Source organism: Mauremys reevesii, linkage group 1 (genome assembly GCF_016161935.1).
Source record: "Mauremys reevesii isolate NIE-2019 linkage group 1, ASM1616193v1, whole genome shotgun sequence".
Lineage (NCBI taxonomy): Eukaryota > Metazoa > Chordata > Testudines > Geoemydidae > Mauremys > Mauremys reevesii.
The window spans coordinates 179,421,089-179,709,446 of NC_052623.1; the positions used below are offsets into that span (position 1 = coordinate 179,421,089).

General features: G+C 40.9%; 1 protein-coding gene and 4 long non-coding RNA genes across 11 annotated transcripts; 3 read left to right on the forward strand and 2 right to left on the reverse strand.

The window, feature by feature from the left end:
* Positions 1-32,309: 32,309 nt before the first annotated feature.
* USP25 (ubiquitin specific peptidase 25) lies at positions 32,310-157,605 on the reverse strand. Of its 6 annotated transcripts, XM_039531064.1 has the most exons (27): positions 157,326-157,605; positions 125,866-125,943; positions 123,847-123,991; positions 118,971-119,030; positions 112,728-112,851; positions 106,948-107,110; positions 92,479-92,565; positions 86,194-86,331; positions 84,260-84,336; positions 82,943-83,016; positions 79,162-79,310; positions 76,396-76,523; positions 74,579-74,674; positions 74,144-74,305; positions 70,554-70,759; positions 69,647-69,717; positions 63,137-63,365; positions 60,725-60,925; positions 58,946-59,085; positions 50,878-50,991; positions 48,407-48,502; positions 44,117-44,295; positions 43,017-43,095; positions 40,980-41,059; positions 35,503-35,626; positions 34,393-34,588; positions 32,310-33,768 (listed from the first exon to the last, which is right to left on the reverse strand). In XM_039531064.1, the coding sequence occupies exons 1-27, from the start codon at positions 157,368-157,370 to the stop codon at positions 33,596-33,598; spliced, it is 3,414 nt and encodes a 1,137-aa protein (XP_039386998.1). In that variant the 5' UTR covers positions 157,371-157,605; the 3' UTR covers positions 32,310-33,595. The 6 variants fall into 6 exon arrangements, with proteins under 6 accessions (XP_039386998.1, XP_039387009.1, XP_039387018.1 ...); XM_039531075.1 differs by lacking the exon at positions 118,971-119,030; XM_039531084.1 differs by lacking the exon at positions 50,878-50,991 and having other exon boundaries at positions 157,326-157,604.
* On the forward strand, positions 143,077-165,078 carry LOC120401315. 2 transcript variants are annotated; one of them, XR_005596375.1, is made up of 4 exons: positions 143,077-143,153; positions 144,945-145,007; positions 145,114-145,195; positions 165,057-165,078. It is a non-coding gene; the product is annotated as an uncharacterized LOC120401315 (long non-coding RNA). The 2 variants fall into 2 exon arrangements; XR_005596376.1 differs by lacking the exon at positions 165,057-165,078 and adding an exon at positions 146,586-146,830.
* Positions 165,079-215,526: 50,448 nt separating this feature from the next.
* On the reverse strand, positions 215,527-242,189 carry LOC120378955. Its single transcript, XR_005587523.1, has 3 exons — positions 242,003-242,189; positions 239,725-239,796; positions 215,527-215,949 (listed from the first exon to the last, which is right to left on the reverse strand). It is a non-coding gene; the product is annotated as an uncharacterized LOC120378955 (long non-coding RNA).
* LOC120378977 lies at positions 235,346-254,250 on the forward strand. The gene is made up of 3 exons (XR_005587525.1): positions 235,346-235,421; positions 252,302-252,372; positions 254,160-254,250. It is a non-coding gene; the product is annotated as an uncharacterized LOC120378977 (long non-coding RNA).
* On the forward strand, positions 241,344-246,645 carry LOC120378966. Its single transcript, XR_005587524.1, has 3 exons — positions 241,344-241,625; positions 245,912-246,054; positions 246,325-246,645. It is a non-coding gene; the product is annotated as an uncharacterized LOC120378966 (long non-coding RNA).
* Positions 254,251-288,358: the final 34,108 nt, after the last annotated feature.

A 288,358-nucleotide genomic window follows, 5' to 3' on the forward strand; every position in this document is an offset into this window, starting at 1 on the left:
ATATACAGATCTGTTAAAGGCACAGAGCTGTGGAAAACAGGACCTTGATTCAACAAAGATATTCATTTAAGAAATGTCTACTTTAGTTTACATTCAAAACAGGACAGAATTTGTTGCTACCTTTTGACCTACTCTTAGGCCCAGCTGTGCCCACACAGAGCTCATTACAGGCCCAGGGGTTTGGACTGCTGATGTAGTGTTTTGGTGAAGGGTTTATTCAGACATTTAATATGTTGAAGAATGGAATGCACATTCCAATACATCACCTCAAACTGACAGTCACCAGGCTTAATGGTTCCATGGTTTGGACCTGCGTGTATTTCACTGGTGTTGTATTTCATTATTTTAGGACTCACTGCCCACCTGTGCTGGCTCTCCTTACTATTACAGTCCAGTGGACGTAGTTCTATGAAGTTCTTGCTGCTCTTATAAGTTTCCCTTCCTGGTCAGGACATACCCTGCTCTGCGCTGAACTTTGCTCACATAAGTAGCCCCAATGAAAATTAACCATGACAGGAAAGTTAAGCACTGGAGCCCAGTCTCCACAACCTGTAACGGAACACATTATTGTCACAAGAGAATGCTTCAGAAACTGAGCTGTCACCTGTACTACTTTCCTGCCTTTCCAGGCAGTTGAGTGTCATGCCAAATCCAGACACCCAATGGCATTGACATATGATAGATTTAGAGCAATTTGGTCTGGTTCAGACAATCCCTTTTTAAAAGGAGAATTTTAGATTATATAAGAGGGTTTTTAAAAAAAAATTATCCATCACTATATATCCAAAACATTTGTGTTTGATACATAAAAAACTACAAGGATCACTTTCTAATTTTACCTTTTCAAGGAGACAATGTCCCCGCATTGTTTAATCTTGCCACAATATTTACTGTTCTATTTACTTACAAAGGCATTTGGAAAAAGAATGCCCATTGAGCAGGAGATCAAAGTAATTTGTGTGTGCTGAAGAGCAAACAGATCCTGTAGGGTAATGAAACCAAAAGCATTTATTTTCAGAATGTCAATGTGAGTGAAAGCTATGCTGTGCTACTTGTGTGCATTCAATTCTTTCTATATTAACCCTTGCTTTTTAAACAAAGACTTTCATATTTTCAATAGGCATGCCCATTGGAAAAGTCCTAAACCTTACATAAATTAATGGTTCCAGTGTGCATGTTGAAATAAAATATTACATGTCTTTTGTATCAAAGATAACATTTGCTTCTCTAATTGCTACTTAGCAGCTAATATTTGACACTTTCTCTAGTTCTCCTAGCCATGCCATCATACCCATCATCATGATTAATACATACAATCATCCTGTAAGGTGATGAGGACAGTAATTTCTACTGCTGTCACTATTAGCTAAGGATGCTCAGCACCTCCCAGGATTGGGCCCATAGCATATGCCCAGTCTTTATGCAGATTGCTTCCTAATCAGTATTTATTTACATGGGGGAGGAGGGAGAGAGTTCTTCCCTTTAGCAACTCCAAATGACACAGCTTGACACAAAATATTTATTTCTTTTTCTAGGAAAAGCTGAAGTATAGTTATACCATATATAAACCTATGTACAAGTATAGTTATGCCATATATGTTGTAAACCCAACTGGAAATTCCCTTAGGAAAACTCTTACCTTATGTGAAAGAGCAGAATTAACCCCCAGTTTGCAAAGTGAGAATGTTTTTCTTTTAAGGATGAATGTAGATCCCTTTTTAGTTTGGTACCTTTATGCTCTCTTCCAACGTAATTTTGTCTGTGATAAATGCCACAGTTCCAGTAGAGTCACTTGAGCTGCTGTAATGAAGGAATTGAAGTAAAAAAAAAAACAAAAAACCCAAGTGCACTCAACATTCCTCCCTTGACAGATTGCTTGTCAGGATACTAAAAGCCTTGAAAGCCTATAGGTGAGGTAAAGCCTTAGAACAGCCATTCTTTAGATTAAATTGGATCCTAGTTTTCTACTAATTATTCTGTACTACCGTAATTAAGTTAAAGCTCTTTCAGACTAAATAGTTCTGTAAATTACCCAGGTCTGACATATACTGTATCTTACAGATACATTCCCAGAGGTATTGTATGGCTAAAGGACATACACAAGGCCAACATTCAATTTAATTCCAAATTAAAAATACATGCATCCTATGGGAAGGTGCTGCAAAGTGAGCAGGTTTTTGCTAATATCCATACTTTCTGTAACCTAATATTCTATCCTATGGGGTGTATCTCCTCATTGAAGGCTCAGTGTATGCAAAAAGGAGGAGTACTGAGGGAACTGGGATTGTTTAGTCTACAGAAGAAAAGAATGAGGGGGGGATTTGATAGCTGCTTTCAACTACCTGAAAGGGGGTTCCAAAGAGGATGGAGCTAGACTGTTCTCAGTGGTACCAGGTGACAGAACAAGGAGTAATGATCTCAAGTTGCAGTGGTGGAGGTGGAAGTCTAGGCTGGATATTAGGAAAAACTTTTTCACTAGGAGGGTAGTGAAGCACTGGAATGGGTTACCTAGGGAGGTGGTGGAATCTCCTTCCTTAGAGATTTTTAAGGTCTGTCTTGACAAAGCCCTGGCCGGGATGATTTAGTTGGGGATTGGTCCTGCTTTGAGGAGGGGGTTGGACTAGATGACCTCCTGAGGTCCCTTCCAACCCTGATATTCTATGATACTGCAGCAACAGTGAGGTGGGCAGGCAGGCTGCATTCACCAGAAGATACCAAAGAACGGATGTGGGTGGAAGCAGGCTTCTCCTCACACCTCTTCCAAAAGGTCAGCATGGAGTTGTTGACCCCTTGGCTGTCCCTTTAAGACTGAGGAAGGGATGGAAAAAAGCAGCAGGCCAAACACACACTAAACCATGAACATAGTACCTGGGACAGGAAGCAGGAAAGGACAGATATGTGCGGAGGAGGGAGCTTAGCCATGCTTGGCCAAACTTATTTGAAAAAAAGTGTCAAATTTGATATACACCTCTACCCCTATATAACGCGACCCAATATAACACGAATTTGGATATAACACGGTAAAGCAGCGCTCGGGGGGTGGGGGAGGCTGCGCACTCTGGCAGATCAAAGCAAGTTCGATATAGCGCGGTAAGGTTTTTTGTCTCCCAAGGACAGCATTATATGGGGGTAGAGGTGTATGTATATATCTTATGGGAGTTTTGGGTTCATAACTAAACCATGTCAAACTCAGTCCTTATCCAAAAGACTCTTCTCTCTACCTTGATGTCAAAGGGGAGCCATAATGGGGAAGGGATGATAGTTGAGGAGAAAACAGAGGATAGAAAATCAGATACTCAAAGTTTTATGTTTAAATAATCTGACATCAGAAAACCCTTTGGGGCCCATAAACAAACCAAAAGGGACCGGCAGGCAGAAGGGGAGCAAGGAGGGACATGCCTGTGTACGGTTTCAATCTTAAAAGAATTTCAAAGGCCTTCAATAAACTTTTCCAAGTTTAAAATAGAAATTGCCTACAGATCCTGACCTGTAGCAGTGCTATTTTAACGATGAACAGCCTTAGCATTGCACAAACCACTCCAAGTACCAGAGGACAAAGAATGTGTGAGGAGGAGAGGGGAACAACTAGCATTCTGGGGTCTCAATTTTCAAAACTAGCAAGCATTTCCATAGCTGGAAGCTAAAAATAGCACCTACTGAAGTATTTGTGCACCTGATTTTCTCTCCCAACTGTGGACACAGGGGCCCTACTTGAAGCAAACAAGTTTGAAAATTGGGCTGCCTGGGTTGTCGGGAAACAATCATTTCTACACCGCTAATCAACAGATGCTTTCAGGAAGACAGCAGGGCTAGATTCCACTCCTTTATCTGCTACAAACATCCTATTTCCCCAACAATCCCTCAGCTTACAACATTCTAAATAAAGGTTACATTTCTTGAAAGCAACAGTCACAGCAGCTCTGTGAACCCATACCAAAATACCTCACAGCATACAGTGCAGTTTCTGAAGCCTACTTAATAAAATTCCACAGGCTCTTAAAAGCACCCTCATGGCGCCTTTGAAATGCCAATATTTAATAATACGTATTAAGCCTGTCAGTTACTCAAGTGCTCATTTCTCTTAAAAAAAATCAATATGTAAATGTATTGCACAGACAATAAGTTATGGCTCTCCTGCCTTTCCTTAATGCTATGAAGAGATCTAAACAAACTGTTCCCATTAAACTGTGCACATCCATTAATAAGACACCATACAAAAGTTGGCAAACCCACTTAATCATAGAATTCAAGATCAGAAGGGACCATTATGATCATCTAGTCTGACCTCCTGCAAGATGCAGGCCACATAAGCCAATCCACCCACTCCTTAGCAAGCGACCCCTGCCCCATGCTTCGGAGGAAGGCGAAAAACCTCCAGGGCCATTGCCAATCTTCCCTGGAGGAAAATTCCTTCCCGACCCCAAATATGGCGGTCAGCTGAACCCCGAGCATGCGGGCAAGACTCTCCAGCCATACCCTCTGGAAAAGGTTATATCATATCATTGACCCATTGTACTGTTTACCAGTGTGGCACTTAATTGACCTATTGACTAAGCCCGTTATCCTATCATACCATCTCCTCCATAAACTTATCTAGCTTAATCTTAAAGTCATGGAGGTCCTTCGCCCCCACTGTTTCCCTCGGTAGGCTGTTCCAGTATTGCACTCCCCTGATGGTTAGAAACCTTCGTCTAATTTCAAGTCTGAATTTCCTGACTGACAATTTATATCCGTTTGTCCTCGTGCCCACATTAGCACTGAGCTGAAATAATTCCTCTCCTTCCCTGGTATTTATCCCTCTGATATATTTAAATGAGTGCAATCAGATCTCCTCTTATCCTTCTTTTGGTTAAGGAAAACAAACCGAGCTCCTCAAGTCTCCTTTCATACGACAGGCCTTCCATTCCTCGGATCATTCTAGTGGCCCTTCTTTGTACCCGTTCCAGTTTGAATTCATCCTTCTTAAACATGGGAGACCAAAACTGCACACAATACTCCAAATGAGGTCTCACCAATGCCTTATATAACGGGACTAGCACCTCCTTATCCCTACTAGAAATACCTCGCCTAATGCATCCCAAGACCGCATTAGCTTTTTTAACGGCCACATCACATTGCCTACTCATAGTCATCCTACGATCAACCAGGACTCCTAGGTCCTTCTCTTCCTCCATTACTTCCAACTGGTGCGTCCCCAGCTTATAACTAAAGTTCTTGTTAGTCATCCCTAAATGCATAACCTTACACTTCTCACTATTGAATTTCATCCTGTTACTAATACTCCAGTTTACAAGGTCATCCAAATCTCCCTGGAGAATATCCCGATCCTCTTCCGAATTGGCAATACCTCCCAACTTGGTGTCATCCGCAAACTTTATCAGCCCACTCCTACTCTTGGTTACTTAATAGAGATATGTTTGGACTTAGCATAAGTTTACATAGTTCATGTACTTGTTTGGGATAGGAGGAGAATTTAGCTTTTAGGTTGGTTCCCCCCAGCCCCACAATCATTTCTTTGTCCATTAAGATATTTTGGGCAGAATTTTCAAAGGTGCCTAAAGGAGTTCGGTGCCCAGCTGCTACTGAATTTGAGTGAGATGTGTGTGTCTCACTCCCTGAGGCTTCTTTGAAAAAAGCAAGCCTAAATTAAGGAAACAAAAATATTTTGTAGGCTGATACTACAGTCAACTTTCTCTCTTATCCTTACTTCCCCCATTCTCTTTACAGCAGTTCTCAAAAGATAACATTTTCAAAAGTGCCAAAGTGACTTGAGTTCTATTTACAAAATCACCTACCAGGGCCGGCTCCAGACCCCAGCGCGCCCAAGCACGCGCTTGGGGCAGCATTTTGCCGGCAGGGCGGCAGCCGGCTCCGGCGGACCTTCCGCAGTTCGGTGGACCTCCCGCAGGCATGACTGCGGAGGGTTCGCTGGTCCCACGGCTTCGCTGGACCTCCCGCAGGCATGCCAGCGGATGCTCCACCGGCGCCGCGGGACCAGCGGAACCTCCGCAGGCACGTCTGCCAGAGGTCCCCCAGAGCCGCGAGACCGGCACCGCCAGAGCGCGCCCCGCCGTGCGCCGCCCTGCTTGGGGCGGCGGGATTCTTAGAGCCGCCCCTGGCACCTACATAACTTAGGAGGCCAATATGACTTAGCCACCTTTGAAAAGGGAACCAAGGGTATTTTGAAAATGTTACTCTATGGTGCATTTTCAAAGGTGACTTAGGGACTTACAAGCCTAACTCTTTGAAATTCGATAGCACTCAAGTCCCTAAGTATCTAAGTCACTTCTGAAAATGGGACTTTGAGATGGGGTTCTCAAACTTCATTGCACTGCAACCACCTTCTGACAACAACAAAAAAAATCACTTCACCACCTCAGGAGGGGGAGACCGAAGCCTGAGCCTGCCCGAGTCCCAGTGCCCTGGGGCTCTGGGCGTGGGGTGGGGCAAAGCTGAAGCTCAAGGTCTTCAGCCCCAGGAAGGGACCCTGTGACCTGGGCAGAAAACCCTCAGGATTTGGCTTCAGCTCCAGGCCCCAGCAAGTCTAATGCCAGCCCTGATGACCCCATTAAAATGGGGTTGTGACTCGCTTTGGGGTCCCAGCCTACAGTTTGAGAACTGCGGACTTAGAGGCTTTTGAAAAGTTCTCTCCAAATCCTTAATTTCTCATTTTAAATTTTCCTAAAAGAAATGATACTGTTATACATTAAACAAAAGATGTCCACAAAGCAATTATGAGAAACACTTCAGATACATTTTCTAAACCTCATATGGATCCTTCTGATGCTGCTGTTAAACTTCTTTAAAAAAATCCTTACAAATATTTGTTTTTTAAGAACTTCCCAGCCCTGAGTCACATGTGCACTGCAGAGGGGGGCTGGATCTTGGAGGAGGCTCTCAGGGTAAGGGGAGTTTTGTGGGAGAAGAGACACTAAATAGTAAGTTACACAAACACACACCAGGTTGGCTTCTACTCCCCTCCCCCCAATCATTTGGAATAGGAGGGCAATCTGAAGCTCCTGAACCACTGCCCTCCCAATGTCAGCAGTAGCATTAAACTCAGAGGGGGAGCAAAAAGGCATGAAAGGGGAGGGTGGGCAGTGCGTGTCCAGGAGAAGGTGAAGAGGAAGAGTCAAGCAAACATCTATCCTATCCCTAATGTTTCTCAGTGGGGGCAATTCATTTAGCATCATAAGTTAATGATGCTGGAAGCAGAAGAAATTCCCCTTCATAGAATCTCAATATTACAGCAGCAATCTAGTCATGGGAGGAAGCTGGGTGTCCCATGTAGCAATGCCACAGACCCATTGATGCAAATTCCTGCAGTATGCAGATCCTTGGCCTTCAGATCCTGACACTTCCCCGGCCTAGATCTGCTCCAGCACCAGTCTTGCTCTCAACATAGCAAGACAGCAGTGACTCCAGCTTCAAATCTGCCTTCTCATTCCACCCCTTTTAAGGCTCAAAGGGGAGGATTGGGCTCAATATGGTTACACTGTCCTGTTGTGACTAGGTGGTAGGGCAGTGGTCATGACACAGGCAAACTTTCCGTTGATTGCAACAGAAGTTTTGTCTGAGTGAAACTAAATAAGGACCCCAAGAGTTGGCTCTATAAATAGCAATCACCATTAAATGGCCATTATTTATCCAAAGTTGTCATGCACTGGTATCTGAGATGCTACAGTTATTCATACAAAGAATGATGTATATTGCAGTCATGGAAAGAAAAAGGTTTTAATCCAACTGTACTCCATTTTAGATGTGCAGATTTTAATAAAGAAAACAGACTAGACACACAAACAGGCTTCCACACAGTTTGACTCCCAGTTTTGTCTGTTGTTTTTTTTTTGTATAAAACCAGGGACCACACCCTGTTTGGAATTCTGTAGAGCACAGACACATTCAGTGGCTGAAAAATACACTGTAGGTAAACATATAATTACACTTACAATGCAATCACAACATAAGTATCAGTTTTCAACAATAATTTACATATACTAGAGTACTGTTCAGAGCAACCATTTCCTTAAAATGCCCACTTTTTTAAACGAAGTTGCTAATTAATCAAAGCAGGAACACTGAGATTTAGTTATTTACATTCTAGATGCTCTCAGACCAAATAGAATAGCATCACTAATGTTCTGTTTGTTTAAAGTACATATAACACTTGATACTTTGTTGCAGCTGAACCTTATCTAAAGAAACTTTCATTTTTGTAATTAAATTTTAAAACAAGGAACTTTAAAAAAACATCAACATTATTTAGGAATTAAAAAAACAAATCAAACCAACCTGGTATTTCGGAAATCTCCCTTTTACTCATTCTTGAAGTGACAATGTTTGTAAAGGTCCACACGCTCTGGGACAGACAGCCCAGTAACTAGCATACAGAGCAACAAAATACTTATCATCCATACTCATACAGCAACCCACAGCCATGAGGTAATGCTTAAAGTGTATCGACAAGTCTCTAAAGCTTTTTGTCTTCCACTGGATATATAGTGCAATTGATTTTCTCCTTTGCAGATCAGGCATCAGTTTATAAATAATAGGCATGAACTACTGGGAGAGTGAAAGAACATATTTTTGCTGAGTCCTAGGCTTTGAGCAACTGCTCCCTAGTGTCAGTAACCCATAGGAAAAACAAGCCCAAAGACTGGAAGTGAATCAGATATGTTGCTGTTTCTCCAACACCTTATAATTGTTGGAGCTGATCTTTCCATGACTGGTAGGGGGACACACTATTTTTGTGGAATTTGGGGGCTCAGAAGAATTGAGTTCAATTCTCCATTCTATTACTCATTACCCGTGAGAGTATGTGGGCAAGTAGCCAAGGCACAAAGATTAACTGTACTTCCTTTGCCCCATCCTTCACCTGTCTTGTCTAGTTACATCGTAGGACGTTGAGGGCAGGGATTGTCTCTTATCAGGTATGTGTTTGTATACAGTGCCTCACACTATGGAGCCTCTAGGCTCTACTGTACTATAGAGCAATAATTCTGATATTGTTGATGCTGATAACACTGCAATACAAACAACAAGTGCAAGTGCAACACCCTGGTACAAAGTGAACGCCGTGCTCAATTACTCCCAGGCTGAATTCCATCCATGATGTGCACGTCAAGCCTGGAGAGCGATAAGCCCATCTCTGAAAGGAAACAGTGAGGTTTAAGCCCATTTCTATAAGGACAGTGAGGTTAAGTTTTCATAACTCTTGTTACAAGATACCCTGCTAAGATTTTTTTTTACAATGTATAATACAACTTGAAACAATATGGAGCAGAGAGATATTTAGCAGTTAATGTAAATATGTGTTTATCATAGTTTGAGATGGCTCTATCCATGCTCATTCTAGATGGTTACAGGCAGACGCCCCAAAGGGAAGATAGCCTTGGTGCAGAGGAGTCAGATAATTGCATTTCCCCCATCCTCTACATTCAGAGCCGGTGTTAAATAGTTTGAGGATAACGAAGAGCAGGAAGCATAGGTATCAGTGAAACACCCCTCAGGTCAGGATGTGGCACTGCAGGGACTCTTCCTCTCTAGTACCCCCTTGTGTCCTGGTTCCATAATGGTTTGCAGCTTTGATGGCCTAGCCTTCCAGCCAGGTCAGCTCTCAGTTAAGACCCAGAAAACAAATTAAATCTCAACTCAAAATAGCCACTAGGGCATGGAAGTCCGCAATCAAAGCACCTCTCCTTCATAGAGGCCCAAGACTAGTGTTGTCCAGATTAAGCAGGGTCCACTTTGGGTGGTTTGCCAGCCCCCATGTGCCACATTCAGACAAATCCAAAATCTCAAAATGGCACTTGGCCAAAATAACTACATTTTGCTTCATTTCAGGTTGAAACCAATGAGTTCCATCAAAAACTAACTCTGGATAAGTATTTCTTGTGCATGAGTCATCAGCGTGTCTACGCATCAATCAGTCTGCTCAGAACTCTGGGAACCAGGGCTAGGTTTGGTGTTTATTACCTAGTTATAGGGTTCACCAAAAATGTTTTCACAGGTCTAATTAGATGCACTGCCTGCAAATAAATAAATAAGGGCTAAGGCATCACTGGGGATGAAAGAGGTCAAAGGACTGGGTGTTAGGAGATCTGACTTCCATTCCCATTTTGCATGCCATGTTTGACTTTGGGCATGCCATTTCTCACTAGATGCTTTGGCATGCTCATATGTAAAAATGGGGACAATGATGTTACACTTTGGGAAAGCACCTTGAGGTGTAGGTGTGACAAGTGTGTCAGTATGCACACTGACACACTGTCAGTAGGAGCAATATGTCAGTAGCAATAGAGTGACACTACTCCTTCTAACCACAGGTTCATGACTGGGGCTGGAATATGTCTTGAACTGATGGCTGTTGTAAAGATTCCAATTTTCCATACATCAAAGGGGTAGAGTATGATGATATGGCCCCAGAAGGCATGTAGTTAGTCTCTGTTAGTAAGTGCAAGAATTCAAAATATTACACAGTGTGCAGGACATCCTGGATCAAGAAGGTAGTGGGGAATTTAGTAAGCACAAAATATGCAGTTACTTTAATAAAGCCTTTCAAATACCTGCTTTCAGTGTCTGCCATAACAAGTGTCTAAGTGCATCTGTGAGTTCAAAATGCTCAGCATTCCAGTCACTAAGTAATTGGCTTGACTTACCAGTGGTTTAGCTATGGAACACCATGTACTATGGCAAGAAGTAAACACTCACCAAGGTGCAACATTCCACATCCACAGATAAATTTCAATAGCAAAAGAATTCAGTGTCAGCAACTCTGGGCTTGGGTTTTGTTTTGTAACTTTCTCAGTGGTGCATGAAAAACTGAACATTAGAGAAGGGAAGACAATTAGGGTTAAACCTGCCTTTGCTTTTATAGGTGCCGCTCCAATTGAATGAAAGGGTAGAAGAGGGCTGTTTGGGAGGGGCATAGTGTTAAAATACACACACACACACACATTTTGTTTTGGGGCATTTTAAAAAAAAAAAGCAAAGGAAAGAAAGGGATAGATTCACCAAATAGTTTGAGGAGATGGTGGCAAATAGTCATGGGGAGAGGGGACGACAGAGAGAGAGAGAGAGAGAGACAGACAGACACTGATGGACTATTTATGACTCAATAGCCTGGTGTTTAAGGGCCCTCACCTGGGAGGTGGGAGACACAAGTCCTTGCTCAAATGACTATTTAATTATTTATGGAAAGTAGAACATCTTCAACAGAAGAGACAGAGACCCCCACACCAGACTAGCCCACAGCCCCGTGGGTACGGCTCCCACTCTCCCGCAACCTTAACACTTGTGAGGTGATCAGACACTCTGGTGATAGGTGTCACAGAAAAGCCAAGTAACAAATGAAATAATAAGAGCAAAGGGGAGCACATCAAGCATAGTGGTTGCAGGGAGAAGGTGGTAACATCGCTTTCTTCCTCCACCCCATGTCCTGTGCAGGAGCGTTACACTAGGCAGTGTTTCATTAGCAATAAGCAATCCAATTAGTGGGCACTGTTGTAAGAGACCTTTCCTGCCCAGTGTTCCATGCTCAGGCTCTAGAGTTCGAGCACCAACAGCCTCACGCCAGCTTGCTTTCCTGAGCCTCTGATGTCATAGCAAACTAGGGCTCTCCTAAAAAAATGTCACCCTCTTTCTCCATTTCCACTCATCAGGGAGTGAATCACCCCTGACTTCTGCTTCCCACCCCTGTGTCTGGAACTAACATTCAGCTGAAATTAGCTCAGCAGCTGCTGAAGTACCATTCTAAAGAGCTTATTTAAAATAACAACTTTCAACACCTAATTAAAGAGTCTAGTTAACTAGCTAATCTTTGGTCTGTGCACTAAATTTTAAACTGGATGAATCCAGTAAACTAAGTTATAAATTTTCCTCCACTTAAAAAAATGAAAACCAAAAAACTTGAAACAGATCAGCTGTGCTGATCACCTCTTTATCAGCTCCTGTATATCATGAATCCCTAGGCAGAACAATTTGATAGATAAATTCTATTTCAGCCACAGACCTCACGTAGTAGATGTCAGGGTGACATGTGTGCAGATTTTAGAATGAAAGGGGCAGAAGAAGTGGGGAATCCATATTTTATGGACTGCAGGAGGAGTTAGGGTTGTCAAACCATTAAAAAAGTTAGTGATTAATCATGTGATTAAACAATAGAATACCATTTATTTAAATATTTTGGATGTTTTCTACAATTTTCAAATATATTGATTTCAATTACAACACAGCATACAAAGTGTACAGTGCTCACTTCATGTTTATTTTTATTACAAATGTCTGTACTGTAAAAAACAAAAGAAATAGTATTTTTCAGTTCACCTAATACAAGTACTGTAGTGCAATCTCTATCATGAAAGTTAAACTTGTAAATGTAGAATTATGTACAAAAATTACTGCACTCAAAAATAAAACAATGTAAAACTTTAGAGCCTACAAGTCCACTCAGTCCACTTTAGAGCAATTGTTCAACCAAATCGCTCAAACAAGTTTGTTTACATTTGAAGGAGATAATGCTGCCTGATTCTTGTTCACATCACCTGAAAGTGAGAACAGGCATTCGCATGGCACTGTTGCAGCCAGCGTCACAAGATATTTACATACCAGATGTGCTAAAGATTCATATGTCCCTTCATGTTTCAACCACCATTCTAGGGGACATGCGTCGAGGCTGATGACAGGTTCTGCTTGATAACAATTCAAAGCACAGTGCGGACTGACACACATGTTAATTTTCATCATCTGAGTCAGATGCCACCAGCAGAAGGTTGATTTTCTTTTTTGGTGGTTCAGATTCTGTAGTTTCTGCATTGGAGTGTTGCTGTTTTAAGACTTCTGAAAGCATGCGCCACACCTCATCCCTCTCAGATTTTGGATGGCACTTCAGATTCTTAAACCTTGGGTTGAGTGCTGTAGCTATCTTTAGAAATTTCACATTGGTACTTTCTTTGTGTTATGTCAAATCTGCAGTGAAAGTGTTCTTAAAACAACATGCTGAGTCATCATCCGAGACTGCTATAACATGAAATATATGGCAGAATGCGGGTAAAACAGAGCAGGAGACATACATTTCTCTCCCAAGGAGTTCAGTCACAAATTTAATTAACTTTTTTTAAATGAGCGTCATCAGCATAGAAGCATGTCCTTTGGAATGGTGGCTGAAGCATGAAGGGGCATATGAATTTTAGCACATTTGGCATGTAAATATCTTTCACTGCTGGCTACAAAAGTGCCATGTGAATGCTTGTTCTCACTTTCTGGTGGCTTTGTAAATAAGAAGTGGGCAGCATTGTCTCCTGAAAATGTAAACAAGCTTGTTTGTCTTAGCTGAACAAGGAGGAGGACTAAGTGGACTTGTAGGCTCTGAAGGTTTACATTGTTTTGTTTTTGAGTGCAGTTACCAAAAAAAAAAAAATCTACATTTGTAAGTTGCATTTTCATGATAAAGAGATTGAACTACAGCACTTGTATGAGGTGAATTGAAAAATACTAATCCTATCATTTTTACAGTGCAAATATTTGTAATATAAAGTGAGCAGTGTACACTTTGTATTCTGTGTTGTGATTAAAATCAATATACTTGAAAATTCAGAAAAACATGCAAAAATATTTAATACATTTCAATTGGTGTTCTATTGTTTAACAGTGCAATTAAAACTATGATTAATCACAATTATTTTTTAAATCACGCTTAATTTTTTTGAGTTAATTGCGTGAGTTAACTGTGATTAATTGACAGCCCTAGTAGGAATTCATTTGCAACCTTAACTTTGGAGCTGCCACCACTGGTCAAATACAGCCCTAGTAAGACCTCATTTCCTCCAAATGGTGAACAGTAAAATATTGTGTGAATAAGCAGCAGTGGCAATTTCACTCCTTCACTCCTGTATCTTCATGGAGAGCTTTTCCTTATTTTAAAATAGCTCAAATAATATTTTAAAACTGTACATGTGTAGTAGTGTAAACATCTTCTACCTATATTTTCCTGTAGAGTAGCACAGGCCTGATATTGGAAGGAGCTGACTGCCTGCCACTCCCTCTATAGTCTGAGAGTGAGTAAGGCCTTGTCTACACTGTCACTTTACAGCACTGCAACTTCATCGCTCAGGGGTGTGAAAAAACAAGTTTCAGCGCTGTAAAGTGGCAGTGTAGACAGTGCACCAGCGCTGGGAAAGTTCTCTCCCAGCGCTGGTGCCACAAGTACACAGCCATGTTAAAGCGCTGCCGTGGCAGCGCTTTAAGGTTGCTAGTGAAGACATACCCCAAGTCTCAGAATCTACCAATATCAGGCCCAAAATGTCTTGTGGATGATTGTCTTATTTACAGTGCATTTCATTCTGATTTATCGTCTCATCTAGCAACAGCTTGCACAATCCATCAAATTCCCTCCCTAAGCCTGAAATAGTCTCCTACTAAGCAGCTACTCCTAAACCCCATTTAGTCCCAAACCTCAGGGTGTAATATAATTCACAATATGAAATACGTCAGATATATTTTAAGAATCAATCCTTTTTCAATGACCGAGAACAAACTCTCCCAATGGGCACTCTGTAGCTCCAGGAGGTCCAATCAACTTCCTGGGAGCTAAGTGCATGTATTAGCTTCTCCTTACAGATACCATATCCACTGGCAAGTCAAGGCAAGAAGTGAGTTCCGAAGCCAACAACCCCTCACTAAGAACGCCATGCTGCCAACCTCCCTCCCCGTTTAAATCAGGGAACTATCACCTTTGGTGATTCCAATAATCACAGCTGCCACAGTATCACTCTGGGGCATAAATGATCTCTCATAACCCCAGCTCACAAACCATTTAGGGCTTTATAGGTTAAAACCAAACACCTTAATCTCTATAGCTGGTTTCCAATCTATGCTATTTTTTCATGAAAAAAGGGAGATGCTGTCCCAATTTGCATGAAGAAATTGTCTTCAGTAAGTGGAGTAAAACCCTAATTAACTTGAGTATGGCTAGATGCAGAACTGACCTATCAGAACACAAAGGATACATTGTTGTCCATGGGATTCTGAAAGTGTCGTTTGTCAGACCATATGTACTTGCTAGTATGGGGTTAAATGCTGAACAAGTAAAAATTCATTTAGAAGCCCACTATAATTTTATTTAATCAAATGTTATGTTATTCATTCAAGAGTACAACAACATTAAAGCATTCATGTGTCACTCCCATTAATTTCTACAGAAGAGGCAAAGCAGCATCAGGCCATCTGTTATTAAGCAGACAGGGACACAGCAGAACACAGCTCTGCACTACACATCTGCTTTAGAAAAAAAAGAAAAAAAAAGTAGTTTTTGTTACCCAGCATAATTCTTTGATCTTCAAACACCCAAAACAGGGTAATTACTTTTTTGGGTATTTCCTGGTGGAAAACTAATCTGCTAGCCACTGGATGTCACTCTTGCTCCACAGAAATGCAACTGGAAGAGTCCTTTTCATCATATGAGTCAGGCAGATCCTAAAGGATAATTTCCTGCTTGGATAGGAGGTAGCATATAATGCCCATGATCAATGTGAGCAAATCCACTGGTGTTGGGCAATAGGACCTGTACTAGCCCTTGTTATGTGTGACTTGTGTACAGACAGACAAGCATCTTCAAATGATTCTATGGGGCAGATTCCTCAAAACAGCACAGCTCCATCACAATAAGTGGTTATATCTTCAGAAGTGCTAGGCAGTGTGATTTGAGCTCTTTTGAAAATCTGATCAGTGTCAAAATGGGAGCTGCTGGATGCTGAGTGTTTTTGAACATCAAGCCCATACTTGGGTGCCTAAATAAGAGCTGAAGTCTTTGGAAAATCTGGTTCCAGTTGTGGGTTCTGAGCACTTGAAAAATCCCATCCATGGTCTTTTGAAATTCTTCCTGTTTAAACAGATCACCTTGGAAATCCTCCTGCGAAATAACTCTCTGATTCCAGACTCACGGCATGATTCTTCATGTACACACGGAAAGAGGAGAGGCTGAGATATGAAATGGTGTGTAGGGTTTCTCTAAACTAGAGGTTAAAAACCTGTGACGCTTCCCAGAGCAATGCTGCAGTTTCAGCAGCAGAGGTCCTAGATAAGGTTAGAAACAAGAAACTTTATTTAAGGGAGTGATCAAACTGCTTCAGGCTTTTCTGGGGCTGTGGATCCAGCTAATAATATGGCATTAGCCATTCTCAAGTGTTAGGGGATTTTTAGAACCCCCAGAAAGGATAACAAAAACAGTAGCCACTTTCCTCTGAATGGTGTAAAGAATAAACAGATCCGGCCGGGCATTGTGAGATTTGGAGGTTAGGGAGCATGGTGAATGATGCATCAGAAAAGTTTTATATATTTACACAAGAAAAGAAAAGCAGTCCAATTAATGCACTCATTTAAAAATAAGTTTATTTGTGGGTCCTTTGAGATGATCCGATGAAGAGTACAATGTAAGAGCTAAGTATTATTGACTCTCGCTGTGATATCCAACATTAAAACTATCGGAGTACATTTGGACTCATGCAAAAAAACCAAACCAAACAAAAAAATAAACAAAAAAAACCCCACACCACAGAAATTCCACAGATTTGTGATAACCGCCTTACATGGATTTTCTTCAGATTCAAGTGAGTGAGGTTGATGCAGGTATTGGCAAAAATTCCCAGCAGTTTCCTATATTCCTGTTTGACAACAGTGTTGGCTCTGATAGCAAAGAGAAGCAACATTTCACAAATTGGCTACAAAAATTCAAAGTGTGGTCATTTCCAAAGAGACAGGACTTACTGTGTGTGCGTCCTGGCCCTGATTACTTGAGTGACCTGGCAAAGTCTTCATGGAATATATTTGCAACCCTGCCAAAAATCCTGTTTGTGCATCAGTGAAGTGGCTTTGATAATGTGAAAGAGGCATGGGGAGCATTACATGACTGTGTGTATATCCTGAATGTTCTGAAGAGCAGAAAATTGAGAGGATAATTGTGTCAGAGGTTTACCTGGTTTTTGTAGAATTTATAATCAATAATAGTGTGGGCGTGTATTTTTGCAGTGTTTCTAAATTACTGACTGTGCACTGGATCACCAGGACATAAACATAAGTTAAATCATTTTGTGGTAAATTTTAGGGGTAAAATTTTCTCTGTTGAAGATGATGGCAAAACCAGAATTTCAGCCCAGATATTTTATCAGAAGACAAAACAAGAGTACAAGATTCAGTTAGGGATGAGAGGCTAGCCACACTCTGAAATTTTACCAACACTACAGATATCCTCCCACTAACCACCACAGAATGAAAGAGGTTTCAGCAACTGAATACCATTTACAGCCCCCCCAAAATGCCATATAGATCTTGTACTTTCCATTGGTAAAGTTTCTTTCATTGGCTGATCCTCCTCTCTCTTCTGCTGATTTAACCACCAGCCATTTCTGAAGTCATTACTGGCAAATAAAATACAGCACCAGAAAAAACTCAACCTCAACAACTCTCTCTAAGAGGTGTACGGGCATCTGTAGTAGCAGGAGCAGTGGAATTTTACCCAGGGATCCACTTGGGGTAGGGAGGATACAGGCCCGAAGTGGTCTATGAATACTGAAGGTTGGTGCTCCCCATCACAGTCATACCCTAAAATACACTGCAAACTTTTCTCCCAGATATTATGCAGCAATAGAGTGAAAAGCATTCAAATTCCTGGACATGGTTTCACACCATAAAGATCACCATCACAGCTGGCACTGATGTACAGTCCTGTTGGTAGTCTCAGTGGAGGCACCAAGGAGTGAATAAGTCTGTTAGCCCTGGAGGAGCCTTTTCAAAAAAAGCTGGTGCACATTGGCTGGGCACAGAGAGTGGCAGCTTACACTGCCTTTGTCTATGCTGTACGCAGCCTCTGAAAGAAAACCAGGACATCAGTCTACAGTGCTGTCACTTAAAATGAGTTATTTTTACATTTATTGTGTCTGTTAGAAATGCTTGGAGTGCAGAGGCTGCAAAAGACTTTTATTGCTTAAAATGTTTATGCATTAAGGCCCTGATCCTGCAACTGACACAGTCTGGGAGGAGTCCTGCACCAAAATGGAGCCCCATTTATTTTATTTCAATGGGGTTGCGTGCAGCCACAGGGATTCACCCATGCATAACTGGTTAAAGGACTGGGGCCTTTCTTGATCAGTGGATTAGCACAGAGGCATAGAAGCTGGTATTAACATAATAGTTCACGACAACTCCTTTGAAGACACAAAACTCTAAGTCAAAAATCCAATTTAAAAACAAAAGATCATACAGATTTAGAGGACAGATAATTAAATTGATCCTGCTCTCAGACAAAGGGAGCTTCCCTTATTGCCCTTGATGGGACGAACCCAGTGTATTTCAGCCTGGCTCTGCAAACCATTTCACAAATAAGTAATCCAAATATGGATCTGCTGCAATACATTAACATACATTATGTATGTTTCATAGTAGGCACAACAATTTAGGAAAGATGTGGAGAAACTGGAGTCCAGAGGAGAGCAACACAAATGATGAAAGGTTTAGAAAACCTGACCTATGAGGAAAGGTTAAATAAGCTGGGCAAATTTAGTCTGAGGGGGGAAAAAAATGACAGAGTATGTTTACCCAGGATGGGGTAGGTCTCAGAGCCCAGGCTCCAGCCCCAGCCCAAACATCTACACTGCTTTTTTCAGTTCTGTAGCCTGAGCCATGTGACCCTCAGTCTCTGAGAATCGGTGCTGTGGGTTTTTTATTGTAGTGCAGACGTATCCTGAGGGAGGACATGATAGCAGTCTTAAGGGCTGTTATAAAGAGAACGGCGATAAATTCTTCTTGTCCTACATTAAGTGGACATGGAGTAATGGGCTTAATCTGCAGCAAGGGAAATTAAGGTTTGATATCAGGAAAACTTTCTAACTATAAGGATAGTTAACTACTGGAATAGGTTACCATCATCAGAGATTTTAAAGAATAGGTTAGACAAACATTTGTCAGCGATGGTCTAGGGTTACTTGGTCCCGCCTCAACGCGGGTGGCCAGGGAGAAGTAGCAGAGAAAGTGTGGACTTGCTGACTTCTTGAAGTCCCCTCCAGCTTTACATTTCTATGACTATGAATTCTAGAAGACCTATCACTGTCTGTTGGGTAAATAAGTCATTTTCAAACTACAGACAAGCTCCTTAACTGATGTAAGCTGGGGTAATGCCAATGAATACAATGGCATTATGACTGTTTACACCAGTTGAGGATCTGTCCCCAACATATTCAAATGAACATTAATGTATGATTAAAAATGCTCTGGGTTTCTGCATAGAGCGATCTATTTTCCCAAAGAAACATGCAAATAAAAGCTCTGAATTTAATGGAGTTACTCTGTATGGGCACTTCTTGGGTTTGATTTAGCCCTGGCATATACTTGTTTGCCACAACTAAAAGGCCAACTGGAGTGGGGTTCTGGTAGTGCAAACTGCGTGCAGTTTACAAATTACATGGGTGCGAGTTGTAAGTAGCCAGTGGGGATCCAGAAGTCAGCAGTTTGGCTAAAGACACCGGAGAATTTGCAGATTCAGCAACACTGTTTATAACCTCTTAGGTTATTAGTTTGTCAGTGTATGCTGTCTCATCTCCAGTGAACTGGAAGAATGTGGTAAGCTTCTGTAACATGGACCGGAGAATGAAACCCCCCCCCCATCTAAATCCTACCTGCTAGAAAGAATTGTATGAAAATCTCAGCTTTCATTTAAAAAAAAAGTTTTTAGGCTTCATGGTTGCTGAGAAATCCTGGAAAATATGAAGCAAATGTATTCAAAAGGCTTAGAAACCAGAAGGCAAAGAATTAAATAATAATAATAAAAAAACCCTGAAGATATGGGACGTTTGGGGGTGGCAACATTGTCATGAAAAGCTTCATGCTCCAAACCGTCTGTCAAAGTACCTCTTGTGCCAAAACCCCTCAATTGTGTTAACTCTTCATTTCAGCGCTACTCCTCTCGTTGGGGAGGAGTACAGAAACCGGTTTAAAGAGCCCTTTATATCGATATAAAGGGCCTCATTGTGTGGACGGGTGCAGGGTTAAATCAGTTTAACGCTGCTAAATTCGATTTAAACGCATACTGTAGACCAGGCCTACATCACACAAATTGGGGGACACTGCCACGGTAGCCCAGGAGGGTTGGGGGAGGAGGGAAGCAACGGGTGGGGTTGTTGCAGGGGCACCCCCTAGAATGGCATGCAGCTCATCATTTCTGCGGGATCTCTGGGGCTCTGACCCGGAGCGGCTGTGCTCTCTGGTTCTCTAGTACACTTGCCCCATATTTTAGGCTGGACTGACTATTTTTAGACAAAACATAGGAAGGGAATGACCCAGGGAGTCATTCCCATTTTTGCTTATGCGCCCCTGGCCGACCTCAGCGAGGCCAGCCAGGAGCACCCATGATAGCAGCAGACAGTACAGAACAACTGATAACCATCATCTCATTGCCAATTTACAATGGCAGACGGTGCAATATGACTGGTAACCATCTCTGCTATCTTGCAAAGGCAAATGAATGCTGCTGTGTAGCAGTGCAGTACCGCGTCTGTCAGCAGCATCCAGTACACATACGGTGACAGTGACAAAAGGCAAAATGGGCTCCATGATTGCCATGCTATGGCATCTGCCAGGGCAATCCAGGGAAAAAGGGCACGAAATGATTGTCTGCCATTGCTTTCCTGGAGGAAGGATTGAGTGACGACATTTACCCAGAATCACCCGCGACACTGTTTTTGCATTGGGATCTCAACCCAGAATTCCAATGGGCAGGGGAGACTGAGGGAACTATGGGATAGCTACGGGATAGCTACCCACAGAGCAACGCTCTGGAAATCGATGCTAGCCTCGGTACATGGACGCACACCGCCGAATTAATGTGCTTAGTGTGGCCGCATGCACTCGACTTTATACAATCTGTTTTACAAAACCGGTTTATGTAAAATCGGAATAATCCCGTAGTGTAGACATTCAAACATTGGGTGTAATTCTAGCTTGAGGTGACATACCAGCGCTAGCTCTGATCAAGCTAGCAAACTGAAAATAGGTGCATCGTTATGGCAGCAGGCATGGCAGGAGGGGTGCCTGAGATCACAGGTACATACGCAGGGAGGCTAGCCCCTCCTGACACTGGAGCTACTCTTTTTAGGATGCTAGTTCAATGAGAGCTAACACAGGTGTGGCTTCTTGAGCTGAAATTTACCCCTTCCAGCTCTAGGGTAGACATACCCATTGTGTCACTTCAATGTGTCTGCTGGAGCTTCTCTGGAATAGTAAATCCCACACCTGAAAAACTGGGTTAACGTCTCCTCTTTATTAATTATTTTTCTTTTGAAATTTTTATTTAAAAAAGCATGATCACCTAATTGTTATGGTACTAAGCAGCACATCTACGAGTACAGTAAAACACGAAGCACAATCAGACCCCAGAAGGCTATAAGCTGTGTTGCAAATTGCTCCAATCAAAGGAGAGATACCCCCTTTAAAATTTAAAAAAATGATAACTTGAGGCATTATATGAACCTAATCACCATTAAACCAATGAAAAATTCAAATGTCATTTTAAAAAATTTCAACATGTAGTTTATTGCCCCTTTTAAAGCATTTCTGAAAAATAAGGTTTAATCACTTCTGTAGAAAAGAAAACTCAGATGCAACCTTAATTATATTTCTATTGCTCTGGAACAACTATTACGTCAAACTCAGGTTTAGGAGAGTCAGCATTAACCTTGAAATCCTGGGAGTTTGTCAATATATTTCACAAATGATATATACACCACAGGCTTTTTACATCCAATCTATTTCCTATGGAAGCTCTTGTGTGTTGGCTATTTGTACATCTAGAACAACTTGTGCTCTCTTTGTGGAAACACGATTACTACACCATCACTGTATGCTATTCTTGTATCTAAGGCTCCCCTACAAAGCCTGATTGAATGAAGCCACATGCAGGGCATCTGTTACTTCAGGAGAGAGGCTGAAGACCACTGCAGCAGCCTCCTCACTAGTCCAGGAAATTTGAATGGTGGATGAGCAGACCCTCAGGGGGCTATTCAATATCTATCAACGAGCTGGAAGAAAATATAAAATCATTGCTGATAAAGTTTGCAGATGACACGAGAACAGTAAATAGCAAAGACAGTTCTTCTGTACTGAGCAATCTAGATGGCTTGGTAAACTAGACTCATTTGAGCAACATGCATTTTAAAACAACCAAGTGGAAGGCCAATGACGAAAAGTGAAAGTAGGGCATATTTACAAGATGGCATCTATCCTGTTATTTTTAAAGAGACTTAAGAGGATGGTGAATATCCATTCCAGTGGGATGCTCTGGATAACAAGGACAATGTGATCCTTCAATGTATAAAGCAAGAGAACATCAAGTAGGAATAAGGAGGAGATATTGCATATGTGTACAGCACTAGTGCGACTATTACCAAAACACTGTGTCCAGGGCTGATGAGGGGGGGAGAGGAAGCCGGTACAAATTACCGGGGCCCGGCGGTCCGGAAGGGGGTCCGGCTTCCCTGGCCCTGTTTAGCTGGTCCACCCTTGATGGGGGGCCCAAAAAAAATTTTCACCGGGGCCTGAACCTGCTCTCGACTGTGTCCAGTTCTGGTGTCCACACTTCATAAAGGATGGTGGAAATGCTGACAGGGTACAGAAAAGAGCTACAAGAATGATTTAAAGTCTGGAAAATCTGCCTTTACAGCATAAGAAACTTTTTAGCATAAGACTAAGCTTCTGGTGAAAGCAAAGATTAGATTGTGACTTGATCACAGTCTATACCTGCACGGAGAGAAATTTTCTGATCTCTGGGTTTGTTTGAAACTGGCAAAGGCTTAACAAGATCCTATGGTTCAAGACTGAAACTAGACAAATTCTGACTGGAAATAAAGCACAATTTTTTTAAGTGATGGTAATTGCACATTGGAACAACTTACTTAGGGATTTGTTGCATTATCCGTCTCTTAAAGTCTTTAAACCAACATTGGATGTCTTTCTAAAAGATATTCTCTAACCCAACCAGAAATTATGAACTTGATATAGAAATTACTGGGTGAAATTCTATGGCCTGTGTTTTGCATAAAATCAGGAGTAGATGGTCATAATGGTATTTTTGGCCTTAAGACCTTATAATTATTTGCATAGTAAAACTACACCTGCTCTATTACTTTTGAGACTTAAAGCCTCATGGAAACGGAGTAGAATTTGGGCCTCACTGCTGCTACATTTTAAAATTCAATGGATTAAACATATATTTAAGTTGGTCACACTAATGATTTTAAGACATTCTTGTTGGTTTTGCGTCTAGCCACCGATGTCCTGCTGAGTAACTTTGCTTCTGCATGTTTGCCTAAGTAGGATGTAACCATTTTAAAGTTTGTTAAGCACTGATTAATTCTGACATTTTTTTGCCCACCAAATCTGACATGGCAGTCTTTATATGGAATTACAGTGACACAGGTGACAGTGTAGCGTACAAACAATTTCTTTTTTAATCTCCCTGACAATGATCCTAAAGTTTTGCCTATTTAAATAGCATTTTGTTTTGTGCTAGCCTCATTTATCCATTTGGTTGATTTCTAGTGCGTAAGAATTACAATGCTCAGGTCAAAGAGAGGATAAACCCATGAAAAGTTAACAAGATACAAAAGAAATAAAAAGTGGCAGTAATTTCTTTCACAAAATGATTTAAGAAAAAAGCCCTCTGGGTCCCATTTTTTATTCCTAAAGGGATAATAGTAGACTGATGGCCAATGAAAAGAATAATAGTTCCTCCAGTGGGTTACAATGTCTGACTGAAGTCCAGTACAGTATGGTAAGCAGGAGCAGATTTTATCAAGAAGGAGTAGTACCGGGAAAGTTTAGTAAAGCAGAGGCCCTATAGTTTTGTATTATATTTCAAGACATCTACTGATTCACGAACAGTAGAGTGCAGTCCTAAATATGACAGAGTAAGGGAAACTTTGGCATAAAAAATTTCAAGTGCATCAGAAAAACAAATGCCAAACAATTTTTGTCAACCAAGATTCATTCAACAATTTACATCCTCAAGTCCATGTAATTTGTAAATTACTGTGCTTCAAACTGTACTGCACTTTTATATCACCACTGGGCTTGGCTTCACCATAAATCATTGCTGGTATTTCTGTAACCACACTAACTGGGGCAATGCTCTTGAATTAAGCTGATTTTGTCTTAGAAAGAAACCACCAAGGAAAAAAAAATCAGATGCTGCAGGTAGCAGTGCTGGTAATCCAATGGGTGGCACTCCTCCACCTCAGTCACTTGGCAATTACTGAAGTTTTTGCCTACCTAAAATTCCTTTTCAGTTTCAGCAGGATACTTCCTGTACTCAACTGTCATGAAATATTGTTATATGATGATAAACATTGCTGCATTTTTTCCAAGAGATAGAATCACAGGACTGGAAGTGACTTCGAGAGGTCTTCTAGTCTAGCCTCCTGAACTGAAGGTAGGACTAAGTATTATCTAGGCTATCCCTGACAGGTATTTGTCTAACCTGCTCTTAAAAATCACCAATGATGGAGATTCATAACCTCCCTAGGCAATTTATTCCAGTGCGTAACCACCCTGACAGGAAGTTTTTCTTAGCATCCCACCTAAACCTCCCATGCTGCAATTTAAGTGCATTGATTCTTGTTCTAGCCTAAGAGGTTAACAAGAACAATTTTTCTCCTTCCTCCTTGTAGGAACCTTTTATGTGCTTGGAAACTTATCAGCCTTCTCTTCTCCAGACTAAATAAACCCAATTTTTTCAATCTTCCCTTAAAGGTCTTCTTTTTTTTTTTTAAGACTTTTAATCACTTTTGTTGCTCTTCTCTGGACTTTCTCCAAATTTTCCACATATTTCCTGAAATTTAGTGCCCAGAACTGGACACAATACTCCAGTTGAGGCCAATCAGCACAAGGTAGAGTGGAAGAAGGATTACTTCTTGTGTCTTGCTTACAACTCTCCTGCTAATACATTCCAGAATGATGGGCTGTTTTTTTTTAAAGTGTTACACTGTTGACTCATATTTAGCTCTTGCCACAGTACTCCTTCATTGGCAGTAACTTTTCATTGGTGTATGTTCCTTCCTAAGTGGAGTACTTTGCATTTGTCCTTATTGAATTCCATCCTATTTACTTCAGACCATGTGTCCAGTTTGTCCAGATAATTTTGAATTTTAATCCTATCCTACAAAGCACCTGCAACCCCTCCCACCTTGGTATTGTCTATAATTGTACTCTCTCGGTTATTATCTAAATCATTGATAAAGATATTGAACAGAACCAGAACTCATCCCTGTGGGACTCCACTCGATATTCCCTTCCAACTTGACTGTGAACCACTGATAACTATTCTCTGGGAATGGTTTTCCAACCAGTTATGCACCCACCTTATTGTGGCTCCACTTGACACTATTTGTTCTTGACAAATCCATGCTGTTACTTATCACTTTAGCATGTTCTAGGTGTTTGCAAATTGATAGCTTAATTATTTGCTCCATTATCTTTCCAGGTACTAAAGTTAAGATGACTGGTCTGTAATTCTCCAGGTTGTCCTCATTCCCCTTTTTATAACTGACACTGTATTTGATCTTTTTGAGTCCTCTAGAAACTCTCCCATCTTCTATGGCTTTTTGAAGATGATCACTAATGTCTCAGATATCTCCCTTGTCAGCTCCTTGAGTATTCTAGGATATATTTCATCAGGCCTGCCAACTTGAAGACATCTAATTTAAGTAATTTTAACTTGTTCTTCCCCAAATTTAGCCTCTGATCCTCTCATTTCTCCCCTCGTTGAGTAATGGGCCTACCCTGTCCTTGGTCTTCCTCTTGCTTCTAATGTATTTGAAGAATGTTTTGTGCCTTGGCCTTTTTAAATGTTGTCTTTACATACTTGTGTTATTTGTTTATATTCATCCTTTGTAACTTGACCTAATTTCCATTTTTGGTAGGACTCTTTCTTGACTTTCATATAATTGAAGATCTCCTGGTTAAGTCTGGGGTGATCTCTTGCCATACTTCATATCTTTCCTGCGCAGTGGGATAATTTGCTCTTGTGCCCTTAAAAAAGTCTCTCTGAAAAACTGTCAACTCTCTTGAAGTGTTTTTCCCCTTAGACTTGCTTCCCATGGGATTTTACCTTCCAGCTCCGAGTTTGCTAAAATATACTTTCTTGAAATCCATCATCTTTATTGTGCTGATTTCCCTCGTACCTTTCCTTAGAATCATTAATTCTATCATGTCTTGATCACTTTCACCCAAGCTACATTCTATTTTCAAATAGCTTCATTTTACTGGTGGCTGAAGTAATTCAATGTAGGCTGCGATTCAGCAAGGTTCTCACCTTGAGTAGTCACACTGAAGCCAAAGGGACTACTCACATGCTAGACATTAGGCCTGGCTTTTAAGTACCTTACTGAATTAGAGCCATATCTCAAAAGCAGTGTTTCCCAAATTAAGCGGTGCAACAAGGGCTCATACACGTCTCAATTGTTCTCCAGGATCTCAGCTTTTGGTCTTCTTGTTTTTTTTTTGTTTTTTAAGTCTCTAGTTCTTATGACAATGAAGAAAACCTCAACAATCTGAATGTAACTGCTGCAGCATCATCTGTTTGAGACTGCAGAGAGCGAGAAACAATAGCTCTGTTCTACTGAAATGTCCCATTCATCCCAGTGGGTGCTAACCCAGATGTCAATGACATGGTCCTCAAAGGAAACTTGCACAACACCTTCAAAAGAGGAGTATGGAAAATTAAATTCACAACTCTGCTAAAACTAAAAACCACGGACTCAGAGACACCGGTTTTATGGCTCCTTACAACAATCTGCACACATGCCTCAATGAATACTAACCCTTAATTGCCCACTTCCTTGTAAGTGGTCTATAACATGTGTGAACCCTTTATGCTTAACAATTTGTCTCAACTTCTATTTAGTTTAAACAGTATCTCCCCCAGACCTGAAGAAGAGCTCCGACACGCTCGAAAGCATGTACCTTTCACCAACAAAAGTTGGTCCAATAAAAGATATTACTTCACCTACTCTGCCTTTCCCAGTGATGATAGTGCCACTGTTTCAGGGCTAGCCATACCCCTGAGCCCTCTGCGGTATTGGGCCTTGTGCCTTCACCTCTCCTGAGGTGGAATCCCACAATTCTCCCACTGTGGTAGCCCATGGCCTGGACTATAGCAACCTGTGATCAACTGTGCTTACCTCAGCAGGGCTGACTGGTTTCAGCACCTACAGTTGCTCCCTTAGGGATCTTCTGAGCAGTGACCAGACAGCCTTCTTAAACCAAAGATTTATGTAATCTGAAACAGTGGGAACAAAGCATAACGTACAAGAAAAAAGCTTTTCATAACACAGGTCCATCTCACCTAGAGGCTTGGCATACCTTGGCAGGGACCTTCGGAAGGATTCCCTTTATCCTCTTCCCCAAACTGCTTCCTCCCCAGAAATTGTCATTTATATCCAGCCAGAAGTCCTTTATCTCAGGGCTTGTCTACACTTAAAATGCTGCAACTGTGTTGCGGTAGCATTTCAGTGGAGATACTACTTACGCCAACAGGGCTTCCTCCATTGCTGTCAGTACTCCACCTCCCCGAGGGGCAATAGCTAGTGCTCTCTAATTGTGTCACTCGGGGTGTGGATTTTTCACACCCCTGAGCAGTGTAGTTTTACCAACCTAATTTCCTGGTGACCAGGGCTCAGTTTCCCAGTCCTTTTGGCTCTGCCACTGAAAGCCAGTCCAGTGATTTTCAGCAGAGTACTGGAGGCATAACTTCAAAATGAATGTCTCTTGCATTGTCCCTTAATGTGTTGGTAGGTGAATGGCCTTTTGAAATCATAGTATTCTTTCCTGCTTATGTGCAGTCACTCTCTTCCTTAAGTAGTCACACCCCTTACAACAAACACAGAGCTACTTACATTACTGCAGAGAAACTCCCTATCAGTCACAGATACTTTATATGTCAACACTTAACTATTTCCCTACTGCAAGCACTCAAAAAAGGAGAAGAAACATCATATGAGAAAGATTGACACAATCTGTCTTGAATGTTCACTCATTTTGGTTTGGTCTGTAACACTTGGCAGATTTGAACAGAAACTGTTTTCATGGGAAAATGAAACTTCGGGAAACAATGCTGTAAGAGAAAAATTACTCACTGTTAATTCTGTCTGGTCAGTAATGATAAACTTCATCGCTCTCTCCCCCCCACCCCCCCCAGTCAGTCAAGGCTAGTACACCGCTACCTTGATATAACACGAATTCAGCTATAACGCAGTAAAGCAGTGCTCTTGGGGGGCAGGACTGCACACTCTAGTGGATCAAAGCAAGTTCAATATAACACGGTTTCACCTATAACGCGGTAAGATTTTTTGACTGCCAAGGACAGCATTATATTGAGGTAGAGGTGTATATACTAAAGGCTAGCAATCCATCCCTTTCCTTTCCAGATAGAATTTCACAGCCAAGTAATCGTTAATCAAATCAGAGAGAAAAAGCAAAAACAAACGAGTGACCCTTCCTAAGGGGAAGTGGGAGGGATGAAAGACGAGAGAACTTCGAGAAAGAGAATCAAGTTGTTGTGGATTAAACAACAGGACTGGACTGTTGATAAGCATTCTGGATCCTTTAAAGGCAGAAGCACATAGATAAACTTCTGTTTAAATTGGGTTGGAGAGACAGAACCATGGGACGATTAGACTTTTTTTAATGCTAAATAGGGAAAAACATGTATGTGATCAAACCCACAGTACTAGGAAACAGTGACTAGTTGAGCTCCCAAACCCCAGCTCTTGAAAACGTTGTTAATAATAATAATAAATAATAACTGGAGATATACCTATCTCCTAGAACTGGAAGGGACCTTGAAAGGTCATTGAGTCCAGCCCCCTGCCCTCACTAGCAGGACCAAGTACTGATTTTTGCCCCAGATCCTTACGTGGCCCCCTCAAGGATTGAACTCACAACCCTGGGTTTAGCAGGCCAATGCTCAAACCACTGAGCTATCCCTCCCCACTATATAGGACACAATATATAAATGGTTTTCTGAATTGACACAGCAGATGGAGCCAGGATACGTAAACACCTTAAAAAGATATATACTTCCATTTCCCCTCTGCAATCCCAAACTGAAGATGGGGGAAGGGTCACCTCAGAATCAGATAGGAGGTTGGAAGTTGCTATATTTCCTTCCTCTGATGCTGCAGTTTTGGCCCTGGGCTGGAGTTCCTAAAGCCAGGTTGTTAAGTTGTGCTCCAAGCCACTTGCATGAAGCTGGTGGCTATATGAGTTACGCTTTGATTGAAATCCCAGGGACAAATTCAGTGGTAACAGTAAGACTAGAGGGAGTCTAAACAGGCATAATTTACTTTTTCTCCCAGCATCCCCAAACTACAACCCCATTCAACTTTACACCCCCATTCAACTTTAGACACACATTTACAAAAGTGTAACAAGTTTCTGCCATTTCGTATCACCTCTGAATTTGGTCCACATGGTTGAAGGGAGTCTACGCTGATGTAACACATATGCTGAAGAGCCAGAAGAGAGGAGAGTAGCAAGTAACACAATGGTATAAGCGGATGTAATTTATGCCTTCCTCTGGATCCCAATGTGCATATTAAACCAACGTACAGAGTTACTGATATGTTAGGGAGTCTAACTTTTATGCCCCTTCTGAATTTGAACCAAAGGGTCAAGGGGAGTTTTATCTGCACAAGAAACAGAAGAACCACGCTCTTAGTTGGAACTGGAACATTACCATAAATGTTTTATTTTACACAGAAAATTTTAAATCTTCTGGTGGATAAGGAAATCTGAGGTATTTCTTGCTCTTATTCCTCAAATCCTTTGAGCAGCCAAGTGGTTAAAAAAGGATAGCCTTCTTAGAATTTGATCATTTTGTATGGTGATTATAATTAGATTTTATAGTTAGATTAATTATATTTTTAGGAAGCCCCCATCTGACTTTAAGATACATGTCTTGAATTCAATGAGCTTCCCTCCCAAAAGTTGAAGGTAGATTTTGCTCAAAGAAGTAGAACATATTCATTAAAATTCACCCAGCAAAACCACAAAAATAAACCTTGAAAACAGTGTTGTAACGGTTCAATTTCAAACTACACTTGGACTTAAAAAAAAAAAAAAGCAGCATTTTTATGTACATCTCATACTACGCTACAAACAATAAATGGAAAAAGAATATTTAGGCATAATACAGGCATCAGCAATTTTTTCATTATCACAAGTGGCAGAACGGAAGAAGAGGGAGCCGACAGGTGAAGTGCCCTAGAACAAAGCTGTTTACATTGTCAATGAAGCACTGCAGTTAAAGTACGTGAATGCAAAGGTGATGCAGTGGTGAGGTTAATCACCTTCCTTACTGACATCTGATATGATTTTAAGATCAACATTTCTGCCAGGGGCATGGATTCAGTCCAGGTCCGTCCTTTCCACTTCTTCAGATTCATTTGCTTCTTCTGTCCAAGGCATTGGTATTAGCAGTGGTACTGGCTGGTACTCTGGCAACAGCATTGACTAATGATAGACAATGGCATTTTGCCACTGATTTCAATGTAATGGTGGCAACATGATGGCTCAGACAGACAAAGATCAGTACCAGAAACAGTAAATTGACAAGCACTTCATTTACTCAGATTTGGATAAAATTTACAGAGCCCTTAGTTTTATAGGACAGCAAAAAATGGCTTGCATTTAATTATAGCTACTGGTACTCTGGTAAAGAGCTTGGGTTCACTTCCTTTACCCCATTCTATGCATGTGTAGTTATACATTGAGAAGATTTGGTCACAGTCCAATGATTAATGTGGTGCAGTGAGAATGTCTCACTATTTCTATATGAAATAGTATTACACTGCTGAATGTTTTTATATATTTTAGGGTTCACCAAAAAAGTTCGTCTAAGTTCTGTGCAGCCAAAGAACATGCAACTCCCATCAGGTTCCTTGACCTTATGACTTTGGCAGTGAAGAAGTTCCACATTTTCTATACAAACACCTGTAAGTACTACAGTTTTAAATTCACATAAAGATATGAGAAAATGCTTTTGATTGTATGGATCTTCTGGATCAAGATCCCAAAATAAACAAGTATCCGAAATAGGATTTTTTCTTCAACAACATAAATTAATTGTATTTCAAAACTTTTCCTAGTGAAATAAACACACAGTATGGACTATGCTACACTGAAAGGCATACGATATTTCAGTGAAGAGCTGAAAAAGTTAGTTGGGAAACACTGGAGATAACTCACCAAAGGAAAAACACTTGTGTTTTACCTTTGTTTGCTTCTTTCTTGTGTATAAAAGGATCTTGAAAGTCTCCTTTTCTTCCAACAGAGGGATTTCCCCCTGCTTTTCATTTTAAAAATATGGAATGTCTTGTCTTCTCTGTTTTTGATGGAGGACTGGATAGGGAGATTCCTCAGCCCTCAATTGAAGCTGTGGATATTTGGAGATTTAGAAAAAAAGATTTTCTCCCAAGTGGAGGAAAAATGAGGAGAGAATTAAACAGTCTGAATCACATTCAGGCCTTTTTTATATACTATAAAGGAAGCTCATGATCTTGATAATGGATTATTTTATTCAATCTAATCCCCAGTTCACTTTTATCTATGTTACTGAAGATGTAAATTTACCAGTTTTGGTTAAATCTCTGTCAAAAGCTCTAGGTTTAAAAATAGTTACTGTACGTAAATATACAATTGAGTCACACCTTCAGATGGAATGTGCTACAGATAGATAACCATCACCACACCCTTTGAAATCATATTTTCACCTGCTTACTGCACATGCCTGTAGCTCTTCAACACTGTCCTTAATTGCTGTGCAAGACAATATGCAGAGTTTCAGACTTTTATATTTGTTCTTTCCTGGAAGAAGAATTACTACTTGGCTTCTGGGCACTATTGTAGTGTTACTATTTTGCATATTTTTGAAAATGGTTAATATTTTTGATACGACAGCAGAGAAAAATCCTTTAACAGACTTTGAACCTATGTGTCAGTTTACATACTTCAATCCAATACAAAATAATGGGGCCATCCCAAAAATGTAATAAATAAGAAGCCTAAAGGTTGTTGATGAGATTTAAGGATAAACTAAACCACTTATTTTTGTGAGGTCCAAAATGAGACCCATTGTGCTGCCAGATGGGCAATTTTTGAACTTTATCGACTCTTCCCTCTCCTTTCACTATTTTATTAGTAGTAAAAGAAAAAGACAAGGTAGAACCAACAACAGTACTATTGGGTGTCGCTCCAATAAACACGTACACACAAATATTTACATCTTTTACTGTTCTAGCACAAAATGTTCTCTATAAAGATGAGGAATCAAAATATTTTCAGGTAACAGGATTACCTAAGGATCCATTAACTCCTTTTCACAAAATAATCGAGTTTCTTCATTAAAATCTGACAGTATTTCAGTTCTACAAAACAAACTCTACAAAGTTCTTCATTTACTTCTGAGAGAAAGTAAATTATCGCAGATATATTATTTTTGAAATCCTTTACTATAACAGTATTAGCAACCAACTTCACAGCAAGAGTTAGTGGAAGGTTACATTTCTGAGCTAGAGTAGTGTGCAGTTTACATAATTAAAACAAACTTTATAAAACAAAAAATATGAGTATTTAATCTGTGATGGATTCTAGATTCTTACATATTTCACAATTACAAAGCTCCCATTTAATTTACTCTACTCAATCAAGTCTTTCAAAAGAAATCTGAGCTCCTGCTGTATCTAATATAGCTTCTAGTCCTATGGAAAATAGTTTTTGTTTTTTTTAAAAAAGGTCTCCTATGAATAGAAGAAAGGTGCAATTAATTTTTGTTTCAGAAACAAGCCTCTAACTTCACTTTAAACCCAATGTGGCTTCAAAATAAATGTGTTCAGATGCAGTATTATACAGATCAGTACGGAATATACAAAAAGTAAGGTGTGTAATAATACTGTGACAGATTTCCAATGTGCTGACATACAGTATTCCGTGACCATCTCTAAAGAAATTGGCTGTAAATCCTGAAGAACCATGCCTATGAACTTAATGACCCATCAACATATTGCATCCGTTTCTGGTCTAAAAAAAATAGCTATATAATACACTAATATACAATGTATCTGCTTGCAAACACAGGAGTAGCCATAAATAAAACTTTATTCTTCCATTTCATTTACAAGCTATCAAGTACCATGTATTTACACAGCACTGGACACTTAAAATAGTTGCAGTCACAGAATGATCCAGACTGAATAGAAAGCTGTTGATAAAGTAAAGGATCTTAAGATAAAAGCAAAGTAATACTGTAACAGACAGGTGGCAAAAAAGCAGTTTTGTAATGTTGCAACAATTCTGGTTGAAACAAAAACCGAGCCCCATGCGATTCTCAGCTTTAATTGTTTGTAGTTTGGCTAATGTCTGTACAGCCATTTTGTCTTTTGCAATTATTAAAATAAAAAAAGTTAAAAACTATAGCAGCAACAAGCAAACCCTGTGACAGGTAGGCAAGGGTTAAGAACTAAAAAAGTTTATATGATGTGCTTATGAAGGTTTGCAGAGTTTATCTTCCATCAGCTGGAGTTCGACTGAGTGACAACATGATTCGGGCAAATCGCTCACACAGTTCATGTGTGGAATAGGAAGGTAACTTTGGTGGATCATTGAAACCTTTAATCTCCGTAGAGCAATCTAGAAGTTTTGGCAGGAAGTCAGTCAGCTTTTCTTGCAAGTTAGCTGCAAATATATATATAAAAAAGTCAATATAAGCACTTACTGCCCACAGGAGCAATAAAGTGAAAAATTACTCCATTGCATCAACTTCCTCTTCTAGTTAGTTTCACTTTGTTACAAACATCTTTCCTTAGTACTCTAGGCTTCAACTAGGAATAAATGAGTCATTCAGTATGACAATGCTCAGTACTAGACTAAAGTATTCTCAAGATCATCAGGAATATACTGAAACAAAGATTAAATATGCAATGGTATGAAGGTGAAACCTTTTCCATCTTTAAACAAACTTCATACAATACTTAACTCTTTTAGGACTCAGTACAAGGACACGTCATCTGTGGATTTCAAAGCATATTTCAAAAGAACAAAAGATTGATAAGATAGAACTTGAAGATAAAATAAAAGCTATATCCGACTTCAAGATCAGAATAATTTTGTCTTCAGCACCATGTGTGTGGAGGAGCCTTCGAAATTAAGAAATACATATAGGATGACTAGATAGCAAGTGTGAAAAATAGGGACCGGGAGTGGGGGATAATAGGTGCCTATATTAGACAAAGCCCCAAATATCGGGACTGTCTCTATAAAAATCGGGACATCTGGTCACCCTAAGTACATATGACTTACGTTCCATTTCTTGTCCAAGGTATGAACACCAGCGGTTTCTCATATCTTCTACAGCAGCAATATCCTTTTCTTCCGTTTCATCCACCAGTAGTAATGGCAAACAGGGGACAATAAGCTCATTCATAATGATCAGTCCATTATTTACTTCCTGATCATCTCCAGACTCAAAGAGTGCCGCAGCATGTTCATTTAGTTTCTTCATGCAACACCACAGAAAAGGAAAACGTATAAGTACTTAGTATTTCATGTTTTGCCAAGTATCAGCTTTTTAAAAAAATATTTATTCCTCAAACGAAAAACAATTTGAAAAATCAGCAGTGACCATATCACAAGTTTTAAGTCAGGGCAATCTTGCAAATTCTTCACTAAACATGTCAGGTCTTATGCTAGTCTTCCCTCTAACAGACGTCTGAACGGGTTCCTGATTACTCGTAATTGTTGTAGCCATCCCTGCCGAAGGCTAGATCCCCACTCCCTCTGTTGCTACTTCTTTCTATGGCTGATTAAAAATCAAGTTAAGGAGGCAGGGGGGAGGGGGAGAGAGAAAAGAATCAATTTTCTATTGCTGCCTTTTCTAGCATTAGTTTCCTGTCAGCTAGTCCCACTGCGGCAATGTGACCGTTTGCTGTCCAAAGCTAGGATGTGCCACTATCCTCTGTCACACTATGTGTAGCAGTGGACAGATTCATTATAATGCCACAGTAAAACAGGCAGCTACACACTCTGTAGGAACAAAAATTATAATTTTTCCTTTTAATCCTCATATTTTACATTGCTTCCTTCTCCATTGTTGGCCCTATTCTTACAAGAGGAAGGATGCTCTTAACTTGTTACATGAATGTACAAAGGGTTTTTTAATTGCGACTTTGCATCACTATTACCTAAGGTTGTCTACTACACCTCTAACCCAATATAACACAAATTCGGATATAACACGGTAAAGCAGTGCTCGGGGGGAGTGGGAGGGTGGCTGTGCACTCCGGCGAATCAAAGCAAGTTTGATATAATGCAGTAAGATTTTGTGGCTCCCCAGGACAGCATTATATCGGGGTAGAGGTGTATTTCACACATGCAACAACAACTAAAAAATTAGGGTCATATTCCACTTACTAGCAAACATTCTCTTCTGTAATGGGATATCAGCTCTTCATCATGCCCTCTATACAGGCCTTTGGACAAGAGTTCTTTGTTACTCTGATAAGCATAGATAAGGTAAAGCAAGGCTTCCATATAACTAAAACACACACAAAAAACATATACATACACACATCAGATTTATAATGCCCTTGTACAGGTAGGTATCACTTGTTTCTGTATCTTGTCAAAGGTTAATACAATAAAAAAAGCATTCAAACACTTACACTTGATATGGTTTCCCATGGTATTGGCTAGGACATTTTCTCCTCAATGCACATCAGTACAACTTTCTGTTGCAACCATTAGCCGGATCCAAAGTTTAAATCAATGGGAGGTTTTCCACGGACTTCAAATGGCTATGAATTAGGCCTTATATACACAGGAAAACAGTTTTCTTCTACACATCCATGACACATTTGGTCTGATTCTCCACTATCCTGAAATTTGTGTAGCCATTTACACCTTTGCAAATTGGGTGGGGGATAGTGGCATTTCATTTCTCAAGAGTGAACTTCTAAGAGAAAACTTATTTTCAGGTCTGTTAATTATAGTGTCCCCAAATTACCACTAACATTTAGACTGATGGAAATGTTCACAGATGTGTGACTGGCATGGCCTGCCCAAAAGCAAGTATTTGTAGTATCAGTCTACTGGCAATTTTCACCTTAAACTAAAATAAAGTAATGACAGAGACATGTACACTACGGTCAGGGGGATGAATAATAAAAAAAACCTGACAACAAAATCTGACAGACAAAACAGACCTCACTGCTTTGACACTGGTTGTCAAAAAGGATTAGCCAGTGTTGCATCTTTCGCTTTTAGTGAATACATTAGGAAACCTTGGCATAGTCTGAGTTAGAGAAACAGAAAGAGAAAAATAAAGGCAAGTATCTTCTAAAGATGCCTTGAAATGACTGCTCATTTAAAGAAAAAAATTATTTTTGTACAAGCAAACAGCTTTAGGTGAACACCTCAATAAAAAAAGTTACAGCGCAACAGAGCACTGAGGTGTGTTTGCTGCAGCTACACTAGTGAGAATAGGAGGCTAGATCTTCTTTGGACATTTTCTGTACCTTTTAACATTACATACACATGAAAATCATATAGAATACATGCAAGGATATACCAGGGCCTTCATAGTGGAGCAACTTACAAATTTGGATGTTAGTCCCTAAATGCATGACCTTGCACTATTACATTTCATCACATTTCTATTACTCCAGTTTACAACGTCATCCAGACTTGTATGATACTCCGGTTCTTCTCCATATTGGCAATACCTCCAAGCTTTGTGTCATCTGCAAAGATAGTGGAATTCCTCAGAGATTGGTCTTGGGACCAATCTTATTTAACATTTTTACTACTGACCTTGGCACAAAAAGTGGGAACGTGCTATTAAAATTTGCAGATGTCACGAAGTTGGGAGGTATTACCAATACAGAGGAGGACTGGAATATTATACAAGAATATCTGGATGACCTTGTAAAATGGAGAAATAAAAATGGGATGACATTTAATAGTGCAAAGTGCAAGGTCATGCATTTAGGAACTAATAAGAATTTTTGCTATGAGCTGGGGACTTAGCAGTTGGAAGCAACAAAAGAGAAAGACCTGGATGTATTGGTTGATAACAGGATGACTATGAGCCACCTCATCATGATGCGGCCATGAAAGAGGTTAATACAGTCCTAGGATGCATCAAGTGAGGTATTTCCAGTAGAGGCAGGGAAGTGCTAGTACTATTATACAAGGCCCTGGTGAGACCTCATCTGGAATACTGTGTGCAATTCCGGTCTTCCAAGTTTAAGAAAGATGAATTCAAACTGGAATAGGAGCTGAGAAGGGCTATTAGGATGATGAGGAATGAAAAGCCTACTTTATGAAAGGAGACACAAAGAGCTTGGCTTGTTTAGCCTAAGCAAAAGAAGGCTGAGGGGAGATATGATTGCTCTCTATACATACATCAGAAGGATAAATACCAGGGAGGGAGAGGAGTTATTTAAGCTACGTACTAATGTGGACACAAAAAACATATGGCTATAAACTGGCTGTCAATAAGTTTAGGCTCGAAATTAGGAAGACTTCTAACCATCAAAGGAGTGAAGTTCTGGAACAGCTTTCCAAGGGGAGCAGTGGGGACAAAAAAATCTAACTGGCTTTAAGACTGAGCTTGATAAGTTTATAGAGGGGATGCTATGATGGGACTGCCTATGATGGCATGAGGCCCACTGGCGACTGCTAGCTTCAAAAATCCCCAATGTCTGGAGACAGGGCACTAGATGGGGAGGGCGCTGAGTTACTACAGAGAATTCTTTCCCAGGCATCTGCCTGGTTGGTCTTGCCAACATGCTCAGGGTCTAACTGATCGGCATCGGGAATGAATTTTCCCCCAGGTCGTATTGGCAGAGACCTTGGGGGATTTTCGCCTTCCTCTGCTACATGAGGCATAGACCACTTGCAGGCTTAAACTAGGTAAATGGTGGATTCTCTGTAACTTGAAGTCTTAACATTATGATTTGAGAATTTCAGTAACTCAGCCACAGGGTAAGGGGTCTCTTACAGGAGTAGGTGGGTGAGGTTCTGTGCCTGCAATGTGTCAGACTAGATGATCACGATGGTCCCTTCTGACTGAAAAGTCTATTTGGAATGGCAGTTTATGGAATAGAAAATAAACTTAAAGAGAAAGATTATTTGATTATTAAAAAGGAGTTGGCTGAGGGGGTTGTGTTTTTCACATTCACAAGAATAAGATGTGTCCCAGTGCTGCAGTTTCAGAAGATTAAGGAAAGCAATGGTGATTGTGGATGGCATCAATGCCCTCTTACAGCACTAAACACGGTGCCTGAAATTGGGTAGTACAGGCACTGACCCATCCATTCTCTCTCAAACTTCAGAGCTCAAAGACATACACGTACAATTCAGAGGAGAAAGGGAGGCAAACAGAGAGCATATATACACAGAAGCAAGTCCCTCAAGGAATGACAATTCCTAGTTAGTATCCACTCCTCCTTTGGGATAGCTGTAGGTGATTAATCAAGCAATACAAGCCATATCAATCAATCAAGCCCAAGTGGAAGGAGGGCAGAGAAGTTCTCTATGGAGTGACTTATGTTACTCTTCCAAGCTGGACATCCATCTAAGACAGTGGTATCCAGATAGTAATGCAATGTAAAAGTATTGAGAAAACACCATGCAACAGCTCAATAGATATAAATGATGGGAACATTGTACAGGCAAGACATTTGCAGTGTTAGTCCTACTGAAACATGCTTTAAGATTCTCAGGGAGTGGAACTCTGGCTAAGACATAAAATATCTCAACACAATTTTAATCCTGGCTCAACCAGGTTAAGCATGGATGGCTGTGTGGCTGCCACCAGTCCATGGCTGGGCAATGTCCCCTCAAGTCTGATCTTCAGGGCTCCATGTGCCAGGACTTTATCTCCAAGATGGGCTACATGACCAAAAAGTGCTTGTGGTAATGATCGATGATGACTTCAGTCCTGTCAATGCCAGTTCTCAATAATACGTCCCTATTACTGATAAAAATCGAACTTATGGCTGGTAGTTGCCACTGACACACATACAAAATGCCCCCTGCTGTCTTGTTTAAGCATCATCCATGTTTTAGATCCATAAGAGGATCGGCAGTACACAGGTTTGATTAATCTGTACTTTTGTATATACTTTCATCATCTTTTGGCTCCAGACCCTACGCAGGTCTTTCATGGCTGAGGCTGCTAAACTGACTCTCCTTAGGATGTCTGTCGGTTTGCGCCCATCGGATGACAAATTATTGCCTACAGAGCTGAAATCATCCATTTCTACCGGCAGCACAGATGTCTTGTATCACAACTTTTACCCTGACATTCTGGATTTTTGATTTTGCCCAAGAAATCTTTAGCCCAAGGGCAGCTGCCCTGTAGCAGAAGCTGTCCTGTCTTTAGGTCATATGCAAGCTGTCTGAAGAGGACATCATCATCCGCGTAATCCAGGTTGGTAAAAGAAGTTGAATGGACAATTATACTGGTATTTGTGGAGACTGGATTAAGGAGCCAATCTATTGTATGGCAGAATGGCGCTGAAGGCAAGACACGTCCCTGCTTCACCTGGAATCTAGGGTAAACTCTGTTAGACCTAGAGGTCCTGCACTGCACCTGTGCCCGAGAGTTATTATGTAGCTCTTTAATTTACCTCAAGAGGATATCGGGAACATCAGTGCCTTGTAGGGCCTTCCTCAGGGCAGCTCTATTAACAGAATTGAAGACTAAGTCTTCATATGCTCCTGTCAAAGATGAATGAATTCTTGATGGAGACCAAGTACAACATACATTGTAGATCATCCAGCAGTGACGCCTGACTGCCCTGGGTGATGGTGTTTCACAAGGTTAGGGTGGAGCTGGGTGAGTAGGAACTGTATAAAAGCTTTTCCGGTAACAGAAAGCAAGGTTATTGGCCTATCTCTCCTAACTCAGCACATGGGCATTACCCCTTACAAAGTGGGATGATGATCCCTTCCTTCTACTCTGCTGGTAACTTCCCTGTACAAACCTGGGGGAAAAAAGTGTAGCATTACACCAAAGTTATGGACTGTATGGAGCAACTGAGAAGTTTGGGGTTATGCCATCAGATCCAGCACCACACCCGCTTTGCAATTTCTTTATGGCAGAGCAGACTTCATATAAAATAGGTACTCTACACAGGTTTTGGGTGCAGGGACTGCATCTACTACTACTGTGACCAGATCTGAGCTTTGAGTCACTTCACCACTTCAGGATGGTTAAGTGCACATTAATATTCTTTTCATCTTTGCAGGACTTCTTTTTGGGTTGAGCATGTTTTACCATCAGCCTTATTTATCCAAATAAACCCTGTGCAAAGTCCAGTTTTGGATCAATGTGATAGAATAACTTTGAATGCAGGTTGTAATTTGTTGGACCTTATTCCGTCTTTCTCTAAGTTCTCAAAATAAGCTTAGGTGCTCAAGCTCCCTCTGTATAATAAGAGGGCATTGCTGGCAGGACATTCTTAGCAAGAGGTCCTTGACTTTGGAAATTGCTCTCCACTTTGGTCTTCAGAGGTTACATTTACTAACCTACTGGGCATTTTGGAAAGCCAGTTGCCTCCCCACCTGCCCCCACAAAAATGAGGATAGTGGAGATGATAATATTTATGCGTGGTTCTTCTATAGTGTGTCATTTTAATTTATGCAACAAATTGTCAAATATATACAGCTGCCCATTCTAATATATTCAAAGCAATATTGATCTTTTCTGAAAAAGAATGGTGTAATTGAAATACACTTACAAATTATTTTTTCTTTTACATTTATTATTTTTCCATTAATTTGGTTTATCGTTTACATTGCTTTTTCCCCCGCTCAGAAACTGTTTAACGTAACCAATTTAAATAACCCCAGTGTCTGAATTCTATAATGTCACCTCTTACCTCTTTTTTTGAAAAAGTTCCAATCCTACCATGAGATACATGGTTGTTTCTCTGTAATTTCTATATTCTTGATGCCATCTCTGCACATAAGAAAGTGTATCAAGAATGTTCATTCATAAAAAGGAGAACTACATTTTGCACTCTTCACACAGCATTGCATACACATAATAAGCACTCATGAATTGTTTGGGGGATAAATCAAAGAATATGGAAAATATTTTTCACATAAGAAAAAAATCAAACTGTCTAAATATCTGTCACACAGAGAAAAAGAAAATTCTTAAACTTTGTAAAGTGATAAAACAAAAATTCCACAGGATTACGTTTACATAATTCATTGCCATTTGAAAGGAACAAATACAGCAGTCTAAGAGGAATTCCAGGCAGGATTGTAAAATGTCCTTTTTATCTCCTGGGAGTGGGAAGGAGAACAATCAAAATAGGATTATCTACTTTTTGGCCTTCTGTCATGCTAAAATATTTACATGACTATTTTATCTATCTATCTATCTATCTATCTATGTGTGTGTATATGAGTGAGAGACAGAGAGAGATATGATATAAACATCAGACTCTAATTTTAATCTATGAACTGGGAAAAGTGGATGGGGCAAAAAGTAAAATGGGAAGTGATGAGAATCTTGTCTTGTCATACTAGAGGGTGAAGAAAATCATAAAACTGATCCTGAAGCAAAATGTTACAATACTGCAAACCAAAAGCAATGTGGTTTGTACTGGAGTCACTTTACCAGTATTTTATAGGCAAACAAATGTTTTACTTCAAATTTGCAGCATGTTTCTATTCCAGCTGGTCAGAATGGCTGCTCTTAATTGCCTGTAAGGTACAGAACTCCAATCCCAACATGGCTTGCCAGATATCCATTTATGGTGAAATTCACCCCAACGTAAAGAGCCTGCATGAGGTTCCATGAAACATTTACTGTCTATTTATGATAAATCCTAATTTTACCTTTGCAGATATGTCTTCCCCTCCCATTTAGCAGAAAAAAATGGTTTTATACATGTGCAAGGGGGAAAGGTGGCACCCAGGTGTGACAGAGCCAAGATCTGTAGTGCACACCTATGTAAAGTTATGCAGGAGTGGGAAGGAACTTGAACCCAGAACAGAAAGAGTGAGGCAGAGAACCTGCCACTCTGCGAATCCTCCAGTCCTTCCCCTCCACTGGGGAGGGAAAGCACACAGAAAGGCCACGGAGCCTATTTCAGGCCTTTACGCTGGGGAAGGGGTGCAGAGGATCTCTGTCTTCCATTGGTTAGGTGAGGGGAAAAAATTACTCTCTCTTTTGCCCTATTGGCAAAAAGGTGAGGTTCAAGTGATGCATGGGGACCTGTGTGGGAAAAGAACTGCATCTGAAGGATTTAGGCCCCAATTCATTTAAAGCACATGCATAACTTTAACTATGTGATTAAATGCTTTGCTAAATAGACATTACTTGATATTTAGCTGGAATGTGACCAGTTTCTCAGAAATGACTTGTCAAAGTTTCATTCTTCAGTAGTATTTGTCAGCATTTTAAAATCAGGATGTATTGATCAGTACTTCAATATTTCAGGGGTTTTGGGGGAGGGGGATTGGGAGAGATTAATCAGTAAGTAGTCTCGGTGTGAGACAGGATGTACATGAATAGGATTCTTGCCAATACATTGGGAATGACAGCATACCAGCTGGAGATAAACTGTAGCCAGGTCCTACTGACCTGAAACCACCCATACTATTTTAATAGATGGCCACTTCTTGTAGAAAAAGCCAATCAATTCACACGGTGATAAACTATGGGGCGCTGTTAATGATATCAAGTCATTAGGGAGTCGGCCAAGACCAATAAACTATCTTTTAATTATGGCCCTGCTCAAATTTGATCTTCTCAAAAATAAACTGTCTTTCAACAGCATTGAACATTGGAAATTTGGTTAACAAGAAACTGTGCACTGTAAATGAACAAAAGATCTTTTCTGAATTTTAGTATATAATTATTCTCTGTTACAATTTATTAGGAAAGAAAAAAAAATACTGGCCTCATACTCCTCCATGTTTACTTCATCAGGTTTTATCATTTCAAGTTTGGCTTGAGCCACTTTCATTATGTTGCGGCACCTTAAAAACAAAGGAAGAAGAGTTGCAAAAAAATTAATTGGTGGTCACTGGAAACTCACAGACACATGTTAACACTGCAGAGATATTAGCCTAAAAATACTGTAAGTATACATCATTAGAGCACTATAACTTTGACTAAAGTACAGACAGGAAGTGTGATTTCCTGTATACTTCTTGAGTTCCTTGCCACATATTCACAGGCAGAGGGTATAGGACTTTCTCATAATTACGTAACAAATATGTAAAACAGTCACTATATTTTAACTTTCTTCCTCTACCAAAATGCCATATCAGTTTTTTTTTTAAAAAAGTTAAAAATCAGGTGGCTTAAATCTTTCTGAACTTTTAACTAGTTTTTTTAAATGTAATCTTAGAGAATTAGGATCTGAAGCTTCAAGTGCTGGTATTGTGAGGGGGGCAGGATACAGTCTTTCAGTTTGTGTTTTTTAAATAGATGAACAAGTGGTAGGGTGGCGCACAGAAATTGCCACAGTGAATTAGACAAGTTATTAGACATTTAGCTGGGCATGCTGTTTTTTACATTGATCACTACAAGTTGTTTCAGAGAAAGGAACGAGAATATATAATGGTAAATTATGGAATAATATTTATACCCATAGTGAACATTTCTTTCTAATCACCATTGTTTGATTTATGTCATCAAACATAAGGATTTTTCTTTAATGTTATTCTATCTAAATTAACCATGGATGTTCCCATTATCCATATAAATATTTAATTCTATCCTGAATGCTACTACGTTCTTGAGTGCACTGCTATATTGCAGGAAGCAGTTTCACAATTTAATTATGTATTTCTTAAAAGTAGTATTTCATGCTGAAAATTGCAACATTGTGTAAAGGGAAACCTTTACTGAAATAGTGGCTAGGCAAATATATTGTTCATAGTGGGTACCTAATAGCCACATTATACCTACAATATATAAAGGAGAGTTAACTATTGTATCCTCTGAATAAAAAATTGACTAGTATAAGATTAGCATGTCTCATTTTCCCATTACCGTTCATCAAAGCTCAGATTGTGATCTCCAAACTGTTCCAGTAATGTTCTCTCAATTATTTTCTTTGGTGCCTCGTTTTGCATAAAGTAAACAACTGCATGATGCAAACGGTAATCACATTCGGGTGGTGGATCATCCTGAGCCAATTTTAGTAGCCGTGCATACTCCAATTTAATTGCCTACATAATTTAACAAAAAAAATCAGTTATTTTTTCTAGTTAACCCTTGACAAGTGAATTATTATTTTTATTTCTGTGAAGTTAACATCCTCATATTACTGGCCATGCTACAAGATGCTTAGTAAGCCCCCAGCCCTGTCCTACTTAAACATATTCCCAAAGTACCCTTGTAATGGGAGTCATTTAACATTTTAAAAACAAAACTGAGGTGGTTGTTCTCTCTCTGATCAGCTATCACTGGCAATAAGGTAGTACTTATGTGCCCATATGGGCAGAACTTCAACATCATTTTCTCACCTGTGTTAAAACTTCCTTTAGCTTTTTACTATCCAACCACTTCTCTAGCCATCCCATCTTTTCACCCAAGGTAAAGATACCTACTATATGTCTCTACAGCCAGAAGCTGTACAAGACAATTGCAGCCATTTTAGCCAGTGAATTATTCTGAAAGCTTTCATGTTGAAAAATAGTTTTTGGCCAGGGTTAAAATGCAAAATTTTCAGAGAAAGTTTAATGAACATGTAAAAATATATTTAAGCATGATGGAAATGGTTTATACTAAGAACCTAATTATCTGATTTCTACTCAAAACAAATACTTAAAACAAGTTTCTATCCTGCCTTAAAAGGCCTTAACAGCATAAACATTTAGTATTTTACACTGTTTTTCCTTTATGCTAGTGTCACAAGAAATACTTTTCCATCTTTGCAGGCATTTTTTTTTTTTAAACAGAAATTCTAGTTTTCATGAAAACTTTTCAATTGTGCTCATAAACTACTTAATTACTGACTCTGACCACTGTGTGGAACAAAAGACAAATCACTGAGAGAAATGGCGACAGATATTATATTTCAAGATTTTTTTTTTCTAAAGGTACAAAAATGGTCAAGCACTATGGTAAACAAATGTCAACTTGAACTAGAGTGGATGTATACAATGCCTGTAAGCAGGATAATGTATATTAGTGCTGTAACACTAACAAATCTTGAACACAACAGGCAGTTTCAAAGCACTCAGTAATAAACATCCAGTTTAATATATCAAAATCCTTTCTTCCCAAACACGTGGCAAGGCTACTCATCTCAGCAAGACTTATCACCATTTCTTTCACATATTTAAAATCTCTTCTTCTATACATGTTTCTACCAGTTTCCAAAATTGTAACTAACACTTAAACATAAAAGTCTTTTTTCACAGAATAAACTGGATATTGCAGGTGGTTCCTCTTTCTACTTAGGAATTCAAGGGTTTCCTTCTCGTTCCTTCCAAGACACTCAATGCACAGGTGAAATGTTATACCTTCAGAGGCATGTGAAGACAGGAGGAATCCCTCATCTCGTTTTTGAGGGTGAGACTTTAACTAGCCTAGTGGAAGGTAGAGATGTGTGTCTGTGTGTTCATTTTTATTCTTTTCTTTGGACATACCAAAATACTATTGACAAGCTTTGCATGATCTCAATTGAAAGGATTGATTATCAGGACTAAAATAAAGGTCTAATTAAGTCAGGTAACTATACCAGCAAAAAAGGAGCATTTGCTGGTGCAGCTATATCAGTATAGCTACACCAGTAAACCCTTTCTAGCATGGACAAGGCCTGAGAAAAGCACTTGACACATACCACTTTACGGACAGTCTACCAACAGAAGAAATTTTTTCCATACACATTTTTGACCTAATACAGTAACAGGCATCTTATCCGTATTCTAAGATTCTTATATGCTGAGCAAAATCATAGTTTTTTTCTTTATACAGAAAATGGGATTACAGTACAACCAATATATCAGAGAAAGATTCTTTCTAGTTCTCAAAGGAAGTTATATACAAAAATCCTGAAGAATATGTTTTGCTTGATTTTGAAAACAGACAACTACCCTATAAAAACTTCAGGTTTCAGTGAAGAAAGATTGACTCATTTCAAATATGTTTCAACAAGAACAACAGTAAAGCAAACATATCCTAAAACAAACTAAAGAAAAAAACATGAAAAACAGAAAATTATCTTTGTAAGTACTATTATACCTAAAATACCATGCAAAACAAAAAATGGCATATAATTTTATTAAGGCACAGAGCAGCTATGTGACTATGGAAAACCACACTGAAGTAACATGAAGTTACACTTAATATTCTTCAAGTTAGGAAACTGAATACAGAGTCAGTCACTTCATATTGCGCATTTAAGCCAAAGTATTAACTGAAAATATTGTATGTATGGTTTTTATATACACCACCACCAACCCCAGATAGGTAAGTACAGTAGAGCTGAGTGTGAAATGGTTCTCTCATCCCATGGGAATTTTTGAGATTTAAAATATTTTCCCCATCTCAAATCAGAAAATAGTAATCTCTAAAGTTTGTGTGAACTGAACAAAATTCAAATCCGAACAAAATTTTTGGTTTCCATTATGACCTTTTTTATGTATATATTTTTTTACTATACATTAAACTGAACTTCAAAACTAAAAGTCACTTCTGACCAAAAAGTGGCACTTTGCATTTGAATTTTTCAAAAAACAGGAAATGCATTGCAATGGACCTTTTCCCATAAAAAAGTTGTTTTGATAAATCTGCATTTTCCAATGAAAAATGTTTAGTTGAAAAATTCCTGACCAGCTCTATCAGTAAGGAAAAAGCAAACTCCCACCACATTTTCTAACCAAATTAACTCACTATATATGGTAAGAGTATAGAAGACCATAACTGTCTCACCAGAAATTATGCATATTTAAAACAAAATGTTAACGAATATACACTCCCCAGGGTAAAAAAAATTCAACTTCCATTTTTTTCCTTTTAAAATACCATAAACACACATTCCCACTGGGGGAAAAAAAAATGTCTGCACTATGTTATGGTGGCTCTTCCACTGGCACACAGATGATTCAAAAGCTTATGTACCAACAATTCAGAACATTTACATATTAAGGAAAACTGATAACATCTGGATATGTTTACTAAATTAAAGAATGGGCACCTAAAACAGTATCTCCCCATAATAAAGTACACTATACAAAAGGGATAATATTGACACTGTAACAATTAACCAAACCAAACCATTCAACTTGTTATTTTAATGGAGGACAAGAGTCAGAACAACATTTCTTTGAAAAGCTTTGGTGAACACAGCGATGTTCTTGTGTGAAAATGCTGGAATCCTCAGACACATGCTAATGGAAGTTTGCATTTACGCTTGGTCTACACTAGGAATTTATGTTGGTATAACTACATTGCTCTGGGGTGTGGTTTAGTCACCCCCTTAAGTGATGTAGTTATACTGACCTAATCCACAGAGTAGACAGTGCTATGTTGACAGGAGGGCTTCTCCCATAGACATAGGCCTGGTCCACACTAAAAAGGGGGTTCGAATTAGGGTATGCAAATTCAGCTATGGGAATAGCGTAGCTGAATTCGAAGTACCCTAATTCGAACTACTCACCCGTCCAGACGCGGCAGGGTCGAACTCCGCGGCTCCCCGGTCGACTCCACCACTGCCGTATGCAGTGGTAGAGTACCGGAGTCGACCGCGGCGCTTCCGGAGTTCGAACTATCGCGTCTAGATCAGATGCGATGGTTCGAACTGCGTGAAGTTGAACTCACCACATCGACTCGCGCGGTGAGTATGGACCTGCCCATAGGTAATGCCTCTCGGAGAGGTGGAGTACCTATACCAACATTGCCTCTGCACCGTAGGCAATGTCTCCACTGAAACACTACAGTGGCACTGCTGCAGTGTTGTAAATGGAGACAAGCGCTTAGTTATGAAAAAGATAAACAAATGCAGTCATTGTTCAAGCTCACACATCTAGCCTTAATATTATCTTTCTTAGAAAATGTGGGAAGCTGTGACTAGTGGTATCAGAAAACTTTATTGCTAACACACCCCTATAAACACACACACACACACACACACACACACACACACACACACACACACACACACCACAATAAGATTTCTATATGCGTCTTTCAGGACAAGTATTACTGAGGACTGAAGCCAAGAAAAAGAAAACAGACAAATGCAAGAACAATCATAATATGCATTAATAGGAAAAAATATTCCAATAATAAAAAAAATCAGAGGAGAAGTAAAGATTGAAATGTTAGTTGTACCTTAAAGAACCCTGCTTCTGGCCCACACCTGTCATAAACATTCCTGGCTTTACCTATAGCCATGATAATACCTTGCATGTTCGGGGTCAGCATGACCTGCCACAGGGGATTTAAGGTAAAAGTTTCGAATGATTAATATTTTAATGATTTAAGTCAATATGCCTTTAGACTCATGCAACATAAAGAACAACCTATTGCATGCATACATTGGAATGACAAATGCTTCAGTGTTAGAGTTTGTGTTCTGCAAATGAATCATAACATTTTTCTCTACTTCACCAAAGCAACAGCCATATATGATCTAACAGATGTTTACATTAGAATAAAGTAAGTACTAATAATTATTCCAAATGCAATGAAAGCAATTTAAGAATTATATGGGCAAAATGTCCAAGGAAAGAAGAGACTGTTCAATACTGTTATTTCACAAATACTGCAAAACGAATTAGTACTAACCTAAGAGTCTGTCTTACTAGCAAGGGATAAAACCAAAGTTTCTATTATTTCAAATTAGAAAAATCCATTCAAAATTGAGAATTTTTTATGTTCAATACTACAAATATTTATATCATTTTGCCTTTTTCCAGATACTTCATAATTTAATAATTGCATTATTACATAAAATATATATTCAAAATCAGGGTCAGGGTCCCATTGTGCTAGGTGCTGTACAAACACACAAGACGACATGGCCCCTGCCCTGAAGAGTTTACAACAATCTGAATTAAGAAGCAATAAATTTAAAACAGGAGGGAAGTGGGAAGGGAAGACAAAGGTAAAACCAGCAAGATTATGCAGATACACAGGTTAGTTATATGCTCAGATTGACACTTCCAAGTTACTTGAAAGGTCTTTTTCCTACTTATATACAAATAAACAAACAGCCAGCTCTGTCTCCAAATACCACTCAGTCTAGGCATCATTGGCTGGCTAATTTCTTGCCGGCATCACAACAGAAGTGAGTCTTTATGGAGAGAGGGCAGAAAGCTTTGGGAATAGTTCAGGGAGGACCTCCCCTATGTAAGGGTAGCATGTAAAAAAGCACAAATACATTTATGGAAGAAGCAGACAAATGGACACAAGAGCAGCACCACTGAGAAGAAGGGGTAAGGCAAAGGCAGATAAGTAGGGAGGGGCTGAGTTGTCAATGTCCTTAAAGGTGAACATTAACAACAATTCCCTTGGAGCTAGTCAGGATAGCGTAAGAACTTTCTTTAGAGCTGCAGTATGTAGGATATAAGGTCAAAGGACACAGATATGTAACTGCTGCATTCAGATCACAGTGGGTCTGACTTCTTAAAATACAACAGTACCAATTTAAGTTCTCCATCCCATTCTGCCAATTAACGTTTCTCACAATTGAGTAGAAGAATATGATTTGACCTACTCACTGCTGCATATAGAAGTAACCCAGCAATACATGGCTCCATGAGTTACTCAGAACATAGGCCCGGATTCCTTGAGTAAGCAGGCACTGTGCACCAGCTATGTCCCCTCTCTGAGCAAACAGACAGGAAGTAGTGGGGTATGGAGTGGACCCTTGGCTCTGCATTCCCACACATGAGCCAGAAAAACTAAGCTACATTGGGAGTATTGTAATTTGCTGCTGATCTAGGCCTGCAAAAAACTATCATCCTTCTGGAGCAAAGGGAAAAGCAGGAAGGAAACTTTCTCAGAGGGGTGGCTCTGAGGTTCTATGCCTTTCTGGTCTACTCCTCCAGAGCTGAAACTTAAGTTGCACCACAAGGAACAACTTAACCTTAACCTTTAATTTGCTTTTCTAATAGTCATGTCATAGGAATGCAATTATGAAACAATTGAGAATTTTTAAACATTTCTAATATTTCCCTTTTTCATTACACTTTTCTTCTTTAACTGTTACCATTGTAAGTTGGAGCCCTAGCATAAAAGGAAATACAACTGAAAAGTCAAGAGCCAGGAAACACAATTGGTTGCTAATCTGTCCTTAACTCCTGGCTGTGTCTGAATATTTTAGCTTGTATCTGTAGGACAATTTGCACCTCTGAATCTAAAATGTCTAAGCTTGGCAGATAAGAGATGTAGTTTGAACCTTAACTTCATTCAACTGACAAAAACAAGGAAATTCAGAATGTCATTCTTCATTCTTACAGTTTTTAAAAAAATGTAATATAGTTGTTCAAATATCTTTTCATAGACTACACTTGGCCTAAGATAATACTCAATTTCCAACAGCTCAAAGGTACAGATATGTGCCTTCCTATAATCATTTCATATCACACAAAAAATGTACCCAATTTGGGTAACTGCTGCTATCTTTTCTGAAAATTTTTGTTGTGAATTTCAAGGGATCATTATCACAAATTGCTAAGCTTTTAGTTATGCAGAGATCTGTTAAGCGCCACAATGTGCAACATGCCAAAAAATTCATACCAGGCAGCAAAAGAAAACACTAGTGTAGCAACTGTGCGCAAGACTGCAATCAAAGGTACCTCATCATCATAACCCCCCTCCTCTGACTCAATCACAAAAGTCCCTACATCAGGAATCGCCACCTCTACAACACGCGGGTTAGGAGCTGGTTGAGCTGGGGCGTTATCAGAGCTCTGCGGGAGAAAATCATCATCAGTATGAAAAAGTCAGAAAAAAGAAGAGAAAAGAAAAAAGTAACAAAATGACAGACTGATAAGTAAAACAATCTGTGTTGCTGGGATTTGCTAGACTTTATAGTACTAGACAACCTGCATTCTCTCTCACTATTTGGATTTTTGAAAGAAATTCAAAGGTATGAAAAATCTTAACTAGTGAATTCTACCACTCAATGTTTCCACAAGTCTTGGCCTTCAATTTGTCTTAACACCTTTCTAGAAAAATGATTTTCCTTTTTCCTCTAACATTATTTGCCTTTGTAATACTCATACCTTCTCTGTTACTGTAACACTAAAGTGATGTAATGTGTTCTTGGTGTAATTTTTTTTTGTTTTTGACACTAAGGGGCAGATCCTCAGTTGGTATAAACTGTCCTAGCCCCACTGAAATCCAACTGCCATGGCTCCATTGACTTCAACAGAGCTACCACAATTTATGCCAATTGATAATCTACTTGGATTAGAGTCATGTGGCAATCATGTGCCATAGAAACAAAATCCTCTAACATCTATATTCTGTTGAAAGCACTAATAATAATAATTTATATTCTATTAGCATGCAGAAGTCCCAATAAGGAGCAGGCTCCATTGCCCCAGACACTGTATGAACACACAAGATGGAGTTCTTGTCCTGAAGAGCTTACCACTGGAAACGCAGGAACAGATAAAGGGCAGGGGACATAAATAGAATAAGTAAATGTTGTGGTGGTGACTGGCACATGGCTTGTCACAAGTTTTGCTGGGTTTGGGTTTTGTTTTTTTTAAGCTGGGGGTAGAGCTTGGGTGAGAAGGTTAATATGAGTAAGGGAGCAAAATAACAGAGGAAGGGGAAGATGGCTGTGACGAGAAGGGAAAAAGAAAAAAGGAAAGGAAGACAGTATGAGCCTATCTGACCTGTACATGCTTATGTAATAAAGATTATTGAAACCAGATTAAAAAAGTGTGTTTGGACCAATTAAAACCTGTTTTTAGGACTTAATTGTTTAGAAGCTACAATGAACAGTGCTACTAAACAAGGTATTTATACTGAAAAGTTGCTTAATTTGTGGCAGAAAATTTCAGAAAAATGTTATCAAATCCTTAATATTCTCCAAATACTTTTATAAAGGGGGCACAACTTTGCCTCTTTATGAACACAGAGGTTTCTCACCTTGTGCAGTAACCAGAGTTCTTAGCGATGTGTGTCCCTGCATGTGCGCCACTTCAGGTGCATGTGCACCCCCGCACCTTTAATCAGAGATTTTTGGTAGCAGTTCTTGTTCGGCTCATGCATGTACCCTATATATCCTTGTATACAGAGCTGAACAGGCAAACCATCCTCAGTTTCTTTTCTGCTGCAAAGTCCTGCAGAAAAAAAACTCAGAAGGAGAAGAGGAGGGCAGGTAGTGGAGTACCCGTAGGGGGACACATCTTGAAGAAGTCCAGTTACTGCACAAGGTGAGTAACCTCTCCCCCTTCATACAGTAGTGTTCCTATGGGTGCTCCACTTCAGGTGACTCCCTAGCAGTATTCTGACAAGGAGAGGAAAGCTTTGTAACAGAGTATAATACTGAAGACAAAATTGCATTGACAACTACACTATCTGATCTAGAGGCATGAACCAAAGTACAGTGGTTGTAGAAAGTACGTACTGAAGTCCAGGTTGCATCTCTGCATACTTCAGCAACTGGAACATTCTTCAGTAATACCATGAAAGTAAATTGTAACCTTGTAGATTGAGCTAATGTTCTGGAAGGAGGTTGATGCTGGCAAAGTTGTAACATAAAATAATACCCAGATCTCCATCTTGAAAATTTCTGGAGAGAGATTGTAGATCCTTTGGATCGGTCTGCAATTGAAACAAGCAGTCTGGTAGATAAATGGTCTGGTTAATCTGAAAATTGGAAGATCCCTTAGATGAATATTTTGGATGTGGTTGTAACAAGACCTTTTCCTTGAAGAACATAGGAAATGGAGGAGGGTCTGCCATGAAAGCCCATAGTTCTCTGACCCTCCAGGCAGAGGTGATAGGCACCAAAAAACCCTCTTTTCAGCTATAGGTGAACCAATGAACACATAGCTAATGGCTCACAAGGGTAATTCATAAGGTAATTATCAGTCAGATTTAAGTCCCATATTGTTAAGTAAATTCTCTAATTTGAGGAAAAAGATTAACCACATCTCTGAGTAATCTTGACATCGTGGGATGAGCAAAACCCAAAAAACCTTCTACTAGGGAATGAAAGGCTGTTACAGCTACTCAGTGAAACTTGATGAAACTCATAGGAAGATCTGATCTTTTTAATTCCAAGAGGTAGCCCAGGACAATGAAACAAGAAGAGAGTGGGCAGGAGAAATCTGTCAGTGGGTCTGCCAGAGCTATCTCCTTCATTTTTGAAGTTAAGCATGTTACATGGATTCCTTTCTACTGTTTAACAACACCTGTTGCACTTTTGTTGAACAGGTAGTCTCGAATCCAGAGAACCATTGAGAAATCATGCCCGGAGCCAGAGAAATTCAAGACTGGGGTGAAGTATCTGACCAGTATCCTAAGACAAACAAACAAGAGCTGATCAGAAGTTGCAGTGGAGGACGAGAAGCAAGTCTAATGACTTAAGGATATCAAACTTTTCATGGCCAAGTCAGTGCAAACAACATGACTTTGGCTTGCTTGACCTTGAATTTTCAAGAGCAATGGTATTGGCCAATATCCATAAAGGAGGCCCTTCATCCATGAGATGAGGAAGGAATCTCCTAGTGATTGAGGTTCAGGTCCCCCTCTCAAACAAAACTTCTTGTGCCTTGCATTGGCTGCAGTGCAATAAAGTCCACTTCTGGAAACCCCCAGGTTAAATATATCCTGCTGAGGACTCGTGAATCCAACTCCCACTTGTAACTCCGAGAGAAGTGTCTGCTGAGGTAGTCATCTCATCATCTTCCCTTCCAGGTATTAAGAACACCATGGCTGACTATCTGCTTAGCCATGCACCAATTCCAGAGTTGTTCCCCTTCACTCTATGCCAAAGTGATACATGTCCGCCCGACAACTGGTGTAGAATATGCAGGTCGCATTGTCTTATGATCATGACGGCTTTGGTTCTGATCAGTGCAAGGAAGAGGGAGCATACCCTTCTGCCTGGTCTCAGTTCCAGAATGCTGACATGCAGAAAACCCACTTGGGGAGACCACTTGTCCTGGATGTGTGATTTGAGATCAGCTCTCTACTCCTAGAGAGATGCATCTGAAGTGACGACAATGGTCAGAGGAGCTTAAAAACAAAAAACTCCCATCCTCTTGGAAGGATTCTTCCACATATTGAGTGATTCCAGAACCCAATGAGAACAGAGACCTGTCTGTCTAGACTAAGCTCGTTTGGTGCCTCAATGGTCCTCAGCCATCCCTGTAAACACTGGAGATGTCATCTGGCATGTTGGGTTAATGAAGACACAAGTTGCCATATGACCCTACAGCTGAAGACAATTTCTTGCCAAGGTCTGAGGACTTATCTGCATCCTTCAGATAAGATTTTCAGTTTTGTGAATGTGTCCACAAGTAAACAAGCTTTGGCTGTGATGGCATCTAGAGAAAGTCCTATAAAATCTATCCTATTGAACAGTCAACTAGGGATAATCTGTTTGATGTAGCTGTTTAGAAGACTGAGATCTGATATTGGTCTCCATCCTCTGTTCTTTTTTGGGGACCAGAAAGTACTTGGAATAGGAGCCCTTTCCCCTGTGCTGGACTGGACCTCATTCTATGACCCCTAAGAGTAAAAGGGAGATGACATCCTGTCTCAGCAACTGATTGTGAGTTGGGTCCCTGAACAGAGAAGGGAAAAGTGGGTGGAAGGGAGGCTTGGAGGTAAAATGGATGGAATAACCATCTGTTATGACTTCCAAAACCCATTTGTCAAATGTTATTGTCGCTCATGCAGGGTGGAATCGGGAAAGGCAGTACCCGAGTGGGGGGGGGACAGGACAGTGCAGCAGCAAGTCCCTGTGGAGGAGGTGGTTCAGACTCCTGATCAAGCCATCAAAACTGGAGCTTAGCCACAGCAGATGGCTGAGATGAAGCAGCTCGTCAGTAGCTGTTTTCTTTTTGGAATATCTTGGTCTCTGGGCCCAAGGTTAAGGTGGTCTACAGAAAGTAGAAAAGTAAACTGTGCGAGATCTTTGGGCCATCTAACACCTGCTAAATTTCTTTTCATTTATAGGTGTATAGATCCCAAGGGACCTAAGAGTGGCCCTCAAACCTTCAAAGTATGAAGGGACTGTCTGTAGAGTCTGAACATAACTTATAACCCTCTATAGTAGACTGTACCTCCCTATGGAAGCTGCACAGCTAGAGCCAAGGTGCTTGTTACATCATGGTGGAGATGGGACAAGCTACGCTATCGGCTGCATCCAAGACATCTTTGCCAAGAGCTGAACTTCATTTATGATAGTCTTAAATTGTTCATGGTGGTCCTGTGGCAAACATTTAATAAAGATACTAAATTTGCTGTAATTCAGATAGTGATATTTTGACATGAACTCCTGATGATTTGCTCTCCTGGACTGTAGTGTCTCAGAGGAGTAATTTTTGCAACCAAAAAGATCAAGACACTTTTGGTCCTTGTTAATACAAAACCAGTGTTATCCCATTTGACTCCCACCCTCTAACTGCATCCGCAACCAAGGAATTTGGTGTCACATTGAAAATAAAAATTCTGAATCCATGACCAGAACATATGGTATTTTTTGTTAGTACGTTTGCATGTAGGGGGTGCTGTGGCAGGGGTTTGCTGGACTGTCTTGGCTGGCTCTAGAAGAGCCTCATTAATTGGAAGTGCCACACATGTTGAAGCTGAGGAATGTAAAATATCCAGGGGTTTATCGTGGAAGTCCAAATCCCTCGTGAGGAAGTGTAAAAGAGCAATTTGTTTCATCAGCTCCTGGAACTCTGGAAAGTCATCTGCCATGGAAAGTGTTGGAGGCATTATAGCCTCATCAGGAAATATTTGTGCAAGGTGCTACATCCTTGTCAGCTCTTGCCTCCTACCCGTCCAGCTGTAGGAAAGTGGGGATCATCTATCTTCCCTTCTCACCATGTGGGGAGGAGAGTAAACTATCCTTGAATAAACGTGAAACACTTAAACAGAAAGCTGTGAATTAAGTCAGATTTCTCTTCCACACATTCTAGTGGAGATAATTGTTCCCCCTGGATAGCGTAAGTCAGAGAAGTAGAGTGTCTCAATGAGAAATGACTAGAGAGTAACCCAGAAGACCTCAGTACTGAGAGATGTGTGGTACCAGCAAGCAGTGAACTCTCTGGTTCATTGGAGAGGAAGGGGTCTCTTGAGTATCTGAACTCCTGGGATAGTGGAGGAACTCTGGAGGTTGATATCAGTACCGAGATAGATACCTGACTCATCTGCATTGAGGAATGAGCACGCCCAAGCATAGACTCAGATGTAACAGTCTGGAGCACTGAATTAAATACTGAGGATACCGAAGAATCTGATGGCACTCATCTGCTTGCATGGACATGATCACCAGAAACAGAGGAGGTCTTCAGTATTGAGTCCTTCTTGGCAGAGGGATGACTTTTAGGAGCAGTCTTAGACAACTTCATGATACCAGAAGCACATGGAACCTCAACAGCACTCTTCTTGGTGCCTGAGGTATCTGGTGAAAGAGACGTCTTTGAGGAAGATTTAATACGCCTGCTCCTTGTCAATACCATCATCTTAGAGTGCAAAGCTTTCAGTACTGCAGACACGGAGGCAGGGTCCTCAGCCCTGGATCTTTTGGTGACTGGGATCTCAAGGTGGCCAAGTTAACATAAGTCTTCTCCCTTGCCTGGGGATCCTGCATACCTCAGAAAATACAAGTCCGAAATGACCCTGCAAGTTGGGAAAACACAAGCAAAAGGGAAAGACAAAAACCCTAAAACAAAACTATGTACAACAACTAAGTACATAACAATACTAAGGCAGTTAATAGAAGCAGGCATATGCAGCACTCCATCTTAAACCAAAAGTGGTTGAGCAGGAACTGAGGGCAGTTCGCCTGTGCAGCCCTATATATCTTTGGTACGGGACACGAGTATGCATAGAGAGCATAAAGGCCAAATGGGCACTGCTACCAAAAGTCTCTGATCAAAGGTGCAGGAGTGCTTGAAATGGAGCACCCATAGAGACACTACTTGAAGAAAAAAACTTTCCATTACAGACTTAACAACATGAAGACGTCTAGTTTCTCAAACATACACATACAATTTCTGCCTCTCCTACAATTAATTCCTCCCCCCAACCACAATCTTGTAAATGACTGGGACTGTTTATTCTGCATGATAGGCCTGAACTGTCGTATTTTGTTCCCTGTAACCAAGCTAGTATGCATCTATCCTGGTGTATCTGGAGGAAAGCCAGCAGACCCAAGGTAGAGAAGAGTGGTAGGCAGGTATCATTGAGGACTTTCATATCCTCATTTTGGGGTAACACAAATAGGTACAAGGCACAATATATAATTTTCCCGGTCTGTTTTGCTATGTTGGCATTGATTTTTCTGATTTAGGCTCTACTATTTTGTTAAATATGACAGATTATTTTCTCTGAGAACACAGAAGACCATCTAAACATTAACCTAGGAATATTGGTGACAGTATGTCGTGGTGTCAAGAGTCAGATTAGCTTCCTTGTTGATTTTAACCACAACTCAGCAGTGTCTGTTCTCTCTTGACATCACAATGGTTGAGACACAAGAGAAAACACACTTCTGTTTTGATTAAATACCAATCCAGGATTCCATTTCCATGTCGAATCAATCCACAGAAGTAGCCTAATTCTTGATGTGAAATATGAGCATGTACTGGTATATATGCTTGCCTATGAGTTCTTGGGTCTAAGTGGGCTTGTTTAGCTCTGGACAATTAGGACTCAGGCCACATTTTTGTTTTATTTATTTATTTTTTAAGGAAGAATGCATGAACTTTGCACATGCCCAGCTTGTTCATACACTGCTCCACGATGACTTAGCAAGCCAAACTGAGGAAAATAATAAATAATAAACTGATACGTTACATTATTTTGATCTAAAAACAAGTATTCCATTAAAGTTGCCTGTGGTTTCAAAACGTATTTATTCATGAAACATATTTGATCAAATACTTATACCTACAGTTGGTCAAACAATATTTGCTGAACGTAAAATTCAATGAATTTTACCTTCATAAAGAATTCACAAAGCAGCCTCTTATTTGCAATTCTATTCAGTACTCAAAATTACTTGAAGACTATCTGAAGTGAAGTACTGGAAGTCTTTGGAGGATTCCAATATTCTGGCTGGTGTAACATATGTATTCTAAGTTAAATATACACATTTGATGAATCATGAAGACCTGTTTCGAAGTCTGTGAATTTAAATACTAAAACCTAGGATAGGATATGCATGTTTCCCCCCCAGTATTCAACTAACTACGTATATCCTCCATAAATGCAATGCTTAACCTTAAAAACTACATCAACTGATGCAGCCTTTCAAGGATACTGATGACTCCAAATGGTGTCTCAAAATCCCTAAATAAATTTAAAACAAACCCTAATTTTTTCAGTGTTCTGGGAGGAATACTCCTTTATATACTCCCATAACTAGAAAATTATTAATTGTAGGTGGACACAAAGACATGTGTGACCATTATTTAAGAAACATACTGTGCTCCACAAAGAAGTGTGATAATTACATACAATGTATGTACGTCACTAGTTTTACTGTAATATCAGCCTTTAGGTATATTCTATTTCTTCCGGACAGAGTATAAAGGCTGAATAGTTCCTAAGGAAAGGTTAATGCTTTCTTCAAGGGAATAATTTTTTCTTTTATCAGATATTATAATACCTGCCACTTGCAAGATAAGAAAAGAAGGGGTATTAAAAACTTGAAAATATCCTCACCATTTGCATGACAGTTTCAGGACTTCTATCTTCCTGTTCAGCTAATGCTTTAGTGATTGCTCGTACAGAATCTTCTTTCAAATGCTTTGAGAGATCAGTTCTTGATGGCTGCTCTAAATACTCTGGTTCTCCTGCTTGAACTTAGTGACAAAAAATATAATATAAGCAATTCCATATTCTTAACATAGCTAAGTCTATCTGCGTTATTTGGGTTAACAAGTAAGTGCTAAAGAAACTTGCACAAAAATGCAAGTTATGTCAAATAATTCACACAAATCTGCTTTAGATCCGTGTTCAAAATTAGTCCCATCTTTTCTAGTTTAAGAAAGCACTGAAAGAGCTTAGTGAATAGTTTTAGGATTAGAAACGTTTAAAACCATATTTAACATATTTGAATTGCCTGCAACACCTGCTCAAGCAGAACACAGTACTCATGTTGAGCCTGGGGCTGTGCATGAGTGTAAGGTTCTTCCTGAATCTCCTTGTGGGTTTGTGGCCTAAAATATCTAACAGTTTAAATCTAAAAGATTTATATTGCAAAATAAACACATTACAATCAATACATTTTACTTTTCAAACAACTAAGACAACACAAATTCCTTTCCATTTAAATGTAGAATCTTCACTAAGAAAAATAAAACAGACTTGCTTATTGCTTTCAGTTAGTAAAACAAAAAAAAGATAAACATCTGCTTGTAAATTTCAAGAGAAATTAATTAAATATTTTGTATCGCTAATACAAAGAACAAAAACTAGGCTGTTCCAAGTAACTGAAAAACAAGACATTTAGAAGATGAAATCACTGTTTGGAGTAAAAAAAAAAATGCAGTTTAACATTATCAGTACACCAATTTTCTAGATATATTTGGCCAAACTATGATCTGTGTGTCCGTCACTACAAAATGAACAACATACAATCTTTAATGATCCAAGGGTGACAAGAATGTATGAATGACAGTCTCCCACTATCCAAGCTTGTCTAGTCATCTTAAGTATTACATTGTAGAACCACCAAAGCTAGAAATGGACATAGAGAAAGAGACTAGGTAGAATTAATAGGCTATGTCAGTGCGGGACTGTCAGTACAATTAGTTCACCAACTGTCTGTTCAGGTCAGCTAAGTCCCAAGCAGTGGAGTTTCCACCACTATTCTTTGGAGTCCACCACACCATTCCTAACATTCTCAATATTTTCCTGGTAATCAGGCTATTTTCCTATTTCTTAATTTAATTCCATTACTACAATAATAAATCACACAATTTCTCCCTCTCCTTATGGCTAAATTCTGCTCTCACATTACTGTAAATCTAGAGTATCTGAGTACCAGGAAAATTTAGAGAGAGGAGAAAGGGAAAATACCCTGGAAATATCAATTTCTTAAAATAAAAGGCCAATGGGAGCTACTAGCTACTCTGTACTTTTGAAAAATCAGGCCACATTTCCAATTTTTAAGAATGTTTTCAGCTGAGGTGGTACTGGAACTTCACAAGGACAGAAAATTACTCAACATTAATAAGACCATCCAGTAAGCATTTTTAAATTTTTAATTTTAATGAGAAAAGAAACTCCCCAACAGAAACCAATGCCTATTTAAAAACCAAATAAACTTCTAATTTGGTTATTTTATAGAACTCACTGTTGAAAACAATTCAAATGTGAAGAAAACTAGTTCAGTATCTTCAAAGAGATGATAGTTTACAGCTGGCAGTAATGTATACACATGCAAAGTTTTATTTTTGTTTCCCCCTCCCCCAACATAAAAAATGTATGCAGACCAACCTGGAGCAGAGGAGGGTGCTGGCATCCTGGGTGTCTGAGATGCTAACAACTTTTCCTGTTGTACTTTCTGAGCAAGTTCTGCATCCCATTCTTCTAGTTCTTTTTCAAAACGCTTATTGTCTTCCTTGACATAGTCCTTTAAATCAGGAGGCAACGTATCCATTCCAAGCAGCATCTGACCAGTTTCCTTATTAAATTCTTCTGTAAAACCACATAGTTTATATGTTTCACAGAATAATGAAAGGCAACAGGAACACATGTGGATGAAAGGCTTTCAGAATGAGCATTCTTGAAAGCATACAATATACCAGTGAAATTTCAAAAGTTGTCTCACATTTATGAATACATCTCAGTTTATCATTTGTCATACGCAGGAAGTTTACTCACCTGGAGGTGGAGTTCATGAAGCATTTTGCTTCTGCAATTTAAGTCTTGCACTTGGGCACCATAAGCTCATTACCACATAGAATGCCAAACCTTTGGGGCTCTGTGCACCTTATGAATCAAAATGTTCACAGCAAAAGTACATAAGGGACTGTGGTCCAATTGCTTTCCATTCCACTTGGTCTTAATTACACTTAGAACTTTTAGACTGGCAGAGCCACACATTGAGGCCAATGAAGCCTGTGGTGGCAGGCCCCTTATAAATCTGGGGATCTGGAAATGTCAAGGCTAATCTTAGTAATCATTTCAAACTAAGTGAGTTTTCTAACTTTTTACTGTATGAAGATAGCCTTAACAATGTAAAGCAATATAAACCTATTACTATGCTTGGAAACTTGTCACTAAGTTGTAACCAAAAGATCCAAATTCTTCATGATATTTTCATTCTACACAATGCGGTTTTGCAGATCCATGTAACCCTTAACAAGTAGTCCTTTGATTTCTGGGACCAATTCACTAATGTCTGGGTGTGGAGAGAATAGTGAAGGCCCCAACTGCCATAGCACTATAGGCATAAGAAACTCTCCCCTTTGTCTGTCAGATGAGCAGTCAACCTCCGCTGAATAGTCAGTCTATATAATCTATTGCCACAAGAGGGAACAGTGAAGGAGAATATATATTTTCTTTTAAAACATTTTTGAACTACGATTTAAACTACAAACTAGTTATAAAAAAAGAGGATTGATGAACACATGGTCCATCACCACAACTTATTCATAATATGGTAAAAGATACACTTATCTATCGTGGTCAGACAAGGACTGCTTTCTGTCATGTATCTTTGCAGTGAACATTTGTATTCTTGTGGGAGCATATGCATATCCTCCCTAGTTATTGCTTTCTGGTTGGACATGATTTAATGCAACAAGGGATATGTTCCAAAGGAGTGTTATCTGAAGAGACAAATTTCAAACTACGCAAGTTTTAGCCGGTCTAATTGGGACTGGCCAATCGGGGCCAGATCAGATAATCAAAACTACAGATAAACTGGAAAATGCAATGCTGCAGTGCCATCTAACGGTTGTGTGTTCAGTAAATGTAGAGAGCCAGCTAAGGCAGGGTTGAATAAACAGGTTTCTACTGTATTCCTTTGTTTTGTTTTTCACAAGGAAGAACTCAAAATGTAAGTTAACTATGAAGTGCTCATTTCAATAATTTGCAACAGGCGTCTTTTTTTTTTTTTTTTTACACTCCATGAAAAAAGTACATTAAGTATATTAAGTGGATAAAGGCAAGAAAAATATTCCTGAGAACATGTAAAAGTGACCTATTCTATAGCTTTTAACATTTAACTTTTTTGGTTTTACTCTCTGGTGTTGTGATAAACCTATGCCCTCACCATGACTTCATTTGGCAAACGTTTTATTTTGCTATTTTAATAATGCTGAAGCACTACGTACTGTTATGTTATGATGCTTACTACTCAAAAGATGGGTAGTATTTTTGCCATCTAGAAAACTATAAACATACCTATGAGCATAATTAAACATTTCACTTTCTACTCATTTGTTTAAACACTAAAGACTGACATTACTCCACACAATAACCTCATCTTTGGGCTATAACTTGGGCAGCGCTTTATCTAAACACCTACAATATTCTTTAGCTGATCTACAATTAAGCAATGTTCACTTGTAAAATTGTATAAAAGCAGGATATTGCTGCATTTGTACTGAACTCTACAGGAATGCGGGGATTTGGGGGGGGTTGCTTAGTTTTCTTTGTATTCAACTATAAATGCATATGTAACATTTTAGTCAACAATAGGAATTAAAATAATCATATAACTATTACTTTGCATGTAAATAAAGTATTATATACAAGTTTAAATTTCAAGCTCTTAAATTCTGCTATATTAGCCATAGTTCAGATATTAAACAAAGCAACAGAACCACTCAGGAAGTCAACACCTTGAGCACAACTTCCACATACTTGTATTTCATGCTGAAAATATACCCCAGACATTACCTTGTATCAAGAATTGTTCCTTATCATTGATATACATTAAACAGTATGCACTGGCATTCCTGTAACCACCGAAAGAATCACGTTCCAACTCCTCCCAAGTTGACTTTGTCACAGAAATATCATTATATTTCATCCATCTCCTCTGGTGGTGGTCATAAATGTATGCCCAATAGTGCCCTGCGTTAGCTTGGCCTTCATGAACTAGTACAGCATGTAACCGATAAGGAACCTAACAGAAAGAAAGCATAATTTAAATGTTGTTGCCATTACAGTAGGAGGAGATTATTTACTTTAACTGGAGGTTCTTCGAGATGTGTGGTCCCTATTTGGATTCCAGATGTGGGTGTGCATATGTGCCAAGCGCTGGTGCCAGAACTGTTCATAGTAGTGTCTGTTGACCTGCATGTACATCATGCATTGGCTGGCTGGTGTGTCCAAGTCTTTAAGAGGCTGTGCGGGTAAACGCCAGTCCCTCTTACCAGTAAGCGATTAGCTTACTCCAATCCACAATGCAGGGGATGGAGGGCAGGTATGGGAATCCAAATAGGGACCACACATCTAGAACCACCTCCAGTTACCATAAGTAATCTCCTCCTCTTCTTCAAGTGGGAGAGTAGCAAGCAGTGCTTGGAATATTGATCTGGACACTTGAAAAAAAATCAGACAAAAGTAACATGGGTTATAAGGCGGCTACAATTTTATTTGCCTAGCTAACAATTTACCTGGGTGATCCACCACTCAGATAGTCACTACAAACTACTCAAAAGCAATCTACTAAAGAAAATAGATCTCTTCCTTAGAGTGTGTTCTTTTTCATTCTTCAGTGTGCAGTACAGACACAGACCGTTTAGGTCAACTCCATCCCAGAGTGAATGCTACTCATCATGCCAACATCACAATGATTCTTCTACCACGGTCATGTTCAAGTACCATGTCTGGAACTTCAAGCAATCAGCCACAAACTACGAATTCAACCTTCCTTTTCTCAATTCTGGAAGTAGCAAACTTCAAACTCTAGATTACATACTGTTAAAAAGCTTAACCCCTCCCCCCACCCCAAAAAAATAGCCAAGTCATGTTTCCTGGTTTAAACAAGTCTTTCCAAAGCATAAATACAAGAGTGCATCAGCAGAGAAAAATAATAAGTCAAACAATATACTGAGTTTAGGTTCTGATTGTCTGATCATGTTGACTGCATCGCTAACGAATTACATAAATGAATGGTTTCCTCATATAATAATTGGTGCATTCAATGCACCAGTTATTGTCATCTCTGAGTAAATATTTAAGAGAACAGAGGCCATCTGCCTGTCAAAGATGGCCAGTTTATGTCAACCATTTGAGTACTTAAAGATACTTATTTAATACATTAATAAGCCATTTGTTGATAGGCATCTAAGCATCTTATAATAGAACAAAACACTAAAATTAGAAGAAAAAAACCAGCTAGGTAAACAGTCAACCTGTACCAAAACATCTGGCAAAATATATAAAATCACTTAAAGTTTTCACTGGATTCTACCATCTCCCAATTAACACAAAACAGTAAAGAAAAAAGGAAAGTTCTCATCTTGGCAGTTTGCACATCTGTTTTTATTCCCCCACACCACACGCTCTCACTTCCTGGATTCATCCCAACCCTTTGAGCGTACTCTTCTGCTCCAGCCTTCGATGCACAGAACTGACTTCCAGTTATATGCCAGGTGCCCTCTCCCTCTCTCCCCCCGATTTAGCATCCAACTCTTCAAGCAATCCCTCCTCTCTTATCAGTACTATATTCTAAATGTCATTAACTATTATCCCATGTCTTTCCCTTGAGTGTGTCTGTCTTGCTTTACTTGACTTGTTAACTCTTTGGGACAGGGAATGCATTATACCTAAGTTTGTAAAGGGACATGTAAATTAATAGTAATGTATTGATGGTTTAATAAAAATCAGTAATATTTCAGTCAGTTCATTTCTGTGTACATCAGAAAGTTGAACACTTCCATCTTAAAGTACATCTTGAGAGTACCAATAGACCTATCATAATTAGGAGCATATGAGAAAACAGCTGCGTTATTGTGTTCAGTCAGTGAAGAAACTGCTAGCTAGAGACGCAAAGGCCAGGTGGAGGGGACCTCCCCTCATTTTGAGATAACAGAAGAGGGACTTCATACCAATGTCTAGGCCAGACCATGCCAACATGTATACATTCTTGTACTTTCCTCAGAGCATGAACTTTAGCTCCTAATCAATGAAAATATTGATACAAAGATTTGCAGCAGATGTGGAGACAAGTTAAGTTTTTACCAGTTACCAACACACATCGACCTCTGCTCACAATGATGCCTTATTGGATTACATGGTCTACCTTGCCTTCAGTGGCTGTAAATAACCAAAAAACCTGTGAGTAAGGCCAAGAAGGGGTTCTCCAAGAAATCTGCCTTGGTTTTCAAGACCAGTAGAATACAAGAATCAAACAAGTTAGCAGTGAGAGTCTAAACACCTTAGGGACATAGGATGCTAGCTAGTGACCATCTTCTGGCAACATCAATGGCAAAATTTGAAGACTTTTTGCAGTAGAGATAAGTGTTAAAGACCATAAGAATAGAGAAGGAAGAATGATCCACTTTACCTTAAAAGACCTTTAAAAAAAATGGTAAAGGTGTTGTTCTTAAAAAAAAGTTCAAGGGAAAAACATATCAATTCTATAAAAACAGCATTAAATATTACTATTATCCTTAATACAAGAACAGATTTCTTAGAAGGACTGAGGATATTAATGAGTGGCTTTTTAATCTAAGGCAAGCAGTATAATAAAAACAAAATAAAGAGGAAGAGATCCAAATGCTATTTATACAGCAATCTTGAGTGTTAATAAGCTGGTCTGATATTAAAAATGTAAGCTATCTTTCAGGTTTATTACTATTAAGATCTAAAGCCTAGAGTGAAGATCTGTGGAGAACATCTGCCGGATTCTTGTTGCACACATCTTGAAAGCTATACTATTGCAGCAGGGGACTTCAAGTTTAATATTTGTTATTGTCATGATAAAAAAATAAGATCACTTATGACAATGACTAGGGATATTGGAATGACCCATATATTCCAGGTTGCCATTCTCAAAACAATACAACTTCAGCATTACGAACACCAGAGTTACGAACTGACTGGTCAACCACATACCTCATTTGGAACTGGAAGTACACAGATAGCAGAAGAGACCCAAGAAAAAGCAAATACAGTAAATTAATCTACAAAGAAAAAATTAAAAAAAGGGGAAGATTTGACAAGATTAAAAAAGATTTCAGAAGGTAAGGAAACCTTCTGTGCTTGTTTCATTTAAATTAAGATGGTTAAAAGTAGCATTTTTCTTCAGAGTAAAGTTTCAAAGCTGTATTAAATCAACGTTCAGTTGTAAACTTTTGAAAGAACTGTTATGTTTTGTTCAGTTATGAACATTTTAAAGTTACAAATAACCTCCATCCCCAAGATTCTGAGGTTCTACTGTATATCAGTTTCTTTGAGCTATGAGGCTAAGCAATCTCCCTGAAACTACAAGTCTGCTTCACAATTAGCCAGTAGGAAAAGCAGAAGGAGAGCAAAGGTTGCACCTGTCCCTGAGACAGGAACACTGCCCTCTGTAAAGCTCCTTAGTGCTGACAACCCCACCTGAAAGAATCTTAGCAGTCCTCTGAAATGAGTGTCCTGGGTGGGTAACACTGTTCAAATACAGCTGAGTTACCAAACCACGTTGGATGCATTTTTTAAAGGAATATGGGTATGCAGATTAATTAGAAAGACTAATGGGGGGTGGTGGAGGGGCTGTATGCCTTTCTGATGACATTCCCTCACCACAGCACAGCACAGCACAACACAACCCAACACAACCCATTGGGACTGAGATTTTAATTGAGTTTTAAATAAAATTGTGCTAATTGGGTTAACTTCAATCCCTCTTTCTCTATCTCTGGCAAACTAGCTGCCAGAACTGTTTAGTCTGATCAAGGAATGTTAATTGCAGCCTTCCATGAAGAGAGAGATGTATAGTGCTAACAAGTGAATTCTGTACTAGTAGCTGTATCTCACAATAAACCATTGTATCAAGAAGCAATTAATGGTAACACAGCAACACACAAAGTATGTAATTAGCATTAAACTTTCATGCGGTGACTACCAACATGTGTAACAAGAGCAAGGCATCCACAGGAAGGGAAACTTTAAAAATTGTGTAAACTCGCCCCCCATCACCCTCTGGTTTCCTCCCTGCATCAAACTGAGCTAACAAAGCAGGAGGAGCAGGGGCAGCCGTGCAGCCAGCGGCTGGAGAGACGAGGCGCTTTCCTCTTCAAAGTGCCGCTTCTCTCGGGCTGGCTTTGAAGGGGAAAGTGCTGCTTCTCCTCCTGAGTCCTCCAGCCCATGCTGGCAGAGCCGCATTCCTAAAGGGACTTTAGAGCTGTAGGCCAGGGCCCCGGGGCCCCTTTGTTGACCACTACCCATATATATGTAAACACACAAAAACACAAACATTATTTCCCCATATGTCTTTAAGGGTTGAATCAGAGTCGTTTATCCTGCAGAATGCTTAACCCTTTCTGGTCATGTGTCTCAACTGTACTTTGAGGAGTATCAGAAATCACTCATGTATCATAGCAAAGGCTACCAGGAGTACTTGATACAAGGATTCTCAAAGGACTGCATTAGATACAATGAACTGAGATATCCCTAGCACTACACACCCTGTAATGTAAGTATAGCCGATGTTTATGAAGCCTGGAATTTTGGGCATAATCCAGGATTCTGTAACATGGTATGGGGGAGTATGAGATGGATTCCCTGAAGGTGGGGAAGCTAACTAGAAAACTCTGCTAAAAGCTGTAAAACAATTAGAAACTTACTAACAAAAAGAAATATACACAAACGGCAATAAGGGAAACTGAACAATTTACAGATTGAAGAAACTGAAGGAAAGCTCTGGACACTGGAGGTTCTGACCCAGGCTAAGTGACTGTAAAAAAGAACTGGAGAGGCAGTCGGTGCACTCTGCCCTTCATAACTTCGGCTGAAAGTTGAGGAAGGCAAGGGCACATGTGTGGACTTATGGACAATACGTACAAAAATTCTGGGTGCACACAGCTCATGAACACGCACACAGGGACCAGCAGTCGAAGAACAAGAGTTCTGGAAAAGATATAAAGCCCTCCTGCTTCTGGGCATTAGCCAACCTCTTACTGGGGGTTAGGGTTAGAAGGAAATTTGCCCTTGAGGCAGGCTATTGCTGTAGGGTTTCTTACACCTTTCTCTGAAGCAGCTGGCATTGGTCATACTACAAGACAGCATATTGGACTTGTACAACTGGGTTTGATCCTGTATGGCAATTCCTAGACACACAACTCTATGCTTACATCTCATCTTGGAACCAGTCTTCAGAACGGTTCCACAGCATCCCTTCTGCACCTTGGCTGCTGCCCTCAACCAAACACCACAAGAGGGCTTCCGTAAGACTAGCAGAAGGATGCTCATGCAGCATCCCCCATCACCTATAGCCCCTTCTCGTAAACTGGATCAAACACATTTTCATCTCTTCTTGTTGCGACAAAAGAAATGGACAGATAATTCTTCAGTTGTAGACCCTGTCCCTCCTTTTCCTTTCCTTTACCTTTAATTTTGCCTGTAAGCTCTTTGGGGCCTGGAGGCACTCTTATGTCTGTAACTTGCCATGCCCACTAACATGTACCAACATTACTAGTCAAAATCACGCACTCCCCTCCTCCCTTCCTCCCCTGCCAAAATACAAAAAACACACACCACATGGAAAGAGGATTATGTGAATACAAGACTAATGAAGGAACCACTACTATATATCATGATGGCTTAATATTGCTGATCACAGTACAAAACACATCACTTAACAAGCTGTCCTCCCCAAAAAATGGTTTAGCATGATAGCAAAAAGATTGACTGATGCTTAATCAGGACAGAATTAATATGGATTCATTTAGGTAAGTCCAAATAGTTAAGGGGTGTTTAACCAAGTGTTAAATAGAAGTGAAATTCTGAGTCATATTGTAGAAGTTTCAAAGTGAAATGAAGATGAAATATAAACATAGGAAATATATTTCCTGTATTTTTATTCAAATATTTTTTCCTCTTTTTAAAATGGGCTCGTATCTTAATTGGAAGTATCTCACTCAACAGCCTAAATAGTTTCTCCTTTGCAATGCTAAAATTAAAACACAGCTGCACAGAATCAGGTATTCTGAGTTTTGCCACAGACTTGTAGCACAACTTTGGTTAAGTAACTTCATTTCTAATGCCTGACTTCCCTTAAAATAGGTTATTACAGTATAATTCTTTGACTTGGTGGTGCATAATTAAGGTCTACAGAACTCTCTGATCTTCTGATTAAGGATCTCAACACATTATACACTGCTTAATTTTTAAGCAATAAGAATTAAAGAAACATTTTTCATTACAAAGATTAAAATGATCTATTTTTTGATTATCTCATGTGGACACCGTACTTACCTGGACCATTGATTTGTCAGAGTACATCAATTCAATTGTCCGATGTATTCTAGATATGCTTTCCTGCAAGTCTAAGGGAATGAGAAAAAAAAAAAAGTCATATCCTTCTGCACCACCACTATGAGTTATCTACATGCTTCTACAATATGCTACATCTTCACTTTTTCCAACTTGAAGGCTCAAACAAGGATAAACAGTCCTAATCTTATTTAAAAATTGATGTTAACCGCGCACATGCCGGACACTGAAGTTTCTCAGGCCTGAATGCAAATGCCACAATCCCAGGGACAATGCAGCCTGCTCCCCGCAAGATACCAGGCACGCTCTATGGGCAAGAAAATGGCTCTACTTTGTTCTTGTCCTTGTCTGAACAGTTAGTGCCCTTCCTTCTGCCCCACACCAAGGGAGCAGTCCATGCACTCTCCTGAACAAAGGCCGCTGCAACTATCAGTAGCTTTTGCAAAGAAGCTCACTGCACTCTCCCAAAAGAGCCCAGGTTGTATACCCACAAAAGAGCCAGTCACAGTCTGGCATAACTCCTTAAACTGCCTGTCACACTGACAGCTACAGGACAAGGATGGAAAAATCTACCAATGCAAGTACCACTTCTCTTCCTCTCCCCCACCTCCATATCACAGCAATGTCTGAATAGGGTACAAGCCCAACTCCAATGTGAAAAGGGAAGGTTTGGAGCTAGAGGTGAATGCTTTACCATCTGAGACAGACTGACATTTTTGTTAGTATTAGATTTTTTTTCCTTCATCTGTCTGTTGAAGACAAATGTAAATCCACTAAGAACTGTGAAAAATTACTGAAGTCAAACACACTGATTTTTTTTCCTCCAGAATCAAAACATTTTCAGTAATCCTTTTCAAAAGCAGCAGTAGTCCCTACTTTTTCACAGTACCTCTAGTGTCATTTTCTACTTCAGTCCTCCAACGATGTAAACAGCCCTCTAACACTGAAAGCTCTTCTTCCGTTATGTGTCTTGGTGCTGGATGCATTGGCAGGTCTGGAGGAATTCGGGACTGTGTAAATGGTTTGTGTATTACTGATCTTTGTACAGGTGATGTGCTTGGTATCTCTGATGAAGGCCCCTGTTGGTCTGTTGTGCTGTATTTATTTAAAATATGAAATGAGATTTCAAACTTCCTATACACAAACTATAAACTACAGAAATTGACTTCACAAACACTTGGAGCTGAAATATAAACCAACCAATCCCTGATCATTTTTATTTTTTAATCTGAGCAGTTTTAAACACTTTAAAGCTCACAGTTATCAAGTTAAAGCAACACAGAGTTTACTCTGGCTTGAAAGGTTTAATTGTGATTGTCTCTTTTGTCATGGTGGTTGCCACATGGCATACTATGAAAATGTAAGAAGTCACATGGTGACTCCATTTTGTATTTAATATACTCTCTCTGGACTGTGTTGCTTTAACTTGATAACTGTGAGCTTTAAAGTGTTTAAAACTGCTCAGATTAAAAAATAAAAATGATCAGAGTTTACTTTATTTTATATATATATATATATATATATATATATATATATATATATATATATATATGGTTTCATGGAGGCAATTTTTTCCTAATGCAAGTTAATACCACAAATTTTAAGTTTAAATACTGGTTTCCTTACACCTTGTCCACAGTAGACTTTTTCCTTCAGATTTCCACCATTGCTAAGCTAGTATTAATCCAACAGAGCTAGCAACAATGGGAGCTCCAGTGAGCGCAAGCTACTGGCATTTTAGAGCTCCTCTGAGAAGGGTAAACATCTGCGTTAACGCAGCCACTATTTACTCCTAGGAGAATTTTGCACCACTACACACACGAAGAATTCATATTCCTTGCATTCTCCCTCCTCCCCCTCTAATACACTCTGCCAGGGAGATGCTGCAATTACACCTTTCACCCAGCAAGGGCTGCTGTGGTACCAGAAGAGAAGACAGCCAGCTCAGGGCCTGAGGAGGCACCTGCAGAGGGGGAGGGCTGCTTTCTTCACAGCACCCTGCCCATGGGTCCAGGCAAGGAGATATAAGATATGGAAGGATGGACAGAACAGGGCAAACAGGGTTGCTGGGGATCATAGACTGGGGTTCAGAAGGGCTAGTGGGGGAGGGACAGACTGGGGAAAGGGCACAGGAGCTAGTGGGGTGATAGCACTGAGCCAGGGGCTGAATGGCCATGGGAGTGATGGCCACATAAGGATAGGATGAGAGAGGGGTGGCTGAATGGGAGTGCAGGGACACATGGGGATGGGGAACATGTGCCTGACTGAATGGGAGAAGCTAGGGGTCAGCCAGGGTCTGCCTGGAGGAAGCTTCCCAACTCCCTAACAATCCCTCCCACGCAAAAAACCCTAAAACCTGTTACACACTTCTCCCACCCATATCCAACAACCCTCCAGGTTCACTCCTAGGCCCTTGTCTAGCCACTATTTCCCTCTCCCCCAGCTTCTCTGTTACCCGTCTCCCCCAAGGCTTTGCACTGCTTCTGAGAGGGGTGGGAAATACAGTTCGGTATTGTAGTTTAAATGGATTATTACTCCAACTTATGTATTAATATACCTAGTAAGTAATCCATGTCAAAGAACATTTCCTGAATCTTTTTTGTTGGGTGTATGGTTACAGATATATGTGCTGACAGGTATTTTGAAATAAATTACTAAAATAATTGAAACTGGTGTGATTATATTGCGTTATTTTGAAAAGTAAGATATGCAAAATAATGTAGAATTTTAAAATGTGCACAGAATTTTGAATTTTTTGGCACAGAATTCCACCAGGAGTAACTATTACTATCCCTAATGGTGGGAAATAAAAAAAAACAACCAAGTTTATACACAGCCCCAGAAACCACTTTTGCCCTTGTGCCTTCCCATTTTGGTGTCAGCTAAAAAACTTATGCCTAGTTTCCAGATTTGTACATATGACAGAGCCCAAATTTGTTAACCTCTGAGGCATAATCCCAAGTAAACACATAAGTGTTTTGCTATGAAGGTTATCTGAGATTGACTGGCGTATGTTGTCATGTGGAGAACTCACAGAATACTTATAGTTGACGTTATGCTAATCTGCTTTGTGTTTTTAATGTTTTAACATATGGGCCTAAAAGTCACAAAACTCACATCTCACAAAATGAACTCAGTACATAACACAATTTTAAACAGCAAGGCATTTTTTGTAGTGTAATTCAGGCAAACAGCGTTCCCTTGCTGGAGTCTGTCATCTGTTTTATTAATAGGAAGTTTCATATTCATGATGATCACAGCAGTACCAGCAAAGCACTTCAGCACTTTTAAAAAGAAAGCTTTTGATCCATTTACTTCAGCAGGGATACTCACAAGTTATGCAAGTCTTTAGTTGCTTTGCTGGATTGGGACCTACGATCCCAATGAATCAGTTGGTATGAAAGCACTGATTCATTGTCACAGTGCTGTGTTCGATCCTAATGTACAAATCTCTCAACTCCATTTACTTCAATGGGGTGGAAATAAGGGCAGAATTTGACCTCTGTCAGCATGGTTTTTCAACACTTACATAAAACATAAAAGAGCAAAATCTTTGCGAATGAGTTTAACATGTAGTGAAGCACAAGAAGAGCAGATAGCATATGATTGAGATTTAGAAATGCAGATCATTGCTGGATTAAAGCAACACTTGGAGCCATTCAACACATGCATGTGTAAAATTCTGGAATTCTGTTAACATTTTTCCAATGATGTATAATGTATACACCTATAAAATCTTGTATTCATTTTAGAATTGCAATTGTCACTCCAACTATTTATAATGATTCCGTTTAGGAAAGTTTCAGCTTTATAACTAGAATCAGACATATTAACAGAGAACAGATGAGCTCATAGTGATACAATTTTGTGGCAGCAGTAAGATAATTTTTTCTTAGAGATAATTCACAATACACAGCAATATGGCTTCTGGTTTTGGTTTAAAATTGACAAATCTCCACCAAAACAAAATTAGAGAATAGGTTTTCATAAATACATAACAAAAATACTCCAGATAAAGTATTATAGAGTAATATAGATAGCATTTTTGTATTACTGAAAAATATTCATGATGAGGAGGAGCAAACTTCCCATGTTAGTTAGGAGCTCACTTTTACTATTATTGGACAAAAAAGTATTTAAAAAAAAAACAAAACAAAAAAACTCATCTCTGCCTCCTCCTAGTCCTTCCTCTTAGAACATCAGGGTTGGAAGGGACCTCAGGAGGTCATCTAGTCCAACCCCCTGCTCAAAGCAGGACCAATCCCGAGACAGATTTTTGCCCCAGATCCCTAAGTGGCCCCTTCAAGGATTGAACTCACAACCCTGAGTTTAGCAGGCCAATGCTCAAACCACTGAGCTATCCCTCCCCCGAGACAAACTTCATTCCTTTAAAGTGATCCATAATTTGCCTAAAAACAAACACCTAAAACCAGAAATGCTAAACACAGAACACACACACAAAAGAGATCTCGTTTTTACCTTGGAATGGTCTGTGCTGTTACAGTACCACTAGGGGGAGCACTAGCATCAATATCATCAATCGGAGAAGTGCAGACAGGTTTACTTGATGCAAACTCCAATGCATACTGTAGGACATCTACCAGGGGGAATCGTTTAGGACCAGAACCATAGCTTAAATATCTGTTAACCATAGAAATGTATAAATATCCTGATACTCATACAAAATGGAATTTTTGGCAGACTACAATTAAGTAAAATAAACCTATCATAAATTCCGTGCATTTTTTTGCTTAAATAAACATTCCTCAGAAGTTGCAAGTGGAATGGAAAAAAGGTCTAAGAGAAACTTCAGAACACTTAATTAAATATAAAAAGACAATTAACTATTCTGCTCTGTATAGCCTACAATTCAATGTCACTTGCCCTTATGTTTGGAAAAATCATCTATAGTACCGTTCTAATCTCTGCTGTAACACTGTGAGATACTCTTTAAGTCTCTTGATCTCATCCCGTTTAATTCTTGTAATTTCTCTGTTTTTGTGCATGTATCTGTGAAAACAAAATGGTAGACAAGGAGTCACCTGCCTGCATTTCAATACTGACACTGAACTCTATTAAACTGTCATACACATTCACCATCAACAACTAAGTTTGAGTCACTAAAATCATTTTTCTTCCACTTATGATGCATTAAAAAACAGAAGAGACTAATTATAAGGCCATGTCTACACCATGGGCACGACAACAGCATAGCTTCAGCATTGCAACTACACTGCTGCAGCACCATAGTGTAGACACTTCCTACACGAGCAGAAGGGTTTTTTTCCGTCAATGTAGTTAATTTACCTCTTTGAGCAATGGTAGCTAGGTCAACAGAACAATTCTTGCATCAGCCTAACCATGTGCTCACCGGAGGGGGTCCAGTTGGATTAACCACAGCATTCAAGAGTATGAATTTTTCCACAGCCTTAAGAGCCTATATCCACCTAACTTAAGCGTAGACCAGGCCTAAGACATTTACATTTGTTTGTCCACTATTAATCAGAAGTAGATTTTTAATTAATTTCATTTTGAGTTGAATTATTTCTACAAAATACAAGCTTATGCTAATCTGTGGCATCATATATGGCATTATAAAAAACTTTCAGAAAAGTCTAGATTCCCAAGCTCTAAAACTCTGTCCACAGAACAAATACAAATATATCATAACTACTTCTCAACATGCTTTTTGACAGTTACAAGAAGCATGGTTTTAAGTTGTGTCCACACAGCAACTCTTCTGACTCGTAAAAACGGTCTGTTCTCACAAACACATGGTTGGTTTATACCACATCAGCAGCAGCAAACAGTGTTTCATCTTGCACTCTATAAACTAGTACAGCACCCTTTTTTTGGCAGTGTGGACATAACTCTCAGGTGCCACTACATGGCTTAGTAGTCTGTGCAGTAACGTATTCCATGTGCATATCTTAAACACTAGGGAAAGAATATTTGCAACACTATGGGATAACACTGTTCAGATTAACCATTTAACTAACTAGTTATAAAATGAGTCAAAAGCTGTAGTATAGAGTGTTTCAGTAATATAAATAGCAGCATACTTACAATTTTTGGTCATTGACATGAACCTACTAAAACAATCATTACAAACCATTAACAATTAAGCTATTCTCTCTACAATGTAACATTACAATGGGCTTAAATTGCAGCAAGGGAGGTTTAGGTTGGACATTAGGAAAAACTTCTGAACCATCAGGGTGGTTAAGCACCGGAATAAATTGCCTAGGGAGGTTGTGGAATCTCCATCATTGGAGATATTTAAGAGCGAGTTAAACAAACACCTGTCAGGAATGATCTAGATCAGTGGTGGGCAACCTGCGGCCCATCCGGGTAATCCGCTGGCAGGCCGCAAGACAGTGTTTACATTGACTGTCCGCAGGCACAGCCACCCGCAGCTCCCAGTGGCCATGGTTTGCCATTCCCGGCCAATGGGAGCTGCGGGAAGCGGCAGCCAGTGGACAGTCAATGTAAACACTGTCTTGCGACCTGCCAGTGGATTACCCTGACGGGCCGCTGGTTGCCTACCACTGGTCTAGATAATTAGTCCTGCCATGACTGCAGGGGACTGGACTAGATGACCTCTTGAGGTCCCTTCCAGTTCTATGATTACCATGAGTTAACCCATCATAAGAAGAACTGGCAGTTTAACCAATCTCATGTAATTTAATCTTTAAACACACTAAGACTCTGCTGAATACATTGTAACGTACCTGTCCAGATATAAAATGGGAGGAAATTCTAATTTGTTGTGGATCTTCTCTGGTCTTCCCAAAGCCTGATTAAACTCAAATCTTGAGAGCTCAAAAGTTAAGACAGGAGGAAGTTCAGTGAACCAATGCTGAACAAACAAACAAAAGAAGCACACAGTAAATTCTTTTCAACCATACAGCAATTGTTTGGTTATATTGTTACAATAATGCTTCCAACACTGTGGGTAAAAAAAAATTTTTTTTGGCAATGGATCAGTGTCAACTTCATATGGTTCCCCCACCTTTCATCTTTAGTTTAAGTAAGACTGACTGTTTCTATTCAAACTTCAGATCATTAGAGCCCAATTGTTACCAGTAGGTTTACCCTGTGTGTTCAACCCAGGTAATCAAGAGTTCTCAATATCTTTCACACCCCAGCAGTTTAGTACAGAATTAAAACCTGGCAGAAAGTCGGTCACTTTGAGAGTAGATATGGATCGCCAGTGTTTGTGACCACAGATGTTTAGTTACCTTCCAGGCTCTTATGGCTGCCAAGTTTTGTTTCCTTACATCACCAATTGGGACAAATGGCAACCTGAGGTTTCTTTCTGAAGTGGTATATCCTTTGTTAAAGCATAGAGAAATTCAGCCTTCTGCAATATTTCCAACACCTTAAAGATTTGCTGGCTATTTCCAAAACAAATTACTGGTATATTCATTTTTAATATTTAATATCTTCCATAGGAAATATGACTAATGTACTGTACATCTGATGTCATCTTAGATTGGTAATTGTGCAGCAATATTTTTCTTTGCTGGGACTTATATATTTTCTGTTTTTACCACTGTCAACAATTCTTTATAATATGCTGCATGACTGTTTTTGCTTCTGCCTTCATGTAGAAATAGAAGCCAGGTTTAAATACAGTGTCTTAACTTTACAACATGTAAAGATGGACAATCTAGAACAGCGCATGGTCATTCTGTTTTCCACAATTTGCCAACATTCATATAGTAAATTCCAAAAACCACTGAACCCTGCAATTTATAACTAACAGATTATAATTAACTGCTCCATTTCAATTGTGTGTGCAGGCGCATGTATGTGTATACACAATTTTGATGGTGTAGCGTCCACCGTGTTCACAACACACAAAAAACCACTTACTTTCATTTAAAAATTGTGCTTCATACTGCACTGAGATACTTGAGTGAAGTCTTTGTGTGTGTGTTTGCTTCAGGAAAGGTGTTACCCTACAGCCTTATCATAAAAAACTGAATTTATGCTGAGGTTGTATTTGTGCAGGTGACCATAATTAAAAAATAAAACAAATGGAAAATGTCATATGAAAAGAAAGCAGCACGAATGTGGGATCTGTAGGCAAAGGTAAAACAAACAGCAGCTGACAGTAAAAGGAATTAGTGCAGAAGAGAAATTTTAAAACTTTTGTCAGCATTAGCAAATTGGAAATTACAGCTACAAATTGGAGGATGCTTTTATTATGCTTTGTAATTAAAAGCTAATGTATATTTTGACATCACTTTAAAGGAAGTAACATTTTGTTATTGTAACATATTTACATGAAAGGTAGGAATACATCTGAACTAGGGAGACAACACAATCCTATTAGGAAGGATTTCACATTCTTGAGATAGGTGTGACAGGATAGTGAAAATACATAAACTGAGAGAATGTGGCTTAACCATTATGGGCGGATGTGAAAAAAGAATCTCATCCCCTTCTACTTTTGCATACATATTGTATATTTACATCCTAATTTATTCAACTAAAAAAAATTCTAAATAATCCAACCCACCCCAAATAATGGAGTGTTGACTTTTTTTATTATTATTATTATTATTAAAAATCTTAGGTCAGAGTTAAGTTCTATTAACATATTGCAAACAGGCTAGTCCCAGACTAGATAGATATGCAGTCATTACGTAGCGTGTGAGACTTTTCTGAAGGGGATAAGTTGTCAGAAGAAAAAAATGCCAATTATACCTGGCAAAATCCACATTTCTATAATTGTACTATGAACAACATTGTACATTTGTGTCATCTGTACGTTAAATTCAGACCAATATTGTTACCTGCAAAATGCCAGCTCATTAGGTTATACAGGAGCTTAAAATTTGCAGAAGCAAATAGTAAGGCACCCAAATTCACTGCCTAAATAGTTAGAAGGAACCCAGCACAGCTTAGCCTGTGTGTGCTCTCTATGACACAGTAGTTCAATATACAAATGAGGATTGAGTCAACTATGACAGGGAGGTTATGCAAATGAGCACTGTTACAGCTTGTGTCACCTACACCACTGTAATTGTTTAACCTGGCAACTGTGTTCAGGGAAAAGCAGGGCAGCCCATGCAAAAAATGGTCATGTGACCCTCAATACCCTCTCAGAAAGAATAAGGTGGACCCATAACTCAGCAGTGGAACATCTCCAGTCACACTGGAGACACGATGCTCACTCAGGGCTGCACTATGTAAGCAGACTCAGCAGTTTTTTGCATCAGCATACACTTCTCCAGAGCCCAATGCTGAATTGACTCCTTTTATTTGATATGTCGGGTGAGCAGTAGCCATCTGCACCCCTTACACACACAATGCATACTACACAGGCATGATTTAGGATAGGCTTACACCACTACGGCAGCAGCCTGCGTGATCACCAGCACAGTGCTGTGTGGGGATCTGCACTCTTGGTTAATAATCTTGCTCTTTATTTAAATCATCATAAAGAGGCACTATTAGCCCCCACAGGAACCAAACATTTAACTCACCTCCTGGCCAGACTTTCCAGAATTTTCTGAATGTAAAGATTCGATCTCCCCTTCAATCATGGCAGCTTCTAGGCACTCATGCAGATCTTTAAAGCCATTAACCTGGAGTGGATACTGGCCAAACATTTCTGTGTTTTCAAATTTCTTACCTTGGCAGGAGAGAGGTATTAACAATTAAGGTTTTATGCTTGGTGTCATTTGCAAACAGTGCATCCCTGTATTCACACCCCAACACACCATTGTGATAGTCTTTGTATAACATATGCCTTGTAAACTATCATTTGAAAACTAATAGCTTGCTGGTCAATAATATTGTGCTGAAACACGTGTAGCAACATTATATGTAATAATAATAATTGGAGATATACCAATCTCCTAGAACTGGAAGGGACCTTGAAAGGTCATTGAGTCCAGCCCCCTGCCTTCACTAGCAGGACCAATTTTTGCCCCAGATCCCTAAGTGGCCCCCTCAAGGATTGAACTCACAACCCTGGGTTTAGCAGGCCAATGCTCAAACCACTGAGCTATCCCCCCACCCAAAGTTAGGAACATAAGTTGAAGTTATGACTGAAATGTGTTTACCAGACACGTCTGCAGACTAGGTAAACAAGTTTCTTGAAGACAAAAGACATGCTGACGCATCTAGCCAAGGGTCATCAAAGTTGATTGGCAATAACTGGTCAAGTGGCCATTCTTTGGCAGAGAAGGGGGGCAGAAATAGATTGATTTTCATTTTAACAAACACCATAGAACCTCTTTCACCATAAGACCCCAAGTCTCCATCCTCATAGCTTGAAGGAACTTCATCTAGGGGTAACCCTCATGAAAACGCATTTCAAAGGGTGACAAGACTATAAAAGGGAGAGGCAAAAACACCCTAAGTATCCTATATCTCACTATTTCATGTGAGAAGACAGAAAAAACAGCCTTTGGATTTTGGGAGGGGTTCTTACCTGTTGCAGGAAACATTTGGTAAGAATGTCACCTTGAACACTCTAGTTTGTTGAATTTTAGTTACTCTGAGGTGTTTTATCTTTATTTCTCTTGCAACCATTTCTGACTTTAATACTTTATACTTGTACCCACTTAAAAATCTGTCTCTTTGTAGTTAAATAAACTTGTTTTATTCTTTAAAATCAAAGCTAATCCAGTTTTGTGTTTAAACTGAATTGTCTGATAATTCCAACCAAAGTAGTAAACTGTTGTACACAGACCTCTTACAGGGGCAATGGACCTCTAAAAACTGGAGAGGGCTGGATACTGGAGAACACATATTTGGGGTAGGGGAGAGAAGTATTTGGAATTGGGAGTGTGTTGGGAATCACCCTGCAAATGGTAATCAAGGCTGGTGGAAGACTTTGACAGAAGTCACTGGCAGGCTGCAGCTATACACACACACACACACACACACTCACTCAGTGTGACCTGCATGCTCTCTGGCTGTTTGTAAGGGGCCCACTTTGGGAGTTACAGCAGCAAAGCACTGTAAGGCACCCAAGGTTGAAGGACAGGTGGTGACACAACCCCTCTCTGTCTGGACTGCACCCTAGAATGGGATATGCCTATAAAATTTGCAGTACTCCCCACTCCATTACCCAAGTCATTAATGAAAATGTTGACCAGTATCAGACCCAGGACTGACCCCTAGTGGGACTCCATTAGATACGACCTCCCAGTTTGATAGCAAGCAGTTGATAACTACTCTTTGAATATGGTCTTTCAACCAGTTGTGCACCCAACTTGTAATTTCATCTAAAATACGTTTCCTAGTTTGCTAATGAGAATGTCATGTAAGACTGGGTTAAAAACCTTACTAAAATTCCTCCTATCCACTAGAGGCCAGTAAACCCGCCAGAGAAAGAAATTAGGTTGGTTCGGCAGGATTTGTTCTTGACAAATACACGCTGCCTATTCCTTATAACCCTATCATTCTCTACGTGCTTAGAAATGGATTGTTCAATAATTTCTTCCAGTATCTTTCCAGGTATCAAAGTTAGGCTGACTGGTACATAATTCATCAAGTCTTCCTTAAAAGGGGGAACAAAAAGATAGGTACTATGTTCGCTTGTTCCAGATTATATAATAGTATTGAACAAATCAATCAGATGCATGAAAATAAATTACTTTGGAGGGGAAATGATTTGGATGAAATATTAAAATGACTGATTATTTTGCTCCTCAACCACTAAAATCTACTAAATATTTTAGTTCCTACACTTGTTACTTTAACAACTAGTTTTATTTATTATTGATATAGCACTCCCGATGTGCATAGCATTTACAGGTGAAAAGTAAGGGCCTGATCCAGAAAACTAATTCAATAGTTCTTACTTACCTGCATAGTCCCAGAGTCAATGGGACTACTAGGACTTCTGCCCTGAGAATACTACAGTAATTTATACAAATCTGTAAAGACTTCCAACTAAGGAGACAGGGAGAGTAAGAACGGGTAACACCACAAAGGGAGAAAATTTTATTTTACACGTATTTATTTAGGCATACTTTATGTCAGTCATTACAAGACGAATGTTTTATGACCCATTTCTTTTCTTCTACTCCTTTGCTTTTGTAACCTTGCCATGTTCCGATGTGGAAAACATGAATGTGTGAATGCAGATAGGAGTTGGAATGTTAGCTCAAAGTAATGAGTCTGTAGGATAGATTTGAAGAAAGAATGAAGCAGAGAGAGGCACAGGAGGCAGGATGTTCCAGGTAAAGACACACCTGGAAGTCACTTTAAATTTGGTTGAAATATTTTTCAGTGATTTCTGCAGAAGTGGAACATCATAATCTTCAAAGTATTACAAATTTTAAACTGTTACACATTCCAGAGAGAGAGAACAAGCTCACTTGCAATCATATACTGGAACAGGATTTTCTGTAGTCTAGTATGAAATATTTGCCAGTTTTCAGGAGTGTTTACACTCAAGTCTACCTAAATTGTGCTGCACCTGAACACACATTCAACTCTACTGGAAATTATCGAATCTTCCTAACATTAGTTTAAAAAACAAAACAACCTCCCCCCTATCCATGTCCTCGCTTTTTCTAGGAAAAAAACTGGTCACCGTTGTGATCAATGTTCCCTTTCATTTTTCCCATGCATGTGCAGAACAAATTTTGTTATGTCACCAACATGGAGATGATATGTGGTGGGGGTGGGTCCGAGGGGTTCGGTGTGTGGGAGGGGGCTCAGCGCTGGGGCAGAGGTGCAGGCTCTGGCTGGGGGTGAGGACTCTGGGGTGGGGCCAAGGATGAGGGGTGCAGGAGGGGGCTCAGGGCTGGGGCAAAGGGTTGGGGTGCAGGGGGGAAAGGGCTCCAGCTGTGGGTGCAGGCTCTGGGGTGGAGCCGGGGATGAGGGGTTTGGACTGCAGGCTGCCCCGGGGCCATGGCAGGGAGAGAGAATTCCCCCCAGCCCTCTCTCCCCGGCAGCTCCGAGGTGCCCCTCTCTGGCCGCAGCAGCTCCGGGGCTGGTGGAGAGCATCTCCCCATCTCTGCCCAGCTGCGACACCTCCAGGGGTGAGGCGGAGGAGAGGCACCTCTGGGTCTAGGGGAGAGACGCCCCTCCCTGCCGCAGCCCTTGATAGGCTGCTCCAGGGCCATGCAGCTGCGTGGCTTATAGGGAACTTAGGTTATGGTACATATTTTAAAGATGTATTCTCTGGGGTAAGGTATCATTTAGAAATGTGTGCAATTATACAGTTCATTTGTTTAACTAGACATATGTTTAAAAATTTATCAACTGACATCTTTTCTAATTCAAGCACAATAAAATGCATACCTTCAAGCACACCCACTGCTAGAAATCGTCCATAAAACAACTCTACCATTGGGTTCTTTGGCTTTTCTCCATCCCTAAAAACATGAAATATGAAACTGTAAGACCAAAAACAACAACAGCCACATAAACCAACAGTTACAAAAGTAAGAAGCATTTGCATTTATTACATAAATCTATATAGTGGCATAATTCATTTTTAATTATTGTAAATGTCAAGTTTTGTACTTTCATCTGTTCATGGTAATCTAAGGATTTATGTATTCACAATGGTGAAGTGTATTTACAAAGTAAGTAAATGTATTTTATTCTGGGAAGTTCCATGCATATCCAAACTCAGAATTGAAGTCAATTCCCAAGACTGCTTGTAAACATACATAACCATGTAAGAGTGAGTTCCCGCCATCCTCCTACAAAATTTAATTGTTCAAAAAAAAATGTACAGATGTTCGGTGACACAGTGAATAGTTAGCTTTTGTGAGAAGAAATTGGAAAAAGTTTTGGAAGTATTTGAACTACTGTATTTAAAAACGTTATTTAAGGCAAAAGCCAATTGATTGGCCATAATGCATTTTAGTTCTTTAATATTTTGCTATTTTCATACCAAGTTCCCTACGTTTCCCAAGATGAAAAAGACAAGATAGCAAAAAAAAATAAAACAAAAAACCTCACTGACAGTACCTAGAAAGAAACATCTGCACTTGGAAAAATCAGCTTTTTATTGAAGTGCAATAAGATGTTATCTGTCCCAGCAACAAAATAAATAGGTTTTTAGGAAGGGGGAGAAGAATAATACTAACAAGAAAACAAAAATATCGTAAAGTTAAGGTTAGATCCAACTGTCACTGAGTTCAGCAGAAGTCCTTTCATCAGAAATTGGACTGGGCCATTACAGTAGTTAAAACAAGAAAATTTTCATTGACATTCAGTGTCCACTAATTCTTTTTAATCAATCCTAAAAATTTACAATCAATGAAATAGACAATTTGCATATATGCCTGAAAGATGAAAAAAATGTCCAGTTCAAAGATGAACAATGCCTCTGAACAGGATTAGATTAAAAGTGATAACTACCTTACAACTTACACCACTGTTACCGCTAGTAGAGCTGTACTTATATATTATAAGCCCTATTTTTTCCAGTGTAGACAGGACCCAAGATATCTCCTTTTTTAAAATTTCATTTTCATAATATGGGCCATTGGTTGATGGAAAGGACAGAGGAGTCAGTTGTCTTAAAAATCAGTTTAAATGTTCTTACGATGGGAAATTAGATGAATATATATGACTATACATTTTTACATATTAAAAACCCCTTACCTCTCCTCTTCAGCTTTAATTTGGAAGGCATCTTCTAACCAATCTAATAGTTTATGAGTGAATTCACTCACATCTTGCTGTTAAAAAAAACAAACAATGATTAATACATATTTGTGTGTATTCTTGAACACTATTAAGTGCAGCACAGTGGCTTCCACACCCACAAGAACTCCAAAATCCAAGTGTTTCAAGGCCATGCTACAATGGTTTTCCAATCTTGGCTCTTCGAACGTGTTGTGTTCCTCAGTCAGTACTATCTAGACATCCCTAACACTTTGGCAGATCTCATGCACCCCAGTGCTCCAATATATGTTGTCATAAACAGATAGTAAAGGGTTAATGTCTCTTTTACCTGTAAAGGGTTAAGAAGCTCAGTAAACCTGGCTGACACCTGAGCAGAGGACCAATAGGGGGACAAGATACTTTCTAATCTTGGTGGAGGGAGTTCTTTGTTTTGTACTCTTTGTTCTCGGGGTTGTTCGTTCTCGGGACTGAGAGGGACCAGACATCAATCCAGGCTCTCCAAATCTTTCCGAATCAGTCTTATGTTTCAAACTTGTAAGTAGCACAGGCAAGGCATGTTAGTCTTATGTTTGTTTTCCCAAACTGTAAATGTTCCTTTTTGCTGAGAGGATTGTACCTCTGTTTGCTGTAACTTTGAACCTGAGGCTAGAGGGTTTTCTCTGGGCTATATAAATTTAAGTACCCTGTAAAGTATTTTCCATCCTGATTTTACAGAGATGATTTTTACCTTTCTTTTTCTTTCATTAAAAACTTTAAGAACCTGATTGATTTTTCTTTGTTGTAAGATCCAGGGAATTGGGTCTGGACTTGGTGTTGGAGGGGGAAAGGAGGGGAAAATAGATCTTAACACAAGGAGAAATTAACCAAGGGGTTTGGATCTGTGTTCCCCAAGGAAGGTTTTGGGGGGACAGAAAGTGTGCCAGACACTGACTTCTGGCTGGTGGCAGAGTTACCGGATCTAAGCTAGGAATTAAGCTTAGAAGGGTCCATGCAGGTCCCCACATCTGTACCCTAAAGTTCAGAGTTGGGGAGGAAACCTTGACACATATCACATACCAAAGGACTTAGACATGTGGTGATTGATGCTATCCACATGGAATGCTGAACTCAGTGTATTGTAAGCAAATGATTTAGCCACCTAAGTCCATATGGATAAAATGACAGATTTAAGTAGAAACAAATGACTTGGAAACAGTAAAATGTAACGGCTATGATTTAGAACAAAATAAAGTATCAAAACTCTCCAAACGAATAAATATCTAGCCTCTTCCCCCCATCTGGGGATCCAACATGCCAAGATTAATAATTGAGATGTGCTGTAGAGCCCTGCATGGCACTAGTGTAGACCCCTGCGGCAGGACCAGGATCCTACCAGTCCCGCAGGACCCACTACCATAATAGCAGGAGTGGGTATTGTGGGATGGGACGGGAGTGGGACTAAAAATAGTCCCGTTCAGGGCTCTAATGCGCTCCCCATGAGTAAGGCTCTGACAAAGACTACTAACTCCATTTAACTTCTGATCTTACATGTGAGGCTGGAACTCAGGAGCATGGAACTGCTAAAAATCTTTGTAAAGTAATAGTTACCATTGCTTTGAAAGTGTTGTTTTTTGTGTGGGTGTTGGAAGGGAGGATTAAATTTAAAAGCATGGATTATGTTAGGCACACTCAGCCACAAGCCTCCTTTCATTTGGAAAATGGATTTAGACCTTGTGTCTGAAAGCAGCACTTCAATGAGATCATACAACATTGCATGTGGCCAACAATCACATGAATAAAGGAGAATTAGAAATCTTATTGTCACCAATTATGAATATAGTATATTTTGCTTTTTATTTAGGTTAAATATTTGCTACTGTTCAGAGACCATAAGGAGATCCAATTCTAAATATAAATATTATAAATTTTACCTGCTGAGAATCATTTGATTTGAATGCATCTTTAAGAATGTCAACTGCTCTAGATGGATCAACGTATTTTCTCTTTGAACCAACGAGAAGCGCAAACAGATACCTCAATTCACGCATGAAAGGCAAATTCCTGTGTTCCTATATTTAAAAAAATATAAACAAACATTCAACAATTTCCCATGAAGTACTTTATCAGTTTTATAACTATAAAGATAGTGTATAAACTGTGAACATATTACACACACATATTACTAATATTCAATCTGCTCCCATATAAGATGCAAACTTAACATGAGCAATGCATGAGTGTGCCACATTACATTTGACTTGTGCCATGTTACGTGGAATGTGGATCCCCCCCCCCCCACACACACACACAAAATAAAAAAATAAAAATGCACCCCAGCAAAAAATGCAGTCAAACTTGAGTAGTGAAATTTAGCTTCTAAGCCCTGGTCTACACTATGAATTTATGTCGGTATGACTATGTCACTCAGAGGTGTGTCACCTGAGTGATGCAGTTACAACTGACCGAACTCCTGGTATAGACAGTGCTATGTTGACAGGAGGGCTTCTCTTGTTGACATAGCTACTGCTTCTCAGAGAGTTGGAGAGGCTCTCACATCGGCATAGGTAGCGTCTTCACTAAGCGCTACAGTGGTACAAGCCCTTAGCAACTAGACTTTAATGGTTATTTAGCCTTCAGACATCAGGCATAGCTGAACAGTGTAAGTGGTGGAAGCATGGGGTTGTGTTTAATACTATAAATGGGCTTGCAGAATTTGATTTTGATTTTTTTTTGTAACTGATATAAAATTGATATTTAAGAATTTTCAATTTTTATCAATTTACATTTAACAGTTGCAGGAAATTATAGTATAATTAGCCAATTATTTAATGACAGTACATGTTGAGATTCAATTGTTAAACCTTTATACACTGTTACAACACAAGCTGTCAACACTGTCAAAATTACAAAATAAATATCCTTAAATCAACAAATCACACCTATTTTTACTATTCATTTGCTAGTCCATCTGTAACAAATCTAATTCAAAAGTCTAAATCTCTGGATGTTTATTCTAATTAAAGTTTTCAAGTGTATGATGAAATCACGTTTACTGACAATTACCAATAAAAATGTAATCCTTCCATGACTAACTGTAAACTGAGAGTATCATCTTGAACCTTACAATTAACACCAGGAAAAAAAAGTATACTATCTAATGATCTTTCAGTTCACTAGCATTTCATTTTATAAAGTGAACTTCTACATGAGATCAACTGTAATCCATGATAGTATAGGAATAGTTAATATTCAGGCAAACTACCATTTGCTAACTATACTATTTACTTTACACTGCGATTAAAAAGTATGTTGGCTAACTGAGAATGGGGTGTGATGACAATATAATTGCCTAGAAATATTTAGTGTGTAGGCACACTAAGGAAGGGGAGGAATTGTTTTAGAGTGGGTCCAAAAAGAGACAAACAAGAGTAATGAGAAAAAGAATTTAAACTGATAAATCTCACTGTTGGAAGATTTTAAGTTATCAGTCTGAAAAAACCTCCCAAAGAAAGTAGCAGAAACCCCATCACTAGATATATTTAGAACTAAACTGCAAAAACCCTAGGAAACAAAGCTGGAACAATCTTATATCGTTTCTACTCAGATTTTTAGCCCATCTACTTCTGATGAACTCACTGTTTCAGAAAACTCCCTGGAATATGCATGCTTTAGGTGGGCCATAAATTTGCAAAGATGGCGTGCATCATTACTGCTTCCCTTGATGGAATTAAGAGCAAGATCCCCTACATAACGACCTGCTCGATCTCCTCCAATCCTATTAAAAATACCTATACAGTAATACGTAGTTCTCTCTAATTTCAGGAGAGAAACAAAAATAATAAGGGTAGGAGCCTGCAAAATCAAAATCAAATGAATTGAAATGTAAAGGTTTAATTTATCCCAGGTTAAAGGTACTGTACAACACTAGCCACACCTCTCTGGCTTCTGAAAGGATAGCTGATACTGCTCATGAATGATGCTCATTAATTAGGAAGGAAAGACAGAGACTACTTATTCCAAATATAAATTAAATGTACCAACACCCTAACATGGTATAGATGTCAAGCAGGCTAGTCAAACTGGTATTGATTGCTCTGTAACTAACAATTGAATAGCCTAATTAAACAAAGAATGGACTTGTTTAGGCAGTTCTGTGGAATGCTACCTTGTACATTTAAGAACAATGTGTATAAAATGGCATCAAACAATTTTTAAAGTAGGAATAATAATTGTGAATATATTCTGCATGCATGTTAAATACCTTTCATATTCATATAGGCCTCCAGGTAGATTTACCTGCTCTTCCAGCCTACTGCACAATAAGTCAAAAAGAGCAATGTTCACAGAATCTTCATTTAATCTAATACACTCTTCTTTCCAATGTTAATAAAAATATATTTTTCTAAAGTTTTAAACTGGCTTTTTAAATTTAAATCAGATTTTTATTTAGGTGTTCCTAGCTCTTTAGTTTTCTCCCATTTTAGAGTCTTAAATTATTCAGGTGAATAGAATTTCAGATTTTACATAGTGGTATTCTTCTACCAGGAAATTTCAATTTTAAATGTTAATCTTTTCATAGTTTGTATTTTAGACTAGATTGCATGTAGTATCTTCCAGGAAAGCATTAGGTAGGAGGAGGGTGGCGCTGTTTTAAAATTCTGACAACGTTCTGAAGAGTTTTAGGCCTAACTGAAGTGCTCATCTCATTTCTACTTTTGACTTGTTAGGGGTACTCATGCAGACAGCATGAGTGTCATACAATCACACAGGCTCCAGCTCTGCAGAGCCTTAGGCACGTTTAGCTTTAGCCAAAAGGGAACAGCCCTATCGGCTTTATGAGGAATTCTCAGTGCATAAGCCTGTGCAGAATGGGGGACAAACTGTAAACTCTTTGAGGCAGAAACCATCTTTTCATAATGTTTGCGAACATAGTGATGAGAATTTCTAGGAGCTACCATGATACAAATAATTAGCAATACTTGACCAATCACAGGGTAGAATCTTCTAGCAAATACTGTACAGTTCAAAATACTTTAAATACAGGCCCCACAAACATTTATTGCATTAGGACAAGGTAGAACAGGGAATGTCTATAAGACAAAGCTCATTTAGCACAGTGTAAACTAAATCTTAATGAGTTTGTGTCTACAACCAAAAGAGTTTTTTCCTAAACACAATTCTATTTGGAAAGAATTAATAGAAAAAATAATTTATATATTTTTCTTGGTCTATAGCAATTTGTAAAATTCAAACAATTTAACCTGCCAGTAGTTATGTTGAAATAAATTAGTTTTAAAAAAACAACCGTATTTATAATGTAGTGCATTATAAATTAGATTAAAACTAAACTACCACAAATTTTCAAGTTATGCTAAGGCTTTTATAATAGATTAAAATCTACTATTTAAATTACTCCAGTGTGCTTCTTTCTACCATTGTGCACTTGAAAATGAGTATTTTATGTAAATATGACCATCAATGCCACTACCTTCTTTTAGTTTCAAATTCAAATATGTGCTCACAAAAGTATGGATTTAACATTACTACGTCATCTACCTCACAATCTGTAATACTATGCCCTACTCTACAGGCCAAAATATGGTAGCATGTGGTCACAGTAGCCTATGTTGTCTCCCAAAGTTACACCAGCAGCAAAAAGCTGTAACGCATATCTCCTTGACTATGAGTAAGTGGCCTGGAGCCAACCCGTTTCTTAGTGTGGTTCTATCAGATTTGTTTGCTGAACTGAGTGATATCAGTTAAATACATGGATGACGACAGTGTTGAAGAAATACTTCATTGCTGCAAGAAATTGTTCTGCCTATGGTGCAAATTAGCACAAACTTTCCTTTATGTATTACAGCTCTTTCACCAGTGAGAAGAGTTGAAAACAAAGTTTAAGTAACTTACCCAGGCACACCCACCAACAGAGAGAAAAGCAAAGCCAAAGTTAAAATGAGAAGTTCCCGGCATCCAACCCTACTCTCAATCCATCAGAGCATGAAGACACATAAAACAAAGATCTTGAAAATTTGTGGTCAGTAATGCCTTGCCTGCACTAGGGAAAAAATGGTTCATTCTTAACACATGCTAGCTAACACGTGTTAGCTAACACAAGTTACAATACTAATGAAGATAAACCGTTCACTTCAACTGCTAGCCAATGTTAAAACTATACCGTGCCTTATTTCACTAAGATTTTGTCTTGCCTAAGCCATGTGTACACTTACTAGCTTACACAGCGCAGCTGTACTGATAAACAGCTGTGCTGCTGTAAAAGCTCTCGTGTAGCCGCGTTATGCCGATGGGAGAGAGCTCTCCTGTCGACATAATAAAACCAGCTCAACAATCAGTGGTAGCTACGTTGACAGGAGAGCGTCTCCTGCTGACATAGCACTGTACACAAGTGCTTATGCTGACAAAATTATGTCGCTCAGGGGGGTATTTTTTTCACACCCTTGAATGCCAAAATTTTGCTGACATAAGTGCTAGTGTAGACACAGCAAACATGATTTAAGAAAACATCTTTTGCCTAGTGAAGATGCATCCTAAAAGCAAGGGTCTCTGCTCGGATATTTGTCCAAGTGCTAACCAGTAATTTTTCTGAATTCTCCCTGCAGTCTCAGCTGGATATGGTCCTTTCACTTCACATCAAATTGTTGCATTGCTATGAGAACAAGAAGCATTTCAACACAGAGGTGGCCACTTTCCAGTGGTAAAGAAATGCATGTACATCAATTTATATTATTCGTTCCCCTCAGGATGGAAGGTGGTCTATAAAACATAAGTTATCATTAAATATAGAAGGAAAATATAGACCCTTACTAAGGATTCTTGCTCTCACCAATCTGAATCTCCAATATACCAGCTGCCAAGATGTTACACTCAAGCCCATACGTTTGGCTGACATGTTATTCCATGCATCATTAGTCGTACAAAGCCTGAGATGGTCAGAGTGTGTCTACAAGACAGTATGTTTGGAAATGGAATCTGTATAATATCGCAAGTGCCAACCCCCCTGTAGGAGATTCTTCTTCAATAGCAACAATTGAAGCTCATTTACTTGATGCCACGTAATGAGCCAATCGTATTTTAAGTGCTAGAAAACCAAGACAAGGAACTCAAGAGTATGTGTCGTTGCCACTCAGACAGGTAACGTAACTGAAGTTGAGATGCTAGACAGAGACCAGTGGGTAATGTGCAAAGAAAAATATTTTAGGACAGCTATTTTGCTATGGAAAGCTATGATGCGATCAGATCTCTTTCAATTAATAGAATACACTGTCCCCTTACCCTGCCTTAATAATTTCCTACTACAGCCTACATGATATCAGTTGCGCACGATTTTGTGGTCTTACTCAAAATGACTTAGATGCCGTGACCTATAGTTCCCCAACCTCTGAAAATCAGGCCATTAACATCTCCATGCTTCGCTTGTTCCCGTCTGACATCACTGTAGAATCTGAGCATCCCAAGTACCTATGAAATTATCCTCTCAAACACACCCAAGAGCAAGGAAGTTATTATCCCTATTTTGTCACACTGGGGACTAAGTCACAGAGAGATTAAGTAATTCACCCAAGGTCACACAGGAAGTCTGAGGAAAGCTAGGAATTCAACCCTGAGTCTCATTCTAGAGCCATTGGCACAAACCCAACCTTCCTCCCAATTATGTTGTGAGAGGATGAGTAAGTTAATAGTACAGTACTTAATTTCAAAAGGAGGATCTGTTAATTAACATCTGTGAAAATCAGGCTCAATATTAAACAGTGAGTGTGGCCAGGTCTAGGTTACAAACTGTTGCTGGCATAGCTATATTAGTTAGGGGGTGTGATGAGATGTGATTTGTGACCTACACAGCTGTGCTGGCAAAAGCCTCTAGTGTAGATGCAGTTATACGGGCAAAACTTGTAACAACAAAAGTGAAATTTTGCTACTATAAGCTGCATACATACTGGAAGTGTTTAGCTAGTATAGTATGCCTGTATAACTATGCCATCAAAGCCTTCCAAGTGTAGCAAAATTCAGATCTCCTAACTCCCAGCCCTATATTCTACCATGAACTTGCAATGCCTCCAATTTCTCCTTCCTACAAAGCACAAAGTAAATATGTATAGTGCCTCTGAAATTAACAATTAGAAGTCACACACAGCATAGAACTGAGTTACTACAGAAGTGTCATGTTAGTCACTGGAAACGTATGTTTCTAATTTTACCTTTTGGTTTCGGGGCAAATCTTGAGCACTTGCAGGTGGATTGTAGTTCAAAACTAGTCTTCGAAACTCCAGCAGGTTAAATAATGACTGAAAAATTAAAAAAGAGAAACTATTTAAATGCTTTTGCAGAAGAAAACAAAATCTTTCAAATGTGCCTTAAAATAAATTTATTGTTAGGGACTTGCCATTCTGAAGTTCTTTTTACACAAGTATTGTTATTTAGATTGAAAACTTTGCCATATTTACAGTAGAGAGAAAATGTATATTGACAAAATGGCATAGTTTAAAAAAGTCATTTGTATGTGATTTCTTAAGATTTATATAAATCTTAGAAATCACATAATAAAAAATTATATAAAGTTTTTATTATAACTTAAGATGGCAGTAAAATAAAATTATTTATAATTCATATTTAAAGGTGGCATTATTTTCAAAACAAGAAAAGGAAAACTGAAGTTCTAAAGAAACTCCTACTTTCTTTACCAAAAACACTACTCTTACAAACTTACAGAAATTATTCCATGAAGATATGGGTTAACCTCTTAATATTTAATATAAATCTAAGATATTCACATGTCCCCCATCACCATAGTATCTGTACACCTCAATCTTTCATGTATCTTTCATCTTCACAATACCCCTGTGAGGCAGGAAAGTACTAGTATCCACAATTTACTAATGGGGATCTCAGGCACAAGGTGATGAAGAGTATGTATACTTGGGAGGGTGCGGGGGGGGGGGGAGAAGAGTCCTTTGGCAGCAAGTTTCAAAAGTGGGAACGTATACAGTGCTATTTTTAACCCCACAGCATGAGCCCTACAAGCCCGGATCAGTTGACCCAAGCTCTAAGAGACGTTTTTTTCCCCCCTTCAGTATACACATACTCTCAGTGACTTGTCCAACATCACACACAAAAAAAGTCTGTGGTAGAGCTGGGAACTAAACTGAGGGCTCCCAAATCAAGTGAGCTGCTATAACTTGAGCTAAAGAGCTAAGGCTCCCTAAAGAGCTACAGTTCCCTTGGGCAAGATTCTGCCACTCTTACCTCACAGTCCTCTTCATTTCAGTAGGACTGCTTGTGAAATAAGGTACTACTAAATGTAAGTAAGAGTGACAGACTCTGGACGCTGGTAAGTTAACATTGATCTGCAAGAATGGGGCAATGGTGGGGAGTTCTTGTGCCCTTTGTTTCTTCGTGATCTATCAAGAATCCCCTAAATGTTGGATTTTTTCTGCTGGTGTTTTACTTAATTACTTTAGAAAGTCATACTGTCTACCCAACAAGCACTGGTTCCACATGAGGTAGGCGACCTAAAACTGTATGGGCCACTGAGAATTAGTAGGATATCATATCACAGAGCAAGAAAGTGAAACCTGATTGCGACAGCACTTTATTCTTACTTGGATCATTTAAAACTCTTGAGGTTTTTTACCTTAAAAACGGTTGGGAGAAAAGATCATTTTGGTCAAGTTCTAACATTGTCTCTTCAATAAAGATCTAAAAGAGCTATTTCTAAGATTAAAATCCTTTCTACAGCTGTAAGTCCCCCAACAGAGGACATTCCTAGTATTTCTAAGGTTAAACAAACCAACAAACAAAAAGCCGTTCAGAATATCTTTATACAAGAACCAAAAAAGCAACCCATTTCTTCCCTTGCAGTAACCTTTCAGTATCTCCTTTTCTTCCCAAACAAGGATGATTAAATCGATCAAGTATTTTGTTTATACCCTTCAAAGCTAAGAAAGTTGAAATATTAATATTTAATTTAAGCTTCTTTCTAGCAACTCAAGAGAAATGATGATGGGCTTTTCATCAAATAAGTTACAGCACTATTATATGTATAAAATAAATCAGTTGACAGATAACGTTCAAAGACTGGCCTCTCTCCATGACTAATTCAAGTGCTATCATACAGCCAAGCTGGCCAAATTCACGTGTACACGTACACACACACGGAAAGTTATACACAAGCAGATGTTTTGACATAAAATTGAATCCACCACTTTGTTGGGATTAACAAGCTTCTGGTAGGGTTTTTAAAGTATCAACAGAGTACTTGACACTTTACTAACCTCAGCTTCTCCTTCTACCCCTAGACTAATAAAGAAACATCTGCATCTAAGAACTTATTTTATGCACTTTGTCCATTTTATGTTTTTTAGAACAGATCTATTCAGCGTTGTCATAAATTTCTCATACAAGGTATTTAGGTATCCAAGTCCAAAACATTTCGACAGCTTATTTAACTGCAGCCATGTGAGTGAGGGTAGTAGAAATTAGGCCAAAAATTGTTACATACCAAAAGGCAAGTAACAGAGCTCCAAATTTTATGTCATATTGAACGTTGCCTAGAATATTAGAGTTAGTAAGGTAAGGAATGTCTGTGTTACAGTTACTGAGTCAAATTCTCTGCTGGTTTAAACTGACTTGCAGACCTGTACCAAGTTTACATGCAACTGTCCAGGAGAGTACTTAAAAGCCCAATCATTTTTCTCCAAAAGAAAAACAGTTTTCCCATACTTTCATCACAAATCTAAATAGCAAGCCATCAAGTTTAAGTAGGGGGCATTGCCATGTATAAGTAGGGGCATTGCCAGCAGATCGAGGGACATGATCATTCCCCTCTATTTGACATTGTTGAGGCCTCATCTGGAGTACTGTATCCAGTCTTGGGCCCCACACTACAAGAAGGATGTGGAAAAATTGGAAAGAGTCCAGCAGAGGGCAACAAAAATGACTTATGAGGAGAGGTTGAGGGAACTGGAATTGTTTAGTCTGCAGAAGAGAAGAATGAGGGGGCATTTGATAGCTGCTTTCAACTACCTGAAAGGGGGTTCCAAAGAGGATGGATCTAGACTGTTCTCAGTGGTACCAGATGACAGAACAAGGAGTAATGATCTCAAGTTGCAGTGGGGGAGGTTTAGGTTGGATATTAGGAAAAAAAAATTTACCAGGAGGGTGGTGAAGCTGGAACCAAGATGACTACTGTGAGGCCATAAATATAATTTACCACATTATGATTTCACTGCCCAGATAGAACAATTGTAGAACATATTTTCTATGCGGCAGAAAATCCCGGTTGTTTAAGCAACCATTTTGTTTCTTAAAGTTAGCAACAATGGAATTGGAAGTTATTAAATAAGGTAAAAAACAACTCAAATCGGTACTTTAGTATACATTTCACCACCACTATCAAGCTCTAACAAAAAAAGTAGTTACTATGAAGATGATTCACATATTTTATTGTAATAATTTTTATTTGCCTATATTAGCTAATGATCCCTACACTAAACCCAGACAGTGCACAAGTGGAGTGCTTATTTAAATCTTTTCTTCTCTGCCACACATTTTTATCACATAAATTAGGGTAGAGCCTCCTTTGTCACCATATGTTTTGCATTCAAGTACTTATCATGCAAACAACATGGAGAATTACTCCAAAGTGAAACTGTGTAGGAGGGGGGAGGAATAACCCCCAAAAATCTATACAAGCAATTAACTATGATGAAAAGGAATCTTTAAAATAAATTGACTCAGTTCACCATGAATGATCTTTAAGAACATTTCAACAAAAGCCAGCTACATTCATTGCTATATATAGCCCTAAACCCATAACAATGAAGTATATGCTCTAAAAAAAGCTGAATCCTTGATGAGAAGGCATTAGTCCAGGGAGTGATATTTCACATTTTGTAAGCTTAATTTTCAGTGGCTAACAACTAAAAATAATCCTCCCTTTTTGGGAAATAAATCAAATATTCTTACTATTGAGTTTGTGTTCTTTGCAAATTACTGTAAAAAGTTTCTGAATATACAGTAATGCTTAGCACAAAAACATTACAATAAATATTGAAAATCCCATTAATTCTAAGAGGACTTAAATATATTACATTTTTAATATATCTGTGTATTTTATTTTGTGCAGCAAGATACAAAGTGCAGTATTATAACTTGGAAATTAGCTGATTTCCTATTACCTGAGAAATTACAGCAGAGACACCAGACCGCAATAAGCCTATCAGACAGTTTCTATCTCCTGGGAAAATAGGGTGGGACTCCTTGGTGGATCAAGTCCTGACCTATCCTGCCACAGGCACCTCTGATCCCTGTAGCCTATCAATATAGTCTCTCTCTACTCCTAGGAAACAGCAAGTACAGAAAGCAACCAGCATTAGCAGTGACAGAGATGGGACTATTAGAATGCTAAGGAGGGCAGGTAAGCTAAGGCTCCCAGCTGGTGGAAAATGGGAAGAAACAGAGGGATCATCCAGCACTTCACAAGGGAGCAAGATGGAACTTGCTTTAGTGATAGAAGAGAAATAGAAAAAAAATACTAAAAAGTTATTGTAAGACCCTATTTTGGGTAGGGACCATCTTTTTGTTGTATTTTTCTAGAATAGGCAATATAATGCAGATCCTGATTTTATGTATGGTCTCTAGGTGTTAAAGGAATACAAATAATGCCAACTGGACACAACACAGCCTTCAGTGTATAACACTGAACATCCATATCCTCCATATTCTAAGGATTAATAAGTATCTACCTCAATATTACATTAAATTATTGATGTGTAGAGACAGTGAACACATTAAATCCAGCGAACAGGTGTATAACTGAACCATGAACAGATTCTTCACTATTGTTTAGGTACCAATTGCCATTATAATACTAAAAGAGTAAACAAAAACCCAATAATTCTTTCTGGGTATAAGCATCATATTTTTGCTTATCATCAACAGGCTGTTTTATGTAATTTCAGACAAACACTTTCTCAAGGGAACCTTTCAAATTCTGTCTGCAGATTGCCAGCATACTGTACTAAGAAACAGTTGCTTCGATGCCAAATGTATGACTACTGTTTGAAAATATTTGGCTGTCAACTCTTTTTAGTTTCTTTTAAGGGAAAAAGAAAAAAAAATCTAGGAAAAGACTGATAAAATTGTATTTAACTTTCATTTCCCACATTGCAAGTTACATATAACTTATTAAATTATGTATTTTTAAAACTCAATTAGAAAAAGGTAACTTAAGTGTCAAAGGAATCTCTTACATAGGTCATTTTGTCTCAAATTCAGAGGTCAACGTGATTCTGAATACTGGTGCTCAACCAATTAGTGAGATGCTACAAAATAATAGCGTGATTTGGTGAGAGGATCTCTGTATAGATGATTTTTTGCCATACTGAGTTTCGATTCCTAGACCAATGATGAGTGGGTAAACAGTGGTCACAATGACACCACTGATGGAGCTGTTGTGCATAAGACTGTGTCGGCAGCACAAAGAGGCAATGATTTTTTTCAGCAAATTAACAAGACGACTTAAAAGTCAGAGAAAAAAATACAAAATTAACTCAGATGCAGACTGAGGGAAAATTTAGAAGAGATTAACTTAGCTGAAACCCAAAATCACAGACACTTTTCAAGTTGGGTTAATAAGACACCTTCACAAAGAGAGTGAGATAGCCATCATGGATTTCTGCAAAGTTCTTCACTTAGATTACAGAAATTATATATTAACTAATATGCAATATATTCTACAAATAGGAAGTGCTTTTACATATTTAATAAAAGTATTTCATCACTGTAATATGCTTCCTCAGCTCATCCAGGGTACTTAATGTCTGTATAGTTTTCATTGTTTAGATTTTAGTACCTTAGAGCAGAGATCGCGTCAGAGATTGTGTTTTGTGCAGTACCAAATGACCTCTTTTAAAGAGGTCATCAGGCATGCTACTCAAATCAGATATTTCTACTCTAAGAGAATAAATTATTACAACTTGGTTAGAGCTTGACTGATGCTGGATATTAATGAACGTATTTTGTTTGGGACAACTTGGTACTGCTAATACTCCAGTAGATTTAGTTAAAAGGGAGCAAAACTACTCAATTTATCCAAATTTTTGACATCTTGGAAAAAATTTCAGCAAGCTTGGTTATACTCGAGTAAAAGATGCACACCATTAGGGTCAAGATTACCATTACTAAAGAAGCTACTCTAATAGCAAGAAATAATATTGTATGGAAACCCTGTCCAGAATGGAGTACACGCCTCCCAACAACTAGGGCCAGGAGTTGTGTGTTTTTGTTTTGTGTTTTTAAACTATTTACCCACTTTGAGCCTGACCCAAACCCACTGGAAGTTAATGGAACAATTCCCATGGACATCAATGGGGTTTGAATTTAGCTCTTTACTTGGCAAAATAAGGGTGAGAAAAGATTTCAACACAAGGGCTTGAAAAGCATGCTACTATTTAAGATTAGACAAAGTAACAGGAAGTTACTGCAGCTATTCTAGTTTACCAAGGCCAAAAGTAAAGGTTAATTAAGTTGCAGTAAAAACCTAATGTACTAAACCCTCTGTTGAAAAGGTTCGTCAAACTGCCTTGTGGTTGATTAGTCCAGGATTAGACATACCCTACAAAAAGCATCAAAGAACAGAACATAAGCAGTACTGAGATTCTATACATTTCCAACCAAAAAAATCTATGTTAAAATTAAACTTAGTTGGTTGCAAGTCCAACAGTTAAAGTTCAGAAATGCCAGATTTACGATTGTCTGGGCAATCATAATTCTGCCCCTTGTGCATCGATCCTGTGCACTGACTGAGGCAGAGGTCCCGAGGAAAAAAATACTATAACTACATCATAATGCATCTAGACATAGGGGACGAATTAAGGTTGCGTAGATAATATCTTAATTTTTGAGTGTTTGGCTCAGCACAGTGTGAACATTATTTTGATATCGCTATTTAAAAAAAATTCTTAGGGTTCATTCAAAGGAAAAAAAGGTAAAAACAAATACTAATATGTCCAACTGTACCAAGTACGCAATCATGCATCAGAGAATGAATCCTGAAGTTTCAGCATGCAACACATGTCTGCCACTTGAAATATACAACTGACAATAGGAGAAGGCTGTGCTACTGACAACATGCTGAGGCATTGGGGGAGAGCAGTGGCACTCTCTCCCACAGACACTGGGAGAGCTCCTGAGCCATGCATCATGGTGTTTTTCTATTGCGGGAGAGTGGGGATGCTAAGGCCAACTGTCAGATTTAGCTCTCAACTCTGCTCACCGCTACAGCTCCTCTGGCAGCCCTCACGTGTTACCAGTGCAGTGTCGTCTTCTGCTACTTTTTGAAGTGGCCCAGCTCTTTGGAATATTCATGTTCATATATTTTGGCATGCGGCAGAAGTTCCCATGAGCCATGCAAACAAAAGGCGGCAAACAGTGATTTTTACTAGCTTACATCTCAGCTAAACTTGAACTGAATTTCAGGGGACCAGAAAATAACACTTCCCTAGACAGAATTGTCTAGCAGAAATTTCAAAGATGAGTTGCAAATAATGAAGGTGTTAGAGCTTCTAAAAAAATAAACCACCACAAGAATCTTTCATAGTGACAAATGTTAGGTGATCTAAATACATATGTCGCTACTAGGTTCCCCTCTATTTGTCAATCAAGATAAAAACAGATTCTCTCAGTTCTCTCTCATCATGTTGAGCCTAAATGTAGTCCATTCTTCAGTAACGGCTTTTGATGTTAGAGCAGTGAAACACTGCGAGGAACCCAGGGTTGCAGGGGAAGTGGTGACACACCCTTACTGGTCTGGGTTGTACTACAAACCTCATGACAAACATGTTAGGTCTTCAAGCTACCTGCTGTACAAAGTACTAATTAATTTGAAAATATGTATTACGTACCTGGGTTGGAAATGGTGGCTCTCTGCCAAATATGCCTACACTGACAGGGAGCACCATGGCAACAAGTTGCATAGGAAACCTGAGGAAGAGCGAAGATGCTGCCTAGCAATTGGTAGCTTCTAGCAGCAAAGTTAGAGCCCTGAGAGTTGGGTCACGGCAGTTGGATTGTTTGATAGGAAAAAGAAATAAATTTAAGTAGAAGGGAAATATGGTGAACATCCCAGTTCACCTGCATTTCCCTTCAGTGGTCCAGCAAGGGTATCCACTCTAGGCTTCAGGCTCCTCAACAGTCACCTCTCTTGTCCCTCTTGACATGGGTATTTCCCCGATAACTCCCAGCAGGGAAGACTGCCTAAACTTCACTTGGTTTTCTCTTCAGAGACTAACAACAATGGTAACTTGTGACTGTGGCAATTACAAACAGCTCCTTCTAAGCAAGTGCAAGTAAAAGCATTACAGAGAAAACATTAAAAACAATAAAAGGACCTACATGCATGCTAACAGGCTTACCAGAGATCATCCCCACACTCCAACAATGGTTTTGGTTAGTGATTAGCCCTTCAAACACCACACAAGGTTTTTAATTGTGGTCACCAATTCATAACCACTTTTGCTTAGAATTCGTTCCTCCACAAGTTAGAGAGTCCCTCCTTTATCTAGTTTTGGCCTTTGAAGAGACCATTAATAGGTAATCAGCCAGACAATGGGTTTCTCTTGAAGCTTCAAAAGGATGGCTCCAGAGGTGAGTAACTTCCATTCTCCTCTTCCCAAATATTTCCTATTAAAAATCACTCCGCGAAAAATTAAATCTTGTTTAGTTCAGTGTTTCAAAACAAGAGTCCTTTGAAGCACATAAAAAACTTACCAGTGTTTACATTCCTGTCTCCCCATATAAGAAGTCACATACCATCCCATAATAATAAATAAACCCATTCACATTTTTAATACAATGACCTTCTTAGATATTTCAACATAGTTAAAAACTATTTGTCCAGAAAATTGTAGGATATTGTCATACCTATCACAGTGAAAAATACACACCTATAAGTCTCTGAGCAGTAAAGCAGCTACTGAGCATTCAAAGCATGAAAGATATAGGGGACATATGGAAAGTAGCTGAAAAGAAGCAAATAGAGTTGGTAACAAAGTTTGAATCTCTTCTGCTTCTTTAGGAGGACACATTAAATAAGACAAACTGAACTAGAGAAACAAAACAAAAATCTAGCATGAAGAAGGGTGAAGTGCAACTACACCAAGGAAAAGGAAGACTTAACAGAAAACCAGAGAGCACTGTTACAAGTGAGCATGATGAGCAAACAGTTGGCAAGAGCTACTAACAGGACACTCCACACTGACACATAATTAAAAGGCGGCACCCTGGCATCACTCACACATGCTCCAGTATGGACACATAATTGTGCTATTAGACAAATGGTAGCACAGGCAGTATTCATTATTGTTTATGAAAAGAAGAGATGTTGGGTTAGTGGGGAGCCCTCTCACATGATAAATAATTGCTCAGATGACCAAAAATCTTTAGCACTATTTTTTTTTTAAACTTCTAGAACATGTGACAAGACAGGAAAAAAAGCAAGGAAATATCTCCTGCTAAAAATGAAACAGAATTGCCTTAGGCATGAAGGAAGGAATAGCCTCCATACAAGAACACTATGCTCACATGCTCAACTTTACACAGAAGAATAGCCCCACTGAGCTCAGTGGGACTACTCATTCATAAGCATTTGCAAGATCAGGGCCGTAGGTTGTAGACTTGGCCAGGGACCTAGTTTCCCTATGCGTTTGCACAGCATCTAGGATAAAGGGGCCCCTATCCTGACTGTCACCCCTAGGTTCTACCAGAGTACAAATAGCCACCACCAAGATATTATTTAGCATTTATATAAGTAACTTAGGATATTAAGTCATTAACAGAATACATCTGTACACCTACAATTATGAATGTTTTAAAAACATACTCTAAGCTCTCAAGTTTCTGCACTTTTCCTACCAAGTTAATACTTCTAAACTTGTACAAAGGCATCCACATACATTTCTTAATACTTCTGATATTAGTGATTCTCTCAAGTGTACTTGAGGAGGAAGAATCCTTGAGGGTTTGAACTAATGTCTTAGCAAGTAAGTGAAGGGAAAACTCATTTTACAACCACTTTGTTTTAATATGGATTCATTTGTAGTCTTTAGAGATAATCTAAACATGTATTTTATTTTGATATAGGATCCTTAAATAGCTTTCTGAATTTATTTTAAAGTTATGGTACATTATTAAAAATTACTTAATTTAATTTTGTTTACAGGAGTTTATTTTTAACTGAAGTTTGGTCTTCAAATAAAAATTGAGAACTCTCCTACCTTACTCTCAGTTAAAAAAAGACATGCTTCAACAACACAAATGCCATTTCTAGAAATGTTTGCTTCTTGTAACAGGTTTTTTGCTGCCACTCTCTCTAAATGACTGCTCTAAGACACTCCCTAAATGTAATCATGGACTAGTTCCAGTTTCATGTTCAAATCAAAATTGGCAGAGAAATTGACAAGTAGAAGCCAAGCAATATTGCATGAGACTGCACACTGAAATGTTAAATGTATATTTTATAAGCTTTGCTATAGGGCAGAACAGAACAGAAAAATGCACCACTGATTTTTGTATTTATTTTCATTTTGGTTTGGACTACGTTGCACAGTATATTATTGTGACTCATGTAGGTAACACTAGATATTGCTGACCTCTAATCAGGTTTCAAAATGATCCTAAAAAAGGCCTGAAATATTTTTATAGTTGATGCAACCCAAGGAGTCTATCCATCCTGTGGTTAAATAAATACTGAATAAGATAATGTCCAAAATTAACCTACACATAGTATACTAGTATGGTTGTCTGAAACATAATTCTCTCTAGTTGACATGCAAAACATAAATAACCTACCTTTTCAATCAAAAAGACTATGGAAACATAAATGAGAAGGGTAATTTTATTTCGATTAAATTTTCTAATTATGAACAACAGTAAATATACCATTTATCAAGGTGTAATGTTTTAATTGTGAAAACTACAGAATTTCACACAATACAAGTAGTGACCATAAAAAACTGGCCAGTCCTTTTATAATCCAGCTTCAAGGTGTAAAGTAGCACATTGAGTGCAATTAACATGAGATCATAGGTCTAGCATCAACTTCTAAACTCTCGTGTCACAGTTCAGTGTTTCCACTGGCTGATGGACAAAAACCTAGACTATTCATTTGACATTTTGTATAAAATTAGAAAAAAAACATTTATAAGAATGCTAAAGTCAATCTTCCTGAAAATCTGACAAAAATATGTGAATGAGAGAATGACAAAGCAACAAATTAAAGAACTACCAAATCAAGTTTCTCACAATTTGAAAAAATATTTGATCAAAGATAAATGTTTTCAAGAGTGGTGGGCTTTTCCTTTTCTTTTTCAAAAGCCTATAGTGTTGCTGTGATGATTTGGGGATTTTGCTTGTACTATTTGTGAATTCTGGTTGATATTATGAAGTTGTTATAGAATTTTTGCTATGAAAATTGCTCTCGCTGAATGCCCCTATATAAATGTGGATGTCATTATTGCTAGCAGGACCAGCAACAGGCACGTACCAGACTGAGGACAATGGGGAGTATTTAACCTTAATGACTATACTCTGACCACAACTAGTTCTGCTAAGGAGAGTGCCTAACATGGAAAACCAGTTTTACCAAGTTGGTCTGCATGGGGCTTGGGAGTTTGGAGCAGTGGTAGGCTATCAAGCAAGACTAACAAACTGGTGACTAATCAGGAAGTTATAAAAGATCTTGCAGTCAAGAGAGGGGAAGGACTTGAACTGAGCAAGATCAGAGAAGCTGAGCTGGGGAAGAAGGCTCCAAGTTTCATAAGAACGGCCATACTGGATCAGACCAAAGGTTCATCTAGCCCAGTACCCGGTCTTCAGACAGTAACTAATGCCAGGTGCCCCAGAGGGAAGGAACAGACCACGTAATCATTAAGTGATCCATCCCATCGCCCATTCCCAGCTTCTGGCAAACAGAGGCTAGGAACACCATCCCTGCCATCCTGGCTAATAGCCATTGATGGACCTCCCCTCCCCTCCATGAATTTATCTAGTTCTTTTTTATACCCTGTTATAGTCTTGACCGTCACAACCCCCCCAAGTAATATACTGCAACAGAAGGACACTGGACAGCCCCAGACAACCCTGACACCTGCCAAAAGAATGCCCTGGATGGGTGAGGGAACTGAGGAAGGAATGTGCGTATGTTAATTATTTTTGTTAGGTCTGTATTTCTCATAGGGTCAAGTAAAGAGCAATAACGTTAAAATTCTGGACAAAGTGTCTCTGTTACATGCTACACTCATCATGTGGGCCCTTGAAGAAGTAAAACAGAAGGCTCACGCCATCAGGTGGAGTTCTGGGACCGAGTGTGCTTAAGCGATAGGGTGAGTCTGAAAGACCAACAGCGATTCAAGGGTCAAGGCAGTTTGTAGGATAGGATGCTAGACAGAGGGTCTGCACCCAAAGAATATGCTTGGGGACCCCAAGGGCAATGCCTGGACTCTGTTCAGAATCCAGAAGCTTTAAAAACTCAGGGATCAGCAGCAGGATTCCTCCAAAAACAATCTGGTGAGTGACCAAGAGGGGGCACTGGACTGGATCTGTGAAAACTGGGTGTTAATAAAAAACAAACAAACAAACAAACAAAAAAAAACTTAGCTAGATACATAAAACTCAAGCCTTTCAACATTTTGCTATTGCATGAGACCCTGGGAAGAACACGACTGTAAACAAGTTTGAAACTAACTGGCCCATTTTCACCATTCAAGCAGAGAAGCACACACACAAAACAGATAATGAATAATAGAACAGTTTGGTGGAATTTTTTTTTAATGCTTTTAGTTTTACAGATTGAGGTGTTATCTGCAGCTCTGCTAATATAAATAGTTTATTTAAAACACAATACTTTTTAGCCTGACAGCATCCGTACAATAGAAATTCATCAAAAACTGAGATAAAAAGAAATATTCAAGTTGCAGTGGGGGAACTCTAGATTGGATATTAGGAAAAACTATGTCACTAGGAGGGTGGTGAAGTACTGGAATAGGTTACCTACAGAGGTGGTGGATTCTTAGAGGTTTTTAAGGCTTGGCTGGACAAAGCCCTGGCTGGGATGATTAGTTGGGGATTGGTCCTGCTTTGAGCAGGGGGTTGGACTAGACGACCTTCTGAGATCCCTTCCAACCCTGATGTTCTATGATCTAGTTTAACGTCTTAAGATGCAGGAGTGGTCTTACAACTTAATTATACTTTGCATACTGTATATTGTTTAAGAAACATCTCTCTCCAATTAGATCTCAGTTATTTTCACAATATTCAACAGCTAATATATACATATTTTCAAGATATCCACAGAATCATTTAAAGGTGAACTGATTTCCCTTTAGAGTAGAGTAATTTAGTTAAAAAAAATTCTAAGACTTCATAAGCATTATGCATAAAGAATATTCGATATTAGTCTAACACAATATTTTACTAGTTCAGAGACACGCTGTGGTAGACTTATCCACCTTGAGTACTACTTTACTTCTCAAAAATAGTTCTGAACTGAGCAGGACTGCTTGAGCAATAAGGTATTACAGTGAGTATGGAAGGCAGAATTTGGCCCTACCTGTATAGATTCATGATTATTTCGGCTAGCAAAACGTCTTTTAGGTCATGAAGTCTATCTCCTTGAATCACAGGCCAATACTGACAGATTTCTACAGGAATACAATTCAATCCTAGTCTAATCTTGCCTTGATCATGTTCAGTGATAAGATTTTGCTTCCCTTGAGAAATTATCTACAGTCTCATTTACTTCACACATTTAACCTATTTCTTAATAGCTTACTCTAAATGATTCCACTCAAATGTAAACCTGGTATACCAATTCTGGCTACTGAAAACTGCTTTTACTGCTTTTTGGATTTAAAAACCAAATGAGCAAAAAAACCTCAAATCCTGATCAAGGAACTTGAATTCTTTTCACCTTGTTACAAAGGAAAATGAAAAAGGTTTTGTACACATAATTGTGTCAAAACTAACAATAAAGTCTTCATACCAGCTGTACATACAAACAGTTTACCCAGTACAACAATATGTGTATCTTAGCTGGGCTAGCCAGACTAACCCAAGACAGAATGACTCAGGCTGCACGGGCCTTTTTCCTCTCTTCCAAAGATCTTCTCTCTGCTTCTTACCCCAACTTTGTGGCTATCCTATGAACAGTCCATTGCTGGGTGGTGGGATTGAAACATCCTAATCAGTAGAACTGCAACAAAGGTTAGTCAGCCACTCCTCCTCCTCCCACCTCTAAGTCATTTGCACATAAATATTTTAAATAAAATGTTATTCCTTGATTTTCAAATATTCTGAGCACCAACAGCTGCCAAAGTAGTAAGTGTGAGCTACAGGCCCTCATTACCTTTGAAAAATCATGCCCTTCATCGTTAATTAACAAGTTTTATGACTTACTTCGACACCTCACCAAATCAGATCGGTAATCCACTATACATACCGTACTAAAACCAATATGAACTTTTATAGGCACATGGTAAAGAGATAATGCTAAAATATATCTTATTCCTTAGCTTTAAGAATAGAGAGGGAAAGTAAGTTTAGATACTGTATCACCAATTAATTTTGTATAAATTATATAACAGAAAGTACAGCTAATTAGCAAACGCACTTACCTGAATAACAGCACTAAACCAGCATGTGTTGCCAACATTCTTTAATCCAACCGGACAACTGTCTTGCCTTTTTCGATCATAAGGGTTTGGAGAGTCACTCCACACTTCTGGATGTGTCCTTTTCAAACTTGCTTTATTTTCTGCTATACTGGCTTCTAGAACTCTTAGAAAGCAGAAAGAGAAATGAAAAAATTAAAAGTAAAACAATAATACAGTAAGATAATGGTATGATATGTAGTTACACCTACAAATATTAATACAGAAATAATAACTAATCATTTGGTAATTTATCAGATTTATTCTTGACTCAAACACTTTTTTTTAATGTGCCAGAATGCACATTGGAAAATAAGATGGTACTTTATTTGCAGATGCAGTACTGTAGCTGATTTTCCACAATAAATGGCATTACATAGTCATGTTTACGAATGGAGAAAGCTTTCATGACTGAAGGATACCTATTTTTAATTCCACTAAATAAAGGAAATTAATTTTAAAAAGTCAACAAAGACCAATCATTTAAAACTGGGTCCTAGCTGTTTAGGTAGACAACAACAAAGTGGGAAACAAAAATAGTTTGAGAATCTACCAGTAGTCACTTTTCATCCACACGTATCACAGTGCTTTAGAAAGAATATCACCACCATTTGACTGATGAGAACCTGTAATGAAGGAAATTTACCTAGCTCGCTCAAGATCATGCAGCATACCAGTGACAAGCAGATTATGGAATCCATGTTTCTGGATCCCCATTTCCACATCCTGTGCAGTGGATTCATTGCCTTCTGTAGTTCAAGTGTACCTTGTGGATTAGGAAAAACCCACTCCTCTACCCAGAAAATCTTAAACTGCTCCCATACAGAGTAGTTGTCATATTCAAGACTTCATATTCCTTGTAAGAAATGTGTTATTCAGATACAAGGAATTCATCCCTTATACAGAAGCATAACCAAAACTGGAGCAAAAGCTCAAGAGCCCCATTGAATTTAAATCATTGAGATTTCACTATATAGGGCACTGTAAGGCAGGCATTTTACCTTTTAATTTGGCTATTAACTAAAACAAATTACTTCCCATATTAGCAAAAATCAGTATTGCCTCAAGAGAACCTGAAAGATAAAGGAACTGGTTTTTAATTTTTTTTAATTTTTTTTTTTTAAAGTTGCTTCCCCCATCGTCAGCATTTCTTTGGCAAAGTTAGGTGACAGCTACACTTTGGGAGAAGATCAGCTATTTGATGATGGCATTAAAGAGGACTTCAGAGCAAATATCACATCAATTTAAAACAATTTCTTGAACAGCAAGTACAATCTAAACTCTGGTTTGCAACTGATTTTGGTCAACAGTTGTCAGAATAATAAATAAATAAATAAATAAATAAATAATAACTGGAGATATACCAATCTCCTAGAACTGGAAGGGACCTTGAAAGGTCATAGAGTCCAGCCCCCTGCCTTCACTAGCAGGACCAAGTACTGATTTTTGCCCCAGATCCCTAAGTGGCCCCCTCAAGGACTGAACTCACAACTCTGGGTTTAGCAGGCCAATGCTCAAACCACTGAGCTATCCCTTCCCCCGTAACGTGCAATATAGTTCATGTGAGATCTGCTCAGCCCAGCCAAAAAAAGGGCAGTCAGAATACCCTACAGTGAATTTCCTACGTAGCCTTTGCAAGCAGGGTTCATAGAGAGCTCCAGATGGATTGTAAGACTGGTCTCCCCAGGCGGAACTGCCAGGGCAGGGTAGAGGAATTCTGTCACCTGTACAACTATGGGGGTCCATTCCCTGGCACAAGTGAGTGAAACTGGCATCCCCTGATGTTTTACCTACTTACCTTCTGACACCAGAGGTTTTGCCACAGACCAATAGCATTTATGTATTCAGTTCATTTTTAATTATTTTTCTTTTTAAAAAATTCTCTCTCTTCCTTTAATAGTAGAGAGTTCATCAGTTTGATCACCTATAGGTCTGTCTTAGCTCAGTTTAGATAAAGCTTTATTACTAAAGCTGACTTTCACTAGCCTTGTGGCAATTTCTCCTAGTTAGAAAGAAATCATCTGCTGGGAGAAAATTAGGTCTAACACTATCTGCCCTCAGATAACATAGCGCTTTTATAGTCAATAACCATAGACTCAAACATCAGCCTCAAATAAATTCATGTCACAGTATGATACTTAGCTTTTCAATTCCTTAGTCAGTTTTTGACAAGGAAGTAGCTCTGGACACAACAACTACAGTGTGCAAGAACCAGTTATGGCTCAGTAAAACAGCTATTCAATATAAATTACTTGATGGGATATATTGAACCCTCTCAGCCTCCCAACTCATATTGAAATTGCTGCCAAAGGTTAAGCAAAGGAAGTTTGATACTAGGCCATTCTTATGTATGTAATATGATGTGGGACTTATGAGAAAGAATCCCTCACGCATTGTCCTTGACACATGGAAGCGATCTGTCAAGATAATTGGGACGAGTATGTCTTACTTCTGGCTCTGGGTATCATCAACCCTTTTCAAAATCACAGCATATCGAACAGAAAATGGCTCCCAACAACAACAAAAAAAGTTATTTAATTGGAAGAGCAAGACCAAGACATGCATCAATTCATGAATCTCTTGATGCATTTTTAGACAGGACTCACCGTGTAGAAAAAATGACCTTAGTTTTAACAAGTAAAGGGACCTTTGGGTACAATCTTGCACTCTTTAGCCAACCAGAAGTCCCACTATCATCAGTGGGCACTCTGTCTGGGTACTTTCTAGAGTTAAAGAGCTTGACATCTAGGATGACTCTACCCCTTTCTACCACTGCCATTAAATATGGTAGCTATTTACATGCTCATACTATTACAATCCTAATTATTTTACTCATATTTATACTTTGTTTGAAACCATCAAGTTTTAAATGATATAGCAGATGAGGAAGTAAGTTATAGAAATTCTAGTAAGGACAGCTGCCTGTTTGATAACAGAACACATTAGTCATCTGAGAAATCTTAAGGTCATTAATATTCAAAGAGCAGTATATTTGAATCTTTTGAGTATCAGGACAGGTGACTAAGAGTTCTGGATACTCTAAGCTTGCTTCTTCTTTAGAGGCAGCTATGGCCAAATGTAATTTGTGGACCACAATGCAGCTGCTATCACATGTCCTATAAAATAAAAACCTGTATCGCAGGAATGTTTGTAAGAAAACAACTGGGCGAGCTTTATCGTGTTAATGCACTGGACTTCAATGCTTTATGGAGAGATTCAGCAGGGAAGAAAAAGACATTTTTACTTTAAAATAACAGAATCAATATTCCTCAATGACAATAGTTTGCGTGCACGCATGGCCATTTGGACTGCACTTCTCTCAATAACCTGGTATTGACCAGTTCTAAAAAAATGTCAATTTAATGCAAAAAAAACAAAACTACTGTAATGTTTCATGAATACAGTGATCACACAAATCAATAAATTCATAATGTTCCCATAGAAACCTTAATTCCACCTCTAGCAAACTCATTAGGCACCTCTCATTTGTGCCTTTGAAAATCTTACCCATAATGAGGATACCAAATTAAAAGATACGTGTCCTTCAATTATTAAAACTGATTTTTTCCAGTTGTGCTTTCTTGCCGCTGGAGTTTTTATTTGACTTTTGCCTTTCCCTTAGCCTAAGAAATAAAAACTGACTGCTGCATTTGCCCTTGTTTCCTTTTTAAAAAAAAAAAAATTAGTTTCGCTTTCTGGTTTTCAGAACAGAGAAAAGCTGCCAACACACAGCAAAGAAATGAATGTTAGTATCCAAGAAGAAAAAAATTCTGTGTGTGTTAGGCTTTCTATACATATAAAAAACAAAACCTAAAATCCTGTCATAAATTGACCATAGTATCTCTGTAAACCTTAAGTGTCAAATTTCTGTATTTGACTTGTATTCAAACTTATTACATGAACAATACACATCTATAATTAAAAGATAAGTATGTTGCTAGTATAAACAAACATTCTTTATTTTATTTTGGTGAGAATGTATAGGATTGACCAGAGAGATCCTATATGCTTCTTGTATACGTGATACAAATAAAATGGCATATTGGTTTGCTAGTTTCTGCCACCAGAAAAAAATACTAAAAAACATTTGCAGTATTTACTTGTCGATCAGAAGATTGCCAAAAGTGGTTTTTTTAATCTTTGCAGTGTGGAAAAGGGACTATGGGTAAGAAGAAAAAGGTCTATGTCTAGAAGACCCTTCAAAAGCAAAAGAAAAGATCCTGAATAGAGGCCAAAGCAAAGAACAAAAAAGGAAGTCGTCCTGCAAGATGCACCTAACCCTCCGACACTATTATGAAAACAGTCTAACTAAAAGTTCACAAGAGCTGAACTTCTCATATGAAATTAGAGAAAAACAGCTTTGGCTGTCTTGTACTAAAATAGTAATTTATGAGAAATTATGCCTGAACATACATATACTGAAACCTGAAGAACAATATCACCAGCCACATTAACTAACTGCCAGGAGAAAATCTCCCTCTTGTCTCATCCCCTCCTGTCATCCTAAGGAATGTCAGACATTTTAAACTAGTCCAATAATGAGGACCCTGATCACTAAATAGCCTTCCAGATGTATGGGAAGAACTAGCTTTAATGGGCATGTTTACGTTTGCAATTAGCACAGTTTCTATTTTTCAAAGAAAAATATTGTAGGGAAAGGTGGGAATTTACACTTCAGAGAAGAAGCCTTTTCATTATATCTGTGACTTTGCTAAACACAATGTGCTAAGCAATGCAATTGTTGTGGTGGGCCTCCTAGCTCCAACTTGTCTCAGACTTAAGGTAAAGGGCCATTTTGGAGGATAAAGCAACAACAGCTAAAGCAGCTTAACTTTCTGTGGGAACCACAGGCATGCACAAAAACCTCAGTTAGGTGCACACTTAACAAGATTACCAAATAACCATTGCAACTGGGCAGTACCTCACTTTCAAACACTCGTACCTTGGGTCAAATGAAAGCTACTTTCCTCCACAGAAAGGCCATGCATAGCTCTTCAGCGAGAACTATATCCACAGTTAATTGCAACTTTCAAGACTCTCATTTCAGCTCTACTGCTGTTCACAAAAGAGGTCACAATATATTTTCCATTTTTTCTTTTTTTAAACTTTTTAGCAAAAATAAACACACCCTCATCCCACCCCTCCACCTTAGGCAAAACCAAGTCTAGAATATTTCAGTCCAAAATGTGAATGTTTTTCAGAATTCTGACCCTCTGAAACAAACAAGTTTTGTAACAAAACCATGTTGCCACCTGTAATGTGGTAGCTCTTGTTTCTGCTAAAATTTAAGAACACTAACAAAATTATACTTTCCTGCCACAGAAGTGAAAAAGTGTTATCGTAATAATGAACATTGCAAGCATACAAAGAAGTGGTTAGCTTCGTAATCATATTTTGCTTTCGAACTCTTTCCCAAATACACCATAGAAATGTCTTTCAATTTTAGGTTTGATTTTAGAAAAAAATTGATCAAAGGTCTCTGCTTCCAAACTGGTCCTAGGTATTTAAGCAAATGTGCAGCCATGAAATATAGCATTAATTTCTAACTTAAAAATAGAGGGCTGGTTTTTCAACAGAAAGCATACAGTGCAGTAAAGCAACACTCCTGAAGCCAGATGTATCAGCAGCACAACAGATGAAAATTAACAAGTTCTTCTTTATTAGATGGGGGTGGGGGGGAAACACAGGCCAATCTCTGAGTCTTTTAAAATTTTATTTCTGCTTTATGTAAGTTGTTTCTTTACCTGCTAATGGCTTGTTCCTCATCTGTTATTCCAGTCTCCCTGAATGCCCTGTTTGATTCCTCCAAACTCAAGGCAATTGCCCTCTGAAGATCATCTTTATCATCTCCAGTGAGATCAATCACATCTGAAAAGCAAAACTATCTTTCTCAAAATTAAAAGTGAAACAGAATGAAAAATAAATCTTACGGTAGAGGACACAAAACCAGCATGGACTGCTAAACCAGATTCAAATTCCTCCTCAAAATTCACTTCTTTTGGCTTGCTTTCCACCACTAATCTTAATGTCTTCACTACCTACTCCCTCTCCTACCTGATAATTAAAATAAGGAAGAAAAAGAAAAACACAACACTTGCTCCTTTGTAACTAATGCTCTACAAAGAGCATTTTTCCCTTTTCCAAAGGCTTCCTGTTTCCCAAGTGGTCTCCATCAAGTTACCCATCAATATAGGACTGGTTCTGCAAACTTATAGCTTCCTGCAAAGTCCCTTCTCTACTACTGCTTTTAAGTTCAGTGGTGTAACTGTCTTTATCAAGGCCAAGATACTGCTTTTTCCCAAATTACGTTTGATGAAAATAGATTTTCCTTAAAGGATATCTTCAAAGAGAATAGTCACTATTATCTCACATAGAGCAATGCGTGCTGAATGTCCCCAAAACACAGACAAAAGCACAATCTTGCTAACACTTGCATGTGTATTGTATACACACACACAGTCAGTGAGATTAGTGATGTAGGTAAGGTAATTACATACATAGGCATTTGCAGGATTAAGACCTAAGCAAGGAGTCAGCACATTAGGCTAAATCTTCCCTTTTTCCTCCCATTCTCCCTCTCACACTTTTTTAGTTTGAAACTAAACATGTTGAATTTCCTTCAATCTGAATAGTGGAAGCAACCAGCACAACATTCAATTACCAAAAACATCAAAGAAAAATGATCAGAGATTGAGGTTCAAAATAAGTGTCCCCACTCTGGCAATCCATCTAGCCTTTTTTTTTTTTTTTTTTTAAACCAAATGATTAAAAATGTAAGGGGCCTATTTCTTACTTTCCCTACAATAGCAGTAACCACACACACACAAAAAATAATTTTATCAGCTGCCAGCAAACATAACTTATGTAAACTTCCCAACCTACTCTATGTAGCAGTAGAAACTCCTCTTTACTCAGCAGAGGAAGTATATTCTCTTTAACAGCCTCCCACTGCTAAATTATGCATTCCAGTCAAGCAGAGAAACTCTTCCCAGGGCAGTCAGGCTAATGGGAATGATGGCCAGCTGTGCAAGACTGCTAGAAGGACAGGGGACTGAATGTATCAGACTTTCCATGGCTGAAAAATCCCACTTTGCAAGTCAGTGGGAGGGAAGGAATTATGTTGTACAAAGATGACCCTCACGTGTACCTGTACGATGTCAAACCCAGAATCAGTGCAGTGCCATTTTCACTTTCTTTCCTGTTCTTAAGGGCCAGAGCAAAGTCAAACAAAGCAGCTATGTCAAGGGTAACTCCAGCCTAAAAGCAATGTTAAAAGCAGATGGGAGGTGGGTGACAGAATGGAGAGCTACAAACTTGGGAGTTATAGAGGAAAGGAGGTGAGGCAATTTGTTTACATTTCCCCTTTCACTGCCTAGCCTTTGTAACTCATTCCCAAGAACTTCTCGTTTTAGCTTTCCCCTGATAGATTAGCCTGTGGTGGAGTCAGTATCCACTATTTTCCCAGTCTTATATAGCTGTGGATACTTTCTGTTGAATCAAAATAATACACTGAAAGTGAGATATTACAATCATTTCCATAGCTACACACCAATCGCAAATAGAAGCTGCAGCTAAGAAACGACAGTTCTTTTCTCACATCTTCAGAAATTAGGCATAGCACTGGCCCTTCTCCCACTGCATTCCTCCTCACCAACTTCCACCAGGGTCTCTGTTATTTGGTTGAAATTCAATTTAATTTAGATTTTGAGCCCTTAGGGGCAGCAACCATGTGTTCTTACCTGTAAAGCAATATACACATCTATATCACCTTAGTAATAAACAGAAAGAATAACAGCAAAGTAACTCATTTTACTTTAAGAATCTATGTGATGCTTGGAAACAGTTCCTGAATTGATTTTTTATTTTTTTAAAAGAACATTTAGAGTCTCAGGCTTGCAAATCTCACTCCAGAGGGGGCTAAATCCATTATGAAATGATAGCTTCCTTATTAGCCAAGTGTAACACCTGATGCATTATGGATTTTAGTATTCTGTACATGCCAATTCAGACAAAAAACTGGAAATTTACAAATATGGCACCACACCTGCAAACTGAGAGACTTGGCCATTCAGAGGCAGTAAAGCAGTTGGGAGTGTTATCCAGTGGGCAGCATATTGATTTAGGGCTCTGAGCCACTTGTTATTCAAAAAAATTTGAAAAGTAACAATTTCAGTTTCTGTCATTGCCAAAACCATTTAATGAGTTACAGCTCCACAATTTATAATTATCTGTCATTATGCATTTCCCACCCATTTGCTGGTAGTCACTTAGCAACCCTGCAGTCTCACTGAAAGTTTCCTATATTTCCAGTTGCAGAGTGCTGGTAGTGATCACAACTAATAAAGGATGAACCTAAGAACGGCCATATTGGGTCAGACCAAAGTCCATCAAGTTCAGTATCCTGTCCTCTGACAGTGGCCAATGGCAGGTGCCCCAAAGGGAATGAACAGACAGGTTATCATCAAGTGATCCACGATGGTGAAAGGTTAGTTTGGGGTATATTGGGGGAAAAGCAGGTTGGAATAAATGGGCATCCTCATTAATTAGGTGAATCTAGGATTACATCAGTCACTTCTTTGGAGAGGTGGAGGCTTCTGCAACCATTCCTTTTTCATTGTGGTTGATAAGAAATCTTTGAGTTATCCACATCTTATACAAAAATTAAAAGGAAGAGTCAATATTTAAGTGAAAAATAAAAACTTAGAAATCTCATTTTCTTCACACACACCATCCAAGACACAAAACACAGTAGTTTTATCACTGCAAACTACCCTGCATCGAGCCTAGACATAAGTTCCCACTGCTAAAAAAGCAAAGGCTGCCAAAATATTTCAAGGTCAAAGTCCACTGACACTTTGCCAAAATTGTATTTTTTTCCTTTTTCTAGTTAATGGACAACACATTTTTAATATTTTAAATGTTTACTAACGTACTATTAGCCTAAATGCTAAGAACACCACAAAAATGTACTGTTAATTGGTGAACTAAGAACAGAAGTTGATCATATAGTATTAAAACAAAAAGGAGATTCCCCATCTACACTTTGTTTCTAAAAATTTTGCTAGTGAAAAGTATTTTTAAAGATAACATATAATTACACATCACCAAACAGCTTTTAGTTTATATGGTGCCTGATTCCAAGCCCACTGACGTCAACAGAAATGCTCCAATTGGTTTCAAAAGGCTTTAGCTCAGGTGCTATATGATTTTCTTTTATAAATTGTACTTCACTTCTCATGTGTTCATATGCATTTTTCCCCAAACAAACAGTTACTACCTATTACTTATCCCTTTCATCATATACACATTCACTGTAATTAATTTGTGGCACTGAATAGGGGATAACCCATAGTTGAAAACTGATGTTACCTCAACTTCCTTTTCTAATGTACTTCGATTGTTCTCTATATACTAATTCCTGATTCTCCAAGCATACATGGAGTCCCCCCAAGAAAAATTCAAACAGTGTTTGTTTTTTAAATTCTGATTAATATTTTGTAGCTAGTTAACTCTTAAGTGTACTGAAGTCTTTTGGTGCAATACCTTGAAAATGAAAGAGCCTAACTTTGAATTTTGCATATTCATTGGTTACATTGGCTGATTGTTCATCTGATTTATGATGTTCCTTTGATTTATGAGTTTACATACTGCTGCAACACTGAACCAGTGGCTTGTGGTTATTGAATAGCGACTTCTACTGGAGCATGATGAACCTACTCATTTTTAAAGCTTATTCTTTGACTGATTAAGTAGGAATTTAGATATTTTGGAGCTAAAGGTTCTGAATTGAAATACCTTTAGTGAGGCTTGTGTCTGGATAACTACTGATTCATAGATTTTAAAGCAGAAGAGACCATTAGATCATCTGGTCTGACCCATATAACACAGGCCATATGTAGAATTTCACCCAGTTACTCCAGATTTGGCCCTACTAACTTGTGTTTGACTAAAGCACATCTTCCAGAATGGCATCCAGTCTTGATCTGAACATTTCAAGAGATAAAGAATCCAACACTTCCCTTGGTAGTTTGTTAAGGTAATAAGGTAATAGGTAGAGATATACCAATCTCCTAGAACTGGAAGGGACCTTGAAAGGTCATCGAGTCCAGCCACCTGCCTTCACTAGCAGGACCAATTTTTGCCCCAGATCCCTAAGTGGCCTCCTCAAGGATTGAACTCACAACCCTGGGTTTAGCAGGCCAATGCTCAAACCACTGAGCTATCCCTCCCCCGTTCCAATAGTTATTCACCCTCACTGTGAAAAATGTTTTATTTCTGATTTCAATTTGTCTGGCTTTAAATTCCATCCATTGGTTCTTGTAATATCTTTCTCTGCTAGATTAAAGGACACAGTGTTTTCTCCCCATGAAGGTATTTATACACCATAATTAAGTCACCTTTGGAACAAGCCCTTACAAATGACCCTGTAAGAGGCACAGAATTTATTCTCAAACTTTGCAGCCAAATATGATTATTGTGGGACAAAACGACCTCTTAATTTTGTTAATAAGCAAAGCAGCTCCTCAGAGTTATGCCAATAGTATTGAAACATCAGTTTCAGTCAAAGACTCAAAAATGCTATATCTGCTGTTCAGAAAGATTAATTTTGAATAGGAAAGAAGGTGACATGATCTTCAAAAGGTCTAGCTGGGTACACTAGCAACCTTTACTCACAAACAATTAGTGTACACAGATGAATAGTGGAACTACTATTGGAACTGGCTCTTGCTTTTGATAGTTCTTGGTTTTTTGTTTTGTTTTTTAATCTATGCAGCAGTATGTATTTGTGGTGCATAAGGTCCAGTGTTTGAAATCCTCCCTACGCATTGTGTATTGCCACAAATGGGGTTAATAAGTGAAAACATTTCATGTATGCCAATATACAGACACTACTGGCCATTTTTCTCCAACTCATATACTCAGTTTGCTTACTCAGGAAGTTCCCATCAGATTATTTAAAATAAACTATTCATATTCTAGTTTAACGGAGTTGTGTTTTTAAGAGACAATTATTGCACTATTTGAGTTCTTAATGTCAAAGATTTTACTAGAGTGAAATCAATGGCACTAAAAGGAAAAAGCAAATGGGAGGAACCTGGAAGAGTGAGAAGGCTATGACACTCACCAGGAGAGACAGACAGTGAGTGGCAACTGAACCTGGCAACTGGAGCATGCAGTAAACAACCATGGACATACAACTGCAGGCACAGGAGAAGGAAAATGAAAATTTTGGTCTGTTGAATGAAAAGCTGATGAGTATGGGAAGGCCAAGATTTTCAAACTGTTGCCATATTGAGATTAAAGAGTTAAGATTACATAAAATTTATTTATTACTGCCTAAGCAAAGTGAGATCCTAGAACGGGGTGGGCAAACTATTTGGCCCAAGGGCCACATCTGGATATGGAAATTGTATGGCGGGCCATGAATGCTCATGAAATTGGGGGTTGAAGGGTGGGAGGGGGTGTGAGCTGGGGATGAGGAGTTGGGGATGCAGGGGGGTGCTCTAGGCTGGAAGAGAGGGGATCAAGGGCAGGAGGGGTATCAGGGCTGGGGCAGGGGAGGGGGTGCAGGCTCCAGGTGGCATCTACCTCAAGCAGCTCCCAGAAACAAACAAACAAACCCCTCCCCCATCTGGCTCCTATGCAGAGGTGCAGCCAGGCAGCTCTGTGTGCTGCCCCATCTGCAGGCACCACCCTTGCAGCTCCCATTGGCCATGGCTCCCAGCCAATGGGCGCTCCAGGGGCAGTGCTTGGGCAACATGCAGAGCCTCCTGGCTGCCCCTACATGTAGGAACCGGGGGGAGGGGGAACACCACTGCTTCCAGGAGCCGCAGAGAATAGGGCAAGCCCCCAACCCTGATCCCCAGCAGGAGCTCGAGGGCTGGATTAAAACGTCTGGAGGACCGGATGCTGCCCCCGGGCCATAGCTTGCTCACCACAGTCCTAGACTCAAACTTCATGGAATTTCTTTGTTCTTAAAGTGTTACCTTTTGAATGTGGTATCCAATCAATTCCGGGCAATGTTGTGAGCACCAACGGGCAGAACCCTATTGATTTTGATGAAAATCAAAAAACCAGAAGAGGGAAATGGGTGAATGCGGAGCCTCTGGGATCCAGTTTGCAGACTCAGCACCAACAGCTTTCCTATTGTCTACAGATCGAAGAACCAAATCGATAGCAACCACAAACAAACACCAATCCTCATCTCAGACCAGCCCATCAATCCCAATATAGTTTAAATTTTGGCATCCAGAGTGACTCATCTTCCAAACAGAAAGAAAATAAGTAAAAATGGTGGAGGGACAGGGGTAAATGTGGGTGAACACTGAGCCCACCACAAGGAGAGAATGGGGGCAATGGTATCGGGTGGGGCACACAGAGCCCGTGGCATATGCCATAGGGAGGAATCAAGGGACATACAGCCTTTGGCATGACAACAAAAGCAGTAGTGTTGCAGGGGGTCCCTGAAATAGAGAGGGAGAAGAATTTGGCACACAAGGAGTTTATGGGGAAAAAGAGGAATGCAAGGAGCCCCTAAGCATGTGCAACAAGCTCAGCCTACAGAAGCAACAAAGCCTGTGACTCTCTAGTTAATATAGCTCCATAGATGTGCAAGGGACTTTTACACTCATAAGACTGTCTCTGCCAGAGGAGCTTAAGAGTTACACAGAAGAATAATTTCTATACATTAAATATTTCAGGACTTAGAATTTGATAAAATTTTAGTGGTATGAGGGAGAGAAATTCCTGTACTTTAGAACAGAGAGGCATGTGGTTATTTCTGCAAGGCTTGGCTGAAGTTTGACCCAAAGACAATATTTTTCTAAAATGAATTTCTCCCTCTTTCGCTGCTGCTTCCTCCCCTAATCCTGGATTCTTTAAGTTTCTCAAATAAAAAGGAGAAAATAAATACTATGTTTAACAATGTAACAGTTCTGACTAACATCCCCAGACAAAAATAAATTGAGGTGAGTTGTTTTAAATCATGCTACTAAAAGCACTGAACTTCAGGTAGGAAGTGCTTCAAGTGCCCTATACTGGCACAGCATTATTAAACACTACTGTACTTCTCTAGTTTTTTGCGTTGCTATAGGCGCAGTGGTCTTTTTGCAAAAAAAAACTGCAAGGTCTCTTTTGTGCCTGGGATCCACATGATACAACAAAAACTCTAGATCAGAATTTTTGTATGGGTATATTGTAACAACCCCAACATTTAACAAGTTTTCATGTTATGGTTTCTATTTGCATACACACAAACTGACAACTACCACTTGCACACAGAGTTAATCAAATCAACTGTATATGCAGCTGTTGGTGCTAGAAAACTGTACATGCAGGTGTTGGGACATGCAAAGTTTGGCATGCACAAGCGTATTAAGGCTTTTGTGATAATGTGGCCTTTGTGTTTAATACTGAATTAATTTCTGATAAGTAGTAAACCAAATTTACAAAATATAAAGCAGTGTAAAAGGTAGGAGTGGAAAGGTTCTTTATTTTCATTAATTAGTCATGTTTTTAAAATCTTAACAATTCAACATTCAATTAATAGCTTTTCCCAACTGCTGACAAGCCAGTAATTTGCTATAAACAGGGTCTGGGCAGAAAGCCTACTACTTTTGAGGAACTTCAGTTTCCTAACACTTCCTTCCATGTTGGATAATGTACTTGGTGGCTCAACCAGATATTTTATTCTTTACTAAGTAAGCATCTTTCAATAGTATAGAGCCAGTTAAGCCAATAACCTCAAGAATAAGCCAACTATGCCTTTTTGCTTGGCATACACTCAAAAGCCACAACAAACAGATGTTTTTCCCCCCTGGTAAGGGACTGAGTTTCCAGTATTTATCTGTTGACCTCTTATTCCCAGTCTGGATGGCTAAGAAACTATAGCACTCTGCATGTAGATGACTCATGACATCTTAAATTTCAAATGAATGTGGATGATTAAGTAGTAGGGCATGATGTGATGAGTTTATCTTGAGATACCCCACCAAGGCATAATTTAATGGGGTTCAACAAATTTAAATGTCAAAACACGGTCATCAGTGGCATCAACATCCCTCTTCATTGAAGGGAATGATGAAGGTTAAAATAATCACGTTACTGTGGTTTCGTATTTCGTCTTAACCCACGTTTACTTCCATTCTCCTCTCAAATCAACCACCGTCCTATTCTCTCTCCCTCTTCATACTCTGATTGCAACAGAGTGTCCTGGTGATTTGTTTTGAGCTTTTTCTATTTATAAAGAAATTGTGAACAAATGTAGAGGATGCGATAAAGGTACTTATCAGCAGAGAATGGATTGAGCAGAGAATAGTGTAGCTTAAAGTTTCTCAAAGTTCTGCAAAGTCTCCTCTCTCCTGATATGCAAAAGTTCTGCTATCCTGGTCAGGGATTTCTCTTCATCAGAGACAGACGAAGTTTAGCGGTCTTCTCATGCAGAAATAAACTAGGATGAGACTCCAAAATACATGAATTCTGTGACCTAAAGCTAGCCTGCAAGGAATTAAGGGCTCTCTAGCTTTGATGCCAATGAACTTGAACAGTCAGCAGCAGATAACATAAGGGATGTCAGTCTCCAAAATGTCAGTGTTTTTACTCCACAATGGTTGCTACCTTCTTGATTATCTTTCAATATTTAATCAGTTTCACAGCCATAAAGATTTATTTTTTCTAATGACCAGTGCTGCAAATTAAGCATGGATTTCAAAGTCACGATGTGCTCTATTTCATGCATTCTGTGGGCCAGATTATACCCTCTGTTACATCCTATACAACCCTCTTGTCTCCAATAAGATTACATGGGGTATAAATGAGGGCAGAATGTGACTCTGCAACTGGACTTTTTTCATCAATAGAGTAGTTAACGAAACACGAGCGACAACAGAATCCAACTAGTTATCCCTTATCTGTACTTGCTCTGAAATAATAGTTGTAAATATTGCAGTAGCAAACTCCTGCATCTCAGAAAAGTATGCAGATGTGATTCTGGATCCACAGAGGAAACTGATATGTTAAGTATGCACCATTTTGGTACAGAAGCTTTTCTGACTTTACCCAGACCTAAATTACTTTAGTTACTGTGACGAAGTGGGAATGTTCTTGATGTGTTCTTTGAATGCTGAGTGGGGAGTGTTGGCCTGGGAAGGTTGCAGGGGAGTTTTGCTGGGACTGTCTGCATTGGGGATGGGAGACTTGCCTTGAGGGAGGATACCTGAGCATGTAGGATACCAGGAAGGGGGTTGGAGCCAGGTGATACCTCTGCCCAGGGGAAATGAACAAACGGTGGGGGAGGAGCCGGGGGGAGGCTGGGTGAGATGGCTAAAGGGAGTTTCAGTTTGGAGCTGCTGGGAAAATGGAGGGGAGCCCAGATGGGCTCTGGCCTCCCAAAGGGCTCTGGCCTCCCTGCCCCCCCGATGGACCTAACTGAGGGGGTCCTGTTGTCTGTACCTGCAAGACCTGTCTTGGACTGTGTTCCTGTTGTCTAAATAAACCTTCTGTTTTACTGGCTGGCTGAGAGTCATGTTGAATTGCAGGAAGCTAGAGGTGCAGGGCCTTGTCTCCCCCCACACTCCATGACAGTTACACAATGTTTTAATTTTAAATTTATTCTTGGGAAATTCTAATTTTCCATAATGTACCTGATAAATTTTATGAAGGTAGACCAGAAACACAGAGGGTTAACACTTTTCTGCGCTGTACTGCTGAAAACTTGAACTAGCTCAACTATTCCAAAAATAAATAAGCTTTAAAATGATACAAGTCTACTCTTTCAACTACTGGAGTTGGAGGCAAAACTAGATTTTATAATAGATAATGTCTGCTTAAAATAATATGAAACCCTAACCCTGAACAAAACGTCTTTACTTAGTTTTTATTTCAGGAGGTGGTAGTAACATAAGAGCAAGAGCCCATGCTCTTTCAAAGCAGAATTGACTTCAGTTAAGGTATCCAGATTTGCACTGCTTGCGGGGATGGTGCAAAGAATTTTAAAAAATTCAACGTTAGGTTTGTGTTTAAGAGATTAGAAACACAAACAAAAATTAACAGAAAATTCAGAAGTTACTATAGAACTCAAATCCATCGTACACACCCTTCAATACACTCTGCTTCTTCCACATTATTTCTCTTATCTCTTTGGAGAATAATTTCTACTTTAGGTAACAAATGCTGAAACATGTGACTATAAAGCATTGATATGGGGGCAAGACGAGTGTCCTCTCCAGGACTGGAAAATATACTCTTAACATAAGAAAAAGGTCAACACAAAGGAATAATCAGAAAATAATGCCTCCCATATGAAACAATATTAACCATTTTTAATGGTTTATCTTTTTCATGGGACAACTGCCAACTTCTTAACAAACTTGGGAGTTAATCCTGAGAGGCAGAAAGCATGCTTAACACCTGCTGTTATCAGTTTAACTTGTGGACACCACTGACTATCAATATACGGTCCTTAAAATGCGTATGTGGCAATGTTACTTCTATAACATTGTATTTATGGCTTTAGTATTTATTTTTATTCAGGTTTGAAGTACTCCTATGTTTGTGGACTTTTGCCTCTCTTTAAAGCTACTTACCCTTCTTGAACTGGCATGCCTCAGCCAGGAACCCCACAATGGGCAAAAATATGTTGTAGGTACAGTTCAATTTCTAACTAATAGCAAAAATGAACACGTTAAAAAAAAATCGAGAGGTAGCTGAAGAAAGTAAAATTTATGCTGAAAGAAACGAGCAACTGAAAACCTAGGAAATGTGAAGTTAGGGAATTTACAAGCAGAATTGATGGTAAATCTCTTACAGCCAAGTTCTTAGTTTCTTTGCTTTAAAAATAGTTTATATAGAGAAAGAAATACCTACTTGTGTCTGCCTGGCTGCCCACACTGATGTATCGGTCATTGCCAGGAAGTGCTGTTTGATAGTAAGTTGCTTCCTCCTGCTGAGGAACCTTGGCGTTCTTTGCAGTAAGAAAAGTCACCGCTAATTCCAAGTTCCCATTGCTGTCCTTTAAATGTCAACAGAAAAAGAGACTTCACTTTTTTTAAAATTTAAATGGTAGGCCAGAATGAGTTTGTTATGATCAACTGCCACTGTCATACAACCAACTGCACTTCATTTTTTCCACGTTAAATTCTGTTTAGAAAGCAACAACCTAAAACCATTTTAACTCTTCAAACTTTTATTTTATATACTTGGCTACTTTCTAATCAAATAATGTTGTGGGCATAATGTCTACTTCCAATTATAAGACAGAGCAGTCAACAGGTTTCTTCTGTAATTACTCTTCGTTAGAGTTGTACCCATCCAAAAAGAAATTAATTAAAAAAGCACTGTAAATTATAAATTTCAGATGGCACTCTCATCTACTGTAATTTGGCACAGCTTGATTGACTTCAACAGAACTAAGCCAAATTATACTACCTGAGGATCTGGCCTTTTATTTTTAAGGCTTCAGGTATTCAGTTGACGACATTTCCTCTAGTCTAAATTTAACCAGGAGTAACAGACATACACATGTTAAAAATACAGTCCCTCCCCCTTGCACTTTTCTTCTTTTGTTTTTTTTTTTCTTGGGGAAGGAGGGAAAAGATTGTGTGTGTATTTTTGTATAATGGATTGAAAAGTAAGCTTGAGGGGAGGGGAATTTTATTTAGTTTTATGGGAAAGAAAAGTGTGGAGGTTTATACTCCTGCTGTGCCTCTCCCTCCTCACTCCTGTCCCCTCACCCCCCCCCCCAAACAAAAAAAAGTAGGTCTTGTTTGCTCAGCAAGAATTTATGACAACTGAAGAACTAGTGAAATTATGTTATCACAAGAGTCAAGAGAGAGCAAATGAGGACAAATTAAGACAGGAAGAGATCCTTATTCAATCTGCTGAAGGGTCTTGTCTACATTAGAAAAGTTATACTGCTTTAACTAAACCAATGTATTTAACCCACCCTGAGGATGCAGTTATATTAGCATAAAGGTATCTTATATCAGTACAGCTGTTCCAGTATGAAAAGTGGAATAAGATATATAAATTATAAGGGATATAACTGTTTTGACTCTACAGTGGGACAGTAGAGTCACTAATTGCATAGCTTAAACAAAGAAAAAAAGCCACCATCTAGCACAGCCTTAACCAACAGTTAGACTGTGCACAAACTGTACGGATGAGGCCTGAGATGCTTTAGTTTTTGTTGTCTTCAACTTCAGTGCCTAATTAACATTTTGGTTGAATGAATATTTTGTTTAAGATTCATTCCCTGAAAACCTGGCCAGATAACCAAAAGGTTGTCCAACACAACCAGGGAAGACAACACTTCATATGCCTGATATTTCTAAGGTAAAAAACTACCACTGGAAGGAAGGAAAGAAAGAAAAATAAAATAATCCTCTCAGGATTTTTTTTTATTTTTTGGGGGGGTGCATCATAAAATAGCAGGGAAGTTAACAGTGATGACAGAAATGGTTAGAGAATATTTTCCTTCTTTTTAAACATAACCCACCCACCACATCAATTGATATTAATATCGAACCAGATATCAATTTTGTGCTTTCAAATTACACAAGAAACCATTAATAGGTGTTGTGCCATTGTTCCACTAAAAGGGAAATGCCATAGGAAAGAATCAGTATGCTACCTTTAATGCTATTTTCTGATAGATAGATAGATAAATGCAACAACCAAGCACTAGCCCCTCCGCCTGACCACCCTCTTTTTTTTTTTTTTTTTTTTTTTTTTTAAAGTTTCCAACTTATTTTTCGCATAAGGAATATCAGGTCTTGTTGTTAAGATCTTTAGTAGAGCTAGACAGTGACATCACAGGAGGTTAACTCACAGCATGTGCACATGCTGCTTCCCATCAGTTAGATATTCATTAAAAATCCACCATACCTTCAAGGCCTGTTGCAGTACTTGGATGTCATTGATACCAGTGATCTCCCTCAGCTGATTCAAAAATGTTTGCTGGTGCTGTAAACAAATAAATAAATGGTCAGAATAATATCTACATAATGACAAAATAATTGTGTTACTTTAATTTGGTCTAAAAATAGTGTACCCTTATAAATTACAGAAAGATATATATTGTGTACATATCCAAAACATAGGAGAGTTAGCATGGGGCATCATGTATTTTAGTTTCTCCCATGACTTATGCACCTTAATTCTTACCCTTAATACATCAGTAAAAAGTTGTGTGTATTTATCTGTATTTCTTTGAGAGATACAAAAGAATATTTTTATGCACAAAGACAGATTGCACATTCCTTTATGCATTTTCCTGCTCTCAGGCTGTGCACTCCCGAAAGCTGGGGAGCATGTGTGAAATTTCAGATTGCATCCACTGGCGCCTGACAGAAAACCACAACTCCCATTGGTGGCCCTTCCTAGACTGTTTTTAAGGGTGCTGAGGAGTAAGTAGGTTACATAACAGAGGGAATGACTGGTTGGCTAGCTGCAAATGGTCTCAGCAATGATAACCTAAACATTAGCTTAGGAGACACAACTATCTACTGTGTGTGTTCACTGTAAACCTCCTCCCTGCCAATCCTGCAACTGGATCCATGTGAGCAGACCTTTGCACCTGTATGAAGCCTCAGTGGCATCAAAGGGGCTCCATAAGGCTGCCATGGTGCTTCTGTATAGAGCCAATTGCATGACCGGGGCTTTAAAGTACGTAAGGAAAACAGTCAATTGAACATGCTCAGAAAGTAATTTTAACTAAATAACTTCTTTATTTCGTAAATAATTTCTTCAGACATCACAAATGCGCTCATCCCTCAATAATTTACTTTGCATATGTAACAAGTTTTAAATCCTAACCGTTTGAATTGTCAGAGCTCAGAAATTCACCTCATTTTCCTCCAAATGTGGAATTTTTTTATTTTATTTTGCACTGATAAATGCAGCTGTATGGGGTTTTTTCCCCCCTAGTTAAAAAAAAGCATTCCTGTGGAATAAGACAAAGCATCTGAAATCAGCACTCTCTCCAATTTTCCCTTCTAAATTTTACTCTGGCTCTTTAACTATCAATCCCCTTCTAGCAATGAACATCATAACATGCAAACATCTGGTGCACTTTATATCTGCCAATATGATCTGATAATCTAAAGAGCTAATGAAAACAAGTATTAATAACTAAGTTAAAGAAAACATGGCTTAACCTTCCCTCAAGTGCGGCTACACTCATGAAGTAACCTTTAAAAATGTAGTATTTTTAGTTTCATGATAATAGCACAAATATGTACATTTTAAAATGTTTTTTCATAGCTTTTAAAAAATAAACTGTTCTCTTTTTCTCCACTCATCTCAAAAAATTATACCTTCATTCTGACAGTGTGAAAAACAGGGATCATAATAGCTCTTGAAGTTTCACTAAATCACAACAAAACTTGAAAATTATTGGCCACTGCTCTAAACTAACAAATTACATTTCTGATCTGGGAGATGGAAAAGGAAGGAAATATTCACTGTCATTTGCAAGACATTTTTTGTTCCTAATGTTGTTGACCACATCCTGAAATCAAAACAGTGATTATATGTGTAAGAGAAGGTCTAGTAAAGTATAGGGTTTGAAAAAAAAAATGCACTTCCTATTAATGAAAATTAAATGCAGTCATTTTCAAAATGGAACAATACACTAATAGTGAGTGTCTTGCCAAGTAATTCCAAAATACTTTTCTGTAACAATAAATATTGGGGATATGGTTACATAGTCCCTTTTCAAGTTAACTTTTTAGTAGCGTTTGTTTTTAAAATTTCACAAGATGTAGACACATTATAAAACCCATCCAAGATTTCATTCATGCAGTACAAATCTGTACATACAGTACACACATTGATACAAGGGTGTACATCTCATTATCTCATCTTTGTAACTAGCTGTATCCAAGAAATCAAACACCACTTGGATAGATAATTCTAAACTACTGAATACCCAAAGTAACACTACACTGAAAGGCACTATTTCATGCCCAAATAAGTGGAGACAGAAGGCCAGTTGTTCAGTATAAGAACATAAGAATAACTATACTGGGTCTGACCAATGGTCCATCTAGCCCAAGATGCTGTCTTCCAACAGTGGCTGGGGGCACATGCTTCAGATGGAATTGACCGAACACTGCAATTATTGAGTGATTTATCCCCTATTGTCCAGTCCCACTTTTGGCAGTCAGAGGCCTAGGGACACCCAGAGCATGGGGTTGCATCCCTGACCATCTTGGTCAATAGCAGCTGATGGACCTATCTTCCATCAACTTGTCTAATCCATTTTTGAACCCTGTTATTATTTTGGCCTTCACAACATCCCCTGGCAAAGAGTTCCACAGGTTGACTGGACTGTGAGAAGAAATACTTCCTTGTGTTTGTTTAAAACTTGCTGCCTATTCATTTCATTTGGGTGACCCGTGGTTTGTATGTTATGTGAAGGGGTAAATAAAGCTTCCTTATTCATTTTCTCCACACCATTCAGGATTTTACAGCCCTCTATCATATCTCCCTTAGTCATCTCTTTTCTAAGTTGTACAGTCCCAGCCTTTTTATTCTCTCCTCACATAGAAGCTGTTCCATTCCCTTAATCATTTTTGTTGCCCTTCTCTGTACTTTTTCCAATTCTCATGTGTCTTTTTTTGAGACAGGGCAACCAGAATTGTATAGTGGCATTATGATTATGTCTTATTAGCTATCCCTTTCTAATGGTTCCTAAAAATTAACAAACAGAAACACGCTAACAAACACTGCCACTGCACACTGAGAACAATCCATGACAACTCCAAAATCTGAGTGATAATAGCTGGTTTAGACTCCGTCATTTTGCCCAGATACTTGGGATTATGTTTTCTACTGTGCATTGCTTTGCATTTATCAACACTGAAATTTTATCTGCCTCTTTGTTGCCTAGTCACCCAGTTTTGAGAGATCCCTTTGTAACTCTTCACAGTCAGCTTTGGAATTAACTATCTTGAGTAGTTTTATATCATCTGCAAACTTTGCCACCCCACTGATAAACTTTTTTTCCCCAGATCATTTAGGAATATGTTGAACAGCACTAGTCCCAGTACAGATCTTTGGGGGGCCTGCTATTTATCTTGCTCCAATGTGATAACTGACCATTTATTCCTGCCCTTTGTTTATCTTTTAATCAGCTGCTGATTCACAAGAGGACCTCCTCTCTTATCCCATGAAATGCTTACTTTGCTTAAGAGCCTTTGGTGAGGGACCTTGTCAAAGGCTTTCTGAAAGTTCAAGTACACTATATCCACTGAATCACCATGGTCCACACATTTGTTGACCTCCTCAAAGAATACCAAGATTGCTGAGGCACGATTTCCCTTTTCAAAAGCCACGTTTACATTTCCTCAACTTAGTGTGTTCATTTAGGGGTCAGGTAATTCTGTTCTTTACTATAGTTTAAAAAAAGTTGTCTGGTACTGAAGTCAGGCTTACCAGCCTGCCAGGATACCTCTGAATCCTTTTTTTAAAAAAACAGCTATCCTCTGGTCATCTGGTACAGAGGCTGATTTAAGCAATAGGTTACATACCACAGTTAGTTCTGCAATTTCACATCTGAATTCCTTCAGAACTCTTGGGTGAATACTATCTGGTCCCGCGACTTTGATAAATTAAACAGTACTATCTATCTGTTTCAAAGCCACCTCTACTGACACCTCAATCTGGAACAGTTCTTCAGATGTGTCACCTAAAAAAGGGGGGGGGGGCTCAGCTGTGGGAATCTCGCTCACATTCTCTGCAGTGAAGACCAATGCAAATAATTCAGTTTAGCTTCTCTACAATGGTCTTGTCTTCTTTGAGTGTTCCTTTAGCACCTCAATCATTCAGTGGCCCCACTAATTATTTGTCAAGCTTCCTGATTCTGATGTATTTAACAAACCACAAAAAAAAAAAAATTGTTAGCTTCTGTCTTTTGCTAGCAGCCCTTCAAATTCTGTTTTGGCCTGCCTAATTCTACTTTTATGCTGATATTTCCAGAGTTTATGTATTATATACAGTGAAAGTTTGTGTTATGATACCAAGCCAGGAGCACTTGCAAGTGCTTTGGAGAATACGATTAAATTTTAAAACAGTCTGAACAAACTGGAATGTATTAGCAGGCGTGTTAACAGCAAGACACAAGAAGCAATTCTTCTGCTCTACTCCGTGTTGATTAGGCCTCAGTTGGAGTATTGTGTCCAGTTCTGGGTTGTACATTTCAGGAAAGATGTGGATAAATTGGAGAAAGTCCAGAGAAGAGCAACAAAAATTATTAGAGATCTAGAAAACATGACCGATGAGGAAAGATTAAACAAACCCAGTTTTTCAGTCTGGAAAAGAGAAGACTGAAAGGGAGACAAGATAAAAGTCTTCAAGTACATAAAAAGTTGTTACAAGAAGAGGGTAAAGATAAAAATCATCTTGTTAGCCTCTGAGGATAGGAGAAGCAGCAATGGGCTTATTTTACATCAAGGGAGGTTTAGGTTGGACATTAACCACTCCGACAGGAAGTTTTTCTTAATCTCCTGTCGGAGATTTTTAAGAGCAGGTTAGACAAACACCTGTCAGGGATGGTCTAGATAATGCAGGGGACTGGACTAGATGACCTCTTGAAGTCCCTTCCAGTCCTACGATTCTATGGCAGCCCCATGTATTTTGCAAATGTGAGGCAACACAAAAACAGCTATCTATCTCATAGAGCAGGGCCCAACTCCCTGCTCCATGTGTTGGTTCCTAGCATAAGGTGTGTCCGCACCACTCACTCAAATTTGGCTTGGCCACACCTCTGTCATCAGGGAGGGGCTGTAAGGTTACACCTTAACAGCACTGTAAACCCCTGCACCAGGTCACAACACCCAGAGCAGGGAGCTGGGGTCAACCCCCCAGGACAGGAACTATTGCTGCAGGGCAAAAGCAGTGAGGGCTCACACTGTAACCTCCCTGAAGGACTTCCCAACACCCCAAGCAAGGGACAACGTATAAGAGTGGTCCCCAACCTTTTCGTCTGGCGAGCACCAGACGAAGGACCGTGGCGGTGGTGGAGCATCCGCCAAAATGCCTCCGAATGTCTGTGGCGTTTCGGTGGCGACGCCTCTTGACGACATCACTTGTCGGCGGCAAGTGACATTGAGAGGCGTCGCCACCGAAACGCCGCAGAAATTCGGCGGCATTTTGGTGGATGCTCCACCCCCGGCCAGGAAGCGGGCACATTTAGATGCCCCTGTGGGCAACGCGTTGGGGACCCCTGATGTATAAGAAGGGTTAGGGGAGGGATGCCTGGCACTAAAATAAGGGAAATATTTAAGTGGGGGAGAAACGGTCCCAGGGGATATTGGGAGGTTAGAATGGGGGGAACTGAAGGAAGTAATAGAGGCTGGGACCATTCAGGGTGTCTCATGTCACTAAATTGGGATGGAGAGGTGAGGTTTATTTGGGGGCCGCAGTATGGAGTAAGTTTCAAGTAGGGAACCCTAAGGAGCCAGCCAGGGTATTTTTGGACAGCTAACTGGGGTGGTGGGTGGTGAGTGTCTCAAGGCAGGTTTGCACCTGTGCAAATGTATTGATAGCAAGAGTTGTTCAACACCTCGTGGAAATTCACAGGTTTTGCTCTCAGAGATGTTGTGGTTTAAAATCCTAAACCACCTGTCATAATTAACCAACATAGCAAAAAATTTAAGCATGAAGGGATATATGTTGCTGATAGTGACATGATGTGCAGATTTTCCAACTATCAGCTGGAATGGGAGTAAAAAGACAGGCTCGTTACAGATTCAATCATGTGAGGAAAAAAACTGTGCAGTCACTGATATAAGCAAAAGAACCTGCCAAGGTACAAATGGTAAAACATTGCAAAGTGCCAAGAAAGCCAAAGAAGAAAAAACTGCATTAGTAGAGGATGCAGTTCAAATGTGTGCTAGCAATAACACCCACTAGAGAAGCTTGACCATCCTTCAGTCTACGAGTACACCTCTACCCCGATATAACACTGTCCTCGGGAGCCAAAAAATCTTACTGCGTTATAGGTGAAACTGCGTTATATCGAACTTGCTTTGATCCACTGGAGTGTGCAGCTCCGCCCCCCCAGAGTACTGCGTTACCACGTTATATCCAAATTCATGTTATATTGGCTTGCGTTATATCAGGGTAGAGGTGTACTTAACTCACCTGATGCATAATGATTCAACTTTACAGAATTTTCCAACATATTGTTTCAAACTAGTGTCCTTTTATCCTATTTTAGGAGCCAGTGACCTTCCAAGTGCTGACTGCTTGAGGCTGGAATATCTTCCTATGATGCTGTCATAGGCAAGTATCTGGCTGAGATTTGTGACGGAACGTCAGACAGTGCAGGAAGATGTGTCTCTGTAGTTTTGTTGAAGACATTTGGTGCTACAGAGACAGAAAACCTTCACCTGGCTGCAGTCTTATTTCTTGAAACTGCCAATGCAGCCACATGTTCCCAGGCATTTATGGATATGTTGAACAGCTACCACATGTAGCATTCTGACGTGCTTGCCACTGAGTGACTCAGCAGTGTATATAATGAAGTGTTTCAGTGGTCTTCAAGTTTTGCATATGACACGTTGGGCACACAAACTCCATTTAGTTGGAAATGGATTTGTTGATCAGTTAACTGACAAATTCAACAGTGGCAAGATTTAAGAGAGAGTTTTCATTCTCAAGACACTGAAGTCTGCCTATCTTCAATTCCTAAAAGTAAACCAACCTGAGCTGTCTGCTCTCTTATATATCCAGCAAGCAATAACCAGGTGGAACTCCTGGTTCAGTTCTGTGCTTTGTTAGCTTTCTTTGATCTGAAGAAGCCAGCCATTATGAAAGCGTTCCTAACGATCATGGAAAATGTAAGTTTCTATTCAATTGTAAAGTTGCAGTGTAGCTTCGTAAAGGTACATTGTGCACACATACAAGATTTAATTACACAATTAGATTAAACCAAAAGGCCTTGGGCACTGTTGCTAACCGAAAAGTACTGATGTTCATGTGAAGCGTTGTGCTATTAAGAATCAATGTAGAGACCCCAGATGAAAAGAGTGTTGCTGCTATGGAGCCAGACATAGAAGACCAAGCATCAGACAGGCAAAAGTGGCCATTCAAAACTCACTTTTTGAAGATGGTCAAACAAATATCAGAAAATGCAGCAATTAAATTACTGGCTTCATTTAGCTTATTGTGTAATCCACTGGAGACAGCCACATGACCATCCTAAATAAAAGTATCATCAAGGACTATTAAAAATGTGTCACTGCTAACAGATATCAAAAAGGAATGTGTGTTATTATGGTACCTGAAACTGAGCAAAAAGTGCATCAGATATACTTAAGAATAATTTTGATGGATCTAGATGCTACAGACATACAGTTTGTGCTCATGTGCCAAAACGCCAGTTTATCCAGTACCATTTAGTGTTTCATGCCCCCTACAGTTAGTGTAGACTGTGAATTTCCCCCCGCCCTCCTGCCAAAGTATACACTGATTGTAAGCAACAGAGCACAAACCATGAAAAAAGAAAATGCAGAGTATTGTTCTGTGCTTGTTTTTAATTCTTAAAACCTTTCACTACCCTGGAATATTGATTAATACTACAATGGTAGTATAGCTAAACTAGGATTTATACACTGTTTTTATTTATACACAGTCATCTGAGGTATTAATGTAAATGTAATAAAGAGAATAAACATCTTAATAGATAAAAAATTCCTGAAAAATTATGAAAAAAAAGAATTTCATGGGGCTCTAGGCATTAAGATTACGGGACAACGATCAAATTTGTTTGAATTTTTTTTTTAAACCTTCTCTTATCACAAGGCCTATGATTAACTGAAATATTGGAGGAGAAATTTTCTCTCTTTTTTTTTTTTTTAAACTTTGGGCATTTGACAGCACTGTCTATACAGTAGATTTAGTTGTTCTCCCCTGAATAGTCAGTTTCCCCTATTTGTGTGCCACTCACACAGCAGCAAAGGACAGAATAAAATAAAAATAATTTGAAAATGTGATTATAAAAATCACTCAAATTGGCTAGGGGTTTCCAGGACAGTTTTGTTACTTAACAAGGTGTGGGATCAAAAACATGGGAAATAATTACAACATAAACCATTCCTCAACGATAGTGTTACATTAAATTGAGGAAGTTTGCAAAGGACAGTGAGGGTAGCAGAACTGGGTCCATAGTCACTGAGATTTTTGGATGGATATGATATTACTTGTTCTAGCTGCACTGCCTACTATAAGTAAAAAAGCCTTTAAAAAAACAAACACGAATTCCTACAGCTTCTCCTAAATGCGTATTTATTCACCTAAATAAATAAAAAAAAAACACTGATTGTTTTCAAAGTTATTGAATGCTCACAAATCCTGTGGAAAGCAATCAAAGCTAGAGGTGTTTAGCACTGTTTTGGGGTGGGGGGGTCACTTAGGTTCCTATATCTGGATTTAAGAACCTAAGTTTAGTTACTTAGGTTTAAATGTGTTGGCCTTATAATTAGGGCTCCATGTGTGTCATGGAGGTTGCAGAAGTCATGGATTCCGCAACTTTCAGCGACCTCTGCAGGGGCCGGGGGCTGACCCCAAGGCCACCCAAGCAGCTGGCTTCAGGGTCCGCTGGCCCTGGGCAGCGGGCCCCCGGGTGGCTGGCCGCAGCAGCCCATGATTTGCTGGCCCCAGGCAACTGGAGCCGCTGACCCCGGGCACCCCCCCACCTCACGTACCCCAAGATATAAATCACAGGCCTTTTTAGTATATGTCACAGACAGGCCACAGGCAGTGACTTTGTTTACTGCCCATGACTTTTACTTAAAATACCCATGACTAAATCGTAGCCTTATAATGGACAACGCAGCTAAAACCAGTAACATCCACTTACTGATAAAAAGATAAAATCCTTAACAATATCCTCTGTACCTATGACTAGGGCCCTATCAAATTCACGGACCATGAAATCTGCACCACAGACTGTGAAATCTGATCTCCCCGTGCAATCCGGCTATTGTCGGGGAGGGGCAGGGCTGGGAATGCTTCAGCTGGTGGGTCCTATGTGCACCGGGCTCCAGCTGCTAGTCCCGGCCCAGGCTGAGGAGGGACAGGACTTCCCCTTCCCCTGCATAGGAGGCTCCCAGAGCCAGGCCAGACCCACCTCTGGGAACCTCCATTGGGTGCATGAAGCTCTGTGGCTGCTGGCTGGGAGCCCACTTCTGAAGGCAACGCAGAGAAGGTCAGCCCCCGACCCGGGCAGGAGACTTCTGGGAAAACTGGGACATATGGTAACACCCCCCGCCCTATGACCCTCACTTCTACGCTACTACTGGAGGTGGCGCTGGCTTTACACTTGGGCACCCAGCAGTCGCTGTTCTCCAGCTGCCCAGCTCTGAAAGCAGCACCCCTGCCAGCAGCAGCACAAAAGTAAGGGTGGCAATTTAATCCCCCTACAACAGCCTTGTGACACCCTCTCCACAACCCACTTTTGGGTCAGGACCCCCACGGTTACAATACCATGAAATTACAGATATAAACATCTGGAACCATGAAACTGACTATTTTAAAAATCTTATGACCGTGAAATTGACCAAAATGGACCGTGATTTTGGTAGGGCCCTATCTATTTACCTCCCCCCACTTTACATATCCATGATGTATACACATTGCTAACGTTTAGAACAAAGGGTTCTCATATAAATGGTGAGAATTTGGCAACTATTTGTATTTGAAATACATTGTTTCTCAAAGTTCATAGTGTTCTGACTATTTAAGCACAAATTTAGGGAGCACTTCCTGGGATGAGAAACGTCTGTTTCAGTGGCAGCTGAGAGGACAGAATGCTCATTCACCTTCAAAACTGATAGGGCTTGTCAGACAGTCTCAAAACTGGACAAGACAATAGCATGGAGGGTGGCAAATGGGAAAATTCTCGTCTCAAAACAATTTGGCATTATTATACTTCCTATGTCCTCATGTTCCATTCCATCTGGGGAGTTAGGGAGTAAACTAGGCAAAATTAAAACTTTAAAAATAATTTTCCTTTTTAACCTCAAAAAAATGACTTTTTGACAAACACCTCAAAAAGGTTTTATAAAACACAACATATTCAGCAATTACTACCTTAAAACAGCCTTTTGTTTCATCCACTATAATTTACTACAGGAAATTCATCTCATTCACACTCATATGGGGGGGAGGGGAGGAGTTTCCTCTGAACTGCATGTACAGACTCACTTATTATTTTTCCATAGTTGCTTTACTATAGATTTGCTCTCCCCTGTGTAAAGTAGTAAAATCACCTGTGTTCATGTCCTTTTCACTACAAATATGAAGCCTGTCTTCTCTTTCTATATCATATCCAAATAATAGTTGTGCTTCTCCATCAAATACCTCAGAGAGATCTCTTACTTTGGTAGTTTTGCTCCATTTCCTTTAATACAAATTAGAAATTCGAACAAACACTTTTCTGGATTTTTTTCGTCTTTTATTTGCTAAACTGCATGAGACAATAAGATACACATCCTTACCTACATCCACACTCCCCTTGGTCTCAATGTAGCTTTCCATTCTAGTATCAATCCTTTGTCACCATTAAAATGAGGAAAATCCATTTGTTCTTGAATTTCAGTGCTTCTGAGTACTCCACCAACATATATAAAATACGGTTACAAAAAGCAATACTACACTAGAGAAACAATGGAAAAACAACAGACAAATCCTTTGTGTGTGCTTTTGTTAATCACCTGAGACATGCTGCCCCAGTATTATTTTTCTCCATCAACCTCAGAAAATGAATTTCCAGATTGATTTGATTATTAACAGTTCCATCAGAATGCCTAGTTTGCACAATATGTTAACATTTTCAGTACAACTTATTAAATACCTTGAAATATATCCACTGAAGCTATGCATGAATGTTAAGTACTACCCCAACTGTGCCCTTCCATTTTTCCTCATATTGATGCTTCCTTTGGGCATGTCTAAACTAGAGTTTTTAATCATGCACACATCATTGTATATTTTAGTGCAGACACTCAAACACATATTAATGCTACTACAAACCTCACCAATGTTTGCGCCTGGTCACAGTTCACTGACAGAAAAAGTTGGCACTCAGAGCAGAGTAAGTCACTATCTGGAACCAACACTAGCAAGTGTCTGTATTAGGGCTGGTCTACACTGGGAACTTACATTGGCACAGCTATGTCTCCCAGAGATGTGAAAAATTCCACACCCTTGAATGACGTAGTTTAGTTGACCTAACCCCCGCTATAGACAGCACTAGGTCAATGAAAGACTTCATAGTGCCTCATGAGGAGATGGACTACATCCACTGATGGAAGAACTCCTCCCACTGATGTAGGTAATGTCTATGCAGCAGCTGTGCTGCTGTAGCGTTTCAAGTATAGATAAACCCTTAGCATTCACACATTTCAGGAGTATCTACACTAAAATAACTGATTCAGTTAAGCTGAGTTACAAGTATAACTAAATATGCTATCACAGATAAGCTATGTATCTCCTCCTCCCACAAAGCAATCTGTCTCTCCTCCCTGATGCCTGCACACTACAAGACTCATTCTAATCCTTCAAAACTCTGCTCAAAATTCACTTTGTTTTTATCAGCCTTTCATGACTGACCTCCATCCTGGACACCACCCTCATACAGATGTTATTAATTTGGAACCAATGGTAAGTATAGGCCTACTCAATTTCTTATGCAAGTCATCTGCCAATATTCACACCCTGCTCCACGTATGTCACCCCATGCTGTGTTATATCAAATTTAGATTGTCACTTATTCAGAGCCTGTAATTGTATCTATTGATAGAGCACCACGTATACCTATAGTGCTGCATATACAACTGTTGAGTGTGACTACCTAGTTTAAAGTTACTGCTGTTAACTCAGAAGTTTTCTATTTTTCTGGCTTAATGCCAGTCCTTTCCTTTATAATTCTGTGTCCCCATATTCCTCATCTTTGCCCTTTCCAGCCAGTCACCCCTCCATCTAAGGAAATGTCTAATTAACATTATCTGGGATATACAGTCCTACTGGCTGAGCCTGGACAAGTAAAGCAGGACAGGATCTGCACTACACTTAGTATCTTCCTCAGATGTGTGAAACTAAAAACTACTGTGCAGAAGTTAATCCCAAACAGTGCTATAAACTCAAATAACTTAACCACTATCAGGTGCCAAAGTTCAACTGTAATTTACACCACCATATTTCATGACAAGTCCTGTCATGCTTCCATTCTGAGCTACTGTACTGGTTCGCAGGAAAAAAATAAATATTAGCCATTTTTTTTTGCGCAGTTGCATCTCCAAATCTCTCTCATATTCCCAAAGAGTTATATCCCAGCTCTACTCATGACACTTCTAATTTTAAAGTTTTCATATTGCAAGTGCACACTGATCATTTAAGACACTTCATGTGCCTTTATTTCAAAGGCCCACAAAGACAGCTATATTCCTGGTGATGAACCAGATGGCCTCAAACATTAGAAATGAGAAGTAGGGCCTAACATAAAATCACATTCAGCACTTTTGGATTCAACATTTCATTCAAAGAGAAGTGTTCAAAACTGATTAGGATGTTTTCTTCCCTCTTATGGGACAAATACTTGAGCATTTATCGGTGCTAGGGATATTTTTCTAAGTCACGTAAACTAACAAAAAACATGCTCAAGAATGGTATTTTATCTCCAATCCCTTCAAACAATACAGAAACCAAACCCTGTTTACCTGACTCACCAGTACAGCATTACTGACTTAAATAGGAAAAATTATCAGAAGAAGGCAGGACCTGGCCCCCTATATTTATTCTAAATTAGAATTTCTTTTACTCCAATAGGAATTGATTTTAAATGCAGCTGTTACTGGAACTGCCCCCAGCCAATTAGCTCATAAACTGGTCTCATCATGTGATGCTGTTGCTGTAATGGGAAAAATACTGAGGGATTAGAGGATTACATTCCTCTAATCTATAAAGGGGCTTTTAGTTTCTACGATAAACAAATAATTAAACAAAGATATAGGGAAATTATGCAGAATGGACACACAAAGGACTGTCAATTACCACAGAGAATGTCATCTCTGCAATGTTCATTATTTCTCCTGGGAACAGTTCAGAACAAGCCTACATCTCTGTACTTTGTGCTTTCCAACAAATAGTAAGCTTTTGTTTACTGGTCAGGTTCAAAACAGGTAGCTTGCTTACATGACTGATAAATGATGCCTATCCATGAAGATACTAGTTAAAACAACATGTTAATAAGCAATAAATATTTGGGCAGATCAAAATGCTTTGTTGCTGCCGCCACTTGCTTTATTACTACTCATGTTTTAAGACTACTTCTTATGTCAAAAACACAGTACTTGTGATGGCAGGAAGCCAAGTTTAAAAAAAAAATATATGTCTTCCATACTCTAGAAAGGTACTGGACTGAGAGCCCTCACAACACAAGGCATCCACCCCCTGCTTTAAGAGAAGCCCCTTATTTAATGCCATGAAGTGTACCTAGTAAGGAGCTACTAAAGCAGCACTGATCAGATAAAAATAAGTTTTTACCGAATAATAATAATACCATACACTTTCCCAGTATGCCTCAAACCCTCTCTGAAAGGATCACCTATGTGGCAAAAGGGGAGTTCAATCCTTGGCTTCTCTACTAAGATTGCCCAAAAAATGCCAGTTACAGTTGTGGTTTGTGCAAGATAGACATTTATCCACTTGGAACTGGCCTGAGACGAAACTTATTTCAAAGAGGAAGCTGGAGAGTCACTGGAACTATGAGTCCACAAGAGCATGGGTTGCATTCAGTTTGGAGACTGAGGGAAAAGTGTTAAAATCCATTATCAATGTTTGGAGTCAACCAGTCCTTCGTAAGTTTTAAAGGGAAACTATCATTTAAAATTATTTTTTTAACATGTATTAATAAAACAGCAGATGATTAAGAACATAAGAATAGCCATACTGGGTCAGACCAAAGGTCCATCTAGCCCAGTATCCTGTCTGACAGTGGCCAATGCCAGGTGCTCCAGAAGGAATTAACAGAACTGGTAATCATCAAGTGATCCATCCCATTGCCCATTCCCAGTTTCTGGCAAACAGAGGCTAGGGACACCGTCCCTGCCCATCCTGGCTAACAGCATCCGAAGAAGTGGGCTGTAGCCCACGAAAGCTTATGCTCAAATAAATTTGTTAGTCTCTAAGGTGCCACAAGTACTCTTGTTCTTTTTATTGATGGACCTATCCTCCATGAACTTATCTAAGTCTTTTTTTAACCCTGTTATAGTCTTGGCCTTAACACTGAATTAGTTTACTTTTCCACATTTTTGCTGACCACCACACAGAGCCATTTTCCCCTTTGAAGAAATGACTGTCCTCACTGAATTTTTGTTTTTTTTTTAATTTCATAAATGTTTTTATTTAGCATCCTAAATATTTTAAGCTTTGACTGCTTGGCATGACTTGTCATTTACAAAGCAAAATGTGATTGCTTTTGTAATTTTTAATTCAAGTTACCAGTGCATTAAAGAGCTGTAAACAAAGATTTTTAAAAAGGACTGAATTAGTGAGCATTCCAACTACAAATGTGTATCTAGAAATTACATAAAACATGATGCGCAAAGCAAATAGTTACATAGGGGGGAAAAAAATCGACTGTTACCTAAATATTGTAAGCCAAATCATTCTCTATGTGAGAAAGACCTGTTCAGGGAACAGAAAACCCTGCAAGTTCACTAATGTGGACTTTCCTCCAAACCATCCTGGCAAAGGGCAGGAGGGGATGTTTTGTACTCAACCCTGCCTCACAAAACCCCCACACAAGGGGAAGGAAGTTTGAGCCCCTAAATCTGCACGATGGCCCAGGTTCTACACAGAGCTAGGGATACATGTCAGACTATCTAAGCCCCACCTTCATTACAAGATGGCTCTGTCATGCTTCCATAGCCTAGTAACTTAGGGTACATACATACTGCCAAAAGCAGCCACGGCAGCAAATCTCAGAGCCCAGGTTCACAGACTCAGGGTTGCACCACAGCACTAGAACTACCAAGGTAGGTGTTCCCCACATGAGCTCCAGAACCTGGCAAGGAGGGTGGGTCTCAGAGCTCTAGCTCCAGCCTGAGAGTGAACATTTACACTGCTATTTTTAGCATCCTAGCATAAGCCCAAATCTGTAGACCAGCGGTTCTCAACCCACGGCCCAAATAGCACATAGCTGCTGCTCTGGTCTGGCCTCACGCCCAGGGCTCCCTGTGCTCTTGTGGAGGGGTCTCTGGGTGGGACGCTGGGCATAGGGAACTGTGGGGGGGAGGGCTTTAAGGAGAAGGGGCACTATGGTTCTCAATCTGTGGCCCACAATGATAAATAGGTTGAGAACCACTGCTATAGACCCACACTCTGAGACACTCTGCCATGTTTGGGGTTTGTTTTGTTTTGTGTACTGTAGACAAACCCTTAGAGCAGGAGTCTCAAACTCAATTTACCTTAGGGCCAGTGCCAGTCCTCAAATCCTCCCAGCGGGCCAATGTCGCTCATGCCGCCCAGAACCCACTCCCCAAAAACTCCACCCCCCACCTGCCTAAGGCTCTGGGACGGAGTTTGGGTGGGGGAGGAGGTGAAAGGTTGGGCTCTAGGAGGGAGTTTGGGTGAGGGAGGGGATTTGGGGGAGGGGATTGGGGTGCAGGCTCTGGGAGGGAGTCTGGGGGCGGGATGGGGACCTGGGACCAGGCACAGGCTTTGGGAGGGAGTTTGGGGGTGGGAGGGGATATGTGGGAAGAGGGTGGGGGTGCAGCCTCTGGGAAGGGCTTGGGAGTCCAGCGCTTACCTGGGGGGCCTTCGCACTCTTCTTCCTCCAGGCACCACCCCCGCAGCATCCCATTGGCTGCAGGGGCAGAGCATGGAGGTACAGCCCCGACCCACCCCTGGGCCACAGGGAGGGGCCGGCAACCACTGGAGCGAGCAGGCAGATGCTGCTCAGCTCCACTGCACTGCCGGGGCCCCTGAGGGGGGAGCGCCCGGGGGCGGCAGATGGGGCCAAGGGAGAGACCTGGCCCCAAAACTGCTGGAGCCCTGCTGGCTACATTGGGAAGGCTCGTGGACCACAGATGGCCTGCGGGCCTGGAGTTTGACACCCCTGCCTTAGAGCTATCCTTCAACTTCCCAGGGGTGGGGAGGGAGAAAGGCTCTTACAGAGGAAAAGGGAAGAAACAGCACCCTTTTATATGTGTAACCTACAAGTATTTAGGAGATGATGAATTGGGGAAGATGCTACACACAGCTGCCCTTGCCATAACTCCATAGTTCAAGATTCACAGAAGCATCATCATATTGTTCTCTCAGAGAAACTTCAGGAGTTTCTGGGGCAACAGAAGCACTTCTTTCTTTGAAGGATTTTCTGTTCTATTTTGTTCACATCTCCACAGTAGAGGCCATGAATCTAAAGTTTTTAAAAGATGAGGGACTGTACATACATAACGTACGCATGAAGATTAAACTCAGCCATTTGATAGTTCTGTTACTTGTTAATATTTTTTAATGTAACCCATCATATTATTACAAGTTATTTAATTCTTACAGGCCACTCTAGCTCTTGTTGAAATCAACTTCAGTGTCGCCACTGACTTTCATGGTAGCAACATTGGGCCCAGTGTCAAGAAGGTATAATAAATACTGGTTTTACCACATGATATCGTTTAACACACAAAATATGCTGGTAAAGTAAAATGACTTACCTTCAGTCTCATTTGTTCTAAAATGAATTTCCGTTACCATTCAACTGAATCAAGTGAACCTTTGTTTCTGGGAAAGTGCCTCTGTCCTATTTGTGTTTTATATTCTTAGATAACTTATGATTAACCATTAGTAAAAATATCTTTGTTCCATTTAAGTACAGATGTTCTTATGAAGTCCACATGATTTTAGGTGGTTTTTTATTCAAAGGATAATACAGGTTTATAGAAACACTTTCTAAATTGAGCATTAAATCTAAGCGTGTAAATAATCTATACCAGAATCTAGCTGGAACACCAGTTGCCCCATTCTGCGTTCTGATTGGCTGAATGGATCTTTTTTATGCTGTCACAGTCACACACCAACACAGCTACAGTTTTATCACTCACACAGTTATGAGACAATTCCCAGCATCTATTATACTTACTGAGTGAAGGGCAAGTTTAAAGAGGGTAAGGTCAAAGATAGGTCATGTTATGGGGATTGGAGGCAGACAGAGGCACTTGGGGAGTAGTGAGATGCTGAAGGAGAAAAGGGGATATATTTTAAACTGCCCCTTCTCCTGAAGTGTCAAGCTACCTTTTCAGCAGCAGCTTGTTATCCTTCCAACCACTTTTAACTCATTTTCCAGTGTAAAGGGGTTATATTTTGTTCCTGTTCTCCCTTTCTTTAAAAAAAAAAAAAAGCACGCTGAAAGTGGCTGTTAAGAAAATCTGCTTCTGAAAGGTCAGCTAGGTTTCTCAAGGAGTCCAGGAAACCTTACCAAAAAACACAGAGTGTTAAAATAAGCATATTAAAAAAAAAAACTGAGTAAAGATGTTTTAGCACCTTTTCAATATTTCTGTTATTTTCCCATAAACCCTGCAATCTCTTTTAATTAAATGTAAAAGTAATAGGCCTAACAGCAATAAGCTGAGTGTGCATTAGTAGGGTACCGGTGCACTTTTCAATGTGCTGAAGACAAGACTGAACATCACACAAGAGAATGCCCGAAGTGCCTCCTAACGTAAACCCTGAAGTGGCTTATTGACATATTATTCTACAACTTTTTAAATGCTAAGATCTCTTATGATATAAATACCAACAGCGAGAATCTTTAAAGATACCACTGTATTGACCTCACCTCAGCTTGCTGTGTCAACCTCATGTTCCTCAGGCAAGTGAAGCTATTCTGTGAGCATACAGGAAAATGAAATATTCCAACATAAACAATGTTTCACAAAAGAGAATACTCTAAACTCAGATTTCTGTATGTAGCAAAGGAAAAACTGCAGATGATGTCTTTATTACAAAGATATCACATTTTTTGTCCCCCACTATCAGTGACGCATTTGTGTAAATGTGATTTGACGACTGTTTCACTTGAAGCTCTCTGGTCCTTCTGTAAAAGCTTTAAAGAAGGCCTTTGGGGGGGGGGGGACAAAGTTAACCACTTTGTGTAATTAAACAATTATTAATCCTACTATAGCCCCATGGTGTTATTTTTAACCTTTCCAGGTGTTTTTAAAAAAGGTCTGTTAATAAGCAGGCACTGACTCAAGAGAACAATTCTATACCAGAAGGGAAGAACAGACTACACTAAGTTATTTAGCAAGTTGGATTGTGGGTTTTTTTTTGTGTGTGTTTGTTTTAAACCAGTTCTCATTTCTATGATTTGGAGAAGATTCTACTGCCAAACACTAGGACATCACTGACACATGTAACATCTCTGCAGGAAGATTATTGAAACATTACAGACTATCTGCAGGAGGCTTTGTCTGTGAAGGTCATTGAGTAGTTTTGATTTCATTAAGTAATAATCTTAACATATGCAATGATAGAACATTATGGAGGCACTGGTAGTATGTCTATTATTGAGAATGCACTGAGATTTGCACCTAAGGCTAGAGTAAAAGTTCCCCATCTAAGTTTGTGGTTTTTTTAAATCTGTTTAGAAAATTGATAGAATGCTGCTGAAAGGGCAATTGCACTTTCTAGGTCATTTTATTAATGATTTTTTTTTCCCTTGAATGATTTTAATGGAATCATACAGATAATTCTAACTTTCCATAGATAATGCTCATTGAAACCTTGAGCACATAGAACATTTGAAAACATTAGGTTGCCACTAAGCTAAACTGATAAAAAAAATGTTGTTCATGATTGTTAACCTTATCATTGGGCCATGTCAATAGCTCAAGTCACTCTTCAGTAGCGCTGTGATATCTGAGATAGTAACTTAGTGTCATCCTTCCTCTCTCCAGTCAGTTTGCATGCTGCAATTCTATGGACTGAGATGAACCAGTGAAGTGTGGAAAACTCTACAGGTGAGAAGAGTTCTCATTTCACAGGTTACTTGACATGTACACAAACAGAAGATAACTGTCTTACTCCTCTCCTCCCCACCCCACTCTAACAACCTTTTTCCAACAGGGTCCCCAAAGAGGCAAGAACAGAGATGCTACTGTACTTCAGCAATAGCTTTTTCATCGCTTTCACCTTCATAGGACATATGGTGATACAATCTTCAGCATTCTGTATGGAGAAGCCTATAGGCAGCAGAATCTTTCCACTTTCCCATGCGGGAAGATAATGAAGCAGACTTAGCGCCCCCTCCCACATTCTACACATACTCCACCTACACTAAGAAGTAGGTGGCAGAATTATCACACTCCCAGAGGGTACAGGTTGTATCTTCCCTCATGATAACAACTTCTTTCATCCTAGAGAAGGGAAGAGAAAAATAATGTGGCTAAAGATGGATAAATCATGGAATATGTAACTTCTAATAGCACCATTATGCATACAAATGATTCAGAGGAGGTAGTAGCCACCAGCAGCAGCACCACATCAGAGGAGCCAACCACAGGCAACTGGACAGACTTCCCCGGGGTTCAGGAATCCTGTAACACTACTGATATTCTAAACGTCTCACAGTTTCCTTTTACCCTTAACTTGGGCTATCCCCATGGAATCCTCCAGGCCTTCTAGATCTCTGTCTTCCAGACAACTTCACCGAAGTTATTTGCTCTCTACTTCACTGTCTCCATACCTTGATTCCTGCTCCCGCTCTCAGATTTTCCTCCTAGCAGGGTTTCTAAAGACCTCAGTATAATATACCATTGAGTCTACAGTTCCTGTTAATCTGCTAAATCTTCAGACCCTGTGGCACTCTGAAAACCTAAAGGAATGCAAAGATGGAAAGAAGAGCAGGAGGATAGTGAGAAGCTGACTTATGAAAACGTTAGCTAGGAAGCCAGGGCCAGGCAGAGCTCCTAAGCTCCACAAGAGTGCCTAGTGGCCTAGCTCACCTGGTCCCACTACTGTGCAGAATGTTGTGGCCTCCATAAGGTGTCCTGTCCCATTCCTCAGTTACTCCCTAGGCAGGTTTGAAATATTAAAAAAAAAAAATCTAAGGAAATTCCCCAACCAAAAATCTTTGTTAAAAAGGTTGAGAAAACATATCAGTAACGTAATGATAAAAATCCTACATAAAATCTTATAAACAAGAAAAAGCAATGGAAAACTAGGAAACACATAGTTAAAGCGCTCAAAAATGAATAAACGTTGAGACAACCATATCCTTCTATAGCAATCAGTAACCACAAACATTAGAATGTTTTACCCTTCATTGTACAGGTTTGCCTGGGACTGGAATTATAGACCAGTCCTGCAAGTTGGTGCACTGTAGTCAATGGGAATTGATGACATTCTTTGGCTTGCAGAACTGGGTCCTATAATAAAGAAAAATCTCTCAGGTTGAGAGGCCCCTTTAAAACTCACCAATGGAAATTTGATTGCTGAAGGTTCCAGGACAGTCAAGGGAAGGAAAGACAAAAGACCTAAAGGGTGAGGAGGATCATTTAATTCTAGTATCTCTCTCCTTTTTTTTTTTTTACGCGAAGAAAAAAAAAAAAAGATTTAAGATGCCAGAATCAAAGAACTTCTGCAGAGGGAGGCCACAGAAGTGAGGGAAAAGCTGTGGGGGAAGAAAACAGTAGAAAGAAAGCAATACAGGCAAACAGAATGATGCATGTGTAGGCAAAAAGTGATATAGTCTTTCAAGAACAGATGAAGTAGCCTCAGAAGTTACAGGGAAGATAAACAAATGAGGAGACGCTTTGGAGAAATGAAAAAAACTGGAAAAAGGAGTGGGACTCTGCAGAGAAAGAAAGGGTGATGCTTTAAATTTTGTAAATAATCCCAAAGCTATTTAAAAATGTTTTTTATACATTAAAAATAGTTAGACTTTTTCTTGAAGCAAACACTTATTTTTATTTAGTAATTCAAAATTGTGGACACTCTTACTGAGTAGGGAAAAAGAGCACAGACCTCACTTTAAAGGTTAGAATTAAGGTTACTGTGATGTGTTGAAACAGGACATTCTCTCCTTAATATTTACACCTGGTGCTTCCCATAGTGCACATTTCATAAAGAAGCACCAGCACATCACTTAGAATAAATGCACCAATGCCTCTATGAAGTCAAAAAGGGAGAAAACAAAACAAACAAACAAAAACCAAGCACAAGCTCCCAGATGAGTTGAGAGGAGCTAAAGAGTAGACTCAGGTCCACCTTCAGTGGCTGAAAGGAGTAAGGGAATTCACAGGACACTCAGCTGAGGATAGCAAAGAGATGTTATGGGCAACTGCACATTTGAAATGTGTGTACTTCTCAAACACTGAATACATGTACTATGCATCACTTACTGATTTAAATAGATATTGTGCTGATCTTCCATATAATTTTCAAATGAGCCAGAGAAGTACAAAAAACTTTTTTTTCTTTCAAATCTACTATAGCAAAAAGCATACTAATTTTAACATTCAACTTGGTAACTTTAAACTAGCACATAGCTAAAAAAGGATATTGCTGAAATTTAAAGAAAAAAATTAAAACTTTTAGATAGAAAACAAGGATGGAAAGTTTTGTCCAAAAAGCTGAACTTCTCATAACTTCATATGCCTGTGCAAAAAAAGATTAATAGAAACCAAAAGCAAATTTAACTATAGCATATGCTATTCACCAAAAGAAAAAATGCATATACATTAGATCAGGAATTGGCAACCTTTGGCTCGTGGCCCGCGAGGGTAAGCCCCCAGGCAGGCTGGGCCAGTTTGTTTACTTGCCGCGTCAGCAGGTTCGGCTGATGGCGGCTCCCACTCCAGGCCAATGGGGGCTGCGGGAAGTGGCGGCCAACACATCCCTTGGCCCGCGCCGCAGCCCCCATCACCCTGGAACAGCAAACCGCAGCCAGTGGGAGCTGCGATCGGCCGAACCTGCGGACACGGCAGGTAAACAAACCAGCACGGCCTGCCAGGGGGCTTACCCTGGTGTGCCGCGTGCCGAAGGTGCCAATCCCTGAATTAGATTTTTCATAATATAATTCAGACTGATACTTTACAGTCTCAGAGTGAACCAGAAAGACACATTAATCCAGCTGGACTCCCTGTATTTCATAACAGTACTTATTATACTATTCTACAGCAACAAACTATAACTAACTGTTGAATATGTATGAAGGACCCACAGAAACCTATCCATGGTATCACATCACAAGGATTAACTTGCATGAACTTTGCACCAAATCTAGATGACTAAAGTCAGATTCACAGGTCCTCTGACTTTAATGGGCTTTGGATCAAGCCCTTAAAGCTGTGTGGTCTCTAAAGACCATCTGCCAAATGAATTATTCTGCTCTCAAACATAAGAGCCTAATATACTTCTTGAAAATGCATAGAGGATTATTAGTTTGACACTTCAGAAAAAGTAAGTGTTAAAGTTAAGGAGAACATTCGAAGTATGTCAGTATCTTTACTTGAAACCTGTCATACTGAGACATTTGTACATTTAAATGAGTAAGATGAAGTGCTGCTGATTTTCTATCATATTAATATAGGAAACTCTTTTAAAAGAAATAAGTTATGCTAAATAAAATGTCTCAGTTGCAGTTAATTTAGCAACCTAGCGTAAAAACAGCATTGTTTTGATCAAGGCATACCAAGTCAGAAGGTTTGCATCAGAAAAAAAGCACTGATATTAGAATTTGCATTTCAATATTTTTGTTGCTTTAAGAAAAGTGGTTTAGACATACAAGTTAAATGTCTGATGCTAATTTCCAATATTAATCTGATCACTCTGTTACTCCAATTCCAATGACTTTGTACTGTAAGATACTAGGATTCCTTATAGAATCTCGATCCTCACCCAGAGTAGCTATCATGACAAATGAGTAAATAATTAAGTGTTGCAAACTCTCACAATACTGGTATTTTTTTCCTCAAAGCTTCAACTCTTGGATTCATGTGAGAACAGCTTTCTTTAAACAAAATTTAACCCTTACCTTTTCAAAAGAAAAGATTGAATATGTGACCTCTAATGTTTCAATAACCAGAAGGCAAATAAAAATAAACCAATATTTTTAATCTTATAAATTTTAAGACAACTATATCTGGGGGCCTAAATTGTGATTTCTGAATGCATCAATACCTATGAAGAGCAGATCTGTAGTGCACAGGACAGAATGCACAATGCCTCGCACAGACATTTGTGAAATAATCACATTCTCCTAGTCACCACAGACCCCTATTTATCTTTTCAACAATCTTAAGACCTTCCCCTATCACAGTGAGCTAGAATTTTGCTATTGAATTTAACAGGAGATTTAACTTCAGGAATAGGACTTAATTGATTTGTTGCAAGCTTTGCTATATTAACAAGTTCTCCAAATTCTGGAACATGAACAAGTGCCGGGATTTGGAGTGCTCAAATAATGCAACAATTTAGCTGAATTTTGCTTGGCCATGGCATGGCACGGCACGGCACAGCTGTTTTGGAGCCCCATTTATTTTTTAGCTAAAGAAGATATGATTTAAAACAAGTTTTAGTACAAAATGGTTCCAGCTTCCCAATGTTAAAAATACATTATTTTGAAACATAACCAATTACCAACATTTATATTTTCAGAAACTAAGAATTTGAACTAGCATTAAGAAACTGGGGTTTGCTGCTCAGAATGTAACTCTTCATATGGGAATATTGAAAGTGTTCACAGTTTCTATTCTATGAACAAACATGGGGAGGAGAGAGAGAGAGAGAGAACCACCATGCTTTTTGCCAAAAAAAAAAAAAATTGTACTCCCAATTACTGATTACTATTCAGTAGCTAAACATGCAACTGTATTCTTTTTTCAACTTCACAGCTATAAATCACTTTGAGATCACAGTCTTTTTTAAAAAGTCTGCAAAGGTAGTGATGAAGAAAGCTACACACTTCTTAAGCAACCAGACACTTTCACTTCTACTATATGCAAAAAAAATCAAACACTGCAGTTAATGCTGCTATTGTATCAACAGCCTTTCGTGATTAACCCTACTTCATTATTTTTTACCTAGAGCTTTGAAGGCTATAATAAATATACACTAATTGAATCAGATCACAATCTACCACACATTATTCATATAAACCTCTGAAAGACGACGTATGGTAATCAGTTGTCACTCAATGAGCATTTTAACAAAAAAATTCACTCAGAGTTCAATATTTCATACCATTAAGAGAGTGGCTGATTTATTTTTAAGTACACCAAATACCACTTTAATAGTTTTTTTTTCCTGTATTTGTTATAAAAATATCACTATCTGGCCTGAACATTTCCAATTCATTTTGGAATTTATTACTGTTACAATAACTTTTCTGCACTATAGACATTGGTACTAGTGTACCATCTTCCTAATAACGTGGCTATTATTCACATTGTGATGCTGGAATAGTACCCTTTATATTAAAGTTAGGGATAGGTTCTGCAGGATGTTGAGTGCCCTCAACTCACAGAACAAGGAACAGAGGCCCTTCTCAAAGTGTCTGGTGCAGTAGCTTAGTTTTGAAAAACCTCTACTTTTTAAAAAACAAAAATTTATAAGTTTCATTTTCAAGAAAAGACATGGCTTGCTTTCATTTAAACCTCTTCCTGCACTGATATCCATACACTGCATAACTGTACTTGTTAGAGCAGAAGAACAGAAAGTGAAACTAACTAGCATAGCCCAATCCTAGAAACATTAAACTTCTCACTATTGAGTAGTAATAAAACTATGATAAGCAACTATGATAAGTCAGAAGAACTCCTCACCATAATAAGTGTATGACCTGTAATAAGTTAAGTATTACTACAAAAAGTAAACTACATAAACAAAAGTAGATTAGTCTCCATTTCTTCCATGATAGACAACTGAAAATCCAATGTTTTTTTTCAAGGCAGGAAATTTTCAACAAACACAAACCCCTGCCCTTTCAGATTCATTATATATTACACAAAAGCTCAGATGTCTCACACACACACACGCCCCCGTTGCAGATCACCTTTAATGGTCCAAGATATACTGATATTTAGGAGCACTTAAAATAATGTGTTTTTGAAAGTATGTTTTAAACTTTTAATGCAAAGTTGTACAATTCTTTTATAAACCTAGATAAATGTTAAAAAAACAAAAATATATATGGCTATACTAAATAACATAAATCAAGCCATTTTGGAGTTAAACTTGTTTTTAATTCTTTGTATATTAGTTAAAAGCCACCTTGTGTTTGTGTATTTTGAACTTGGACTTGATCCAAAAGCCCTTCAAGTAAAGTATTTGAGGCAGGAACTCTCTTTGTTATGGGCTTGAACAATGCCTAGTACAATCGGGTCCTGCATCAAGACTCTGGCTCCTAGATGCTACCACAACACAAATAATACATCATAGGGTCACTGAGGGCATTCCCATTGAGTTCAATGATGTTTAGATTAGGTCCTTAAATTCATTTAATAGTAAAGTCATAACATGGTCCACTGACTTAATAAATATAAATCCCAATTTCACAAAGGTTGTAAAAGGCAGATAAAAAAAATACCATAAAATCCAGGAAATATTCAATAATTTATTCGGCTGGGGGAAGGAGGAGAAGGGCAAAAGATGTTTGGTATTGATTAGACTTTCATAAAATTGAGTTTTACCTGCTCTTGTAGTATTAAATAATGAGAAGGGTCTGTGTTCAAGCAGAAGTTACAGATAATAAGGCTTTACACACACACGTATTTTAAAAATAGTCAACACCAACACAATACACAGCATTCCCTCCAAACATGCTTTTACGATGAACTCACTACAAATATTTTGAATATCTGAAGCTGATGCTGGCACACAGTGAACTAACTGGTCGCAATAGCAAGAGTTCAAGATCACGTTCACAATACCATTATTTCAGTGGTTGTTGGTCTTAAAACCATGAATTGTGGAAAAAGTGGTACAACATTTCCTAAATATTTTTTAATAGAGTAGACCACATCATAGGAAAATGGTCCTTCAGATAATCTCCCCTCCCTTTCATGACTGCATGGACCACTTCTTTCCCCCATCCCCATTTGTAACAGCATATTATCATCATGACAACTGCAGCAACTGTTCATGGAAAGGTAACATTAGGGAGTAATATAACATTTCAGCTGTTATTCAATGCAATTTAGCAGCAGAAAACAGGAAGAGTCAGAATCACATGACCAGCCAACTTTCCGCAGGCTACCAGCAAACCACAAGCCAAAAGTTTGGAAAGGAGCATTTAAAGGAAACACATTTTAACCTATGGAAGATGCTAAAAGAAAAAAAAAGAAAATTGTCTTTTTCCTAGCAAAGTGCTATATATCATTTACAAAGTCAGTGCTACATATCCTTAATACAGCATATTTCTAAAAGATGAGATGAACTGCCACCTCTAATTTTATTCTATTATGATCACAACTACACCGGCAAAATTCAGATAGTTCAGTGAGAATGATAACAGTCATGGGAACTGCAGCATAAATAAAACAAGCTTTTTTAAAAAAACTTCACACAACCACCACCATCCAATCCTTCTCTGATTGGCACACAAACCAGGATAACCATTGCAAATTGGTACCATGTGTTGGCTGTTCAGAGGCCAGTGTAAAATGAATGAGTGTTCTAAAGCCATTTCTTATTAGACAGGCGGTCAACTATAGCTTACACTTCAGTGGAGTTAAGTGACACAGTGGTGACGATGCATATGATCTGTGTACACTATTGCTTCTCAAACTGTGCATTTGAGTTTTGGTGGTGTACACTGTGTCTAAAGGACTGGAGGCTCTCCACAGCAAGAGTGACAGACTACAACTGTGTTCCTTTGAAAAGACAACTTAAAGACACCTATACCAAACTGAACAGCCAACTGTGTGGAATCAAACAATTTTATTTTATTTTTTTACCTTCTCAACAAGAAGCCTGATCAAAATCAACATTTTACTGGAAGGAAAAGAGGATAAGAGTCAGATAGGAGCCAAAAGTTAACCAAATATTGGGAATACCTCTGGACCAAAAAAAAAAAAAAAAGCTACCACCCTATTAACCTTTATTAAAATACCTGTATATAAACATGGACATTACAGATGACCCCATAAATACTAAATGTTACAGATTCCCAAATTGGATATAGCTACAAGACTGATAATGTGATCCTGGTTATTCTTTGATTCAAGAGATAGAGAGCAAATCTTGAGTAACAAAAGTCAAGATGCCCAGTAAACACAAAGGAAATAAAGATCCAATTTTAAACAGACCCAGATTCTCTGACTGAGTAAGGAAAACAATATTAGACCTTGTCTACACTAGAAAGGATTTGCCAGTGTAACTGTCTACCCTAGTGCTTCTGCCAACATAGCTATGTCGGTAAGGAGTAAGATTTTTTTCCCATGCCTAAATGACATAGTTATTATGCCAGCAAAACTTAAGTGCAGATCAGGCTCCTAGCCTGAGAAAACCAAGCTTTGTATACAGCACTGAGTATACAGCACTGTACCAAAATAAACCTGTATTTTGAAGTACTGTATTACAAAAACTGCTAAATACTTCCTGAGTAACAGAAAGGGATCCTGATTAATTAGTTACTGAAAACCACTTACGATGCGTAAGGGTATTCTGCTGACTCAAAGTCATCTCTTGGAAAGCTAATAATACATTTGTAGTTTCTCTGCACCGACAGAGGATCATCATAAGAGACTTTCAGTCCTTGCCCACAAACACAAAAAACAAACAAATAAAAGCACTCTCCACTCTGCTCCCCCAATAAAACAAACTCCCACCACGTTTAGCACCAATTCAGCTAAACCAGTAGGAATTTTTGTAAATTTTCCCAGTTTAGATAAGGTATTAGTCCACTTTAATCTTTTACATAATTTGCTAGTATATTTTCTATAACGTATTATTTGGCTTATTATTTGTTTAAATCTGTCAGCATGTAAACTCTTGATTGTATCCATTAGGATTTGGAGCTGTCACTTGGAAGACAAAATTTGCAACCTGAACTAAAAGGTTTTTTCACATACATTTCAGGGGAAATAAGTTATAGAAAATGTAGTACAAGGGAGATTTTTCATGTTACATATAGCTGATAAATATTGCTGGATATTAAAACTAAAGTAATTTTAGACTAATATGCTTTTCCATCAGTTTTTTGGGTTGAAAAATTAATGAACTCTGAATCCTCTTTAAACTGCAGAGGTTTAATATTTACTCAGATGATACAATGCAAACAGTTTTACTGTACACTCTTTGGAGCGGTGTAAATAATAAACTACCAGCAACAGCAAGATTTAGTATTAGAGTTCTTGGTAATTCAACTTTTTTTTTTTCCAGGCTGAATCACTAGTTCAAATTTAATCACAACCAACCACTTCCAAGTTTAACTTCCAAAAGGGAAAGAGAAAGGAATCCTCAGCTACAGACTATTGCCCACTGGTCTGACAGCCATAGCTAGGTCTACAGTAGAAACCCTCCAGTGACACAGCTGCAGTGCTTCAGCACAGACATTAAGGTCTGGTCTATGGGGGTGGGGGGGAGAGAGGGAGGAAATCCATCTAAGATATTTGCGTAGCTGAAGAAGTTGAAGTATCTTAGTTCAACTTACCTGGCCGTCCTCACGGCGGCAAGTCGACCACTACGCTTACTCCTCCTGCCGAGGTGGAGTACAGGCATCGATTCGGGGATCGATTACTACCTGCCGATCCGGGTACCGTAGACATGGCCTTACTACACAAACAGAAGGGGTTCTTCAATCAGTGTAGTAAATCCACCTCTCTGAGATGTGGTAGGTAGGGTCAATAGAATTCCTCCATCAACCAAAGGATGACTACACTGGGACTGTGATTGACTTTACTAAACCTCTCAGAGGTGTGAATTTTTCACAACCCCGAGCGACGTAGCCAGGTTGACTTAACTGTCTAGCATAGACCAGCTCCATGATTGTTTTGATTATTTGTCAGACATAATTGACAGAAAGAAATGTAAGAATGCAGACCTACGAGATATTACACGTCTATAATCCAAGCTCCAGTACAATAATTAAGGGATATTCAAGTACATCGCACCAATAATAGCATTTTAAGTCAATTTATTGGTCACAAAAGGTGTCATAATTGCAGTAGTAGAAAACGAAGTTCTCTACTGTTCACAAAACACAGGCACTGGCAGCAAGACTTTGCAACAGTAGTTTGCTAGCTTGATATTGAACACTTCAGGAATGAGAAGATAAATTTAGTCCATGTCCATTCAGCCTTTCCCCTCCCTGCTGAAACTGCCAAAAAAAAGTGCAAATTATTGCTAATTGTGACAGCAATCTTTAGAAGTTGGCACATCTCTTGAAGAGGTTATGTAAACTAGAAAGCAGTACTACTTTAACGATACCAATATAGAAAAAGCAGCATAACTCCACAGTAAGGACAGTTACACTGGTGTAGTTATTCCCATATGGGAAGGTGAGAATAACTATACCAGTACACACTTTTATACTTGTATAGCCACATCCATACCAGAGTTTTACTGGTACGACAATTTTGGTTAAATACATCACCTACCCATCCCCACACAGAAACACTGATAAGAGAAAGCGTAGACAGCCTTAAGGCTATGTCTACATGAGCATTTTTGTCGGTAAAACTTTTGCTGGTCAGGGGTATGATAAAAACCACACCCCCGACCAACGTAAGTTTTACCGACAGAAGCGCCAATGTGGATAGCACTATATTGGCGGGAGATGCTCTCCCACCAACATAACTACTGCCGCTCGTTGGGCGTAGTTTTATTAGGCGATGGGAGAGCTCTCTTCTGTCACTACACTGGGGACCTTACAACAGCACAGATGCAGTGGTACAGCTGTGCTGCTGTAAGGTCTGTAGTGGAGAGTGTCATCAACTCATTTCATGTTAGCCAACAAACAGCAACAGATAGTACCAATTTGCAGCAGTGACAGAGTTGAAAGGTTCCACATCACCACTAGCTGCTCAAATGCAACTGGAAAAAAGCAATTGACAAAGTCATTAAATATACAATCTTCAATTTTAATAAGACCTCCAAATATATTTTACAATCGTTATATTACTCCATTGTTATATGCTCAGAATAGCTTCCACTTTAAATATCTACTGATATCAGTATTTGTATTTTACATTTAACTAACATCCTTCACCCCATATTTTATATGTACAACATAGCACCTTTCTCCTCAGAGAATTACAAGGAACATTATAAAATATGGGTACAATCCTCCAATCCTTAGTCATGTGAATATTTTTTTCTTAAATAAGTATCCCATGAGTTCAACAGGACTGCTCGTGAGGGAGTTTAAAGACCGGGCCCTGCATACCTGTACCACCACAAGTACAGCCACCTTTGAAGTGAATAGAAGCAACATGACCTTGCACTCCAGAGCACACTGCACAATGATGGGGGGACGTGATTTTACTAGAGGCTCAGCACACAATACTATTCTTTTACATGTGTACCACAGGTTATTTAGGAACCTCTACTCATCACATCTGAGCACAGCCTGAGGGACTCTGCACATTTTAACTACATCTACATAAAGAAATTCAGAAGTTATAATTGCGACAGTCCCCTCTCCACTTCTCCTCAGGCATGACAAACGGCACCTTGGTTACTATAAAAGCATGCTCCAACTGGACTGATCCACTCACTGAAATGTATTGATTTCACAACCTTACATAATTAGACAAACAAATTTTGTTCACAACTTTCATGTTCAATCAAGATACAGAAGGAAAACACTCCAGAACTATAAAGGCCTGAGGAGAGCGGCTCTAAAGATCTTCTCAGGGAAGGACTGGACGGAAGAGAGGGAAACGCTGATTTATTTGGGGGGGGGGTGAGGGGGATGGTGTGTAGGGGAGGGCACAGAGAAAGGGGCTGTGGAGGCGGGAGGGGCGAGTTGTTTACAATGGGTGAATGGCTACACCCCACATATGTCCTGGTGAGAGAGAGAAATTCATGGGGCGGGGCTGATAGGACCTAATGGAGAAGAGACATCATGCGATACTGTATCTACAACGCTCACAGCAGCCACTGCCACAGCCCCCAGCCCAGCCTGCACCCCGGGTCCCCCACCAGCCCCAGCCCAGCCCGCACCGCCGCCACCGCCCAGCTGCTCCCTGCTAAGGTCACGGCGCGGAGCGGCCGGGAGAACCCCCCGCCCCGCCCGGGGTTCAGGCTCCAAAGCCGGGCCCTCGCGTAGCCCCGCGGCCGCAGGAGGGCTCCCCCCGGCGGCGCGGGCTGGGCCGCGGGCGCCCGGTCCCTACCTTCTGGGACTTGCTCTGCTGCAGCACGTTCTGCTCCACGGTCATGGCCGCGTCCCCCCGGCGCAGAGCAGCAGCAGCAGCAGCGGCGGGAGGCGGCGGTGGCGGCGCGGGCAGCGGAGAGGCAGGTGCCGGGCCCGGAGTCGGGGAGGACGCAGGCGGGGGGAGCCCGACTCGGCGCGACGCGGACGTGCCGCCCAGCGGAGCTGGAGCCCTGGGAGAGACAGAGCGGGTCGGCTCAGGCCCGGCTGCCGCCTGCCACCCAGCCCAGCCCGGCCCGGGCCCTGGAATGTGCCGCCAGCTCCGCCCCCGGCTCGCAGCCCGGCCCGGCCCGCACCACAGCCAACCAGCGGCGGCTCTGTCCCGCCCCCGCCCTCCGCTCCGCCTCTGCCTCCCCCCGCTGCCGCCACCGCCCTCATCCCCCCACGCTCCTCCCTCTCCCCAGCCAGTCACCAGCGGCCTTGTCTTCCCTCCGCCCCACGCCTCCTCTGCCTGCCCGCTCCTCGCTAGTACTACGGCTCTCCTCTGCCTGCTCCCCACCTCGTGCTACTGCCCTCCCTTCCTCCCACTCCTTTACAACTCCTTTACTCCTCCTTTGCTGGCCCTGGCCTCCCTTCCCACTCTGATCCCTCCTTCTCTTGCTCCCACCTATTCACTAGTGATCATATGTCTTAGTGTATTGTCATAGTGCCTGGGATCCACAGTTTGTGGATCAGGACTACATTGTCCTAGACACTGTACAAGCACAATATAGAGTACACCCTCCCCAGGCTAATACCTCTCCTCTCCCCCTCTAATCACTAGTGTTCTTACATTCTGCCTTTTCCCTGTCTCAGTCACTAGTGTTACACCCTTCTTGCTCCTTCCCTTCCAATTCCTCTTTGTACTTGGCCCAAGAGGAGCAACAGGACTTCCGCTCTCTCCCCTCACTATCCAGTCACCAGTGTCAATGTCCTCCTCACCCATTTCTTCCAGGTCAGCAATTGAGCTTTTACCTAATCATTAGTGTTACTACCCATCCTCTCCAGCTGTTGCTGCAGAAGGGGAGGAATTCCTACCCAGTCATTCCAGTAACCTTCCTTCCCCTCTTCCACTAGCACTACTGGCCTCCCTTTTACTCTTCAGCAGCAACAGTTTAGTTTCAACCAACTCCCTAATCATAGGCCTAGTTCACACTACACAGTCAGGTCCACAGATTATGTTGACCTAATTATTTCAATGTACACATTATACCCATGTCCGCCCATGTAAGTGAGGCAGTGTCTATGTCCATACTACATTAGCTGTTGGCTATCTTGTCAATTTCAGGGCTCCACCATGGAGCTGTGAAATTGACAAGAAAAAGGGGCAGCTAGAGTTTCTGGCAGGAGGCTCCCTGCTCCCAGCTCAGACAGCCCAGAAGCCAGGTGGCTCCTGGCTGGAAGCTGCACAGAGCTGAGAACCCTGGCTCTCAGCCTCCCAAACTGCCCCTCTTCAGTCAGTGGAGGCACTCCTGGTGGGGACAGTCACTGCTAACAGAAGAAGAGCAGTGTAGACATGTGATTCCTCCTCCTATCTAGCAGTAATAGAAGCTCATCTCTCCCTTCCACATCCAGGCATTAATGTTGTTATTTCATCCCTCCATTCTCTCAGGTCATGCTTGGCAACTTCTGAAGCCGTCATCTTGTTTTCCAGAATCTCTACTTTAATTAGAAAAAAAGTCTTCCCACGTATGGTTGCAGACAAAATCATAAAAAACACGAAACAAATGTAGTCAACTTAGTATCTGCCTGCATCTGCAGAAAGCCTGAAACAATAGCCCAGAGATGTGAAGCACCCCATTTTTCTCCTTGCATTGTTAAATCCTGGGGCTTTTGAGTTAAATCTCAACATTGTTAACAATTTCACTGCTAAAAAATCATATAAGAGAGGAGAGGGAGGATCACAGATATGAAACATGTACTGTGACTGTCTTTTCATTTTGGTGTCATAATTGGAGGGATACCACCTTTGGAGCAAAGAAACCAGTGGGAGAGAACAGAGTTCTTATTAAGTGTCAGTCTATCTGCAGAGTGCAGTGGAGCATCCAAGCGCTACCTAGCCAATGTGCCTTCCCAACCCTGGAGAGTAGTAGGGACAGGGTCTGCTCTGACAGGGGATGTGGAAACAGGTATGATCTAGTGGCAGCTGTTCCTGCCGCTTCCAGATTCTCTCTGCAGACTCAAGCAGATGGCACTGCATTAGTCATATTTGGGTCAAGTTTTCTTCACAATCATAAGGGCTAAAAACAATTTGTTTAAAATGAAAGCTGAGATTCTCACTTCATCATATGACGCTGGTTCTGTTGCCCAAGACACATGCTTATTTGTGTCTATGGTGTATCTGAAACCTATCAAGAGAGAGTCAGGTCCAGCTGAGCCCATTTGATCATATCTTGAATGTCTGCAAAATATGCTGTGAGCAGTGCCTCATTTTGGCATCTCAAACAATAATGCCGTCGAGGGTAAATGCAAGTAAGCTGAGTTTACCTACTTCTCATTTGGGAATATGGAGTTTATGTTAGTTTACCCACATTTTTTTTTAAATCGCTATACCACTGATCTCACGTGAGCAGAGTTTGCAGGAGAAGCACAGGATTGCCAATCACAAGAATTCAAAAATTGTAAGTTAGCTCCCCAAAATCATGAGATTTTAACAAATGAATTAGAGCTTCTTTTTATTTGTCTTCTGATTGTTCAGCCTTTAGGGTTCACAATTTCAAGTGTTCTCTGCAACCAGAAGAACTAGAAACTTACTTTGTTAAAAATAAAAGCTGAGTTGCTGATATAAAAACATGACCCCAAAAGCTGAGGCTTTAAGAAAAATATCAAATAATGTGAAACTCATGATAAATTCACAAGAGAAGGCAGCACTAACATCACTAGAGTTCTTCCCCCAATTCAATCCTTGTTACACCCTCACAGGCTCACCTCCCACCCTACACAGTCATTCAAATTACTATCCCCCTCCTCCTCTTCCTGTTCATCTTTTACCCCAACCTCACACCCAAACTCATAGTTCTAATACCTTATGTGAGTATATGTGTATGACTTATTTAAATATATATCCTGAAGCTGGACAGAAGATAGCTGGGGAAAGTTCTAAGCAAAAGCTTGGCTGTGAAGAGGAGGAAGAGTAGTTTTAGGGAAAATACAATTTTCCATAATCTAACAAAATTCTTAAATCAGTGTTAGAAGAAAGTTATTTTTTTGGTGATTCTCTACATTGTCACAAGGCTTTGGGGTTTCATTTAGACTGTAAACTCATTGGAGTAGGGATAATGTTACTGTATATCTGTTCCATGGCCAGAACAGCAGTAGCAGTGACAAAGCAAGCTTCCCGCACCTCACTGAGCAAGCGTAGGCCCAGTTATTTTCTTTAGCATCTGATTATTTCAGTCTAATATTTTTGCTTGTTTATTTTCTTTCCTTATTTTATTTTAGCTTTCGTGGGAGTAGTTTTGCAAATTGTTAACATTTGGTCTTCTAAGATTTGCTGATCGGAGACATATTAGTAGCAGTTTAAAACGTTTTGGCCATCACTGCAGGTGGCCTAGGCAATTTATATGTTTTTAAAATAGTATTTAACAAAGAATTTACTGTAGAATAGGCAGCAAGTATTATGCAAGCTAAATAATGAGATTTGACCGTGATCCAAAGGTGCCTTTTCAGGATTAAGAGCCATGATTCAGACTCCATGCTCAATCAAGGATTGGCACCACATGAGCAGTAGTACTTTGTTTCTTTATAAAAAATTTCTGTTGTATTGTTGTGCCCAAAAGGCAAGACCAGGCTCTTTGTCCTTCAATTCAGTACATAATTTCCCAATAAATCCATGTGCTTAAGTATATTGGGCTGTCATGTATTATTTTTAATATATTTTAACAGCTTTCTTCTAAGCCACACTTGTATATTGTGTTGGTGTATGGTGTTATGAACATAATTTTCAATCATGTATGTGTACAATGTAAACATTTAAAAAAAAATAAAATGATAATTTAATAGTTTTCAAACATCTAAAAGTATGAGTCTGCCATCTCACCCTGCCCTAGGGCCCCTGCTCCTGTATATTGTGTAATCTGTCTACCAGGCTGCCTCAACCCCCTGATATGCAGCTGCCACTACCCAAACAGCACAATAACCCTCTACCCACAAACACACACGGGAGCACAGCTGCCCCTATGCAAACCACATACCAAATGATGGTCCTCACGCACCATCAAAGCAGGAATGGGCCCTCAAAGAAAATGTTTTAAATAAACTTCAATTTGTGCCCCATTTTAATGCATAAGCAGGATAACCTAAATTCACATTTTGTAAAATAATTTAAAAATTACAAATCATTTCTACACAGAGTGGTAATGATAATTTTTATATACACCTGACTAATACACTCCTGAAATAGGGATTTATAATTGAAATGCTGACAGTCTGCATCATAGCAATGCAAATTATGATTCTGTAATACATATGGCACTACTGAAAAACAGATGGAACTGAATTTTGTGTGCCATTTACAACAAATGTTCTATATTAAGTACATTTAATGCAAGATTGGAATTTACACTTAATTAGAGAACAACAGGAATTACATCCGGTAATCTTTTACTAAGAATTTTGTTTATAATATTGCTTTTTAAGCAGGACTCCCTAAAAAAACCAAAACCAGTGTATGAACTCTCCCTGCTAGTCTGCAGTGATCATTTAGCTCGCACAATCCCAGTGTTGTGACTTGTAGCTGACCTTATTGATATTAGTGCACAGAAAGAGAAGTAAACAAAGATAATTGTTAGTTTCTGATTCACAGGAAACAAATAGTACTGCAGCAGCAGCATCACATTTGCTTACTGGTCTGAGCAACCACAAACATATTTCTCCTAATGCTTACATTGCCTGCATACATAGGAGATCAACTGAACGTCAGTGGGAGTTAGGTATCTAACTGTCATTTGTACTCTTGAAAATTTCCACATAAATTATCATTGTTAAGAGTTTAAAATCCTAAACAATACAGTCCATGGCTATCTATAACACCTCTGCCTGGAGCCTCATCTGTATCCTTACCTCAGACAACTCAAAAACACCAACACCCTAGCATAGGTTTCCTTATATACAATGGCCATCTCCAGCAAAAACTTCCTGTGCTAAACAATTCACTTCAATACTCCCTGAAATTTCCAACAGGATTGTTTCAATCTTTAGTTAAACACAGTCTCTACTTAGTAGCCTAGTTTAGCTGTTTCTTTATTTAGGTGGTCTAATGGTTAAAGCAGGGGAATGCAAGTTACAGCATTCGGGGTCTCTGTTTCTGAGATTTTAATTCATTGTATGACCTTGAGCAATCAATTCTTTAACTAAATAATCAAAACATAGGATAACAAGAACAATCCCGGCAATTGAGATGATCTAGCCTATGTAAATGACTGCATCCCACTTTATCATATAAATCCACCAATTCACTGTAGCAATGCTTGATTTTCAGAGGAGCTGAGCACACATATCTCTAGTTCACTTTAATGAAAATTGCAAGTGTTCAGTAATTGTGAAAATCTGGACTGCAGTCATCTAAGTTTATATAGCCTTATATTTTGTTTGCTTTCATAGAAATGTAGGGCTGGAGGGGGCCTAAGGAGGTCCTTGAATCCACCTCCCACATGCATTGAGGCAGGATTAAGTATACCTAGTCTATCCCTAACAGATGATTAATCTGTTCTTAAAAACTTTAAATGACAGGGATTCCACAAGGTCCTCTGGTAACCTGTTCCAGTGTCTCAGTAGCCCTATAGTTAGAAAGTTTTTTTCTATTTTCTAACATAAATCTTCCTTCCAGGGGAGGGATAGCTCAGTGGTTTGAGTATTGGTCTACTAAACCAAGGGTTATGAGCTCAATCCTTGAGGGGGCTATTTAGGGATCAGGGCAAAAATCTGTCTGGCAATTAGTCCTTCTTTGAACAGGGGGTTGGGCTAGATGACCTCCTGATATTCTATGATTCTATTCCTTGAAGCAAACTAAGATCATTACTTCTTGTCCCACTCTCAGTGGACACAGAGACCAGTTGATCACCAGCCTCTTTATAATATAATATAAAACCTTTTACATATAAAGGATAGTGCCCCAAACTTGGCCACACTTTCACATTGATGAGATATTTTCATTGAGCTGTCCACATTGACACCCAGGCCTTTTTTTTGAGTGGTTAGGTTACAGTTCATTTAGAGCTCAGCAAAGTGTACAAGTCATTCACAATAGTCCTTCCAATGTGCATTACCTGGCATTTGCCAACAGTAGAGCTGGTTGCAAAATTTCCAACTGAATGTTTTTCCATCAGAAAATTCCAGTTCATGAAAAGCAAAACTTGTTATGGAAATCTGTTGCTTTTTACAACATTTCATTTCGGGGGGAGGGGGGGGGGAAGGAAAAAGATTTTGATGAAGTTGAAATATTCTGTTTTGATATTTTTAGAATGAAATGTTTCAAAACAACTTTTGTATCTGAAATTGTATTTCATAAAATACATTACAAAATTTAAAATATCAAAATCAAAACAAAACAAAATATTTTGATTGACTGAAAATGAATTTTTTTTGGTGAGAATTTTGTTTTGTGGGAAATGTTCAGTTTTTGCTCTGTTTGTAAGAGAATTTTTCAAAAATCATAACATTTTCTGTTACATGGAAAATTCAGTTCCTACCCAGCTCTAGTCAACAGTGAATTTCACCTGTCACTCATCTTCCCAATCTTCTCTTAATTTCTGTTGAATCAAATAGAACAGCCTACAGTATTCCCTAACCAAGTCTCTGTCATTCATGCAGGATCAGGGCCTCTTCCTTAATTAAATTATGAATGGCAACTGCTTCATTAGCCAATAACTTTACATTTGACAGCATGGATGGATAAATAAGGTCACTATCCACCACCATATCATAATCCTGAGATAAGATTCCAAATAAGACCTGTAGGACTAGTTTTAAATGTCACTATTATTTGTATTACCATAATGCCTAGGAGCCCTGGTTATGGTCCAAGATCCCACTGTGCTAGGCATTGTGCAAACAGCCACGTTCTCTGCTTGTGACACATCCTTAATTAAAGTCTCCCACAGTCCACCATGACAAGGATTGAGGAATTAAGTCCTTGCTCCCATATAACGTCATTATTAACAGGTTGCACTGTATTCAGTTCATAATAACATTGCAAGGCAGAGTTACCAGCCTGTCTCAAGTATCTCTACAGCAGAAAGGTGTTAAATTTTGTCTTTTTTAATTTTAGCTGTTGTATGTTACAGAACTTGATAAGTGTTATTCCCCAAGAAAAAGAGAAAAAAGTTAAAATCTTAAAACCCCAAGACAAAAGGTAAAAGTCAAATAAACCGACTGTGTCTGATTTAGCGTAACATCCAATTAGTGAGCACCCAAGCTGATTGCACCACATGCAAGGGGCATATGCATTTCAATTTTCCTGATAAACTATCCTCAGCCCTCCCACAGCCAGGCATGGAAACACCTGTCATTTTTCTGTACAAACTGTAGAGTGATGGTTATGGTTTTCTACTGAGCTTACAATTTAAAAAAAAAATGATAATAGGACTTGAACATATTAATGTATGTATAGGTTCAGGCCCATGCTATAATGTATCCTTGGCATGTATACTGAAAAGTATTCTAACATAAAATCGTTGTTTCTGGAATAACACAAAATGTTTTCCCCATTTTTCAGCTTATGATCTGAGATATCTCCACAGGATTAATTGACAGATGCAACAAGAACGTTGTGAGTCAGTAGGTAATTTAGGAAAAGAAAACCCTTTCATTTCCATTTTTCTGTTATGATTTTAACTGATAAGGCTGCCTCACTCAGATTTTACAGAAAAAATATGAATTAGTTACAGATCACTTTCATATCTCTGATTTGACATCTCTTATCGAAGTAGTTTGTGCCTATCTCCTACTTTGGGTGAACAAATCTGCATTTTAGTTTAAAATGGAATAAAAGGGGAAAATATAAAATGACTGAAATTGGGTTGGTCAACTTACTCAAAGAAAAAACAATTGACAGTTCTACTGTAAAAGCCATATATTGCTCTTGATCCATGCACAGAACTCCTGTAGACAGCAATGTTATTGATATCAATGAGCGTTCTGTGCATTGACATAGGGCAGTATCTGACTGAATGTACAGCTGCATTCTCCATGAACACACCACAGACAGTATTTCACCCTAAGTGTACAGTGGGAGTCACAAGATCTATTATTTAAATTGTAATGACATTTCCATCCACAATGGAATTGAATACTCCAAATGAAAACAAAATAGTTTAATATGCAAGACACTTAAAGCTGATCTTGTTGACAAACTTCACAATGACTCTTCCTCATCAAGTAAGATATAAAAAAAGAAAGCCACCTAACAGTAATCTCAGATTACTGCACTACTACAGTATCAGATGTAGTGGAAGCCAGGCATTTAAATGTTAAAACTTGAACAGCTGAGGTGAAATATAAGACAAAGTGTGACACATTAAATAAACTGGAGCCCAATGAGATGAGATCAAAGTGTGATGTTAGTCATATTGCTTGACAAATAATCTTCAGTGGCATTTGCTACTCAGTAGGGACCTTTCATTGATGTTCTTTGGGACTTTAGTAATCTGTTTGGAAGAACATTCCACAGGACGCCTTCAAAGGTTTTATTTATCCAAAGGGCACTATTACACATTTGATAGTTGCCATGGAAAGCCATTCTAGAGGCAAACTTTGGTGGTACCAAATTCACCATTTAATTTAAAAGTCAACATTTATGAAGAGATGTCACAAATTGTTACAGTATCTGAGTTACAGTAGATAGGGCACTACTATGACACCATAATTGTGAAGGTCACTATGCAGTGAAGCCATTGGGGAGGTCAAGGCTTCATTGACTTAAAATGGGATCAGTACTGAACCGGCAGTGCTAGGCAAAAATTTCAGGGGGACTAGGTTCATTGGTTTGTGAGGTATTAGTTCTGTAGCATTCTCTCTTCACTGGCAATGGGATCTAGTGTCATCAGCTACCGTGTAATTCTCATTAAGGCATGTACAACTAATGTGACCCTGCCTCTTAGAACAAGTTCAATATACCACATAGCTCAGGCACTATTGCAAGGAGTCAATGAGGCAGCCAGGCAGAATATACACAGTAAAAACACCAAGCACAAGTCAATAAGGGAGAAGTTTGTTGGGGAAAAGGACAGAGGTGGGAAACAACAAAACTTCACAAAACAAACAATTCATCAATTGGTTTTCCAAATAAACACTAAAACAGAGGAGTGAGCAACTTACAAATTACTGGCTGGTCATTTTTACAGATCCCTGAGGCCTCTTAAAGTGAGTTTAGTAATCTGGTTTGAAAATTAATGCACAGCTCTCAATTCTGAGTGCTTTACTTTTCTTGTTAGCCAAACACTGGCAGGTAGGTGGCTGATGAGTATTTTCAGTAGATGCTGAAGTGTCTTGCATATTAACAGTAAACTTATAGCTTCTCTTTAACGCATCTTATTTGGGGATCCTCCACCCTCAAGCATATGGATAAAAGGAACTCAGAGTGGGTTTTTGTCCTGGGTGGCTTGGTGCCATAATAGAGGAGAAAGAAGAAAAACAGTCATAGTTCCAGGGAGTGTATAGATGGATCAGAGGTCTGGGTTCAAGTTCCCCTGGTTCAAAAGGTGTCTCTAGCCCTTCCTGTTATGCCAATCTCTGGAACTTTACTGGAGGGATTGAGTGGAGGTCCAGTTTTGGATCTGGAGGATGTACCAGAGTCTCCTGATTTGGAGTCTTTGTTGCATAAGCCACAGGGGTCATCTTCAGTACAGTCTGGGATTGGTTTGAAGGATCATCTAGACAACATTTTTGGGGAAAAGAGAGCTTCAACTCCCTCTGGCTCCACTAAGAATATCTTCTTCAAGCGTCTCAGGGTATCTCTACACTAGGGTGACCTATATTTGAGGCTTTTTTTGTTTTTGTTTTTAATATTGATGCCTATTACCTTCCATCCCCTGTCCCAATTTTTCACATTTGCTGTCTGGTCACCCTACTCTACACTGCAGCTGGGAACAAGCCTCCCAGCCCAGGCAGACAGACTTGCTCTAGCTAGTACACTAAAAATAACAGCATGGACATTGCAGCTTAGGCAGCAGTTCAGGCTCTCAAGCTCACCTGATTCCCTGAGTTTGAGCTTGGGATGGGTGGCTAGCCTGAGTCTTCAGGAGAGCCACAACATCCACACTGCTGTTTTCGGTGTGCTACCTCAAGATGAGTTAGCATAAATCTGTGTATTGAGTAACTATAAGAAGCCACCTGAAAAGCCTGCTCCATTAGCTCATTCTTCTGCCTCTCCCAAAAGAACTAGAGTGCAATCATTGTTTTCTATGGCTACTGTCAGTTACAGGTCCTGCGCTCTCCTCTCTTTCTTACCCCGCTATCCCCCAAGTCAGTATCCACAATGATGACATATCTGAATCACATGGAAAGAGCAAGTGGGTGACATCACCTACTCTACTGCTACTGTTCAGAAGGTGGCAACAGCTTCTGCTTTTGATGATACCATCAAGTCTGTATTAGTGTCATCATGACCCATCTAGAAATTTTTTGTAAGCACTGAAACTGTAGGAAGCGATATAGAAATGTAGATGATTTGGAGGAAATACATACAAATTGGAATCACTAATACTAAACTTCATAACTAATGCTCTGAGTCTGAGCTGAAAATAAGGCATTAACATACAATTACACAAATACTCCACCAACCAAAAGCAGCTTGCATAATATCTGACCTTCCTAACCTTGGATTTCATACTTTCCCATGAGGAAGGCTGCAGCAAATCAGTGAATGTTGCAATTAATGGAGTTTATAGCAGCTACAGTTATGGGTTTTTTTCTTTTCATCTTACATTTTATCTTTTAATGTTTAAATGTATAAGAGCAAGAATATAGTTGTTAGTGGATACCAATAAAAATATTTATTTAATATATTTAAAGTTGACTGGCTGGTGAGTGAATTCAATTCTGTTGTTATTCTAATGGTTAGATGGAAAGGCATTTGAATTGTTTAGCTTATGAGAAGAAGTTACTGAAAATTGCTATTTTCCTTTTAACCTTTATATGTATGCATACATTCTATTGTAGTTGGGTTGTGTAGCTGTTTGAATAAAATGTATTTTACATAATTACATATAGTTTTGCAAAACAAAAATTTTGCAACGTTTAGTGGCTCCAAGTAAAGGTACAATATATTGTACTCTACTTTGACAAGGAGAATGTTTGTAATAGCCCTCTGCTCTAGCTGTTTTTAACTGGAATTGAATTACAGGAAGACTGTTTGATTTCTACACATACATGATTTCTCCCCTCCAATGCTTTGGAGACTCAGAGTGAAGCAGTGGAGTAACTGCTTCATAAAGGTAGTGATCTTAAAAAAATATTATGTATAACATTGTACATGGGTGGTGATGTCATTTTTAAATAACTTCTGGTTGTCTTCAGAACCATACATGATAAATAAATTTTAGTTGATTCCTTACCTCTAACCTCTGTTTGACTCTGTTCCAAGACTGTAAGCATTTTGGGTCAAGTACTGCTTTAACATTTTCTTACATATATACGTATTATATCCAATTTTAAATTAGCCTTTAAGAATTACCTAACCTAAAAGTAAAGTGAATTTAGTTACTCAGTTTTTGTTCTGGATTTCTAATAATGTGGGATCCCATTATGTTAATCACAAACAACTCTAAAACTGAGGATTACAAGTTGTGATTAGCTGAGTGGAGTTTTATATGTATACAGAGAAATCCAATTTATACAAATGAAAATTTGGCTTATTGTCCTTTCTAGGAAAGTGTTTTAAATAATGCCAAATTTAATTTGATTTTAAAATATTTCACATATAAAAAGCTAAGGTGGGGCAAGTAGTATGTGGTAGCTGTAAAAGGGGTGAAGTTTATCAAAAAAGCCATATTAAAAAATGGGTTGATCATTTAAATAGACGAGAGAGAGAAAGGGACTATTATGGTTAATTTGCTTTCTTAATTGTAAGCTTGTATGGATATGAACTCTACAGAGTGGCTACGTTAGTTATGATAGACTGCCTTTTTTCTAATATTGATGTATTGATAGATATTACAGGCTAAGTTTTACCAGTTTATACCTTGTGCAACTTCATTGTTTACAATTAGTCTGCATATGGTGGAAGGTAGGTGGAATCTGAACAAATTTACATGACTGAGCTGGCCTGTCATTATCTTGGCTTTTCAAAAAAAGTTAAATATAGATTACACACATACACACACACAGGGCAAGATTCTCTGCTACACCCACACATATAAATAAATAAATAAAAATAAACCAAATGAATAACCAGCTTGGGAAAGGGGAAGTATTTCAGACATAGCTTGAAGGGGAATTCTGCACCAGTGTAAACCTGCCCTTATGGTAACAAACAGTTTTTTGATAGATACACATTCTCATGCCAGAGAGAAATCCACCCCTTCACTATTTGCCAATTAAAACTGAGGGGCCACATTTCCCATGCAAGCTACAGAGAAATATCTGGGCAGGTGTGGGTGTGGAAAAATACCTGGTTTCCACAGAACCAGATCAAAGCCAAGAAAGAAAGAAATATAGCTAATAAATGGTGGCTGCACTCCTACAGCAGTACAGTCCTCTGTGCAACTACCTTGTGTAATTTCATGTGCTAAACTTTACCTCATATTAAAAAAAGAGCTTTAATAGCTGTTTTAGATAGACTGGAGGATCCAGAGCCCTATCTTCAGGCATGTAGGAATCCCATCCATAAACCTTCACCTCTATAAAACCACTCCTAATAACTGGGGGCACCCCTTACACAGATTTCCAAAAGTTTCTCCTACTGTATCACCATTTCAGCTCCCAGTCTCAGCCAGCCTAACACAAAGTCAATGGCTTTGCCACTATCTCCCCACAACACATACCCTGCCTCTCAACACAGCTTCAGAGATATAACCCAATTCAAAATATGAAGGTCAACTCAGACCCATAGGCTTTGTATATCAGTAGTCAGTGATCAAACAGCAGGCTCCACCTTGCTTAGTTGGTAGTCTTCTGCTTTACAGGACTGTGATATATAAGAGAAAGGGGTGTGGCTGGAGCATGCCCAGAATGGAAGAGTTGTTTGTATTGGGTAATGTGATAGCAGCAGGGCCTGCAACCAGGGCTAGCTCCAGCTTTTTTGCCGCCCCAAGTGGCGAAGAAAAAAAAAGGAAAAACTGATTGAGTGGCTGCCAAAGTGCTGCTGAAGAGGAAGAGGGAGTGAAGGACCCGCCGCCGAAGATGAAGCGAGGCACTGGAAGACCCGCTGCTGAAGTGCCGCCCGTTTCTATTGGCCGCCCCAGGCACCTGCTTCCTTCGCTGGTGCCTGGAGCCGGCGCTACCTGCAACTCTCTTCCAGAGAAAAGCACTTTCAACAAGAAAAAGGTTGATCCATTTTCTTCAAGAGCATCTGTGCATTTCCATTTGCTGGGATGGTGCCCTTCGGTAATGAGTTGATTGAACCCTCTTCAAACTCTTGTCCATTTTGAGGAGTGCCTGTGCATCTCCTTGATGAGTTTAATATTTCAAGCCTGAGGTTACAGATGGGAGTGAACCTGCCAAAGGACCCTCTGCTGTGTCCCTGAAGAAGCAACAGTTCTGACTGGTGCTTCGGATAGAAATGTATGGCAGTCCACACAATCTCTGTTTTACAAAACAACCATTTATTTGTTTCTGATGCCTCAGCTCCTCTTCCCACACTTCCTGATAGAATCATAGAAATGTAGGACTGGAAGGGACCTTTATAGGTCATCTAGTCCAGTGCCCAGCACTGAAGCAGTATGTCTCTCTTTCACTCAAAATGGTTCCAAAGCCGTCCCATGCAGGAGAATTTTTAGTTTTCTTTTTGTTTTCTATAACCAACGTTAGGTAACATATTTCAAATGCTAAAGAGCATTTGGAATGGCGACATTACAGTCTATTGAATGCTGCTTCTCTTTAGCAACATCATTCCAGGCCTCAAGATGCAACATTTTTGCACTAGTTAATCAGTTTAATACAGACGTGGAAAGTCATCTAAAAGAAACATGGGCAAGTCTTCATAGTTCAGTTCTTTGACTTCAGTAGCCAAAGCTGAGTACTGGAATGAATCAATACTATTAACATGGGAGAAAGCATTATTAAATGCCACTATGGTATGCAAAAAAGTTTTATATCCAAAAGAATGATCAGTTGACCAAAATTGTGGTAAAAAGTAACAGTTTAAATTTTCTTCTTAATGCTTTGTAACTAGCTGAAAAATCTGAAAAAGAGCCTGTATGGTCTTATTGATGCATTTTTCTATCTTTAAAAATATTTCTGAAAGGTTCATGTTCTACTAAGAAAGCAACATTTGCAGCAAAAGCTTCAAGAGATGAAGTGTTTGGAAAGTGGCCCAAGGTTTATTTCATTGCTTCCAATTTCTGAATTGTCTATTTAGGACATTAAAAGCAAAATTCTTCAAGAATTAAAGAAACCAAAACAGCAGGTCCTGGGGAAAATAGAAATTGTTAAAGCAAATGAACCTTTTAGGAACCTAGAGTCAGCAATGCTTTTGCTGTGTTGGTGTGAGTTACAAACCAGAGTAAGATTTAGAGCTGGTTGGACAAATTTCAGCAAAACATTTTTTCATCAGAATTTGCCAATTTATCAAAATTGGAATGTTCTGAAGGACAGTGTCAGTTCTGACAAAGTTCCACTGGAAATTGTAATGATCTTAGGGTTTGTGATGGGGGTTTCCAGAGTGCAACCTGGACTGTGGTACTGCTTAGCCCTGTGTCCCCAGCCAGGGCTATCCCACTTGCTCTGTGATGCTGTTTCCAAGCCACAAACAGGTGTTGCACTTACACAGACATCCACAGGCAGGGGGACACCCAACTGAGTTACATGAGTGCTTTCAGCAGCCATTCATGAACCAACAATAGAGAGGCTTTAGCCAATTCCTCCCAGCTCCCCAGCCTGGCACCCCAGAACTGTACCATCTTGCATTGGTCAGAAGCCTGACTAGTGTAAGTTCATTACCCAGTTTACTCCTCTCTCAATGTCAAGAGGACACACACTAGCCATGTAAACTGAGCTAAGATTTCCCAAGCACTTCAACCAAAATTCACTGTTATAGTAAAATATAAAACAGATTAATTAATTATGCAAAGATAGATTTTTAAGTGATTATAAGTAGCAAGCATAGATATCAAGGTTGGTTACGTAAGAAATAAAAGTAAATTCACAGTTTTGTTCTACAGACTAAGCAGGATTTGAATCAAGCAATGTCTCACCCTGACAGATGGTACAAGTGAGTTACAGTTCACAGTCTGGGACTCTTTTCCACCCTGGGACCAGCCACCCCAGTTCAAAGGCTTTGTCCTCCAGATGTGTTTCCAGGCATTGAGTTGTGGGGGAAGTGAAGCCAAATCATAATGTCACTTCCCCACTTTTATAGTTTCTACCAGCTTGCTGGAAAAATCTTTTGCTATGTCATAGATCAAGTAGCCTCCATTTTATATGTGCTCTTTCTGAGACATCTCCATTGTATACAGTTCCTGGGATAGTGGATTTTTTCCTTGATGGGTGTTGGTGAGCCATTAATGCTGTTTTGCTACTCCATTGTTGTACTTAAAAGACTGGTTGTGGGTGTTCCAACCTCACAACATATTTCAGTAACACACACATTGCAAAACTTCAAAAGTTCACCTACCATGATAACGTATACAATCCAACAGGATATTAATATTCAACAGATCAAGACTTTATAATGATACCTCACAAGGCATACTTTGTACAAAACATATAATAACTATATGACAGTGGTCTTCTTCTTTTGTATGGCTTTGGTAGGTAGAAATGACTACAAATTTATATCTAAGTTTGATAGCCAGCACATTGCTGCAGCAGTGAATGTCCTTCAAGCCCCCAGCAAAAGAATGAAGGGGACACTCGGATGTGATGTGCTCCATCATTTGTGCCTGGAGACCACAGTCACATACAGGTGTTTGCCTCATTTTCCATTTAAAGAGGGTTTGTCCACATCTCCCATGAGATGTTCTGATGCGATTCAAACTGCACCAGTCTTTCCAACATAAATCAAAACCAAGTGGTTCCTCGGCAGTGTTAGTGATGAACAGTTTGTGTTTTAAGCAGTCGAAACACTCCATGTGACTCTCCCTTGAGCCTCAGCATCAAAGTTGGCTGCTAGGGTCTTGATATGGTTCCATAGAGGGTTGCAGAATTTTAATCTTGTCTTTGGCAAGTTCTGCAGGTCGTGGTGCAGCGGGATCCTTGTGTTTGCATTGACATGGTTGAGAAAGAGCTCTTCTAATCTGTGGAGGCTGCTTGTGCAATAGGACCAGGACCCAGTCGACTAGAGTCGATTTGAGCATCCCTGACACTTTGCGCATAACGTTATTGAGTTGCGTGTCAAGGAGTTTAGTGTGACTGCTGTGAGACCACAGTGGCACACAATATTCAGCTACAGAATATACCAACGTAATTGTTGTGGTTCGTAAGGTCCGTGGACTGGAGTCCCATGATATTCTGGCCAATTTTTAGATAAGCGTGACATGAAACCTGACCATATCGAAAGTGTTCTTGAGGTGTTGTTGAAAGGTCAAACTCTGGTCCAGTGTAATGCTAAAATACTTTGGATTAGCCTCCTGGCTGACTCTTTCATGCAGAACTGCACATCAAGTTTGGCATTAGCCATTTTATTGTTCAGATGGAAAGTGGTTACCATGTTGGGTTTTTTTGGAGTGGAGGGGTTAGGCCTAAATTTCCAGTGTTGGAAATAATCACCCATTGTGTTAAGATCTTGGGTTGGGGTGCAGCTGATGGTGTGAAGGTTTGTATGCTGAACAGCTAGGGCAATGTCATCTGCATAGATGAATATCCTTGACTCCGTTGCTGTTATATCTGCTGTGTATAGATTAAAAAGTATCAGGGCCAGGACTGAGCTCTGAGAGATGTCCGAGTTAAGAGTTCTTGGTTTACTGATCTGGCCATTGAGGTGTACCTTAAAGCAGTGGTCCCCAGTCATTGCTGCCAAGAGGCAGATCATTTGCCGGCAGTAAATGATGCGGGAGATCTTGAGGAGGAGGCCCTGACTCCAGACAGTGTCATATGCTGAGGACAGATCAACAAGGGCAATTCCTGTCGTCAACTTATGTTGGAATCCTGACTCAATGTGGCCAGTAAGTGAAGCTACTTGGTCACAGCAGTTTATTGACACTGCTGCGGGTCCCTGTTATAGCCTCTGTCCTTCATGCCCTTGGAGATTTTTTCAAATATTTAGACATTTCGTCTTTTGTAATGGAGTTGTGATAGCACGGATTTCTCTCCCCATACAGCGATCAGATCCAGTGCCTCCCGTTCAGTCTATATTGGAGCTCTTTTGCGACTCTGAGACTCCATGGTCACCTGTGCTGATGAAATCTGCATGGTCACTTCTGAGCTCGCCACGCTGGCCAAACAGGAAATGAAATTCAAAAGTTTGTGGGACTCTTCCTCTCTACTTGGCCAGTGCATCTGTATTGAGAGTGCTGTCCAGAGAGACCACAATGGAGCACTCTGGGATAGCTCCTGGAGGCCAATACCATCGAACTGCATCCACACTACCCCAAATTTGACCCAGCAAGGTTGATTTCAGCACTAACCCCCTAGTCAGGGAGGAGTACCAAAATTGATTTTAAGAGCCCTTTAAGTCGACAAAAATGGCTTCATCGTGTGGACAGGTGCAGGGTTAAATCGATCTAACGCTGCTAATTTCGACCTAAACTAGTAATGTAGACGGGGGCTTAGAGAGTGTTTGTAGCTAACTGCTGTACTCGGCTACATTGTATTCTCCACCTCCTGCTTCCAGGGAATGTCTCAAAATTCCTATCTTCATAATACTGTCCCTCATGACTGAGCCTCTCTAAATTATAATCTTTCACAAACATATTTCCATATCTTCTTTCCTAAAAAATCCAACAATTAGCTCTTATATCTATAAACTGACAACTATCTACTAACACATACATTAAATTCTCAACCCAGCTAGTACATTTCCATAAACTACAGTCTATATAACCAATATATCCACTACCTAGAGAGGCAAGGTTACCACACATCACTGTGGAGTGAGTCTTTACCACTCGCTTTCTTCAAATACCCCTTTCTTCAAGCAAGATAGCAAATCTCTATGAATCTTTCAGGATGTTAGCTTTCCCTCTCTCATATGATCAGTGTCAGCCTTTCATAAAAGTCTGAGTTGTTCTCTTGTTGCTTGCAAGTTTCTCCTTTCTCTGTTGATGATAAACAATTGGTTGGTTGGTAAATGCCAGAGTTCATGTCTATAATCAATGTTTCAAAATGTCTGGGATTAACTTTAGATCCCTTCAATTATGCCAAAATGTGTCCCCCTGGTCTGTCTGGGCTATATAAGACCTTAGGTCTGGTCTACACTATGATTTTAGGTCGAAGTTAGCAGCGTTACCTCGATTTAAGCCTGGACCCGTCCACACGATGAAGCCCTTTTTTTCAAATTAAAGGGCTCTTTAAATTGATTTCTTTACTCCACCTCTGATGAGGGGATTAGCGCTGAAATCGGCCTTGCCAGATTGAATTTGGGGTAGTGTGGATGCAATTTGACAGTATTGGCCTCCGCGAGCTATCCCAGAATGCTCTATTGTGACCGCTCTGGACAGTGCTCTCAACTCAGATGCACTGGCCAGGTAGACAGGAAAAGGCCCGCGAACTTTTGAATCTCATTTCCTGTTTGGCCAAACTGGCAAGGTGCAGGTGAATGCAGATCTCATCAGCAGAGGTGACCATGATGGAATCCCAGGATCGCAAAAGAGCTCCAGCATGGACCGAACGGGAGGTACGGGATCTGTTTGCCATATGGAGAGATGAATCCATGCTAGCTGAACTCCGTTCCAGTAAATAAAATGCCAAAACATTAGAAAAAGACTCAAAGGGCATGAAGGACAGAGGCCATAACAGGGACACACAGCAGTGCTGCGTGAAAATTAAAGAGCTAAGGCAAGCCTACGTAAAAACCAGAGAGGCAAACGGCAGCTCCGGATCAGAGCCCCGAACATGCCGCTTCTATTATGAGCTGCATGCCATGCTAGGGGGTGCAGCCACCGCTACCCCAACCTTGTGCTTTGACTCCGTCAATGGAGAATCACGCAACAGGGAAGCGGGTTTTGGGGATGAGGAAGATGATGATGAAGAAATTGAAGATAGCTCACAGCAAGGAAGCAGAGAAACCGGTTTCCCCAACAGCCAAGATATGTTTTTCAACTTCGACTTGGAGCCAGTAACCCCCGAACTCACCCAAGGCGTGCTCCCGCACCCTGAAGATGGAGAAGGGACCTCTGGTGAGTGTACCTTTGTAAATATTACACATGGTTTAAAAGCAAGCATGTTTAATGATTAATTTGCCCTGGCATTCAGGGCCAGTACGGCTACTGGAAAAGTCTGTTAATGTGTATGGGGATGGAGTGGAAATCCTCCAGGGACATCTCCATAAAGCTCTCCTGGATGTACTCCCAAAGCCTTTGCAAAAGGTTTCTGGGGAGGGCGGCCTTATTCCGTCCGCCATGGTAGGACACTTTACCACGCCAGGCCAGTAGCACGTAGTCTGGAATCATTGCATAACAAAGCATGGCAGCGTATGGTCCCAGTGTTTGCTGGCATTCAAACAACATCTGTTCTTTATCTCGCTGTGTTATCCTCAGGAGAGCAATATCATTCATGGTCACCTGGTTGAAATAGGGTGCTTTTATTAAGGGGACATTCAGAAGTGCCCGTTCCTGCTCAGCTGTTTGGCTGTGGATGAACAGAAATGCTCCCTGCTATTAGCCATGCGGTGTGGGGAGGGGTGAAGCATGAGTGATCTCTCACACCAAACCGGCCTCAATACAAGAGGCAAAATGCGACCTTGTAACAAAAGCACATGTGCTGTGTAATGTGAACAGCAAGGTTTAACGTGAAAGAGTGTACCCATTTTTCTCTAAAATGTGTTTTTTTAACTACCACTCTCCCTTTTCCTCCACCAGCTACAAATGTTTCTCCTTCACAGAGGCTAGTGAAGATTAGGAGGCGAAAAAAATGTATTCGGGATGAAATGTTCTCTGAGCTCCTGGTGTCCTCCCACACTGACAGAGCACAGCAGAATCTGTGCAGGCAGACAATGTCAGAGTGCAGGAAAGCACAATATGAATGCGAGGAGAGGTGGCGGGCTGAAGAGAGTAAGTGGACGGCTGAAGAGAGTAAGTGGCGGGCTGAAGATGATAGGTGGCGTCAGCTTGCTGACAGAAGGCAAGAGTCGATGCTCAGGCTGCTGGAAGATCAAACTCATATGCTCCAGCGTATGGTTGAGGTTCAGGAAAGGCAGCAGGAGCACAGACCGCAGCTACAGCCCCTGTGTAACCAACAGCCCTCCTCCCCAAGTTCCATAGCCTTCTCACCCAGACACCCAAGAACACGGTGGGGGGGCCTCCGGCCACCCAGCCACTCCACTCCAGAGGATTGCCCAAGCAACAGAAGGCTGGCCTTCAATAAGTTTTAAAGTGCAATGTGGCCTTGTCCTTCCCTCCTTCCCAACCCCACCCGGTGCTTCCCTCCTCCCCCACCCCTCCCAGAATACCTTGGCAGTTATCCCCCTATTTGTGTGATGAATTAATAAAGAATGCATGAATGTGAAGCAACAATGACTTTATTGCCTCTGCAAGCAGTGATCGAAGTGGGGAGGGGAGGGTGGCTAGCTTACAGGGAAGTAGAGTGAACCAAGGCCGGGGGGGGGCTTCATCAAGGGGAAACAAACAGAACTTTCACACCGTAGCCTGGCCAGTCATGAAACTGGTTTTCAAACCTTCTCTGATGCATACTGCACCCTCCTGTACTCTTCTAACCGCCCTGGTGTCTGGCTGCATGTAATTAGTGGCTAGGCGATTTGCCTCAACCTCCCACCCCACCATAAATATCTCCCCCTTACTCTCACAGATATTGTGGAGCGCACAGCAAACAGTAATAACAATGGGAATATTGGTTTCGTTGAGGTCTATCCGAGTCAATAAACTGCACCAGAGAGCTTTTAGATGGCCAGCTGTACATTCTACCACCATTCTGCACTTGCTCAGCCTATAGTTGAACAGCTCCTGACTACTGTCCAGGCTGCCTGTGTATGGCTTCATGAGCCAGGGCATTAAGGGGTAGGCTGGGTCCCCAAGGATAACTATAGGCATTTCAACATCCCCAACAGTTATTTTCTGGTCTGTAAAGAAAGTCCCTTCCTGCAGCTTTTGAAACAGACCAGAGTTCCTGAAGACGCGCGCATCACATACCTTTCCCGGCCATCCCACATTGATGTTGGTGAAACGTCTCTTATGATCCACTAGTGCTTGCAGCAGCATTGAAAAGTACCCCTTTTGGTTTACGTACTGGGTGCCTTGGTGCTCCGGTGCCAAAATAGGGATATGGGTTCCGTCTATCGCCCCACCACAGTTAGGGAATCCCATTGCAGCAAAGCCATCCACTATCACCTGCACATTTTCGAGAGTCACTACCCTTGATATCAGCAGCTCTTTGATTGCCTTGGCTACTTGGATCACAGCAGCCCCCACAGTAAATTTGCCCACTCCAAATTGATGCCTGACTGACCAGTAGCTGTCTGGCATTGCAAGCTTCCACAGGGCTATTGCCACTCGCTTCTCAACTGTGAGGGCTGCTCTCATCTTGGTATTCTGGCACTTCAGGGCAGGGGAAAGCAAGTCACAAAGTTCCATGAAAGTGCCCTTATGCATGTGAAAGTTTCGCAGCCACTGGGAATCGTCCCAGACCTGCAACACTATGCAGTCCCACTAGTTGGTGCTTGTTTCCCGGGCCCAGAATCAGCGTTCCACAGCATGAACCTGCCCCATTAATACCATGATGTGCACATTGCCAGGGCCCGTACTTTGCAAGAAGTCTATGTCCATGTCTATGTCCTCATCACTCTCATCACCGTGCTGCCATCACCTCCTCGCCTGGTTTTACTTTGGCAGGTTTTGGTTCTGCATATACTGCAGGATAATGCGCATGGTGTTTACAGTGCTCATAATTGCCGAGGTGATCTGAGCGGGCTCCATGTTCCCAGTGCTAGGGCGTCTGGGCTGAAAAAAGGCGCGAAACGATTGTCTGCTCTGATGGAGGGAGGGGTGACTGACAACATGGCTTACAGGGAATTACAGTCCACAAAGGGGGTGGCTTTGCATCAAGGAGAAACACAAACAACTGTCACACACAGAATGGCCCCCTCAAGGATCGAACTCAAAACCATGGGTTTAGCAGGGAGGGAGGAAGCAAATGAATACAAAACAAATCGGGTCTATTTCTTGTTTTGATCCACTCCATCTATCTTTTACATCTTTAGGGAGGCAGCAGATGGTGCAGTTCGACTGCTAGCCATCGTCATCTGCTGGGCGCTCGGCAGAAGATGCTACATTATGACTGCTAGCCATCATCATCTCCTGGATGCTCAGAAGAAGATGGGAATGACCTGGCTGAGTGACTCCCATGTCTGCCCAGGTGCCCCGACTGACCTCACCGAGGTTGGTTAAAAGAGTACCCAGGAGCACGATGACGATGGCTACCAGTCATAATGCACAATCTGCTGCCAAAAGCTGCTGCTGTGTAGCAATGCAGTCCCATGTCTGCCAGCACCCAGGAGACTCACGGTGATGGTCAGCTGTGTGGGCTCCATGCTTGCCATGGAATGGCATCTGCACAGGTAACCCAGGAAAAAAGGTGCAAAATGATTGTCTGCCATTGCTTTCACGGAGGGGCGGGGGGTAAGGGAGCTGACGACATGTACCCAGAATCACCCGTGACAATGTTTTTGCCCCATCAGGCATTGGGATCTCAACGCAGAATTCCAATGGGCGGCAGAGACTGCGGGAACTGTGGGATAGCTACCCACAGCTATCCACAGTTCAGCACTCCGGAAGTTGACGCTAGCCTCGGTACTGTGGACGCAGTCCGCTGACTTAATGCACTTAGAGCATTTTTTGTGGGGACACACAGTCGACTGTATAAAAACGATTTCTGAATAAACAACTTCTATAAATTTGACCTAATTTCATAGTGTAGACATACCCTTAAATGCAGCTGTTCTTTAATGGTACCTCTTTGGCCCCAGGTTTTAAAGATGTGATTTTTCAGGCACACTATCACCTGGGTTAAGAGGTGGGATGTCACAGGCCCTTTTTTCAAAATAATATTTTCTGCTTCCACTTCTGATTTTCTTTCATCTTCTGTATGTTTTCATTGTCATGAGATTTCAGGAAGTTATCAGTGATTGGTGAATTATATTTGATCCTTCCTCCCAGTAGTAGCTGAGCTGGAAAAGAGCCATTCTCCACAGGTGTACTATAAATCAGTAAAGCTTTACATAAGTCACAATCACTGTCAAAAGTCTTTTTTAATAAGGTTCTTTACCATCCATACAGACCTGATCACAAATAATTTGACTGGGGGTTAATCTATAGCAAATTGCTTAAAATCTGTGCTGGAAAATTTGTGGTGCATTATCACTCATGACTTCATCTGGAATTCCATGTCTGGAAAGTATTCCTTTCATGCCGGCTATCACTGATTTACTGCTGGTACTATGCAATGTTCAAATTTCTGGATACAAAGAATAATAATCTGTGACTATTAAATAATCCTTGGATTGCCAGGTAAATAAATCAGTGCCTACCTTCTCATTAGGCCTTTGTGGAACTGGATGAGGTCTCAGTTGCTCTGCCTGTTGGTGAGGCTTGTATTTCAAGCATGAAAAAAGCTGTTTCCTTCCACATTAATAATGTCATGATTGATCCGTGGCCAGTACATCACCTTTCATACTCATTGTTTTGATTTCTCAATTCCAAAATTATCTTCTGTTGCATTTCTTTCTGGAGGTTTGAGGCAGCCTTGCTGCCCTTGAAAATAAGTAAGTTCAGGTCTGCAGTTCCAATAATCTGACACTTGGACAGCAACTGTCTATTTCTTCAGGCCACCCTTTAATTATTACTTCTTTAAGGATCCTGAATGACTTGTCTTTCTGCATGTCCCCTCTTATTTGTTGCAGTTTTTTGTTAGCTATAGGAATAGACTGTACACCAGAGCCGCAGCCGGGATTCAAAGGGCTCTGGGCTGCCCACAGCCGCGGGGAGCTCTGAGAACCTTTAAATCCCAGCTCCAGCCCAGCCGCTGGAGCCGCGGCCGGGATTTAAAGGGCTCTGGGCTGCCCGCAGTGGCGGGGAGCTCTGAGCCCTTTAAATCCCAGCCGCGGCCGCGGGCAGCCCAGAGCCCTTTCAATCCTCGCCGTGGAAGTTGATGTGGTCCAGCATGGCGTACTGGCTCTTGCCGGTACACCATACTGGACCGCACCGGCTTACTTTCACCTCTGCCCGCTCCCACAACAGACACGAGAAATTGTTGAAAAGGAGGTCCAAGTGATGATAGAGCAGGGAGTCATGAAAAAGTCGCAGAACGAGTGGCGTAGTCCCATTGTGTTGGTTCCAAAGCCCAATGGGACCCTCCGATTCTACATAGATTTATGAAAGGTGAACGCAATATCAAAGTTTGATACATACCCACGACCACTGGGAGCTGTGGGGGGCTGTGGGGGGCTGTGACTGTGGAGATGAAACTTGAAATTTGTTTCTGGATTCTGCAAGTATGGTGTTAAAATGAAATGGTACTAATTTTGATTTAAAATAGGTTTTCATCTAAGGAAACATGCCTATATTTGAAAACATTCATAAGCAATGTTTTTAGAATTCTTTTACACTAGCGTCTCCATTGATTTCTGCTTTGGGAACTTACATTTTTAATCTCAAAGGATGGATAACAGATATTCTCATTATACAATGGTTATACCTGAAAGGTTTAGCTTACTCTTTAGAGCAGTGAGAAGGTAAATAATTTATGGCCATGAAAATATTTTGTTAATTTTTTTCAACAATTTTTCCTACAGCCATGCAGTGTATGAGGTAGAACCAAAACAGACCACACTGTCTTCACTCCCAGTCATCTTCCTTAACCACAAGACCATTCTTCTTCCCCTTGAGAATATAGAGATGAAAATTCATGTGTACAAGATTTTGAAATCATTCCTCTATTTGAGCAAGGCCTAGATATGCATCAGAATATTGCATTGCAAGAGTAGTTCCATCTTAGAGTGTCTTTTATCCTGAGATTGGGCCATATGCTACATTCCAATACACAGTGATCATTGTGTAACCCTTCTGCCCATCAGAGTTGGCAGTAACAAGGGCCTGGTTCAGTATCTAGGGGTTCCGTTTCAATAACACAATGCAAAACCGTCTCAAACCCCCACCCAATGACCTGGGACAATTACATACCACCCCCCGGGGTGCCTCTAAGAGGCAATGCTTCCGCTCTTGCAAGCACAGAGTCTGTCTGAGTGTGGCAAAAGCCTTTTAATAAAGGAGGGAAACAATGCAGCATTATGTTGGGGAAACACCACAAACAGGACTTATAACACAAACCATGAACAAAAGAATCACCCCCAAGTAAATTTGGCAGTGTCCTTTTCCCCTCAAGGTCTTAAGTCCAGCAACCCAACAGTCACCCCTCCTACAGTTTTTGTCTTTGGTCAGTGCAGCCTCCAGAGTTCAGAAGTTCATCTGCAGAGTTTACCTCCCAGCCTGGGTGGAAGTAGGGGGAGGGATGGGGGCACCATACATGCTCCGATTGATGGCCAATTGCCACGCCTCTCTGTGGGGTTCTGCTGCAGTCTTCACTGCCAGCCACACCTCTCCGCCAGCCATCCTGCTGGCCACTCCTCTCCACCAGCCACCTTGCTAGCCACTCACCAATAGGCCTTCAAGCCCCCCCCCCCACTACTTACCACAGCATTCAATGATCACAGCACTTAGTAACTTCAGCTCCTTAGTGATTTCAGTTGTTAGTAGGGGAGCCTCAGTGCTGGTACACTCAGAACCATTAGTCTAAAGTAGGTCTAATGCTTAGACCTAGATATCAGCAATTTTAGCTCTGCAGCATGTAATAATACTCCTAATAGACTCAAAATTACCAGTTATTATACATTAGGGAGATCAAAGATGTATTTAGAGCCCTCAGCAGGGGACCCACACTGCCAGATACAAATATCTATCTCAAACCTCTCTCAGCTCACTGGGCTTTGGAACCCATGCCCCTTGCCTAGCGAGTGTTCCTAAGTTGAGGGCGAGTCCCTCCATCATAAAATGCCAAGTACAGTTCTGCTGTCCTTGATTCACATAATCAGGATAACAACACTGTATTACTCCTGCCCCAATAACAAAGAGACTGGGGATCCCACAGCAGCCAAAGTGACCATTTGGGCAAGCAGTCCCATCATGCTAGGCGGAGTGGGTGTGCCCAGGCAAATACGATCAGCCCCTGAAGTCCTTTTCCACAGCTCACCACCAGATGTCAGGGTAGAGCTCATTCTGACTCCACTTACATCCATTGTATACACACACATATATTTTAATATCAGTCCTTAAGGAGCTTGAACCAAGCACAGTCCTCACACAGTATGAGGACTACAGGAAATTATTTATAATTAAGTGTTGCCAACTCATGTGATTTTAGCATGAGTTTGATGGAATTTGATGTTTTCCTTAAACCCACAGCTCCTGGAGTGCTGTGACTATATGAGAATCTAGGTTTTGATTTAAAAAACAAATAGTAAATTTCTAGCCCTCATGGTTGCCAGACATAAAGCTTAAAACTGTGATCCAAATACACTGTGGATGCCCCCAAACCCCAAAAAACATTATACATAGAAGAATACAAAATGTATTTTTTTAAAATCATCATTATTTTTTAGGCTTGAGGAAATTCTGCCACAACGGACAAACTAACAGAAACAATACGCCAACACCAGGGGATATGTACCATGTTCACCAGTGTGTTTCTCAGAAATCTTAATTGCAAACATTTAGCCTAGGTTTGCAGGTTATAGGACCAATATTATAGCATGACACTTCTTTTGCTTCTGAATTTCATCAATAAACTCAATTTTTTGTTTGTTTCACATTCAGTTTTGGAGATATAGCATAGAAGGTCTTCTGAATATGGATGATTTGCTTGGCCAGTCTAACAGTTAATCAAGTGATGAGACAATGCTTCCCACCCTGTTTAAATAGACACTTGATGTCTTGGAAGAGGAGTGCTTTTGACAGTTCCACAGCAGAATTTAGCTGGTGGTATGAGCCCTGGAGGTTCCTCTGACCCCCATTGGGAACTGGAGATATCACAGCTTGTGTCTGAGGCTATGACCTCCCATAATAACTATATTCCACTGTAACAATGAAACAGAAGAAGTCTCATAAGGACAGGAGCTCCTTTCAGAGGAGCTGGACTCAGACTGTGGGAGTCATGCCCCACCCCTAGAAAGAACAATTGCAGATGACCACACATTCATAACCAAATTAACTCATTTCTTTCAACCCCATTTCTTTGACTTAGCTTTCCTTAATACATTCTGTACACATGCACAGAGAATACAGTATCATGCTCACAACCAAACAACAAACCTGTAAGCTCATCAATTTATTTCTTCTGCAGGGTGAGAAGGAAGAAAGAAGGAAAGAGATTGTCTTTGCTATTTTAAAATATTTTATGGGTGCTCACATCTCGTGGTGATGAGAGCTATGTAAGTACCTAGAGAGATAGGCAGTGTATAGTTTGAAGTGGTCCAAACTCCTCTTAACTGATTCTGTATTTAATTCTTCTAAAACATTTACATTATTTGAAATGTGAGCTTTTCCTAGACCCATTGTTTAACCACATGTTGATCTGCAAAATTTTTACTCTTAGCTGGCAATCTGTACTTCAGCTCATATAGAAAGCATCTATGAGTTGTCCAATGCTTGCATTATTTTTGTTTGACTGAAGCTATCACTTTTCCCCTTGGCCACAGTGATTTTCAGTGACCCAATCAGTGCTGCCACAGATAACTTCAGCACGGTAACTTCAGCAATCAATGGCACAGCAGACAAAAATCTGAATTTTTATCACACTAACATTTGTCTCTGGCATCAATTTATAAGCATAAGGGATCTGAACTGCTACAAATTGCAATGTAGTAACTCTATGTAGTGATAACTGAAGAATGAATGTTACTTTATCATAATGTGAAGGGTCATTAGGTAAGTTATGTAAGAAAAGTCTTACTTTTCTGGGTTTAAAACAGAATATCTAGTTTAAAATCATCCTCAATTCACTCTCTTATGTCTAAATATTGCACTGCACATGGCAGAGCATGGACATTTCATCCACTGTTTTGGAGATACCTTCAATACTGAGCTACAAAAGGAACTCCCAGATCCAGGCATTCCGTTTTCGGGTGGCCCTGTGAAACTATTTTAGACTGTGTGATTGCTTTAAGAATGTAACCCATCTTCACAATGAAAAGGACTACAAATGTACTCTTCATTTTAAAATGAAAACTGGGATTAGCCCAGATATTACTAGGTACATGAAAAGGATTGTTCATCCACAGCTCCTATTAAAGTCCATGGAAATTGAAGCTCAGCACTCCTGAAAATCTGGCCACTTAAGGCCCAAATTGTGATGTCAGATGCAATTCACACTGAAGTCACTAGTAGTTGCCCAGAGTATCAGAGAGCAGAATTTGTTCCAAAACTTTCAGTATTAAAATAAAATGATAATAAGGAGGAGAAACAGTAAGAGCAGAGGCATTTTGATTACTCAGCATATGGGGAAATGCTCATGAATCAAGCACACACAGAGAAGTCTTTAGGGTCCAACTAAATAGCCCAGGTTCACTGATGCACAGTCTTGCCAGTTCCAGGGCTCTTCCAAAAAGGCAGCAGCAGCATGCTTTCTAGCTTCCACTATAAGTTGCTTGTAGTCAAATTACTTATCCCTTGCTGAGTCAAATGATATGCCTCCCCCCATTCTAAATTTAAACTCTTGCAGCTGGATAATTAGGCCATCAGTTCATGCATTTTTTGTGTGATCTGGGACAAGGGAGAATTCCACAATTACTACGCCTTGAGCAGTGTGAAAGTTAGGAGCCATTCAATATGTCGTAATTACAACATATCTGAATATGGTGTGACTAATCACTTACTAATATTACTGCAGTACACAGTGTGTTTATAGGGTGTAAGTAACAGGCATTTGTATGTATCTCATACTCTGCCTGACAACTGATTGCTAAGCTTGGGCAGGACAAAGCAGTTGGCATGAGGTTAGCCTTACTACACGAAAAAAGTTTTCAAGATGAAGAGCACTATATTAGTGTTCATTTTTACTGCTACCTATTGGGTTTCTTTGTTCCAGTTTTGCTCTGTTCATTGACCCTCTCTCTTGTCTGTGATCTCAGGCACACTCTACACACTGTTGCAATGATAGTTGTATATAATATGCCTTGTGAGGTATCATTTGAAAACTAACAGCACACTGGTCAGTAATACCATTGTGAAATATGTGTGACAATGCTGTATTTGGAATTATGGATATATACTGATATTATGGTTTAAAGTCTGTTACTAAAAGATGTTTAAAACAGGTTTGTCAGGGGGAGCTGATAAACAAGTTTTCTCTCCACAAAGTAAAGAGGCCAACACAAAGGTATGTGTTGTAATGTAAAGGCCAAATGTAATTTTACATCATAAAATTGCCGCAGGAAACATCACATTTGAACGCTGTAGGGCACAATTTAATCTTTATGGAGTTAGCCGCCCTGGTGGAGATAGGAGACTGAAACTCAGGGGACCAATTTGACCCTTGAAACAAAGGCAGACTGTGAGATATAAGGACACACAGAAAGATTGTGGATGATCCTTTACCTGAGGAGACAAGGAAAAACAGCGCCTTAGACTGTGGAGATTCTGGTTAAGAGTTAGCCAGCTATTGCTGGGAAAGGAAGATTAATGAAGAAACTACCTTGAACAAAGACTGTAGCTTGTTAAGTTAGGCCTTAGTCATTAGATAGCATATTTTTACATTGCTATTTTTGTTCCTTCTATTTGCTATCCCTTAACCTATGCCCTTTTGTTAATTAACATGTTTTATTTCCACTATAAACCAATCAGTGGTGTGGTTGAAGGGAATGGTCTGTTTACCCCAGGTAAGTTAATAAGCTGTAATGCATTGACTCTTTAAAAGAGCAGTGAACTTAATATCAGCTGTGAATGTTCAGTGATGAGGCAGTGCATTGCTGAAAAACATCTCTGAGTTGCTCAGGGGCTGGAGTTCACTCATTGTTACCTCTCAAGCAAGGTTTGGGCTGGGAGAGCCTTGAGGAGTTTGCTGGTGAGGGAGACAGACTGGTGTGGCAGGGAGCTGACACTTAGTCTAATCTCCAGCAAAGCTCACACTTGCTGAGGCAGAGAGGTAAAACAGTGAATCACAGATCTGGGTATCGTCAGCAGACTGTTACATTGGCATGGATTATACACAAAATTCCTCTGCACTGATCTCTCTCTTCCTCTTATCAGGTTTTGAGGAGTAAATAAATCCATTTAGTCATATTTCTTGCTTCATATCTTTTCCATTAAACTGAGGAAGAATTTTGAAATACTATATTTTGGTTCACAGAATGAAAAGACAAACTAATTATGAAATGGAAACATTAAAAAAATTTCCAAATATTGTGACTCGTTCCCTTTCTGTTTGTGTCTTGTTTGCAACAGCATGTCCTTGCCTTTCAAACATTACAATATTAACATAATCTTTTAACAACCAACGGGACTTAACACTGAAAACAATTTTTTATTAAGATGCAAAATCAAATAATCTCAGATCTCTTTGCAAACCCTCAAAGAACATTATTAATTAGGCTCCATCTGACAATATTTCCCCCATCAGAGGGTAACTTATTTTAATTGTATCTTCTGAATATTTGCAGTCAGCAGTAAGAAGCATCAACTGTAGATAAGCCATAAGTACAAATCAAAATCATATACTAACTCTTAATTAGTGCCTCAAATTAGCAAGTGCTCTTTAAAAATAGTTAATATGAATACATTGAAAAAGTTACTATTACTATTAGTATTTCATAAACTAATTATTATTAGGCATTTTATTTTATTAGGCATTAAAAAAATCACTTAGCTAATGCAAAATAAATGGGAGAACGTTCTGTTGGCTCATCCAAGTTTTTCTTCTAACCCCTTTCTTGGCATTCTTATCCCACTCTTCTCTTCATGCTTTCTTCTAAACCACCCCTCCTTTTCCTGGAAGTGTGCCCCTCTTCTCCTGCATCATATGACCACCTTTACCTCTTAATCCATTCTGCCTTAAAATGCACTTCCACAATCCATATTATCACTGATGGACATTGCAAGATTACACCCACCACCATCTTGTGCAAGTCACTGCAGGCATAATTAATCTTTCAAGTGTTTTGTGCCTGACTGAGATACTTTAATAAAATCCTTGGGACAAGGACTGTCTTGATTTTGTGTTTTTGAGGTGTTCAGCATTCTGCTAGTGCTTAATAAATAGTTGATGAATAATCAGATCTGGCCATGTCACTCATGATAGAATGCCTGTTAAATAGGGCTACATGATCATCACTATCTAGCTGCACAGAACTTCCTTCTCTAAAGCACTCAGGCCTGCAGAGTTTGAACTAAAGAAGAATTTCCTCTAACTATAGCAGCATTAGGCCCTGTGCCACACACTTGAGCACTTCTGGCATTACTTAAGCACTCAGATACCATAGTCACAAGTGGAGGCAGATTAAGGTTTTGTGGGGCCCTGGGCCAGAGCAAGTGTGTGTGTGGAGGGCTCTCCCCACCCCTTCAGCCTGTGGTCCAACCCCCATTCTGCCCCTTCTGCCTACGGCCCTGCCACTGTTCTGCCCCTTCCCTTAGTGGCCCCACCCCTGTTCCATCCATGGTCCTGTGCCATTCCTCCCCCCCCACTGCATCCCCGCAACCCATTTGCTCCTTTCTTCCCCCCTCCACTGCAGCCCTAAGACTGGAGAAGCTCTGTCCCCCTGCCCCCCAGCAGGGAGTGAGAGCTCCTCCAGCCCTGAGGCTGCAGCAGGGAGCCAGAGCTCCTCTAGTCCTGTGGCTGCAGCTGGGATCCAGGTGCTAGGGCTTCCCCGGCCCAGCACTTCTACCAGGGCACAGGGTTGGGGGGTGGGAGCTTCTTTTGCTGGAGAGTGGAGTCAGGGTGCGGGGGCTTCCCCGACCCCGCCCACCCAGCACTTCTGTTAGGACTCCAGGCTTCTGCCAGCCCGCAGCGGAGGTCTGCTGGGAGCAGGGCAGCCATTTTTCCTGGGTCCCCCATGGGCTGGGGCCCTTCGGCACAAGCCCCGTCGGCCCACTGGCTAATCTGCCACTGGTCGCGAGTATATTAGAAGAACCTGAACAGTATGAAATAGAAACAATGATCTGCCCACTCATATTAGACAGAACATAATCCTGCAAGGCGACAGGACGCATAATAATTCCAATTCAGCAAAACACTTATGGCCATGCTTAACTTTACATAGATGAGTAATTGACTTCAGTGTGACTACTCGTGTGCTTAATTTTAAGCATGTGCTTAAATATTTTGCTGAATCAGGGTCTAATCTAGCTAAAGAGTCTTTCTGCTCAACCCATGAATATGAAGGGTTTACAGAGTCCGAATCTTTTTTAAATATTTATATCTCTCAGAGGCAACATTGCCATAGTATCTTAAATAATGGCAGTCATAGAGTACTGCCTCATGGAGTACCATTCCCTGATGTGTCTCATCTTTTTGAGCTAAATAATATCAATTACAGGTCAGTAATATTTTGAATAAAATTGAAATTGGAACAACACTATAATGATCAATCTCAGTTTTACTAATATTATACTTCCAAGGTCTAGAGATGGAAATGGTCTCAAAATGCTAAAAAAATGGACTATAGTCTGTCCAGAATGATTCACTCAGTATGGCCTGTCTAGTTCCCTTCCTGGCTCAGCACTAGGAAGGACTTAGTTTCTCTAGAAACTAGACAGTCTATTTTTTATTCGGTTGGGTTTTGGTGTGAAATATTCATTCAGACTCCCTCACCACCATATCAAAGCTCTCTCTCTCTCTCTCATTCCAGAGAAGAAAAATGTTGTGGCCTCACACTTTCCATAGTTAAACTAAATGAGCTAACCTTAGCCATTCCACTTCCGTCAGGCAGCTCTGTAGCTTTGCATTACCTGATGAACTGCTGCCACCAACTGGATTAGTCTGTCTAACTGGAAGCTTCTAGAGCACCTCTTCTTGGTAGCAAAGTGGGCAGCTCTCTGTTGCTAGGTGTTTCTGTGTGTCTCCAGCCCTCTCCCCCTCCTCTCTTTGCTTCAGACACCCCCATCTGTTTTAGGCTTTTCTTTCTCTCCACTGTAAATTTTTCATCTTTATGAGTCCTCCCTACTATCTTCTGACTTTGGACTAAATCCATGCCAGGTATAACTCCATTTATGTCAATGGTGTTTGTGACGTTACACCCCATATTCTTCATAGATATATTGTTATGATATGAATATGGCATAACTAAGATTGGTTTTATGCAAGATGGGTCATGTGAGGTTTCGTTGAAAAGGTTAGGATCTACTAAATATGTTTATCCAATTTGCATGCATATATCATTTCTGTATCTGAAGTTAGGAATATTGACTATGTAACAATTACAATGGTGTGTGTACTTGGGGGAACACCCACCTGACAGTAGGCAATCAAGCTGAATGAGCCATTTAAGAGGGACAATAGAACTTTGAAGATACTAATCTCCCACCTTCCTGAGGAGCTGCCTGGGATGTTTCAGGGTCGTGTGATGATGTCACCTGAACACTGCAGGTGTTTTTCCACTGGAAACAAAGGATTCCTGCCTTATGTAAATCCTATTTAAGGCTGGGCAGTGAGCCAATCAGGGCTCTTCTCCATTGCCCCCCTGCCCAAGAAGGAAGACTGCAGAAAGCACCTGAAGAGACAAAGGAACTAAGCTGGGGAAAGGCAAGGGCTGAGTCCAGGCTGAGAGAGGGGTCTAGTTTGTAAAGAGAAATAACTGGAACTCTTAAGCTGCAGAAACTCTGAAGCCTGCCAAAAACAACATTTAGGGTGAGAAATTACATTTTGTAACCTGTTTCTTTAGTGAATTAAGCGTAGGTTGTGTGTTTTGTTTTATTTGCTCAGTAATCTACTTTGTTCTGTTTGCTATCCCTTATAATCACTTACAATTTACCTTTTGTAGTTAATAAGCTTATTTCTTGTTTATTCCAAAACCCAGTTTGTGCAATTCATATCTGGGGGGCAAAAAGCTGTGCATATCTCCCTCCACATTGAGGGAGGGGGCAATTTTTATGAGCGTGCGTTGCACGGATCTCTCTATACAGTGCAAGACAATATTATTTTGGGGTTTACACTGCAGATGGTGTGTGCACCAGAGTGCTGGCCATTCCCCTAGGTAATTTCAGTCTGTTTCTGTGGCTGGGTGTGGCCTTGCCTGGGTGTGTGCTGGAAAGAGACTTGAGAGCAACCCAGTGCAAGGGAAACCCAGGCTGGTAGGACTGGCAGGCTCAGTGGGACCCCAGCACATCCGGTGGCACCCTGAAAGGGGGGTCCAACTCGTCACAGTGTTACACTGTGATTATTTTGTCCCTTTAGTTTTATTTTTCTTTACTGTGCTCTGTGGTACAACCGGTGCTACATCTGACTGCTACTTCATTATGCTTTCATCTGCAACCTCCATTCAACTTAAAGAGCATGCAGGTATTAATCTTTCTATTGAATAAATACTGATTGTGACAGAGACAGCAATTTCCCACAATATATGTGGGAGATGGAACTATATTAAGTTTATGTATCATTGTGGGTCAAGGATTGTATGTAATTCCATAGGGGAGGGTGATCACAGCTCCTCCAGGAATTAAGAACAGTGGGATGTGATTGGACAAATTCGCTCAGGTTGTAACACCTCCAGAGAGGTACCCCCACCTGGAGAAGTTCACATAGACTAGTTCAAACTGGATTCTCCTGGGACCAACAAAGAAAGGATTTTTGGATAAATATTCTGAGTTTAAACTGATTCGGGGCCTTCTTTCTGACCTAGCAAATGGACAGGGCAGTCTGTCCAAGGGTGTACCCAATCCTCCCATGGAAAGCTTGGAAGGACTTTGTCCTAATAAGACCCCATGTGACTGACTGGGACCTCTGGTAAGCTTTTAGCATGCACATAGGATCTTTTATTGTTTTTAATGTGTTTTCTCTGTAGTGTTTTCACCTTAAGAATGAATGTGCTTGCTTATACAGAGCTATGTGGTAACTTGTAATTGCTGGCAATTACAGCTGTTCATAGTCTTTGCAGAGAAAGAAAAGGACAGATGCTGGCCTGTCTAGCTTGCTGTGGATATCACGGTGTAGGTGAGAAACTGTATGGACTCAGGAAGGAGAGAGGTGCAGGTCTCTACTCAAGAGAGGTGACAGCTGAGGCGCGGGGAGCCTAGAGTGGGTGCCTGTGAAGGACCACAGAGGGGGAATAGAGGTAGTGTTACCCTGAACTGTGACACTGATCACATGATCTTTATTTCTATTCTCTCATCTGCACAGTTTTATGCAACCATCCTGGATGAATAGTTAACTGCCTATAATTTAACAAAAGAGACTAAGAAAGGAAATGAGAACAAAACAACTGAAGCCAACTAAAGAAAAAATGGTCAGTTATATATGTCCACCCTAAACTAGTTATTTGTTGAAATTTAGATAAATCACCTATTAATTAGGCATACACTCAAAATCTGAGCTAGTCAAAAAAAAGTCAACAATTTCTGGGGGGAGAAGTAAAAAATGAGGTTCTATTATCTTTTTAATTTCAAACAAAGAATTGACAAAAAAATACAATTTTTCATTTTGAAATCATGGGAAAATGCCTACCTACTTTTTTTTTTTTTTTTTACTCTCTTCTTTTTTCTCCAGTGGAAAAAGTGGGGGAGAAACCTCTCACACTTTATTTTTTTCCATTAAAAATGTGGGAGCAATTTTTTAAAAGGTGTGGTAACCGTTTCATCTTTTTTAAAATGTTGTCCCTGTTTTTCAAGTGGAAAGAAGAAAAAATGTGAAAGAAAGACCTGGTTTTTTTTCTCTTCCATTCTCTCTCCCTTTTTTACACTGCTAAAGGAGGAAAAAAGATAAAAACTGAGAGGTGGTGGGAGAAATCTTGTTTTGTTTTTGCCCACTATCTCTATTTTCAACTTTTTCCTCCTTTAGTAGTGGAAAAAAGGGAGAAGTTTAAAAAAAAACACCACAAAAGTACCCCCCACCAATTCCCCTCTTTTTGGTAAGAAGTGGAGCATTTCAATTTCAAATAAAATGAAACAAACATTTTAATTTGACTTTGAATGGTTTTGCCAAAATAGCTTTAATGAAAGTGTTTTGTTCAAAATTTTGTGTAGAAATAAAACAGATTTTTTTGACCTGCTCTAATAATTACCTGTCAAAATATTTCATTTCCAAGCAAGTAGTCCCACCAGGTTTCAGTAATGTCAGTTATATCAAATTCTTCTAATCTATGAAAATTTTCAATTATTTTTGCTTATTACTCAGATTCTGCGTATTGGTATAGAAAATTGAACATTTTCTTCTCTTCACATACCACCTAAGGATAATGTGTTCATGACATCCAGAGTATGAGTAATAGGTTTAAGCATCTGTACACATATTTGTCCCTTTAGCATCCTCCTCTTGTTAGTTTAATGCCTTCCTGCTTGCTCCAGCTAGTCTCCAATGCAGAAGATTAGCTCCCCTGTTTTTGAGGTGCAGTCAATTCAGACAGCCTTCTCACCCACTGGAAAGTGGCCCAATGTTACACAAAACCTAAACCTTCAAGCTTCACGCTAGTTGCATAACCAGCTATTCATCTCCAGTATTTTCAGCCTTCTACCTCCTCTCAGTGGGACTGGAAAGATCGTATGTCTTCACTACTGGCTGGATCGGTGGGAAGTGATCGATCCAGCAGGGATCTAGCAGAAAAGCCAAAGGTAGGATATACATAGAGACTGAGCAATACTCTCTAGAAGGTGTCTCTCCAAAACAGGGTTGAGGCACAATGATAATCAGAGTATGGATAAACTCGCAAAACCATCAGCCATTGATGTTCTCCTATTCTGGGGACAAAGAGAAGACTTCAGTTTCCAGTACTGTCACTCTGGCAAAGGAATTGGGGAAAAAGGTCATTTGAAAAGCTAAAAAGAATGTGATTGCTATTTTTCATGAGGTATGTACAGAATATGATTTTTGTATACTAACCTAGCATTCTTTTATTGCTATTACTATATTTTATATGCAATATTATCTCTGAAGAATCAATGAATGAATCTCACAATTCATGTAGCTATGATAATTAACCAGTTTTATATACTATAGCTTTAATAAAAGTTCATTCTGATCACTTAAGAGCATCCCGAAATTTAAAATTTAACACACAGAAACGATCATCCTTCCTTTATTGAGCTGCATGGCACTTGACCTACTTTTCCCTAACTGCCCTATAACTATTGAAAGACACACACATTTAGTAAAAATCCACTCTTCATTACATCTCTTTTCTAGTTTACAACTGGATGTGAAGTTCTGTTCTGGTGCATTTTGCACAGAGCTATAGTTGTATGTTGAGGAAGACAATAACCTATGTCTCTGCAGTGCCATCTGCTGTGGACTCATAAAAGACTTCCCATATATTCCAAGTGAATTATGCTGCAATAACACTAACTTGATTTTTTTTTGGCCAATTTTTCAAAACTGAGTGCTTAAAATTAGGATTCTAAGTCCATTTTCAGGCACTTAAATTTTCACAACTTGTTCATGCAGCAGCTCCCATTGATTCCGGTGGGAGTCAAACTTGGCTTCCAAACTACGATGCTTGGCTGTATTCTTTGAATATTCTGTTATTCTTTCAGAATCAGAATCGGCAAATGATTATCTTTGACCAGCTATGTTGTTGTAGTCAAAGTAGTAGTTTGCTTTTTTACCAGCTACTCTTTTCCAAACCTTTGAGCTACATCAAGCCTAAACTCACCAGAGACAGGGAGATCAATTCAACCTTCCTTTCAATTTGATGGCAGAAATTTAACAAGAGGCACTATGTATCACTGCACATGATAAAATACAGAGAAAAAAAGTGAAAAAGAATGCAAATATTGCCGTGCTTACAAACAGCAAATATTTAGATCATATACTGTAAGAAGAACCAAATGCACAGACAAAAGGAGAAGAAAAAATGAAATATCTATGTTAGGGTTCATTAAATCTTTAGGAACTGAAACTGGATTTTTTTTCAGATGAACAACTATTCTATGCTATTTCATGTTTCCCTTCCCTTAAGCTTTTTGATTGGTAACATACTGTTAAAAAAGCAGCAACAATTTCAATTATTTATGAATGCTGCAGAAAAATATAGATCAAATAAGATGTGGAAGACAGGCAGCAGGATGATGAGGTTAGAGCTCAAAGTATTAGGTGTGGGAGTGGCTCTTCAGATTTTTCCTGGGAGGTATGTAGTTCTAAAAGGAGTGGTTTTTTTAGGAGATTTAAACAGACCAATAGGCAAATTAGAATCTTTAAAGGACTTGCAAATGAATAGCTGGTGTTCCAAAGTAACTGTTAAAATTCTCACTTATTGGTACACTTGCAGATGTAGAGTGCTTTGAGTTAAACCAGCCTTTGTAGAGCGCAATAGGGAAAGCGCTGCAATCTGTCCACACTGACAGATGCAAGCGCATTGGCGTGGCCACATTAGCAGCTCTTGCAGTGGCCATAGAGAGCAGTGCATTGTGGTAGCTATCTTAGCATGTGAGTGGCTGCAACATGATTTTCATATTGGGTGGGGTGGGGTGGGGTGGAGTGTGACAGGGAGTGTGTTGTGTATATGTGGGGGGGAGAGAGAGTGGGTTTTTAGGGGGCTGAGAGCATGTCAGCATGCTGTCTTGTAAGTTCAGACAGTAGCAGACCCCCCCTGACCTCCACCTCTCTCTCACACACACAGCATTCCACAGTAATGGTTGTTTTGTCTCGGAGCAGATAAGCATGCCGGCTGTCAGAAATGGAGCTTTCAAAGGGCATATCCGCATTCCTGCAGCAATTCCAAAACAATGACAAGAGTGACCACTTGACTTAAGGGGATAATGGGATGTTTCTGGAGGCTGATCAGAGCACAGTAATGCAGCACCTCATTCACACTGATGCCAGGGCGTTTCAGTCAAGGCGCACCAAGCATTAATCTTCTCGCCAAGGTGGAGTACCAGCAGTACTCTAGCCCTGGAGTCAGAGCGCTCTATGTGCTTTGCCAGTATGGATGGGTAGTGAGCTAGGGCGTTCGGGGTTGCTTTAATGCACTCTAACTCGCAAGCGTAGCCAAGCCTGTAGTAGCAATTGTATTCAGCCTTTGAAGAGAGTGAGGGCACATTAATAGCACAGTTTAAGTTTTCAAACATGGTTGCCTAAAGTTAGATAAGAGGTCTGATATGCTCATGTGTGCTGAGCACTTAGCAGTTCCTCCAGAAGAGCTACTCAGTGCTCACTACTTTTGGAAATCAGGTCACTTATTTAGGTGCCTAAATATGGACTTGAGGTCCTAAATTTAGGCTTCCGTTTAAAAAAAATATTGGCCATCAGCTATATGTTTATCATAATTTATGCAGATATCAAAACAGCTATTTCACAAGTGAGCTAAAGCATCAAAGCAAAAGCTTTCACTTACTTTAGCTGGCTTCCATCACATATACACAATTGACACATTTCTTTCCAAGTATCTCTAAATGATTGTTTTAATTTTTCGTGTTTTATTCTGAGTCAGCTGCCGTATCTATGGAGGGATAACATACGACTGAGAAGAGAGCCACCCCCAAGTTATGGACAACCACATGTGGCTTAAGAGATATCACAGATTCAGGATAATTCATTCACATATCTTACAAGTGTGTGGTAAGAAAAAGTTCACAGCATGAACTTGAGATTTAAAAAAAATAATTCAGCTGTTTTTCTAGAATGTTTCAGTAATTTTAAGAATTTAAGAACTGCCTCATCAGGACAGACCAATGGTCATTCCATTCTACTGTTTCTGGCAGTACCAGTGGCCAGTACCAAATGCTTCAGCAGAAGGTGTACAAAACTCAAAATGAGCCTAGGAGTACCACAAGCAGATCATCTCTGGAGCCAGATGTCCACATGGATCAGAAAAAAACCTAAAGAATCAGCTGAGTTGTAGTCATTAGTGGTTCAAAGATTGGCACTGAGTTGAAAAGTTAAAATAAGAAGAATTACACATGTGTCAAAGAGCTGCAGTTCCATTAACTCCTTGAAGAAGTGGAGGAGGGGTCAATGTCAACTCTGTTATGAAGATCCATAAAAGTAGAGCAAAGAGCTATGCAGATAAAAAAAAAGAAGAATCTTAGATTTCCAACTGATGGGGTTTTATTTGGATTTTTAGGAGTTACATGGAAATATGTCTTACATGATGTCTGATCCAAGATGCATCTGGGACTCTTTATTCTTTTCTATGAACGCCACCTACTTACATTCACTGCAGCCCTTACTACTACCGATTCTCTCTGCATCAGTGGGTGCCCATACAGAATTAATAACTTGACAACTGATAACTACCTCCATCATTTCCTCAGGTGCCAAAAGCCCCAGCCACCAGATTCTCCAGCTTTTTCCCTGACAAGGTATACAATGCAGCTAGGCATGTCAGGACAAACATCTGTGGCATATCAAATGTTGAAAATGTGAAGACAGCAATGATAAATTTAATTTAATATCAAAATCAACACCTGGGCCGCTGGCTGATTGTACAAATTTTTGATATTTGTTTTTAAAATGTAAATGCCTCAGTTCAGCTTGCTATGAAGTCTAGACAATAGTGTACACACTGAGGTATCTAATGGAAATGACAAGTTTTTAACGATGACCAGCATACATACACGCAGGGGCGGCTCTAGTAATTTCGCCGCCCCAAGCACAGCGGCACGCCGCGGGGGGCGCTCTGGCGGTCGCCAGTCCCGCGGCTCCATTGGACCTCCCGCAGACGTGCCTGCGGAGGGTCCGCTGGTCCCGCGGCTCCGGTGGAGCATCCGCAGGCACGCCTGCTGGAGGTCCACTAGAGCCGCGGGACCAGCGGACCCTCCACAGGCACGCCTGCGGGAGATCCACCGGAGCTGCCTGCCGCCCTCCCGGCGACAGGCAGAGCGCCCCCTGCGGCATGCCGCCCCAAGCACGCACTTGGCGCACTGGAGTCTGGAGCCAGCCCTGCATACACGTGTGTGTATTTAACAGATGGGTCTATCATGCATACTGAACTTCTCAGGCTTAGCTATTACCCACATTTCAGCTGGGTATTTTATTCAAATCAAGAATTTGAACCCAAGTCCCTGTGTAGAATTTAGTTTGATCAAGGATTGGTCAAAGACTATAGATACTGTATTTGACATGCTCTCTCAAAATGCAGTCTGATTCTGCCTGGATGCTGATGGATAATTGATGAATATTTTGGATTTACTTTCCATTTTGCAGTCAAAACTCTTCAAGCATTGTAGAAAAATAAGCTAAAAATTGATATATATGGCAGTCAAATGGTATAGATTAATAAATGGTACCATATGCACAAAAAGCCTAAACTAGGTTTTCAGCAAGAAGATATTTTATTAACAGAATTAAGTTCTGCTCTGAATTCCTTTTAATATGACAAATGAACTTCTCTTTTATAGCAAAGACACTAAATCATTCTGTTTTACCTTAATCCTTCCATGAACAGCTGTGCCCTTGCAGAGGTTTCTTCCGTGCCCAGCAGCAGGAGCACTCAGCTAGCTGAAAAGGAAGACATAATTTATACAAAAGTACCGAGTCACCTTTGAACTGAGTAAAAATGTCCTATATAAAGAGTGAGGGATCATCATCTGAAATCATTTGTTATATAAACCCTTCACTTCCCATAGTTTTTATCTGATAACCTTTCAGGCCCCAAGACATTTTGCAACAACACTTTTCAAGTAGTGATTCATTAACTATGCATTTCTTTTGGTTCTTTTAAGACAAAGCATTTATATTTTGCCTAAAGCATAGGAACATCAAACTATTTGTATCTCACTATCCTTCACGTAACTTATAACCTAACCTGAACACCCAGACAGAAATGAAAACTGCAAAGTGTTTCTTTCCTCCCCTGCCCCCAAACATGTGAACTTCATTAGAGCTATGTGAAATATATATGTGATTGTTTTCTGCAATTTTTCATGGCCAAATGATGCACAGTTTCACCAATTAGATGAAAATATTTTCAAAGTGAATTTTTTTCCATTTGATACAAACAAAAAGGCTTTTCATTTGCATCATTTTTTATATTTTCTGCATCTTTCATGAAATCTAATTATTTCCCCTGATAAAAGCTGCTTCTTGTTTAGGGCAAAATAAGAAAAAATCACATAATGTCAATCAGTGGGTCTTTACACCCCACCCCCACAACACACATTTTAGGTGGGTGGTGGGCACTGAAAGCAGATAATCTGCCAGCTTCACTTTTTACATGAAATGTGCCATCATTTTACACATTTCATCCCAGTGGAATGTTGTTATTTATTAACTGTACTGCAATCACATATAGGAGATTCAGGCATAGACCAGGACTCCATTGTGCTAGGCACTGTACAAATAAAACAAAAAAAGTCTGTTCTAAAGAGCTTACAATCTAGGTATAAGACAAGTGAAACAGGTGAGTACATTACAGAGAGACAATGACATAATATTGGTCAAGGAGAGGAATTGTCCAAGAGGGAAACTGAGCAAAAAGGAGACATACTACTTAGGAATTCTGTGTTACAAATAAATTAACCTTTGTTACTGCCTCTTTTATGGAAATGCTATGATATAAAACATTGCATGGTATTAAGAGTTACTTTAGATGATGTGAAGTTGAATATACTTTGAGTAATTTTCCTAATCTTTTGGGGTCCATAGAGTTAAAAATCTGATTTCATGTCCTGATACCAAAACAGATTGAAGCCTGTAAATCAGCAGAAGGGGAAGAAAAAAAAAAGATTCTTGAGAAAAATAGTATCAGAGGGGTAGCCGTGTTAGTCTGGATCTGTAAAAGCAACAAAGAGTCCTGTGGCACCTTATAGACTAACAGACGAAGTGGGTATTCACCTCGAATACCCACGAAACCTCGGACCATGGACGCACACCGCCGAATTAATGTGCTTAGTGTGACCACGTGCACTCGACTTTATACAATTGCAGGAAGTCTCTGAAAGGAAAACTTTCTAAGCAAAACAGTGATTGGAGGTGGAGGCAGAGTAAGAAAGGGAAAAGCACGGAAAGCTAACCTAAAATAAATCCACGTCTGCTCAGAATGACAGCAAATCCACACTGAGGGTACGTCTACACTACGGGATTATTCCAATTTTACAGAAACCGGTTTAGTAAAACAGATTGTATAAAATCGAGTGCACGCGGCCACACTAAGCACATTAATTCGGTGGTGTGCGTCCACGGTCCGACGGTAGCATCGATTTCTGGAGCGTTGCACTGTGGGTAGCTATTCCGTAGCTATCCCATAGTTCCCGCAGTCTCCCCCACCCCTTGGAATTCTGGGTTGAGATCCCAGTGCCTGATGGGGCAAAAATCATTGTCGCGGGTGGTTCTGGGTAAATGTCATCAGTCACTCCTTCCTCTGGGAAAGCAACGGCAGAGAATCATTTCGCGCCCTTTTTCCCTGGATTGCCCTGGCAGACGCCATTAGCATGGCAACCATGGAGCCTGTTTTGCCTTTTGTCACTGTCACCGTATATGTACTAGATGCCGCTGACAGAGGCGATTCAGCAGCGCTACACAGCAGCATTCATTTGCTTTTGCATGATAGCAGAGATGGTTATCAGCCGTTCTGTACCATCTACTATGCCATTGTAAATTGACAATGAGATGACGGTTACCAGTCCTTCTGTGCTGTACCATCTGCTGCTGTCATAGGTGCCCCTGGCTGAGATCGGCCGGGGGCGCAAAAGACAAAAATGGGAATGACTCCCTGAGTCAATCCCTCCTTTATGGTATCTAAAAATAGAATCAGTCCTGCCTAGAATATGGGGCAAGTGTACTAGAGAACCAGTGTATCAGAGAACCAGAGAGCACAGCCGCTCCATGTCAGATCCCGCAGAAATGATGAGCTGTATGCCATTCACAGGGGGTGCCCCTGCAACAACCCCACCTGTTGATTCCCTCCTCCCCCAGCCTTCTTGGGCTACCGTTGCAGTGTCCCCCCCATTTGTGTGATGAAGTAATAAAGAATGCAGGAATAAGAAACAGTGACTTGTTAGTCAGATAAAATGAGGGGAAAGGCAGCCTCCAGCTGCTATGACAGTCCAGGCAGAACAGAATCTTTTCTTTACACATGAAGGGCGGGGGCTGATGGAGCTCAGCCCCCTGTTGCTATGATGAAGATGGTTACCAGCCATTCTGTACCATTCACTGGGAAGTAGTAGCACTCATGGGCTGATGGAGGACGGATACCAGTCCTTCTGTACTATACCATCTGCCACAAGGCTGATGATGACGATGGATAGCAGTCATATTGTACCATCAGCCACCATGGAGTGGCGGGGAGGATGCTACAGTTCAGTGCCGCAGCATCGCGTCTACCAGCAGCATTCAGTAGACATAGGGTGACATTTAAAAGAGTCAAGAGACTATTTTTTCCCCCTTTTCCTTCTGGGGGTGGGTGGGTGGGGTAAATTGACGAGCTATGCCCTGAACCACTGCGGACAATGTGTTTGACCCTACAGGCATTGGGAGCTCAGCCAAGAACGCAAATGCTTTTCGGAGACTGCAGGAACTGTGGGATAGAGTCCGCAGTCCCCCCTCCCTCCCTCCATGAGCGTCCATTTGATTCTTTGGCTTTCCGTTACGCTTATCACGCAGCAGTGTGCTGAGTCCCTGCTGTGCCCTCTGTCTGGAGATTTTTTAAAAATGCTTTGGAATTTCGTCTTCTGTAACGGAGCTCTGATAGAACAGATTTGTCTGCCCATATAGCGATCACATCCGTACGATCCATGCTGGAGCTCTTTTTGGATTTGGGACTGCATCGCCACCCGTGCAGATCAGAGCTCCACGCTGGGCAAGCAGGAAATGATATTCAAAAGTTCGCGGTGCTTTCCCTGTCTACCTGGCCACTGCATCCGAGTTCTGATTGCTGTCCAGAGCGGTCACTGGTGCACTGTGGGATACCGCCCGGAGGCCAATACCGTCGATTTGCGGCCACACTAACCCTAATCTGATATGGTAATACCGATATTAGCGCTACTCCTCTCGTTGGGGAGGAGTACAGGAACCGGTTTAAAGAGCCCTTTATATCGATATAAAGGGCCTCTTAGTGTGGATGGGTGTGACGTTAAATTGGTTTAATGCTCCTAAAACCGGTTTAAATGCGTAGTGTAGACCAGGCCTCTGAGTGACATAGTTACACCAACAGAAGCGCCAGTGTGGACAGTGTTATGTCAGCGGGAGATGCTCCTCTGCTGACATAGCTACTGCCACTTGTTGGGGGTGGTTTAATTATGTTGACGGGAGAGCTGTCTCCCACCAGCATAGTGCGGTATACAGGAGATCTTACAACGGCGCAGCTGCATCAGTACAGCTGTGCTACTGTAAAGTCTCTAGTGTAGACATGGCCTTATTTAGAGATCAAAATTATCTTCAGCTGACCCATTCTCCCCTGGTAACAGCATTTTCAAGTCAGGTGTTATGTTTCACAACCTTCTAGAAAATCTGTTTTAGAGAAAGCTAACTTTAATAGAAGCAATGGCATCTGGGCAATTAGGAAACAAAGTAACTAATTAATATCAATATTTGCAGACAACTTTCCTCACAAAAGTTGTCCATATACGACATGCTAGGAAAAGGACCCGGACAAACAAATTACTCCAGTGTTGTGGGGTTTGATCTGGAAGAGAGAACCATCAGTCTTACTTTGTAGTACTGTCAAGGGGTCAGCGGGGGTCCAAGGAGGGTCCTTTTACGTCAGCAGCAGCATCGCGCAACAGTGAGAGTCCAAAAAGGGGCCGCTTACTTCAGCAGCTATATTGCCCCATGGGCAAGAGTATATGGCGTTGCCCCTCATGGCTGCAGCATTGCCCAACACTGAGAGACTTGGAGTGGGGCACCTCTCCTGGTGGCCGGGTTGCCCAGTGGCGAGAGTCTCGGGGGCCACCTCCCTTGCCAGCAGTATTACCTAGCGGCAAGTGTCTATGGGGCTGCCTCTTCTGTGGCAGTATTGCCTGGTGGCAAGTGCAGAGAGGTTAGTGGAACCTGGACCAACCCTACTCCACCAGATTCCGACCTGGGACCCTTTGAAACCAGTTATCCTGTTACAGGGCTCAAGTATCCATATTCCTCCAGCGCGTCTCCTGGGTTGCTTCTTGGCCTTTGTTCCAGCTCTGGTATCTCCTTGGCTGGTACTGGCTCGTCATCCCCTTTGGTCCTCATGATAACTGGATTCCCAAGGCATAGTCAGGGTGCTTGGTCTTGGCAGTCTGGAGCCCTGGTGGCTTCTAAGCAGGAGCCTGCAGTATACAAGCACTCTCCTCCTCAGCCAGCCCAGACTGAACTGAGCTGCTTCCTTTTATATGCTCCCTCCTATGGGATCATGCCCAGCAGTGGTATGGGGGTGTGGCCTTTGGACCCAAAGCAGTTGGTTAACCCCTGCATTGCCAGTATGGGGTTGGTACACCCCATCACAAGCACAATAAAACAAAATTTCTTTAAGGTACAGTTTCAATGGTACCTCACACCAGACAAGTTAAAAATAATAGTGAAGAAAGAGGAGATTCATGCATATATGGTGGACATGTCCGGCCATAAAAGAGTACTGGAATGCAATTTGTAATCCCACATTACAAATTATTGAATATTTATTACCACATGATCCTTGGGTAATCCTCCTGGGCCTTTCTAGTGGAAATGGTTATGCAAAAGGAAATGAAGAATTAATCTCTCATCTGTTAGTAGCTGCTAGGCTGGTAGCCTCCCACTGAAAAAAGGAAAACAGTCCTACTGTAAAGGAATGGTTCAAAAATATGGGAGGTGGTTGTGTGACACTCTGTACCTCAAAGAAGCATCTTGGAACCTGCATATTTACTACTCTCATATAATTATGATATGTTTTGTACAAAGTATACCTTATGAGATATCATTTTAAAAGTCTGGATTTGTTGAACATTAATATCCTGTTGGATTGTATGTGCTATCACTGTATGTGAAGTTATGAAGTATTGCTATATGTGTTACTGAAATATGTTGTGAGGCTGAGAATGCTCATTGACAGCCTTTCAGTTGCAACAAAGGAGGGCACAGCATCACCAGATTATCATTATCCCTCACCCTGGAAAAACCCTTTCTAAGGCCTTGGCTACACTGGCGCTTTACAGCGCTGCAAGCTTCTCGCTCAGGGGTGAGAAAAAAGCACCCCCCTGAGCACTGCAAGATACAGCGCTGTAAAGCACCAGTGTAAACAGTGCTGCAGCGCTGGGAGCGCGGCTCCCAGCGCTGCAAGCTAATCCCCACGGGGAGGTGGAGTATGTGCAGCGCTGGGAGAGCTCTCTCCCAGTGCTGGCGCTGCGACCACACTCACACGTCAAAGCGGCAGCACTTTGAAGTTTCGAGTGTAGCCAAGCCCTAAGAAAGAAACTGAAAGAGAGCTCAGAAGCCAGCTTTGCACTATGAGGACAGCTCTGTCCTCCATTTGTAACGCTGCCTGAGACAAAGCCTGGATCACAGCTTGCTTCCTCCTCTCCAGCACTCTGGTATTTTGTATTGTGGTCCCAGAACCCCAGACACAGGCTGTGCTTTGTACGGTAATCTACTTTAGTTTCCATTCAATGGTCAACTGTTCAGACAATCTCTGGAAAAAGCTCCAAAGTCTCTTAAAGACTCAGCAAAATTATTCTTTAAAGCACTTCAAGAGGCTTGAGAAACATTTATGGAATAATTTTATTCAATACATTTCTTATCTTTTCCTACCTACTTATATATTTGAGGTAATTATACATTCCACCTTTACCAAAGTATCTGAACCCTGCATAATCTTTAATGTATTTATCTTCACAACATCCCTATGCAGTGGCTGGGTTAAAGAATTTTGAGGTCCTGTGCACTATGGAAATTGCCTCCATCCACACACCTAGATTCAAATTTGGCCCAGTGCCCTCCCCTACATGATGACAGAGGGGCAGCCAGGCCAAACTTGAGTGGTGTTGCAACCCAGTGTGCCAGGTTGCCATTCCAACCACCAAAATCTGGTAGTTGGGGCCCCCAATCAGATAGGGACCCTGTGCAAGTACACCCAAGGCACATTGGTTAATCTGGGACTTTCTCTGTGAGGTAGGAAAAAGACAGTTATCTTTTCCGTAACTGAGGTTCTTTGAGATGTGTTGCTCATGTCCATTCCACAATAGGTGTGCGTGCTCACCATGTGCACTGGTGCTGGAAGTTTTTCCCCTAGCAGTACCCATAGGGGAGGGCCCGTAGCAATCCCTGGAGTGGTGCCACTATGGCGCCAAATAAGGAGCGCTGTGCGCTCCCCCCACCCTCAGTTTCTTCTTGCCAGACAACTCTGACAGAGGAGAAGGAGGGCAGGATGTGGAATGCACATGAGCAACACATCTCGAAGAACACCAGTTACAGAAAAGGTAACTGTCTTTTCTTCTTCGAGTGATTGCTCATGTGTATTCCACAATAGGTGATTCCAAGCTATATCTGTTGGAGGTGGGTAGGAGTTCACAGACACTCGGGACCCAGTTCAGTCCTGCCAAACCTGGTGTCCTTCCTAGTTTGGGAGACGATCGCATTGCGAGGTGAACGTGTGAACCGAAGACCATGTGGCAGCACTACAAATGTCCTGGATGGGGACATGGGCCAGAAATGCAGCCGATGAGGCTTGTGCCCTAGTCGAGTTTGTCCTCACAATCGGCGGTGGGGGGACTCCCGCCAGGTCATAACAGATACAAATACACGAGGTGATCCAGTTGGAAAGCCTCTGAGTGGAGATCGGCCAGCCTCTCATGTGTTCAGCTGCGAGGACTTCCTGAACGGTTTTGTACGTTCCAGGTAAAAAGCCCGAGCCCATCTCACATCCAGCATGTGAGACAGCGCTCTGCACTGGATGCTTGGGGTTTAGGACTGAGCACCGGCAGGAAAATGTCCTGACCCATATGGTAGGCGGAGACCACCTTGGGGAGGAACAAAGGATATGGTTGGAGCTGGATCTTATCCTTATGGAACATCATGTACAGGAGTTCAGAGGTCAGGGCCCGGAGCTCTGAGACCCGTCTAGCAGATATGACACCACCAGGAAGGCTACCTTCCATGAGAGGTGCGACCAGGAGCATGTAGCTAGCGGTTCAAATGGGGGATCCATCAACCTGGTCAGCACCAAGTTCAGGTCTCACTGCGGGACTGGGGGCCTAACATATGGGAAGAGACGATCCAAACCCTTAAGGAATCGGCCAGTCATGGCATGGAAGACCACTGTGTGGCTCTGCACCAGTGGGTGGAAGGCTGATATGGCCGCCAAGTGCACCTTGACTAACGAGGGTGTTAGGCCTTGGGCTCTCAAGTGAAGGAGGTAGTCTAAAATAAGCTGAATCGGAGCAGCAACAGGCAAAACGCCCTGACCAGCTGCCCACCAGGAAAACTGAGACCACTTTGCCAGTTAGGCCCAATGTGTGGAGGGCTCTCTGCTTTCCAGAAGGATGCGCTGAACCCCTTCCAAGCAAGTCCTCTCCTCCTGGCCTGATCATTGAGCAGCCACGCCGTGAAGTGGAGTGCTGCTAGGTTGGGGTGGAGGAGGCAGCCCTGGTCCTGGGATAGCAGGTCCGGCCTGAACGGCAATGGCCACGGCTGGGTGACTGCCAGGCTTGTGAGAGTCCCGTACCAATGTTGCCTGGGCCATCCTGGGGCAATCAGGAGGACCCGGGCCTGTCCGTTTTTATCTTTTCTAAGACCTTGCCAATCAGCGGGATTGGGGGAAAGGCATAGAAAAGCTGGCCCAACCAGGAGAGAAGGAAGGCATTGGAGATGGTGCCCATGCCCAACCCCTGGACTAGAAGCAGGGACATTTGCCATGTCGTGAACAGGTCCACCTGGGGAGTGCCCCGTGTTTGGAAAATCCTGTGCACCACCTCTGGGTGTAGTGACCACTTGTGCTGAGAGGAGAAGTCTTGGCTTAGGTGATCCACCCGAGAATTCCGGGCGCCCGGTAAGTGGTGGGCTTCCAGGCAAATATTGTGGGCTATGCAGAAGTCCCACAGCCTGAGGGCTTCCTGGCAGAGGGCTGAGGAACGGGCCCCACCTTGCCCGTTGATGTAGAACATTGAGGCCATGTTGTCCATGAGAAACCTGACCACTCTGCCCTCCAGGTATGAACAGAAGGCCACACATACCAGACGGACTGCCCTGAGCTCCTTGACGTTTGTATGCAAGGCAAGGTCCTACACAGACCACAGACCTTGGGTCTGAACGTTCCCCACATGGGCTCCCCACCCCAGGTCCAATGCATCGGACACCAGTTCCACAGACAGGGGTCGACCCCTGAACAGAACCCCTTGGAGTGTGTTCCTTGGGGAGGATCACCATTGCAGAGAGGTGATCACCAGTTCGGGCATATGAAGACTTTATCCATCCTGTCTCTGGATTGGGAGAATACCGAGGCCAACCAGAGCTGGAGGGGCAGCATCCTGAGACTGGCGTGGCAAACCATATACGTGCACGCCAACATATGACCCAGGAGCTGGAGGCACTCTCTGGTTGTGGTCACGGAGAACCTTGGGACTGTGCTGATGAGCTCCCTTAGGGTTTCGAACCTGTCTGGTGGGAGGGAGGCCCTGGCCAACATAATGTCCAGAATTGCCCCAGTGAAGTCTATGCACTGCATTGGGACTAACGTGGACTTGGTGTCATTTACCAACAGGCCCGGAGTGGCGCATGTGGACAGGAGGAGTGGCATGTGATCCCGCACCTGCAACCTGGAGCTGCCCTTGACCAGCCTGTCGTCAAGATAGGGAAAGACCTGCCCCCCACCCCCCCGGACATCTGAGGTAGGCCGCTACCACAGACATATACTTTGTGAATACCCTGGGAGCAGTGGACAGGACAAATGGGAGGACAGTAAATTGGTAGTGCTCCTGCCCAACCGTGAAATGGAGGAAACGCCTGTGTCCCTCGAATATATGAATGTGGAGGTACGCATCCTGCAGATCAAGGGCAGTGTACCAGTTCCCGGGATCCAGGGAGGGGATGATGGAGGCCAGAGTGACCATGTGAAACTTGAGCTTTACCATGTACTGTTTCAGGCCTCACAGGTCCAGGATGGGCCTGAGCCCCTCTTTGGCCTTCAGGATAAGGAAGTAGTGGGAGTAAAACCCCTTGCGTCTGAACTCCACTGGCACCACCTCCACTGCTCCAAGGCCAAAGAGCCGCCTCACCTCCTGCTTGAGCAGGACTCGTGAGAGGGTTCTCTGAGGAGGGACGGGGATGAAGGGCTGGTCTACACTAAGGGGGAAAATCGATATAAGATATGCAACTTCAGCTACGTGAATAACGTATCTGAAGTCGAAGTATCTTATATCGATCACTTACCCGTCCTCGCGGCGCGGGATCGATGTCCGGGGCTCTCCATGTCGACTCCGCCACCGCCGTTCGCGGTGGTGGAGTTCCAGAATCGATAGGAGCGCGTTCGGGGATCGATATATCGCGTCTAGATGAGACGCGATATATCGATCCCTGAAAAATCGATCGCTACCCGCCGATACGGTGGGTAGTGAAGACGTAGCCGAAGGGTGGGTGGATGGGGTAGAAGTAAACTGGAGAGTGTAGCCCTGGGAGACGGTGTTGAGGACCCATCGGTCTGAGGTCAGCCACGACCACTCCGGGAGAAAAGCACACAACCGGTTGGAGAAGGGAAGCTGTATTGCAAGTGGATCCCTGGTATGAACTGGTAAGTCGCCCCCAGGCATCCCGTCAAAACTGATGTTTTCCCGCCTGTTTACCCTTGGAGGGCCCAGGTTGGGGCGCAGACCAGGATTGCTGTTGCAGGTGTTTTTTATAGTCCCTTGACTTTTTATAAGGGGGCTCATATTTAGAGTGGGTGGCCTGGGTGGGTGCCTGCTGTGGTTTAAACTTGGTCCGGGCTGGGGCCGGGACATAGAGGCCAAGGGTCTTTAGTGTTGTGCGGGAATCTTACAGGCTGTGTAACTTCATATCCATCTGTTCCGCAAACAGGGCCTTGCCATCAAACGGAAGGTCCTGTAAGGAGTTCTGCACCTCGCTGGATACCCCAGACAGCAGGAGCCACGACGCCCTCCTCATGGACACCGAAGAGGCTATAGACCTTGCAGCCATATCTGCTGCATCCAAGGGTGCCTGAAGGGCTGCCCTGGCAGCAGCTGTACCCTCCTCCACCAGAGCCTTGAACTCTTTTTTGTCACGCTTTTGGAGGGAGTCCTCAAATTTGGGCAGAGACCCCTACAAATTGAACTCATATCTTCTCAGCAGGGTGTGGTGGTTCGCCACGCTTGGTTGGAAACTTGAGGACAAATAAACCTTTCTACTAAATAGATCTAGTCTCCTTGAGTCCTTAGTCTTAGGAGTAGGAGCTGGTTGACCTTGCCTCTTCCTATGGTTGACCGACTCAACCACAGGGGAGTTGGGGGCAGGGTGGATATACAGGTGTTCCATTCTGCCCTCTTAGAGATGGGGGGCAAGGAAGCCGGGGTTTGCCACAAGGCGTTCAAAATCTTTTCCACCCCTTCATGGAGTAGGAGAGCCACCCGGCCCGGTGCCGAAGCCAACAGGACATTGAAGAGGGAGTCCAAGGGTTCTTCCACCTCCTCAGCTTGAAGGTTGAGGCTTGATGCCACCCTTTTCAACAGTTCCTGGTGGGCTTTAGAGTCCTCCTGTGGGACAGGTGGAGGAGTGGCCGTGATCGCCTCATCCGGGGAGGATGAGGGTGAGGGTACGGTACTCTGCATCCCCACCAGTGCCGCAGGTCCTACCACTTGGTCCCCCTCCAGGTGCGGAACTGGGGATGAATGCTTCACTGACTCCTTCCTGAAAGGTTGAGAAAGGGACACTGATGGTGTCTCTGAGGCTCCGGCCACTGAGCGAGCCACCGCCGGGGCTGCATCGGGGGCCACAGGGCCTATTGGTACACATGGTGCCGGCCAAGGAGCCCGGTGCCACTGCACCTGCTGTGGCACCGGCGGAGCAGGCTGTTCAGCCTGACTAGCCTGGCCCATCAACTGACGACAGCGAAGGGAGGCCAGGATGGCATATGATCTGCTGCTATCCTGGGGCCGGGACGCGTGGTGGCATCGGGAACAGTGCCGACCATGAGACTGTGATCCTGGTGTGTAGGAGCAGGAGTACCTGAGAAGTCAGGAGCAAAAAGCTGGGACGTCTCCAGGAACTACTTGACTGATGTTTGTGTGCAGCTAATAAGGTAACCAAACAAAAGTCATCACATCACATCCTGTTATTATATAAATGCCCTTTTGAAGTACACTGTGTACTTTCAAGTTGTGTCACATCATGAGCTGGTCAAATGCTTCATTCTAACTAACATTCACTGTTAATTGAAATTTTTTTTTATTGGTGAATTATTTGTGAACTGATCCTCATTTTTGTGAATGTATTTGTTATTTGTAACTAGTTGGTGGTTAGTTTTGAATTAACCATTTCAGAAGCTGTTTAATTTGGCCATTGATGTTGTTTGGTTGGTTGCATAAGCCACACGTATTACTTCTCTTCCCTGATTATGTGGCAATTTTCTTTTCAGCAGGAGAATAAGGATTACCAAATGGCAGTACTCTTGGTCACTTCAGAATATACATACCTCTATTTTCTGGAGAAGTGTAAGAAAAAACAGAAATCTCCCACACCTTTGGAAGAACAAAATCTGTTCACACAAATGTTGGAGACTTATACTTAACAATGGGTATGAATATGGGTAAGCCAAACAATGGTTTACAGTTTGAATGCATGTTCCTGAATGCAACAAACAGCTAGAGTCAAATCTTCTCGTCTCATGCCTTGAGTAAAGCTTGTAGTTCACCACTAGAGGACCCCCTCTTCTTTTAAATGAGAAAAACAACTAAATGAGAAACCAAAGTGTATTCCTTTGCACATAAAAATGTGTGAATGTGGTCAGTGTTTAGAGACTTGTTGGCAGTCGCAAATGTTCAGAGCTTGCTTTAAGATGAAAAGAGATTTCTGAAGCAGTTTCTGGTTCAATTAACCAACCCATATAATTAAATGTTTTAATGTACTGAAAATCTCACTCTCTAAGACATGTCATGTTTTATAGGATTGAACTGGACATAAAAGTGTTACAAACCAAGAGAAGAATTTCAGCCTATTTCTGCTGCAACCTCAGAAAATGCTCACCTCCTCTCCTCCCCAAAAATCAAACTTTACTCTCCCACATCACTGAAACTCCTTGACATCTTAGGACCAAATTCTGATCTCATTCAACTTCAGTAGGTTTGTGGAGGTGTAACAAAACAGGTAGCATCAGGGGTGGGAGGGAAGGAGGGTTTCTATGCAGTTCACTGAAGCTATCATGCAGAAAAAAAAAAGCAGGGGGGAGCTCGGGGGAAAGAAATTGTAGGCCCTGTACTTGAAGGGTGATCAGTGAGGGCAGATTCATATGCCTGTGCCTGTGAAGAGTCCCATTAAGCTCAGTGCTCCATAGGGTATGATGTCTACTCACACTAAAGCAATTGCAGGATTGTGACTTTGCAGAATTAAATTCACCATTAAGAAATGTGTGAGGTAAAACTTGGCCCCTAAAATAAAGAAACCATTGAGCATTTTAGTGAGGTGCTATTTCTTTCTCTCACTCTCAAAGACTATTTGCCTGAAGGATTTGGTCATTGCAATAATAATATGTTATGGGTCCGCTGTCAATAAAAGTTACCTGTTAGGACATGATAAATAACAGAAGTTAGACACTGAACTCAATAGGAAGTTTGGCAAGAAGAGAGACTGTACTACCTGACCCTTCTTTGAGACAGTATCTACCATACTTATTCAAAAGATCTTGAAATGTCTAATTTTCATATGGTAGGGATAAGAGCCTTTTAGACCAAAGAACTCAGTTGAGAAAGCAAGTCTCGTATTTGATATTTTCCTGGGATTAACAGATTTACCACTACACAAACTCATTTGTGAATGGGATAGAGATGATGATTGGTAAAACAAATGATATTACAGTCTCTCTAATGTCCATGTACCCCCCTGCGCTCCCTCCCGTGTCCAGTCCCTCCCTGTCCGTCGGTCCCGCCCCGCCGGCCGCGGAGGCTGACCCCCCGCCCTCTCTCCCTCCCGCCTCCCTCCCTCCCCCCCCGCCCTCCCGCAGGGGTGGGTCCCCCCCTCTCCCCCCCCACCCCTCCCCACCTTGCCTCCCAGTACAGCCTAGACAGGCATGGTCTGTAGCCCCACAGACTGCAGGCACTGGCCACTCATCAGCTCACTCACAGGCAGGCAGGGGGGGGGGGGCCTGCTGGCCCTACCCCCTGCCTGCCCCCCTCTGCCCCCCCCCCCCTGCCCTGGCCACAGCTGGCTCGCTGCTGGGGCCTGCCTGGGCTTTCCTCCTCCAGCCCCAGCCCCCCCCCAGCCTCCCCCCCTCAGGTATCTAGCCTATCTCAGTCTCCAGTCATCTCTCTCTCTCTCTGAGAGAGAGAGAAGAGACTGGGTCTGCTCTCTCTGCCTTATATAAGCCCTGTTCTCAGTTTGGGGGGTGGTGGCCCCAGCTGCAGCCTTTCCCCCCATCAGTGCAGCCTCCAGCCACAGCTCTCAAGCCCTGCCAGGCTGCTTTCTAACCCCTCAGAGCCGGAGCAGGGTCCCCCTGCTACAGTCCATTATTCAAATAGTCTCAAAGTGCGCTTCAAAAAATATTTTGCCTGTTTCTCTTGTATTCTCATAATAGTGGGTGGTGCAGCAAACACTACACTTCCATTTTATTTCTCTTAGGAACATCAGTTTATATAAGTGTCCTTTAAAGGGATTTATCCCTTTATTAGTCTAATATTTAAAACATTTAACCTCAAGCATAATTTTTTGGCTCTAAAATTTAGCATGCGTTTGTTAGACACACTTGTAAAAAGAAGATGGTTCATGAAGTCACAATTTCACCTGACAGCCCCACAGTTCATAAAGAGATTATAAATTAACATTCATCACCTATTACACTATTCAAATATCTTACCTTTCTTCTTTATGCTTCTACAATCAGCAGATTTTCAATTAAAAAAAACCAAACCATGTTAGACCTTGCAAGTGTTGGTCACTTAGATACTGAATTACTGCTTTGATTTAAACATACAATAGATGCAATTCCTTAGTGATGTATTCTCAGTTGAATAGCCCATTGCATACAAAAAATGCTTATATGGATGAACATTCTATGAAAATCATCTTTCTTCTAAAGTGTAAGAGGGAGGACACTACAGTAGAACAATATGACCCAATCATAACTCCCTTTAAGCAGTAGCATTGGAACAATTTGTATGGTGGGGGTGCTGAAAGCCACTGAACCAAACTGTAAACCCTGTATATGATGGAAACCACTTCAAACTAGGGGGTGCTGCTGCACCCACAGCACCCCTACTTCCAGCACCCCTGCCTATAAGAGCAAAGAACAGAACTACAGGTAAGAACACACAATTCTACTCCTCCTGTTGAGACAGCATATTGTTGGGCCATTTATGTTTAAAGTTATCAGTTTTCTGTAATGACGTATATCAAAGGGCTTAGACTATGACTAGGATCACAACTCTGTAATGATCTTGGGATTCATTAAATAACAAACCAGTGAATGAGAAAGAAATAAAACTTTAATAAAACATGGTTATAGCTGCCTGTTGTGTCCTGCATTGTGTCTGTGAGGCCAAGGCCAAGGGGACGCTGGTGGTGTGGAGAGGCTGTTTGCTGAGTTTGACCAGCCAGACACAGGGACTATTAGAAGAGGTCAATGTGGAGTTCTGTGGTTGTGGAGGCCTTGAAAACAGCACTTTAATAGTGAGCCATAGTAATGAAGTGTGGTCTGCTGTGATCTAGCTGGCCCTGCACTTTGGGGGCCAGTTAGGAATTGTGTGGTGTTTGCTGTACATTTATGATTATTACAATGTGGTTGTCACTGAACCTGAGATCTGCCATCCTGTACGATAAAAATTAGTGAGTGCTTTGTGTAGCAGTAGGATCTCTGCAGCATATGTTGTGAAGTAATAAAGATGACTTAATTTCCCCAAAATAGAATTTTATTGTGTTCCAAAACCAGTGCAAAAAAACCCAACAATGTGCAATTAAAAAACAAATACAATAAAAACTTCTGAAATAAATTAATGGAACAGAACTTTACAAGGGAAAAGAACACTCCTGTCCATTTCAGTTCATTCACATCAATCATGGCTCTCCAAGGTCAGTGTATGTGAAGCTACTGTGTACAGATGTGGGTCTCCTCTCAAAAAAAAAAATCTAAAACTAAAAAAAAAAGTTCTAAAAAGAAAAAAAAATGATTAGGGGTTTAGAGATGAGAGGAGATGAGGAAAGAAGAAGAGAGAGGGAAAGTTAAGAAGGAAAAGAGAGAAGAGGGGGGATGATGGATGATGGTATATAAAATCATGAGTGAGAAAGAAAGAAAAAAAAAAGAAGTTTTTTTTTATAATACAATAATACAACTACTAGTCACTAAATGAAATTAAAGCAGCAGCAGTTAAAAAAAAAAAAAAAAAGTTCTTTTCTTCTTCGCGCGCATCAACTCAAACAACTCCCTTACCTGAGGAGGAGGGTTGTGAGGAGGCTATACATGTTAAAAAAGGGGGGGGATAATAAATTCATGGTGGGCTCCATAATGGGCAATAGCCAGCCAGGGTGGGTATGGTGTCCCCCCCCCTCCCCTGTCAGAGGATGGATGATGATGGAGGGAGAGAGATGATCATGATCATTCCCTGTAGGTGTCTCTCTCTCAGGGGCACCTGGCATTGGCCACTGTCGGTAGACAGATACTGGGCTAGATGGACCTTTGGTCTGACCCGGTACGGCCTCTCTTATGTTCTTAGGGTTGTCCTTACTGTCCCCTGGCTTGGAATGGTAGGGGTAGGGATGTGCCTTTGATGCCACGTGGAATGTGGTGAGGTGAGGTGTGGTGCTAAAATGGAGTTCTCCATTGACTGCAAAGGGAGGTGAGCCTGTGCTTGTTGAACCTGTAGCTCCACAAGAGCCTTCAGCATTTGTGTTTGTGCCAGAAAAGCCCCATTATGTTCTGGTGCATGCCCCTTTCCTCTTCCTGAGGGGACTCCTGGGCCTTTCTCCTGTCCACTCTTTCCTTCTCCATACTATCTTCAGTATTCACTCTCCAGGACCTCTGTTCATGGTCTGTTGCAGCATCTCACTGAACATATACTCCTGAATCCTTTCTCCTCCTCCTCAGGGTTAGTCACTTAGTGTGTGTGGAGGGGCACCCCTCCAGGCCGCAGAGATAGCAGCTACAGATAAAACACAGAAATGGATCATTGTATTTATAGTCACAATGTAACATGAAAGAAATTTCAGAACTCTCTTCTCTTAGTCCCTAAAAGTTTTAAACAAGACAGCTTTGGAGCACCTCTGCACAGCACTGGTCTCCAGTCCCAACCCTGGTGACCATGGCCTATAGGGGGTGAGGTGAGGGGAATGAGGAGGGACTTGTTTGGTTGCATAAAACAATACAATTTCAGCCCCTATTTCCATGGGTATGAATACAGGGCAATGGCACTGAACACGGGCACTATTTTCCATAGGAATTGGTGATTTTTAGCTGATAGCTCACTCCTGAGGATAACAAAGGCACAGAGAGCATAGCTGCTGCTGGTGTCCTGAAGGCAACCTGGCCTATATGTAGCTAGCCTGTGTACTGCAATGGGTGGCTGCTGAAGTCATGGACTGGTGTGGGAAAGTGTCCTAGCGCAGAGAAAGAAATAAGGCAGCCATCCCTAGAAACCATCAGGATTGCAGAGAACCTCCATGAAAGTTTGATTGAGATCTCTCAGGAGGATTCAAAGGACATCCCTGTGGACATAAACAAACTGCTCCCCATGTACTTCCTCCACCCCTCCCCACCTAATTCTACAGGGGAATGGAAAGCAGATAACGACACTTTCTGTTTTTTATATCACTACTACTTTTAGTACAACAATGACAAGTTGATAATGGTGTCCTGCTAACCTGGGGTTGGTTGCCATTTAAATTCTGTAATGGAAAATGCATTCATACACTTATTTGAGTTTCCTTCCCCGAAACTGGGCTCAGCTGGCAGGTCTGGCTAAACTGCAATGGAGTCCCAAAAACAAGTGCTGGCTCGAGGCATAGCTGGACCTCACTGTAGCACGCCTCTCCCCCTCTCCTCCTTCTTCTGTTAATGGCAGGGGTCTCAGGCTTCTTGGAGGTATCTATTGTCTTCCATAGGATGCTGGTGGGGTCATTGTAAAAGCAGCAGATCTGTGGTTTGGCACTAGATCTACTCTTGGCTTCCCAGGCCTTGTGATATGCCTGCTGCAGATGCTTCACTTTCACATGGCACTGCTGCTGAACCCTGCCGTACCCTTTCACTTGAATCTCCCGTGCAATCTTTTTGTAGATGTTCATGTTTCTACAACTGCTCTGTAGCTGTGCTTGCACAGCCTCTTTGCCCCACAAGACCAGGAGAGCCAATATCTCCTGTCTACTTCAGACAGAAGCGTGTAACTGGCATGGTTGGCTGGGCAATTCCAGACAACAAGGAAGAGCTGCTAGGTGTGCTCACCAAGCTGGGCAATCAGGAAAAGACATTTAAAAAATACGCAAACTTTTAAAAAGTGTGTGTGTGGGTAGCTTCAGGTGTCTCTGACCCCTAAGCAGTGCAGTTCATAATTCGTGAGCAGAGCAGAGCACTCAGTATCAGGCATTATGGGACAGCTGCTGAAGGATTGTTAGGGTCAATATAGGTCACGCAAAGTCTACACTCACAATGCACTGACCTCAGAATGTCGACCATCGCTTAATGCTGCTTGCAGAGGTCTGTGTCACCATAACAGAGCACTTACATTGGCTGGAGACAAATTTGAGCATAGATATGTGCACAACTGGTTGACACAAAAGTGATTTATGTCAACCTATTTTCTATTGTAGACCAGGCCTTAGTTACAAATCTCAGAGGGGGTACTAGTATATTGGAGTTTATCACTTCTGTTGTAAACTGCCAGTGTGAATCCAATCAAGGTTCACAGTGACTGAACTGTGTTATCTGAGAGCTGTTCAGTGGTCCATGTGAAATGAATTCACTGGTCTCAGTTCAGAGCTAATGACTGTCCACATTACAGAAACTGCCACGCAAACTGTCACCCTTATAGGGAATGGCCAAGGATTGAATGGGCACTGGGGAAGCGTATTCTTGCCATGCAAGCTGTACCTGTTCTCAGATCAAACGGAAGACCTCATTCCCCAGGGATGATGACTTGGAACCATTCATGAGTATTAAAAAAAAATCCAGGCACAGTTTTTCTTTAAAACAAAAAAAATCTATCCCATCCTGTATAGTTAAGGAATTTAGGAAAAATTATCAGACTCATTCTAGGCCTATTTACAGGTCTAGGATGAGTCATTCATATGATCATGTCTTTCAAAGGGCATGTCTAGATTGCAAAGTATGATGTGATTGTAATATGATGCAGAAATTACTGGGTGAGATTCTGTGGCCTGTGTTATGCAGGAGGTAGGAATAAATGGTCATAATAGTCCCTTCTGGCTTTTTAAATATATGAATCTATGAGCAGCCTATGGAAATCAGACTGTCTTCACCATCAGCCAACATATCTCTCTGTTTTGCCCTTGCAGCAGCAAATGCATTTGACTTTTTGTGTTGTAAAATGTACAGAGGTTAATGTGACGCACTGAAAGAGGACATGCAATATCCGTGTTTCTTTAAGAAAGCATTTTGAATCACACATCTGGCATCATGTCCTTGTTTGTATTTCATCTCACATTATTCCAGAATTTAACCCCCCCAATAGGTCCTGATTCAGCAAAGCACTTAACCTCATGAATAATCCCATTGTTAGTTAAAGCAAAGAAGTTAAGTGCCAGGCTATAAACAGGAGTGTAAGAAAATGCAACACTATGGCCTAAGCCTGTGCTCCCATTGAAATCAATAGAAGTTTTGTCATTGACTTTGATGGGAGTAGGATCCAGTCCTTGATGTCACACAACACAGTTCTTCAACTTTAGCACCACTTGGTTCAATGGACACTGGAATCAATTAGCTGTCACCTCCCCACATAAACAATAGATTGGAGAAGTATATAAAATTGCCTAAGCTCTCCATTTGCTCTGGTTGTGATGCTGGTCACAATGGAGCAGTCTCTGAAGGTAACTGTCAGATTCATTTTGTTTAGGTGTTGTGTCTGATAATCAGTTTGATCAAATGAGAAAAATCCATATAAAAACCCATGGCATTGTCATTTGTATAGAGGATGGCGTTGCAAATACGAAGATAGAACAGGAATTGGGTATCAAAATGAAGCATGTTATTAGGTCTGAATATCTTGCTTTCAAAATTGTTCAAATAATTGCCAGTCTTATTCATCTGAATTTGAAATTGGCTAGATGACAGAGTTCTTTTGACTGATACCATTTATCAAAAAGCCAGCTTCTTTGCAAATAGCAGAATTCAGTATTTGTGAACTGCCAGTTTTCTATTCAAAAAGAAATGATTAAAGAGTTTCAAAATCTATCCTATCAATCCACAACAGAGGACAAGCACTACGAAACCAAAGATCCTGCAATACTTTTACCCTCACCATCATCTGTGACCACAGTTCAACTATTCGTACACTTTCTCGTCAAAGCTAGTGAGTGGTGACCATGATCAGTTAAATTCAGTCTCCATAATTTGGCACGTCAGATGTTCGCCCATCTCCACACCCCAGTCTATGTGCTTCTTCTTTTCACAATAGCTACCCACTATCTAGTGGTTTGCTACAAATGGATGTGGAAATTGTCTCTGGAATTTCTCACCACATACCTCATCATTCTAATAAAAATTGTATTGATTCAACTTCAAAACAGCAGTAACGGTGCACACGTTGGGCTTGATCCTCTGTCACTCCCCCCCCCCCCCTTTTTGGAGTCAATGGTAAAGCTCCAATTGAAGTCAATGGCACAGCATCCAGCCCATTATTTCTTCAACCCTGGCACTGTGTCTTATGCCAGTTTTGGAAAGCAATAAGAGAGTGAGAAGTTCGGCTTCCAATAGGACAACCCCTGTGAGAAAGAGTTTTCAGGACTGGTCCATGGCTGCTTTTTACTCCTTTCTAACAAGCTGCCACATAATAAGCTATACAACATACTTTTTAAAAAAGGTCTTTAAAACCTATTTCCGTCCTTCTCCCTTGTTATCACCTCATTGTTTTAACACTTATAATGATAAAAGTGGTATGAGTAATGACATCTATTCATGGAATGTGTGAAAGTGGGTCTGAAATTCCAGCATTTTGCATCAGGAAAATGTATCTTGAGCAAGGTCAGCTGCATTGACTACTTCAATTCATCCCTTATTAAAACACAAGCTGAATTTCTTATACATCTGGGTACAATGCTCTCTGGCTTTCTCGACTTTTAAGCAGGCAGTTTTTAGATGGTGCTGGAGAGCCAAATTAAGGAAACTTTCAGACTCTTAGGCCTGGTCTACACTAAGAAGGGGGGTCGAACTAGGGTACGCAAATTCAGCTACGTGAATAGCATAGCTGAATTCGAAGTACCCTAGTTCGACCTACTCACCCGTCCAGACGCGGCGGGGTCGAACTCCGCGGCTCCCCCGTCGACTCCGCCACCGCCGTTTGCAGTGGTGGAGTACCGGAGTCAACCGCAGAGCTTCCGGAGTTCGAACTATCGCGTCTAGATCAGACGCGATAGTTCGAACTCCGAGAAGTCGAACTCACCGCGTCGACCCGGAAGGTAAATGTAAACCTACCCTTATTGTTTTCCATTAATATGCTAATTCTGCTTGTGTTTCCTATTGTTCAATTCAAACACAGAGTATCCATTCTCTGAGGGCTAGTCTATACTTAAAGCGCTACAGCAGCACAGCTATGTTGCTGTAGCATTTTAGTGTAGACACTACCTCCGATGATGGGAGGGATTCTTCTGTCAGCAGAGGCAGTAGCTAGGTCGATGAAGAATTCTTCCATTGACTTAGTGCTGTCTACATGGGGAATAAGATCAGCTTAACCGTGTCAGTCAGGGGTATGGATTTTCACATCCCAGGCCGATGTGATTAAACTGACCTAGTTTTCTGGTGTAGACCAGGCCTGAAAATGAACTTGCTTTGTGTGTCTCTCCATTCTCACATACGCAGTGTGCAGCCACAGTCAAAAAAGCAAATAGGATGTTAGGAATCATTAAAAAGGGGATAGAGAATAAGACAGAGAATGTCTTATTGCCCTTATATAAATCCATGGTACACCTACATCTTGAATACTGTGTACAGATGTGATCTCCTCATCTCAAAAAAGATATACTGGCATTAGATAAGGTTCAGAGAAGGGCAACTAAAATGATTAGGGGTTTGGAATGGGTCCCATATGAAGAGAGATTAAAGAGACTAGGACTCTTCAGCTTGGAAAAGAGGAGACTAAGGGGGTATATGATAGAGGTGTATAAAATTATGAGTGGTGTGGAGAAAGTGAATAATGAAAAGTTATTTACTAGCTCCCATAATATAAAAGAACTAGGGGCCACCAAATGAAATTAATGGGCAGCAGGTTTAAAACAAATAAAAGGAAGTTCTTCACACAGCACACAGTCAACCTGTGGAACTCCCTGCCTGAGGAGGGTGTGAAGGCTAGGACTATAACAGGGTTTAAAAGAGAACTAGATAAATTCATGGAAGTTAAGTCCATTAATGGCTATTAGCCAGGATGGGTAAGGAATGGTGTTCCTAGCCTCTGTTTGTCAGAGGCTGGAGATGGATGGCAGAAGAGAGATCACTTGATCATTACCTGCTAGATTCACTCCATCTGGGGCACCTGGCATTGGCCACACCTGTAGACAGGGTACTTGGCTGGATGGACCTTTGGTCTGACTCAGTACGGCCGTTCTTATGTTCCACTGTTAACAACGGGAAAGAACAAGTGATATGACCTAGCGTACCACAGCAAAGTCTTTAACAAGGAGTAGAAATGAGGTGGCATGGAGCTTGTATTCACTGTGCTTTTTGATGCTCAATGGACTATGTCCTCTCCTTGGAAAGATAGCATTAAGTTCTTTGTCTGTGTATTCATATTACAGATATTAATTTTTTGGGCGGGGAAGAGGAGAAAAACCATCAGGAAGGATTTTCCCTAGTGGCTGCCCTTTGCCTTACAATATGGGACTAGTGAGAATGATGAGTAAAATGTAATAGATTATGGCTCAGGGCTTCTGCATCTTTGTTTCTCCAATTCTTCCCATCAGTTTTTCTCTTTATTTTAAGAGCAGGGGAGATAGAGCTGTCTAGTGGGTAGTGTGCTAGACTGCGAACCAGGGGATCTGGGTTCTATTCTTTATGGCAGGTCTTACACTTAAAAAGCTGCAGTGTGCACTGTGCAAAGAGAAAAAGTGTCTGCCCAGAGAGTTTATAATCCAAAAGTCATTAAAGAGTCTGTGGAACCTGGAGAAAGTCTACTTACAAAAAAAATTATGTATTGCTTTTTACCTGCAGACCTCACAAAAGACACGGAGGAGGAAATCTTGGTTTGAACTTTGCAATGCCTTGGTAATATCTGAATTGTTATTTAAATGTGATTTGTGTGTGTGTAGTTTACAACTTTTTTTTATGCAAGTGCATTTATCATGGAAACAAATACAGGGCCTGGAAATCTTGTCCATTATGAAAAGTTGTTTTCACAAAGAATGTGGATTTGACTTCTCTGTTTCCCTTGTATAACTATCCAAAATAATTCCTTGGATCACTGCTGCAAGGTCACTTGTTCTTAGTCTGTGTCTCTTTCAGCTGTAATGATAGATGTGTCAATGCTTTGACTATCTTTTCCCAGTGCTTCCATTTTTCACTCAATGTCCTCCAAGATTAATAGTCATCAAGGTATCATACTGTAACGGGGAACCCACAGTGCTCCTCCGGAGTTGACCCCTCTTCTCTGTGAATCAGGGACACTTCCGTCTGGTGCAACACCTGTGTTCTTTATTCATGATCAGTTTCCCACCACCAGTTTCCAACTATATACAGGCTTTTCAACTGCTTGGCCTACCACAGGCCAGGTCAACAACAGACTAGGAGGCTCCTACTCCCTCTGAGCCTGACCTCCTCCTCCTAGTCTTCACCCCCCTTTCTCTCACTTCCTTCCAGCCTTATAGCTCCTGCTAATGAGTCTGGTAGGTGTAGTCAGTTACCAGGCAAACATAGGGTGGTTCACCCAGCCCCAATCCATTCTTCCTGATTGGGGCTGGAGTGGCTGGAGCTGATTAAGGGCATCTCCAGGCAAGTTATCTTCTTTGAGAGTTAGGTCACTCAGACATTGCCCTTTTCCTCCAAGACCAGGTGAACATTGTTTCAAACCTGTATTGAAGTTCTCATAGAAATTGAGCCTATCACCTATTACACTAGTCCAAAAACTTAATTTACCATCATATAGATTTGCACCTGTTGTGTACAGACAAAGACCCATGCAACCTTCAAGGTCAAAGGAGGTGATACATGAATAAAAAATTACAACAAAAATTCTGAAAAATTGAAACCTGAATCTGTAATTGTCAAATAATTTTTTTGCAGAGATTACCCATTCCAACTTGATTCTGAATCTTTTAATGATGGAGAGTGGCCTTACATTGCCTGTTAAATTATACCAGTATTTATTTTGCATCGGTGTGCAACTTTTGGATTGTCTTTAAACACTTGAGAGTTCCTCATACTCCTGTGATTACACTTGCTGAGGTAACTATTACATTTTTGATCTATAACAAAACTAGTAGCACACTGCAGCCATCATGTAAGAAAGCTTTGTGGCAGAGATAGTCAGCTTTACAATTTATATTAGTAACATTATGTGTCCTGTCATTATAATCTGCTTTACATTCATTGCAATGGTTCTGATTAATGCTGCATTAATTTTAGCACTCATGAGAACTTCAGGTATTTCTGCATGCAATCCATCTAAAGTTGTTACTGCAAATAGTAGTTTGTAAAAGCCTTTAATTACTGTCTTTGGGCGTGTCATTCCTGCTGTTATTGTGAAGAGGTGTGGAGATTTAGAGCTTGATTGTAAGCATAGCCTTGAGCAAGACTTGATGCATGAACTGCCCCAACCCAGCAGTAGTTCTGGGAAGAATTGTGACTCACTGCTAAAAAAAAAGGTGTTTTTTTTTTTACCATGTGGTAACTAATATGCATGAGTTATCCCAAGGTGAAAAACATAGCAAGGACATTTCCATTTTACTGTAAACTCAACTCAATGAGATCAGTCCTTAGAGAGGTAGAAGGCTGTAGATAAGCCCTGAGGGAATGTCTACACTGCAATTAAAAACCCACAGCTGGCCCAGGGCAGCTGACTCAGGCTCATAGGGCTAAGGCTGTGGGGCTGTTTAATTGGAGTGTAGACATTCGGGCTTGAGCTGGAGCCTGGGCTCTAGGATCCTGCAAGGTGCATGGTCTCAGAGCTCAGGCTGCAGCCCGAGCCTGAACATCTATGCCACAATTAAACAGCCCCACAGCCCAAGCCATGCAGGCATGGGCCAGTCATGGGTGTCTAATTGCAGTGTAGACATTCCCTAACTGAATACCCAATGCCTAGCCCCAAGACCTGGGCAGCCTATCCAGAGGTGTAAGAGCATTCTTACTCCATGGCATGGGGATTGTAGAAGATTATAGTTTAGAGGCACTCCCTCATAAGGGACAGTATTATGAACATAGGAATTTGGAGATGTGCCCTGGAGGCAGGGGTTGTGAACACCACATGGCTTTGTGCAGTTCACCAGAGATGTTCTCCAGTTTGTTTTATTAAAGTTTTATTCCTTTCTCATTCACTGGTTTCTTATTTAATGAAGCCCAAGACTGTTATAGAATCTTTCTTTAGTGTTGTTGAGGTGGCCAGCGTATAGCTTCATGAGCCGGGGCGTAGGGTTTAGGTTGGGTCCTTCAGGGTCACTATTGGCATTTCACCATCACCAATGGTAATCCACCGGTCAGGACAGAATATCCCTGCTTGTAGCTTTCTGAACAGTCCTGTGTTCTTAAAGATGCCTGCAGCATGCATGTTCCTTATGTAAGGTGTCCCCTTACTAAAACTCAGCCAACCAAAACACCCCACACTATCTCCCAGTACCAAAAGAAAGGGGAAGGGTTGATGGGAAATCGGGACCATGAGACTGACAGTCCCCAGGACCAATGGGGAGAAGCCAATGTTCCAGGTCAGCCTATTGACAGAACACGCAGGCAAATCAAGGAGTCAGGAGGCCAGGGTGGGTCCCTCTGGTTGAGCTGGAATTGCCTGGGTCAGACAGAGTGGGGCTGAGCTAAGGAGAGAGCAGGGGCCTGAGCTAAGCTGCTGGGAGCAGGGCTGCAGCCCCAAAGACAGAGCATAGCCCAGCAAGAGCAGACCTGCCCTGGGAGCAGAGCTGTAGCAACGAAAGCCAGAGGAGCCAGAGAAGCAGCCCAGGGAGTTGGAGGCAGAGCAGCAGCAACAGCCATGTTGAGGCAGAGTGGAGCAGTGCAGAGCCAGGTATGGTGAGCAGCTGGGGAGAGGGAGGACGACCCTGGGCAGTGGACCCAGCACAGGGAGACACCTCAGCCAAGAGGCTGTGCAGGCCAGACGGGGGGGGGGGGGGGGAAGGAAGATTGTAACCCCAACAGGGCAGGGTGATACTGGGAAGAAAGGTCCTGCCACCTAGAGCCTGAGAGCATGTGGCCACCGCCAGAGCAAGTCTCCAACCTGCAGCATCCTGGCAGCACAGCCAGGGCCTGAGAAGTGACCTGCAACTTGTGAGAAACAGACTGAACCTCCCTTACATCCAAGAGATGTTGTTTGTGACATCCCCATACCACAGAGCAGGGTTGTGTTTTCCTTTAACTTTTCCTATTTTTTTTTCCTTTTTTATTCATTGCTGTTTAATAAATTGTATTTCCTTTGAATTGCATGTAATGATCAGTGGGTCAGGGAAGTATCCAGTGCAGAGAGCACTCCCACTAAGTGCTTATTTCTCAGGCCCAGAATCAGCACTTCACCATCTGCAGCTGCTCCTTGGACACCACCACCAACCTTGAAGTGGTTTTTCAATATGTCCCACAGCAAACTGTCCTCCACAAAATCATCACGTCCCCATTGCTACGTTTCTTCCTGCAGCTCTTCAAATATTGGGGGGATCATTGGTCCTGTGTTTGCAATGCTCATGATAATAGTGCAGAGCTAGGTGGACTCCATGCTTCTGTCAGAGATGGCAGAGAGGGAAAAATGCCATCTCATTTGTGGGATTCTAGAGAGAGGCACAAAAGTTATAGATATGGTATAATTATGGGATGAAGAAAGTGCATGATGGGAATTTGAGCCCATGCTCCCAGTCACTTCTGGATGACTCATGTCTGCCCACCATACTTTACCAAAATTTCCTAAAATAAAGTGCACCAGATGATAGTGAGCTGCATACTGGGATACCTAGCCATGGTGCACCACACTGTGCATCAAACATAAGCACTCCTGGTGAGTACATGCACCACTGACAAGTATACATGCACTCAATACATTAACTGCAGTAGTGATATGCCAACATAACTTGTATCAACCAAACTTTGTATGGTAGACAGAAAATATTAGGCTAAACTCCTTTTTTCCTTATAAAGGAAACAATTTTTATTTCAGGTATTTTGTTCAAATCTAATTATAGTAACAAAGACGTAACATAGTAATAAAGATATTATGCTACATTTTACTCTGTCTTACAATAATGACAAGGAAGACTATTCCTGCCCCAAGGAGCCTACATTCTAAATAGACAAGAAGAACAAAGGGTGGAAGACAAACAGGGGCACAGAGAGGGGAAAAGGACTTGTCCAAGTAACACAACAGGTCAGTGGCAGAGCCAGGAACATAACCAGAGTCTTCTGATAACCAGGCCAGTCATCTATCCACTAGCCCACACCATACTCTGTAAAGGTTATTAATTGAATTGAGCCCTGGCATGAGATCATCTTCATGATTCAAGTTGGTTAGAAATTTTCTGGTAGAATAGAATTTCCTGGTTCTCTGCCAGTTTGCTGGGAAGTCCAGGTTTCTTGGGTCTGGCTGTGGCAGCCAAGCCATGCCAGGGGTTCCAAACTCCTAGCGGTGGAGCTAGAAGCTTGGAAGCCCTGGGAACCCTGACTTTAGCTAGGACATGTCTCCAGCTCCAAAGCAAGGCTCCTGGAAAACTGGGGGGAGGGAGGTGTCTCAGGGTTTCTAGGCTGCTGGATATGGAACTGGGAGCCTGGAACCCCTGAGAACCTTGACAATGTCAATTCCAGTCAGCAGCTGATGGCCCAAGAAGTGCATTTTGTTTTAGAAATACCATGTGTCAGTGTTTCTGAAATAATTCTCCCTTTTCCCACTAGGATTTCTGGTTCCTCAGAAATGTCAACACAATTGGTTTTGGTACGAATTGGAGTGAAACCAAATTTTTAAATCTCTTGTGAACTGAAATCCTGTGTTTCAGCCAGCTTTACTCATGATACACCAGAAAACAAGATATTATGACATAAAATAATTCCACTCCAGAATACATGGCATGATACAGATATTGCAATATATTATATGATACAATAACTCAAGTTAACTCATGTCACTACTCTTTTCTACTTTCCTTATGTCTCCTGTAAATCCATCTTTAGTTTTCCAAATGTTAATCTATTGAACTGCAGTGTACAATATAAATGGGCTCTTTTAAAAATAGCCTAGTAATATAATGAATTAAAATGACAGTAAAGGGGGAAAAACATCTTACAGTTGTGCCAGAAATCAGTTCAATATGCTGGCTTAGTATTTTTTTAAAATGAAATTGGATTTGATAAAGTTTAATGCAGTTTTTGCACTGAACACTATGTTTGATAAATATTTACATGTTCTGCACTTTATAGATTATATGTGGTCAGACTCTGAATTATTTCACTGTATGCAGGTAAAAAGGCAATTATAATTTTACAGTGATGTGAGAAAGCAGAAAAGGTAAGTAGCTTATACAGCTATATTTGTTAAAATAAAATATTTTACATGTGTTCATGGATTATATTGTATGAAAAGCAAAGATTAGAAACAAGCCCCAGGATATGAGGCAGAGAACAAATGCCACAGAAAATGGCCACCATATAGCAGTGACATCAGTCTATACCGGCACTGTCTCACTACATCCATCAATAGAGCTCCCTATACACATCACTATTCCTTGGTTATCTGTCAACCGAACAACTTTATAAGCAAAAAGCCAAATGTCAAATACTGACGCTTACAAACTTGGGGCCAATTCCTGCAAACCCTGACAGGGATTAGTCATGTGAGTAAGGGCATCAAGCTCTTGAATATGTGTGTTGCCTTTTATGTTTGGTTACATTGGCCCCAGCATCCTTCAAAATACATATTTCATTTGTTCTCAGCTGTCAATCCCAAGTGCCAATTTGTATCTGCATCCCATCGGCAAACGTGGTCCGCAGATATACATTTTAGTCAATCTGATTATGTGTTGCCCGTTAGGACTGCTGCCCCTGGGGAAACTAGAACACAAAGTGATATAAAAATCCACACTTCAGGTCAGAGGAAAGGAGAGTGAGAAAGACCTGACACACTGCTGTAGTAAAGTGAGGATTATGGACATTATGACTTCTTGCCACCAATATTTATTGTAGCATGGGGAATATTTATGAAGAAGTTATTCTGCACTCTGATCTGGTATGAAAATATTGCTCTTGATTTTGGTAGTTATTTGCTAAATATCACAAAGCAGTTGCTGGTCCAAAACAATAAAAAAACCCACCACCTTTGGAGACAGCTTTTGTTACTGAAATCTCTATTAAACCAAGAAAATGGGCAACAACCAGCAAAATGTATGAAAACACTTGAGTTACTGGTGCTTCCTTTATGAAAAATTCACCAATATTTCAATTGATTTATCATAACTTTGACAATATTTTAGAAGTACCTTTAAAACACTTCATTCACTTTGAGACATTTTTCTTGTCCTTATTTTTTGTAACAAAAATGGTTGAAGGAAGAGGACAGCATCAGCATTGACAAGTGGCAGCAGAAAGGAAGAGGAATGGTGGTTAACAAATTTATTTTAATACATCCTGTAACCTCATGATTGATTATAGGAAAAAACAGATTGTTTCACCTTTTTCCACAATTGGATTTTCTAGTTAAATCCAGAATTGCCAATGTGCAATAAAACACCTTTGTGAAAGCAAGAATCTCTCTAACTCATCATTCCACCCTCCCCTCCAGCACAAAACAATGCATAAAAGCCACAAAACTGATTACCATCAGCAGAGTTTTCTTTTTAATGTATTAGACCTTTAATCTTTTCTTAAGTGATAGCCATTAGAATTATTAAACTACTTCCCTTCCTCCTGCCAATGTCTATTTTTTGAATGAATTGACTCAGGTATTTAAAATATATTACTGCATCATTTCCACAGACCCCCATCTGTCTTTTAGAGTAAATCTTGCATTGTTTAGTTTAATGAAGTCCTCCCAGCACCTTCTGCAAAGCCTGTAGCTCCCTGTTAGAGAATAGCAGCAGTTGCTGCAGCTATTCTGTCCTCAATGCGATCCCAGGGATTCCTAAATTCACAGGGATTCCTCCAGATAGAATTCAAAGCAGAAAGAGGTCTCCCCACTACCATTGTCTGCTGGGAGAGGATCTCTGGTCTCAGGGATTCTGATTTCACTTTCCACTTCTCTTTCAAGCCATGAATTGAGCAAGTATTGGCTTAAAGAATGTCCTGACCCATTTATAACAATTTACACACTTCTAAAAGGATTACAGCACTGCAAGCTCAATAGCTAGCAGTGGCAGGCCAGAGAGGTTCTTTTCATACAGGGAACAACTAAAACAATTGGCTCAGATGTTCAGAAGTGACTGGTGATTTGGGGTGCCAAGTCTGAGACATCTTAAAGGGTGGGGGTCTGTTTTTCAGAAATTGATGAACATCTACTCTTTGAATATCAGGCCTTTTAAAGCACCTCATGCTGGGCACACAAAACTTGAGGTACTCCAAATGACTAGTCATTTTTGAAAATATTGGCCAATGATTAACATTTTATTATTATTTACTACAATTTAAATGTTAACACCTAGAGCCCAAGAAGTTTGGGATCCCATTGTGCTAGATGTTGGACAAATTATGAAGCAGTCCCTGCCTCACTTCTAAATTTAGGGCTTGTCTACATGGCAAATTACTGCACGGTAAGCCAGGGTATGATTACAGCCCACCATCTTGCTGCACAGTAACATCCTTTGAAGACAAGTCCTTAGTGTAAGTGCAATGCCTATAAACAGGATGAATTAATAGTGCGGGTTTAGAACATGTCATGGAGAAAGACTTGGCTAAATTCTTCTACCAAATGCAACCTCACTGACTTTTGATCCATGCTGGCTACTGTCCTTTGAGAAGAGTAACATTTAGGCACTGTGGGGAAAGCATTTTGGTAGCACAGATATTGTGCATTTTGGCACATTATGATCCAATCCTACAAACCCTTAAGCACATGAGTAACTTGACACATGTGAGTAGTCCCACTGGACAGAATTCAATTCATGCTTAAGTGTTTGCAAGATTAGGGGCTTTGAAGACCTCAACTGGTTCCACAAGCAAAATTTAGCAGCTCACACTTCATTTGTTACAGTCAATTTATCTTCAGTAAATAAATTAGCATCTTAAAAGAGAACAAGTAATTTTCTGACATGAACAATAAAAGGTGGTGCTATGTATATACAATAAGGAAACATTGCAGAGTCAAGATTGCTTACTGTAACCCATAATTTATGCTTAGATAATATCAAAAGTTACATCAATGATTTATTTTTAGCAAGTTCACCCACTTGCCCCATTTTCCCTCATAGCTCATTTGTTTGATATAGGCAATAAGACATTCCATTTATCTTAATTATTTTATTCTTGTTAACCACATTCCTAGAGTGCAACTATAAACATTAGGTAAGATTGCAGCAAGTAAATGTGTCTATCATCAGTAATAAAAAAGGTAGGTACTATATTTGGTTTATGAAATAGCGTAAGGGGGCAATGACTCACATGGCAGCACCTCCTGCTGGTCATCCAGGGAATTGGCATTCCAGCCTCCAGAGTGCCCTTTGCAGGCCGGTGTCTCGCTTGCCACTGCTCCCCCCCCCCCCGGTGCCCCTTCTCTTGAGGTTCTGCCCCCTGCAGTACCCTGCAGTCTCACTGGGTCTCCCCTCCCTGGGGAACCCCCAGCTTCCTATCCCCACCTCAGTCTTTGGCTACTGCAGTCACCATCTAGCCCTGCTCACTGCGGCAGACTGCAGTGTAAAAGCCACTCATCATTGGCAAGGAGGGTTTGGACCTGCTGCCTCTACCTACTCTTGGGCTGCCCCTCTGCAACCCCAGTACGTTCTTGGCCTTTAACAAGGCCTGCAGCTTGGGGATTTTCCAGGCTGGAGTTCCCCAGCCCCTCTGGCCTTTCCCCAGCCCTGCTCCACTTTAGGTACCCTACTCAGCAGCCAGACCTGTCCATCACTCTCAATAGCTAGAGAGAAAGTGTCTCTCTTTAGCATCTGGCCCCAGCCCACTTATATAAGGTGACAGCTGTGGTCAGCGACTCACTCAGCTTCTCACAGCTGTTCTCACTTCCTTTCCCTGCTACAGCCCTCTCCAGGGCTGCTTTTAACCCCTTGAGGGCCGGAGCGGGGTGATGACCCCGCTACAAATAATGTCTCTCTTCTGGGGACGTGAATTCAGCTGTTGTCTTCGATCACAAATGAAAATAAGTTTGCCTGGATCAGCTTAGTCCTTGATAAATAGCTCTCTTTGTAACAAAACAATCAAAACTTTGGCACAAATTGGCAGCATAATTAGTTGTCACTGGCTATTTGGAAGAGATGCAGCTGTGGGGTGTTTAGGTCATGATTAGGATACATAGCTATCGTTTTGTGAGGAACCTTGCATACAAGGTGAAAAATCCTTTTCTCAGTTGCATCAAAGTATCCCCAATGAAGACACCTAAGAATATTGCACAATCTTCAGCTGAACACCTCAGTTTTAGACCTTGCCAAAACAGACTGAGATTAACCGGTTAGCAGATTGAAAATTAACTAAATTGTGGCAAATTTATTAACAGAGTCACAGATTTTAAGGCCAGAAGAGACCATTAGATCATCTAGTCTGACCTAGATATACATATGACTCAGAAAGTCCCCCCACCAACCCATATTAAAAGACAATTAAGGCTGCAGAGGCAAGCATTCAAAAGTCAGGAAATGCCACAATTAAGGTTGTCTGTATACCCTTAATTCAGGTGTGTGTATGTGTATGTGTATCTATCCATCTATCTCATGATAGAGTACTTATTTACATGACCACATACTATTTTTGCCATAGAACTCTTGCTTCATTCAGTGAACTTGATCTGAGAATGAATCAGGGTTGGGTAGTAAAAGAAACTTGTCTATAGAACTGCTGAGTCTCAACGAAAATGTTGTCAGAATTTTTTTAGTTTGGGCAAGATAATACATTTTTCCCTGGCCTTGTTCTTCAAAAAGGCTGGGTTTTGGCAAAAAATTTCCAAACTAATTCAGCCTGAGGCAGACAGCCAGCATGGAAAATTTCAGCCCAAATGGTTAAAATGTAGCAATGTTAAAAGCAACATTTTTTATAATGGAAAGTGTTACAGGCAGTGCTACCTGTCCCACTTTATATATAAATAAAGTGGAACGGGAAGCACTGCCTATTAAGGTTGCCCAACACTTTCCATGTGTTAATGATATTGTACTAAGGACAAAAAAAAAAATCTAGTAGGGATCAGGCTGAGCCCATCTCAATAATTTTTCCTTGTGCCTTGAGCTAACATTTGAAGTCAGATCTCCAGAAGTGAGGGCTAGTATATTAACCAAATACACCATCTACCCTTATAGTAACAATATAGCACCTTTCATCTGAACACCTGAAAGTGCTTTGCAAACATTACTTAAGCCTCACAATAGCCCCAGGAGGAAAGTAAGTGTCCCATTTTACAAATGGGGTAATGGAGGTGCAGTGGGGTTAAATGTGTTGCCTCAGCTCCACAGAGGAGTTCTATGGCACATATGAGAATAGATCCCAGCTCTCCTATCGCTAAATCCAGTGCCCTAGCCACAAGACCACCTTTCCACAGAAAGATTCATGTTAGAACTGACTGCAACAAATTAACTAGGTGAAGGCAAGCCAAGTTAAGTTTTAAGTTTTAATAAACACATAACCTAAGCTACTCCAGAACTCTCTTTTACCATTAGTATTTTATACAAGTGACTTTTTTCCCCCAAAGACTTGAGCCAAATGATACTATGCATTTTGCTAGAAAGGAGGTGGAAAGAAGAGTCAGGAAATGCTGTAAACCAGTGTTATCCAAACTTGGGAAGTCACTTGTTCAGGGAAAGCCCCTGGAGGGCCGGGCCGGTTTGTTTACCTGCTGTGCCCGCAGGTCTGGCCAATTGTGGCTTCCACTGGCTGCGATTTGCACTCCAGGCCAATGGGGGTTGGAGGAAGCGGCGTGGACCAAGGGATGTGCTGGCCCCTGCTTCCCGCAGCCCCCATTGGCCTGGAGCAGCAAACTGCGGCCAGTGGAGCTGCCATTGGCTGGACCTGTGGACGCGGCAGGTAAACAAACCTGCCTGGCCCGCTAGGGGCTTTCCCTGAACAAGCAGCGACCCAAGTTTGGGAAACACTGCTTTAAACCATATGGGTGGGGAAGATCAGAGGAAGACTTCTTAATTCCATGGATCCTAAGGATCCATGAGAAAAGCTAACTTCCCTGACATTTCCATCCAAGTTACTGCCCCTTCCCTCTCCTCAGAGCAGGAGACATCACACAGTAGAAATTAAAGGATTCTTTTAGTAGTGTGCATTTTCACTGGTCTTTTAGATGGTATTTAAACTGTTGCCGGGGTTCATGCCACCAGTGACTCTTTTCCTGCTCATCTCAGTGCATACACAGACTTGTATATCCCCACTCCAGCCCACAGAGCCGAAATTGCACAATGTTAGTACAAAGGAGCTTTCCTGGAAAAGGGAATTAGGGGCAGGTCACAAACCTACACTCATTCTTATGTAGCCACTGGGACATTACCTTTCCTTTTGACTCCTTTCCTCCCCACCCTATTACACACCATAAGGAATAAGGCATAAGGCCTCTTAATAAAGTATCTAGCAGTTTAACTTATGTATATTGCTAGAAACAGAGCCTGATTCATCACTGCATTGACTCCTCTTATGCCATTCTAAGGCCTGGTCTACACTACAGGGTTGAGTCAACAAAAGCTGCCTTGTGTCGACTTAACTGTGGAAGTGTCTTAACTTAAATTTGGCTCCTGCTGCTGTAAATGCCTCTATGCCAATTAACACCTCCTCCCTGAGTGGTGTAGAGTCACGGTTGATTTAATTCGGTTGATACGGTGTCAGTATAAACACTGCATTGCTTACATCAACTGTTACAGGCTTTCAGGAGCCATCCCACAATGCCCCACACTGACAATACAATCAAAACAAGTGTTCCTGGTTAGGACACGCACCACCAACACAAGGAGCAAAGTATGCACACACACACAAGCGATTTAATAACTGTGGTGGTTGCATGCCAACATAACTTAGGTCAACATGATTATGTAATGTAGACATGGCCTAATACTATTGAAATCAAATGGGATAAAGTTGGAGTGGGGCTGTGGTGAATCAGCCCAGAGAGTACAAAGTGCTAATACTGATACAGATGGTGTTATTTTTGCAGACCTCATGAATCAAATGTAGGCTTCTCACTGCAGTGAAGCTGTAGGACACTTGGAAGTACAAATGAAATACAGCTCTTTGGACAGCATGACAAGGGTGCTGACAAATACAGTAGTCTAGTTCTGTGTAAATTTGTTAGTGTCTCCCCCCAGAGCTCACTGCTTACCAACTTCCTTTATTCCACAAGCATAATGCCAAACGCTTGTGTGTTTGTATTCTGCAGACTATGACCACACGTTAACCCCAATAGTATGGTTTTAACTTTTGCCTTTAAACCTGGTGCAATGTTAGGACACTTAAAGCAGAACAAAATGAAGGGAAACATGACATAAAAAGCAATGTGTTTAAACAATTGGAATCACATTTGCTCTGTGAGATGGTTTAAGGGTTTCCACATATTCAAGTTTGGGTATATGTACAGCCCAAAGCAAACAGTTGGTGGGAAGGAAGATTAAAAAATGAACTTAAGAGATATTTATGAAGTTCTCTTTACCAAGCCTGCAAATGCAGTTATTTCAGATACATACTTGATATGAAATGTAGCTATTGCTTGGGAAAAAAACCCACTTGTATATCAATTGATGAAATATAGTATAATGATTATCTAATGGGTATAATAAAATAACCTCAAATGATTAAATCTGCTATGTCCTAATTTATGTCATTACTTTACTTACAAGGAAACCTTTCTTAATAAACACTTGGTAGAATAGATGTCTTAAATATGTATCATTTTAGACCTTTTACATATACTGCAACAGAGATCAAGTTTTGGCATATCCAGCCTCAGAGAAGTACTTTGAGAAAACTAAAGGTCATAAATTACTAATTACATAAAACTTACAATTGCCAAATTATGATTGTTTCCAGAAATGAGATTACTATAGCAAAAAGCAAATAGTGTGGCTTCCTAGGATTGCAAGATTCTTGGCCAACAAACAGAAAGAGTTGCAGAGATGTGTCCAACACTGATCTAAGGTAAGCCCTAATTTTACCATTTAAGGGTTGCATATATTTACTGAAAGATAAATGAAGTCAGCTGTAACTGCATAGCTAAACCATCACATCCCATGGCTAGTAACCTCCATGTGTCCCAGGGAATTGACTAAAAGTTGCCTACAATTCTCTCATTGTCACATACTCTGCATCTCCTTTGATTTTTACTTTGCCACTGTAATCAGCCCAGAGAAGGAGTGGGTGTGGGATGTATGCAGTGTTGCTGTAGCTATGTCAGTCCCAGGATATTAGAGAAACAAGGTGAGTGAAGGAATATCATTAATTGGATCAACTTCTGTTGGAGCGAGAGACAAGCTTTAGAGCTACGCAGAGCTCTTCTTTGGGTTTGGGAAAGGTACTCCGAGTGTTTGCATTTATCCTAAGGGACCATTCAAGGTGAAGTGGCCCAATAACACTGTAGTCATAGGACAAAAGTGGGGGGCACTAGTGGATTACAGATAATAGTAATAAACCAGAAATCCAGCATCTGTGGGTGAATACTTTTCACAAAGCAATCACTCTATGTCTGACCTATCAGTCCTCAAAGGAAAGCTGCACAACACTTTCGAGACTAGCCTGGGAGCTTAAACTCATAACTTTTCTAAACACTAAAAACCGTGGTCATATGACTAGAGGGGTGTTAATGGGCAACTTCACCTTGAAAGGTCCCTCAGAATAGGTGCGAATTACTTATGTTAAACTATCTGTTCGACCTTGTATTTAGCTGTGACACTCAGTATCTGTCCCAGACCTGAGGAAAAGCTCTGTGTAGCTCAAAAGCTTGTCTCTCTCACCAGCAGAAGTTGGCCCAATAAAAGATTATCTAACCCACCTTGTCTCTGAGTGTGGACTGGTAAACCAAAATATAGAAACTTTATCTCATTAATTCATTAGGGTCTGAACTGTTAACTGTTTTATTACTCTCAATATTAGATTTTCCCATTTCCCAAAGGTGAATATAAAAATACAGGGTGGATCTGAATGGCTCTCTTCATAAGCAGGCAAGTTAAAAGAAAAAGACAGTGGTCTGAACAATAAAAATGCAATGACAGTTTTTTATAGCATCTTTCATATACAGTACTAAAAAGCCCCTGTATGGACACAGCTAGACTCAGTGTCCTGTAGCTTGTGGAGCCATTTACACCAGGGCAAAGGGACTGGGAAACACTGCCCTTCTGATTTCTAAGCATTTTGCACCCTCTTTACACTGGTGCAAATGACTCCAAAGGTGCAGGACAACAATGAATTGGGCCCAGTGTTCTCCTTAAGATCTAAAGTGACTCAGAAGTTTTGTGGGGGAGGGGCAAGATTCCAGAGAGATGCCGTGGAACAAGCAAGGCTGCCAACTTGGGAGAGTCATAGGGAAGAGAGCAGGCCAAAAACACAGGCGTGAGAAGGAAAACAGGTTATTGTTAGAATGGAGAAAGTCAATGGAGTCTGTAAAGGCAGGAAAGCTATCTTGAGTGGCATTCAGATAAAACAGTTAAGCTAGTGAAGGCGACCTAGAACATGAGACATGTGATCCTGACTCAAACTCCCTCCCAGAAGGAAAAGGAGGGAGGATTTTGGGAGACCATTAAAAAGAAGAGCATAGTTGAGAAGAGAAGCGTTACCAACCTCTGCCTTTTGGGATAGTGAATGTGAGGGCAGTAATCTCCTACAGTGATAGGGTTGTCAATTGTCTAATTGTACAAACCCCAACACCCTTGCCCGCCCCCACTCACTCCATCCCCCCTCTTTCTGTCACTTGCTCTCCCCCACCCTCACTTTCACTGGGCTGGGGCATCGGGTTGGAGTGTGGAAGGGAATGTGGGCTCTGGGTGGGGGGTTCGGATTGTGGGAGAGGGCTCCTGGCTGAGCCTGGGGCAGGGGGTTGGGGTGTGGGAGGGACGCAGGCTCTGGGAAGGAGTTTGAGTGTAGGGGGGCTCAGGGCTGGGATGGGGGTTGCGGTGTGGGAGGGGGTTCAGGGTGGGGGCTCCAGCCGGGCAGTGCTTACCTTGGGCAGTTCCTGGGAAGCAGCCACCATATCTGGCTCCTAGATTTAGGGGTGGCCAGGTGGCTCTGCCTGCTGCCTCTGCCTGCAGGCACCAGAGCTGTAGAGTTAGCGCTCGGGGCGGGGGCAGTGTGCAGAGACCCCCTGGCCTTCCCTGCACCTAGGAGCTAGAGGGACTTGCTGGCCACTTCTGGGAGCCGTGTGGATCCAGGGTAGCTAGGGAGCCTGCCTTAGCGCCCTCTGCTGCACCCCCCCCCTTGCTGCCTACTGGACTTTTAGGGGCCTAAATCTCCTGGATTGGCTTCAGTAGCCACCAGGAGATTGAGGCCCATTCTGGGAGACTCATGGCCAATCCAGGAGGATTGGCAACCCTGTGATGATTTGACCAGTTACTCCACCACATTCACCTCTTAGTTTATCTTTGAATAGGGTATTATTTAGCATTCAGTAATGCCCCTATAGCCTCTTTCCCTCTCTCTGTAACCCACAAAGTAGTAGGTAACAGAATTGTCAGAGGAGAGTGAATGTGTGTGAGAGAGAGAGAAACATACAGACTGCACTGAATAGAAAGGTGGCAATGCATGATGCTCCCCTCCCTCCCCACCATTATATAGTCAACCTCATGGCTTACTGCAAAAGATTCACAGACAGAATGATCATGAACCAATATGGGTTGTTGAAGGGAGGAGCTGCACCAAATGATACACTTCTTACAAGAACCATGTACCTTAAAGCCTAAAAGGCTCTGCAAGTTAATGCTGGTTCAAGCAGCACTAATGCAAGCCCTCTGAACCTCCTCTGCAGGGTCACAGAATGCTAGTTAGCTGACAAGGTGATGGCAAGATGGCTAATGGCCTGGGCATACAGTTTAGGCCAAGCTGAAAGCAGTACAGATGGAGAATTCTATACATTTGGTCAGGAGCTGGTGTATTAGGGCATGGATGTGTGTATCCTTGGCCCTCTGCTAGGTGTCACAGGCCCAGCCTCTGTCTGCTTCTCCTGAAGGCTGGATAGAAGAATGCATGATCTATGTGGGCATTACAACATTGTGGATTTTTTTATATAGGTGAACCCCACTCACTTTTCTTTTAAAGGAGGGGAACACTGAGGCCTAATTGATTGGTTGGTGAAAAATTCCATATGAACAAAAACATTTGTCTAGCTTCTTGCACATTACTACAAACCATAGAACTTACATGGCAGAAATAATTTGCATTTGCTGTCAGCCAACATAAATGTATTGTTTGGTATTTTTCTGAATCTTTCTACTGTCTGTAATTGTGGATTGCATTATGGGATTTTCAATACACTTTTGATGCACCCATAGGGGCACAGAGTATCCAAAGACCAACTTTTAAAAACCATCAGCCAGTGTCTTAAATGCCTACACTGAATTCTGAAATTAAGCACATTTCTGAAGTTATTTTTGGTAAAAAAATTAAACCAAAATTTCTGATGTCCTTTGGCAATCTTTATCTCACACATGCTGAATATAGAAGAAATATTATGAAGGCAGTTAATCCATAAGGTGGATACCTTCCTTTCAGGTATCTTGAGAAATTTTGTACATCTGTAATATTTAATTATGGTAAATACAGTACATTACACAGCTACAGCTTGTTGTATGTCATCCTGGAGGCACCCATTGCCCCATTCTTTCCTCCAGATCTTTTCTACTTCTCCAGATCCATAGAAAGAACATGTACGTATTTTTCAGGATTCATATGTTAAAATAAGTTATGAGAACTTAGATTTAGGAAGCAGCATTTTCTGCAAAACAGCCATTCAGTCACTCATTAGAATAATTATGAACCCTCTGTCTTTCCTTCCTGCAGGTTTAATATATTATTTTTTCATATATAAACATAAGCTGGAAGAATCTCTTGTGCTCTACATTAGTGTGACTTATTGCTAATTAATCCATTTGTGCTACCACTGAGGAAGAGGTAAAGGAGATTTGTCTTCCCAAACTTTTAACTGTCTTAAATGCAGATGCAAAATTAATGCATTCTCACTTCTGCTCACTGCCCCTGGCCCCCAATAAACACTTGTTGTTTTTTAACACAGTTGCTACATTGAATTCATGAGATCATGACATGGCTATTCAGATCCATACCAATTACCCAGCAGAAAAAAAAAGCTGCTCATATATAGCATCTGTCAGTCCCCCAAAAGTGGATTTGTCACATCCTTGCCCTGTTAGCCCATGCACTCTTGGTCAGGAATGGCTTTAATATTTGGGGGAGGGGCAGCAAGGTTAGTCGTAGGAGACCTCAAGCTGTGGTACGATACCTTGTGCCGTCACAGAATGTTTATGGCTTCACATCACAGCATTGCTTGATGGTGATGCTGCTGGCTCTTTTCCTATTGGCATAAAAATCAGTACAAGGTGATGTTGCATTGCAATGCAATGGCCCATTCTCCTATTTACCAATGCAGATAAACTAAAAATAAATACAATTTAATGAGCTTAACGTTGCATTTGTCTCTTCTGTATTTTTCCTTATCTTTAGTCCCTTCTTTTTCTCTACCTCCCACTTTCATACCTCCATTCCATCTTTTCTTTCCTTCTGATATGGTTTTATCACCATGCCATTTCTACCTTGTATATTATTTTCTGCTCTTTCCTTCCTAGATCTCCCCCATCCTCACTTCACTTTACCTCTTGCTCAGTCATTCTCCCCCTTCCCCCATCTATTTATAGACTTTTCTATAGTGCTCATATTAACAATACCTGAGTGCCATGCAAGACTAATGAATTTATACTCCTAAACACCCCTGAAGTAGGGAAGTGCTATTATTTTCATTTTACAAATTTTACTTTCTTTCCTTTGCCCTCTTCTCTATCTCTGTTACTTAAAGGCTCTTTCCTTTTCCATGCAAATCAAATTTTCTTCATAGGATTTTCCTCCACAGTGATCTCCTGGCAAGTCAAGAAGGGATGAGGTTGATATTCAAGGCCACTGACCTTTTGCTGTCAGTGGAGCTGTCTGTGCATGGCTCCTTGGGCAAGCTGCCTGTGGTGGTTTCTCCACTGAGCTGCTTTGCTCCTGCTCTCTGCTCATTAGAGTCTGTAATGGCAGCTCAAGGGAGGATCAAGATGGCCCAACAATGTTAGCAACCAGTGGGTTAGTGGAATGAAGCTTGCTGTGGCTCTCACACAGTCAATAGCTTCACAGGTAGCTGCTGCAGCAGCAAATGGGTCACGAGTCCTCAAACAATCATTGAGAGGAAGGTCCCATGGATTTGCAGGCCTCAAAGGCTGGTTCTTGCTACATGTTTCTTTAACATTTTGAGTTGGCTCCTAGTGATTTAATATTCTTTAAACCACATGTGAAGAGATACTAAAGAACCTTTGCCATCTACTATTATTCTCAGTTCTTGTTTGGAAATACTGCGTTCCAAGCATTTCCCTACCATTAGATATCTGCCTTTCAGGTGATCTTTCCCCATATGTACAGTAGCAGCCTGTACTCTGGTTCAATTTAAATATTTACTCCCCAAGGCCCTGGTCTTGCAAAAAGAACCGCAAAGTCGAGCCCTGTGCCTGCACAGTGCTCCAACTAAAGTTAACTGATCAAGGATCCACCCATGTGGTTATTAGTGCAAATCCAATTCCCTATGCTCAATAGTTCTCCTAAATCCATCAAAGGATTGTGCTATTTACCTCTTACTCCATGTCATTAACAAAGAATGCATCTACACTACAGCTGGAAGCACACTTTGCAGCTTTGGTGAGCAGAGCTAATGTGTGTCTGTGTGATGGGGTGTGCAAACCCCACACTGGGCACAAGGGGTTAAGGAACTGCTCTGGGCCCATCTAGCCCTGCCCTGCCACACCTGTAGGAAATGCTCCAGCTGCAGGAGGGGTTAAAAGGCAGGGGAACAGCTGACTTGGGGGAAGACAGCAGATCTGCTACTTGCAGCTCCAGCAGAGGAGAGTGGAGGGAAAGGCAGAATCTCTCCCTAAAACAACTGCCCAAAGGTCCCTCCTGGAGGGAAGGGAGGACCTGCCACAGAGACTACTGGAGAGGGAAGCATTCCCTTCTCCCCCTCATATGAACTCTGGACTTTCATAACCCCCTTTATTTTTTGTTTGGACTACCCCAGCAGGGGAAAACCCTTGGACTGAGCTGGCTCAGGAAGATGGGCCATACCACAGGAACAGGCAGTTGCTGCCTGCTGCAAGTCAGGTATATCGTATCAGGGCAACTGTCCTTGGATTCAGGGAAATATGGCCTAATGACTAAATGAGACCACTCTCCTCTGAGCAAGGTGGCATGGCCTAGTGGCCAGAGCCAATGGGGTAACCATCCTATGCAGGGCAGTGTTGCCTAGCAGACAGTCTGTAGGACTGCCCTTTGGGGTGGGGCAGTATGACCTAGTGGCCAGGCAGGGGGTGGGCCACTACCCAGAGCAGGTTGGTGGCCAGGGTAAGGGGTCCCCAACAAGGGTCCTATCAGCAGCAAGTGTATCTGCCACTGAGTCAGCGGGGATCTGTCCAAAACAGACTGACTGGTCTGATTTGTGGAACTGGAACAATGCCTAGCAACCCTGGGCTACTCCCTACCCTGTCTTCCTGGGCTGTAGTCCACAGGTCCTCTGGGATAGTTGGCTGGTGAAGTTCCCGATGACTCCTTCCCCTCATGGGCTTCTGCAGACAGCTGGGTATTCAGCTGGGTCTCAGCACACCTGGCCTATTTGGTCTGGTGCTCTGGCAGTTCCCAGGCAGGCGCCTGCAGCACACATCCTCTCTCCTCAGCAGTCAGGGCAGACTGAACTGGGCTACTCCCTTTTATACTGTGGTTCCAGTTGGAACATGCCAAGCAGGTGTGAGAGGCCTGGCTTCCTCAGCCCACAGTATGGGGTTAACCCCTTCCTGTCCAGTGCGGGGCAGGTATACCCCATCACACCGCCAAAGAGAGGAAGAGAACTACCATGCTGCACACCAGGGATCGGCAACCTTCGGCCCAGGGCCCGCCCAGGTGAGCCCCTTGGCAGGCCTGGCCTGTTTGTTTACCTGCTGCGTCCACAGGTTCAGCCGATCATGGCTTCCAGAGGCTGCGGTTCGCCACTCCAGGCCAATGGGGGCTGCGAGAAACCATGGCCAGCACATCCCTCGGCCCGCACTGCTTCCCGCAGCCTCCATTGGCCTGGAGTGGTGAACCACGAGCAGTGGCAGCTGCAATCGGCCAAACCTGCAGATGTGGCAGGTAAACAAACTGGCCTGGTCTGACAGGGGGCTTATCCTGGCAGGCCGCATACCAAAGGTTGCTGATCCTTGCTGCACACCATCACCAGCAGGTACCTTGTATTGAATGAGCACCCTTCACACTACCTTAACCGGTATGGTGACTTTTGGACAATTGAAGTGGGAGAGATAGGAAGTGGCCCAGGTAGGGCAGTCTGAAGCAGCCTCAGCTGTCAGATCGCAGATAGCCATCAAAGGGCCCTGGGTCAGAGCCTGGTGGAGTAGGGGTGCACTGGCTCCCTTATCAACAACCTCCTGTAGGTCATGGGTCTAAGCCTAGACTATGAGGTGACACTACCATACCAACCAGCCCCCAAGTGAGGACCACCACAGTCTGTCTAAGCTAGAGTGCTAAAAACAGTAACATTGCAAAGAGTGGCATAGGCAGTGTCTTGGGCTAGCCACCTAAGTATTAACTTGCCCACTCCACCTGGGTACATACTCTGGTGACTAGCTAGAGCAGCCACCCATGCTATCCCTCGCTACACTGGTATTTTTAGTCCGCTAGCCCAAGCAGAGCTAGCACATCTGTCTACCTGAGCTGGGAATCTTGCTCCCAGTGGCAGTGTAGATGTACCCAAAGAGGCCAGGTTCATCTGTGTGAATGAATGTGACATCTCTTTCACACAATGGGTTTCTGATTATTGTTATCTACCCTTTGTTTGCATTCTCTCAGTCAGCTTTCACTCCACATCACCAAATTCCCATCCAAGCCAATGTAAATTAATTTGTTTACATTTCATAAGCATTATAGGAAACACATTTTTGGATGTCCAGATTTATTATGTCTGAATCCCTTCTGTACACTGGTTCTATAATTTTGGTTAAAAAAAAAAGTGGTTGAGTTTAACCGAAAGCATTTGTTTGGTGCTGTCTCAGGGCCTTGTGAAAACTCAAGTATGGAAGTCTTGAAGCTTAGTCAAGTTTAATAGTGATTATAGAACACTAAGGACTTTCCCAACTGGAACAAAATGCCAGCTTCTCTCCATGCCCCTCTCTGTCATCTCTCATAATGAAACAACTCTTCTTTCCCTCAGGTTGACCAAAAATCTTAGCAGCATGTTTGATCTCCACTTGTCATTTGATCCTAATTTGATCCAGGTGGTGACAATAGATATTTTCTATATCTGAAATATAGCCATACTCAAGCCACTCTCTCTCAGATATTAATGCCCTCATACACGATAATATCTCTATTGGCTGGAAATAAATTAATTCTTTATACTTTGATATTTCTTAATATTCTGCAATGCACACCCTAGTTCTTATGCACACCCTAGTAATGCAATGCATACCCTAGTAATTATGTTACAGCCTTTTCACACCACTCTGGTGTCATAAAGCAGTCCTACAGTACGTAGAAATAACCCCCTGAGAATAACTCCTGCACAAAAAGCCTTCCTGGTGGTGTAGAACTGGCACAAGGGTTGTACTCCCAGGTCTGGCTGCAAAGGGCCAAACAACAGGTGTGGCAAGAGTTTGCTGCACTGGGACTGTTCTTTGCTTCCTAGTGCCCATAAGGGGCCATGAAAGTCAGAGACCTGAGATGGCTCCAATTTACCCCAGGAGCTGGGCAGGCCCCAACATAGTCCTAGAATAAAGGGAGTGCAAAGGTGGCTTAAATCCTTCACTCTGAGAAACAGGCACGTGTTGTTCTTTAGTCACAAGTTGGCAGCAGCAACACCTGCACAATTTTTTAAAGTAGTCTTGCGTGACCTTTCATGACCCTAAAAAATGTCACCACAAAGCTGTCCCGGTTTTTGAAAATATCTTCACTCCTGCATTTACTTCTCACATTGGCTTGCTGTGCATAATACTTCTAAACTATCTACATAGGACATCCTTTTTTAACCAGTATGAGTTCATAGTCCCAAGAGAGTTTTAAAAGTAAATGGAAGGCTATTATACCAAGGCTTACAGCTGTGAAGCTGAAGCTCCTTGGGGATTTTCTCAGGGTCTTCAGTTATTTTTTATTCAGCATCTTGATCCTTTTCTTTGGAAGCACTTTTGCCATGCCTATAAAATACTTGATACCTGTCTAGTATTTCGCCAACAAGTCTGGTTTAAGAGACCACCACCCTAACAAAAATGTCTGAGCATAACAAATGTAGATCACACCAATTTGTTTTAGCTACAATAGCAAATTCCTCTTTATACATATTTGGGTTCTTCACTAGCAGCGGGTAATGCTGTCATGGATATAAACATCAGGCTGATAAGTGTACACAAAATCTTTTAAAACAAAATAATGATACATAGTGCATCATTGAAATGCAGCCAACTGTAATCAAATGGGCACAGAACAACATTAGGAGTAAGAGGTATATTTTGGCCAGTGATGGTGGGGAAAAACCTCTATTTTACTAAAAGTGACATGACATCTAAAATCTAGAGAGAATGGGCGCAGGATATCACTTTTAAAAAGGTTTTGCCTGAAAAATATGTGCACACTATCCACACACAACTCAATTTACCCAACTTGGAAGGAGGAGACAGCTTTGCAGGGATTTGAACCTGTGGGTCCACAGCACCTAAGTATTTTAAAGCTGATGGTTACTGTGCTAGTCTATCCCCAAGCAAAGTATTTAATATTACAGACAAAAATCTGCACTAAAAGAATTTTATTTAGGCTGCAAAAGCAAACACTCAAAACATAGGAAGTGATAGATTTATGGTTGCCCAAGGAACTTTCATTCTGCCCCCATTTGTATTCGTCCTGTGCACTAAAGAAGGCAGGGGTCCTCTGGAAAAAAAGAAGTATGTGACCATGTAATTCAAGACTGCATCATAATGCAGACACACAAAGAGGGTTCATTAAGGTTGTACATGAAGCCTTAATTCGGTCATTTTCTAACTTTTGAATGTTTGACTTTACAACGTTAATGTTCTTTAAACACACTTTTTGTATTTAATTTCCTTCGGTTGTCTTTAAAGAAAAGGTAAAAAAACAAATTTTATTATGTGTAACTGAAGAATGTTAAAAAAAGAACAGAAATGGTGATCTTTAACAGTTTGTATCTTAGGCTTGGTCTACACTAGGAACTTATGTTTGTATAACTATGTTGCTTCAGGGAAGCTCTCCTGTTGTGTAGGTAACAGCTTCACTGAAGCACTACAAAAACAATGAGGAGTCCTTGTGGCACCTTAGAGACTAACAAATGTATGCCCAAATAAATTTGTTAGTTTCTAAGGTGCCACAAGGACTCCTCGTTGTTTTTGCTGATACAGACTAAGACAGCTACCACTTTGAAACCTAAAGCACTACAGCAGCTGTTACCAGAAGTGGAATGGAACAAAGAAAAGGCACTTTGGAAGCCCAAGGGTGTTCTCCCTGCTGAGTATCAAAAGCCTGCTGCAGTTGGAGACACATGGTGAGTGAGGAGCACAACCCACAGCCCTGCTAAGATTCTGGACAGGGCTGCAAACTATGTGGCTTCTGTAATTCAGATAAGCCCATAGGACTGATGAAGTTATTCTGGAGGCCTCTCCAGCCTCCAGAACAGCTCAGGATCAGGCAGGCTAAGCCATTATTGCCCTCCTTGCCCCTGGGCTGCAAGTTCTCTGCTGCTCCTTTTAAATTGTGCATCACAGAATCTCCCCAGCAATGTTTACAACACAATTCTTTGCTCCATTTGCTATAGGTTTTCATGTCTGATACAAAAAGCCACAGAAGACTACACAAAATAAAATATCATTAAAATATAAAATAGTTAAAACACTACTGGCACCTTGAAAAAGCAGAAATCTCAAATGGAGCAGATCTTCTGTTTGGTAGATGATGTTTCCCAGCTGTGCTGCTTACCTTATTTTGCAACATTTGCTTCTGCCTTCCTCTCCTTCCAAACAGTCATTCATTAATATTAGCATCATGAAGACACACAGATCTTGATAAGAAGATGGAGACACAAAAGGCATAAATCAAGGAGCTCAAAAGGCAAAAACACAAAGTGTGTGTTTCAGTCAAAAATGCAGTTATCTGTGTCAAAACCTACCTTTTATATAACCGGTCCTAAGTGACTACCCCATGTGCTATATAGTTTTACAGTAAGAGAATTGCTGAAGTGCAACTATAGAGTCATAGAATAACTCATAGAGTTTAAGGCTAGAAGGAATTATTTGATCATGTAGTCTGCCCTCCTGTATATCACAGGCAATTAGGTTTCAACCAGTTACCTCATATTGAGCCCAGACATAGTCCAGAGTTGGTTCCAGACACAGAAACACCCTCTCCTAGGACACTTGCTCAAGCACTATGGCTGCCCAGGTATACACATACAGTGTGTACACAAGAGGCTGCAAGTGCCTAGCTCCATTCTTGATAAGGGTCTGAATGCCACTTCCTCTAAAACCTTCCAGTGTTGTTCCTGAATTAGCCAGAGGGGTTTTGAACTGAAAAAAGGAAGCCTCAGTTCAGGCTCCTGGCATTTTACTGGTGCAATGCCCTCTGACTCTGTTAGTACAACTATTCTGCCCAGAAATAGGCCCAGACCAAAGACCCAGATTTCAATTCTCCCCACCCCCACATTTTGGGAAGGGTTTAAAATCTGAACCAAAACCATGCAACTGAACCTCCCCTCAAATCTGGGTCTGAATTTCACAACTTGGGCCCATCCATGGATCCAACATCAGTAATGAACAATGACACAAAATGTAGAAGTCTGGGGTGTATACTAAAATTACATTATACAACTGAAGTACTATCAACTTTAACTATGTAAGCATACAGAGTATCTGGTCAATGAACTGCATAGCAGGGGTCATGTCTTGAAACTAAGCAAGATTGCAGAAGCAAGATTCTGTGGTTTTGGTTTGGTTTTTTTGCCCAAGACTTACTGGGAAAGGGGAACTGCAGTTTTGGTGGTGGTTGTGCTTTTTCATATTGTGGCGTTATCTGGGGAGTCAGGATCTATTGATTAGGAACTAAGCTTTGATCACTGGGAAGATGAATCAAGTTTTAATACTGAGGTATTTTATGTACATTTTTCATTTTAACTGTCTAATATTACAAATTCCCTATTTTCATTTTTAAGTGCTGGTGCCATTTGACACCATTTAGTCACTAGCGCCCTCTCTTGCTCATTATACTACCAGTCTTCTCTGCAGGGCCTTTGGAATTTGGTGATTTTTCATCGCACTCTGGTTTTCATGTGACGATTCATATTTTACTCAAGTCCTATATTGAGATGGTCAGGAAACATAAATATGCTAGAAAAACTTGGTGAGCTAAAGGTCCTTTCCTAAGTAATTTGTATTCTGTTTCCAGCTAGCTGTAATAACATCAACTCAAAGTGATAAGGATACTGCTAAATTTGCTTTAATTAATGTCAACTCTCTCAGTAATAAATCACTATTAATTCTCAAGTTAGTTTTTGAAAATGGCCTAGATTTTTTGGCTGCCACTAAGATTTGGCTGGAAGTTCTCCCACTTGTGGAGGTCTGTCTGTCTTATTACTCCTTCTTTTCTGTTCTTTGCCTTTCAAGGTGAGCTTCCATCTGGCTTGAAGATACACATAATTACTCTTATTCTTTTAACAAGGGACCTAACTAAATTGTATGTCTCTATCTTAGAAGAAAGCCTTGTTTTAATTCTTAAAGGTAGATGAGAGGTTGGAAGCCCTTGTAGTGTAACGTTCTGAATTTCTTTACACCTTACATTTCATCATACTGGGCAATTAATTCTAATTGGTTATGGTCATCCCAGGGCTGGCTCTAGCCACCAGTGTCCCAAGCATGTGCTTGGGGTGGCACTTTTCAAGGGGCGGCACTCCACACACACCCTTTTTTTTTTTTTTTTTTTTGCTTTGGCGATGGCACTCTGGCTTTTTTTGTTTGTTTGTTTGTTTTTGTGTGGTTTTTGTTGTTGTTGTTGCTTGGGGCGGCAAAAAACCTGGAGCCAGCCCTGGGTCACCCTGTGATATTAGCACATTGTTCCAACTCAGCAATGACACCTATGTTTATTAACAAAGGACTAGATTCTGATGCCTTTTCACAACTCGTATAGGGTGACCAGATGTCCTGATTTATAGGGACAGTCCCGATTTTGGGGTCTTTTTCTTATTTAGGCTCCTATTACCCCCCCCACCCCCTGTCCCGATTTTTCACACTTGCTGTCTGGTCACCCTAAACTCGTATAATACCTTACTCCTTGATAATCCCATTGATTTCTGTGGGACTAACCTGCATATTATTGTAATACTTAAGATAAAAAAAGGATTCAGAATCAGGCGCTCACAGCACATGTCTTTGGGAGAGTTGTTGAATCTACAGTTTAGTGAATGTTTAGCAGGCCTTTCCTAAATTTCATTTGGAAGTTTGCACAGGTTTGTCTAGTACTGTTTTATACGTATTGATAAGTTCCACTTATGCACTGGGGGGTTCGTTCATTAGAATGGCTCCTGTACTCTGCAATTCCTTCAAGGTTTCAGTTTTGATTTCTATTTATACACTTCCACTACTTAACATTATTCAGTCTCATGGTTTGCAATGTCATTTGTATGCAGACAAAACTTGGATATCCTCTCAGTCCCTGCAGATCCTACAAAGAAGTTTGATGTTTTGTATAATTGCCTCTGTGATATTCAATCACAGATAGCTTCAAATTTTGTTAAACTTAACACAGACAAAAAACTGAGTTGCTATTGATTAGTTCACTGATGCAGAGGTCTCAGGTGTCATCTATGGCAGTTTCCATTTGTGGTAGTTCTTTTTATCCTTCAGATAATGCTTGTGACCTGGGGGTCATTGTGGATTCTGTCTTTCTTTTGAAGTTCCCATCAATCATGTAATTAAAATGTCTTACTACTGTCTTTGGAAGCTAGCCAGACTGAGATCTATGCTGTTCTTAGTCCACTTGCTAAAACTTTATTCCATATTTTGTGTCAGACAAGACTACTGCAATTCTTTGTATGCCAGTCCTCTCTGTTATCACCTTCCACTATTTGCATTTGGGACATAATCTAGCTATTAAGTAGTCTAAGTAGTACATACAGCACACAACTCCCCTTTACTGGTTCCCATTCAAAGCAGTGGGCTGATTTTAAGATGTTAGTACTCTTACTTTGTGTAGCTTGGCTTCCTCTTATCTGTGAGGTTTTTTGGTTCTTTATTTAACAGGATGCTCCCTTTCGTCATGGCTGCCAGAATTTTACCATGAGTCCAATGGATTTGCATCTTTGTTGTGTCCTATCCCTGAATTCTGAATTGACTTTTGTTCTAGAGCATCAGAATTTGTCACTTTACATGATTAAACTTCATATATTAGTAGTTGCCAGCAGCACCAGTTAAAGTTGCAGAATAATGTCTGTCCATTAAACTCCTGCTTTCACACACACAGCACTTTCTAAAACATATGTCTTTGGAGCTAAAATTGTTTATGCTTATTTCTGCCTAAAGATTTTTTTTCCAGTTTGAGAAAAATCTACTTAAACAAACAACCCTTTTCTAACATGGCTATGTTTCTAGGTTCAGTGTCACAGGCCAAATTCTGCCCTCAGTTATGTCCACAGACTTCAGTGGGATTTTACAGCAGTAGCTGAAGCTTTGTCTACACAGAAAAATTGTTCTGGTTTAACTTATGGTGTGATTTTAGAAAGATTTCGTTAAACCAATGCAAACCCCTGTTTGAACCCTCTTATTTCACATTAAGAATGTCTTAATTTCGTTTAGTTTAAGCCATGTCCTAATCAATTTAAGCTAAATTGAAACAAGCCTGGTTTTAACAGAAATTAGTGTCCACGCAGGCTGGTTTAAACACCGGTTTAACTAAGTCTTTATAAAAAATCACGCCATATGATTAAAACAATGTAACCTTCCTTCCGATCTGTATCTGGTTCTCTCATTACCTAACATGAGATTCGTTTGGGATGAAATATTTCTTCTCTACACTTTACAGCCAGAGCTAATGCACCAAAAGCACATCTGCTATAAATGACTGTTCACTAGAATAGTGTACCAGTGAGAAATTGAGCAACACTGCTGATATCAGCCTCTAAAATGTTGCCACCTAAAACATCATGTCATTTTTCTAGTTAAAGAAGGAGGGCAACACAGGGCTTCAAATGCTTTCTAAAATGTGCAGACATTAGCTTGTCAAGGTGATGTACTATTGCTTCCTTAGCTCCCTCACCTCCTGTTGCAGTAGTCCAACCACCACTTACACCAGACTGCAGGACAGAAGAATTATGCTCAATGTGGCCCTGTCATCCTTTGCTACCCAGATACAACAAAAATACCAGTGTGTAGAATCTGTGCTCTGGCAGACTTCCGCTAATAAACCTAAGCTGTTCACTGGTATTGTAGAGATTGTTCTTACAGCCTCAAACTCTATATGGCAACTTGGAGCAGGCCACAGGCTTCTTCCCAGGTTGCTGAATGTCTGAGTTTCACTGACACGAACTACTTATTATAACAAAGACCCATGGTCATGGAATTAAAGCACAGTATTCTATTTTCCTAGGGTGATATTCCTCTGCATGCTTACACATGCATATCTATGTGTGGTGTATAGATATGAATATATACCTCCATGCACACATACACACAGTATATAAATCAGATGGATGAGATAAGCTTCATATTTTATTTATTACTAGAACATTAAAATACTGCACAATATGTACTGTGTATAGTGCTAGTCTAATGGCATTTTAGAGTAATTTGTTCCTTGCTGAAACATGAACTTTCATCTATGACAAAGAGATACTGGAACACTCCAGCCTGCTTCAAAGTTGGATGATCTTCCTGAATCATTACAAAATTGTCTGGCAGTAACCACAAGTGTTAATTGCTGCAATGAAAAGATAACTTAGCCTAGCTTCTAATTAGGGAAAGCAAACTGGCCCAAGAAAGAACTGGCCTGAAGCTTTGCCTGTTCCCCTAAACTGAACCCATTCCATTTGGATAAATCTCCCCCAACCCCAGTACCTTAATTCCACTCCCTGCTATTACTACTTCCAGCTCCAAGATCGGATTCTGTCTCTGCCTTGTCTTCCTACTACCTCTCTACCCTCTTTTTAATATCTGACCTACTTTTACCTCATCCTGATCCAAGCCCTCCACCCTTCCGTTGCTATTCCCCAAACACAACATAATCTGAACCCTCCTCCTGTCCATTCCCATGGGATCCAATCTCTGACCACTGATGACCCATCCATGACAGTTTTCAGGTTCACAGTGCACAATGGGATCCAGTCTCTGCTCTTAGGCAAACCTCACTTTTGAAGATCAGACAACTATTAGCAGATCTTGCAATTTTCTGCTGAGCCATGTGCTGCTACTTAATTCACACTTCCCAATGTTCTTGGGCTCATTTAAAGGGGGAACCTAGAGCCTATGTTATGCCTTTGACCACTAGAGCTGCTATATTGCTCTCTCCCTCCGGCATTACTCTGTCATTCACTCTTGGTTACAACACGGGGAGGAAACACTAAAATGCTGGGAAAGTTGACTGATCCAGCAATCTGAGACCATTCAGGCAGGTTTCCATACCTGTAGTCAGAGCTTAAAGTGATCTGAAAAAGATGCTAGGATCTGTCAATCTGGGTGCAGAACCTTTGGTAAAAGAGTGATTAAAGTGCATCCCTCAGAGACCTGGTTCAACTTTTTTTTTTTTTTAACCAGGTCTGCAACTCCTTGCAAACTCCTGCCTCTACTTTAAGCACTGTCAGCAGGACACCTTAGCTTTTCTGCAAGTAAGTGATTTGGGGAATTAGGGGTGTTTCTGGGAGTTTGAAGGGAAGGAGGAAACTGGCACATGCTGGGTTTTTATGGGCAGGCTGCCTAGAAGTTTCTAGAGGAGTGCAGTTTTCTTTCAAAGAGTCAGAGGTTCATTTAAGGTTTGCCTAAGCAATCAAACCTTTTGAGTTCACCCATTCATATAGCCAATGCATTTTATTCTGCCACGTATTATTTGCTACCATGTCAAAGTACTGCTCCAACACACAATGCTAAACATATGAGTGAATTCAGCAGAGATTTTCTTAGTCAGTCCCTTCCCTTAGCTTTGACACAAATAGGTAGCAGAAATTACCTAGAAAATAGGGGAAGTTGCAGACTCCCTTTACTCCCAAGCACAACCCAATGAACAGGTTAAAAGATAAAAATAAATAAATGGGATATCGCTTGCAGCAATATTTGTTCTGCATTATGATACACTGCTTTTTGGCAGCAGTAAAGGTGCACAGAGAATTACTTTATCTCAAATACAGACATGAGTAATAGATGGCAGAATGTACCAAAACTTATACAAGCAGATTTTTGGGACATGCCAAAAATATAGTGGCCCACTGGGTTTATTACTGGCACAGAATCTAAGGAAACTGGCTGAAAACACTACAGAATTCCATGCTTTCCTGATATGAATAGCGCCATGTACTGGCTAAATTCACCACTGCCTTCTACCAGGTGAAATCAGACATGCTCAGCAGCTTGTCAAAGCAGTCTGAGCTCTTACAGTTAATGGAGATTATTCTTTAGTTCAAGAGGCAGCAGTCTATGCTTTTTGAAACAGGTGAATCTGAATTCTATACCCACTGCCAAGTATTAAAGTGCCCATGGTTTGCAGTATAGCCAACCATAAAGCTCTAGTTATCCATATATCTGTAACAATAGATTTTTAAATAGAGATCACAAACTATTGTGTAATTTAGAAAATTTACTTTGATTCTAGGGTGTTGGTTGGGGTTACCAGGCATCCAATTTTCGACCAGAAGGCCCAGTCAAAAAGGGACCCTAGTGGCTCCAGTCAGCACTACTGACTGGGCCATTAAAATTCCAGTTGGTGTGGGGCTGTCAGGCTCCCTGCCCGGCTCTGTGCAGCTCCCGGAAGCAGCGATATGTGTCTCTGGCTCCTAGATGTGGGGCAGCCACAGAGCTCTGCACTCTGCCCCCGCTCCCAGTGCCAGCTCTGCAGCTCCCATTGGCCGGGAACCAGAGCCAATGGAAGCTGCGGGGATGGCGCCTGCAGCGTGCAGAGCCCTCTGGCCCTTCCACCTAGGAGCTGGGGGGGGGGGCTGGGGAACATGCCATTGCTTCCCAGGGGCTGCCTGAGGTAAGCACTGCCCGGACCCTATACCGCAAATGCCCTTCTGTACCCCAACCCCCAGCCCAAAGCCCCCTCCTGCACCCCAAACCCTGCATCCCTGGCCCCACCCGAGAGCCTGCACCCCCAGCCCAGAGCCCATACCTCCTCCCACACCTCAACCCCCTGCCCCAGCCTGGTGAAAATAAGTGAGTGAGCGAGGGTGGAGGAGAGTGAGCGACAGAGGGGATGGAGTGAGCAGAGGGCCGGGGCTTCGGAGAAGGGGCAGGGCAGGGGGGTTTGGTTTTCTGCAAATAGAAAGTTGGCAACCTGAGTGTTGGTGCTGGGCTGTTTGTATCCTCTAACCTGAAAAATATTTTTGGGGGTGCCAACTTGAGAGTCCAGGACTGATTTATCCTCAAAAGCAGCTTGGTTCTTTCTCTTCTGTTCTAACTGGAGTCTGATTTTTGGATATGTTGAAACTCATTACTCCCAATGATGTCAATCGGAGCTGCAGGTGCTCAGCACTCCTAGAAAAGAAAATCCAGCGCTAAGTACTCCCAAATTTGGACACCCAACCATCAGTAGTGGCCTTTGAAATTTTTGAGCTAGATGATGTCCCCAAGAACACAAGAGTCAAGACAGATCTGGGATTTGAATCCACAGCTCCAAACTCTGATACCTGATAAGACTCTTGCAGCTGTATTGGAGGAGCAGCCCAGTGCTTTCTGGGGCCTCGGGTTTCTTGAGGAACTGCAGCTAAGAAGTCTAACTGACATGTGGGGGGTTTTGTATGTACATGAATATTTACCATTCTTGGCAAGGCGTGATACACATTTCTTTCAGGCAAGATGTTCTTTTAGGAGGGTATAAGAAAATGGCTTTCAGTTGCTGGGGGTGAAAAGATGAGCCAATGCAGCTGTTCCAAACTGAGAGCAGAGTTCTGTAAACTGAAGTCTCCTCGAAAACACTTCCTAAACCCCTGAGTCATTAAAGGCTGAATCACATTATTCCTGTCAGTAAGATCTCTTTCCTCTAAGATCTTGCTCTATTTACTGTACATTACCTCATGGACTGCTTCCTGGTCAAACAGCACAGCTTTTAGATAACAAATCCTACTCATTAGGATGAGCTCAGCATGATGTGGACTTTATTTAATGATGCCAGTTAGAAAACAACAGTCTCATTTCAAGGATTCATTTAGGCCATCTGTGCACAGGAAAGGAACTCCTAATAGACAGGTCATACAAGAAGCCTTGTTTGCTGTTTTCCACATTTCACTTATTTGCAGAAGCTCATGACCGTCTGTTACTTGGGTTTCTCCAAAGGTCAAGAGGTTACAGAAAAAAATCACCCTTAAAAATTCATCATTTATCTGTCCAACAGTAACCTCATGATGAGTCTCTGGTCAGCTATAAAGCCATTGATTGCATGTCCCTTCATTCAGCTTCTATAAATCCTCTAAATAAGACCCCTTAAATAATAGATGTAAATTTAACATGTGACTCTTGTCACATTAAAATGATAGAGTATTAGATTAGATATTAGACTAATCACTAGATATTTAGCTATTTTGGCAACATTCTATTATGTAAAATTAGGAGATAAAACAATGTATTCTGATAATTTATTAAATTAAAATTCACAGACACAAAAGTGAAGCAAAAAACAATTGTGCCCCTACTAATCTGACAAGTTCTGAAGAAGATAATCCTCTGAAGTTGAGACGCATAGATCAAACTGCAGAGGCTGAATTTTAGTGCTCTTAGACAGATGTTAAGATCTGGAAAGGTGCAGGATTAGGAAGGTTAAACATCTGGAAAATGGGAATAAAAATTAAGTAGAAAATTATCTTGGTTAATTTGCTTCTTCAGTGATCAGGGAGATATTTTTAAATGACTGAGTCAGCTGTTTAAATGCAACTGGTGAATTAACTCTCCAAAGAGTAAAACTAAGAAGCAACTTAGTAAGAATTAGAGCACAGCTCTTTTCTGAAAAGTGACTTAAAGTTACACTGGGTTTCTGTTTATTGTTCTTAAGGTGACAAATTTGTATCAAATTCTCAGTTTACAGATTCCCCGCCCCCTTCAACTGCTTGCCCTTTAAACTCACTTTGGGTTCTGAAAGTCAAGCTGAGTTCTTCTCTCCTCATACATTATTGCCAGTAACAAAGATGCTATAGGTCAAATTATCACCACATCACAAAAGCGCAACCTTATTATCATATTATAGCTTCCCCTGTATACCTATTATTTATGATGATGAATAAGGAGGGAAGAATTCAGACCGACTTTCAAATTCCAGGTGGAGTTTGCAGATTTGTCACTAGAAATACAGTAGTTTCCTTATAAACTAAATAAATTTCAGGAAATCATTGAGACAAAGGCATAGATGCTCACAATGCCAATTTTACAGTCACCGTTTCAGAACAGAACCTTGCTTTAACCACCACCATTATTATGGGAATTGCATTTGTCTTTGATCATGTTTAACGGACCCCTGAGGCACTTAAAGGATAATAATCACAAAAGTAGTCCATGCCGGGATATGCAGCTTCCAAATTAGAATATAGGAGCTGCCCTATCAATTCAGAGAGCGTTGCCTGGCAGCCTGCCTCTGGTAGGTGCCACCGTGCCAATATTTTCTTCTTCAGATAAAGTTACCACTCCCTCTCCCCTCCTCGTTATGGGCCTGATCCAAAGTCCATTGAAATCAATGAGAATTTCTCATGGACTTCAATGGACTTTGGGTCATGCCCTATGCATCCTGCCAATTGTGCAATATTAGTTCTCATGTGTACAGAGGTAGAAATTCCTTCATGGCACTTCCAGATACCTTGAAGCAGGAACCATTTGTGTGTGAAAACAAGGCAAAGAATTGAGAGTAATAATGGGCAAACCTCCACAGGTTTGGCCAAGAGGTCCATCAGATCTTCACATTCCCCACATAGCTGCCCTTTTCCCACTGACTAGCTTTTTGAGGAGGGAAAGCTCCGTTGCCTGTCACTCCATCTAGTACAGGGGTAGGCAACCTATGGCATGCATGCTGAAGGCGGCACGTGAACTGATTTTCAGTGGTACTCACACTGCCTCCGGGGGGCTCTGCATTTTAATTTTAAATGAAGCTTCTTAAACATTTAAAAAACCTTATTTACTTTACATACAACAATAGTTTAGTTATATATTATAGACTTATAGAAAGAGACCTTCTAAAAATGTTAAACTGTATTACTGGCATGCAAAACCTTAAATTAGAGTGAATAAATGAAGACTCGGCACCCCACTTCTGAAAGGTTTCTGACCCCTGCTCTAGCAGAAAGAAAGCAATCTGCTCTGACACTGGGGATGAAATCCTGTTCCCACCGAAGTAAAAGGCAAAACTCCAATTAACTACACCAGGGCTAGGATTTCATCCCAGGTCTCTCAGGCACTGCTGGGTCACTTGCTTCTCCTTCTCACCAGTGCTTTCATACCTGAACTTCTGGGATAACTTGGCGGCCTTTCCTGCTGTTACAACAAGACTCAGTAATTCAGCATTAGGGTCTCACTGCTATGCCACTTAACTTTCCCCAAGTTTATGCCACATTAAAAAAAAAATCTGTATCTCCATTCTGTTGAGAACCATTGCTTTGTCAGGAAAGCAGGGTTTCATAATGCAGGTGTATACTCTATGGTGAGTGTATACTTCAGAGTCTCTCTTAAGCCCCTGATCCCGTGAACACTTACCCACAAAAGTAATTCCAATGGGATTATTCACATACATGACATTCATGAAGGTAAGCATAGGTGTGTGGAGGATTGGGACCTAGGTTTGCAAGTGATAGAGTTGATGGACCTAGCATAGGGTTTACTAAAACTCCTGCAAAAATCTTAAACCTTCAATTTTGTTCATGTGTTCATAAGTCTCTCAATCTGAATGCAAATTCTGTCTCCCTCTCTATTCCACAAAAGCCTAAGAACCACACAGCAAAAGCTAATATGAAATTAAATTTCAAATTACTGAACTTTTGCCATTTGAATTTTAAACTATTTCTGATTTAAGCTGATAAATACTATGAAATAGTAAACAACTTATGGCCAAGAAAGAAAGTCTGTCTTTAAGTTTTTATAATACACCCACACAATTACTAATACTTTGTTCTTGAGGTAGCACCCTCCCTCTCCCATTATATACCTGACTAATTGTGCAATACTGGTTATAATGTGTATATAGAAATTCCTTTCTGGCTCCTTCAGGTGCATCATTTTGTACCCTGAAGCAAACAGCAAGTGAGACTATAAGTCTCCATGAAGGCATTTGAGACAATAGACCTGGATACATAAGAATACTAGCCAGCGTGTGAGCATTACAAATCTATCCAGGCCAGTTCTCAGAAATTATCTTGGAGGCTGTCAATAAACAGTAAGTGCAGGGTTTGTAAAAGAAATCATTAGTCAGAGCCTGACTTTTAGCATGCTACTGAAACATACACACTATTTAGCAGTGTTTAAAAAACAGGAACACAGAGCAACATCAACCTCTATGTCCATGAACAGGTCAGTATCAAAGATCACTGACAGATCAAAACATGAAAAATTCAAAATGTTCGGATTAAAATGCAAATAAAACATCTGTGTGGAGAGTGGATTTATATTGTTATATCATGAATAATTCATTAGCATAAGCAATACAATTAGTCTTCTAAAAATGATATAACTACTGCATTTGTGTAAAGCCAGTCTAACATATAGTCACATCAGGAGGTAGAAATGCATAATGCAGAAGAAATTAAAACAAATTTCTATAGGAGTACAACTGCCTTTGTTACTAATGGGAAACGGGCACTGGATTAGAAAGACAAGATCCTGCCCAGAGAGGTTAAAATGTCAATACCACTGTGTTTGCAGGTATGCTCTCAATTGACCTCATTAATATGTGGTAACCCTTGGTGGAAAACTTATTTCTGAATCACTAAGTGCTGGTTGTTTGAAGAGGTCCCAATTACAATTAAATGTTTCAGAAACAGGTTGGGGTTTTGGGGGAAAGGGAAATGTCATAGCCTGACAGATGCCTTTCTCCACTTCCAGTAGATAGAAATCAGAGGCTTGAAGCTGACAGAAGATAATCGATGCTGTAGCTGGCATACTGAATCAATACATTACTGGCAACTGTAGCCTGGGTTAGCTGGAGCTCTGCTTTCCATAGCAATAACTCCAAACCCAACTTCCCTCATTTTCATGTTGAAATTGCATCAAGCTCTTAAATCTCTATTGTACTGTTTTGAGGTTAGCCATCCTATTGATACACAGAGTGAGTTCCTCAGAGGCTAGCTGTTCTGCTGACTGCTATTCGCTCAAGAACTGGAGTAGGCATGATCATATAGCCAAGAACTTGCCATAGAGAAACCTTCCAGAAGCTATTCTGGTTTTGCCTTTATTATATATTTCTGCAGCTCTTTTATTTGGGGGAAGCATAAATGACTCACTTACCTCACAGGGTGTTGGAATTAGTTCATATTTGTAAGGAACTTTGAAGACTGAAGAGTACTATAGCGAAATTGTATGAAAATGGAGCAACAAGCTGATGAAACATTTCAACAGCATGCAAAATGCAAATCAACCATTTCAGCTCTAATGGCTGGAGAAGGACTAGGTGTCGCCATCAGTATTTTGATTGGCACTTGCAAGAGCAATAAACCTTATTTTTATTTGATCTTGTGTTGCACTCTTTCTTTTAGCATACCTTTCACTGATGATTGAAGCCCTGGTCCAAAACTTACCAAATAAATGGGAGTCTTTCCATTAGCTTCAACAGAGTTCAAATTGGATCCTGAGACAGTTTGTCTTCAGTCCCCTACTTATATTGCTCCAAACATTACTATACATACTTTGGATTGAAGAAAACATACATTAAAAAAGTGGGGGAAAGCATATACCTCTTTCCCTCCCCCTTCCAAAGAATGAAGGCAGACAGCTATATCAACATTCAAATACACACAATCCCCCACAAACCTTGATCTTGTCTACTCTAGCAGGTTTTACTGACAACAGTTCTGCCAGCAGAGGGCACACTTGGCAGTTTATATTGGGGCACTGTGTTCCCTCAGCATCAGGTTGCATCAGCAAATGTGTGTTGCACTGTGGGAAGGCGTCTTAATGTTCTCTGTGCCACCTTTTGGTGTGCTACTTAATGGGAGATTTTTGCTGTGCATTGTGGAGCAGCAGCTGTTTATTGCAGAATACCAGCCTTTTCCACACACACAAACTATCCCCTCCCAATTCTATTAGTTGTGAGTGTTTAGTGTAACAGTCTGGTGTGTTGGAAGGGATAGTTTGGTAAATGCAATGATGGGAGGCTGGCACTCCTTAGGGGCAGAGTTAAGATTATGCTGATGGTATATGGTAGTGGTAAGGTGCAGGACATGTACTGCTCAGAGGCTAACTTTTCATTTTCTTGTTTTATTGTTTTGTGTGAGATATATTATGTGTGTGCCAACATTCCACTGTTTCATAGAAAATTTGTGTACATTTTTTAAAAATGTGTAAGTTGGGGTGGAGGGGTATGGATCTGTGCAGGGGTGGTTCTCAGAGCTGTACGCCATAGAAATGTAGCTATTGACTGAGAAAATGTTATCCACTTTTCTGCCAGAATTTATCCTAAAACAGAAGGTTTTACCTGATACATAAATGCAGCTGAAGACAGAGATTGAAGTTAACCTCTCCTGAAAAACATGCCAGCAACATCAAATCTGGAGGGGTGGGAATAAAAGTGTGGAGGGGAGGGAAGCAGGGCGGTGCTGGGACACAGCTCTGGAGTCTGAAATACAGAGAACCAAGGAGTAGCTAATAATTTATCCAAGAGATGGTTAAGAGGTTACTCGATCATGGTTTGCAATACCTACAACATTGGGAAGAGATTTTTGATTGAGAGAGGGCTCTTGAATACAGCCGAAAAGAAAAGAAAAGAACAAAGGCAAAAAAAAAAAAAAGCACAATGAGCAGTACCAGGTTGACAATGGTGCCAATAGTGCCAGGTCCACACTGAGAAGGACCCACTCCTCTCCACCCCTCCCCCATTGCTCGCTCCTCTCTGCCCCCGTCCCCTGTGCAAGCAGCAGGCAGTGCCTGGGGGAAGGGTGGGGGGGGGGAGGGAAGAGTCCAAGCATGGGTGGGGCCACGGTCCAGGCGCTGGGGCCCACAAAGATTAATCTAGCCCTGAAATGAGATTCAATGGAATCTGAAAGCTGAAGGTAGGCAAATTCAGATTAGAAATAAGGCATACATTTTAACAGACAGGTTAATTAACCATTGGAGTAACTTACAAGGTATGGGGTGGATATTCCACCATTTGAACTTATGAAGCCACCGCTGGATATCTTTCTAAGGGATATATACCTCAAACAGAAGTTCTAGATTTGAAGCATAGATTACTGGGTAAAATTCTGTGGTCTTGTTAAGACAGAGGTCAGACTAGATGCCCACAATGGTCCCTTTTGGCCTTAAAATGTATGACTCTAACTCTGAGAAGGTTTGGACAGGACTTTTGGCCTTACTTCTTTGCTAAAAAGTTAATACGTCAGTAAGGGGGTGAGGCCTGTTTTAGAGCATGTAGGATACCAGCTTCTTATAGAGTATAACTGCAGACAGCAAATTTCTAATCTGTGTATGGTGATTCAGTCCATCTGTCAATGGAAATAAAGAAGTGCTATAGAAGAGTTAAGTTATCATACAAGTCAGCTTCCAGAATGATCTTCTTCCTTCATTGTTAAACCAAACCACTCAGACTGCAATCCACAGTTCCCATAACACAAATACAGCATGTGATGTGGATCTTTCCTCACTTGGCCACTGCTTTTTGTTGGATGCTTGAAGAACTGACTGAAGCTTGTAGGAGTCAAATCCTATACCTTTTGTTCTGATAAAACAATAAGCCAATCAGAAGCATTGTCAATTCAGTGAGTGTTCTCTTTTACATTGTTGTTCTTCCCTTTCTTTCACTGCCTTGAGAGAATCTGTACCATCTGCCACTCTCATATCTCAATAGTTTGCATTCGATCCAATTCACCAGTAGTAGTTTTCCATCTCCAATGTGTCTTGCAGAGTAAATAAGAGTCGATGTACACCAAATCAACACATGAATCTCCTGCATCATTATACATTTTAGTGAAATACTGGCACACCTGTGATAAAGCTAATCAGATGATCGGGGCCAGCAATGGGATTTGTATCTGTCCTAGAACAGATTGTTAAAATGGATATACAACCTATTGCTTACTAGGACCCACCCCAACACCCACATTTCTGCACCTGCATGGCTGTCTTGAGCCCACATTATTACTAATGTATATTGCAGTGGGGCCTAGAAGCCCCAATCAAGGCTCCATAGCACTAGACACTGTACATACATGTAATAAAAAGACTTGTGGTCTAAGCCAATGATAAGACAGCAGAAGGAGAGAACAGGTGATGAGGGAAGACAAGGTAACAGTGAGCATGCACAATGTTTGGTATGGAAGTGGCAGACTCAGGATACCAACTGGTCAACCACTGGATCCATGTGACTCAAAATCTTCCCCCAGGATAGTCTGGAATTCAGTACAGCACTCTACAAATCCTCACTGTTTACTTTTTAGTTTGTAGGCGGCACTTGGTTTGTGATCTACCTCCCACCCCAAAGTCACTCCCTGACTATGTCCCTCTCAACCAATGTTCTTCACATGTTTTTGATTATCTTATTAGTATTTGCTGCAACCTGGTTTTCACCAGAGCTCTTTTCAAGCAGACTAACAGCCCTATGATGAAATCAGCAAGGGAGGCTCTTCATGATTGTAATTCTGGCAGTAAAGTCTCTGTACTTTTATTGCTGTACTAGTATCAATTATTTGGAGCCATATTAAATAAATGAATATGACATGCTCAATTCATGTTGGGGCTCATGAACTCTTCTTAAAAAGTCTCTTTCATCCTGCTGCTTTTCTTATTAATTTTTTGTGCAATTGGACCTTCGACATTTCACATGCATCACAAATGTGATTAGTTCAGGACTGAATATACAACCATTTTATAAGGGTTCAGGGGTACAAAAATCATGAGAAAAAGAGCAGGCATAAAAATGACTTTTTAAAGAAAGTTCAGTGACCTCCATATAGACTGGGTATGACACGTTAAAGTCACTGACTTCATTTATACTCTCCAGTTCCCTATATATAGTGTTATATTAGTTTACTTGTAAGTTCAAAGGCACTGCAGTGCTTGAGCTACAATATTTATTGTACAGTCGTGAGTAACCTGCTCGACAGAACCTATCCCTGCGTGCACACTAGAGTCGCCATAACAGCAGTAATGACAATGGGAGGGCATTAGCTTTTGCCCTTTGGGTGGCTGAATACGGCAGAGCAAAGTAATAGTGTAAGCATTCTTCCTTTTCTAAAATGTTGCTGAATAAGAATTAGGTTTAGTAGATCTTATATCTGCAGAACTGAATCAAGATCTTGCAGAATTCACAGTCTATATTTCATTAAAAAACCTTTTGATTTGAGAGGTTTAAAAAGATATGATCATAAGATTGCGTATAGTTTTTTAATTGGCTCATTTAATGTGATTTACAAGAGCGGGATAAACTAGGAAAATAAACATGTAACTATGAATTTTAAGGGGCCACTTTTGCTAGGAGTATATAAAATTTTGTAGATATTCAGAATAATTTAGTGAGGGTAGAATCAGAACTTGGTGTCATGGGCAAAAAATGATTTGTGACCATCTTTGCAAACACAAACTCTTTTTGATTTGGCCATGTTCAAATTTATTTTATTCACTTGTCTATCAACTCTCTAACTGGAACTCTTTTCATTTCAAAGAATGTTGGAGAAAGGCTATTCCAAATGCCAATACTCACTTAAACATGGTTATAGCTTATTTGCTACTTGTGCTCAGTGTGTTTGCCCTGTTTACAATTCAGTCATCCCAATTTGGCAGCAGAAAGAATTTCACCTCTCTTAGATGACCAGTTACATACCACAAACAAGGAACAATTAATAGAATCGTAGGACCATAGGGTTAAAAAGGACAGCAAGGGTCATCTAGTCTAGCCCCCTGGCAAGATGTAGGACTTGCTGTGTCTAGACCAGGGATCAGCAACCTTTGGCACGTGGCCCATCAGGGAAATCTGCTGGCGGGCCGGGATGATTTGTTTACCTGCAGCATCTGCAGGTTCGGCCAATCTCAGCTCCCACTGGCTGTAGTTTGCCATTGCAGGCCAACGGGGGCTGCGGAAAATGGAATCAGCACATTCCTCGGCCCACGCCGCTTCCTGCAGCCCCCATTGGCCTGGAGCGGCGAACCGCAGCCAGTGGGAGTTGCAATGGCCGAACCTGTGGACACTGCAGATAAACAAACCGTTCCAGCCCGCCAGTGGATTTCCCTGATGGGCCACATGCCAAAGGTTGCCAATCCCTGGTCTAGACCATCCAAGACAGATGGCTATCTAGTATCTTTTTGAAAAGCTCAGTGAAGGAGCTTCCATGACTTCCATAGGCAGTTTGTTACATTGTCCTGTTCTTACAATTAGGAAGTTTTTCCTGAGATTTAATCTAAATCTTCTATGCTGTAGTTTGAACAACAAAGCAGATTTAGATTAGTCAAAGACATAGTGAACATGAATAGCTTTGTAACCATTCCATAAATCAGAATATGGTCACATGAAGTGTTCAAACAATTATGAATTTAGAGCCCAATTCTACAAAGTTTTATACAGGCGCTTAACTTGAGGTACTGTGAGTAGTTCTATCGAAGTCAATGGGACAACTCACAGGGTGAAATGCTGTCTTCATTGAAATCAATAGCAAAACTCCCATTAACATCAGTGGGGCCAGGAATTCAACCAGAGTATGTTAAGTGAAGTGTAAGGTTAGGTGCTTACATCTTTGCAGGTTCAATACCAAACTCATAAAAAACCCCAAAAGTCTGCTCCTGGAAAATTCCCAGTCAGAAATATAGGGCAAAGCTCTCAGATAAACTGCTCACTACAAATAAGTGGCCAAGGTTTAATGAAGAGGAAGTTAGTGAGTGATGGGTTAGGAAAAACACTTGAGTTTCAATAAACCCTGGTTTCTTACCCATTAATTAATGAGTTAATTGGGACAGCAGAGACTACTCAAGTGTTACCTCTGAAACAGCTCTCACTGCTAGGTCAGCAATATGTATAATTCTGTGGCAATTATCACATCAAAAATCTCAGTGCGTACCATTACCAATTAAGCCACACAACAAAACTGTGTGGGTAGGTATTATTATATTCATTTGTCACATGGCAAAAGTGAAGCACATAGAAGTTAATTGAACCTACCAACTTCACTGGATGACTAACCGGCAGAGCTAGAAATATAACCCAGGACTTCCAGTTTAGTGCTTTCTAATCACTAGATCACACTCCCTCTCCTTTATATAATGTACCAATGTTTTCATGAGTGACTCTATAAAAGGATGGTGTATTCAGTCTACAAGATTGCCCATAGGTACTGCTCAACTGTCTGATCTGCTGTGGATACCAATGGTAGCTTTTTTCTCTGCTGCTCTTCCTGAAAGTACTGTCCTTAAAACAACTAGTTTTAAGCTTCAGCCAATATACAGTCCTGACACCATTGTGCTATTTCTTGAAGTGCTATTGTCAGGTCCACACTTGAGGTAATATCAGAAACAATGGTATTGTGCTGACATTCAGGTAAGAAGGCAAAAGTCAGATAACCAAAGATGCAACTCCTCATGCGGAAGTGACAGGTGCCTCCATGTAACTCCTCATTTAAAGTCGTCCTGGTTAATGTTGTTTCGTTGTTACATTGCTGATCAATTAGAGCACATGCTCATTTAAAGTTGCACAATGCTCCCTTATAATGTCGTTTGGCAGCTGCCTGCTTTGTCCACTGCTTGCAGGAAGAGCAGCCTGTTGGAGCTAGCTGGTCGGGGCTTGGAACCAGGGTGGGCCAGCAGCCCCCCATCAGCTCCCCCTATCAGCTCCCCACTCCCCTAAGTTCCCTGCGCGGCAGCTGTCCAGCAGCCTATCAATTGCCAGGCAGTTCAGCTGTCCTTCCTACCCCGCCCCCCCGCCATGTGCTGCTCCTGCCCTCTGCCTTGGGGCTAATGTCAGGGTGTCCCCCTCAGCCCTGCTTCTGCACCCCACTTACCCCATCTCCATAGAGCAGAGGTGGGGGACATGACAGAGCTCAGGACAGAGGGAGCTTGCTGGCAGCAGGGGCTGCCTCAACTTGCTGATCTGCTTAAAAAGACAGTGTACTTGGAGTGGGATCAGTGTACTTAAAGGGGCAATGCACATCTCTCTCTCGCACACAGGGTATGTGTCTCTGTCTCTGTCTGCCATGCTGTCTCCCCTCCCTCCATTTGTGCTGCCTTGTAGAGTGTGAGGCTACGTTAACAACAATGTGTTAACCCTGGAGGGCTCAGCTGAGTGCCAGTTCATCCTTTAGCAGTAAGTCATTCCCTGGGAAATATCCCACCCTCTTCCACCCTCTGACTCCACCACCTCAACCAAACTTCACAATCATCATCACTGTGTACAGTATTAAATTGTTTGCTTAAAACATTTACTGTGTATGTGTATATATATATAAACATTTACTGTGTATGTGTGTGTGTATATATATATATATATATATATATATATATATATATATATATATATATATATATAGTCTTTTGTCTGGTGAAAAAATTTCCCTGGAACCTAACCCCCCTATTTACATTAATTCTTATGGGGAAATTGGATTCACAACCAACATTTTTCAGGAACATAGCTACACCGTTAAGCGAGGAGTTACTGTATTTCCAAATTTTCCCCAAGAGAGCTGGATTGTCATTGTTGGGACAGACTTAAAGTCACTACTTTACAAAACCATGACATTAAAACAACAACAACAACAACAACAAAAATGCACCACTACATTCTGCATGTGAAGTGACAGTTCTGGGTGGCAGCTGGTTAATGGGACAAGAATTGCAGAAGGCCATGGTGACGGTTATCGCATTGCATGATGCAAGGACTAAGATTGAAGCTTGAATCTGGTGCTAGAAGTCCATTGCAACATCAATTATTTGAAATAAAAATGTCATGGTTATGATACTTTGAAAACTGCTGCACTTAACTTCCAAACTGTTGTTTTAAAACGGCTGATGTACCCAACCCTGAATTAATGTCAATGTCCTATAAAACTGACTGTTTAAAAAAAGTCAGCAAATAATTTTTTTAGTCTATGTCAGCTCAAAAGGGTGCCTCAGTTGTTTCATCTCAAAACAGCTGCATGCTTTCATTGACATTTGTTGACCTTTCTTTGTGCACTCATCCTAACCTCTTAGGTTATTTCCTGGCCTCCCTTCAGTGACCTATGACTAGTGATGACCTTTAGCTAGAGAATGCAACATTTTGTTCTCCTCTGGCTGACATGTGATGCTCTCATTATTCAAAGGTATGTGAAAATAATGACCTCTAGTGACCTTTCAGTTTCCTTTCATTTATTGGTCTGTGCTAGATGCTTGTTCAGCATATTGCTATGCTTAGGTAGTTGGGGTATACAATTTCTTCTTTAAGCATGAAGCTGCTCAGTTGAATCAATTTTTAAGTTCTTGTTCATATGGCTCCCTTGAAAGATCCTTTGAGGAGGTAGAAAGTGCAAAATTCAGAAAGTTTGACAAAGTAACTCTCAGCCTTCCCATCACCAATATTTCTGAATTCCCTCTGATGATATTTTTGACTAATAGAGATGCAGTTGGTATGGATAGAAGATAAATACAAAAATGTAGTTAAAAACATGTTAACAACAACAATGATCAGTCAGGTATGTTGTTGTCATTTGGGTTTCACAATAGGAAAACTCCCAGTATTCTTTCCAAAAGAAAGACTTGAGATGTGAAATGTTTCTGCAAGAAGTAGGTTTCAGTTTCAGAGCAGGCGAGAAACACTCGCATTGCCTATAGCAAACATTTTAAAATGCAGAGGGTGTGAGGAGGAAAGGGATAAATGACTTTTGTTTGGGAGATTGTCATAGCAATTAACAGTTTAGCCAGGATTTAACCAGCATGAATATTTAATCATCCCTTACTTGGAGAAAGGATGGTGACTCCAGGTCAGGGTTGAGGGCATTTATGGAGCAGTGCTAGGCTCAGACAGTTGGTCTAGACACTTTTTGACTATGAATACAATATTTCCTATTATAAGTCTAAAACTCAATTAAGGACTAAATTATGCTTCCCAATGCATGGAAACCCTAGAGGAAGGGAGAGTGCAGTAGGAGCCCTAGTTCATCTGCACAGAGGTCAGGCAAAAACTGACCCCAGAGCTAGCACAGCGGCAGCACCAGAGGAGGTGTTTCTGGCTGGGGCCAGAGTAAGGCATTGTCCCAGCCCTTCCTCATTCAAAGCTGGGAAGTTCCACTGTTCCTGAAGAGACAATTTGTCAGCCACAGCTTTAGGTATCTTGGCTTCAGGCCTTTGAGGATCTTGAAGATAATGACTACACCCTTGAACTTGACTCAATGTTCTATGTGAAGCCAGTGGAATGAGTAGAGGATAGGTTGATGTGCTCACAATATCCTGTGTTGGTAAGGAGACACGTTGCAGTAGTCTGTACTAGTTGGATTTTCATTCCTAAAGGCTGAAATCTTCATGCCCAGGTTTATCAGATTGCTGTATTCCAACCAGGATGTAATGAAGGTATGAATAACTGAGGCCAAATTATCATGTGTTAGGATGGGACTGAGTCTCATACATAATTGGACAAGTAGAAAGTGTTAAATCATGTGTAGTTACCCTTTACTAGAGGGGCCTCTGAACTTTACTGGAAGTGTACCAGGAAACCCACTCACCTGTAATGCCCACAGACCCCAGTCGTCAGTGGGCAGGATTGAACCTGGGACCTCTTTGGGGCTTAGTTCATGAGCCTCTACTGCATGAGCTAAAAGCCATATAGCTGTTAGCTAGGGCTGTAGAGCAGACTCATTAATCTCTCTCTGTAAGTGGTCTTGGTATCACTAGATGGGGGTGTGTGGGTTACACGTGTATCCTGCTATGTGAAAGCTGCAGCATCAGCAAGGAATTCAGAAACACTCTGCAACTACAAACCAACTGTGTGTGTTCCTTCAACCAAAGGAGACTGCACTACAATTGCAATCTTTCCAAGCATGTTCCTCTGCCCATCAGCACCATCTCTGTCTTGCTCAAGTCACCTTCTTCATCCATGAGCTGGTCTCTTCCAAGCACTGTGCCATCTTGGTGGTAGTGGTGTGATCATATGTGATGAATGATAAGTAGAGCTATGTATAATCTACACATTGCTGGCACTTGAATCTCTGCCTTCTGACTATTTCATCTAGTGGTTGCATGTAGACGTTGAATAGGACTGGAGAGAGAATTGACTCACGTGGGTCTAGACAAGTGAGGGGTCTAGTGGTGGAGGTACAGTTTCCCATCACTATTCATTGGGTGTGTGTCTCCACAAAGGACTGAAATCCTTTTAGCACAATCCCCGGGACCCTGGGAAACTTGGCTGGGAGCAGGGTCAGCACAAAGCCTTTATGCCAAGGTAGCATACAGGGATCATAGCATAACTTGAGAATCAGCTCAAGATGTAAACAAGAACTTCTAATGCTCTCCTTTCGGGGGCCTGAAGCTCCCCTCCCCAAACCACCCAATTGCCAGGGAGGCTCTGGATCTTGACCGTCTCTTATCTTCTTTGGGGAAAGACACCTAAGTGGTTACTCTCTTGAGAGATGTTTTGGGTACAAGAGGTAGCCAGAAACTCTACACTCATGGCATAGATGGTAGGCCTGTTTTTACAGCCTTTTTGTGGGGCAGCTCTCTCTTCACTCTTCCCTCGCTTCTCTATTGCCTTGTGGTGCCCTTTCTTCTTTCCCTTTGTGTTTTCCTTGTCTTTGCCCTTAGCAATACCCACATCTTTTTCCCCCATCCCCTTTTCGGGGACTGTGGAAAATCAGTCACTGCTAAGTGACAGAGCATGCACTGGTGGCTGTCTTGTCTCCCCCTCCTGGCCCCTTGCACTTCCTCCTCAGCTCTGCTTCAGTGAGAGGCAAGCAGAGTGGGAGTGGCACACTCCACAGAGGAAGTAGAGATACACTGAAACTAGCAGTACAGCTAACCTGTGGGAGCTGGCAGGAGCAGAAGTCACTAGCAGCTGGCCTAGGTGCAAGGCAGAAACCCAGGACTGGCACAGAGAAATCTGGACTACTGGTAACTATAATATATTGATTCATATACTGCTGGTTATTTTTAAAGGATTGTATCCTAGGGCATTAGATTTCCAAGGCCAGCCCTTTTTAAAATAAAAAGAAATGGATGAATGATTTGGGTACTCTGAAAGTGGAGAACTATCATTAGAGCTGTGTGAATAACTGATATTTTGATTTGGTGGCTGAACCAAAAAACACAACCAAAAAATTGTTTTAGGCCAAACAAAACATGTAGTTCAACCCTGTTTTCTGTTGTTTTAATTCAAATAAAATTGAAGTGCAACTCTAAATGACAAGTAGTTTCAAACTAAAATAAAAAAATCAAAATGTTTCATTTAGAAAATGTTGACATGAAATGTTCTGATTTTGGTGGGGGGAGCGGTTTGACAGAAACAATGCAGCAAATTTACCCAGATTCACAAAATATTTCAGTCCACCTGAATCTGTGTTTTTGAGCCAAAAAAGTGTCAGATGAAATGTTTTGTCCAGCTCCAACTAGTAACAGTGTACAAACAAGATATAGTTCAAGCAGTTGCCATGCTAACTTCCCCTCATTTATCTGCCTGTGCTCTTTAAGCCTGACATATTACATCCCTCCAATGCTAGGTCAAGGCCAGAGCTCTTCTTTCCCAAACAGAATGGTATTCATGACTAAAGTGTGGAATGTATTTCAGAAGGTGCACAGATGGGAACTAGACTGAGACACGGTTACCCACTTCTTTGTGTTCTAAACCCAGATCTGATGTCAGCGTGCCTTCGGCCAATTACAGTGAACTAACTCATGTGCCAAAGCCCAGTAAGGACTTTCATAACCATGAACACCATTAGTACACATAACTTGTGGCACTCAAAATCACTAGACACTTTTTTGAACATTTAGATCAATGACCTTAAGTTGTTTATGGAGAGAGACAATTAGTCTATAAGCAGAAATGGGTGGAACCTATCGAGAACTTTTTAAACTGGCGGCACGTTTATCCAAAATGACTCTTTCCTTTTCTTCTCAGAAATTTTCTGTTATCATTTCCCCCCCAAATCTCATTTGACTCTCATTGCTCAGTTGGCTTGTTTTTTTTTCTTCTGTAAATCATATTTTCAGTCCAAGACTGGTTTATGTGAGTGAAATAATCTAATTGGAATATTATAGGCCAGGGGTTGGCAACCTCTGGCATGTGGCTCGCCAGGGTAAGCACCCTGGCGGGCCAGGCCGGTTTGTTTACCTGTCGCGTCGGCAGGTTTGGCCAATCATGGTTCCCACTGGCCACGGTTCGCCATCCCAGGCCAATGGGGGTGGCAGGAAGCCACAGCCGGCACATCCCTCGCCCACACTGCTTCCTGCTGCCCCCATTGACCTGGGACGGCGAACCGCGGCCAGTGGGAGCTGCGGTCAGCCGAACCTGCCAACGCAGCAGGTAAACAAAGTGGCCCGGCCTGCCAAGGTGCTTAGCCTGGTGAGTTGTGTGCCAGAGGTTGCCAACCCCTGCTATAGGCTCTTTACTGCTCTTCACATCTTTCTTTGCATCTCAATGTGATCTAAATTTAAGATATCCCTTTCTGTGAGATATTTATTTTTCCCCATCATGCAAGAGTTGCACTGAACTTAAATTGTGCTGTTTTTTCTGCCCTTTCGAGCTCCTGCTGTAAATAAATTGTATTTCTGTATTATAGCTCTGGGACTCGATGTGGAGTGGGGGTGGAGCGGGGGAAAGAGGAGAACTACCTGGTCCCCAGCCAGAAGACAAGGGGTTAACTCCAGCTTTACTTTCCCATCCCCTGGCCCAGGTGCTTGGGGAAAAGCTGTCAGATGGGATGCTGGAGAGACAGAAGGGGGAAAAGCCTTTGGGAAAACAGGACTCCATACAGAGATGCTATATGATCCCTCAGCTGGGGAATCTTTTAGTTATGCTTGTAATCTTTGTATGCTTTGTAATCTTATGGTTACTTGTTTTGATTGATACTGATAAAGTGTTAGTCCAGCTAAAAAATCTTGCGTCTTACTGCTGAATCCCCCTGCCACTTTACAAGCTTATATAGTTCATTTGCTTTTTTAAAGTGAACTTTTCATATGAAGTTAGTATTTGAGAAGTGCCAGCCTGACAGCTCTGGCAAATGAGGCCTTGTCCACCCTTAACATTTAGGTCAACATAGCTACAATGCACAGAAGTGTGAAAAATCCCACACCCCTGAGCACTATAGTCACATCGACCTAGCCCCCAGTGTAAATGCTGCTAAGTCGACAGAAGAACATGTCCATGAACCTAGCTACCATCATTTGGGGAGGAGGAGTTCTATAGCAAAGAATAAAATTCTTCAGTTGCTGCAGGCTACGTCTATGCAACAGAGTTATGCTGGCATGTGGCCTGAAATGCTCCCATTATCCACACAAAAGGTACAGCGCAAGCAACATAAGCTTCACTTCACAGCTTTCCCCAGTACACTCCATCCTAAAGGGAGCACACCTCTGGAGGAAGCTACGTTCTCATGGCTTATTCAGTCCTTGCTTTCTTTGCTAAGAGCATGTCTACACTGGCAAGCTTCTGCACCACAAGTTATACTACTTTTATTAGAACGCTAGAATTAAACCACTTTTGCGGGTCCACACTGTGCTCCTTATCATGCTAGACAGCAGTGCATTGTGGTAGCTATCCTACTGTGCAACTGGCCTCAGGGTGCTTTGGGAAGGGTTTGCAATGCCTCATGGGGCAGGCACAGCATCACATGATGCAGGTTTCCCAATCCCATTGTTCCATTGGCATCCTACTACATTGCCAGCTGCTTTTCAACTGAAGTTGGGGGGAAGTGTGTGACAGGGAGTGTGTGTGGAGGGGGGAGGGAGAGAGACAGAGATAGACAGTGTGTTTTGGGGGACAGAGAGAGTGTCAGCATGCTGTCTTGTAAGTTCAGACAGTGGCAGGAAGCAAGTCCTGAGGAAGAGTAAGGAGGAAACCCTGACAATCAGCCCCCGCCTCCCTTCCTGGGCTCTCTGCATGGCACTCTCTCTCTCTCTCTCTCTCTCTCTCACACACACACACACATACACACAAACACACACACCTGCCTCTGTGTTCAACAGCACGAGCATTCCACATTAATGGTTTGCTTCGTGTCCGAGAGCAGATCAGCACAGCACACAAGGGCTGTCAGAAACCATGCTTTGAAAGGGGAGGGGTGCAAGTCTCCAGGGCAGCTGAGTTCAAAACAGTGAGCAGAGCGGTCACTTTAGGCATTATGGGACAGCTCCGGAGGCCAATTACAGCGCAGAAAGCAATCAAATGTTCACACTGGAAATATAGCGCTGGATCCTCTGTGCAGGTAGCCTTATGATTCTCGTCCCAGTGGTTTTTTTGCGGCACTGAAACTGAGGAGTTTCTGTGCACAAAGTGGCTTGGCAGTGTGTACACATCTGCAGTCTGAGTGCAAAAAGCTGCTTTTACTGCACAGAAACTTGCCAGTGTAGACAAGCCCTAAGACTCTTTTGCTAAGCTGTTTTGTCACCTTAGGCCCTGCCTAGTGTACCATAAACCAACCTGAGACTAAACTCATTTCATATACTTAGATGTCAGATAGAAATGACTGTCAGTCATTACCACATAGGTCAGAGGTGAAAGTGGGCCAGTATGGCGTACTAGTAAGAAGTGGCTACCAGTACCAGCCCATACACAACCAACGTTAAAGTGCTGCTGGGACCCTACTAACAGGGCCGCTGAGAGCAGTGGGCAAAAGGGGAAGCTGCCTGGGGGCCCAGCAATTTAAAAGGACCTGGGGCTCCCAGCCGCCACCGGTGCTACTGCAGCAGCAGCCAAAGCCCTGGGCCCTTTAAATCGCGGCTGGAGCCTCAGGCAGAGCAGGCCAGGCAGCGTGGAAGGGCTGGCTGGGGGATGCTGACCCCCCCGAGCCTCACCCCTTCCACTCGAGGCCCCACCCCTTCAGGGAGCCTGGAGTCAGGCCCCCGTACCTGTAAGTCTTTTATCTTACTTTCACCCCTGACATAGGTGTGAACAGAGCCAAAAGCCTAGAGATGAGAGAGTCTGTGGTCCTCTTATCAGTCCTCCATGAAATCCAGTCTTACTTAAATAACTACGCACTGGACTCATTCCTGCTTGACTTATTCACACAGTAAACCTATTCACTTCAACAGGACTACTCTCACAAATGCCCAAGGAGAATTTGACCCATCCGTTTATCCTATACAGCACAGCAAACAACTGTGGAAGAAAATTATAACAAGATTTCGTCTTTTGAGTTTGACCTGGGGATAAAGTTGAACTGGACTTCTCATGTTAAGTAAAATTAATAATTAAAATTAAACCATTGAAATGAATCAATTTCAATTCAATGCTGGTTGTGAATCTGTGACAAAGCAATAAAAAAGAAAGTGACGGATTCTTCATTCACTTGCACTTGTTTTGTACTGGTGTAACTCCACTGATTTCAGATTACACCAGCATGAGCGAAAGAATTAGGTTTACTATGTTTAGTGAATGGCAAAGTAGTGATTCTGCTCAAGTGAAATTGCACACCATTTTGGTTCCTCCCTGTCTTAGACTCAGGATAGTTTGAGAACTTACAATTGCTGGCTTCTTTTCTTTTCCTGCTTCAACCAATAATAAAAATAAGCTCTTACCACTTAGCTAAAACAGTAGCAGAAATATTGTGGAATTATAGGGAAAGGAACTAAAGGGCTAATTTTGTGAGGTGCTGAGCAACTTCTGCAGGAGAGACTGATCCTTAGTTCTGATTGACTTCCCCGAGACTCGAGAGAGCTTAGCAACTCACAATCCAAGCTCTGAAGCCTAATATTGCTTTAATCCAGGTCAACAGCAAGACTCCCATCCAGTTCTGAAAGAGCAGGGCAGAGCCTGGAATTGCCATATTTTAAACTGCAGCAATATTTTTATTTCATTCTGTCAAATGACATAAACAACACTTCCTATAAACCATAAACAAATTAAAAAATACAGCTTTAAAATTGTGAACAGTGCAGAAAAATTCATGTTATCTAAAGTGTTGCTCATGAAACAGTGCGGGATCTGGCTAAAACTAGCAAGAACAACAATACATCCCACTTTGAAGGTAAAAAAAGAGACAAGGTTGTAATTATGTAAATGACTATAGGGGCAAACTGTTGTACTGTATACAGTATATATTCAGAGTAATGTGGAACACTAATTAGAGGAAGCATATATAAAGCTGATAATTTGCTTTTTTCTCTCTTTATCTATTATAGCCCCTTAGCCCTACCTATCTCCTACCTTATTAGTGTTATTTCTCAGATTTATAAATACGCGGTGCTGAACACTTCATTAATGAAACATTGAGACTGTGTGCAGCATTCTGTTTTACTGTGCTGCTAATTTATGCCATATATATGCGTATCCAAGATGATTAAGTTATAGTTACACTGGGAACTAACGTTGAAGGTTTTTTTCTTTTAAACTTTTGTGCATTTCAAAATTCCACCCTAATATTGCATGAACATGATTAAGAAAGATGTAAATTTGGTACAGCTGTGACTGAGGCCATATTTACACCAACATGTGTGTGCCTATATCTAAAGCTTCACGCCTCCCTACACTGTTAAAAATATACAGCAGAAACATTTGTCAACCATTATGACAAATAATGTAGAGTATTCGTATTATAGGAAAAATGGTAATAATCCTAGATATTCCCATGATGACTGTTGGCAAGAGGTGATGTTTAACAGCAACAGGACCTGATCCTGAAAGCCTTACATAAGTCATCATTAATCACCCCAGCAGCCCCACTGAAATAAATGTGTCTACTCATAAGTAAAGGTTTCAGAATCTAGCTCATAGTGGAAAACAATCCATCCCTTGGGACCAGTTCCTATGTTTATGGGTGTTTCCTTCACTCACAGCATGATAGAGCTTGTTCTGTAAACATACAGGACTATAATTTTCAAACACTCATAACTTCACTGCTACTACTAATCCAAATGGCTTAAGTATTTATTTATTTTTAATTTAAACTTCAAAAGACACCTCTCCCAGGCTCCAGGCATTCTTAATAGTAATTAAAAATACAATTCGCAGACCAGAGACAGTGAAACCATTAGAGAGAGAGAGAACACGTGAGCACACAGCAGCACACATCTTCCTGCTCCAATACAACTATTAGTCAGGAGAAGAGAAAAGAATATATATAAAATATATAAAAAAACAAGATGTTCTCACCCACCATATTCTCAAAGGAAACCCCACTGCAGTTGCCTCAGGCCTCTCCACATTCTCATGCAAAAATTTGTCAAAAGCACTTATCAGTGATGACTTGTTACCTCTTAACTAAAGGTTTTGGCACTAATTTCCTTTGTTTTTTTGCAGGAATTTTTATAAGAAAAAAACTTCATGGAAGCATACAAGACTTGACACAGGAGATTACAATAGCTTTAAAGGACCCATTAAGTTTTATGATGTAAATATATATTTCTGACCTTTTTAATAATGTGGATTACATAAATTTGAATGAAGTGACTTAAGAACATTGATTATTGAGCTGATAAACTGCAGTGGCTAGCCCTTAGGGCTTATTGTGTAAATCAATTTCAAAAATTGTTATGCAATAAAAATTCTTATAAAAGTACTTATGGTACTTTGAATGCTGAGTAACCACTTTTCAACATTAAATATTTCAGCCAAAAATACATTTTTAAATTAAGTGGCTTTTAATTTATGCAAGTTTTTAAAAATGGTTATAAGCACTCAGAATGTACTCTTTTTATGGGCATAACTTTAAAATGGCCAAACAAATATTTAAGAGTCCCTGAAAATGAAGGCAAGTAAAATTGGTGATATACTGATATTAGAGGGCTCATCTACAAGACATTTCTCCCAAAGGAAAACACCACCTTTTGTTATAGTACATGCCAGCGGATGCACCTCTGGTGTAAAAAGTGGTGTTTTAGATTTAGACCATTGACATTTTTTCTTGAGAATCTGTTTGCATCAATTGATTTTAATCTATGAAAAAGAGGTATCAGTCGTCTAGGATCCAATCAGTAGACTTTAGATAAGTAATAATGGGAGTGAGCAGATCACTTGGGTTAGGAGAGAACTATGTACTTACAACATAAATAGCACAGAAGATCTAAACATTCAGAAACAAAAGGCAATGAAAGGATACTAAAACAGAATGTACTAGAATGTTGTTACACAAAGGCAAGGAGCATGAGACACAAGCAGCAAGATATAACAGCGATATACTAAATTACAGACATCAGTATTCAAGTGAGCATAACTGCAATTTGGTCTGATGATTCTCATAACTGAAGTGCCAACAGGGAGCAGTACAACTCAGAGGAGAAAGAGGAGGTGGAAAGGGTGCTGCAGTACCATTAAATAAATTTGCTATGTCATGATACCCATTGCAATAGCAATACAGTGCAAGAGTGAGATTAGTTCCATGTGTCACAGTTAATCTACAATGCTAATGGAAACTGTGGCAGTGAAATTCCTTTGCTAAAATACATAGATTGAATGAAGAAGAAATGCAGATGTAACATACAGCTCACTGCGACCCTGCCACTCTAATGGATCAAAGAGCAACATTAGCTATTGTCTCAATGTTCCTCACTCTCAGCCCCTGCAGTCACTGGTAATGAAAGTCCAGACAGTGACCTAGAGCTACCATCTTATTTCCGCTTGGAATATTGCCCTGTTGCAATAGGACTTCCCAGTATTTATATCTTTGTGCAAAGAGATAGTAATGTCTTCAACTATTGATGCAATGTCATGGCACAAAGTTATGTCACTATAGTGTGACACTATGGCACAGTGTTGCAAGACTGAGGCCTGGTCTATACTACAGAGTTGGTCGACGTAAGGCAGTTTACATTGACCTTACTCTTTAAGTGTCTACGCTAAAATGTCACCCCCCGCTGATGTAACTCACCTGCTGTGCTCCACAAGAGGTTGACTTACTTAGAGTGATGCAGTGTCAGTGTAGACACTGAGCTATTTACATTGACTTTAGTGGCCTCCAGGAGGTATCCCACAATGTGCTACCATGACCTCTCTGGTCACCGTTTGCAACTCCACTGCCCAGCAGCCAGTTATGCATTTACACACCCCATCTCTTTTAAAGCTCTGCAAATTTTTGAAATTGCATTTCCTGTTTGCTCAGGGTGGAGAGCTCATATAGCAACTCCCCAGCTGATCATGCTGGCTCCACGCTGCAGACGTGCTGCTGCCTGGAGTATACAGGAGGTGGTGGCTTTCCTGGGTCTGTGGGGAGAAGAGGCTGTGCGTGCACAGCTCCGATCAAGCTGTAGAAACGTTGATGCCTACAGGCATATCGCACTGAGCATGGAGGAGAAGGGCTACAAGAGGGTCCCTCAGCAGTGTCGCGTGAAAGTCAAGGAGCTGTGGCAGGCATACTAGAAGGCAAGGGAGGCTAACAGTCGCAGAGCTGCTCCTTTTACAAAGGATTGCACACCATCCTTGGCTGTCACCCCACTACCAAAACCACCACCACAGGCCCTTTGATACTTCAGAGGAGTCATAGTTACAGGCCATTGGAGTGAACCCTGAGGACGAGGTGTTGGACAAGGAAGAGAAGGAAAATGGGGACAGACAACTGGGGGAACAAGTGGTGCAGTGAGCTAGGACCTGTTTTTGACTCCAGAGTAGTAGAGCCAGTCCCTACAGTCCAGCATGGGTGAGCCTAATGCAGGGGAAGGAACATCTGGTAAGTATACAGTTTGCTTTGAAATTGTAGGGACACATCTGTTCATTTACTCTTTACTAATAATGCTAAATGAGATAGTGAAATAACTAATAGAGGTAGAGTCACTATCTGCTTCTCATTCTCCTGTGCAGTTAGTCAGAGGGAGCCCTGCAGAACAGTTTATGTGCACTTGGATGTCCCATGAATCCTCCACAGAGATCACAAGGAAACTTTTCTGAAGGTAGTCTGCAATGCTCTGCTGAGCTTTCTGAGGAGGGCTGTCTTATTTCTTCCACTGTGGTAGGACACTTTCCCATGCCACTGAGCAATTACTTCAGCAGGCACCATTGCAGCACATAAGCTAGAAGCATACAGACCGGGTCTGCAGCCAAATGCATGCAGGAGCTGATCCCTTTCAGGCTCCATTACCCTCAGAAATAAGATATCAGCTAAAATCACCACCACCTGTGGAAAACAGTGCCAGTATTCAGTTCAATGGTGTTATCGGGGTGCTCCTGCCCATAACCAATCCCCCTCCCCCAATTGTCCTAACTCGCCTCCTCCCCCCTGGGCCATACTCAACATGGCTGGGACTGCTGCCGTACTCTATGAATCCCAAAGAGAGGTGAGAATGTAGTGTTTGCAACTTGTGTGGATCAAGGAGAGTGAGTTCAGTGTACCAAATTTCCATTTATTTTGTGCATACACTCACAACAGTACCTCTGTGCAGCTGGACAGGTGTATCTTTATCTGGAAATGTGGTCTTGAGGGTCTCTCCATCTACACCAGCAGAGTGGCTCAGCCAGATAAGGAGGAGAAGGAAAAGGATGTGGGATCACATGTTCAAAGAGGTCATGCAAGCCTCTGGTGTTCTGAGCACAGAGCTTGGAGGATCACTTTTGTGAACAGAATGAACAGGGCTAGTGTGGAGTGGAGAAAAGCACAGGAAAAGGAGAGACATGCAGCAGGAAATGCTAGCACTTCGCAAGAGGCAAACAGACATGCTGGAGACTCTTGTTCAGGTTCAACAGACCCACATCCCACGTCCAGGGCTGCTGCACTACCCTGGAGAACAGTACAGATAATCACAGCTGTACAAACACTGACCTGTAAGATACAGGTGTTCTGTGTTTGTGAAATGAAAATGACTGTTCTTTTCCCTTCAAAGGTTCTTCTCCCTGTATCTATAAAGTTTAAATCAGTTATAAATTTGTTTGTATAGGTTTGGAGTAAAATTCTAGTTATGGACACTTAATTCATCTTTATTAGTTCGCAACATATGCTGGCTGGTGCTGACACTATTCACAGATAATAGCAATAGGTGCTATTGCAATGTTATATTACTATACATACACTCATTGCAAGGTTCATAATGGGGTACCAAAAAGAAATACCAGGCAGAGCATGCTACAGCAGCACACATTACCATGGCTCATTATTGAAGTGGTCTTTCAAAGCCTCCCCGTGCTGAAAAGCTCTGCACTGAGCTTTTCTTATAGCCCAAGTACCCGGCTGCTCCAAGTCAGCAGACAGCCACTCCACCTCTTCCCTCCACCCCAGTGGAAACTTTTCCTCTTTGCTTCACAGATATGAAGTGCACAGCAGGCAGCTATAATCAGGATATTTTTTCCCCTGAGGCCTAATCTTGTGAGTAGACAGTTCCAATGGCCTTTCAAATGGCCAAAGGCACATTCAGCTGTCATTCTGCACCTGCTGAGCCTATTGTTAAAGCACTCCTCACTGCTGTCGAGGTGGCCTGTGTACGGCTTCAGGAGCCATGAGTGTAAGGGGTAAGCTGGGTCTCCCAGGATCATTATTGGCATTTCAACATCCCCGTTGGTGATCTTCTGGTCTAGAAAGAAAGTCCCTGCTTGCAGCTTTCTGAATGGGCCTGTGTTCTTGAAGATGCACCTTCCCTGACCTACTTGTGTTGATGTTGGTAAAATATCCCCAGTGATCCACCAGCGCTTGCATTACCATAGAAGAGTAGCCCTTTCTATTGATGTACTCTGTGGCAAGGTGGTCTGGTGCCAAAATAGGGATGTGTGGGCCATCTATCAGTCCACCGCAATTCAGAAATCCCATTGCTGCAAAACCATCCACTATGTCCTGCATATTGCCCAGACTCACAGTCCTTCATAACAGGACATGATTAATGGCCCTGCACACTTGTATCAGAGCAACCCCCACGGTGATTTTCCCAACTCCAAATTGATTCCCGACTTATCAGTAGCAATCTGGCATTGCAAGCCTCCACACAGTGACCATCACTCGCTTCTCCACTGTCAGTGCAGCTCTCATGGTGGTGTTGCTCCCTGGAGGACTGGGGCAAGCTCTGTGCACACTTTCAGGAATGTGGCCTTGCACATCCAACAGTTCTGCAGTCACTGCTCATCATCCCATACCTGCATAATGATGCAGTTCCACCAATCAGTGCTTGTTTCTTGGGCCCAGAACCTGCACCATCTGTAGCCACTCCTGTTTCTTTCTATGTCCCACAGCAAGGCAGCCTCCAAGGAATCATCTTGTTCCACCGCCTGGCTCCTCTGGCGGCTCTGCAAATGATGCAGGATCAGGCACATTGTGCTCGCAACACTCATCACAATAGCGCAGAGCTGTGCTGGATCCAGACTTCCCACAGAGGTGGCAGATGTACAGGTGTGCAGGGATTTTGAAAGGAGACACCAAACATTATGGGATGCATATAAAATTAGGGGATGGAGAAAGCTGCATTGTGGGACTTAGAAACCATGTTCCCAGTCACCCCTGTGTGCTTTGTTTGCCCCCATGAAGCATTGCAAACCCTTCCCAAAAACACCTTGAGCTAGAGGGTGGCAAGTTGCACAGTGGGATAGCTACCCTGGGCTTTTGAAACTCAAAGCAAGTGTGTTTAAGTGTGTAGGTATATACATACTTTCCCACCAGTCACATTTCTCACTGTTTTAGTAATAGCTAAGCCTGGGTGAATACCTCAAAAAACTACTTCCTGACTATTTGAAAAAATGAAATATTGAGTTTGTTTTGGCTGCACCTGTCCTCTTTCTATTTACTTCCTACCAATACTCTGTGAAACAAGTTTACTGGAAGCAAAATTAGCAAAAACTGAATGTTATGCCTGCTTTAAAGAATATACTGAAACAGCAAATTTTGACCTCAGAAAGCTAAGTATTCGCACCAGAAACCTGGTTCAAAGAGTTATGCTCTTGAATCACGAAATGAAAAAATATCATGCAACTTTTCCATCCAATCAATTCAAATGTTGAATACTTATGACAGCCTGATTGCAAACAAACAATCTATTGACCAACATTTGTAGAAATTGGGTGAATACTTTCAAATAAATACATCTGAGAAAACTAATCAGCTCACAAAGAAAAAAAAGAGGCCAAGTTTGTCAAATAAATTATTCCCTATGAACTATTCACTGATCTCTCATAGCAATGTAACTAGTTTTTTTCATGCCTTTTAGTTATCATTCAGGAGCATTATTCAATTTTGTTTACGAATGTCTGGTGGATAAAGGACTAGTACAGTAAAGAGCATGTTTGATGTCAGTTGGGGGTTATGAACAACCTAGGGAAAGGTCAGTGCTTGGTGTCAAAGGCTACAAGAACTGTCACATATTTTCTTTTCATTAGTCCAGGCTAGGAGAGAATCTTTAGGAAGGACTGAAGATCAGATGGAGGAAGCATTTATTATTGTACCGATTACCATTGCTTATCTGAGCACCCCTCTTTGTCATTCTACCACTGTAACCAAATATGTAATTTCTAGACTTGGATAAGGATTGGATTAATAAATAGGATACATAGGTTTGGCAGGATTAGATTTTTATTGGGAGATGTCATCTATTATGGACACAGACAAAAAATATTTTCATCAATAATAACTGAAATTTACAGATTGGCAAAATAAAAAAAAAGCTGCTTGAGAACTTAGAGTCCTAACTTAATGTGTATAAAACATGTTGTAATACTGGCATTAGTGGCTCTAGAGCAGGGGAACCATTTAGGTAGCTTTAATATTTTGAATCTCAGCATCGACTGTAATTAAATAAATTATTGTCTGACACCCCGCACCTCATAGTTCCCTACAACTGTGAAAACGTAATTTGATAAAAAATGTCAATTCAATATTATTTGTCAAAACTATAAAAAAAATACAAATTGAATTTGCCAAGACAATTTATAAAGTGAGTCAGCTTGGGTAAGAATTCATCCCGTATTTAAATATAGATAGACCCAATCTTGCCAAATGCTGAGGATCCTTAACTTCCACTGAAATCAGCAAGAGCTCAGCCTTTTCCAAGCAACATTTGACACCTCCCAGAACTGGGTCCTTTATATGCAACATTCATAGATTTAAATTCTATGCTATTCTGATGTTGCTTTGCATAGTAAGCCCTTTCCCACCACCACCACCCTCCTTCTGTTTCCGTGAATGTGCACCAGATATTGTATATCAAACTTGTATTTCCTCTAAACACATCTGGGTTTTTCACTGTTAGATACTTAGGCAAATTACATTTATTTCTATTTCCTTTTGCGCAATTGCAATATTATTCAGTGCACTTTAGCTTTTCCTTATATGCAGAGTATTTATGGTCCATTTCAGAATTGCCATCCAAGGACTTAGGATCCTTTTATTATTAAACAGTGCAATATTAAAGGAATAGGGTACAGCAGGTGGTGTGTTTCTGGCTATTATACCATGCCTTAGGCTCCACTGCCATACATCAGCAAAAAGGCATGCAAAGCTGAATATCAGTAGAAGGAAAAACATTTGTCAGAAAGATCATAAAAATATGCTTCCCTATAAATTTCCAAACTATGGGTATTCTTAATATGCAATCTGGATTTAAAGGGCTTTTCTGATGGCTGAAATTAGATTGTTTAAAAAGACTTGCACGTGTGACCACGAAGAGACGTGTGAGCCCAGGGCTCCAATCCTGCAATCAGATCTGTGTGGATGTGCCCCTCTACCACACAGTGGTCCATTGACTTTGGTGTGGTTCTGCATGAGCCCCGTGGTCCAGGCATGAAGATCAGCTAGCAGTAACAGGGCACAAACCTACACACTGTAATAATAATTTTCCAGCTTTTATGAGTACATTCTAATATGCAAGCTGTATTTATCTGGTTTTAATTTAGTCAGTAAATACGTTGTTGTAGAATCCCTGGCCTCAGATACCTAGGTATTATTGTAATTAGGGCTGTCAAGCGATTAAAAAAATTAATCACGATTTATCGCAGGAGTAAAAAAATTAACTGCATGATTAATTGCTCTGTTAAATTATAGAATACCATTTATTTAAATATTTTTGGATGTTTCCTACATTTCAGATATATTGATTTCAATTACAGAATACAAAGTGTACAGTGCTCACTTTATATTTATTTTTTATTACAAGTATTTGTACTGTAAAAAACCAAAAGAAATAGTATTTTTCAATTCACCTAATACAATTATTGTAGTGCAATCTCTATCATGAAAGTTGAGCTTACAAATGCAGAATTACGTACAAAAAAACTGCATTAAAAATAAATCAATGTAAAATTTTAGAGCCTGCAAGTCTACTCAGTCCTACTTCTTGTTCAGCCAAACAAGTTTGTTTACATTTGCAGGAGATAATGCTGCCTGCTTCTTATTTACAATGTCACCTGAAAGTGAGAACAGGTGTTCTCACGGCACTGTTGTAGCCGGCATTGCAAGATATTTACGTGCCAGATGCGCTAAAGATTAATATGTCCCTTCATGCTTCAACCACCATTCCAGAGGACATGAGTCCATGCTGATGACAGGTTTTGCTTGATAACAATCCAAAGCAGAGTGGACTGATGCGTGTTCATTTTCATCATCTGAGTCAGGTGCCACCAGCAGAAGGTTGACTTTCTTTTTTTTTTTTTTGGTAGTTCGTGTTCTGTAGTTTCTGCATTGGAGTGTTGTTCTTTTAAGACTTCTGAAAACATGCTCCACACCTCATCCCTCTCAGATTTTGGATGGCACTTCAGATTCTTAAACCTTGGGTCGAGTGCTGTAGCTATCTTTAGAAATCTCACATTGATACCTTCTTTGCATTTTATCAAATCTGCAGTGAAAGTGGTCTTAAAATGAAAAACATGTGCTGGGTCATCATCCGAGACTACTATAATATGAAAAATATGGCAGAATGCAGATAAAACAGAGCAGGGGACATTCAATACTCCCCCAAGGAATTCAGTCACAAATTTAATTAACACATTTTTTTTAACAAGTGTCATCAGCATGGAAGCATGTCCTCTGGAATGGTGGCCAAAGCATGAAGGGGCATACACATTTTAGCATATCTGAAATGTAAATACCTTGCAATGTCAGCTACAAAAGTGCCATGCAAATGCCTGTTCTCACTTTCAGGTGACATTGTAAATAAGAAGCAGGCAGCATTATCTCCTGTAAATGTAAACAAACTTGTTTGTCTTAGCGATTGGCTGAACAAGAAGTAGGACTGAGTGGACTTTTAGGTTCTGAAGCTTTACACTGTTTTGTTTTTGAGTGCAGTTATGTAACAAAACAAAACAAAATCTACATTTAGGACTTTTCAGCTTGGAAAAGAGACGGCTAAGTGGAGGTCTATAAAATCATGACTGGTGTAGAGAAAGTTGATAAGGAAGTGTTGTTTACTACTTCTCATAACACAAGAACTAGGGGTCACCAAATGAAATTAATAGGCAGCAGGTTTAAAACAAATAAAAGGAAGTATTTCTTCACACAATGCACAGTCAACCTGTGGAACTCCTTGCCAGAGGATGTTGTGAAGGCCAAGACCATAACAGGGTTCAAAAAAGAACTAGATAAGTTCCTGGAGGATAGGCTCATCAGGCTGGGCAAGAATGGTGTCCCTAGCCTCTGCAGTAACATATCTGACATAATTCAGAGTCCTTTAGAGAAGAACGCTGTAGGGAGTTCTATAGGCAGATTATACCACTAGGTATTGTCTGCAGCAAGTTTTCCAGCACTGCACTAATAGAATGTACTGGCTCAAAGGCACTTAGTTGCCAAAGACTCTTGTGGGATTCATCTTATCTGGGAAAAGGCTCAAAATGCTTGCACGCCTTTCAAGTGATTTGCCACCAAACTGATCAATCATGATTTGAATAAACTAACAGTACATTTGTTTGTTTTACCATCTTGTTGTATTAGTTGACCCTTATGCTCAGATTTCTCTGGTAAATGTCATCTTTATGTATGACCAGCAGGGGCAGATTAGGGGTTTGTGCGACTCTGGGACAGAGCAAGTGGGGGCCACTCCCTACCCCTTCTGCCTGCAGTTCTCCCTGCCTGAGAAATGGGGTCAGGGTGCAGGGGCTTCCTTGCCTGCTCGGTGCTCCTGCTGGGGAGTGGAGCTGGGGATTCCCCCACTCCCCAGCAGGAGTGCCAGGCAGGCAGGCGAAGTGGGCTGGGGTGCCCCAAGGGCCCCCCAATTGGCCGGGGCCTCTAGGCATGGATCCCATTGGCCCAGTGGCTAATCTGACACTGATGACCACTGTCCAGTTGCAGCCAGCAACCATTATTCCAAAAATGCTTGATGAATTGAAGCTTTCAGGGTATTTCCAACGCTAGATACCAGCAGCTATCCAAATCCTCCTTCCTGAGGAATGAGTGCCTGGTCAGGTTGCAACTAGCCACATAGATTAAAGAGAGAGAGAAGAGTAAGCTAAATTGCATAAGAGAGGGAAAGAAAATAAGCATGATATCTCTGAGAGAGAAAATTAAAAGAATGCAAAAGAAGGGAAATAATATAGAAAAGGTAGCAGATCATATTTTAACTAATATTATCAAGAGTGAATTTGCCTTTTCCAACTACAGTAATTACAAAGTTTTATAAAGTTTACTAGCCACTTAATTACTCCTGGATTAACACAGTGCAGAACAGTATCCCATGGAGAGGAGATTCTATGCTTGGGAACTGGGGAAACAAGAAGAAATAAAATTTGTGGACTGTGGTCCTTCCCACACACGTATCCAGTTTATTGCTATAGTAACAGGTCAGTTTAAAGTGTTTTCTATAATAACCAGTTAAACTGGAAATTTTCCTCATTTTATTGGCATCAAGGGGTCACATTTGCAAAGGGATATCACCCTGGCTGCTAGATATGTTCACTAAAAAAAAAACTCCAGCAAAAAAACTTTAGGACCAGACTCCAGAGAGAAACTGCTGAGCTCCAGTTCATCTGCAAATTTAACACCATCAGTTTAGGACTAAACAAAGACTGTGAATGGCTTGCCAATTACAGAACCAGTTTCTCCTCCCTTGGTTTTCACACCTCAGCTGCTGGAACAGGGCCCCATCCTCCCTGATTGATCTAACCTCGTTATCTCTAGCTTGCTTCTTGCTTGCTTATATATACACACCTGCCCCTGGAAATTTCCACCACTTGCATCCGACGAAGTGGGTATTCACCCACGAAAGTTCATGCTACAAAACATCTGTTAGTCTATAAGGTGCCACAGGATTCTTTGCTGCTTCTAAAAAAAAAAAATGTGCACATGCCTGCAGCTGCAATACTTCTTGGACTCATGAGAACATGATTCTCTATCACCAGCTGACAGCCACTTTGCCAAGCAGACATTGAAGGAGAAACCCTTATAGTATGGCCCTGGAATGAAGTGCTCTGACTACTGTTCACGAACAGTTGTGGCAAGACTAGAGCTAGGTATATAGCTGGAAAAATTATTCATGGATATTTTTACAGATTCACAGTTGCTTTTGTTTTAGGCAGATTCAGAATATTTGTGTGAACGTCTCCAACATCCAGGTGAAAACCCCCCAACCCTGTCTGATCTTTGTGTTAATACCTGTGTAAATATTCCAACAAGGGTTTTCATTGCACAAATGAGAGCAATCACTCCACACCTTATTGTACTGAAGTTTCAGCTAAGATCTCTTGATTTCCAAGAACAATAGGTCTGCTGGTAAAAGTTGGTTACGTTTGTCTATTCATCTTACCTTTAGGAAATGAAAATCCATTATTGCCCATACCTTTTTATGGGGTTTTCTTGCTGCAGTTATTCTAGCTTCATTATTTAGTTATAAATGCCTCAAAAATGTATTCCATTTGGTTTCCTATTTGGAGGCAATGGCATCTGGAGAGAGATGTGCCTCAGGTGGCTTGTTTTAAAGCATGTATCTTACTCTAGATTTTGTGTTTTAAAATTAATCATGAATCCCCATCATCATATATTAAATAGGTGAGATAAAGTCTAAAAACAAGGGCTGTGCCTGATACTTGAAAGTTGCTATTCCTGACAGCACTTCATCTTTTTCATGCCCATATTGGCTTTTATCCTAGCCCATCTATTCCTTAATGTAAGTGTTATAAATTGCTATAAAGTGCCATAAAATATAATAAACATAAATCAATATTTCTTGGTTAAAAAACCTGGAAGTGCTGATGAAGCTCAGGTTTATTATATGTCCTGAACCCACAATGTGTCTTCATTTTTTTACCTTAATCATTTTCTCTTAATCATTCTCCTTGGTTTGTGTGGGCATACACATTTGTTCTTTACAAATCAAAAAGTTAGTGAAAATGACTAATGTAGACCTACTGAAACAGCTAACATTTTAACAGCAACTTTAGTAAGGACATAGTCTAGACTGGAGTGTCATTCTGTATGATCCTGGTAAATCAGGCATTTTGGGTATGTTTAACTACTTAGGAGCCAATTCAGCAAAACATTGAAGCATGCACTTAACATTAAACAT

What these genes read in the sequence shown, in the direction of transcription:
- USP25 (XM_039531064.1), bottom strand. Translation starts at nt 157,370, where the DNA reads ATGACCGTGGAGCAGAACGTGCTGCAGCAGAGCAAGTCCCAGAAG. An exon ending in TACTGCAACAGGCCTTGAAG is followed by an intron (nt 123,992 to 125,865) that starts GTATGGTGGATT and finishes TGACATTTAAAG; the next exon opens with GACAGCAATGGGAACTTGGA. An exon ending in CAGAAGCAGGGTTCTTTAAG is followed by an intron (nt 44,296 to 48,406) that starts GTACAACTAACA and finishes TAAATTATGTAG; the next exon opens with GCAATTAAATTGGAGTATGC.